The 288,358-nt window shown below is 37.8% G+C and overlaps 2 protein-coding genes and 1 pseudogene across 9 annotated transcripts; 2 read left to right on the top strand and 1 right to left on the bottom strand.

The window, feature by feature from the left end:
• The first annotated feature begins 23,784 nt into the window (after window positions 1–23,784).
• LOC100723442 (broad substrate specificity ATP-binding cassette transporter ABCG2) lies at window positions 23,785–69,487 on the top strand. 5 transcript variants are annotated; one of them, XM_063247262.1, is made up of 17 exons: window positions 23,817–23,955; window positions 34,539–34,606; window positions 35,646–35,873; window positions 43,545–43,604; window positions 44,508–44,622; window positions 45,199–45,351; window positions 46,697–46,854; window positions 52,093–52,244; window positions 53,904–54,008; window positions 54,684–54,934; window positions 58,880–58,962; window positions 60,824–60,913; window positions 62,064–62,188; window positions 63,142–63,296; window positions 65,487–65,576; window positions 67,442–67,533; window positions 69,289–69,487. In XM_063247262.1, exons 2-17 carry the CDS (start codon window positions 34,581–34,583, stop codon window positions 69,434–69,436), a joined length of 2,031 nt encoding a protein of 676 aa, XP_063103332.1. In that variant the 5' UTR covers window positions 23,817–23,955; window positions 34,539–34,580; the 3' UTR covers window positions 69,437–69,487. The 5 variants fall into 5 exon arrangements, with proteins under 5 accessions (XP_003467515.1, XP_063103332.1, XP_063103333.1 ...); XM_063247263.1 differs by lacking the exon at window positions 23,817–23,955 and adding an exon at window positions 24,240–24,409; XM_003467467.5 differs by lacking the exon at window positions 34,539–34,606 and having other exon boundaries at window positions 23,785–23,955.
• Window positions 69,488–124,808: 55,321 nt separating this feature from the next.
• Window positions 124,809–125,840, bottom strand: LOC100716904 (coiled-coil domain-containing protein 112-like; annotated as a pseudogene).
• Window positions 125,841–159,624: 33,784 nt separating this feature from the next.
• LOC100716628 (broad substrate specificity ATP-binding cassette transporter ABCG2-like) lies at window positions 159,625–269,724 on the top strand. 4 transcript variants are annotated; one of them, XM_013150086.3, is made up of 17 exons: window positions 159,625–159,762; window positions 178,163–178,261; window positions 181,921–182,139; window positions 187,858–187,917; window positions 188,801–188,915; window positions 189,502–189,609; window positions 191,600–191,736; window positions 194,350–194,501; window positions 231,736–231,837; window positions 232,565–232,815; window positions 237,933–238,015; window positions 260,213–260,302; window positions 261,554–261,678; window positions 263,309–263,463; window positions 265,990–266,088; window positions 266,872–266,957; window positions 269,511–269,724. In XM_013150086.3, exons 3-17 carry the CDS (start codon window positions 181,940–181,942, stop codon window positions 269,677–269,679), a joined length of 1,932 nt encoding a protein of 643 aa, XP_013005540.1. In that variant the 5' UTR covers window positions 159,625–159,762; window positions 178,163–178,261; window positions 181,921–181,939; the 3' UTR covers window positions 269,680–269,724. The 4 variants fall into 4 exon arrangements, with proteins under 4 accessions (XP_013005540.1, XP_013005538.1, XP_013005541.1 ...); XM_013150084.3 differs by having other exon boundaries at window positions 189,457–189,609; XM_013150087.3 differs by lacking the exon at window positions 265,990–266,088 and having other exon boundaries at window positions 189,457–189,609.
• Window positions 269,725–288,358: the final 18,634 nt, after the last annotated feature.

The raw sequence follows: 288,358 nt of genomic DNA, 5'->3' as shown, positions 1-288,358 counted from the left end.
CGCAGCTTTTTTATCCATTTCTCAGTTGATGGACACTTAGGCTGTTTGAGGATCTGGTTATTACAAATTGTGCTGCTATAAACATGAGTGCACATATATCACTGTGGTATGATGTTTTCAGTTCTTCTGGGAATATGCCTAGAAGTGGAATAGCTGGAACAAATGGGGCTTCCAATCCCAGCTTTTTGAGAAATCTCCAGACTGACCTCCACAAAGGTTGTACTCCACAAAGGACTTCCAATCCCAGCTTTTTGAGAAATCTCCAGACTGACCTCCACAAAGGTTGCACCAGTCTACACTCCCACCAACAGTACAGGAGAGTTCCTTTTCCCCCACAGCCTCTACAGCATTTGTTGTTGGTAGTTTTCTTGATCCTGGCCATTCTTTCAGGAGTGAGATGGAATCTCAGTGTGGTTTTAATTTGCATTTCTCTAATGAGTAATGATGATGAACATTTTTTCATGTATTTATTTGCCATTTGTATTTCTTTATCTGAGAAGTGTGTATTCATCTCATATGCCCATTTTTGGAAGGGATCCTTGAATTTTGGGGATCTGATTTTTTAAAATTCTTTATATGTTTTAGACAGAAGTCCTTTGTCTGAGGGACAGTTCACTAAGATTGTTTCCCAGTTTGTAGGTTTTCTTTTCACTATGCTAGAGATTTCTTTTGATGTGCAGAAAATTTTTAATAAGATGTGATCCCAGTTGTTGATTCTGGGAAGTATTTCCTGTGTGGTTTAATTCCTGTTCATGAATTCTCTACCTACCCCTATGTCTTCAAGGTTTTTACCCAATTTGTCTTCCAATAGATTTAGTGTTTCTGTTTTAATATTCAGATCTTTGATCCATTTAGATTTTAATTTACTACATGGCGATAGGCATGGGTCTAGTTTTAGATTTCAGGATATGGAGAGCCAGTTTTTCCAACAGTTTTTCCATTTATTAAAGATACTGTCATTCTTCCAGTGAACATGTTTGGCATCTTCATAAAAGATAAGGTGGATGAGTGTGTTTCTGGTTGTGGTTGTATCTTCTAATCTATTCTATTGATCTTCAGCTTTGTTTTGATTCCAGTACCATCTTGATTTTACTATGGTTGCTTTGTAGTATAATTTCAAGTCAGGGATTGTGATGCCTCCTGCCTTGCCTTTGCTGCTTAGAATTGTCTTTGCTATTCTAGGTCTTTTCTGGTTCCAGATGAGTTTTAGGAGTGATTTCTCAAGATCTATAAGGTATGTTGATAGTATTTTTATTGGGATTGCATGGAATCTGTATAACAGTTTTGGGAGAATGGCCATTTTCACAATATTTATTGTTCCTATCCACGAGCAAGGGATGTCTTTCCATTTTCTAGTATCCTCTTCAATTTCTTTTTTCAGTGTACTATAATTTTCTTTATATGGATCTTTCATTTCTTTCGTGATAATTCCTAAATATTTCATTTTCTTGGTTGCTAGTATGAAGGGTGTGGCTTCTCTTTATTTTTCTCTCTGTGATTTTGTTGCTTGTATAAGAATGCTATTGATTTTTGAGTATTGACTTTGTATCCAGCTACATTGCTGAATTTATTTATTATATCTAGGCATCTTTCAATGGAGTTTTGGGGATCTTCTATGTAGAGTATCATGTCATCTGCAAACAATGATAATTTAACTTCTTCTTTTCCTATCTTTACCCCTTTTATTTCTCTCTCTTGTCTAATTGCTCTGGTTAATATTTCCAGTACTACATTAAACAGGAGTGGTGATAAGGGGCATCCTTCCCTTGTGCCTGATTTTAAGATAAAGTGCCTTCAGTTTTTGGCCATTTAGGATGATACTGGCTGTTGGTTTGTCATAGATGACCTTTATTATATTGAGCTAAAGACCATCTATTCCAATTTTCTGTAAGGTTCTTATCATAAATGAATGTTGGACCTTATCAAAAGCTTTTTCTACATCTATAGAAATGATCATGTGATTCTTACTTTTGGCTTTATTGATATGATGAATTACATTTATTGGTTTACATATGTAAACCAGTGCCTGGGATGAATCCCACTTGGTCATGGTGTATAATCTTCTTGATGATTTGCTGCATCCTATTTGCTAATATTTTTTTATTGGTACCAGAAATTGAACTCATGACTGCCTGCTTGCAAGGCAGGCGCATATGTCACTGAGCTAAATCTCTAGCCCGTATTTGCTAATATTTTATTGAGGATTTTTGCATTTGTATTCATTAGGGAGATTGGCCTGTAGTTCTCTTTTATAGTTGGGTCTTTCTCAGGTTTTGGTGCTAGAGTAATATTTGCTTCCAGGAATGACTTAGGAAGGATTGCTTCCCTTTCAATTTCATTAAAGAGTTTGAGGTGTGTCGGCATTAAGTCTTCATTGTATTTCTTGTAGAATTCTGCAGTGAACCCATCTGGACCTAGGTTCTTTTTGTAGGTAGGGACTTAATTACATTTTCAATTTCGTTAATAGAAATTGGGTTATTCAGTAGTTTTACATCTTTTTGACCTAGCTTTGGTACTTCATATGTTTCTAGGAATCTGTCTTATTTCTTCTGTGTTATCAAACCTTTGAGAGTACAGGTTTTTGAAATAGGTGTTGATGATCTGTATTTCCACAGAGTCTGTATTGATTTTGCCTTTTTCATTCCTTATTGAATGAATTTGAGCTTTATCTTCCCTTTTTAAATAAGGTTTGGCTAGGGGCTTATCAATTTTATTTATTCTTTCAAAGAACCAACTGCTTGATTCATTGATTCTTTGGATTGTTTTCTTAGTCTCTATTGCATTAATTTCTGCTCCAATTTTTATAATTTCCTCTCTTCTTTTGGCTTTGGGTTTGACTTGCTCTTCTGTTTCTAGTTGTTTGAGATGTAGCATGAGCTTATTTATTGGTATTCATTCTTATTTCCTGATGTGGGAACTCAGTGCAATAAATTTTCCTCTGAGGACGCTTTCATTGCATCCCACAGATTCCAGTAAGTTGTATTTGTATTTTTGTTTGCTTGTAGGTATTGTTTAACTTCTTCTTTAATTTCCCCTGTGACCCACTGATTACTCAAGAGTGTGTTATTCAGTTTCCATGTGTTTGTGGGATTTTTACAGTATCTTTTATCATTAATTTCTAATTTCATGGTGCTATGATCTGCTAACATGCATGAGATAATTTCAACTCTTTTGCATTTATTTAAATATGTTCGGTGGGCTAGATATGGTCTATTTCAGAGAATGACCCATGTACTGTTGAGAAGAATGTATATTCTGATGTTGTTGGATAGAACACTCTGTATATGTCTATCAAGTCCATTTGTTCACAGGTGTGAATCACTTCTGTTATTTCTTTGCTGATTTTCTGTCTGGTTGATCTGTCCCTTGGTGTCAATGGTGTGTTAAGGTCTCCTGTTATAATTGTGTTACTGCTAATTTGATTTTTCATTTCTGTTTATACTTGCTTTATATAACTTGGTGGTCTAGAATTTGGTGCATATATATTTAAGATAGTTTTCTCTTCCTCTTGAAGTTTTCCCCCTAACCAGTATATAATAACCTTCTTTATTCTTCTGATCATTCTAGGTTTGAAGCTCACATTGTCTGCAAACAGAATAGCTATCCCCACTTTGGGGGGGGGGTTCCTGTTGCATGGAGTATTGCTTTCCATCCTTTGACCTTCATTCTGTGAGTAACCTTTTGGGTTAGATGAGTTTCTCGTAGACAGCATATGGTTGGATGTTGTTTCTTGATCCATTCTGCCAGTCTGTTTCTTTTATTTGGTACATTGAGACCATTTACATTAATGCTTATAACTGTTATATGTTGGTTTATCATTGACATGTTATCTTTCTGCTGTTGCAACTTTATCTTTCCGTTCTGTTTAATTGTCTGGTTTGCTTAGTGGTTTTTTCCTATGTGTATCTAAACTGTCTTTCAGTATTCTTTGTAGGGTTGGCTTGATGATCATGAAATTCTTCAGCTGTTCTTTGTCATGGAAGTATCTTATATCTCCATTCATTTTGAAGGACAATTTTTCAGGGTACATCAGTCTAGGTTGGGAATCATTTTCCTTTAGGATCTGAAATACTTTACTCCATGCTCTTCTTGACTTTATTGTTTTTGCTGAGAAGTCTGCTATGATTCTGATATGTTTTCCTTTATAGGTGATCTGTCTTTTCTCTGTGACAGCTTTTAATATTCTATTTTTATGTTGGATTTCTGGGATGGTGATTATTATATGTCTGGATGTAGTTTTATTTTGGCTATGGCTATTTGGAGTTCTATATGCTTCACTGGTTCTGATGGCAGTTTCCATTCTCATGTTTGGGAAATTTTCAGCTATTACTTATCTAAATATCTTCTTGACATCCTTTATGTTGTCCCCTTCTTTTTCATGTATCCTATCAATCTCTTGTTGTTTTTCTTTGCATCATCTTGCAGCTGTTTAATTCTTATTTTCCAATTCCTTGTTATTTTTTAAAGATTTTGCCTTTCCTTTCACTAGCTGCAATCCTGTCTTCGAGGTCTGAAATTCTATCTTCACTTTCATTGAGGCAGTTTTTACAACTTTCAGTGCAATTTTTGATTTCCTGTATATCTCTGTACATCTGCTTTATGTATTCTGTTTGTTTCTTATATTGTTCATCCAGGGATTCTACCTTTTTGTTTAGTTCCTCCAATTTTTTAACTGTGTCTTCTTTAGATATGTTCAGCATCTCTTTCATTTCTTTGATCATTTCTTCTTTTACCTGGGAGATTATTTCTAGTTTGAATTTTTTTAAAGCTTCCTGGGCTTGCTTCTTTATTTCAGTTGGTATTATTTCAGGTATTTCAAGTGTATGGCATATATTTTATTCTATGTTCATTGCTCCTAAGGTATCTTGGGATGGACTGGAGGTTTGAGAATGTATTTTGGTCTCTTGTTTTTTTCATTTTCCTATATTCCCATATTTCAAGTGTTATTCCAAGGCTTCCCCAGGGCCTGTTGGAAATCCTCTTCTATTCCTTCAGCTCCTGCAACTCTGGTTGCCCAGTTCCCCATATTGAGAGAGGCTCACTGGGGATGGGGCAGGCAGGCCCAAGCCCTGTGGGGCAGGTTGAGTGTAACAGGGAGCTGTGAAGTTCCTTGGCTCGTGGGAGCAATGATCCCAAACTCCAGGGTTCGGGATGGAGCAGGGACACTCACCTCAAGCCACCCAGTTTCCAGAATTGAGAGCACAGGCAGGCCCAAATCCCCAGTGTCTGCTGAGCATGGCAGGAAACTGGGAAGTTGATGCAAGCAGGCCCAAGACCTGCTGAGCTGGTTCAGTGCAGCAGGAAGCTGTAAAGTTCCCAGGCTGGGCTGGCAGCTAGTATCTTAAACTCCTGGGGTTTGGGGGATGGTGTGGGGACACTCACCCCAGGCTGCCCAGTCTCTGGAATTGAGGGCACCAGCAGGCCCAAATCCCCAAAGTCAGCCAAGCAGGGCAGGAAGCCGAGAAGTTGTTGCAGGCAGGCTCAAGACCTGCTGAGTTGGTCCAGTGCAGCAGGACGTCATAAAGTTCCTTCCCTTTCAATTTCATTAAAGAGTTTGAGGAGTAATGGCATTAGATATTCTCTAAATTTCTGATAGAATTCAGCAATGAATCTATCAGAACTTGGACTTTTCTTTTTGGTAGGCTTTTCATTACATCTTCAATTTTATTGACTGATAATGGTTTATGTACAATTTTTATATATTTTCCAGTCAAGTTTCTTATGTTCATCTGTATTAGGAATCTTTCTATTTCTTCTGAACTTTACATCTTTTAGAGTACAGGTTTTCAAAGTAGGTATTGATGATCTGGATTTCTGCAGGATCCTTTGTAATTTCACCTTTTTAATTTCTAATTCCATGAACGAGATTTTCCTTTGTTTTTTTTTTAAGGTTGGCTAAGAGTTTATTGATTTTATTTAATCTTTCAAATACCAACACTTTAATTCATTGATTCTTTGTATTGTTTTCATAGTGTCTGTTGTACAACCCCCCCCCCCGCCCCAAAGCCCCATGATGTTGTCAAGAAGGGAGCAAGACGTCTTTTTTTTTAAAAAAAGAAGTGCTTTATTTAAGCTGGTATCCAGTGACACAGTGCAGATGGAGTTTGCAAAACTGTGCAAGTGAGTTAGAATTTTGACAGATTTTTATAGTTCATTTATGATTAGCTCATTGATCATTAAGTACATAGTGATAAGAAACAGAAAGAAGGTGGACCTTTGTTCCTCTTTGCTTGAGGTCAGAGGCATTTCACAGTGGTTAGCCAGTTCATAGCCCTTGGTCTGCCAATTCCAATAACATTTGTCTCTCACAAAGGGAACAATGGTTGATACAGCATCATTTGTCTCTTATAAAGGGAACAAAGGTTGACACAGCAAACAGGATACTCTGGGAATGACACATACAGAACAGTGTAATGATGTGGTCAGTTAATCTATAACTATGTGGTTGGTGTGTGGTTACTAGGGTAGTGAGCACAGCACAGAATAACAATAATAACTATCCTTTTAACTATTTAAAAGGATAGTTAGTAACTATCCTTTTAACTATTTTTGCTAATAACTATCCTTTAACTATTTTGTTTTTTTAGCATTTTAGTACAACAGTGTCAATTGCATTAATTTCTGCTCTGATCTTTATAATTTCTCCCTCATACAAGCTTTGTGCTTGACTTGTTCTTTTTTATGGAAGCTTGAGTTTCAATATTAGGTTGTTTATCTGAGCTTGTTCTGTTTTTCTGATGTGAGAATTCACCACTATGGATTTTTCTCTTGGGACAGCTTTTAATGCATCTCATAAGTTCCAATATGTTATATTTGCATTATAATTTAATTGTATATTATGTTTAATTCCTTCATTGGTTTAATTTGTGACCTCTGTCTTAGTTACTTTTTTCATTGCTGAGACAGAATACCTGAAGCCCAAAGTTGGGAAAGAAGGTTTATTTCTTACAGTTTTTGAGATTTCAGTCCATATTCATAGTTGGCTCCAAGGCAGGGTGGCTTCATGGGCTGCAATTCATGGCGGCTGCAAACAGCAAGGCAGAAACTGGCAAGAGAGTGAGACACACCTTCCTGCCCTTACATTATGTCCTGGCTCCACCCCTAGGCCAGTATAGCATTCACACCCCCAATCCAAGCACTAGGCAATGAACCAATCACAAATGCACGATGCAAATGCATGAGGCCTGGGGGCCACCAACATAAACCATGACAACCTCCTTGGTTGCTCAGTAGGAGCATATTCAATTTCCATGTGTTTGTGTAGTTTTTGAGTTTTCTTTTGCCATTGCTTTCCAATTTCATTGCACTATGGTCAGATAATATACATGGTATGTGGTCTATTTTAGAGGATGTTCCATGTGCAGCTAAGCAGAATGTGTATTTTGATGTTGTGGGATGGAACACTCAGTAGACATTTACTAAGTCCATTTTTCACAGATTTGTTTCAGTTCTGATACTTGTTAAGTTTTTATCTATTTTAGACAGTGGGGTATTAAGATCCCTCATTATAATTGTTCATACTATTTGATATTTTGTGTCTGTTAATATGTTTTATATGATTTAGTGTGTCAATATTTGGTACACATATATTTATATTTGCCATTTCTTCTTGGAATTTTCTCTTTTAATTATGTAGTGACCCTCTCTACCTTCCTTTTGATGAATCTTGGCTTGAAGTTTCCTTTGTTTGCAAGTAGAATAGTGACCCTTCACTTTTTTCTGAGTTCCTGTCACATGGTATATTGTTTTCCATCTATTGACTTTCAGCCTATGAATTTCTTTTTGAGTTAAACATTGTTGGATCTTGTTTCTTGATCCATTCTGCCATACTGTTTCTTTTGATTGGTGAATTGAGACTATTTACAATGATAGGTATAACTGATACGTTTTGGTTTAACCTTGTCATATTATTTTCGGGCTGTTGGTTCCCTGTCTTTCCCCTCTTTAATTGCTTGCCCTTCCTGGTGGCTTCTTTCTATTTGTATTATTGGAATTGTGGTCTTTGTTATCTCCTAGAATATCTTTCAGAATAGTTTTGCATTTCTTCAGATGTTCTTTGTCTTAGAAGCATCTTAGTTGTTTATTATTTCTGAAAGACAATTTTGTAGGGTACATCAATGTGACTTGGAAATTGCTTTCTTTCAGGATTTAAAATATATTTCACTCAGCTCTCTTTGACTTAAGGATTTGTGCTGAGAAATCTGCTGTGATTTTAATGGGCTTCCCTTTATAAGTGATTTGTTTCTTTTTCTAGCAGCTCTTAATATTCTGATCTGTAAGAGACAATTTGGGTGGCTCCCTTTGAATGCAGAACAATTGCTTCAGCATTTGTTAAATTGAGTCTTCTTTCCATGCACTTATCTTTACAGAGCTGGCTACGATATTTCCTTCTTCCTTCAGTTAGCTACAAGCAATATGAATAAGACTAGCCAAGGTACTGATTTTTCAGGCCAACCAACATTTTCCTATTTCCTCACATTGTGTTGAATGCAGTGGTATGGCAGAATCAGTGAGGTCCAGGAAAGTCAACTGGGTACAAAGCTCAAAATAAAAGCCTGTGACTTCACAGGATATCGAAGTTTAGATATCAGAAACTGAAACAACAGCCTCCTAAAGCCAAATGCTACCCTAATTGAGTTATGCAGACTGGTCCTTTTGCATATTATTCTTCCTATGTATTGCAAAGATGCTCTTCTACCCACCTGGCTAGCCAGCTCAAGTTACTCACACAATTCCTTCCACCCTCACTGTCACTCATCTTTAAACTACTCTCTTCTTCACAAGATAATAAATTCTGAAAGAGGCCTTGGATCAATGCCTTTGGCTGTATATCCCTACTTGGATCAGACTTAGGACCTCTTGGTAGCCAATAACATTGAATATGTCCTAGTCTTTACTCTCACCATAGGTTACATTGGAGGTGGTAGATTGGAATTAACTTGCCAGATTCCAGTTGTGTTTCATTGGGATTCCAAATACAACTTTCTGGATTGTGAAGAGACTGGAAAAGGGATTATAATATTTGGTTTACAATATACAATATTTGGATTATAATATATAATATTTGGAATACAATATTGCTCTTGTGCTGAATTTCTGGAATCTTGATTATTATGTGCCTTGGTGTGGATTTATTTTGGTCATGGCTAATTAGAGTCTTATAAGCCTCATTTATTTGTATGTCAAATTCTTTTTGCATGCTTGGGGAATTCTCTGTTATTACTTTTGTCAAAAGTTTTTTTTTTTTTTTTTTTTTTTTTTTAATGTTGCTTGTACTGTCTCCTGGTTTCTCATTGACTCCAGTCAATCTTGTCATGTTCTTACTTGTAACACCTTACAGCCGTTGGATTTTTATATGATCCCTTGTTTTTTTTTTTTTTTTTTGTCTTTTTCATTTTTATCAGTACCAGGGATCGAACTCACAACTGCCTGCTTGCAAGGCAGGCGCTTATGCTGCTGAGCTAAATCTCCAGCCCCAAGATCCCTTGGTATTTTTAAGAAGTTTTCTTTCCATGATCACTGTCATTGTTTCTATAGGTATAATGTCTTCACTTTTGTTCATTTGGTTTTGTGAACTTTCAGTGCATTTTTAATTTCCTGGATATCTGTTTGAAAATGTTTCTTGGACTTGGTTTCTTTTTCTTTTAGGTATTCATGGTTTCCCTAATTTTCATATGCTCCAATATTTTTTAAATTCATGTCTACTCTAGATTTGTTGAGCAAGTGTCTACTTCTGAGAGACATATTGTAGGTGTAGTTTGCTCTTGGGCTTGGTCTTTCTCCCAGGATTCTACCTTTTCACTTTATTAGGGATGAAAAACCAGTATCTATTTTGCTCACCAGCCAGTCCTTTGATACTGGACTATGGAGATGGCTAAGATCACAGATATTACAGTGTTATCATACAGGGATGAACAACTGATTACAACACGTATGGCATCCTGGCTAAAGTAGTATAATTAACGATAACAATATCATCAAGTATAGGCTAGAAACTAAAAAGCTGTAGTAACTGCTAACTTGGTATCTCTAAGCAAAGGAGCATGATATATAGTTATATTACAACACCAAAAATAAACCAGAAACTTTTACAAGGTGAGTTTCCCTTTGTTAGAGTGATTTTGTCCTGTGGGCAGATTTGAGACACAGTGGTGAGCCTGTACAGCCACTTCTGTTCCTCTATGTGACTGCATGCTGAGGTGCTGCTTTAACTTACTTAGTTCTGACTTGGAAAACTGTCGTGCTCTCACTGCTGTCTCTGACTGCATAATATTCTCATGATTCTCCGAGTCAGATCTCTGTTTCACAATGGGCAGCAAAGTGGTTTTTGGTACCTTCTCACTGGTACAGCTACACAACTGCTCTTGGAACATCACAAGGTCCCTGGTCTGCAGTGGTGAATTATTTCTTCTGTAGAAATGAATAGTATTTTCCTCTTCTCTTCTATCAGTTACCTTGTGTCCTTCACTAACTTTGGTTCCTCAACAGGCTGCTATTTTTTACTCTATACTTTGTCTCAGAAAATCTAAATTGCTGGTATCATTCTGCTATTTTTTTCTTTTAGTATTTTTTATAACTGCTTCAACTTCATTGCTTATTATTAAATTATTCAGGGTTTCTATCTTCTTGGCCCAGTTTTGGTAATTTATATGTATCTGGCTATCCATTTCTATTGAATTCTTCAATTTTTTGAAGTATAAGTTTCTGACTTTGGATTTTGGTGGTGTCTATTTTGACTTAACCTTTTTAATTTCTAATTGCATTAACTTGGGTCTTTCCTCTTGTGGGTAAGGTTAACTAAGGGTGTGTCTATTTTATTGTTTTGAAGAACCAGCTCTTCATTTCTTCATTTCATTAATTCTTTTGATTACTTTTTTATTGGTATGCTTTTAAGATACATAATGATCACATTCATCATATGGAATTTATATATATATATATATATATATATATATATATATATATATATCTTGATTCTTTTTGCCCCATTGCCCCCTTACATTCAACCTTTCTTCTTCTCCTTATTAACAAATGTTTTGTTTCCTTCTATTGTTTTTCCCTTTTCCCTTCCTTCCCTTAATATGCTCCCTCTCTTCTTTTCCTCCCCAATTTAACATTTTTTTCCTAATTTCCAGAATCAATCATTCATTTTCATCCTTATTTACATTTTTGGTGTCTCACATAAGAGAAACAATGTGATATTTAAACATATGATAAGGTGGTTGACTGAATCTGAGTGTTTTCTATTTTCTATTCTTTCCGTTGACCTTTTTTCCAGTACTGTGCTGCTTTTATCATGATAACTGTAATATGACTTCAAGTAGGTAAATTTTTTTTGCCTCTACTGATCAGTATTGCCTTGAAGTCCAATTTATCTGAAAATAGGGTAAGTACTCTTCCTAGTTTTTGGTTTTCCTTTGCATAGAACATTGTTTCCATCCTTGATTTTTAATCTATGAATATCTCTTTGGATTAAATATTTCTTAATTTTTTTTTGTACCTGGAATCAAACTCAGGACCTTGCATGTGCCAGGCAGGCTACATCCTTGCATGTGCTGCTAAGCTACATCCTTGGCTAAATGTATTTCTTACATACAGCATATTGCTGGATATTTTTTCCTGATCTGTTTTGCTAATCTCTGTCTTTTGGTTAGGGAATTGAGATCATTCATATTGAGTTATTACTCAGTGTTACTGATTAATTCCTGTCATTGTATTTTCCTGTTGCTGATTTCCTCTTTCTCTTGTGTTTAACTGTTCACCTAGTGTACTCCTTCTTTAGATCTTTCGGCATTTTGTACTTTGATGTCTCTTTCTAGGATATCCTTGAGAATTTCTAGAGTGCTGATTCGATGGTCATGAATTTTTAAGGTGATATTTGTCCTGGAAAGGTCTTATTTCTCATCAATTTTCTTTCTTTCTTTCTTTCTTTTTTTTTTTTTTTTGTTTGTCTTTTTCATTTTTATCGGTCCCGGGGATCGAACTCACGACCACCTGCTTGCAAGGCAGGCGCTTATGCCATTGAGCTTCTCAACAATTTTGAAAGATATTTTTAGGGGATTTTGTTGTTGCTGAGACAAAATACCTGACACTCATAAGCACAGATAGGAAAGATTTAGTTCACCATTTGTAGACGTTTCAGTTCATACTCAGCTGGCTCCAAGGCAGGTTAGCATGGCAGAGGGGCATCACAGAAAAAATCCCATGGCAAATCAGGTCCTGGTAGAAGGCAGCAAAGCTGTGGAATAGCAAAGCAGCAACAGTAGCCTTCTTTCTGTCCTTTTACTCTATCCAGGCAAATTGCCCTTGGGTTTGTAGCACTCACACCAAGGGTAGGGCACCCTTAATCTCAGCATTGTGCAATTTTCTCCAGTATCACATCCCAAATCCCAGCATCACACACCATAGATACAGCCTCCTCTGAAAAGCCCCACTATGATCACATGAGGCTTGGGGTAGGAGATCTAGATACAAGCCATAACAATTAGTCTGGGTTGAAAGTTGTTTTATTTTTAGGGCTTGAAACATTTCACTTCAAGCTCTTCTGGACTTTCAAAATTTGTGTTGTGAAGTTTGGTGTAATTCTAATGTGTTTACCTTTACTTATGAGCATTTTGTTGCTTTTCTCTAACAACTTTTAAGATTATGTCTTTGTGTTGGACTTCTGAGATTCTTCCTATGATATGTAGTAGACAGGTGGCTATTGGGGTTCTATATGCCTCACTTATCCATATGTTAAATTATTTATGCAACAACCATACCTTCACTAAAAATAGAAAAGTATTCAAGGTGATAGCATATACTTAACTAAATATCTAAAAATTAATAAAGGTTAACAGTTACACTGGTAAAGATAGAGGGGTTGGGGATGGGAGACTGAATAAAGTAAAATTTGAAAAATTAGCTAATAGAAGATGAGAAGGAAAAGAAAGTGAGATAAAGGATTCTAATGAGGAGTAAAAAATAAATTAATAGAATTTGATAAATGTAACAGAAAAGAGAAAAAAAAGAAAAAGAAAAGGAGAAAAAAAGGAAAAAATAAAATAAAATTCCTAAGCCTCAAAACCAATGAAGGAAGAAGAAAAAAAATGAATCTAAAAAATTTCTTCTGTATTATTGAGTGAATGGTTTCTTTCCAGGATTCAGCAAGTCACTGTTTTCTCCATGGAACTTTATGGCCTGTGGGTTTTTAAAAAAAATTTTAAAGAGAATAAAACAAAACAAAATACAATGAGAATGGCTTTGGATTTCAAAAACTAGAGCTGGAAATTAACAATAGTGACTACACTGCACATTGTTATCCTCCAAATATTTGGTCCCATTACTAGATACAGGCATGCAAATTTAATCAAATAGTATAAGCCCTAAATTTTTTTACTTCAGGTGCTATTATTTCAGAAATTTCAGGTGTGTGGCCTCTAATTTCTTCTATGTCTGTGTCTCCTGGACTTGTTCCAGTTGAGATATAAGCTTGCAAAATTAAACAAACAATATAAGCATTAAGTTGGTTCTTTATTTCAGTAACTATCATTTCAGAAATTTCAGGTGTGCAACTTCCTTTTATATCTACATCTCCTGAACTTATTTTGAATGGGGCTCACCAGGGTCATGGTCTCTTCTCTGGGCCTGCAGTGGCTGGCTCACTGGGTGGTGTGACTTCTTTTTTGGGCCAACTGTGGCTGGCTCTCCTTTCTGGCACTGTAGTGGTTGGCTAACTGTGGGGTGTGACTTCCTGTCTTCACCTGGCAGCTGGTTCTCCCTGGTCCAGCAGTGGCAGGGCTAGTTTTCTTATTTTTGCTGAATTCCTGAAGTATCTCTCTCCACAGGCTTCAAGTGTCACTTCAGATCTCTTCCTAGGTCCAGAGGACATACTTCCCTTTTTTCCTTCTTTATGTTGCTATATCAGTGTCTGGATACAAATCTTAAGAGAAGCTCTTTCTCTGCTGCTCAGTATTCTACTATCTCTGTACCATCTCTCCTGGCCTGTGGGTTTCTGAACCCTTTATCTTTTCTAGGTCCCTGTCTCTGTGTATCTTGGACTGTGGCAACTGTCCAAGCAGAGGCATGACATTGTTGATGTTGACAGACAGGGAAACAATCAGACCACTGGTCTCTGCTGGGCTAGGCAATTAGCAGAGGTTTAAGAAGACTGCTGTATTTGATTCCAGCACTTTCAGATCCAGTCATTTCTGAAAGCCATATTAACTGGGTCATGGGTAGTGCTTGTGTCCTTCTTAGCCTGAGCTTAAGCCTTACGGGGTGTCTCTGTGCAGCTTCAACCTTGTCCACGACTGTCTCCCTTGGCTATCTCCCACCTAGTCATATGGGAGGGTAATACTGGAAACCCTAAAGTGGAATTATCATGTAGTTGTTTCGTGAGTCAATCTTAAATAATTAACCCCTCTCCAAAATGATTCTTGATAAACCCTTTCCAATATATCAGGTGGTGCACTGGATTTCTTCCTCAATTCTAACCTGTCATGAAGAGTCACTTTGGAAGGAAAATCTCAAGGCTTTTTTTTTTTTGTGTGTGTGTGTGTGTGTGTGTGTGTGTCTTTTTGAGACAGGGTTTTCATCATGCAGTTCAGGTTGGCCTTGAACTGACAGTGTAGCCCAGACTGGCCTCAAACTCATAGTGATCTTCCTGCCTCAAACTCTTGAGTGCTGTGATTATAGGCATGTGCCACCATACCTGGAGAAAATCCCAGTTTTTGTAGATTACAGTAACCCTGGGCTTTTATATGTGTCTCGTGCTACTGGTCCAATCTGATATTTGTACTCAGAGCTGGTGACTCTCAGGGGCTTACCTTCTATCCTGTGGCATTGGCCTTGTCCATGAACAGGTGAGTTAGTTGATCAATGCCTCAGGTGCCCTGTGCTAAAGGAAAACAAATGCAGAGCAGGACTGTTATTGATGGGTGTCAGTGACCAGGGCACAGAATCCAAGGGCATGAATTTGTCTGGGGGTGAACACCTAACTTCCATCCATCTACAAGCACAGTTTCTGTCAGTCCATGAGCATAGTTTCTGTCCACTTATAGGTATAGCTTTTGTCTATCCCGAAGCATGATTTCTGTCCCATATACCCCTTTCTACCTGCTTGTCCCTGTCACTTTCACATTCAATGCCCTTGCTCCATTTTCCTGTTATTTTACTGAACCAGCAGAGCCCTATCACAGAGTTTACTGAACCCCTCACCTTTATATTCTCATGAATGAGGAAGCCATCCTCATTTATGGCTTTCATGCCACTGTGCTTATAGAATCCAATCTTAAGCCTTGGTGTTGTTGTACAGGGTCTCCATGTGTCTTGTTAGTATGGTCAAGGAAACTTTTCCCTCTGCCATCTTAGCTTCAGAGGTTGGGGAAAATTAACCCACAATGGAAAGACTGGTAGAAAACTGGATGAGGTATAACTACACGCCTGCAGAAACAAGAAGAGGCTTTCTGAATAGCTGTAGGGAGTTTAAATGCCAATTTAACATGTAAAGGCCCGGATGGAGGAAGTACTTCTACTGGGAAACAAATAGACTTTTAGAGAAACAAATGGAAGTTACCACGGACTGTGATAATCTTTTACTACATAATTGTTCATGCAGGTGCAAATGAATAATCTCCTCCTGGCAAGGAAGATCCACAGAAGGGCTCTATCATTTTTTTCAGAAGGCTCTGCTAGTTATATAGGTAAGCTCTATACTAGTGTTACAGTTTGTGTCTGGATGTCCCCACAAAGCCTCAAGTGGTCATGGAAGTAGGCTTCTAGAGTTTGTGAATGACTCATGATTCAATGCTGGGATTATGGATGTAAGTGCTACACCCAAAGTGCTCTTGTTGCTTTTGCTGTTTTTCTCCACCATGAACTATTATCCTCTGAATTATGCCCCTTGAACTATGCTACTCTGCCTTGGAGTTGGCTGATTATGGACTGACACCTCCATGAACTGTAAGCTAAATAAACTTTTCTTTCCTTAACTTTCAGTGTTGTGTCTCAGCAATGAGAGAAAAGTAACTAAGACAATTAGCTTCTTTTTGCCTCAGCTGTATCCGAAATGTCCTTGGTTTAAAGTAATCATCCATTCCAATACTACTTTGAGGCTGAGACAGAAAGATTGCAAGTTTGAACCTAGCCTGGTCAACTCGGCCATGTCTCAAAATAATAAAAATGCTGGGAATGTAGTTCAGTATAAGACTCTGAGTTTAGTGCCAACAAGCAAACAACTAAACAAATAGAACATCCTGCTAATTTAATGAGTCCTAATGAGTCTCTGTATTTACATCTTTTGACACTTGGTTTGGGCCTTATGGTAGACAAAATAATGATCTCCCAAAATGGCCTTGTCTTAATTTACAGAATGTATATTAAGGTATACAGAAAAAGAGAAGTGAAGTTACTGATAAAATTAGAGCTATTAGTCAGATGAAGTCATTAAAAGGTCCTTAAAAGCTGAATGTGGTAGCATATCTGTAGTCTCAGTAACTACGAAGGGTTGGATAAGACCCGAGTCAAATTTCCCCATAAGGTAAGCACTGCACCTAACCACTGAATTCAAGGTGGTTTTCATCCAATTTGATTTGTGACTAGAATTGTGGGAAGAATTGAGGAGTACCACTGTATCTGACTTCACAAATTGAAGACCAACATGGGTAACATAGTGAAAGCATGTCTTAAAAAAAGAAAAGCAAGAGAAAATTAGAAGTGGAAGCGGGCAACTGATCTCAGAGAATGATATGAGGATTGACTCGAAGACAGAAACAGGAAACACATTCAAAGAGATGCTGTGTTGGTTGCTGGCTTTGAAGATGAAGGAATGGGTCCATGTAGCAAGGAATGCAGGTGCCTTCTACAAGCTTGAAAGTGTTCCAGAAACAAACAACCATACTGGGATCTTTATCATAGCCCAACACATAGACACCATATTAAACTTCTGACCTACAGAAATATAATAAATTTGTGTTTTTTTAAGCCGAAGTTTATGTAAATTTGTCATGACTGCAAAAGAAAACTAATATAGGTCAATTCTAATGTATGCTATTTTCTGTAATCTCACCATTCATATCTGTGTATTGGGAAACAAACCATTTTTTCTGTGCTCTTACAGTACAACAAAGAACATAGATTTTTGTGCCCTTTGGAGATTGGGTGTTTTTCCCCCACCAGAAAGCAATCAACTGTAGCAACATTAGCTGGGTACCTTCTAATCCAATTCAACTCTGGCACTGTCTACCTAGAGACAGTACCTCATCTTAGAGCTTCAGGGCTCAGTTCCCAAGAGCATCCTCAGTTGAAACCCAGTTGCAAGTCCAGGCCTCTGAAATTTCTGACTGAAAACTGAGGTTCCTGTGACCCTTTCCCCCTACTCCATTAATTTGCTAGAATGACTCACCTATCTCAGGGAAACACCTATATGTATGTATGTTAAAGAATGCAAATAAGCAGCCAGATGAAGAAATTCAGATAGGTCTAGAAGGATCCCAAGTACAAGAGCCTCCATCTCCATGGATTTGGTGTGTGCTCCTCTCCCCACCATGTAGATGAACTGTTGTTCACTATCTGAAGGCATCCAGAAGCTCTCTGGACTCTGTTCTTTTTGAGTTTTTATGGAGACATCATTGCATAGGCATGACTGAAGCATGGACAACTGTGTAGAACTATGATTGGATAAAAAGGGGATAACCCAAAGCTAGCAATATGGGCAGTAAAACTCATTCACCTGAATTTTTCAGGTCATGTTGGCCAAGGACATGGGACGGGACTACTTCTTTTTTTTTTTTTTTTTTTTGTCTTTTTCGTTTTTTACCGGTACCGGGGATCGAACTCATGACTGCCTGCTTGCAAGGCAGGCGCTTATGCCGCTGAGCTAAATCCCCAGCCCCCGGGACTACTTCTGAAATGCATATTTTAGGGAAGTGGTGGAATGCTTGCCTAGCATGTGCAAGGCCATGGTTTGATCCCCAGCACTGAAAAAACAAACTCTGAAAGCTCAGCTTTCCACCTTTTTCTAATACCTAAAACAAAGGTTAATGAAGATATGCATTTAGCTGGGGACCTAGCTCAGCAGCACAGCACCTGCTTGGCAAGCCTGAGGTCCTGAGTTCAATTCCTTAGACCAAAAAAAAAAAAAAAAAAAGAAGATATGCATTTAATATATAATTGCTGTAGAAAATGTGTAGTCTATTGTCTACTTTCAGACAAGGTGGGGAAAAGCTGAGTTAGTGGAGGAAAGGTTTTCCTCTCACCACTAATAAGAGACATGGAAAGCCTACACAGCAACGCTAGGGCCTCTAAGAGTGGATGCTATAAACACGGTGGGAGAAAAGCACTGCTTCCTCATTCACAAAGATGTGAAGGTAGAGTTGAATAAACTCTCGAATGTGCTGCTGCTGGGTGTGTAAGGCAAAAGGAAAGAGGAGTAACGGAGGTCAATGAGCAAAGTGAATCATCCTAGGAATGAGAAGCCAGGGGCTGGCAAGAAAGCAAGGAACACACAGAGAGGTCATTCGGGGCCAAAGACCAGGGGCAGGAGAGGGCAACTCAGAAAGTTAAGTCTCTGTCTCTCAGTGGCCTTCCCCTGCTGCTTATCACTGGTTCATTGTTTTTCCCTCCAATTTCAGAAAGCAAGCTTGGTGACATTGTTTACTTCAGCTTTCCCTTTCCTCTAATAAAAACATTTATCTCCCCCTACTCCTTTCTTCCTTCTGCCAGAATTGAGAAATTTCCCTCATCCAGGTGTAGGGGTATAAGCATGTAATTTCTGCTACTTGGGAGGCTGGGGCAGAAGGATTATAATTTTTTTGTGTGTGTGTTTTTCATTTTTATTGGTACCGGGATCGAACTCAACGACCACCTGCTTGCACGGCAGATGCTTATGCCGCTGGGCTAAATCCCCAGCCCCTAGGATTATAATTTTAAGGCTATCCTGAGTGACATGATAAGACACCAAATGAGAAAGGTTAGGGGTTCATTTTCTGCAGCAAGGGTTAAAGAAGTGTATAGCTCAGTGGTGGAGTGCTTCTGCTCAGCATGCATGAGGCTCTGGATTTGATTCCTGAAGCTGCCAAAAAATTTTTTCTTTTTTCTTTCCCAATTCTAATTTCTCTAAATTCTATTTCCATTCTGCTTTCTATTAGTCACCTTTCTACTACTGTGACAAAATACCCAGGATTATCAATTGATGAAGAAGGAAATTTTATTTTAGCTTCTGTTTTCAGATGGTTTGGCTCATGGCCACTTGGCTCCGGAGCATTTGGGTCTGTGGTGGTACATCATGGCGGGAAGGTATGGTAGAGGAGGCTGCGTTCCTCACGACAGCCGCAAAGAAAGAGGCAGGAAGAGGCTAAATTCTTACTATTCTCTTCAAGGGTATACACTAAAGACCTAACTTCCTTCCACTAGATTCCACCTCTTAAAGGTTTTACTACCTCTTTATAGCACTGAACTGAGGACCAAGTCTTTGACATATGAGTCATACTCTAATCCGAACTAGAGCACTAAAGGATCCTGTAAGCCCTTTCTTGCTTTTGGCTTGTCCTCTGGTATGCACACAGGTTCCTGCCTGTCTCATTCAAAGGAAATAAGTATTTCCTAAATATTTTTCTGAACCTAAGGTAGCTTCTAGCTATACTTTTAATCTTTCACCTTTGTATAAGAATGAAACTGTTGGGAGGAGTCCATTAAACTTTGATTCCATTCCTTATCCTGCTTGTCACTGCTTGAATCATAGAGAACTTTCACCCAGTTCATCTTAAGTTCCTGGTATCTATGAATAGAACCATGAGAGGACATACTATATAGTAAGGCCTTTCTTCCACTAATTTAGTTTCTTTAATTGAACGCAAAAGAAATGTTAATCCAAATGTATACCCTTCTCATTCTAAACCCTAAATAGCCTAAAATTTGGTCCTGCCATGATAAAAGTGACCCTTGAGTTTTTACCACTGGAATGAGCACTAAGAAATGTAGTGGGTCCCTTCCAGCTCTCTGCAGCTGGAATTCAGGCATCAAGAGGAGTTCCATCACTGGGCTTTATAAACAATGCAGTTAGCTAACACTTTTCAGTAACATAAGTCTTATGATGGCAGTCAGAGTTGTGGTCTGGGAAATTGCAGGTCTTCTAACTGGTCTTATGCAAAGTGATCTACTCTGGACTGGGAAATGATGATCGTCATTTAGGTTTCTTCCCTAAGATGCTAGACCTAAAATGCCTAAACACTAAACACAACACCAGGGCATTTAAAAACAATTAACCTCAAATAAAATGCTAATTTTTAAATTAAAACGACTTATTTCTTTTCTTCAGTACTAGGGATTGAACCCATGGTCTTGTTCATGCTGGGCAAGTACTCACCACTGATCTGTATTTCCAGGCTTTTAAAAATTTTACTTTGAGGGCTAGGGATTTTAGCTATGCAGCATAAGCACCTGCCTGGCAAGTGTGATGTCGTGAGCTCAATCCCCAGTACTGCAAAAAAAAAAAATTTTTTTTACTTTGAGAAAAGTCATATTAAGGCTGGGGATTTAGCTCAGCAGCTTAAGCGCCTGCCTGGCAAGCCTGAGGTTGTAACAAAAACAAAAAAACCAAACAAAATAACAACAAAAAAACCAAAACTTCAGTAGAGAAAAGTCATATCAAGTTGACTGGGCTGGCTTTGAACTTCTGATCCTTCTGCCTTCCAAGTAGCTGAGGATAGTGTGTACCACCACACTTGACACAATTACTAAATTGCTTACAATCGGTATACTCATGAAATACTGATTGTTATCTGAATTTGTCAAATAATTTTTTTTTTTTAGTGCTGGGGTCAAACAGGGCCCTGAGCATGGTAGGCAAGTACACTACCACTGAGCTCTAGCCTCAGCCAGTATGGATAAAAATTGACATGATCAGCCTGATAAAGTATTAAGATGAAGTTAGTAACTCAGATAATTTTACTTAGCAAATATACTGACCTATTAATGTGAAATATCACAAACTGAAATATTTAAAATTTAGATTTATCTTGGGTGAGGATATGACTCTTAAATATTGCAGTCCATGATAAAATCTGTAATTTTATCAATTTATTTTACCTTTAAACAAGATTGGTATTTTCATTATAAAAGTTTTTATCTGCATGAAATCAAATGCAGAAAATTATACTAAAGTGGTAGGAAAAAAAGACATTTTACATTACTACCCACAACAAACTAACATTGCCATACATGCCTTAGCTTCCCTAGTTCTGAAATTACAGGCCTACCCCACCATACCTAGCTCTCCAGTCCTTTTTAAAGTTTTAAGAGTGTTTTGTACAACAACATAGCCGAGGCTACCCCTAAACCTGTGATCTTCTTGCTTCTTGAGTATGTATAAGTTGTTTGCATTAGTTTTATTTACTTCTTGCAGTGCTGGGAATTGAAACCAGGGCCCAAACACTGTACAACTTATATCCTTAGTGCCTTTGTTTGGTTTATTTACATAATTTCAGAATGCTCCATTCACTTTAATATCCTAGTTTTGTGTTTGTGTGTTTAATGTGGTTTATCTCAATATCATGCATTTCTTGGTTTTTTAAAGTCTCTTCTTGGAATTGCTGTTATTTTTTGGAAGTGCCTTTAAATCTTGCTGATATTGACAAAATTTTATTCTTTTGAGGATGATTTTCAGTTATTAAAAATGTTCATTAAGAACCAGTGCTGTTATTTTTTGGAAGTGCCTTTAAATCTTGCTGATATTGACAAAATTTTATTCTTTTGAGGATGATTTTCAGTTATTAAAAATGTTCATTAAGAACCAGATCAAGGGTTTATCCTAATTTTGACTCCAAAGGAGGTCTAATATGTATTTGAGCCTTAAAGAGATTTTTAAAATTTAAATGTTTAAAATATATTTCTAGAGGCTGTGGTACATGTAGCTTAGTATTAGAGCTCTTGCTCAGCATGTGCAAGGACTTTGGGTTTGATTCCCTAGCACCAATGGAAAAACCCAGTCCAACTCAGTTATGGTAACTGCTGATGTTAACAGCAGAGCAGCCTATAGGATACTATTTTTCCTTCATACACAGTTATAAAAATATATACCTTGTTTCTGAACCATAAGCACAGTTTTTTTCAGTATTTGGTACTGGGGATTGAATCCAGTGCCTTTGCACTGACCTACAAATCAAGTCTTTTATGTTTTATTTTTGAGCCATGGTGGGTCTCACTAAGTCACTCAAATTGGGCTCAAACTTGTAATCACCCTGCCGCAGCCTTCTAGACCGCTGGGATTATAGGCCTGTGCCACTATACTTGTCTAATTTTTGCAGTTTAAAACATTTCCCTGCTAATATGGCCCTGGTAGACATGATGCTTTCCCCCACTTAAAATAGAAACTTAAAAAATGTTTCAAGATACTAACCATCCATTTGGAATATACATCCTGGGCACAAAGCAGTTTTAATTCATCTAAATAATAAAATTAATAATAAAAAATTCTCATTGTATGTTTCATTAGGTCCTAAAATTACAGAAGTAGTCTGGAGATTCCCTGCTTGGGATGGGGAGTCATGGCCTCTTGACCCTGACCCAGACTGTGTACGAGCGCCTTAGCTGATGCTTCTCTTCATATAACAATGGAGCAGCAAATTCCAGTCTCATGAGAGCAGCACCTGGTGGCATCCAAGGTAGGCAGGACACATTCTTAGTGTTTCGGAGCTATCAGCCATCTCAGTTTGCGTCTTTCCATCTGTAACATCTGCAAGACTCAAATCCCCAGCTTCTGGGATGTGATCCCTCAGGTCCTCCACCGGCTGATGGATGGATAAAGTCCCGAAACAGGAACTCAGAAATCAGATACCGTAAGAGGCCTATTTCCCCAGAGGTCTTGGGAAACATCACACAAAGGGCACAGTGGTCATAATCCTAACCGATCCTTCCACACTTGCATTCTCTGCCTCTGGGGTCTTTCATGCTCAAGAAGGAGGAAGGCTGTGTGGGTCTTTTGAGTTACAGCTCTGGAACGCGACAACACAAACTGGGCAGGCCCGGCTTTTTGGACTGGCCTGGCTTTGTGCACAACCTTATTGCACCCGGAGGTCTGAAGCTCTGACGCTGCGGTTGCTCCCGCCTGCGCGCAAGCCCCCAGGGTCCGCACCAGCCCAGACCGGACCCCTCTGGCGCCCTGAGCGCCCGCACTGCATTGTGGGAGCGCCTCTTTCCACGTCTACCCCGACGGAGATTTGCCCAGAACAAAATCTTCACCTAGATGCTTGGATGCATCACATAAAGTTCCTTAAACGTACACAGTATTGTATTTTCAAAAAGATTCTGAGACATTACATACCATCGGTTAGCTTCTCTAGATCTCTGGGCATAAATTTTCCTGCGGTGAGTGAAGAATTAACAATACTGTAATTCCCAGCGTCCATCCCAGCACCGACAGGAGGATTTTAGTTTGCACAAGAGACCCAGAATATACTGCGGGAGCTGGTGCCCGAGGTGCCTGACACCACTGCGTCCCTGAGCCATACGGTCGCGCTGCGGCCTCCGCCCAGACGGCCGCGAGGGGAACTGCGAACTGCGGAGCCTTCCGGCCGACGCTCCCCTTCAGCCCCAGGCCTTCCGACTCGGCCCCGCGACTGTGCTCGCCCCGCGGCGCAGCTACTCATCTTCCTCCGCGCCTCCGCCTAAAGCGGGGGCCCTGTAGGGGCGCCGGGGTCACCGCGTAGGAGCCGCGGGCCAGGGCACCCACCTGGTGGCCCCGCGGTTAATCGCGGAGGTCTGCTCGGGAACGCCCGGAGGCGGGGGTTTCGGGTCGGCGCGGCCCGGACAGGCTTCTCCGCGATGCTCCGCCCCACCCCAGCTCTTATCTTAGCCTCGCAGCCGGCGCCGAGCCTTTTAGCTTCGCCAGACCCCGGACCCGGTGGTGAGGTCCAGTCTGCTGCCTGCAGCAAAGAGAGCAGAAGCCTCGACATCCGCGCTGCCCCGGGCCCGCCCGCGGTGAGTGCCCGGCCGGGGAGGGGACGGGAAGGGGCTGCGGCCGCGCCCTGTGCCGCGCGGACGGACAAGCAGGAGGGCAGAGGGAGCCGCAGCCCCGACGACGGAGGCGGGGACGAGGGGAGGAGGCAGCCGGGAGCGGAGCGGGGCCGCTCGGGGAGGTCTGCGGGCGCCACGAGGCAGATGCTTGGGGTCCTGGTCGCCGGGAAGCTGCCGCTGTGGGCGGGTCCGGAGATCGGGGTGGTTCGTCCTGCTCGGTCCGACGGTGCGTGCTCTGCCCCTGGGCACCGCGAGCCGGATCCCTGGGCGGCGGGAACCGCTGCTGAGCCGGGAGCGAGCGCTGGCTGTGGAGGTGGGCGGGAAGAGTGGGCTTCGTGTGTGTGCGTTTCGTTAGGAAACTGCACACTATTCAGCAGAGTTGGCCGAGTTTGTGGACCTTCCGCAGTTTCCTTTGAAAGTGAGTAGAAACAGAGACTGCGAACTAAGTGGTTTTTCAGAAGATGCTGTGGTGGTGCAACTGATTTGTGGTCTGGGTGTTGGTGACATAAAGCACTTGCTTTCTGCAAATATGTGGGAAGATAAATAGTTGGCATAGGGTGGGCAAAAACGTAGAAAGCCTGGGAGTTATTACAGGTTGAGGAACAGTTAACCTAATTGTTTTAAAGACACTCTACCTGTGTATTCTGTGTTTTATTCCTAGGACGTAAGTTTTGTCTAAAATAATAGGTGTTTTGCTGAAGAGCTAATGAGATCCCTGTTGTAATTTTTCTGTGAGTAGTTGAATTTTACTTTTATTGTTATTTTTTTTAAGAGCTGGAATTTATGTTGTCCAGGCTTGCCTGGCACCTCAAGGCTCAACTGAGCCCCCTATTGCAGCCTCCCATGTAGTTGTGACTGCATGCCCTGCTCTACAGTTTAATTAACAAATTAACCAGCTTATTATGATGTTTATAAAAGTAATACTGAAAGGTTTGAACAGTGCAGAAGAATTTCATTTTGGGGGAGGGTCTTTTTCGTTTTTATCGGTACCAGGGATCGAACTCACGACCGCACACTTGCAAGAAAGGCGCTTATGCCGCTGAGCTAATCCCCAGCCCAGTGCAGACTAATTTAAGACCAAACAAATTATATATCCTAAGACTATATAAAGTATACATAAACTAGCATGCTGTTACACATTTATAATTCAAGCACTCTGGGAGGCTGAAGCAGGAGCATCAACAATTGGAATCCCCCCTGGGCAGTTTAGTACCTTAGCAAGACCCTGTCCCAAAATGAAAAAATAAAATAAAATTAAATTAAAAATGTCCTAAAGGACTGGAGATGTAGCTCAGTTTGAAGACCCTGAATTCAATTTTCAGTAATGATACAGGGAAACAAGATTCTTAATTTATTAGAGTTCGTTTTCCTAAAAATAGAAGAATGAGTTTTAGGAACAACAGAGGTTAAGAGCACAATATTATTTATTGAGAGAAAGAAAGCTTTTGTCAGAGACAAAAGGGGTCCCGAGTGGATTCCCAAAGACCTTTCTAGGGACTTTTGTAGAGCAAAATTACAAAGTGAGGCAGGTCTAAAGTGGGGAAAACATGGGAACTCACAAGGTGGGCATGAGGTGGGACAAAACTATGGCCAACCAATAAAATTAATTGCACAGGTAAAATTGATTAAATCGGGACAAATGGGGAAGGAATCACATAGTACGAAGGCATGAATAGAGAACAGTGACTTTTCCTGTAGAGGGTTGGGATGGTGATTGCTGGCTTCCTCAGGGTCTTAGAGACCTATTAGAATATCAGTTTCTCATGCTTATCCTTAGGACATATGTGGGTGCATTTGATTTATCTTTTGTCTTGAGATATGGTCCACAGTCATATCTGTCCTTCCCACAGTTGCAAGGTATCTGGTCTTCTGCACTGGATCCTTTGAGGGCCTGGCTCTGTCTGCCTATATTTATTTTTTTTTTAATTTTTAAAGTTATTTTTTATCTTTTACTGTGTTATGCCTGTAATATTTCTGTTTAACTCAGTTGCCTGTAACAGTAGCAATTACACATAGGCATGCACACACACCCCAAAATGAAACCTGAAACAAAACATATATTTGTAATGTTGCTTTGTTTTATCTTACCTAATATTATAAGTGCAAAAGGTCATTTCTTTTTTGAAAGAAACATACAGCTTCATAGCAGCAAGTTTTTATTAGGCATCTCTGTTCCAGGCCTTGGTCATTATGTGTAGTTTCCCTTAGGAAGCATCTTTTGCATCTAGATCTATTAAAATACACTCATATGAAGAATCTAGAACTCTGTATCTGCATTTTTTGTCATTAAGCATCCATGAAGCACTGAAAAGCACCATAAAGCAGATAATTGGAAACTGAAACAGACCCTAGAATGAAGTTCTGATGCAGGAGCAGATTGGAACTGACATTGGTGGATTGAAGGGTCCTCTGCACTCAGAAGTGCTTCCTGGAGGCCAGAAGTGATAGAATGTGTGGCTCTTCTAGAATCTTTTACTGGTATTTACATTTTTTGAGACAGTCTTGCTGTATGTATAATCTAGGCATTCCTGTGTGTAGCCCAGGCTGACCTGGAACTCACAGTAATCATTCTGCCTCAGTTTCATGGAGTGCTGGGATCACAGGAATGTGGCACCATGCCAGGCTTGGCATTTACTTTTAAAAGAACTGTCTCAGGCATGTGTCACACAGGGATCCAGAGGAGACTGAAGAATGGCAGTGGGAGAGCATCTTCAATGTACCAGCAAATCACTTTCAAGTGTGCTTTCCAGGATGGGTTGTGTAGTTGTCCTTGTCCCTGGTGTCAAGACCCTCTGGCCTCCTATTCTGCTTTTTTAATGGTGGAATTTTTTTTAGGAAATAAACCTAGATTTTATGGAGAGAAAAGTAGATTTTATGTTGCTTCAATGTTTGCTATTTCTGTCAAAATATATACAGAAACTGCCAAAAATGTATATACACTTCAGGAAAAGATTAATGTGTATACACATTTTAATCCTAAATTTTTTGTGATATCATGTGGTGAATACAAGTTACCTTTGGCCTCTAGAGTTACAAGAGGTGCTCAAAGTAGTGGCGATTAATTTCCAGACATTTATTTGTATGGCAAACTGCTGCTTGAGTAACCTTGGTCAGAGTGTCCACTGAGATTGCTGTACATGCATTTTTAGTTTTTTTTTTCTCTTAAGTGTAGTGGTTTTTTTTTTTTTTTTTTTTGTCTTTTTCCTTTTTATCGGTACCAGGGATCGAACTCACGACTGCCTGCTTGCAAGGCAGGCGCTTATGCTGCTGAGCTAAATCCCCAGCCCCCTGTAGTGGTTTTTTTGATACAGAGCATCCTTTAGGATAAAAGTATTAAAATATTTATACATGTTTTTCTTTTCCTGAATTGCCTATGCATTTTTTGAGGACTTGGTATATATACATATATATTTATACTTGATATACTTAAATGTGTATGTGTGTGTGTATATATATATATATTTTTTTTTTGTTTTGTTTTGTTTTGTTTTGTTTCCTTGTACTGACAAGTGAAACTAAGGCCTTACTCATTCCAGGAAAACATTGTACTATTGAGCCTTGTCCCCTATGTTCTTAATGGCTACATAGTAACTGTACCTATTTATGGGGTACAGTGTGATATTTCAATATGTGTATACCTTGTATAAGACCAGATCAATATACTTTGCATATCTGTCACTTCATATTTGTTAAGACTCTAGAAGCTTGAAGATGATATCAAAAAGAAAGATTTAAATTGCTTACTCTAGTAATGAGTTACTAGATTTAAATTGCTTACTCTAGTAATGAGTTAAAAAGTTATAATGAATTTAAAACAATCTTAACTCACTGTGTAGCGCAGGTTGACCTCGAATTCATTGTGTAATCTAGGCTGACTTCGAACTCAAGTGATAGTCCTCCTACCTCAGCCTCCCAAGTGCTGGGATTATAGGCATGTGCCACCAGCTCCAGCCCATTTTAGTGTCAAAATTAAATAATCTGAATGGCCATCCCACCCATATTTACAGGTTGCATACATGAATCTAAAGTTTGTTCTTCAGAAAAATGAATGTCCCTATCTCTTTAAGATGTGAACCAATAATTGCTCATCTACATGATTTTGGCCGCATACTTTTTTCTTTACAATGGCTATCTTGGGGTATAATTCACATAGTGTATCATGTGCCTACTGAAAGAGCACAATTTTGTGGTTATTGGTATATTCAGCCTGTGCAAGCATCATGTTCCCACCATGTCAAAAACCCATACTGCCAAGCACTCGTTCCCCACTGAGTGGGAGGCCAAGTTTTGAGCACCACAGTTAACTTATTTGTGGAGATAAATAAAATATTCAGATAATTGTATTCAAAGGCAGAAGTGTATTTGTTGTTTATACTGGACATAAGTATATACAGAACAGAATTGACATTCTACTCACTTCTTCCTTCCTAATCTTGTTGACTAAGACAGTATTCACGAGAAGGGTGGATAAAGTTTTGGCAAAGTCAGAGATTCTGTTCAGTGTCAGTCCCTGCACTTTGTTGATCACTAGTTCAATCCTTCAGTCTGATACTGGAAAAGCCTTAATACTACTTAGATGAGGTTTGGCTGGAATTTTGTCCTTGGGCCCAGGTGGTATTAGGTAATTCATCTGTGTGGAGCTCTGCCTGTTACCAAGAAGGCTGAAAAAGAAGTGTCTGGGAAGTAACAAGCCTTGTGATCTCCCTCTATAGTCAGTGAAAGGGTGTCTTGCGGAGGAGGAGGAAAGACTGGATGAGAGGTGTCCAAATTTAGTTGCTCTTATCCATGAGGTCATTACTTCTACATTAGTGTCCATAGTCACTGCCACACACTGGTAGACTTTCCATGTACCCTGCTACAAGGAGGAGGAGAGAAGGCCCAGGAAAGCAAGAAGGGACCCTGAATACTAAGGAGGCAGAAAAAGCGTTTCACCTCAGGTGTCCCGTTTGGTGTGATTTATGACAAGATCTTTGGATCCTTAGAATGATAAAAGGAAGTGGCCCTTAATGTGCAGTTGAGTGCTTACAGGAAACAGAAGACCACTGAACTTTATTTTTATCTGTTCATCTGTCTGTCCACACTTCCTTTTCTTCCCTCCCTCTTTCCTTTGGTTCCTTCCCCTGTACCTTTCTTCTCCTTGTCCCTGCACCCCCTACCCGGTAGTGCATTTCCCAGGTGTACTATTTGTTAACAGAGCAGCTCATCTTGAAGACATACAGGGAGCAGAAGGGAGGTTATGAGTTGATAAGGACCCCCATGTAAGTGTTGTAAAGGGCCGCTCTTCATTTTCTGCCTTTTTTATCTGGATGACAGTTTCCTCCTGGGTGCAGGGAACATTGGACTTTGTCAGGGAAGATCTGATTTATTTTTAAGGAATCAGAAATGAAGTATGAATCAGTAGCAAGTGCTAGAAAAGTAGTATCATGTTAAGTGTACTGAAAACTTTTTAGTGTTTGGGTTTTGAATACGAGGAGCTCCAAGTTGCTATGCCTGTGGTGTTCCATTGAACCGCTGAGCTACATCCCAGACCAAACATTTAGGGGTTATGTGACATAGCACTACAAATAGTAGGTGACTAACTAGTCACAGTATTGTGTTACATAAATGTTCAGTTAGTGAAGTGTCATGGCCTTGTAAGAGTGTAACACACCAGGCTCTGATACTGACATGCAGGTAAACTAATTTATAGACAGTCCTGCTCAGCTAAACTCATATGTTGTTGTGAGGCTCAAAGGGGGTTAAGATGGCAGTATTCTTTGGAAACTGCAGAACACTGTAGCTATCTATCCGTATGTAACAATGTACTATAAAATACTCTATGAATGATACCATAATTTATGTGTAAATTTAATATAAAATTATTGAAATAGTTTACATTTTCTCATGCCAATTCTTCAAAATCTGGTATGTGTCTTACATAATCATCATATCTCAATTTGGCTGTCTGTATTTCAAGTGGTGGGTCACATGGCGAGTGTCTGCCAATTTTGGTAGCAGCACAGATGTGAGGCATTAAATTGACACACTGATAGATTTTAATTTTGATGATGACTTTCTTTTATTCTGAAGATTCTCAGTTTTCTTTGATTTTGGTAACAAATAACTTGTTTCCAATACCTAATTTTTGTTAGTAAATACATAAGGATTATAGTTATAGAGAGGATAAGAATCCAGATTGATGCATTATTTTAGCGCATACCCACTGTGGTGAGAAAGTATAATTTTCCTATCTTTGTCTCATTTTGTAACATGAGAATAGTGTTTCTGTGCTTCTGAATTGCTTCTGAAATCCTTGGAATCTGAGTTATGGGAATGTCTATTGTAACCTGGGAGGCCCATGCCTATAGCCTCACCTGTGCTGCACAAGTTTTCTGTCCTTAAGTAGCTCTTCACCCCTCAGTGTGCCTTAGAGGCCAGTTTGTTCACACCCAAGTTTATGATGCTGAGGTGGCTTGGGGTGGATCCTTGGATTGCCTCAGGCCCGGCAAGTTTTCAGAAAGACCTGGTAATTACATGGCTAGAAATTTTAGCCTCACCTATGGCCTCTGGAAAGTAGTGTGCATGGGAGGTTAGGTTCTCTATAACTTGTAAGCAGTGAGAGTTGCTGAGGTTCCCTCTGGGGAATGTATCCATGTTCAGGGAGGGAGTTACCCTCCAACTCCGCTGGAACAGGAGCTTTCTTGCTGAGGACCCCTTCTGAACTGGCCTTGTGTGTGTGCCTCTTGTGGTCAGGTATTTCCCTGAGTCCTGTGAGCTGCTCTAGCAACTTCAGCCCTAGGAGAGGGTCATGGGAACCATTATTTTTGGCCAGTCAGAAGCATAGGTGACATTCTACTCTTTGGATTGATGTCTGAAGTATGGGGTAGCTTTGTGCAAGGAATAATGAATCTGCGGAATGTGATCCCTAAATAGACAGTGTCAGATTTAAATTGAAATACCAGATACTCAGTTGTTATCCACTGGACCCTTGGTGTATGGGGGACATAACCCCAATATCCAGTCACAGAGGAGTTCTATGTTATGAGAATTTAGTAGGAGCCAAACAGTGGATGTTTTGAAACTGCATAGTACCTTGTATGATGGTTATTTCAAGTAAAACTTACAGGTAACTCAGAAAGTATAAAATGGTAGACTATTTTTAATTAAAATGTAATGATAACTGAGTGTGGTCTCTGATACTTATAATCCTAGCACTCTGGGAGACTGAAGCACAAGGATCAACTATTTGAACCCAGCCTAAGCAATTTAGGGACTTAATGAGACCCTATCTAAAAAAAAAAATTAAATGTGAGTTGGGAGTGTAGCTCATAAAGGCCCTTGATTCACATCTCCAGTACCAAAAACAAACAAAAACAAAAAAATAAAAAGAAACCACTCACCAACTAACATCCTCAAGTTTACGCAAGGACTGGAACCCCCCTGGAATGTGCTGTATTGATTTATAAGGGGGATAAGCAGAAGCCTCAGGCCAGTGAGTGCATTTCAGTTGTGAAAGAGTTTTGGCCCAGACAGGACACTGTAACGGGTAAAGCCTTAGGCGGAACCAAGGAGCTCCATCTTCCCCACCCCTAGGAATTTACCTGTGACTGTATCTTCCCCACCCGTAGGAATTTACCTCTGGCGCCAAATGAGTGCCAATGGGCTACCTGTGCATCGCTAATGCCCTTTAGGTTCCACCCCAAACCTAGGCAACTTACATGCCCCTACGCCACAGAGATCGCTGAGGGGGGGGATGCCACACCCCAGGGTGTGTGTGTGTGTGTGGGTCTCTCCCCGCATTAGCAAAATAAAGGTCATTTGTATTTCGTATTTCTTACCTTTTCAGCTGCCGCACCCCCACAGTTCTATCAAGTTGCTCCATAAGAAATCTAGTCTTGCTACTTAGTAATTCTCCTGGAGCTTGAACTCAGAAAGCACTCCTTGTGTCTCGACTTAAAATTCTTTTAGTTTTTATTTGTTTGAGACAAGGCCTCCCTGGGTAGTTCAGGCTGGTCTTAAACTCACTTATGTAGCACTGGCTGGCGTCAAAACTCGAATGGATCCTGCTGCTTAGCTTCCTGAGTGCTTGGGATTACCGGTGTAGGCCACCATGTGAGTTGTGTTTTACCTTCACATATAGATCTTAGGTCTTCCTCCCCCAGGAAGGTAGCTTCTCAAGGAATGCTGCCTCAACAGTTACCCCTGGGGCCATATATATGCCTCCTTGGTAATCACTGGTTCACTCCAAGAGATCCTGCAAGTAAGTGGCTTCAGTTTCTCAACAATGAGCAGTTGTCCCCATTTCTCCCATTCTTTCCTCCTAAAAGGGAAGAGATACAAATTCTTTTGAACAGTTTATAAGACTGTAAGCTTTGTGTTTTCACTTTTCTTCCAGTATGCAGCGTAGCCCTGGTTTCTAGGAGGATCTCACAGCTCTGATGTTTGAATTTAAGCTAATCATTAGTGTATGAGAGTAACAGGAAAACAGTATTTTGCTGTGTTACCCTTTCAAAAAGGGTACTTTTCCAGAGTGCAGCTTTGACAGAATTGTATAAATTTTGTTAAGAATATCTACAAGAGCATGTTACGTTTCTATTATAAACATTGAAAATGTTGCTTACTTTGATGTCTCTTTATTTTTGACATAATTATTGATGTACGGAAAAGTTGCAAAAATACAGTAGAGAGCTCCCCTATCACAATCATAACTTTAACATCTGCACGGAAGTATACTATTTAATTAATTGTAATACTCATTTATATAGTTTATCTTGATTTCCCTTGTCCTTTTGGTATCCTTTTTTCACACAGAATCTAATTCAATTTCTTACATTATAGTTAATTGCTAGATAGCCAGTTTGGTCCAATCTCTGATGTTCTTTCTTTTATGATCTTTCCATTAGTGAAGACAGTAGTCAGTTCATGTGTTGAATACGTGTCTAGTGTTTACTGGATGTTTTCTCATAATTATTTTGCAGTTTCATGTTTTGGAAAAAAATACCTTAAAAGTAAAGAACTTTTTAGGGCATTGTGTCAGGGTTTTTTGATGTGAATGTATCTTTTTACTCAGGATGTTGAGCTTGGGTAAGGTACTGTTTTTCAGCTCTCAATGTGAAGTTACCATTTTCCTTCTTTGACAGATAGCTTGACAGGGAAACTTGAACTATGCAAATACCTGATTTCTTTTAAACTTTTGTTCTCTAATTTTGTCAACTATTTGTGGAACATGCTGTACCTGTTACTATCTTTTTTTTTAAAGGCAAAAGATTTACTTGATTTGAGGAGAAACCAGAGTGTAATTACTGTTTCTTGATTCAAGTGTGTTTTGTTTTTAAAGTTCATTCTTCCTACAGTTTAAATTTTTTTGTTAAGGAAGACCTTTTTTCTTTTGTTTATTGAACTGTTTGTATCAATATTGACTTATGAGTGCTTATAATATAGGTTATTATCCAATTACCTTTATTTTTAATGATATTGAAAACCAAGAGCTCGTTGCTAAGCATTCAACTTGAAGTTACTTTTGACCTTTGTATTGGGAATGCTTAGGACTGAACCCTGAACTTCATCCTTATAGGCAGGCCCCCCCCCATCACTGAGCTATACCCCAAGATCTCTTTATTCATTTATTTGGTTTTTAAATTTTGAGACAGATTTTTGCTAATAGCCCAGACTGGCTTCCAACTTGTAGTCCTCTGATATAGGGGAATGAAACTCCTGACCTACTATATGTCTGGTATGAGTTGGTGTTCTCTAAAATTGAAGAATGAATTTTAAGAGCAACAGAGATTAAGAGCAGAATACTCTTTATTGAGAGAAAGAAAGCTTCAGTCTGAGAGAGACAGACAGGGTCCTGAGTGGGTTACTAAGGACTCTGTCTTTTCTAGGGACTTTTATAGAGTAAAATCATGAAGCGAGAGAGCACCAAGGTGGGAAAAAACGGAAACTTAACAAGGCAGAGGGTCATGAGATGGACCAGAACTATGGTCAACCGATAAGATTAATTGTTCCGGTAAAACTGACCAAATCAGGGATAAATGGGGAAGCCAGTCAGGTAGCAAGGGAGCTTTCTTATGGAGCAGTGACTCTTCCTGTAGGGGGTTGGGATGGGTGGCTCCTAGCTTCTTCAGGGTGATCTATGCCTATTTAGAATATCAATCCCTGATACTTAGGATGTGGTTGTATTTGTTTTACCTTTTGTCTTGAGATCTGGCCCACCTGGTAGGTGTCTGGTTCCTCCAGTGTTACAAGGTATCTGATCTTCTGCACTGGCTCCTTGGAGGTCCAGCCTTGTCAGACTGCCTATAAATATTTCTGCCTATAAATATTTCTGACTAACTCAGCTGCCTGTAACAATGTGATATAGTAATTATGTTTTATGACTTTATATAATTGCTTTATTTAAAAGTAATCAAATAATGAAACGTGTGTGTGTGTGTGTGTGTGTGTGAGATGGAACTGATACAGGGGAACGAAACTCCCAGAATATATTTACTGAGAGAAAGAAAGTTTTGTCTGAGAGAGAAAGAAAAGGTCCAGAAGAGATTGCCAAAGACTCTTATCTTTTCTAGGAACTTTTATAGAGTAAAACCACTGAATGAGGCAGGTCCAAGATGGGGAAAACATGGAAACTCACTAGGTAGGTGTGAAGTGGGACAGAACTATGGCCAACCAATAAGATTAATTGCTCAGGGGACAAATGGGGAAATGAGGCTTGTAGCTTGCAAGCATACAGGCTTAAGGAGCAGTGACTTCCTGGAGTGGGGGGTTGGAATGGTGATTTCTGGCTTCCTTAGTGTTAAAGAGACCTATTTAGAATATCAGTCTTTGAGATGTGGTTGTATTTGTTTGATCTTTTGTCTTGATGTCTGGCCCACAGTGGGAGGTGTCTGTCTCCCCAACAGTTACACGGTATCTGGGCTTCTGCATTGGATCCTTGGAGGACCTAGTGCTGTATGACTGCATATATTTTTATTTAACTCAGTTGCCTGTAACAGAACCTTCACACTGAGCTGTGACAGGCCCCTGTGTGTTTTTCTTGTATTTTAAACTTCATTTATAAACTCAAAACTTTATGCTTTAGAACATTGAAGTACTTAACTCTTGGCTTGATTTACTGTGTCACGTTCATACTTAGTTTTAAATCTTAATGGGGAATTTAAATGTTTGCTGATTAAGGAAATTATTATATTATTGCAAAGTGTACAATAGATATAAAATCTAGTGATCTAAATTCAGAGAAGTTCTTTTGTCTGTGGCTGCTTGGCTAGGGCCTTTTTGGCAATATCAATATTTTAAACTGAAATTTAAAAAGAAAATATAGGGAGCATAATGATGATAGTATAGTTCCTTCCTGAACTAAATTATATCATATTACATTTTTTAAGTGAGACAAATCTTACCTCATTTGTTTTCCATTTTTATAAATATTAAGTAATTTACATGCACTTATTGATAATTCATTTGACATCTAATTGGAGTGCAGGTGTTCAAAATTACATCTGCTTCCCATTGTAGATTCTGAAGTTCTTATCACAGGTACATGAACAATTCATTGAGAAAGAATCTACAAATTGAAGCACAGTTAAGAAGACTGGGCTTAAATATGTATTTGTTACCTAGAGTTTTACAACACATTTATCTGGACAATTGATTTACTCTTGCTTTTTTCTTAACAGAGTGGCAGAAGCTCAAACTCCCCCGATGTCTTCCAATAATGACCAGTTTTGTATTCCAATGTCACAAAGAAACACCAATGGTATCCCTGGGATGACCTCCGGTGACCTGAGGAACCGTACTGAAGGGGCTGTGTTAAGTTTCCATAACATCTGCTATCGAGTAAAAACGAAGAGTGGCTTTCTATTTTGTCAGAAAACAGTTGAGAAAGAAGTATTATCCAATGTCAAGTATGTGCATAAACCTTTTAAAAGACTACTTTGTTGACCTGCGCTGAACTTCATAGATTTTTTAATTTTACCAGTGAACTGTTATGAGTATTTGTATTGAAGTCTTCAGATCGATATATTGATGCATACTTTCATTTCTTTCAGCTAAACTAGGACTGAAATGATTGACTCACTTGTTAAGTATGTATAACTTTGAGAGGGACTGACAAAGTGCCCTAAAATGTGTCTATACTATGTGTGTTTTGTTTGAGAAACTGAATAATTAGTATGCCATTTAATTTTTCCTCATTAAGTCTTGTACTTTGGTGAAAAGAGGCCTGGCTGTGTGGGTTATTGCTTTTTAATTATGGGGATATAATTGTAACCCTTTGAGTAGTACTTTCTGAGCCTAATACTTTATAGGTGCTTGTATACTTTATGTCCTTTATATTCCAGTGGCAAGAAGTTTGAAATGATAGTACATTGTGAAAGTACTTTCCTTTCAAATAGATCTATTTTAAGTAATGACCCATTTGTAGTGGTTATCGGACTATAACAACTTAATGCTTTTCTTCCATAAGAAAGACATAAAAAATGTTTAAGTATAAGACAACTGTAATTTTGCTGAAGTTCTGGTGTTGATGTCTAAAGAGATGAGAATTTAGGATCTAAACCAATGCATTTAATCTTATTTTAAAAGTACCTAGTATACCTCTAATCCCAGCTACTCTGGAGGATTATAAACTCAAGGCCAATTTGAACAATTTAGGAGACCCTGTCTCAAAAATATGTCCAAAAGACAACAAAACAAACACACCAGAAGGACTGGAGGTTTACTGCATGGTATGGCGCCCCCAGGTTCATTGCTCAATACTGAATGGGGAAAAAGCAGCAACAAAAATTCAGACTAGTAATTATGATTTTCATTCTTTCCATCTACAACCAATAAAAACTCAGAGCTGCTGCTGAAGTTAGGACACAGTGGGGAAGAAGTGAGCATTTCTATAGAATCTCTCACTACTAGGTCTTTTTCCATTTCCCAGAGCTATCCAATACGGTTAATTTTTCTCTGATTTCTAGAGAATTGAGACTCTACTTTCCCTCTCTAGTGTCAGAAGTGAATTTGGGTTTGCTCAAAATAGCATGTGTTTCATTTGACTAATAAGGGATACAATTACTTGTAGACAAAGTAAACACATTTCCCTAAGACTGAGGGAGAGGCTCAGAGCCCTTTGATTACTTGTGGCTGCAGATCTACATGTAATCAGTTGTTTCTTCTATTTTCTTGTTGTTTTGTACATGACTATGATCTTCTTTTGGTCCTAGAAATCAGCTTTGTTCCAACTTGTGTGTGTGGGTAGTAGATGGGAATCTGAGAGTTGACTGGGCTGAGCCAGGGGTGCCTGGTAGAATTAGAATGTTTTCCTGCAGTGACACCCTCTATCAGCCCTGCTTCTTGTCTCTTTCTTGTGTTGGTTAAGAAATCCTGACTTGAAAAGTCAGGAGATGAATGATGGATACAAAACTTCAATCATTTGCTTTTGTTTAGATGGAATTGACTTAGGGAAAATGGCAGGCACTTTGAAAATGTTCATCCCTCCCATTTTGTGTTAAAAGAGGTAGAAAATGACACAGTTTGAATATGTGTAGGTTGAATAGATATAAAATGTGTTCTGGGGGAGGGTACATTTTTACCGTGCTATGTTATCATTTTTGATGCTGAAGAAGATTGAATCTTTGGCCTGGAGCATGCTATACATAGTGCTCAGCCACTGAGCTATATTCCTAACTCCTCCAAAAAAGATACACATACACACACAACTTTTTTCTTTTTCTTTTCCTGTTGTCTTTGGAATTGAACCTGGGGTCTTAAGCAAGGCAGGCAAGCACTCTGCCAGTTGAGCTATGCACCTAGTTTTAATGTGTTAGATGAGTGACTCGATACAGTAAGTGCCAGCTGCTCAGTGTTTTTATAGCCGAGTGGTGTACATTTCAGCAAAGGAGGAAATCGTCTTGTGTTTTTCTACTGTCTTGGTTACTTTTCTCTCATTGCTGGAACAAAACACTCAACACCCAAAGTTATGAAGGAAAGATTTATTTAGCTTGCAGTTTGTGGAGGTTTCTTTCTGTTACCAGCTGGCTCGAAAGCCTGGTGGCCATGGCACAGAGGCAACACTTCAAGGTGGCAGAAGACAGCAAAAACATCAAGAGTAAAAAGGGGGTGGAGCAAGCCTCTTCTCACTTATATTGTATGCAATCCACCAACTTCCCTCCTCCCTGCCTCTAGCGGTGTAGCACCCCTACCATCTCTATTCCCTCCTCTTGCACAGAATGTTTAGAGTGGGCACCCTGGCTCCCTGCTGAGTAGCTTAAATATCTAAATTTCTCAAGTTGTCACAATTACACTTACCTTCAGGAAAAAAGTTAAATTCTTTCAATTTTTATAGTTAAAGGGATCGATATTCTTGGTTACTCACATTTCCATGGGAAAGGTCATCCCTTTTTGGGTGCATTGTTTTTGGTCATCTACCTTCAAGTGATTAGTCTCTGGAGTATGGGATGTTGCTCTCATTATCTTCAGTTTGTATTTGATAACACCATCACCATTCAAAACAACAATTATATACCAGAAGAGTTGATGAGAATATTGATTTTCTTTTTACTCTCCCTTTTGTAAGAAGATAAATGCAAAACTTGTTCATGCATATTTGATTTTCCCAGTCTTATGAAAAGCCTTTTTCTTATGCTTAATTTTTCTCAATACCCAGCACTTGAGCTTTCCTTCACCTGTGCTGAAAATCTTTGGAAAAGAGTCCATTCTAGGAGACATGTGGATATTCTGTAATTAAGAGGGAAATTCATTGTGTACTTTGGGACATTTTCAAAATAATCAATAAGTTATTTTGAAATAATTTCCAACATAAACCTATAGGAACATAGCCTTCTAACCAGAATCTCTGTCAATGACTGCATTTGCTGTCATCACTGTGCCTCATTAATGTAGCCATTGTCATCAGTGATTTTGAGAGCAGACTGTCCACTTGGTGCTCCTTCATCCCAAACTCTTTCAGCATAGGATGGACCTTGTCCTTAAAATCTCTCAGTTATTTCTGTTTTTGTCTAGTAGCAGCTGAGGGGAAATGTAACTATCATGGTACTCCTTCCATGACTGACTGATTACCAGTTTGGTATTCTCCATTATCAAATCACCCTAGGTGATATTAAAATTGATCACCAGGCCTTTTTGCTTCTGCCAAATTTCACCATAATGTCACCATTTTCTTCCTTGTGCTTGATTAGTACTGTGAGAGGAGATGATTTTATGTTATCTCAGAATCCTGTTCCTTATCAAACTCAAGCTCACCAGCTTCAGCTCTCGTAGATAACTATTCTGGGAATCACTAACCAAAGGGACAGTTGCCACAGGGTGATTTCTATTTTTTATCATCTCAAAATATGCATTCTACTAAGAGTGAGAAGCACCATTTATCATCTCTTAATTTACAGTAAAGACATAGATTTGTATTTTATTTAGTGGCTTTAAGTAACTGTGCATCATTATCATTATCTTGATACTCAAGATCATTCCCTTCGGTCCTTCGTTTGACTTGTCTCTTTTTTGTGGAAGACGATTGTGATAACTCGAACCCCGGAATAAAATCCAAGGAAGTAAGAAATTAAAATTTAGGGAGCAAAGGCTTTATTTTAGGCCAGGCCTGGCGACACAGTCTCCAGGAGCCAATTTGGAGACTGCACACCTGACAGCTAAAAGTCAGGGCGTTTATCTTGTAAAACAGCAAACAGCTGTTGGTCTCACAATGCAAGGAGGGGGGCTGGGGCACACTATAGAACAAGAACCCTGTGATTACATGTCTTGGGAAAAGCAAGATCAGGTAACAAGCAAGTTTTCCTGCAAACAAGCAAGTTTAGATAAGAAGAAATCCTGTTTTCCTCAGCAGAGAATAGAAATCTAGCATTAATTAACAACTCCTGTTAGCTTATCTTAACACCACATCTGTTATTTGTAGAGGGCAACAATGGTTAACGTATCAATTAGGTAAGATTTTACAATTCTTTACAGGGGAGAGCATTGATTAATATATCAATTAGGTCACCCAGAGGGAGAAGAAAAACATATACCATATTTATACATGGTATGGCCATATATAAATATAATGAAGCTATTTTTCCTAGAGTACAACAATGATAAAGTATTCATAAACAAATAAATGACTGGGTGTTTAGAATGCTCTCTGCTAATGGAGTTTCCTTACTTTTAGTCCTTCTCAGTGGACAGTTGGGGCAAACAAATACATGCATCTGTCAGTTTGTTACACAGCTGCCTACCCTGTGGAGGTGCATGTAGATCTGGCCAGGATGAATAAGAGAGTGGGAGCTGGGTAGTGCGTCAACTACCTTTTTCCCTATCTATCTGCATAGATTAAAACGCATGACTCCTTGTTAAAACGCACAATTCTGAGTTCTTTCCACATTTCCATGTTTGTAACATCTCAGAAAAAAAGAACCTGGCTGTCATTTTTCATGTGTCTATTGACTGCTCAAATTTTTTTTTTTTTGTCTTTTTCCCTTTTTATCGGTACTGGGGATCGAACTCACGACTGCCTGCTTGCAAGGCAGGTGCTTATGCCGCTGAGCTAAATCCCCAGCCCCTTCAATTTTGTTTTTATGGTATATTATTTTCATCTTTAAAAAATATTTTTGTTAGTGCACATAAAAGATGAGATTTCATTGTGGTGTTTTCATACATTCATATAATGTAGTTTATTCCCCATTACCCTTCTTTACACCCCTTTCTTCCTTCTCCCTTATTTCCTTCCTTTTGTCTAGTAATAATCTGCCTTCTAGTTTCATGTTGTTTTTTGGTTGTTGTTCAGATTCCACACATTAGGGAAGACTTGCAGTGTTTGTGTTTTTGACTGCCTTAGTCATTTTTCTTATTCTATAATGTAAGCATCTTCTAGTATGCCCTGCTCTCTGCCTCTTTGCAGCCCATGTTCTGGGAGCTGGCAGTTGCTGTATCCCACACAGAGCTTCGTTCATCTTCCTGCTAAGAAAAGGAAAGGAAGAGCAAGCCTAGCAGGAATTACTGACATAGAATTTGAGTATGAAATAACAGACATCAGTGTAAGTAATTTTCCTCCAGCGTGAATACAAGTTTTAGTAAGTTGTAGAAGTTTATTTATTCAACAAATTTGGAATGCCTGTTAGGTTATTGGCATTGTACATACATAATAGGTTGTGACATAGATATGTTCTCTGTTCTCAGAAGGCCTATAATCTGACGGGAAATTTCATTATGTTCTAGTATGATACAAAGGCTAAAATATATACTATATAATGTTAAAATATATAATATATAATGTAGAGGCCTCCGATCCTAAATTGGATTGAGAAAGTGAAGTTTGAGAAAGTGAAGAGATTGAATGTGCAGAGGGAGACAGGTTGTGCTCCAGTAGCCGCTTTGACCTCTCTTGTCCGTAAACAAAACAATACCAAAGGATTATCCATTAAAAATAATACCAGAAGGGCTCCTTCTGGTAAGTAGTGTGCTGCATATTATGGGGTAGGGAAGTGGCAACAGTATGACACAGCTGTTCCTGGGAATGTTTTGCTGTGTAAGGAGAGGAATTTGCATGTATATGCTGTAAAACAATAAACAGGAAGGGTATGACCTTTGAAGGGTAATAGCAGTGTGATGAATAGGGTGGGGAAACCAGGGAATTGTGGACTATAGACCAGGGCAGGAATCATCAGACTCTTCCTCTTAAGGGTCAGATTGTAAATACTTTCAATTTTAGGGGGAATAGTGCTCAAAAATGGATGAGCTTTGCTCTGTTCATGTGTTTATAAATACAACAGGTGATCAAGTCTAGAGTGATGATTTCTGGAGCAGAATGTAAGCTCCAAGAGGGCTGAACTTTTGTCCTTTTCATCTGTTTATACGATTCTTTTATTTTCAATTCTAGCTCATGTCCTAGGGAACACTTAGACACTTAGCTGTTGAGCGAATGAAGATGGAATTGGCTTCTGCTCTTGATTGGGACTGCATTTGTGATTGTACACTATTGGTTCTGTAATGCTTAGAGTCCAAGTAAGGTAAACTAAGGGACTTGAAAAATTCTTTGTCTTATATCATTCACATTCAATTCTAGTTAAATAACTCAGAATTTTTGCTTTCATTTAGGTGGGTATTTTTAAAACAGGAAAGGCTTTCTGCCACTGAAGTATTAATAAATAACAAGCTTGTTTCTGATCATTTTAGAGATAATAACTAGGCAGTTATTAATAAGATGATTTAAGGGCTAAACATGAATGCACTTTGACACTTTAGTTAACTATTAGTAGCTTATGTTTGTGTCAGTCTTGGAGGCAGAAGGTCGTCACCTGAAGAATTAAGAGATGTTTTCTGTGTTACGGCCTCCTCCAGATGTACTGAGCTGCCTCTGTCTTTGATGTTTCTTTGAGAAGTACATCTTCCCTTTTCCCTCTCCAGGCAAAGTATAATTGTGACAGTTAAGGGACAAAAGGCAGTAAATGCTGAGGTCCTGTTTTCTTTATGTACTGGGACGAAGTGACACAGAAGTTTATCACTCAGGATAGTTGTGTAATCATAGGATTGGCCTTTATGGAGATCATTATCTTAGATTTAAATAGCTGTCAGTTCCAGTCTTTCCTTTGGAATAGATGCTGTTTTCTCTGTGAAATACTTAACTTACCAATGCTGAAGAGAACCTGGAGAGAAACACCAGAATTCTGACTGGGCTGAGCCAGGCTTCTATTTCATCATAGCTGTCCATTTGCAGCATCTCTTCTGTATTTTTTTGCCCTGCTTGCTGTTTACCTGTTCATCACTCTCGTGTCTACTTAAGTTTGTTTGAAACATAATTGTGTCTGTTTATACCTGTACAATCCTTAAAGGGCATCCCCTCCCGGAGTGATACTCCCTTTTTCTAAACTGAATACTTTCCAGCTCCCTTAACATGGAAGGAAATGATCGATCTTTTCTAATTGATAAGACATTTGTCTTGGATTATAAGAACTGGGATGCACTCCTATTCTCTGGCATGCTGCTCCCTTTGGATTTTCACTTAAGATAGTTGTTTTTGGTTTGGTTAGATTTTAGTAGTGAGACCACTATACTACTTCTGGTATTCTGTGAAAAACTGATTGTTTAGAATTTGGTTTGGGAGCAAGTGAGGCTATTTGAAGATAGTACTCATTAAACGTTATACTCTGAGGCTGTTTTGTACTTTACATTGCAGGACTTCATGAAAATCTGTTATTTCAAGGAACTTTTCTTTTGTTGCTGGGGATGGAACCCACGTCATCCTACATGCTAAGTTCTAACTGAACTAATGTAAGCTATTCACAGGCCAATTTCAAGGAATCTTGAACTTTGGATGTGTCATTTTTAAAAGGTGTAAGTAGTTTGGAGAATAACTGGTGAAAGAGGCACTTGATCCATCTTTCTTACAAGTCCTGACTAGTGATTGACATCCTTTATATACCAGCCTTCTATAAATCATCTGTTCCTTTTTTTTTTTCTCCTTAAGAATTGGTGCTTACTTTCTGTCCACAATTTTATAAACCTTCATTCAGTATAGTCAGTGCAGATACTAATAGAACTTTGTTTAAAATACACAGTAAAATAATATGTTTTTGTGTTTACAGTGGAATCATGAGACCGGGCCTCAATGCCATTCTTGGACCTACAGGTTCAGGCAAATCTTCGTGAGTATAACAAAAAATAAATAAGCCTTTCTGTGCAGTGTTTTTGAAAATCACTTTTATAGGATAGGAATATAGCTCAGTGGTTATGTGCTTATGTATCATGCAGAAAGCCCTTGGTTCAATTTTCAGTGCCACACAAGATTTAATGTATGTACTAAAAATCACTGTAACATGAGCACATGGTGGGGTGCATTCTGTGCTTGTTCTGCCTGGTCCTAGGTACTGTGGCTAGTGTGCGGTTGAGCCAGGTTCTGGTTTCATTTCAAGGACCAGGTAGTCTGTCTGATTAGGTTAGCTTTACTAATAGGACCTGATAAAGTGGTTGGCTTACATATGGCAGTGATGGCAAACCTTTTAGAAGCCAAGTGCCCAACCTGCAACTCAAAACCCACTTATTGCGAGTGCCAACACTGCAATTAAACCTGAGTGCTGTGGTGATTTTGTTTGTTTTCTTAGAAAAAAATAACTACATTAACATGTCTTGTTTTAAAAGAAAAACACGATAACGTACGTCCCATAGGTTTGCTGCTACTGGCATATAGCATTTGGTTATATTATGAGCCAGTGGGGAGTGGAGACAAAGGGATGATATTAGAAGTAGGGAGATGGAACGGAAGGTAAGATTGAGGATGTGAGTTTTAGATAAAGGAGTCCTATGCCTGAGTTAGGACCTCCAAAGTCAGGTAGGGGGAGGGTCATTTGGGTATGTGCTGGATATGCCAATGATGACTTGCCTTAATATTTTTGAGACATATATATGGTTGTATATCTATGTGTAGATATATAGATGTATACCTTGATGGACTTAATTTTCTAACTCGAGCAGAATTTGGATTCAGTGTGGCTAAAAAGTATGACCTGTGTTGGATGGAAATCTCCCCCAAAATATATGTACTTTTATAGGTTGTTAGATGTCTTAGCTGCAAGGAAAGATCCTAATGGATTATCTGGAGATGTTCTGATAAATGGAGAACCACGTCCTGCCAACTTTAAATGTAATTCAGGTTATGTAGTACAGGTAAGTATCAGTGGATTGGTCTTTTAAATTTCTTCTGTTTCTATATGGGTAAGTGTCTTGGCTTGTAGCTTGGTGTGCTTCCAGGTGATTATATGATATGGTTATACAAACAGCTTTCTTTACACCAGCTTTATGTGAGCTCCTATTATGCCCAGGATGATATTAAATGGAAAAGTGGAGATGATCTGAAATATGATGCTTTTAGGATAGTGGCAGCAATTCTACCTGTTACATCCTTTTAAATGACACTACTATTGTCCTTTTCTGCCCTTCTCTTTGTTCTTCCTCTAGCTTGGACAGATGTCCTTGGCAAATCCTTGTACACAGCAGTCTGTTAGTAGCTAAAGTATTACCTGGGATCTCCTTGGGTGTGCCGGAGTGGGGTGGAAATGATTGCATTAGGAATCTGCAGCTGTCTGTATGTGGAACTGCTGCAATCTGTAAACCTAAAAATCACCATTAATTAGAACTTTATCATTGGTTTGTTATTTTTATGGAATAAAGTACCTATAACTAGCATGATGGTCTTAGAAGAGATTGAATATGCCTCAGTAAATGCCATCATTTTTCCTTAAGGATGATGTTGTGATGGGCACGCTGACAGTGAGAGAAAATTTACAGTTCTCAGCAGCTCTTCGGCTTCCAACAACCATGAAGAATCATGAAAAAAATGAAAGGATTAACATGGTCATTAAAGAGTTAGGCCTGGATAAAGTGGCAGATTCCAAGGTAATGTGAAAAAAGTTAGTGTCATAGTCAGGAAACAGAAACTCCTCCATGTGGATGCTACTCCCTTACTCATAAGTTTCAGTTTCCTGTAGTGTGTGTGCTCAATGTATTGCTTTTTGTAATGAAGAGAAAAATGAAAAGTGACTACACAGTGTGAAGTAGAAATTAAGCTGAAAACCAGTCTCCACAATGGACAAGGCCCGGCAAGGCATGTGTCCTCTGCCATGCTCATGGTTAATGCTCAGTTGGTGCCTTTGCACTAACTTTTGTGTTTTTCTCTTCCCACTTTTAGCTGTTTTTTCTCACTCTTCCTCCAGGGGCTTTGTTTCATTGCTTTTTTGAGGTGTATTTCTAGAATTGATAAATTTGAAGAATCCAAATAGCAAGAGTCCAAAGATGCTTGTTCTATATGTTTCGCTTTGCTATAGTTTGGCTTCCAAAATTATACTCATTCGCATTAAAATTTCATTTGTGTAGTACTCAAGTTATTTTTCTGCGGAGTTTTGGTGCTTTTGTTCCTTCTCTCTTCCCTCTGCTGCCTTCTCTCACTTTTCTGCTAATATTAAATTTCCAGACTCTTATATGCAGGGTTTTAATGATGTGGGCAAGAGTAAGAGGACAGAATGACTACTTGTGTGGTTGGTGGTGCAGGATCAAGAAGAGAAAATGGGATGAGTGAACAGGAAATTTGCTGAGTAGACATTTGGAACTTGGGCTATTGAGATTATAATGGAAAACAGGGTTTGTACTAGCTGTTGCTTTTCATGATACTTACCTTTCATGATATTTTGCTTTTTTTTTAAGATGAAAACTGGTGGATTTTTTTGCTAAATTTTGTTTGAAAGAATAACTCCAGCATGCCACCATGCACTACTTATTTTTCTTTTGTTGAGTGATCGTTTGGTTTGGTTTATTTGCTTGACTTTGTGTTCCAGTAAGATACTTTCTTTTACTTATTTTTAATCCTTTTCTTATTTATTGCTAGAAAAATGAACTGAGATCCTCACACATTTACTATTTTAGATTGCAGTTTCACTGTATCAGAGCCATATCTTTGTGTTTTAATTTATTACCTTACAAGGAATCATTACATATGGTAAGGAACATACAGAAACTATAACAAGCATGGATTTCATATCAGGTTGGCTTTGTAGCAACCCTGACCTTATCCTCAGTTTACACATCTGGTGCAGGAGAAACTGCCTTCTTCTCCCAGGTATCTATTTATTTGCTGTTCAGAAGAGTAGTGAGGGCAATGAGATAAAGTGTCTCACAGGTTAGGTCACACAGTGATAGTGATCCTGATTGTTCCTGTCAGTGATGATAATAATACTTTGTGTTTTAGGTTGGAACTCAGTTTATCCGTGGTGTGTCTGGGGGCGAAAGAAAGAGGACCAGTATAGGAATGGAGTTGATCACAGATCCTTCTGTTTTGTTTCTGGATGAGCCCACAACTGGATTAGACTCAAGCACAGCAAATGCTGTCCTTTTGCTCTTGAAAAGGTAAATGCTATAAGTACGTTGTTCCTTCTTTATTTAATATAAATCATTGGTCACTTTTATGTACCAGGTGTTCTTGATGCAGGGGACTCCAAAGTGAACAGCAGAATTTCTGTCTTCTCATTAGAGGGAAACAGAAGTGCTAGGAGAAAGATGAAGTAGAAGCCCAAGGAAAGATGACTGTGGTGGGCTAGAACTTTAAATGACAGGAGGATTGGTGAAGACCTCAAGCCTGTAATATGATCTGGGAGGGAATGAGAGAGACAGGCTAGATGTGGCAGGAGACAGCCCTAGTTGGAAGGAACAACCAGTGTCATAGGGCCTAGCAGGTCCAGCGGATGTAGGACATCAAGAGGGCAGAACCCAGTGTCTGAGTGGAGTGGAGGCTGTCGAGTGTACTCTTGTAATAAAATACCACAGACTCGGTGGCTTAAAGAACAGAAGTTAATTTTTCTTACAGGAGCTTGGGAGTCTGAGATCTGGATGTCCGGGGTGGTTTCTTCTCAGTCCTTCCTCACTGGCTTGTAGATGGCTGTCCTCTCCCTCTGTGTGTGTGCTTGTGAGCTAATCTCCTTTCACATGAATGCCAGTTAGATTAAGACTCACTTATCAACCTCATTTAATCTTAATTGCATCCACCTCCAAAGGCAGCCACATTCTTAGGTACTGGGCGTCAGGACTTTAGCACATGAATTCTGGGGAGGACACAGTTCACTGTCTCAATGGTAGAACAGAATGTGAGGTAGGTTTTTGTTGGTGGTAGATTACACAGTCCTCAGAGGTTCCTGTGAGAGTATGGCTTTTTTACTGTCCTTAAAGATGTGGGAAGCATTTTCAGAGTTCTAGAGCAGAGTGCAGACAGCTGTGGAGAGGCTGTACAGCTGGCAGTGGTGAGTGTGAGAACAACTGGAAGGAACCTCTTGAAGAGTGACTGTGCCTTGACTAGGATGCTGTGGTGCGGTGCTGAGCATGTGTGTGTGTGGTAGGGACTGCTGGGCCTGTTTTAAAGAAAGAACCAACAGGAACAGCTCAGGTATTGAACCCGGCATATGATGCTTGAGACAGTGACTCCTAGCATTTGGGGTCTGAACAAGTAGAAAAGAATGAAACAAGAAATAGCATTTCTTTTAATGAAGAAAGAAAGACTGTGGCAGGGATGTTTATAGGAAAAATTCCCAAAGTATATCTTCCTTAAAACTAATAAAAAGATAATTTGAAATTGACAGAAAATCTCCAAGAATAGTACAATGAAAATCACACATTCCTAAACTCTTACTTTTTGCTTAATTTGCTGCCCTTTTGACCTGCTCTGTTCCGGTTTACATGTTTTTCTTCTAGTGTTTTTCTCCCTCATTCTGAATATACTCCGGAGTATTACTCTGAGGAGCCTGGACACTCCACCTTGCCACTCTCCCAGTGAGGAAGTCGCCTTTCAGGGCTTCAGCACTATCCAATGTGCAGGTTCTAGCCAGGTGTCACCAGCTCTTCCTGGAATGTGTGAATCCTCTCTTGAAACACATCTTTTCTATATTGCTTTCTAACATAGAAAAGTTCTTCAGTCTTCTGTCTTTCATGTCCTTGTGAATCTTAGTATATTTCATAAGGTTGAACCTTGCCTGGATCCATGGTGGTGTCCATGAAGTGACTCAGCCCACAAAACACTGCATCATACTGTGGGCTGTTCCCACCACAGATGGTGTGAGCCTTGGTCATATGATCATGCTGGCCGATTGGTGTGATACTACTGTTTTCTCCTTGGTGAATGATAAGCATTGTGTGTGTGTGTGAAATTATTCTTATGCCTATATTCTGTTCCTCATCATGTCTTTCCCTCCAGTGTTAACATACTACAATAAGTTCTGCTCCTGTGATGGTTATCTAACATAGTATGACTGACATATTTTTGTTAAAAGGTTTTTTTTTCATTCCTGGTTTGTTACCCATTTGTTCAGTGGGGTATGATAGTTATTTTTACCTACTTTAATGATGAAATTAGCCTTTATTTTGCCAGTAGAAGCCTCTTTAATGTGCTTTTATGTTCTTTGATATCTCCCTGTTCATTCTGTATTGCTTTATTCATGGTCACTATAATGTACTAGGCTTGCCGGTACTTTTCCTCAGTCATGTGTGTAAGAACCCTGACTCCTTCTGGTGTCGTTAATGCCTAGAAACCAAGGTCTGGTTGTTTAGTGTGTTCACTGCTACTGAAATGTCACTGCTTCATAGGAAATACAAGTATAAGCCCACATGTGTGTATTACAGAAGCACACCTATATTTTATTTGAAAATATTGACTATTATACCTATATATTTCATGTTTCCCCCAAAATAAGATTGGGTCTTATATTAATTTTTGCTCCAAAAGATGCAGTAGGGCTTATTATTGTCAGGGAATGTTATTATTATTTTTTTTCAAGTATAGCAGCCTACATTTATTCATGTATAAAAATCTACTTTTATTCAAATACAGTCATAACTTCTTCATGTCATCATTATCACTCTCCAGACCCCAGGTTCTGATCTGAATGTCTTGCAGATCTATTTCCTGTGGAACCATCAGCCCCAGTCTCTTATGTTCAGCAGTGCAGCTCTCCTTAAATGAACACTTCTCATCCATGCAGGCTGCTTGTTACATTGGCAACACAACTATCAGTGATTTGATCCTGTGAATTCTTCACCCCAGTCATGACCTCTTGCAGGCAAGGCTCCATAAAGTTTCTGTTACATGAAGTGTTAATTGAACACAGAAGTATGCAGCAAAAATGATGACAGTTATGAGTGATGGTCCACATAAAAAAAAATTCACCAAAATTTAGAAAATGTTCCTTTATTTCCCGTGAGGGTTTTAGTATATCCATTATAATATACAACATGTTGAATTATGAAGATTTATATTAGACACAATATATATTTGTCAAGTGCATATATTTGTGCGTTATGTCTATACTCCAATCAATAAGCAATAAGTCTCAAATTCACATTTTTCTTTCTTGTTCCCGAGTTTTCACATGACCATTTATGAGTTCCTAATTATAGTTTATATTATCATTTATTTTAAATATTAACATTAAACATCAATGTTTAATTCAGTATGTCTGTTGGGTGTTGCAGTGCACTAAAGGTGTCTGTCTGATAATCTTAACTGGGCTTGTTTTGAAGTAGGGCTTATACAGTCTTATGAGAATTCTGAAAAATCATGGTAGGGCTTATTTTCCTGTTAAGCCTTATTTTGAGGGGGTTATGAAAAGCCTTATTTTGAGGGGTTATGAAAGACATGTAAAAATACATATCACATTTGGGTTTTTTTAGTGTGTATATATATATATATATATATATATATATATATTAAAACCTCAAAGGTTCCTAACATTACTAGTTCCAGTCTTATACCTTGATACTTGGTGTTATTTTAAGTCTTTGCCATTTCCATGTGATTTCAGATAGTGAGAGACTTGGCTTTCATTTTCTCAAGTAACTTAATTATTTAATGCAACCAGTCTTCAAATTGCTCTAGCCATTCTTCTTATCCACCACTTCTAGAAGCCCCTATTCCCATCTTTTGTTTTCTTAGCTAGGACCTCACTGTATAGTTCAGGCTGGCCTTGAAGTCACTTGTAGCTCAGGCCTTGAGCTTAACAATAATCCTCCTGCCTCAACCTCCCAAGTGCTGAGATTATAGGAATGCCTACTTTGCCCCATATTCTCAGTTCCCAGAATTCTGCCTTCATGGCTGCCCATCTGCACATGCCCATAGGAGCAAGTCTCAGTGCTAGGAGGATGGGAAGATGGCTAAGGATTTAGATGCCTTAGGTTTAGGTGTCATTTGCCAAGCTTTGGGTCTAGAGTTCAGATCCTACTATATAGCTGTGGTATTTTTATTACATATAATTACAGTGATGGTATTCATTGGAGAATGATGAAGTGATAATAAAATACTATATTTATTTTATCTTTTGCACTGTATAGCCCGCTGGTACCCCTCTTCATGCAGACAGTTTTGAATTATCTTTCTCAAGCTCCGCTGTGCATACTCCTCACCTGGAATTGGTTTAAATGGAGGTTCTGTTTCTTTAGGTCTGAGCTGGAGCCCAGATCTCCATAGCAGACTAAGAGGTGATACTGACAGTGGCCCTCAGACCACTTTTTCAATAACAGGGCTCCCAGGCAACCCCACTCCCTGCTTTGAGTTCTATATTAGATCCCTACAGTATATGAGCTCTGTTTCCTGTTTTGAGTGAAGGGTGCATCATGGGCCTATTTTTCTGTAGCAGTTTTCATTTTTTTTCACCAACACCAATATACACAAATCCACCTGGGTGCATGCGCATGTACACATACACAGTCCTATGAGAACTGAACTTCTCATAGTTATCCAAATTGACATGTTGTTTCAGACTTTGTTCATCTTATTCTTGTACCATGAGCCTTTTTTCTTAGCTTATTCATTTTTAGGCCTTTTGATATGCTACTTACTTACATTATGTTCAGATGGGCTTAGAAGTCTATTTGCTTTAAGAAAGCCTTTTGCTATAACTAGTCCACCTTATATTGAAATTATTGATCTCCTGGTCTGATCCTTGAGGCAGAACTCTGGACAATAGTATGTACTAACCAAATGCTTAAATAGAAGGGGAAGGGATTCTTCTCATAAAATACTTTCAATAACAATTTTGAACAATGAGTTTGGCCTTTCTTGTATCTCTAAGTAATAATTTCTCTGAGGTTAGATCATGTGTAAGAGAATTTCTGCTATGAACTGACTAAAGGTTGACTCCTAGCCTCATCCCTCAGTTACTATTACTCTTTGGACAGTTGATTCATAATTTAAACCTCATTTGTAATAAGAAGGAAATGCAATATCAGAACAAACCTTGAAAAAATTGAAATGAGGTTACTGCTAAAGCATTTTCAATGACACAGTAAGTGTATGCTAATATATTTGGTAATATACTCTGGTAATTGTATTACTAGAGCAAAAGAATGCAATCTGGCTCTCCAATGAGCCAGATGACCTATAGGTATGTCGTCTAACATTGAACTATACTCCCAGCTACCCTAGTCTTTGAATAAAAGCATTGAATTTATGTTTCCCACCTATCAAGTAAGAAGCATGAAAAGGTAGTAGGGGAAAACCAACTGGGTTGAACTGGGAACAAATGATCTAACAATAAGACTGCATTAGATATTTTATTAGAAAGTACAAAGTTCAGTTATTAAATGATCTGTTATTTTCTCTTTTAGGATGTCTAGGCAGGGGCGAACAATCATCTTCTCCATTCATCAGCCTCGGTATTCCATCTTCAAGCTATTTGATAACCTCACCTTATTGGCTGCAGGAAAACTAATGTTCCACGGTCCTGCACAGGCAGCTTTGGACTACTTTGCTTCAGCAGGTATGGCTGTCTTTTTTGTGCAGTAGGTCCTTTGTTCCTCCTAAGGTCCTGCACAGAAGTGCTGCTTGATACATCTTGGATTCCACCACTCTAAGACAACTTTAGATACCTGCTTCTAGAATTTTTCTTCATTTTTGAATGTTTGTTTGATGTGTAGCTCTCTTTCCGTTTCCTTTTTGATTTCAGTGTGCATGGGCGTGTGTGAGTGTGCGTGTGTGTAAGTATGCACGTGCATGTGTGTGTGTGTTTCTCCTGGGCCTGCTTCTGTTCTCCTCCCCAGGTGTGGTGACCATCCTCTGATAGTTCCATAATTCAATGTTGGACTCACAGTCAGTTCTTCTGTCAGATTAACAGTGTTGCAAGGCCGAGTATCACTGACTTCTTGAGCATATAACAGGTGGTACACTGTCAAGTTTTCCCCTCATACGTAATCTTGCTCTGCTTTGACGATAGCTCCTGGAGATGCTTCTTCATTTTCTACTAAGGTTAGCTTCCAGGTTTAGGCTGTGAATGGGTTCGGGTGACCTATAAGTGTATAAAATAATGGTCAGTTATAAAACTGACCTTGATGGGCCAACATGTATTATTTCTGGGTTGCCAGCTTCTTTTTTAACTTACTTTAGATTGAGTTACACAATTTTTTCCTGTGATGGTTCATGCAATCTGCTTTATTTTAAAGATATTGTGATGATTACACGTGTGGCTCCCCAACTCCAAATGCAGTTTTGAATATCTACTAACTTTCTTAATTTGTTTTAGTTGATCTCTCATTTAAAGTAATCAACAGAAGAATGAGTAGGGCAGATGAGGTGAACCTCAGGCCAAGTTCAGGTGACTGTGATATAGGCAGTTGAGCTCAGGGGTGGGGAGTGCAGTGCTGCACAGTCTCTGCAAGGTGCTGCTGTGGGATTCTCTGCCGTTAGGTGTTCCGGCAGTGTGACAGAAGAGAGTCGGGCCCGGTGGATTTAGTAGGTGGAGAAGCTGTTGTTACTAATATGTGTACTGCCGTCCCAGCATTTGCTATGGGAACTCGGGGCACAGTGCATCGAGGCATCTAATTTGTTTTTTGCTTGTATGTAGGTTTTATTTTTTGAAGTACAGATGAGCACCAGAGTGTAATATATATTACATATGTACCATACATACTTGTATACATTACATATATAATACACATTTTAAAATATATATATAATTCATATATATGTATTTTTTAAATCCCAGAGCCTTCACATTGAGTCACATCCCCAGCCCTTTTTTATTATGTCGAGAGAGAAAAGTCGTGAAGCTGCTCAGGCTGTGCATTAACTTGTGATCTTCCTGCCTCAGCTTCCCACAGCTGGGATTGTAGGCATGTGTCCCCATGCCTGGCTAGCACCAGAGCATTTTGATTCCCATTTTGGGTTTTATGATTTGTCCATCAATAAGGACTAATCTAACATTCCATGAATGGCTTGAAATACATGTTTTCTGGGAGACACAGAACTCCCAGAATACTGGGTGAGTGAACATGTAAGACGAAAGGATCAATTAGTGAGATGGAAAGAGAACAAGGTACAGAAGCCATGAATCTGTCTTCCCAGTCCACCCGCTCCAGCCCTAAAAGCGAATCTGTGTTCCTTGCCCGGCAATGTTGTGTTTTTGCTCTGTCTTTTCTCTTAGGTTACAGGTGTGAACCCTACAACAACCCTGCTGACTTCTTCCTGGACGTGATTAATGGAGACTCCTCTGCTGTGACACTAAACAGGTCGGAAGAAGACTGTGAAGGTATGTGACCCTTAGCGTCATAGATTTTTGCCAGATTGATTTGGCTCAAGTTGAGCCATGCAGTGGCTTTGTGAATTCACAATGATCTGATGCCAGTCAGCAGGCAGACTTCATTGTTCATGGTGCTGTGGGTATTTTTGGTGCATTTATATGTGAATATTTTTGTGATATTGTCAGCTGTAAGGGGAGTTTCTATTAAAAAATAAATGTGACCATTATTTATAGTTTTATTTATAAAGAAGAACTTTTGCACTATGAAGTGCATGAGCATTTTGCCCAATTGAAGGGCCTGATTGTTATACTGAGTCATGTGTTTGTATAACAGGAAGTCTGGTTTAAGAATTAGGGTTCAAAAAGGGAAAGGTCAGAGGTTGTGCTGTATTTATTCTAATGTGTAAACCAGTGAAATAATCTAGTAATTTATTTATACACAAGCTTTAGAATCATTATATTGCAGGGCATGGTGGGACATGCCTATGATCCCAGCATTTGGGAGGCTGAGGCAGGAGAATCACTAGGAGTTTGAGGTCAGCCTGGTCAACACTGTGAGACACTGTCTCAAACAGTTCCCTGCCCCAAATCAACTTCTTATCTGTCAGTGAGGTTACAGAAAAATGAATTAAATCAGTTATCTGTTAACAGTGTTTTTCTTCTTTCTCCACTTTTATTTCAAAGTCAACAGAACTGAAGAGCCTTCTCAGAGAGATAAGCCAATCATAGAAAAACTAGGTGAATTCTATGCCAGTTCCACCTTGTACAAAGATATGAAAGCTGAATTAGATCAACTTTCAGGTGGTTATAAGAAGAAGAAAAATATAGCTTTCATGGAGAACACCTATATGACCTCCTTCTGTCACCAGCTGAGATGGATTGCCAAGCGTTCATTCAAAAACCTGCTGGGAAATCCTCAGGCCTCCATAGCTCAGGTAACCTGGCGGGTCTTAATTATGCTATGAAATGCTCATATGGGTATAATCAAATTCCTAGTGGATTATATCAGATTATAGCCTATTACTTTGGTATTATGTTAACCTTCTGCTTCCACTTATTTGTTATCTCCACTTCATTTGGGGTATAGAAGCTGTCAATAAAACAAGCTTTTATTTTTTTACTTATGGAAAACTTTTTTTAGTGGTTTCTTAGATTGCCTGATTTAGATAGGTTCTAAGGCCAGGACTGTAGCTCAGTGGCCCAGTGCCTGCTTGGCAAGCGTAAGGTCTTAAGTTCAATTCCTGGTACCAAATATATACATTCTAATGAATAATCTCAATAGAAATTTTATGTTTTAAAAAAATGTTAAGGTGGTGTCAACTACATACCAAGTATTCATATAGCTGTCCACATTCATTCACTGGCTTATCCCACGAGTTCAATGTAAAAAGCCTGTCTTGTATTTTGGAGCAGTAATGAACAAAATGGGCAAAAAAGGCAAATCTGTTCTAATGGAGGTTATTTTCTTATGTGTGCAGGGAGAGGATAACTGACTAAAGAAAATATGTAGCATGTCAGATGGCAGAAGGGACTATTCAGAAAGTTTAAGTAGAGATGTGAAGAAGAAGAGGTTTGGTTTGCAACTGACATCAGAACCCTAGGGTAGTTTGCACTGCCTATTCTCTGAGGGAATAACCTTATTTGCCAAACGCTGTGATTATGAGATGATCAAATATCTTCAGCTGTAAGGAAAAACTGCTGACTTCTTAACATGAAACACGAGCACCATAGTTTTCATATTTTACTATTGTCACTTTCTCTGTTGTTCAGCTTTCCTTTTGCTGATGCAAATACCCAAAACCAGCAGCTTAAAAGGGAAAGATTTATTTGGTTGATGGTTTTAGAGCTTTCAGTCTCAGGTTGCCTGGCTCCAAGGCAGGGTCATTATAATAGAAGGGCGGGGTGAAGAAAGCTGCTCACTTCATGGCAGCTGAGAAACAGAGCACAGACCATCAGTGTCAAAGGGAAAGAACCAGGTATAAACCCCAGTGTCATGACTCTTGTCACCCACCCAGTTGCACTCAGAAGTGCGTTTTACTCATTCCCTCAGTGGCTCTCAAGCCAGTCAAGTTGACAGTCCAGTTTAACCTCTCAACTGGGTCTGAGAGCCCACATCCTATTTGTGTCACTTTGGCAATTGTTCTACACATTTTTGGCTCTTGTGATTTGTCATTTCTTTCAGAACATGAAAAGTTTTTGTCCTGTAAATCAAAGATATGGTTTTATTTTTTGAGAATAGGTTTATTTTTAGAAAAATGTTCAAGTTCACTATATCACCTAGAGTTACCCTTTGTTTAACAGTGAGATGACCTAATGAGTAGATTGTTTCGTGGGATTTATGCATTAGGTTTTCTAAAAGTAGTTGGAAATTCTTATCCAAGAATCATACATAGTAGTTCTGTGCAGGGTGTGAGTCGAACACTGTTTCATGCAATAGTCCAGGACTGTGCCCGTTTAGGTGCTACACGTCCTTGTGATGTAAATGCCAGGCCCATTACCCCCTGGTGTGTGTTCAGCCTCCTTGCCTGACCAGGGAACTAAGTCCCCAGAAGGAATCCCACCAATGCTCAGAAAAGCGGCAAGCTGGTAAATTCCGTAGGCTTTACAGGCCATCCATGTAGGGTCTTCATTTATTTTTGATCTTTTTATCTCATACATATTTTAAAAGTTGGCAAAAACTATTCTTAGTTTATAGGCTTAACAGAAACAGGTGGCTGGCCCTGTTTGGCTGTGAGCCATAGGTTACTGGTCATTGGCATAGGCTACATGTTTTTTATTTCTCTTAGCTGTTAGAGAGGGCGGGGCCCTGAAATTGTAAGAGTGTTTTATGGCTTACTAGTGATGTGTCTATTTACTTATAGCTGTACCCTGATTTAAAGTCATTATTTATATGATTGAGACTTCGCCTCTAAGTAGAGATTATATTTGGGAGATCTTGGGATGACTAGATGAACTGCATAAGAATATTTAGCATTCATTGAATTGTAAGAGTTTCCTTATTCAATTTCATTTGGGAGATTTTATCATTAATTTCTTGGAGAGCCGTTGTTTCTACTGGCATATTAACTGTGTAACTATAGATTGATGATGGCAGTCACAAACATCCTTCAGAATATACCTTGAGAAACGTTGATTAAATGTATTTGAACATATGCAGGATAATGTACATGGAGAATTTCTTATTTATCTGTCCATTCAAACAGTCTGGAGGCCAGATGTCCAGACTTGCAGATAGTGTCATGATTTTCTTTTTTTCCATACAAGAAAGAATAACACAGAAGCACTAATAAAAGCAGGACATGATGATGGGGTTCACTGTTTTCTCAAAATTTTTAAAACTTCCTGGATTTATTTTAGAACTTTGAAGCCTTTAGAAACACCCTAATGACAACACTAACAGTGTTAATATAAGATATCAAATTTGAGTGCAAATAAATAAAAGAGTGAGGAGTGTCCTTTTAAAAGACAAATATTCTAAGGTGAGCTGTGTGAAAGTCACTTTTGTTTGTGCATGCTGCATGTTGAGAGCAGCATTTGTTTTGGAAGCTTAATCTGTTGAAATGAAACAGATTGTATCCTGAGGATAATGAAAATATGCCAGGCTGATGGACTTTTTTGTTCCTAAATTTATGTCTTGTTAGCAAAGGGATTTTTAGGGATGTTTTCTAAGTGAAACACATAAATTTTTGTTTGAACTATAGTCCTCACAAACTAGTTGTATAGGTCATATTTCTGTTTTTCTGCTTTTGCATTTTCATGCCAAAATACGTTTCAAAAATTCATTAATGTTTGGTACTATTTTAGTGTTTTTTTAAACTGAAGTTTCTTGTATATTTGGTAGGATATTTCAATTTTTAAAGAATACCATATTTTTATTATTACTATTTTAGTAATAATAAGAATTCTTCAAATGAATTATACAATAGTATAGCCCTTAATCTCCTTTGTGATTCAAAGCCTTAAGAGACTTTTTACCTTACAAGCAAAAGATATGCTTGTCCATTCTCCCTGGGAGCCCCCCACAGAGACCAGATAGATGAGACCAGTGAGGAGGTGAAGCACTGGCAGCTCAGGTGGCTGTGGGTATTGTGGGTCTCACTGGTCAATGTTGACAGAGAAGCAGTGACAGAGGAGGGGGCAAAGGAAGCCCTTGGGTGAACCAGAGAAGTCTAGCTGCTCGCTTTGGTGACTGTGATAATAAGTTTTCCCATCAAGGCAGGATTCCCCAGAGGCTGTTTAGGTGGGGCTCAGTTCACCCCTACTTCCTTACCAAGAAAAATTCCATTGTTAGAAATCATGTTTTCAAACTTTTATTTACTTTTAAAGTTAAGAGTAAAGACATCCTGTTTCACTTGAAGCTCTTGAAGTAAAAAGTTGTATGTTCATCAAAACAAAGGCCGGAAGTTCAATTTGAATTCAACTCTTAGCACACGAACTGTGTTTTGTTCCCACAGTGACTTCTCCAGGTATCTGTGTTGCTCTGCTGCCCATGTAGCATTTGTGGTCCAGCACCAGAAATGGACCCTCAATCAGGAATGCCTGATGGTAATTTGGAGAACCTTAGCATTTCCAGAGTCTGTTCTGCCATCCTCTCAGGTTCCCAGTGTACTTTTCAATTTAATTTAGGAAGCAGTCAGATAATTACCTCAATGTACGTTCTCCCAGGGACTCCACTGAAATATTTTTCTGTAGTACTTGTGTTTGAGCTCAGCATCTTGCACGTAATAAAAAAGCACTGTATCACATCCCCAGTACTGGCCAGTCCATTTGCAGTGTCTGTCTCAATGGAGAAAGCTAATTATGTGGCTGTGTGTGACATTAAATGGAATGCACACATGCTTACATCTCATAGAAATGCTGTTATTTTCCTTTTTGAACAGGTCCTTGTCACAATTGTATTGGCACTGGTTATAGGTGCCCTTTACTTTAAGCTAGAATATAACGTCGCTGGAATCCAGAATAGGTGAGTAAATGTTGAAAGAATGCCGTTACTTTGCTCAAGCTTATGGAGAGATTAAAGATTAAGATTAAGAATTTGAATGAAACGCAAGTGCAGTATAAATGCTGTTGTTTTGTGTGGGGTAGGATGTCAGTGAATGGAAAACTGGATAGAAGAGTTAATTTTATTCCTCACACACACTTATGTGTGTGCATTGATTCAAGACATGAAATATATTCAAGATATTCAAGACATGAAATTTACTCTCTTAACCATTTTTAAATGTATAGTTTCATGGCATTGTGTATGTTCACATTGTTGTACATAGCTAACATCTAGCTCCAGGATTTTTTTTTCAGTCTTCCTAAATCAAAGTGCCGTAAAATTGTGTTCTATTCAAGTAATTAATTACATTAAAGAGTGATCACCATATGTACTTCTCCCCGTTTCTGGAAACTACTATTCTGTTTTGTGTCTCTGAATCTGACTACTTTAGGAAGATATATATGGACTCAAGTTAATGTCCTGACTTCTTGCCCTTAGCATAAGGTTTTCATGGTTCCTTTGTATTATAGTGTTTCTTCTAGCTTTAGACTGCTGTGAGTTTATGTTGCGTTGAGTATAGAAATTCTGTTTGAATCCCTGCTTTCACTTTTTTGGAATATATTACTAAAGCAAAATTGCTGAATCACACGGTAATTGTGTTAGTTTTTGAGGAACTACCCTATTGTCCAAAGCATCCGCACTATTTTATATTCTTACCCACAGCACACAAGGGTGCCTGTTGCTACACATCCTCTGGACTATTAATTTCTTATCGGTTATATGATCTGCAAATATATTCTGTAATTCTGCGGGTTGTGTTTTCACTCTATAGATGCACAAACATTTTTAATTTTGATGATCAATTTATCTCTTCTTTGCCTGCTGCTTTTAAGCTAATTTTCTTCATGCATTTTCATTTTTTTTTTCTTTTTTCAGGGTAGAATAAATAGCAGTAACTGAGAAACTGGGTTTGAATCATGTGTAGAGTTATGAGCTCCTTTGACTTTATAGCCTTATCTGGGTTATGATGATAGCTGAATAAATTAGGGAAAATACAGTTTTTAAAAAGTTTAAATCTAGCAATCCCTCTTTGGAGCATTTTTGAAAATATTTGAAATCAGTTTGTTAATGCACTCCCTTGTTCATTGTAGCATTGTTCTTAGCCAAGATATGAAATCAGTCTCATTGTTCATCAGCAAATGAATGTATAAAGAGACATATCTATTTATTAATCTGATTTTTACGAAACTGTTAAACTAAATTGGCAATTTATGGTGTTATAATTATGGGACATAAAGCAGTATTATGATTTGTGAATACAATGTGAAAAATGAGCCAAACCAAGTGATCACAATTACCTCAAGTATTATGTTACCATAAAATGGTGAGAACATTTGAAATTTATATTCAATAATTTAGAAATGTATGACACATTATTTACTGCCATCTCCAAAGTGCAGAATTGTTACAGAGGAAAAAAAAGTATGCCTCTTGTCTGAGACTGTACCCTTTGGCCATCATCACAGAGTGAAAACATAACCCCCAGAATTACAGAATATGATTTTTAAGGGAGCAGTTTGGTGCACAACATTCTAAGTGTGAATTTCAAAATGTGATGCAATGTGGATTGAAGGGGGTCCTACTGTGAATACAGAGAGATAGGGAAGGACCTGACGAGGCCATGCTTTCCTCCCTCCCTGTTTTAGCCAGAACAGTTTCACTTTTTAAAATCTTAAATCCGTTGAATTTTATATCATTTGTAGAAAGAGTTCTATGGATTGGAAACTGCCCTAAGTGTTGAATTCATTGTGGTGCTTTTGTTCCTATTCTGTTCCAACAGAGCTGGTGTGCTGTTCTTTCTGACAACCAACCAGTGTTTCAGCAGTGTGTCAGCTGTGGAGCTCTTTGTCGTGGAGAAGAAGCTCTTCATGTGAGCTGTTTCTTGTGGAAAAGGCATCGAGGGCTCTTGGGTCCAAGATGCCATCCATAGGATGTATTTTTATTTTACTTCTTTGTTTCTTAAATTGATATGTATACATATCAATTGTATATATTTTTGATGTATAACACGATCTTTTAAAGATTAACAGTAATACAGTAGTTTAGAAAAATCAGTTATGGATGGGATGGAAAGTCAAAAGCATGGAGGCCTGTGATCAAGAGAGAGAGGTGTCACGGTCAGCAGAATCCCAGTGCTGCAGGGACAGCAGCAATAAGGAAGATGAAAACTATATTTTAAAATTTTAAAAACTAATAGATGGCCCTTTCAAGTTAAGTTTGAGGGACCCGGGTGAGTTCAGCAAATTGGAGGTGGGAGGTCAAGTTGGCCAAGAATGTGACTGAGAGTAACCTTAGTGGTTGGAGAACTGGAAAGAGCTAGAGGGCAGGCATGTTTTCTTGTTTTGCCTATATTTATATGTCAAAGGAATCATCAGAAAGGGAAGGCATGAAGATACTAATGGAATAGCTTGGAATTATGAGAACAGTGTTAGGAAATGACCGTGATTTGATAGTGACAGAGCTGTGTGTTTGGAGGTGTGCTCATTGAAAGAAGGAGGCCTTCAGTTTTCTTTTCTTCTTCCCTCCTTCCCTTCTTTCATTCCTTCCTCTTGATGTGAGAAAAGAAGTAAAGAGTATGCTGATCTGAAGCTGCTGTGTAGGCACTGAAAAATGACATCATTACCTTTTTAACAATCAGAAGTGAGAAGAAAATCCTCCATAACTACTGAGAAATTAGTCCCTGAAACACTGTGCTTGGGAGAGAGCCTTAGTCAGGAGAAACAGAGTCTCTGCAGAGAGGGAGAAGATCCACTCTGTGTTTCTAGAAAGTGGGTTCTGGACCAGTATGGTTGGCCACTGGAGGGAGTTCTGCAGGGACAGAGGCTCTCAGTGACACCTCCTGAGCTGAATATCCAGAGGGGTTGCCACTTGGGAGAGTAGGGATGTGGGGGTGGGCAGCCCAGAGGATGTGGGTACCTTATACCCTGTGTGGTAGTAGAAATCTGTGTGGCAAGCATCTCATCTTCTGATCTCTGCCTTTTTAAACTAGTCTGAAATCTATATGTTTTTCTCTTCTATAGACACGAGTATATCAGTGGATACTACAGAGTGACTTCTTACTTCTTTGGAAAACTGCTATCTGATTTACTACCAATGAGGGTTTTGCCAAGTATTATATTTACTTGTATTGTGTACTTCATGTTAGGTAAGTAACAAGGCAAAAAGGATATGTCTTTAGTCTTGGTTATGAGGTACAGCCAATTTCTCTGTGTTTTAATTTATATCTCTATAAAGATATGGCGAGAGATATAGACAGATAAAAATTAATATATACACATATATTCTCTCCTGCCAAGTCCCAAATGAAATGTGGTGGAATTGGGTTTATTTATTTACCTGCTTGATAGACATAGACACATTCATCTGTGTAGTATGCACAGTCTTCATCCCAGGCTCACTGCATCAGAATTTCTGTGTATTTTGCTGATACACAAATGTCAAAATACGTATTTTTGACAGGGTACTGTAGATAAGGCCATTATTTGAGTTTTATCTTCTATTTACAAGCAAGGTATGTCATAAAGAATTAGGCATAGAATCTGGACTCTGAGACTCTTGATCAATATCTTTTTTTTTTTTTGTCTTTTTCCTTTTTATCGGTACCAGGGATTGAACCCACGACTGCCTGCTTGCAAGGCAGGCACTTATGCCGCTGAGCTAAATCCCCAGCCCCCTTGATCAATATCTTTATACCTGTTTCAAAATCTTCAGATTCTGTGACTGACAGCAGTAGCAGTGGAGTCCTGACTCCAGGCTTCTCACTAGTACAGTCACGGCAAACACTGTGTACTGTGGAGATGTTTGGGGAAGTGAATGGCTATTGATGTGTTTTCTTCAGAAGAGCAGGCAGTAGAATTCTGGCCAATTACGTTGCCTAGAGCTCTCTACCTAAAAAATTTAGAAATTGTAATTATACAGACAGGATGACATATGCTATATGGAAAAATGCTTTTACAGTACGTGTAAGTAATAAAATGTGTGATAACTTCATGCAGTTACATGGAAGGAACATATGAAATTGGTGACCTATAGTAGTTGGATAGGAAGTAACCCAAATATATGGTGACCTTGGCAGCTGAACTGACCCTCTTTTTATAGGCTTGAAACCACAGGCAGATGCTTTCTTCATAATGATGCTTACCCTTATGCTGGTGGCTTATACAGCCAGTTCCATGGCACTGGCCATAGCAGCGGGTCAGAGTGTGGTCTCTGTAGCAACACTTCTTATGACCATATGTTTTGTGTTTATGATGGTGAGTATGAAGGGTGCTTCTCTGATACTAAATTCTTTTCCTTGTTTCTTCCTGAACATTCACTTGTCCTGTAAAGAGAATTCTGTATGTGGGACTCTTGATGCTTTCAGGAGGCCTTAGGGCTTATATGTAGTATGTGTTAGAGAGAAAGTACCAGCTTTCCTCCTCGCCCTTATCCAGCCATTTCTGCTCATGTCCAAATGTAGCTTTCTGGTGACATTTTGTGAAATCTTGAAAAATTAGAACTTTCAAAACCAGAATTACAATTAGCTGATTCCTTTATAAAAATGTCAGGTGATTTGCCTGCCTTTCATGCTGACAGTAGAGAACTGCTGGTTCTTTAAACACGGCAGAGATAATGTGATCAGATTCATTCCTCTCTGAGATGAAAGAAAAATCCTACCAGAAACATAATAGTGTGCAGCATGGTGAGTCTGTCTTGGCTGCCTTTTGTATTTGAAAAGGAGTGTTTTTAAAATACTGGAAAATTCCTAAGCCTAAGTATTAGTTCATCTTCTTTTTGGGTTCCTATGACTCTGTTATATCAATATGCTTCTGTTTATCTTTTACTTAGTTTTTGTGTCACATGCTCAGTGAATGGCACCCATTACCACAGATCTTTAAATGCTCTGTAATTTGCACACTCTCTCCTTGTAGTTTATATATTCCATTTTATTCAGCAACTATCAACATAGGTAGCACTGAAAAAGTGCTGAGTTTTCTTTATGTTTTCTGTGCCTTTCTCCAATAAATAAAATGGTCTTCAGTAAATGGAAATGTTTTAACTTATTTGATGCTTTGATTATTATTTAAAGATTTCTATGAAGAACTTGTAAAACCAGTCATAAAACTTTTTTTAGCCATACACTAAACACTTGATTAGGTCAAATCTCCGTATAGGTAGACACACCATGAGTGCTGCCATTGTTTTGTGAGTCTCAGTACACTAAGTCCCAGGGAGGGCAAGTTTTATGTGAACTTCATGACTGCTCCTTGTTCATGTTAGCATCCTTCCTGGCTTCTCCATTGGAGTAGTGCTTGATCATAGCTTTGAATTAAGGTGTTCACATTTTTTGCTGTAAACCACATTGTCAGTTCTGGACTTTAACTTACAAGTCTTCATTCTGAATCTCATATTAGTCCTAAAGTCATAGATAAAGTATGAAACAGCCCATGTTGACAGTTCATCTTATATGGAAGAGGAGAGTGTGGTGCTCAAGACTGCTCTAGTCAGTTCCTAGATTGCTCCATTTATTAGAGAAAACGGATAGCAGTGGTGTGATTAGAATAGTCAGTACAGTTTATCCATTGTATGCATGGATTCTGTATCTAAAGATTCAGCCAGCCATGATGTGACAAATATGAGCGTACCAACTTTTATCTCCCCTAGAAAATATAGCACAACTATTTATAATAAATGCTGTATTGCATTATAAACAATGTCAAGATGACTTTAAACATACAGGATGTATGTATTTGAAGCATAAAGAATGGACAAGGATTCACACAACTGTTACACCATTTTAAATGTAAAAAAAAAATTTTTTTTTTAAATGTAAAAAATATTTTTAAAAAGGGGCTGAGGATTTAGCTTAGCGGCAGAAGTACCTGCCTGGCAAGCGCTAGATCATGAGTTGGATCCCCAGTACCAAAAAAGGAAATAAATAAATTAATTAAATAAATGTAAGGGACATGATCATTTGCAGATTTTGGTATCTGAGTTGGAGTCCTGAACCACTTCCTCTTGGATACTGAGGGAAGACTGTACTTCTTTTTTTTTTTTTTTTTTTTTTACCGGGGATCAAGGTCACAACTTGTGCTTACCAGGCAAGTGCTTATGCTGCTGAGCTAAATTCTCAGCTAAGACTGTACTTTTTAATCTTGCAGTGTGTTCAGTGATAGAGAAAGTTGGGGGCATAGTCTTGATAAATAATGATCTTTCAAATAAGTGAGATATGTAATACAGAGTATAGGTTTATTTTCCTTTATTATTTCAAATAGCCTAAGCTATATAGAGGTATTCACATGTGACGGAGGGAGATTAGTATTTAAAAGTGGAAGAAATTTTAAGAAAGTGTTGGTCCTAGCAGAAATGTATAGAAGGTTGTAGGGCTCTTGAAGAGGGATTGCTCTAGAATTCTTCATGAAACCACTGGACAAGTTCTGATTGTGAACTTCTGTCTTTTATAGCTCTTTTCAGGTCTGTTGGTAAATCTCACAACCATTGCTTCTTGGCTGTCATGGCTTCAGTACTTCAGCATTCCTCGATACGGCTTTACTGTGAGTTGTCTTCATCTGTCACTGTGAATGGGATCTAAGATGGGAACAATCAAAATAAGTCTTGACCATCTTATTTCCTGACACATGAGCTATGATCTGTCCAGGAATTTCCTTTCGCAAGCAATAGATGAGAACTCCCTAGCCTTGGTCACTCTATTGAAGAAGATAAGGGGTAGGGAGGAATCCCAGAGTTAAAGGGTTTAGATTGACTAATTGATGAAAAATGTGTTGTATCAGCCTATAAGAAAATACATGAGAGCATGGGAGACTAGAACTCATAGTCTGTAATGAAAGGAACTATTGTAGTCAGGATTTATAAGGAGAACAAGACCGGACACATAATTATGGAATTATTTTATAATAGTCACCCAAAGAGTCAAACACAAAGTGTGAAGGAAATCTGTTCACACACTAAATGATCTCGCTAAGGGCCTGGATCCTATGGCAGCATCTTGCATGAGTCCAGCTGAAGACCTGGATTCCATGACAGTGCCCCCATGAGTCCAGCTGGAGGCCTTGAACCCACAACAATATCTCATGTAAATTTCCTTCATGGATCTGTACTGGGAAGGCCTAAAAGTCAGTGGTGATAGCCAGAAAGTTGTGCCAGCAGGGTGAAAGGTCTGTGCTAGTAGGCTGAATGTCACTTACTGCATTGGAGCTGGTAAGTGACACTCAAACTAAGGAACAGAGCTCCCCCAAAAAGTACCACAACCATCCTCAGTGATAACGAGGTCTTGAGCTCCTCTGAGCATGAAAACAGCCAAGTTCACATCAGGAAGCCAGCATCACAAGTTTCTTTAGGAGATTGAACAGTACACCATCTTCCCCTCTGGAGCCAGAAAGTGATGCTCAAAGGATGGATCAGAGCTTCCCCAAAGTGAACTGCAGCCATTCTCAGTGACAAGGTCCTGAGCTCCTCTTAACAGTGAGAACAGCCAAGTTCACATCAGGGAATAACTTAGCAAGCTCCTCCAGGAGAACCAAAGCACCAAATGACAATGGCAACTCTTCCCCTCTAGTTGTCCGTTTTATGCTGGCAACCATCCTTAGGTGGGCCATCTACACTCAGCACCACACTGATTCAGTTCAGCTGGTGTTACAAGTTGACTACCAGTTACCAACCTACCAGGGGAGTATTAGAAGAGAAACAAAGACCATATCATGCTGATACCATGTTGGCTTGAACATGTTTAACTCCAGAGGAAGTTCTTTGTGTCTTAATATAGAGTAACTGAATTTCTATCTTTCATAGTTGTAACTTGTTACGGTGAAAGGTGAAAATGAGTAACAGCAAAATAACACCATGAATTAACAATATTTATGAGCAACATTGTACTACTTTAATTTCAATGTTTATGGGATTATAAAATTGGAGAGAGAAGTTGGATTTGATGGCAGCAACCTATAATCAAGCCATGTGGGAGGTTGAGACAGGAGGATCGTGACTTCAAGGCAAGCCTGGACAACTTAAAAGACAGTCTCAAGCCAAGTCAAACCACACCGTGCAAAATTACACTAGAGACAGAGATATAATAGAGCATGTATTTGTCTAGCAGGCATGAGGCCTGGATTGACTACCCAGTAGTATAAAAATATTTTTAAAAAGCAATAAAAATAAGAGAAAGGAGCTTTGGAATAATATAGCCTGAAGTTTGCTGTCTTTGCCAAATACTTTGCCCCTTTATGTTAGGATCAATATCTGAGGACTAATGATTGCTGTTTTGGTATAGACTGTGAATGTAAAATAATATGTTTTAAAAATAATAATAGAGATTAAATTCAAGGATGTATTGTGATTATTCTTTGAAAATATTCTGAAATTTAAAGCTATTTACCTTACCAGGCTCCTGCTTATGTTACAGGCTTTGCGGTATAATGAATTTCTGGGGCAAGACTTTTGTCCAGGACTCAATACAACAGCACAGAATGATACCTGTAGAAACACTTATGCAATGTAAGTTTGTATCCAGTGTCATGGTGAGTGTGCTTGCTACTGTGGTGTAAGGTGGAAAGGACTTGGGCTCATGATTGGCGTGTTCACAAAACTTTCTGAGCCTGTTTTCTGTTATATACTAAGGTATATGGACATGTTGTACAACTCATTTATTTTACCATGGTCAAATTTGTATTTAATATTGCAAAATGTATTGCATGTTGCTTCATTGCTTTGGGCCTCTGAAAAGGACCTTTTGATACTTTTTGATTAGAAATTTGAGTTCTGATCTTTTGGAGCATTTGCGTTTGAAATGGAATAGTTTGATAGTTTTGTAAGCAATTATGATTTCTGAACATTTGGATTAAATGCCGCCTGTGATCTCAGCATGTGCACAGAGCTAAGAACTATAAAGGCAACAACAGCGTTGAGGGAGTGAACATTGTCCTGCTGGGATCATGGTTCTTCCCACAGCCTCAGGCCTTTGGGGGGCATCCTGAAATCAAAGCCTGCACAGTTTGTGTGCTGGTTTCGAACATTCACTGTCATAGGATATATTCTCTAATGAGGGAAACATGTATTTTGATATGTTGAGAAGAAAATCTCATATTAAAAGGGAATTGCAGGTTTTAAATAAAATTAGAGGATCTTATTTTAAAAATTGTAGTACTTTCCTTTTCTACGATTGTTATTAATGGTTTGATTTTGATACATAATTGAGGGGAGAAAAGAATGCTTGTATCTTAAATCTCTCCAGTAGCATAGAAATAGTTGTTACCAATATGTAGGATAAAATTCTGTTTTGTGTTATTGACAGGGAATTTCTATGAAGAAAAGTTACTGCCCATTCTTTTTTGTTTTGGTCTGGTGTAAAAACACTAGCTCACCACAAGCCTGCAAATGGGCAGGAAAAATGGCATCAGATAGGGAGAGTTTATAATCACCTATAGCTGGCACTCACAAGAAAAAGGAGAAAGTTTTCTTACTGTGAAAGCCCGTGGCTATTTTTAGAACTGCTAAATTCTAAGAGGTGCACAGAAGTGATAGTAGGCGATCATTGTGGTTGTACAGATGGTTTTAGTATTAGGTGATTTTCTAGCCTGTGGCAGGAGTCTCCAGGCCTGCTCTGCTTCAGCACCACTCAAGGTTTGGGTCTGATCCTGGACCTGCTGGGAGTGTCCTGTAGTCGAGTGACCAGGCTGCTCACCACAGTCTCATGTGAAAGCTGACAGAACCTGAGTCTGGCCTGAAGCCCTTGCTCCCTTTTGGTCTTAGTTTTAGAATTCTTAGCCTGTGTTCTGGGTGGCTTTTTTGTGGATGAGCACAACTACAGGGAGGTTTGATTATCTTAGCAGTAGGCCTATGTGTCATTGGTTGAAACTGAGGTTTTCTCCATAAGGAAATAAATGAAAGGTTACTTGATAAAATTTTCCTTTAAAGGGATTTATTATTACAGATTTATTAACAAATAAATGTGACGAGGCTTATAACTTGGCTCATAGTATCACTGTAGAATTGGCTAAGTTCATGAGTCTTACTTTCCTACCTTTTTAATATCTATATCTGTTCAGATTGTTTGACGGATTAATGCATTAGGTACAAGTTACTTGGCATAGAATCCAGCAAAATTATAGGCACTTAATGATTGCTACTGTTTTTGAAAGGATGATTATTAAGATTGATTAACCCATAGGCTTTTTACAGGAATATTAAATGTACTGAGCAAAACTAAACCTATGGTAGGAATGAAATTTTGTTTTTTCTGTTTAATTTTAGATGTACGGGAGAAGAATACTTGACAAGTCAGGGCATCGGTCTCTCCTCTTGGGACTTGTGGCAGAATCATGTGGCTTTGGCTTGTATGATGATCATCTTCCTCACAATTGCCTACCTAAAACTGTTATTTCTCAAAAAATATTCATAAGTTCTTTAATTTACTTTGAATTGCCCTCACAATAAAAAGAATACCCTTGAATTATTTTTCATCTTCTGTTCAGTTGCCATCCCACTGTTCAGCTGTAATCATTTTTAGCAGAAGCACTTGTAACATCATGAGAAACTGAAATATGTGAAAGAACCAAAACCAAATACTAACACAGTTAGATATTGCATATTAGTTCATCCCATCAAATTACAGCCACAGAGAAGAGATCTACAGTAAGTAAGTAAGTCCCCAATTTATGAACAAGTTCAGTGCTAGGAGAAAGTTTATAAGCTGGATTCATTTGTAAGCCTGACAGAATGAGTCTTACACACTTTTGACAGAAATACACAATAAAGCATTAATAAATACTATTTTTACCTTTACAGTTTCCTGAAAGTGGTGTTACAGTACAGTACAACAACTATAAGTAGTGATCACGTTTGTTTTCACGAGTTACTTCTTTGTGCTTCCTTGCATACCCCGCATGACCACTGCTTTTCCTCTTGCTTCTGGATATCCCTGTCACAGTGTGTGACCATGGTGCTATGAAGGATGAATGATTCCTTGGAGACCAAATTTAATTCAATCATCAGGGGGCCATCTCCATCAAGAGGGCTCAGGATTAGGCAGAGTTTCAGGAGAAGCCCCCAAAGTTGAGAACTCTCCAGCTTTTATTTATAGTATCAGTGGAAGTGAAAAAGAGCAGAAGAAAAATTGTTTGGGAAAGGAGCTGCTCAAGACTAGGTCATTATCTTGGAGAAAGGGTAAGGAAAATGGTCAGACCCAACACGCTTCACTAACCCAAATTTCTTACTGTTTAACTGTTTCTCATACAACGCATATACTTTTGCCCTGCAGTTTAACTGTCTACTCCTCAAAGAGCCTGTGTGCGTTTGCTCCTAAGTTTAACCACTCACTCCTTGCCCAAGTCTCCCACTCAACCGGGGCTCTGATTGAGCACTGTATTACTGTATAATACACTACCACACTGCAGTAAACGCAGGGCAGCACAACTGTGGCCATACCCAGCAGACTTGTCATCCCCTCCGCAGTTTGCACCTACGAATGTTCAATATGTAAGGTCCATTTGTATCTGAAAGTTTTCAACTGGAATGTTCAGAAATAAGGGACTAATAGTCTAATTTATTGATCAGGAAAATGAGAGCTGAATACCAGAAGCACTTAACAAGTTATTAATGTCTCTGCTATCAGTTTTCTCCTTGAAAATGAGGATCCATGACTGTAATCCTAGCACTGAAGTGGCCAAGGCAGGAGGATCACAAGTTCAGTCCCGCCAGAACAAATCAGCAAGATCCTATCTCAAGATGAAAAAGAAAAACGAGTAGGGTACAGGTACCCTGGGTTTGATCCCCAATACTGAAAAAAATAAGACAAGTAGCACTCCACTTTTAGTAGCCTATGAATTTATAATTTGTTATTGATTAAGAAATAAATACAATAATACAGTATTAGAACTATAACATTAGCATGTGTTGTAAAATCAATGTTATGTCTAGGATAAAGGAAAAACATGATATAAAAAATATTTGATAAGCCTATCCGTGTTGCTGGCACTTACCGATTGTCTGCTAGAGAAACTGTAGGATGTCAGGACACTTGGCTGGGACTTTAGGCTGTACTTTGCCAAGCAGGCCACAAGTTGTGATTTGGCTCTAGTGCTATTCCTGAGACATTCTGGCTCTGTGAAGTAATTTTACCATCGCAGAACAGCTTAGTGGTATATAATAATGTGAGCATCAGAATCTCCTGAGGAACTTGGCTGGAATACTACTGTCTGGGCTATGCTTCATCCAACCACAGCAGAATTTGAAGTGGCCTGCACAGAGAACACCACTGCTGTGCTGGGTGACACCCAGGATCCCTTCTACTCTGGGAATTCTGGATTTATGACTTATTAACATGATACCTATCTTAGCACGCTTGCCCTTTGATTTTGTCCACCTCACTTTTTCCATGTTTCCTCTTCAGTCTAATCTGTACCAGTAGCAGGGAATTAAAAGGTTATTTCTTTTTAATATACGTATATTTTTGTAATTGGTGGGGTGGGTCTCTATGTTGCCATTGCTGGACTGAACTCCTTGGTTCAAGTGACCCTTCTGTCTCAGTCTTCTGAGTAGCAGCCTTCTGGGACCACAGGCATGTGCTGCTGTACCAGATTCACAATTTCTTTTTTTCCTGGAAAAGTCGGGTTAACAAAAAGTACAGTGCAGCAAAAACCATGAACTGAAGCCCCATGCAACTGGCACTTCAGGCCAAGAAATGGAGCATGGTCTGCACACTGAAGTGCCTCATGCCCCCCTGCCAGTCATCACTTTTCCTGTTCCCGTGGGTGTTTCTGAAGTGACGCTTGTGTGTTCCCTTCTGTTACTCTTTTCAGAGCATCACTGTAGTTCTTTTTTCTGTTCTTGTGTGCACAGGTACTTAAATGTCCCACACTTTCTAATAAACTTAATTTTCAACTATTTTGGGTTTACAGGAAACTTACACAACAGTATGGAAAGTTCCTGTGAGCCTTTTGCCCAGATTTCCTTACCATTAATATTTTATACACCAAAAAATTTAGTTCAAAGGTTTGAAGTTAATATAAAGACTTTACCGTTCATTTAACTGCATGCTGCATTCTGATACTTTTCCATTGCTATTCTGTTCTAATTTATTTCCAGTACGAGGGGTTAGATCCAGAGCCTGGACTATGCTGCACAAACATTCTACCACTGTGCACACCCAGCTCAACTACTACTCTTGTTTTAGGTGGGATTCAGTTTAGCATACTATATTGCATCTACCTCCCCATTTAATCACTAACAGTTTACCCTGCGTGTCCCTTGGGCAAACATTCATTTACATACTGACTATCCCAAACCTTGCTCAGGCAGGTGTCATTTCAACCAGTCAGTTCTCGTTTGCACAAGATACCCTCATATCTGTTTGTTTTATATTAGCTATTTTTTGCATACTTTTTTTACTTAGAATGTTTTTTGTTTTTCAGTGAAATCTAATAGTGAGTTCTGGTTATTTTCTTTTGCTAAGTTGTGTTTATTTGTGAAAACGAATCTGTAATTTTGTGCTACAATCTCTTACTGTAAGTGCACTAGATCCAGTTTTTATACTTTCCCAGAATTTAGTGATAATTCTTTTACCAAGCAAAATGGACACATTTGGGACACTGAGACTCAGTAGGAAGAAAACACCAAAAGATCTGGAAGTGAAAAAGAAATGTTAGCATATCAGAGAGGAAAAGTCTGTTATAAAATGGAATGATGAAAAAAAATCCTCTTATTGTCAACAATGAGAGGACCAGACAAGCCAGCATCTTGGTGGCAGTGATCATATGCAGTAATCAAATGACATGTGAGGGATCAATAACAGGCTGTAGGCCCTAGTGGAGATGTTAATTTTATGGAAATGATTATATTTCCTATGGCTATTTTTGTTCTTTGAGGACAAACTTGTAACGAAGTCCATTATGGCTCACAGTCTAAAATATTTACAGTCTTTTACATAAAGTTTACAGACTCCTACATTAAACCAACAGAGTCAGTATCAGTATCAATACTTAGAATACTCAGGTCCATGAACCAGGATTGACTCGCCACATCATTTCCATTAACTCATTTATAAAATTTAAGTTTCATCTCTGCAGCTATAGGCTTTGCTGCATTGGAGGTCCTCAACCCTAAATAGCAGGGGTTTATCTGGAAATACAGTTAAGAGTTCCCCGGGCTCCAAAATTTCTGCTTAGTCACTTGGAGATTGCCACAGTGGAGGAATAGCAGCAAAGGAATTGCAACATTGGTCATTCGGAAGACGGGCTACTGCTGCATGATGGAGAGCTCACAGAGCTATCACAGTGTTTCCATGCTCCACATCCTGATGCGGGCAGAGTAACCAAGGCTCTGCACCCTTGGGATGGAAAGTGTGGTTCATTGCACTAGGCAAGCAGCTGAACACAGCTGAGGTACTGGTCAAAATGAGGGACCTCTAGGAAGGATGGTAGAGGAGATACAAAATAGTGATCATAGCTTGCGACTGTCAACAGCCATGGAGACCAACTGGTGATAAACTGCCTATACTTTCTACTTACTGCAATTGACATCTCTCTCAAAAATATCACAGTGAGCTTAAAGTGGGCCACAGGGTATCTGAGTGGTTAGAGGAGTGGACTGAAGTGGGGGCCCTTGATTTTCCTTGTCTTTTCTGTGCACCACCCCCTTTTAGCTGCAGCTGCATTGGACAGTTCATATAACTGTTCATTTCAGGTTGTATGCAGCTGGAATCTGGTAATGCAGGGGTTCATATCTCACAAATTCCAGGGATTGGAGCCAAGGAGAAAAATCCTAGTCTTACGTTTTTCAGATGGAGTCATGGGAGGCACCCGTGCTTCCTACAGAGGCAGTGTCAGCATCGTATTTGTCGGCATTTTCCCCCTTTCCATCTCTCACTGTTTGCTATTTCAGTTTCCTGATGTCACCTTCCAAAGAAGTGACCTGAACCAAGTACTTAGCTCTATTAGAGGAACACATACAAAGACACATTCCAAAGTAGACACAATCACGAATACTGAGAAGCAAAAATTTACAAAAAATCTTAGTTGTTACAAAAAATCAAGAGAACAAAAGAAGATGACGGAGATGAAAAACAAAAGAGGGATCACATTATTACAGATGAAAAACACATTACTTAAAACAAAAATTTGTGTTAGGAATAATCATATACCATTATAAGAAAAAATTCTAAACCAGACATAAGTCTGAAATATATCAATGATATCATGAGTTAAGGAAAAATAACTTATTCAAGAATGTTTATAAACCCAGTTTGTGATAGAGAAAAATAGCCATTGATCTCAGATCACACAAAGTTACTGTTAATATATATTATAGGTGAAAGGTAAAATATAAATTTAATAAATAACAATTTTTAGGGCTTGTAAAGGCCTAAAATTTTAATGATATAACATAACCCTAAAGCCCAGTAAAACAAATACTGAGATTCTGTGAAAACAAAGGGAAACATTGGTATAACTCATGGAAATCAGTCTAGAGGTTGCTCAAAAACTAGAAATTCCATTTGATGCAGCTATTCCCCCTCTAGGTATTTTCCCCCAAAGAATTAAAGACATCATTTTAGAGTGGTGCATGAATATCCATGTTCGTAGTGGCACAACTCATAAAGCTAGATCTTGCAACAGCTTACATGTACATCAACAGAAGGGATAAAGAAAATGTTTTTAGATAGTGTGCTACTGAGCTATAAAGGAGGATAAATTGGAATCCTTTGCAGGAAAATGAATGTGCCTTGAGACCATAATGTTAAGTGAAATAAATCAGACACACAAGCTTAAATATCACAAGGTTTCTCTTACATAAGAAATGATATAAAGGGCAAAATAAAATATAAGATAAAAGGGAGACAGGTCTTTTATTTAAAAAGATGCCAAAATATGGAGGAAGGGGTGGAAGATGGGAAGGGATGGAAAAAAGTTAAGATTTGATATCTACGTGTACCAACTCTTAAGATGAATGCATACATCACTCAAAATGTGTACTTAAAAAAATGTGAAAAACCAACACCCCAAAACAGTGATCCTTTAAGACTGTAATGAAGCTGAAGACTTCATAACACATAGTGATGTCGTAACTCAACATGTTACTCACATGCCTGTGGTGAGGCTAGTGGAAACAAAATCTGTATAAAAATACAGCACATAAAATCATGTACAAGCAGTACTTAATACTGCTTAATAATGATAGCAAGTGAATTACCAGTTTTCTGTATTTTATACTATATTACTTATTAAAATGAATGCACATGCCACAACATACTTTAAAAATATAAATCGTTACATGTAGAGAATGTGTTATACTAGAAATTTTAATATTAAAGGTGTTGGCCCCCAAACCACTTTGGTTTATATATAGACTTTAGACAAATTATGCTTAGTAATTTTTGAAGGACAGATACCAATGTAAAACAGGGCACTTATCATGGAACTTCAGAGTGAAACTTGGAGTATTATTTTTCAAACCTTTGAAATCTTTTTTGTTTGGTTGGTTTTTTTTTTTTTTTTTTTTTTTTTTTTTTTTTGTCTTTTTCCTTTTTATCGGTACCAGGGATCGAACTCACAACTGCCTGCTTGCAAGGCAGGCGCTTATGCCTCTGAGCTAAATCCCCAGTCCCTAAATCTTTGAAATCTTATACCTCTCAAGAATAGACTAGTATAAAATAAATGAGGCATTCAAAAATTTCTTTTCATGTATTTGTTTTTCTGAAGGACAAAATCTGGACTCAGCGATAAAATAGAAAAAAAACAAATAATTACATCTATAGCTGCAAAGTAAATTCAGTGTGGCTCAGATTGTTTAATAAACTGAGAGACTCATAGGGCAAATGATAAAAATTATGTTGACAGCATCAACTCTGCTGATTCAATACATCTCTTTAGAGTTATAGCTATTTGGATTTTCTGGAAACACTGGCTGTATATTGTATTTCCCAAGGCATTTTGTTTTCCAAATTTTTAAAAATAGCGGGCTGGGGATTTAGCTCAGTGGCATAAGCGCCTGCTTTGTAAGCAGGCAGTTGTGAGTTCTATCCCTGGTACTGATAAAAATGACAAAGACAAAAAAAAAATTAAAAAAAAAAAAGCTTTGAACTATTGTTAGTAGAAAAAGAGCTCGTATTTTCAAGATATTTCTTGCCATGATCTTTCCATTTTCCTAGATGACCATATATTACCAATATTTACTCAATTTTTCAGGTTCACCATTGCTATACATTCAATTTTTCCAGCCTCTGCATGAAGCAGATCTCCGGGGGGGGGGGGGGGTAAAGCACTTACTATTCTTTGAACTTTCTTTCCTTCTTAGGGCTTGTGTTACAAGACAAGGAAAAATTAATTATTTTAATTACAACTTGGATCTACATTTTCTCCAGCACAATTAAATATCTCCTTTAATAAGTACAAAAACCACTAGTTCATAAAAGGAAAAAGTACACAATTCATATAAAAAAATTGAGACCTAAAGGACTCATAAAATTGATGCCATTTTTGGTTTGTTATATCTTATATCAGCCACAGTTTTGATTCCTTTTATAGATAAGTGGTTTTTAAATTTTATTAAAATTTTTGGCTATGTTTTACTATTTGGAGACAAACTCACATTCACTAAAAAATTCCTTCTCTTAAAATTTTGTTTTGGTCTTTTGAACTCTGGAAGAACCTCTGGGAGATCTAGTCTTTGTGGAGCAACATCTGTGATTCAGTAATTTCTGCCTTTTCATGCATGCTTTTTTCCATTTTTATTCAAGCAAAAGTGGATAATTTTGTTAAAAATTTATGTGTTGGCAGATGTGAAAATGACCTTTATATATAACTTGGGTTTTTGTATGAACTGTATATACATTTTGGAAAACTGTTTGGCAATTTGTATCAAAATCATACGTCCACATATTTCCATGTAATAATTAAATAGATAATAAGGAGATAGATATATCTCCTTCCATAAAGCAGTTTTGTAAAGAAATAACCAGAAATATGATAATATGTGTACTTTCTGACTTTCAGCCACCCGTGTCTGCAGTGCTCTTTCCTTAACAGCCAACAAAGGCTGTTTTGTCTTCCAGAAGTGCTAGAAAATTACTACCATCTTCTCAGAGTAATTTTAAGCCCAAACCCTTAAATCCGAATTGTGTGTTTAACACTGTTTTCAAAGTTTAACTGTGGGCATAAGGTAATCTACAGCATGAGGCAACTTGACAACACTCCAACACCTTTTCTTTCCTGTCTCCCCACTCTAGTCCTATTGCCTGACTCAAGTAAACCACCTGAATCCTTGCCTCAGACTGTACTTCAATGGGAAATAAAAAGTAATACACAATCTGGGTATGGTGGTGCATACCTCGAGTTCCAGCCACTCAGAAGACTGAGGCAGAAGGATTTCAAATGCAAGGCCATCATTAAACCAACTCAGTGAAGCCTTGTTTTAAAATTGTAAAAAGGGCTGGGGATGGAGCTCAGCATCAGAACACTTAACCTAGCATGCATGAGGCCCTGGGTTCAGTCCACAGTACCTACATTCCTCTCTGAAAAGATACCATGCATGGTGGCCCTGTGGTTAACTGGTTACCTGAAATGTGTATTTGGTACAAACACAGAAATGTGTCAATTATATTTTTGGGGTACATAGAGAAGATGCCTTTTGCAAAGTCTAAGCCTTTAACAATAGTTCCAGATAAAAGGCAAAGTTCTCAACTGTTTCTGTTTAGGAGACAGACAGTTCTTATATCTGCTAATATATCAGATCTTTAGTAAAGAAGTCAAGGGCTCAGTATTGGACAGTTAGGACAGGAGATACTTGCGTGAGCAGAGAGGAAGGGTATAAAGAAAAGAGGGAATGAGTTCTCCATGACTAAAGAAAAACGTATCAGATTGATGGGTAAAAAGAGAATTCTGCAAAATTTTACAAGTGAAAGGAAAGACAGAGGAATAAGTATCAAAGAATGACATTCTAATGACCATAGCTCATATACAGCATGTAGTCACACGTGGATGCCACATAATGGCTGCATCTCGCGTCGAAGTTTGTTTACATGTAGCACATGGCACACACACACTAAATACATTCACTCAGCACCTCTGAGTGCAAGCTTCAGTAAGGAGGAAAGACGTTTGTGTGGAATATTCAATGCAAAGGTAGAGGTGAAGTTATGGGAAATAGCTAACTGTTAAAGAAATTCAACATGTTTTCCTTCTTATAGAAACCAACCTCGAAAAGCCTATCTACTCATCTTTTCATTAGGAATTTGACTGACATGTTCAGTCAATGAATAACTTGGGAATTAAAGATAAAAAACATTAAAAGACAAATGGCTTTTGTGTTAGATCTTCAGATGAAGGTTACTCACCAACACTGCATTGTCTCTTGCTTGTGGCTTTAGCTCTCAAAAGATTGTGTTACTCAACACTTTTGAAAAAGAACAATTTATTGAGAAATAGATTTTCCCCCATAAATTTGATAAACCCCCCCTAATGAGGTACTGTTAAATTGTGGCTGAATTTTGGATGAATTTTAATGGCTAATAATGAATAAACTTTAAATACAAACACCTCCTTTGTATTAAATTGAACTTTATTTGGATTATAAATTCTAGTTATGAAGTACAGGATTAAGTACATTTGAAAACTATTCTGAAACAGTATTAAGACTAAAACTTTGGCTTTATGAATTTTAAAATTTCCTTAGAAATATTGCTTAAAATGAACATATCTGTTAAGCTTTTAACACATAGTGGAAAAGTTAGCAAATTGGTTCTATTAGATTAGTAAAATTATTTATTTAGTTTCAAATAAGTTCAGAACATGGGAAAGGTAATAAACAGAAAAATAATTATATGACAAATTATTAACAAAGATAAATTAGTGACAATTTAAAGTGTCATACAATTCCCCCATGTTATGTTTAGCTACCATTTTATAATTGATCTTTTTGTTTGGATAGTAAAGAATATTAAAAAGCAAACTAAAAATGAATATATTTGTAATCTTTCATAAAACAACAAATTTAATAGCTTTAAAATAGAAAAGAATCTCAAAAGAATTTTGACTAAATATTAACTCAAAATTTGACTCATCATTGTCTTTATATTTGTGTTTCAATATGACTGTTGAAGTTTGTCATCTTTTGGCACTATTCTGTAAAGCAGTACTTAGGAACCACTATACTGACTTCTCATAGCCAAGTGTATAGTGTTCATCGGTGTTGTCAGCACCTCAGTTGCCAGGGAATTTTTGGGTTATCGTTGTTTAGCTGTTTATGAAAGTTCATGGTAAAGCTTTTATTTTTTATTTTTTTTTCATACTGTAAGTTAATTTAAGCTTACACATCTACACTTGTGTATGGATAGGTGGATGGGTAGATGACCAGGATTACTTTTGCCCAGACTTTGACTTCCTGGGCCCAAGTGATCTTCCTACTTGAGCCTTCCAAGTAACTAGGATTGGAGGTGTGTGTTACCACTATCAGTGATGGTTTATTTTTTAACTACTTTATAGTAAATATTCAGTGAGTTTTACTATAAATATTAAGAATTTAAAGAGCAAATAATTAACTATAATATACAGAGTCCTCTAAAAAATTACACATTTTAAGAAAAGAGAAAGAGCATTGTGCCGAAAACCCCACTATACTGCTGGCCCTAAGAAAAGAAATTGAAAATCCATATATAGCAATCTCAGTGACCAAGGTTCCCCAAGCAGCAGTTTACTGTATGAATAAGATGTCAAGAAGCTAATGGCCACCAATTAGAGCATCTCTTGTAATTGTAGAGGTCAAAAGTAACTTGCATTAATCTCATGATGTCTCAATAAATTTAGTATTAAAACATTTATACAAGTTTTTCTTTTCTTGAAGCATGTATACATTTTTTGGTGGACTCTGTATTTTCTCATAGACTTTTTGTTCTCACTCTCATGGAAATTATGAACTATGAAATTAATCAGGTTTCTTTTTTAAAGAAACCTCTAGAAAGCTTAGGGGACAACTAGGCTAATATGTACCCCAATCTTTACAAGCAGGTTTCTTATAGAATTCATTTTGTGTAAGCAGCACTGGGGAATTAAACCCATTGTCTTAAATACATAAATAAACAAACAAACCTATAGCCTTTTGTTTGGTTTTATGGTACTGGGAGTTGCACTCAGGGCCTCGCACTTGGTAGGCAGATCCAGTACCACTGAGCTACAAGCCTGGCCCAAACCCATGGTTTTTGCACTAAGTCAAAGCCCTAATCCTTTTTTATTTTTGATTTTGAGACAATCTCACTAATTGTTCATGGTCAATCAGTTTTAGGTTCCTATCTTGGTCTTGGTTTATATTGCTACAATCTCTGCATGAGGATGGGCATTTCTGAAAGTATTGAGGGGTACAATTAAAGCAGACAATGGCTCTGCCTGTATTTCCATTTCCTTGCAAACTTTCCTCCAATCTGACATGTTAAATATGTCACTGATATCCCTCACTATTCCCAAAAGATAAGCCATTTTAGAGGAAGCCATGGGCTCCTCAAAATATAATTGATAATACAGCTATAAAGATTTTAATGATTTTAAAAATTTAAAATAAAACTTGAAATTTTTAAAAATTGTGATTCAGAAGGTTTTACTGCAGTACAGCAGTGAAGCTGAACAGATGCTGTAGAACGCAAGAACCTGCTTAACTTCTGAAAACCTATTTCTTGAAATGATCATGTAAGTCACTTGCAACTCCAAAATTACAAAGGTAAAAAGATTCCTTATCTTTCTGAGTTTGCTAAATCTACACCTCAGGTGGCATGTTTACTGGGCTCATCTTCTTATTTCATGGGAGAAAGATTTCCATTATATATAGTCATTAATAGTAATTATTGTGTTCTTTTCCAGCCCCAGTGAGGTATAATTTGAATATCTCTCAATTAAACATTTTTCATATTATGATACTCAGACAATGAGCCAAAGTTTGGCTTTCCACCACTCTAATGAGAGAATAGATGGAAATTCAACTCTTGAAAAAATTACCTTAACACTTGAACTTAGCAGACTAAAACATTTTCTGGACCTTCCAATTGCAGCTGTTGTGTGGTAGCTACAGGGACAACTACTGTGGTCGCCTGAATTCGTTCCATTCAAACTGCTTAAACTATATATAGCTATTTCCAAAATATTAGCTCTAAACTGCTAACGCAGAACAACATTGATAAAGAAATCATTCAGTGACTTGGTACCCTTGAGCCAGCAGTCAGCTGGTTTAGTGAGCATCAAGTCTTTTATAGACACTGGCAACTTGTAATGCTAGTTACCATTCTACGGACATCACACCTATGCCATTTAATCATCCAGAGGAAGATGCTGGAGGAAGTCCAGCACCCTTTCCCTGATGCCTTTCATATAAATCTGGATGAAGAGATTAATAATCTCTAGGGGTGACTACAGGCCCAACTTTATAAATTACAAATGGAAGCTTGAAGCATCACCTCAAGCCACCTTATTGAGATTGCCTACAGGCTCAACTCTAAAAAGTGGTTTTACAGCCTCAACCTTCACATTTGGATTCTTAAAACTATTGGAAATATCTCTTTTTGTTTTTTTTTCAAAGTCCTTTGTATGCTTTTCTGGGGGAGTTCCTGATGACCTTGTATCAAACCCATTACCCATCATCCACTATGTCCCTCTTCTTCCTCATCCCTGATCCTGTGAAACAAAAAAGGAAGAAATGTGAGGAACTTGGCATGAGGAGTGAATGGTTAAAATGTGGGAGGAAAGAATTCAGGCTCCGTGAAAGGTGACTGGTTAAACAACAAGATTAGGTTAATGATTAGGTTAATGAGGCGCGTTGTACCTGGTTGTTGTCTGTCTGCTTGCCTCCCAGAAAACTGCCTATCCTTGAGACAGATCCTTACCCAAAATACTTTTCTTCCACTTTTTTTCTCTTTATGTTGATATTCTAAATAAAAGTCTGAGAGTTCTGTGCTTTGGTTCAGCTCCTGGGAGCCTGCTTAACTCTGGTTGCTCTCAGTTGAGATAGGCCCTTGGGGCTCTCAGTGACTGAACTGTCTTCTCTCTGAGTAATCATTCATTCTCTATACTTCCACAGTTGCAGACTGAGACACCATTGTACCTTTGTTTGTTTATTTTTGGTATCAGAGATCAAACTCACAACCGCATGCTTGCCAGGAAGGTGCTTATGCCGCAGAGCTACATCTCCAGCCCTATTGTACCTTTAGATTATGTAACTTACTTTTAATTCTTACAGATGTACACAGCTAAAACTGCCTTGAGTCTTAGAAGACATTTTGACTTGAGCTTTTGAAAAATGTTGGAAATACTGAGTTTTGGGGGAAGAGACTGTTGTATGCTCAGTTGTATGTAGGATAGCCATAACATGTTAGATGGAATTATTCACTTGTTATAGCTTCTATTTGGAGATCAAGTGTGAACTAAGGTGTGTTTGGATATCAAGTTTACAAGGGGTGGAATGTAATGCTTAAGCTTGTGTTAGTTTAATTGTTTTGGGGATCACCTAGGAGATTAAAAAAAAAAACGTATCTGAGCGTGTCTAGTGCATCATGGAGGTGTGGCCTTGGGTACTACATATCATCCCTAGCTTCTTCCTCTTTTTTACTGTTCTCCTACCCTGCCTTGGACTAAGCAGGTTTATTTCACTTCACTCTTTTGCCATAATATTTCTGCCTTGAAGTATTTGAATATGAACCGAATCTCTTGAAACCACGAACAAAATTAAATTTCTTCTTTAAATGGTGTGTTGGGTATTGTGTTCCACTGGCAGCTAACTCATACTTGTATACAGTGTCTTGCCTGCTCACTACAGACATTTGTTTTCTTATGCCAACACGTACAGAAATACTGGCCCACTTTCTGTGGTGCCAAGAATAGGGCATGCTTCTCACAGACCAGAGCAGTGATGTCTAAAGTGGCTGCAGAAAGATGAGTCAAATCTGGAGAGTCTGTGAGGTGTCAAAACCCTTAAAGAAAGTTGAGCCCTCCTCTGCTGAGGATCAGCTTGATGCAGTACAAACAAGCAATAACTAATATTAATGAATTATCATAAAATAAATTGATAGTCATCCTAGACGTACATGACCTTTGGCGAGGTCCCCTGCTGGGTTAGGGACAGATTAATCTTTAAGCCAATGGCCAGAACCAAGCCCAGCAAACAGCCTGTGGAGTGCTGGCACCTCAAAGCAAGATATCATAACATTTGAGGACTTTGACTCATGCAATTTCTGTCTAGCTCAGTAATCCAGTTAGCAGACAACCAGTTATCAGTTATCAATTAACCATGATCTGTTCCTGTGTAATTCTCAAAAATGAATTGATCCTCAATTCTTGACATAGAGAACATTTAAACTACCACAAAAATATAGCAACCTACGATTTATTTTACACAATTTCAATGAATCAACTGATTTAGAAATTTGACTGAAGCAGTGTTCATTTTATAAAGGAAATAAAAATCCTGATAATTGGAGATTATCTTGGTTTTCTGATAAGATATGAAGGTTCTAGTTCAGTTTTCTATTGGACCAAATCAGATTTCAGTTCAGAGTGTCATATTCTGTTTGTAAATTAAAGGAAGAAGCCCAAACATGTTTTCAATGTAACACTGTACTTTACATATGCCTTTCTATATTCAGGAGGAATCATTGTAGTACATGAAAAACTCTTAAAATCTGAGGCAAAGAACAAAACAGGAAAAAAGCTCCTTAAATATCATGAAATATACTCCATGCAAAAAATAAGGGAAATATTAAGTTTTTTCCCATACACCAAGGTTCAACCTTACAACATGCCCTGATGGTAAACCCCAAAGATATATGGAGACTTTTATAAATTTCTGGTGGCTATACAAAATGATGTAGTCCTTATGAAGAAGACTCATACAGTGTACTCACAGTAATTGAAACTTTCTTTTGTTCAAATATTTATTTCTTTTCTTTTCATATTTTTTTATTTATTTCCCCCTTCTCTTTATTTAAGGTCATATATTATTTGTTGATTTTCTGTTTCATATTCTTTTATTACTGCATATTTGTTATACTATACCTGTGTCAGTTTTGTGGATGTACTACTGAGCTACTAAAAATAAGGTAATTCAAGCTTTTAGAAATCTTTTTAAAATTTACAGCAAATGGACAGGTGGCATCAGCAGCACCTGGCTGCACAGGTAGAACCAGCAGTGTCCAGCTGTGGGAAAAAGTCTGAAGCAGCAGTGAGAGTAAGAGATCCTGTTTTCTGAGCGACCACACAGGCTGCTGTTGGTGAGTGAGGTGAACTTGCACTGTCCTCCACACACAGACACATGGAACAGAAGTGGGAGGCAAGGGCCGCCATTTTATTTCAAAGGGCTTGAGTTGAACTCCAGCATCAGAACAGTCCTGGGCCACTTCACTACTAATGTCCTAGAGCAGAATGAGGAAACAGCTATCCAGTCACAGTAGACCGCCAGCAGATGACAAGCAGACTAGGTGAAATTATTCTGAGAGGTAGGAGCTGGGACCACTTAGCCTCCACTCTGGTAGCTACAAAAAGCTACTCTTATCTCTAATTACAAAGGACTGAAAGCATCTAGTTGGTCTGTGACCAGCAGGGTGACCTTGGACTAGCACCATAAACAGGCAAGCTGCCTTGGTCTGCGGTGAGACAAGGGCAGTCTCCCCAATGACCAGTTCATAAGAGGAGTCACGGGGTGGAACAGAAGATATTATACCTGTTATAATCAATTATTTTTCCTTATATAACATGGAGAGTGAGGTCATAACCATGTCCATAGTCCAGTACCAAAGGACAGGGTGGTGAGCCAAATAACAATTGCTCATCCTTAATAAATCATACAGGTTCAAGATAAGAGGCTATGACTTCTCAGTACAAAAGAGTTTGTACATCAAGGGGCTGGGGATTTAGCTCAGTGACATAGTGCTTTCCTGGCAAGTGCAAGGTCATGAGTTCAATCCTTGGTTCAAAAAAAAAAATGTTTGCATATCAGAATTAAACCACCAAAACATTATATGCTACCTCAATTGTGTTATGCAGATTGGTCTTTCTGCATATTTTTCCCTTTACATGTTGTAGAGGTGCTTTTTGGTCTCCTGGCTAGCCCAGCTCACAGTACTTAAAAATTTCCCCCCATTCTCAAAATCACATATCCTTCAACCCTCCCTTCTTCACAAATTAAAAAAATCTGGGATAGACCCTCAGTTGAGGCCTTTATTCTGATAAATCATCATCCTGGCTGGATTTGGGACCCCTTGGCTCCCTATAATTAGACATTATAATTTATGTCTCTTCTCACTATGGGTTGCACTGCAAGTGGTAGATTAAATTTAACTTGCTAAAATTTCAGTAACTTTTCCACGGGATTATATATATATATATACAAACTTCAAAGAATAGCCCTTCCCCTTGCTCCTGCCACAACGGAAGTAAACTGCTTAGCAAGGCCCAGAGACCAGAGGGAACACCAGCAACACAGTAGGGTCCTAACTAAGGGGAACAGGATGGACAGTTGAGACTAGTGGTGTGGAAAATCTGAAGTAACAATGCCAATAGGAACCAACAGGTGACTGAGGCTTCTGTGGGACCTGCAACAAGCTCAAGAAGAACCTAGGATTTGGTAACCAGCCCTTTTATATCAATTTTTCCCCTCTTCTGTTATTTCATCTTTCTTTTTTTCCTTTTCTTTTCTTTCTTTTTCTTTCTTTCTTTCTTTCTTTCTTTCTTTCTTTCTTTCTTTCTTTCTTTCTTATCTTGTTTCTATTCTAGACAGCTGGGCAGAACTCCAGCTACAGTAAACTAATCCCATCCCCAAAACCCATAGGCCCAAATTCATATAATCCCTTGACTACTACTTCATTCTTTCTTTTTTATACCTTTGTTTAATTTCCCAAACATTGTGTGTGCTCATCCATTGTCCTTCATCATATCTTCTACTTCCTTTCCAATTACCTTTGTTTTATGCACTCTCCTTCCTAAATTTCCCCACCATATGGTAAAAATACTCTAGTACAAAATTGAAGACAGACTTTCAGATCTTGAAGACAGAATCATGGCTAGCAATCATGACAGCAAAGATCTCTTGAAAATAACAAAAGATCAGAATGTAGCAATTGAACTGCTGCAAGATGATGTAAAGAAAAATAATAGAAGATTAATTGGAGCTGGTGAAAAAAGCAGTAGTCAACAGAAATAATACGTAGAAAAACTTTTTACAGAAGTATAGCAGAAAATTTCCCAATCATGGGAAAAGAATGTGACATAGAGATAAGAGAGGCATATAAAACTCCTAAAAACCATAGCCAATATAAATCTGAACCCAGGAATTCAGCATGAAAACAGAATATTAAAATCTGTTAGAGAAAATAAACTAATCACCTATAAAGGAAAGCCTATTAGAATCATGAAAGACTTCTCAGTGCAAACCCTTTAGTCAAGAAGAGCCTGGAGTAAAATATTTCAAGTTCTGAAATAAAACAACTTCTAACTTAGATTGATATATCCTGCAAAACTATCTTTCAAAATTAATAGAGAAATAAAGATACTTCTTTAACAAAGCAGTGGAAGAAATTCATGACCACCAAACTATCACTACATGGAGTACTGAAAGATACTTTAGACAGAGACAAAAAAACCGCAATTCAAGAACAGTAACAAAAAGAAACCACCAAGCAGAGCAACCAATTAAATAGAGGGGAAAACCAGTAGGGAACAAACAGCAGGAAAATAAATGACAAAGACAAGCCAATACATATCAGTTATTACCATAAATGTAATCACCAATCAAAAGAAATAGATTAGAAGAATGAATCAAGAAACAAGATCTAACAATATGTTCTATACAAGAAACACATTTAATAATAAGAAATTGATGAACTAATAAGAGTGGAAAACAATACTCCATGTAATAAGAACCTAGAAAAAAGAAGGGGCAGCTATTCTGTTTGCATACAAAGTGAACATCAAACCAAAAATGATCAAAAAAGATAAGAAGGTCATTACATACTTGTTAGGGGAAAACTCTAAGAGATAATAGTCATAAATATATAAGCATCAAATATGAGAGCACTGAACTATATAAGACAAATACTAACAGACCTAAAAAAATCAAATAAGCAACAACACAATTAGAACAAGGGACCTTAATACTCCATTATCAAAAAGGAATAAATCAACCAGATCAAAAATCAGGAAGTAACATAAATGAACCAAACCTGTGAAATAAATGGACTTAGTAGATATTTACATAGTATCCTACAGAACAACATAAGAATACACAGTCTTTTCAGCTGCACATGGGATGTTTTATAAATTAGCCTATAGCCCATGGAAAGTTAATATACTAGCCTAATAGAACATGCTTAAGTAAATGTAAAATAATTAAAATTATCCCATTCATATTTTCTGACGATAGTGTGATAAAATTGGAACTTACTGACAAAAGGAACTACAAAAACTCCATAAATGCATGGAAATTAAATAATACCCCCCTGAACAACTAACAGGTCACAGATTAAATCAAAGAAGAAATTAAATAGTATCTACAGTCAAATGAAAATACAAATACAGCTTACTGAGACCTGTGGGACAATGAAAGCAGTCCTAAGAGGAAAATTTATAGGGGTAAATTCTCACATCAGGAAAACACAATGAACGTACCTCAAACTCCTAGGGGAAAAAAAAAAACAAAACAGCAAGTGAAGCCCAAAACCCATACAAAGAAGGAAATTATGAAGATCAGAGCCAAAATTAATATAAGTCAGACTAAGAAAATGATACAAAGAATTAATGAATCACAGAATTAGTTCAATGAAAGAATAAATAAAATTGATAAATCCCTAGCCAACCTTCTGAGGATTTCATCCAAGAAATGCAGGAATGGTTCAATATACATGAATCAATAAGTGTAATACACCGTATCAACAGAGCCAAAGACAAAAATCACACAATCATCTCCATAGATACAGATAAAGTTTTTTTTTAAATAAAAACACTCATTCATGATAAAAACCTTACAGAAATTGGAATAGATGTTATTTACCTTAATACGATTAAAGGCATTTATGATAAACCAACAGCCAGCATCATATTAAATGGACAAAAACTGAAAGTTTTAAAACTTAAATCAAGAACAAGATGAGACTGTCTATTATCACCACTCCTATTCAATACAGTTCTGGAAACATTAGCTAGAACAATTAGATTAGAGATAAAATAAAAGGAATAAGGATAGGAAAGGAAGAAGTTTTTTTTTTTTAAAATTTTATTTAAGGAGAAAAAAAAAGCAGAGAAAGGGTACAAGTTATACAGATTTACAGAAAAAAAATAAACAGTAGGAAATCACTAGTTAATGGATATATTTTGTCATCTCAGAAACAATTGTTCAAGTTACAAAATTAAAGCTTATAAAGTGGACATTCCAACAGTGAGACTGCAAACAGTTCTGTTCAATGATCCAACAAAACTCAGTAATATCATTATCTATCTTATACACTTAAATATACATGCAGTTATATCGTTTACATCATTATTTGCAGATGACATGATATTCTGCGTAGAAGACCCCCAAAACTCCACCAAGGGACTTCTAGAGTTAATAATAACAACTAGCATAGCTGGATACAAAGTTAACACTCAAAAATTAATAGCATGGGCTGCACACAAAAAACAAACTCACTGAGAGAACAATTAGAGAAGCCACACCCTTCCTGGTAGCATCCAGAAAAGCGAAATACTTTAGGAATCAGTCTAAGTATGGAAATAAAGGATCTATACATTGAAAATTACCACACTCTGACAAAAGAGATTGAAGATGATATCAGAAAATGGAAAGACATCTCTTGCTCCAATGTAGTGGAAATGGCCATACTCCGTAAACTGTTTCACAGATGTAATGCAATCCAATCAAAATACCATCAGCATACCTTATAAATCTAGAGAAAACATTCCTAAAATTCATTTGACAACAGAAGTTACTCAGAGTAGCAAAGGAAGTTCTGGACATCAAAGGCAGGGCAGGAGACATCTTAATCCCTGACTTGAAATTACACTACAAAGCTACTGTGATAAAATCCATATGGTACTGGCAGAAAAACAGAACTGTGGATCAGTGGGACAGATGAGAAGATGCAGATGCAACTACAAAGACATTCAGCCACCTTGTTTTTGACAAAGGGACCAAATATGTTCACTGGAAGAAAATGAGCCTCTTTAATAACTGGTGCTGAAAAAAAGGCTTTCCACATGCCAAGGACTAAAAGTAGATGTATATCTATCACCGTGCACTTAACTAAAGTAAAAATGGGGCTGGGGATTTAGCTCGGTGGCATAAGCGCCTGCCTTGCAAGTGCATGGTCCTGAGTTCGATCCCTGGTACCAATAAAAAAAAATAAAGTAAAAATGGATCAGAGAGCTAAATATTAAAACAGAAACAGTAGATCTACCGGAAGAGAAAGGAAGTAGAAATCTTGAAGACATAGGGGTAGGCAGAGAGTTCATGTACAAAACCCAAACTTCATGGGAAACACTTCAAAGAATTAACAACTGAGATCTTATCCAATTAAAACATTTTTGTACATCAAAAGAAATCACAAACAGACAACCCAAAGTATGGGAAAAATTTTTAGCCACGTGGCCCTCTGACAGAGTATTTCTATGTAGAACATGAAAGAATTGAAAAAATTCAGACCCCCCAAATCAAAGACCCAATCTAAAAAGGGGCATCTGAGATGAATACACACTTCTCAAATGATGAAATACAAATAGCATATAAATATGCTAAAATTTTCAATACCATTAGTAACTCAAGAAATGCAAATGAAAACAAGACTGAAAATCCAACTTACCCCAGAAAGAATGGCTCTCATCAAAAATGAATCAATAACAAGTGCTGAAGGGCAGTGGGGGAAAGAGGAACCCTTCTTTACTGTTGGTTTGTATGTAGAGTGGTGCAACCATTGTAGAAATTAGTATGGAGATATTTAGAAAAATAAACCTAGGATTAGATGTACCATTAAATTCAGCCATTCCCTTTCTAGGTATTTTCTAAGAAGAATTGAAAACATCATATCACAGCAAAATATGTGCACCATGCTCATAGCAGCATAACTTATACTAGCTAAATCTCACAAACAACCCAAATGCCCATCAAACAAATAACAGATAAAATAAGATGTGATTTTTATATGATAGAGTACTACTCAGCTATAAAGAATGATAAACAAGGTTTTTGTAGGTAAATGGATGCAACTAGAAACCACATTCATAAGTTAAATAAATCAAACTTGCATGTGTAAATGTTGTATTGTCTCATTAGTGTAAGAAACTGAAATACTAAATAAGGATCCAGAATCTACAAAAGATATTCTGAAAAGGAAAGAAACTGCCCTGCAAATTGTATATGTATATATATACACGCAAAATAGCTAAGATAAGTGTACTACTAATTTGTTTTAATTCACTGAAAAGAACAGTTTGTGATTATATCATTTGATTAATTTTGCATGCCTAGATCTTGTAATCTGGCAACTACTTTGAGGATAACAATATGGAAAGCATTAATTGTTGTTAATTTCCTATTGAAATTCTGTGTTATTGTTTCTGTTATTTTTCTTTTAAATTAAAAAAATGAAACAAAACCAGAGACAATGAAAATGTAATAAAAATCCTCCTCACAGAAATAACGGCAGAAAACTTTCTAAATAGGGATAAAGAATTTGACATAAAATAAATGATGCATACGGATCTACAAACAACCATGAACAAAATAAATCTTCACCAAAGCATATAATAATCAAGATTCCAGAAATTTCAGAATGAGAACCAAATATTAAAAATTGTTAGAGAAAAGAAAAAAATTGCTTATAAATGAAAGCCTATCAGAATCACAGCAGACTTCTCAACATAGCTCTCAAGCCAAAAACAAAACAGTATAAGGGTACAAGTAATACAGAATTTCAAAAAAAAAAAAGTAAGAAAGCACTAGTTAATAGATTACATATTGCCATCTTGAAACAGTTGTTCAAGTTTCAGGATTAAAGCATTCAAAGTGGACATTCAAACAGTGAGACTGCAAACAGTTGTGTTCAATGATCCAATAAAAACTTAGTAATATGGTCATCTATCTTAACACACCTAAACACACTTGCAGTTGTATCCTTTAGAGCACTTTTTTTCCCTCTCTTTTTTACAACAACATTTACACATTTTGGGTTTTATTACTCCCATAGTTCTTATTACTTTTTTTTGGAAGAGAATAAAGCCAAATATGACAAAACAAAGCACTCAGTCAAAACAAAGGATGGACATAGTACATGATGTAAAAACAGAATACAAGGTAGTCAACAATGGCTACCATAATGCCTCTTGCTACCTTAAAAAGAATTGCCTATATCATTAGGTATAGTAAAATTGAACAAGACAATACAGAACAAGACCAATAAAGCCTAAACATTGAAGATATTACAGGACTTCAAAAGAAGCTAATAAAAAAAAAAGAAGCTAATCGTCCAACCAGAATGGGCATCATAGCGAATCTTATTGCCTTCAAAGTAGTTGTCTATACCCTCAAACTTGACACTATCAAACAGAACAGAACAGAGTAATATCAGTCAAAATAAGATGGTGGGAGCAATACAGGACTTCAAATCAAGTTAATAGGAAATCAAAAAAGTTACTATAATATATCCTGCTAATTTTTTTATTTTTTCCCTTAATTAAAATAATAATAATAATAAAATAAATAAATTTTTTAAAAAAGGGGGAGATTGAGATAAAAGAGAACATAGCAACATAACAATGCAGGTCAAAGCATTGTCAATTTCAGCAACCTAGTGCTTCACCACAAGATAACTCGTCTTAATAGTAGTTACCATAGTGTCTCTTTCCTTGAAATATTTGAGTATAACTTTGTTTACTGTGGCATCAAACATATCAAGGCAGTGTGAAACCATTCAAGAGGATGAAAGTATTACAGGGTATTTAGAACCAGCTAACGGAAAACAAATAATGGTTTCTATAATATCTCATTGCCTATAAAAATTTTTGTTTATACCATCACATATAATAAAATCCAGTAAGATACAACATAATAAAACCAATGGAGACAGAAGAACAACAGTTTGGTGGGACTTCAAAACAAGATGATATTAAATCCACTAGCTATTATGATGTCTTGTTTTCTTCAAAATAGCTGCTCATATCATCACAGGCAATAATATCAAACAGCCCAGAATAAAGCCATTCCAATTAATGAGTGAAAACTTAATAAGGCTTCAAAGCCACATAATGGGGAATCATGATTACCACATACTTTTATATATTTGAATCACTTCTTACAATAGGGAAACTATTCGGTATTCATACATGTGAGTTTGGTTTATTTCACTTATGAGTATGGGGTATTTTGAAAGAGAAAACAAAGACTGGAATTCCAAGAACATAAATAGAAAGGCAGGCCAAGCAATTAATAAGGGAAAAGACAGGGAACCAAACATGAAATAACATAAAATGATAAGCCAATATATATGAATTTTAACTACCAATGCAAATGGTTTCAATTCACCAATCAAAAGAAACAGACTGGCAGAATGGCTCAAGAAGCAGGATCCAACAATTTGCTCTATAAGAGAAACACTTTTAAAATCAAAAGAAACTTACAGACTTAAAGTCAAAGGATGGAAAGTAATACTCCATGCAACAAAAACTCTGAAAAAATCAGGGGTAGGGGTTTCTATTTTCAGACAATGTGAATCTCAGTCTAAGAGTGACCAAAATGTTATGACATGCTTGTTACGGAAAAACTTCAAGAAGAGCTATATATATATATGTCAATCATTCTGGTGTACCAAACTATGTAAAATAAATATTAAAATACATGAAAAATCAAACAAACACTAACAGAGCTGTAGTGGGGGAACTTAATACCCTACTGTCACAAACTGAAATTATCTCATGGACATTATCTTATAGGGAGCCCATCTGGAATTTGTTGCCATTCAGATGAGCTTATATGTTTAATACCAGGGAAAAATTATTGATATTCTAGTAAATAAATTCCAATCTGCCACTTACAGTGCAACCCATGGTGAGAATCAAAAGACAAAGACATATCTGCAGTTGTAAGGTGTCAAGGGTGTCTTAAGTCCAGTTGGAAAAATGGTCAACCAGAATAAAGGCCACATGCCAGGAACAAGCCTGAGTTTTATTAATTGGTGAAGACGGGAGAGGTGGGAAGTACATGAGTACTATGAGCTGGACTGGGTATGAGACACAATAGCATCTCTGTAATATGCAGAGAGAGGTATGCAGAAAGAGTATGGGATTCTGGTAAGAGGTAGCCTCTAAATCTGGAGTAATCTGCATCACATAGTTTGAGGAAGTATCTTGCAATTTGGGTCAGTTGCTTCAGCCCTCATGTCTGGCCTTTCTGCCCTGGGACCTCAGGGCTTCTTTTTTTAAGGCTTGATCCCAGCTGTCAGTGCAGCATCTCTTGGCCTAGCTATGTTTGGTAGTAGGGAGCTATAGATGGAGCATTACTGACCTGTTACATTGCTTCAAAGGGTACACATCAGTGCCCTGGCTAGATGCTTTTGCATTGCTTAAAGCTAATTGAGGGGGCAGAGTAATTTCTTAGCCGGCTCTTTACATCTTAGTACATGGAAGTAGGGCAAAGGTGAGCCATAATGGGACACATTGTTTTCTTTCAGGTGGATCTGTCCCAGTGGTCTTACACATCCTTTGATGATAGTGTAATGAAATTGAAATTAATGGTGAATGAAACCACCAAAATTACCTATCACATGGAAGTTAAATAACACCCTCCTGAAAAATGGGTCCAGAGGAAATGAAAGAAAAAAATTAAACAATAGGTCTACAATTAAATGATAACATTACCACAACATAGTGGAACTTTTGGGTTGCAATGAAAGCAGTCCTAAGAGGGAAATTCACAGCAATGAATTCTCACATAGGAAAACAGAATGAGCTAAAATAAGCAGTGTTGAACAGAAAACTTTTAGGAAAAGAGCAAATCAAACCCAATGCTCATATGAGAGTGAAAATTACAAAGATCAGAGCAAAAACTAATGCAATAGAGACAAAGAAAACCACAGAAAAATCAATGAGTTGAAGAGATAGTTCTTGGAAAGTCTAAATAAAATTGATAAGCTCTTAGCCAACCTTATAAAAAAGAGGAAATAAAGGATTCCAATTCATGCAGTTTGGAATTAAAAGGGCAAAATTATAATGTTTGTCTTAGTTACTTTATGCTCGTCGCTGAGACAAAATACCTGATGCCCAAGTTGGGAAAGAAAGATTTATTTCTTACACTTTTTGGAGGTTTCAGTCCACACTCAGTTGGCTCCAAGACAGGCGGGCATGGCTGGACTGCCATTCATGGTGGCTGCAAACAGCAAGCTGGAACCAGCAAAGAGAGAAACACACACCTTCTTCCTGCCATTACATCACATCCTGGCCCCACCCCTATATGGGTGGAGCACTGACACCATCAATCCAAGCACTATACAAGGAACCATCACAAATGAACAATGCAAACTCATAAGGCCTGGGGGACACAACATAAACCATGACATTCCACCCCTGGCCCCCAGGACTCATGTACATCCTTTATACAAAAGACATTTAGTAAACCTCCAAGAGTTGCCAAAGTCCTAACAGCTTCAACATTGCTGAAAAGTCCAAGTCCCAAGTCTCCTCCAAGATCTATGGCAAACTCTTAATTGTAAGCCCCTGTACAAAAGAAACAAGGTTAAACATTTCTGAAATGCAAAGGCACAAGATAAACATTACCATTCCAAAAGTTACAAACAGGAGAATAGAAAGCATTCGAAACAAAGCAATTCCAACATCCAGCAGGGCAAACATTAAGCCCTAGAGTTCTACACTCAGCATCTGAAGCAATCTGGTTGCAAGTTCCAAAAGCCTTGGGTGATTCCACCCCGAGGGCACTTCTGGCGATTTCAACTCCCGCAGCTTTTCTCTTAAATCTTCTCTGCTCGCTGTTTGCAGCTTTCCTTGGATCATCCACATTCCTGGCTTTTCCAAACTTCTGGGGTCTCCACTGCACCTTCGGCTTCACCTTCACAAATTGCCCTCTCAGGGGCACACTGCTTGGCCTCCCAGGGCCTTTGCAATCGAGGTGGAAGCCGTCTTACCCTCAGAATTCGTGCATTTTCCTTGCACCTAAAATCAACACCTTGTGGATGCCACCAAGGTTTGTTGCTAGCTGAAGCAGTAGCCAGGCTTTTCTCTCTCTTGGCTGTAGGGGTCAGTTGCCAGCATCACAGGACTCTGTTTACCTGATTGTGATGAAAAGCTTCTCTGTGTTGCCGCCATTCTGGAACCTCAACGTGGCCTCTGTCGCCATTCTGTGACCTCACGTGGCCTCTGTCGCCATTCTGAAACCTCACTTGGCCTCTGTTGCCATTCTGGAGCTTGGCACTCTGTAGCTTTTTCCTCTGAGCAAAATTTTTCATCTTTGCTGTGAGGCTGCACAGGGTGGGGACCTGTTTCCTGGGTTGCCCCGGGGCCATCTTTCTTATCTCTCTGTTTCTCCTCAGGAATCAAAATTTCAACTCTGTCTTTACAATCTACATCCTTCCTGGAATCTTCCTTCAGGCCAAACTCACAGCATTGTACATTATCCTGCTGGGCTCTTTGCTCCTGATTTGAGACATAAAGCTGGCTTAAGGGCCCCAACAATAGCCATGCCACAGCCTCAAGGTTCGATTGCTTTTTAATTTCTTTCTCAAGATTAATCAGTCCATTGCCCTTTGTCTCAGTCTCAGGCAAAGTCTCTGGGCAGGAGCACAATGCAGACAAACTTTCTGCCAAGCCATAACACACATCATGTGGAGTCCAACAACCAATGCAGTCCTTCCCAGCAGAAACCTCCCAAGCCTGGTCTTTACCATGAAGCTTTCTATCATCAGCCTTCTGGTCTTCTGAGCTCTGACCAGAATCTCCTCTACAGAACAGCCTAAGCTGTTCCAGCTCTATGCATCCAGGTGACATGTCCAAAGCTTTCCAAACTCAGTCCACAAGCCATTTCCAAATCCTTTTGAAAAACGTGGCCAGGTATACTCACAGCAAAGGACCCCACTCTCGGTACCAAATTTCTGTCTTAGTTACTTTATGCTCATTGCTGAGACAAAATACCTGAAGTCCAAACTGGGGAAAGGAAAGGTTTATTTCTTACAGTTTTTGGAGGTTTCAGTCCACACTCAGTTGGCTCCAAGACAGGTGGGCATGGCTGGACCGCAGTTCATGGCGGCTGCAAACAGCGAACTCGAACCAGCAAAGAGAAAGATACACCTTCTTCCTGCCATTAAATCACATCCTGGCTCCAGCCCTATGTAGGTGGAGCACTGACACCATGAATCCAAGCATTACACAATGAACAATGCAAACTCATGAGGCCTGGGGGACACAAACATAAACCATGACAATGATCCTGCAGAAATCCAGAAGATCATCATACCCACTTTGGTAATCTGTAATAAGCTGGAAGAGATGGCAGATTCCTAGACATTTATGAATTGCCAAAACTGAATCAAGAAGATATGAAAATTTTACATAATCCAATTTCTATGAAATTGAAAATACAGTTAAAATCTTATGAACAAAGAAAAGCCAAGGTCCTGATGGATTCACTGCTGAATTTTGATGGATTCACCAATATGAAATTTAGGAAAGATCTCGTATCACTAATGCTGAAACTCTTGAATGAAATAGAAAAGGAAGCAATTCTTTCAATATCATTTCTAAGGAAGCATTACCCTGATACCAAAGTCAGAGAAGTGCCCAACTGAAAAAGAAAACTAGAGGCCAATCTGCCTAATGAACATAGATGTAAAAATCCCTAATAAGATACAGGCAAACAGAATGCAGCAAATCATTAAAAAGGTTATACAACATAACCAAGTAGAATTCATCCCAGAAATGCAGAGATGCTTCAACATAAATAAATAAATAAATAAATAAATAAATAAATAAAAGTAATATGTCATATCAACAGTGTCAAGGACAAATTCACATGATCATCTCAACAGATGCAGAAAAAGCATTTAATGAAGTCCAACATCCATTCTTGATAAAACCTCCTGAGGAAAATTGGAATAGATGGTGTTTATCTCAAAATAATAAAAGTCATTTATGACAAACCAAGAGCCCAAATCATACTAAATTGTCAAAAACTGAAAAGAAAGTTTTATGCTTATATTGTCTGATCAATTTTTCATGCCAGCATCTTGTAATCTGAATAACTACTTTGAAGATAACAATACACAATGTGTTAACCATTCTTAATCTCCTATTATCTTGTTTTGAAATTCTGTACTCTTGTTTTTATTTTCTCTTTAAAATAAAAAAAGCTTTTTATGAAAATACATTGCTTTCCTTAGAAAAACTAAAGTGAAAGGATATGCCCTGAATTAAACTGAATCCTAAAGCTTATAAATTCTTTTATGAGGAAGCAACCCATAGAAATGGAATAAAAATGAATATGAAATGAAAATGAAAATAATAAAATAACAATGGTATAGATCAAGGTATTGAGACGCTATGTGAGGTTTGACCATTTCTCCCAGCTTGTGAGACACTTATCCACACATCTGAGAAACAAAACCCATCTTTACTCATGTTAAAAAAAAAGACACGAGGGGGCTGGGGATTTAGTTCAGCGGCATAAGCCCCTGCCTTGCAAGCAGGCAGTCGTGAGTTCCATCCCTGATACCAATAAAAAGGAAAAAGACGGGGGCAAAAAAAAAAAGACACCGTGTAATAAAAAACAAATAATTGCTATGAAATCTTGGGAAAATGTCATAAACAGATAACTGCTGAGCCAACAATTTGGGAGCTAATTTTATATAAAAGTAGAATAGAACAAGATGAGATGGTATCTACAATATACTGAGAAAGGTTCTGCCTGTAATAACGTAAGCAGTGAAAAATGCTTACGCAAATTTTTTTCCATTCTAAACATTTTTGTCCAGAATTATGTTAATACAATTCATTATTATACACTGGTCTACGTTTCTCATTACTACAAATAATATACATAAAATTTTCAAAAAATAATGTTATTGTTTGCTAGCATCATGAATAGAGCCATTTTTTGTTTAAATCTTTCTAAAGCTAATCTATTGTAATGCATGTAAGTCCATATAAAGATTTATTTCATCAAATTGGTAACAGTGAACAGTTTATTATCTTAGGAAAGTTAATCAGTTTTATACCTTGCACAAAAAAATTTATAGCAAATGGAAATGACTTATTTTCTTGAGATGATTTTTCATGTAAGGAATATATTAAATGTTGGTATTTAGATGAACTATGCGTACTGCCTAAGTGAAGTTAACTTAAATTTATAGTAGACAAGTGAATATACAAGTGCTAATGTAAATAAACCACATCTTTAAAAGTTTCAATTAACAAAAATGCTAAAAGTACTAATTTGTAACCAAAGGAAGAGATTAAAAAGTCTCTTTTTGACAAATTTAAGGTAACTTTAATTCATTGTTAAATTTATTTATTTTTAAACTTAATACATGAATATTCTTTGTAGGAGGTTTCTAGATTTGTGAAATATGAAGAAGTTAAAACATGCAATAGTTTATTTATATACTACTCTTGACATTCTGTGTCTAGCTTGTTTTGTCAGTTTCCATTTTTTAAAAAGAGAAGAAAGAAATGAAAAGTCATGCTTTTGCTAGTGACTGAAAGTGCTGATGTTTGTGTTAAGAAACATGCAAGCATGTTCTACTCTCAAGACTACTATTTTAGGTAATAAAATTTTCATTCTAATTTATTTTGCATTAACTAGACATATGTATGTAGATGCATAAAAACTATGGGAAAGATTATGGTTTAATGTTTTAAATCAATGAAAATCAAATACATTTTCTAAAGTAACCATTTTTCTACTTTCTGAGTATTTATTAAATTACAGGGAATAACGTGAGAGAAAAGAGAAGTGATTTGTGAACATAAAGTTGAAATCACTCTGCTATAAACAAATGTGTGCATAAAACAACATTGAAAAATATAAAAAGGGAGTGAAATACTGCACAGTGGTCCCAGCTTCTGACATCTCTGCAGCTGATACTGCCCAAATGATACATAGTGGAGTAAAACTACAAAAACGACCAAACCAAGCCAAATAAAACCAAACAATATCTTGTCATTGATATGGTATTTGTTAAAGATGATTTCACAGCTTTGGGCCCTTTTGGCAGATGTGACTAGCTACCGAATAACAGCAAATTTCCACTCCAGAAAAATCTAGACTTGTATCAGTAGTTGAAGCCTTCTGGAACAATAACATGATTCCATGTTACACATTATTTGACTTGGCTAATAAATATAATTATTATTAGATGACTTGTATAGCAATTGAATCTATGAATCCCATATAATCTGGATAAAGCCCAGTAACTCTAAATCTTGACAAGGTCACTTTGGTCTGATGCTAAAATTTCTCTAAAAAAAAATTCATTTGGTTTTAAAATCTAATATCTTTAGCATTCACTGGATGAAGTTAAGGTGGCCGGGTGTTGCCAGTGCTGGGTCTTTGTAAAATCATTTCAATTCCAGACTTTTTTCTCCTTTATTTTTGGTATTGGGGATGGAACTCATGAACTTGTGCTTGTCAAGCAGGCCCCAGCTGAACTCCTGACTTACATGAAATAGCAAGATTAAATTGAGATACCCTGTACAAAACTCTGCTAATTTCTATAATCATGATCAATTTCTTTCCTAACTACTAACTTTGCAATGCCACAGAAATCTGATACTAGCTGCTATTTTTCTTCTTCTTTTTACTCTATTTGTGAACTCTGGTATAGACCAAACCTTTTTGTAGTATTCTAAATTTCTCTAGAATATTAAAAATACTTTTTACTTACAAAATAACTCAAAGTTCAAAATATATGGGAATGATATCAACAAAAACAAAAATAAAGCAAATGGCCTTTTAAATTCCCATTTTCACTGTGTGCTAAGAAGACCATAGTCTTTGTGAAAGAGCTGGTTTTCTATGACTATGTCTCACTACTTAAAATCTGCTATTTGGTATTAACATTTTAGAATGTCTTGTCTTGGTGGGTCAATAGTCCTGGAAGGGTGCATATTCTTATTTTAACTACCTATTTTTAACACTTGGTGGCCAAATAGCAGCCAGCAAGATTTATTTCTAAAAAGCAGTGTCATTGAGGTTAAATTTTTCTTCTAACTTTCATTTACATAAAATTTTAGCAAGTACTTAGTACCAAAGATTAGGTATTTCAGCTTGGTATGTGCTTAGAAAAATCACGATGAATACGACGGTGACATACTGAGATGTAGTTGAAGACGACTAGCTTGTGGCCCTGTTAAAACTGAAGAGCTGTAAAGGAGGGAAGACAGCAATAGATGACTGGATATATATCATGTGGTACAAGCATAATGCAGTATTATTCCACCATGAAGGAATGGAATTTTGCTATTTGCTGTCTTAAGAACTTTGCAAATATTAAGGCAAATGAGTTAAGTGAGAAACAAAATGTCAAACTGTAAATTCCATTTATATGAAGTACTGAGTAGTTAAATTAATAGAAAGTATTATAGAGGTTATCAGGGGTTTCCAGGGGTTGGGGAGGAGTGGTTAGAAGTTAGTCTTTAGTGGATACAAAGTTTCATTTAAGGACAGTCCAGTTGTTAACCTCTAGTGATGATGACTGTACAACTCTGAGATTGTGCCCATGCTGACGAATTGAGCAGTTTAAAATGGTGGAATGATAGATTTTGTGCTATACCTATTTACCACCACACAGAAAAGATGGAGGATGAGTTACTGTCCTCACAAACCCACTACGTCTCTGTCTTCTCATTTAAAAAGTGCCCGTTGTGCCAGGCACTGCTCCCTGAGCTAGGAACACAGCAGGTTTCTGCCTCTTGGTGCTGACCTTTTACATGATGATTAAAATGCATAAAATTGGAATTTATTATAACTAAAATAACTAGCGATACATTTGCCTAGAAAAGGATTAATGCAATATTATACTATCTACTATCATTTGTTGTGCACCGTCCAGCTGGGCGTGGCTCTGGGTACCTATTTTGAATCTCTACAACCGCTGCAGTACTAAGGTTTTGGGATGAGCTGGGAGTAAAGACCCCCCCGGGCAGCAAAGCCACACTGAGAGCTGCTGCAGACGGGTGTCAAGGATCCTGCCCAGCTTGTGCTGCTCATAGAGCAGGCCCAGATGCAGGACATCCGGGGGGGTCCAATAGGATACTCAAAGAGTTCTGGGTGGGGGAGGTGGGATGTGTTAAGAAATTGAATCAGATACCTGCCCAAAAGAAATTAATGGTCTAGCTTTGGGAAGCAAAATAAAGCATAACAAACCGAGGCACAAGATGGAAGGAAATCTCTAGAATTTCACTTAACTGTCTCTTATAAATTGTTTTGGGCCACAGTGAAATTTTTTAGGGCTGTTTTAATGAGCATTACTGTTCCTTGGGATCTTGGTTGTTTTTACATTTTGTGATTAGAATACATTGTTGAGCTTTTCTTGAACAAGCGCATGACTGGATAAACAGCCTGATGGACACGAGGTGAGGTCTGGAACTTCTGAAGAAACTCAGGCCTTCCAGGGGCAAAAGGCAACTCAGGAAAATGCAGAGCTGAGGTGAGAATGGCTGCTCAAGGGGAACTTTCTGTGATGATAGAAAATATCTGTCATTTCCATTTCTCAATACAGCAGCCACTAGCAACTCATAGAAGCTGAGCACTAAAAATGTGGCTAACCGGGCTGAGGAACTGGGTGTTTAACTGAAGTTGATCTTCACTTACCTTTAAGGTACGCTTGATCAATAGATGCCATCTGGACAGCACAGTCAGAGCCAGTGAACACATTGAAAAGGTCTTTTATTGCATAAGTTAGAGAAAACCCAGGAAGACAGACCCTGCTTCAGTTTAATTATTATGAGAAGCAGTCTCCTCCATAGAAAGAAAGATGGTCATGTGTTCTACTGCTTAACTTGATACAAATTATGGAGCAGCTTTGGCTGGCCACCTGAACTGGGCCACAAAGGCGAATTCAAGTCCTCTGGCATTGTGTGTGACACATTAATAAAAGGAAAGAAATAATCTTAAAACTTCATAGCATGAAATTTATACATTACTTTAATCCAGAAATGTACTGTTATAGCAGCTATACTGTGATACTATATTTGCTAGAAAGCTAGAAACTGTGGAGCAGGGGACAGGGTTTTGATATTCCAGAAAGTGCAGAAAACCCTCTGCGTCTGGTGGTTTGATAGATGTTAAATCCTATGGCTACCAATAACAACTGTATGACAAAAGATTTATATTTCATTACAGTACTTTTGGGTAACCTGTCTTCAAATGACAGTGGTGTTCATAAAAGCTGTTCAGTGAAAAGGTAGTGTTCTGCAAGGCCACACATCCACAAAGACTATATTACTTGCATTTCCTTGGGATGAGATCAGTTATACTAATAAGCAGTGCCAATTGGAGGGAAAAGCATGTGTGTTTGGGTGTGTACACACATATGCACATGTGTACCTATAAGAAATGACTCCAACAGACTCAAATTCTAATGGGATGATTTATGTTTTCTGTCACCCTCATATAAATTGTTTTCTTCTCTTGCTTTCTTGGTCACATCTGTTATGTAATCTCTGTCATTTGTAGTCTTAAACTTTTTGTTTTTCCTTTATACTTCAGTTTCTACTCGTCCATTTTTTCCTGTTTTTATCACATCCATGTAGATACTCATGTACACAGCAGTATGCAAGGGGAAAGGAGGAATAAAATCTAGAATTTGTGATTGATTCCTAGTATAATTGTGGGATTAAGGCTGTGTGATTGCTGGATCACTCCACAGGCACCACCCTAATCCCAGAAATTTGGACAAGATAAAAGGGGCAGAAAGAGGCTTCTTTCCCCCTTTTGTTCTTGCTGCTTTTTCCGTCTTCTGACACCATGAATTGTTGCCCCTCTGCTATGTCACCCTGCCTTGGAACCAGCTGATTTTGGACTGAAACCTTTACAATCTGTGAGCTAAATAAACCTCTATAATCTGTGAGCTAAATAAAGCTCCTTTAACTTTGGGTCTCAGGTATTTTATCTCAGAAACCAGAGAAAAGTACGAAGACACAGATGCTATATTTAGAACATAATCTTTTCTTTCTTTTTTTAAGTTTCAGGTGACTTAAACAAATTTGGGTGGGATAAAACAAAGCTTTGGTTCTTTTCACATGTCTAGTGCAGCACATAGTACATGATGAGGGCAGCAGAAAGGATAGCGTCACTGCTATTGCACAAAAACCAATAGTAAACCAGATGCAAGCCTGCACCAAGGAATTTAGAAGGCGATGTTTATTGGTCATAAGACAGATGGGCTGGGGGACAACTGACAACATCCAAATCACCAGCAAAGAGCTGGCATTGAGTCCAGTTTAAATATAGTTTACAAGCAGGAAGTACAAAGCATTCTATGATTGGCTACATGGATTGAATTAAGTCATATGTTTTCAAGCAAACTAACACTCTAAATACATTTGTTTAAAAATAATTGTTTACCAATAGGAACATCCTGGAGATGAGAGGAGGGGGTTCAAGTGGAGCAAGCAGAGCTAAAAAGTGTCCTTGACTGGGTTACTTTGCCCCAACCAAAGTCCCTGGAGCCAGTTAGAAGCAGTATATTTAACTAAGCAATTTAACTAAGGAAAACATAAGCTGAGAATAGTCAAATTAGCCCAGTTCATTATCAAAAGAAGAGCAGCTGGACCAAGAAAGTTGAGGCTGACTGAGTTTGTCAGGGTGTTTACATGGCAGACAGCAGGAATATAGGCAAAGGGTGCTATTTGAATTTAACTTGCTATAACACATTTATAAGATTGTTATTCTATAACTGTGTTTTATTAATCATATAAATTGTCCTTACATTTTCCCCTGATCTTGCTACAGAGGACAATCTTCTTCCTCAGTTTCCCTGGTCTCTTTAGTACTAAGGAGCTGATAAGAGCAAGTAACTTGTACAGGGAGTTGGTGATGCATAGCTTCCATGCAAGAAGTATGTCAGGATATGAATCATGCAAGAGACTAAAAGAAGAATTGCTAAAATAGCCATTAGGGTCCCAGAGTGGCTCTGTTCCATGAGGGGACAGTCAAAAGTTCCCCACCAGTAAGAACCTCCCATAACATTTGAACCCCGTGTCTGAGGTCTTCCCACAGCTGACAGGAATTCTGTCTTATTATTCTTGACTTGTTAGCATACTAACAGCATTTCTTCTCTAGAAATAGGCAGGAATCTCCATACTGGGCTCTCAGGAGAGCTAGGGCTCTTTAATTCTGGAGAATGACTGAATCCAAGAAGTTTATTTGGTCCTGCAGTGTGTCTTAGTGAGGTCTGTATGCTGGCAACAGCTCTAGCAATTTAACCACTTAACTGTGAGTATTGCTGTTTGCTTACACCTATAGCTGAGGCACCGAGTGTCAGACTCTCTACTATTGCTAGCCCAGCTAATATGGGCATTAACACTGGGTCACATTTTTAATGTGACTGATAGGTATGTACAACTCCTTATCCTGAGTAAACAGAGAGGTCAGTACCAGAAAATCAAGGGCATAAAGACTCATTTTGGTGCTATCAAACACTGTCCTGAGTGGGGCTGACAGAGAACCCGAGATGAGAGTCAACACATCTATACAGTCAGCAGAAGCATTCTGGCCTTTACTGGCCAGAAATCAGGAAATGTCTCCCCATATCATTGTTGGATGGGGCTGGAGCAGGCAATCAGGAGCACTAGTTGCATTAAGTTCAAACTTACTGCAAGTGAGACCTAAAACTCAAGAGGAAAAGACTAAAACAGGGATACTGAGCCAACAGTCTTTGCTTAAATCTGGGTTTGCAGCCTGAAGGACTGATGGGTACTCGATGCAGGAGATCAGGAGTCAGAGGCCCCATATAATTTGCAACAGGTGCAGGGGCCAATGGAAATACTAGTGGCCTTGGAGAAGGAATCTTAATACGGGATCTGAATGCAGAGGGCATCCAGACCTTTATGAGTCTGACATTCAGTCTTGATGGGAGGGAACTGAATAGTATACAGTAAAGGGTTACAAGTTCCCTTCTAGTAGGTCAGTCTAGAGGGATGTTGGGCTAACTGACCATCTTTGAATCTGCCCCAGTCTGTAACACAATCCCATTTGGGACAGAACACAGATGAGTACAATGTTTTGTTTGTCATCATTCTGGACAAACATACTTGTTATTAGACCAGTACTCTTGTTCCCAGTTTAATTCTCCATATTCTGAGGAAAGGTGATAGTTTTCCCTGTCTGGAAAATTAGCCTGAGTTTGACATGCATAAAAACACAAATCTGCTTTAGGCTGTGAAGGAGTCCCATTTGGTCTAAGTATAATCTTGGGGTTTGTGCATTCAGTTTGGGACTGAAGTCCTCAATGTCTCTAATTTCCATACACTCCTAAGATGTTAATACATATAATCCATGGGAGTGTCAGTTTTACTTTAGGTGTAGGCAGCTAAAGGTAAGTGTCCTAAGAATTATGTTTATCTAACAGAAGACAAAGACGGCCCTTCTATGCGGTTTCCAGTCTGCCAGAGTCGCAAATCAGAGGCTAACACTGAGATTAACAGATGTGGAATTAGAAACCAAGCAGAGTAACAATACATTGGATTTACAACTTAGCAAAACAAAGTAAGATGCCTAGTAAAATAGTCACTCCAGTGTTGAAGAGAAAGAAGGCAGCTTTATGGAGAGCTTTCCAGTCCTCTGGGATACAGCCCAAAGTATAGCAAGCACTGAAATCAACGAGAAAAGGAAAATTAAAACCCAACTGGTGTGACAGAAAATCAGCCAATCAGGACAGATTCTGCAATGTGTAATGTTTGTTCCACCTTCAGCCATGTACTGACCTGCCAGCTTCCGGAGTGGCAGTGGCAATGTTTTGAGTGTGCTGTCCCTTCAAGCTCATCTCTAGGGGTGTTGACTCACCAGGGCAGGTCTTCTAGCAGTCATCTGGATGGGCTTGCCTGATCCTGGAGTGATGGATCCAGGGCTGACCTGTTGCCACTTTTACTGCATAGGGGGTAATAAAAACAATGAGGAAGGGCCCCTCCAAGTTGGGGTTAGTGGATCCTTTTCCCAATCTTTCACCTAAACCACATCATCTGGGTTATATGTGTGTGCAGGCATGTCAGTGAATATGGGTGGACTCTCTGCTATATCTTATATATCTGGGAGAAAGTTTTTCCTAAATGAATAAGCTGTTCTTGTAAGGTCACATTTCGCAACTGGTATAAATTCCTTTGGAGGCCTTTAATCAATGGTTAGGGCTCTCAAGCAGGACTTCAAAAGGGGTGTACTCAGTGGATTCAGGGCGATGTTCTGACTTTTATGAGGGTCACAGGTAACAAGTTCACCCATGGTGTCTGGGTTTCTTGGTAACACTTTGTCAGTATCGACCTTAGGGTTCTGTTCATTTGCTCCATCTTACAAGATGTAGGTGACATGGAGATTCCATCTGGTTCTTAGTTCCTCGGCTAATTTCTGAATTATTTCTGCCACAAATCATGGCCCGTTGTCACTGCCTATAATCAGAGGCGGCCCCTATCTGAGAATAATTTCTCTTAACACTACTCTGCATATCTCAGAGGCCATTTTCAGTCCTTAGTGGGAATGCCTCTGGCCAACCAGAATAAGTGCAAACAAGAACAAGCAAATACTTGTAGTCCTGGCATGGTTAACTTCAGTGGTCTATTTGGAGAACCTCAAATGGAAAAGTCCTGTGTGTTGAATTCCAGGCAGTGGCTGAGGACTGGCTGAGGCCTTGGTCCTTGTACAAATCTTTTTTTAATGGCTGCACAAACTGCTGACAATATGGGAATATAATATCAACCCAACAACAGGGTCTTTCCTCCATGGGTGATTTCATGGTGTTGTTTGACCCAGGCATTTTAACTTTTTTGGAGTTATCATCCAATGGAATGATGATCCAATTGTTTGGTGTGGACCAGACATCATTTGGGTCCTCATCGGCTCCATCCTGCTTTACCTGCTTTATTTCTTCTTCAGTAAAATGGAGAGGACCTTTGTACAGGTAAAGAACAGTTTCTGATGGAATTTCATGTTGACTTTCTAAATTCTTGACCAAATTATTTTTCTCTGCAAGATATGGCCTCAGCAGTGTGGGAGAGGTCCTAATTGCTTTATGATTACCAAGAGTGACAGTGTCTTTTACTTTCTGGTGTCCTTTGCCATGGATAACAACTACTTTTATAAGCTTCCAAATTTCAGTCAGAAGTTGAGAGATTCTATCCTTGTTTAACTTGTTTTCCTTCAGCAGTCAGGAGTCTGCATTCCTTGACAACATCCCATGGACATGGACCGTAGCAAAGGCATAACGAGGATCTTTATAAATGCTCACATTATCTTTTGCCTGACTGAGGTCCTATGAGTGCCCACAGCTCAGCTCATTGAGCTGAACTTCCCCAACTTGGGGAAGAGGTCCATCCCTGAGCATCTCCTTGGCAGTCATAACAGCAGAGTGTTAGCTCTGTGCTGTCCATTTTTAACAGGCTGCTTCCGTTTGTAAACAAGGTGGACTCAGCATGTGCCAAAGGCTCCACCTTGTGGTCAGCGTGGCTAGCGAAGTGTAAATGCAACACAATTGTGATCTGGCCTCCAGAGCTCTATGAGCAAATAGGTGGCTAAATTCAAACTCTTAACTGGCTGAAAGTGAGTGAGGGATTCCCAAAAAGCAGTCCTTGGTACTGTGGGATGCAGCGGCTTGACAGGTCGCTCAAGAACAGCATGTAGCAGTCAGGTTTGCCCCAAAGTTAGTCAGCCTCTTTAGTCAGGAGGGCAGTTATTGCCAATGCCTGTGAACAGGGGCCACCCTCTGGATATTGAGTATAAAGTCTTAGACACGTAGGCAGTTGGTCTTCCCCAGGGTCCTGCTGTTTCTCATGCACAAACAAGTTGAAGGGATGAGTCACATCTGGAAACTCTAAGGCCGGAGCTGCGGCCAGAGCCCCTGTGATCTATTTGAATGTCTTAGTCTCTTCTAAAGTCCAATTTATTACTTCTCTTTCAGTTGTGGGCTTATAAAAAAAATCGTGTCATAAAGTGATCTGGCTTTTTCCAAATTTAGCAGAAACTAGCTTCCCCTAAAACTCTCTGAGTCCCTTTTTGTTGTGAGGCCATCAAATGGAGCAAATCACTTCTTTTATTTGGCTCTTGGATAGCATCAGCTATCTTAGACATGTGGATACCCCCCCCCCCGATTTTATTCCCTCTAGGAGTGCATTTCAGTATCTAGTCAAAGCTGTACTTCCAGCTTTAGTGTTAAAGTCCCAATCCAGCAGGTTAGCAGAGAAGGCAGTATTCACCCAGGCCTTTGGGTCAGCAACATTCTCTGGAGTGTTAGTCCTCAGCCAAGCTTATCCATTCTCCAAAATGCAAGCTTACTCTTTCATGCTAAAAAGGATCAGGAGAATTTGTCTGCAGCTCTCCCAAGATGGCCGATGTGTCTAGAAGATTGTGGTCAAGAGATTGACCATGGCTTGGGGCTTTTCTGAATATGGTGGGCTATGATGTTTCCAACTGAGAAGATCATTGGAGCTAAGTGGCTGGTAGTAGTATGCGTGGTTGATTTGGTTCCCCTATGCCGGGGCATCCCTGAACAGGCATCTGAAGATTCAATGAGCAGAGCCAGTAACTAACGGGACTAGGTTCAGGCAGCTCCTCATGAGGAGAAGTCAGAGAGGAGGGGGCAGTAGAATCAGGCTATGTAAGTGGCAACTGGTCTGGAGCTGCAGCTGCCTCTAGAGGTGGTGGAGGGTCCGGCAGGTTTGCATGGCTGCACATGTATGGAGGAGGGAAGTCATCATTGTCATGATCATCAGGCAGGATAGGATAAATCTTTTTGGTTTTAGACTTTGGAGTCTCAAGGACCCCTCCAAACAACAGACAACGCCAATTAAAGAGAACTATCCCAGCAGAAAGTCTCCAGGTATCCTCAGCTGTGGGCTGTCTTGCCCCTTGAGATGTCTCCTTGTTCTCAGTTCAGCCATGCCCAGGCCATGCTATAGCCCTGCATGTGTATTCATCTTCAGCGGCTCCAACAGGAAAGCTTGCAAAACAACTGTGCTGATAGGGACTGACCATAGTGCCAGTGACCTCAAGTGACCCCGGCAGGCTTACTCTGAGACTGCTTGAAAGCATGTCGTGTTTCTTTTTTTTTTTTTTTTCATTTTTATTGGTAGCAGGGATCAAACTCACAACTGCACACTTGCAAGGAAGGCGCTTATGCTGCTGAGCTAAATCTCCAGCCCTCAATGTCATGTTTCTTTAAAGTACAATAATTCAAAACATAACAAGCGTATTACCTTAATACACAAGTTATTTGATACGTAAGTACTAATGTACACAACAATCTCTGCAAATGTGCACATGTACAAATATAAAGTTAAAATCATAAACATGCATTTAAGATAAATGGACTTTAAACAAGAAAACTGCCTTAATAGCTTACACTTTAAAAAATATTTTACACTGAGATTCGCTAAAAAAAACTCTAGCAGTGGGATCACTCTATGAGGAAGGAAATGAAAAGCAGCATATGAAAGGTGCCTGCACCCCATATTTACTGTAGCCCTTTTCATAACAGCCAAGATGTAGGGTCAGTCAGTGTGCACTAACAGATGTGTAGACAAAGAACTCATACACACACCATGGAACGAGCTCTCAGGCAGCCTCAAGGTGGCCTAATGAGTTCACTGCCTTTGAGTAAGTCACTATGGGCAAACCTGCCTTGTAGGTTGTGCTAAACTAATTCTTTCAGGGTATCTAGAGCCTTTTCTTAGGAACCACGTCACCCAGAATCCACACTTATTAACAGCAATCAATAAACCATTAATGTGTAAGAGACATCCTTACTTGCCGTTCAATTATTAGCCAAAGTAGTTAGGAAAAGAAGAGTCTTCAAGTGTCCCAGGAACTGCTGTTCTCAAACTGTACTGGGCCCTATTTAAGGGTCTCCAATCCTAATCTATTCACATTCATTGGATAAAGTAGTACACAGGGGGAGGAGCAAAGGGGGTGCGCTTCCCGCAGAGGAGCCCACGGCATCCCCAGGAGCCTGGTGCCTGCCCAGCTCCCACACAGGGGGGGGGTGCAGTACAGTGCGCCTCCTTAGTAGTCTTCCATGGGATCAGAGCCCATCCTATGCACGAAGGTAACATGGAGGCCAAGGAGTGAAGGCTCCTCAAAGCCCACTGAATGAGTAGATTGATTTACTTTCAACTAACAAGAAATGAGAATGTGGGGCTGGGGATTTAGCTCAGCGGCATAAGCACCTGCCTTGCAAGCCGGCGGTCGTAAGTTCGATCCCCGGTACGGATAAAAAGAAAAAAAAGAAAAAAAAAAGGTGTTAAAAAAAAAAAAAGAAATGAGAATGTATTTTGGGTGGAATGATTGACATGGATCATTCTGGAATATTTTTAAGCCTATTGTTAAAAAGAATTTTAATATAAAAAAAGAATTTTAAAATATTATATTTATGTATAATAGGTAAATACAAGCATTTTAACCTCTGATTGAAAAAAAATGAGTCTTGTATGTTCTTATTCTGCTTCAAAAACAGTGTGGACTTTTGCTCAGTAAATTCTCAAGCTATTCACTTTCCTAGCTCCACAGACAGGAATGTGGCAGACTTCTTTGGCTCTGAGGCGCCACCTGTTGGGCAGTTCTAGAAACAACACATTCAAGCTGTTTAAAATTTTATTTTTTAAGTTTTAAAACTTTTATTTCTATTAACACATGTTTACAGTACATAATAATGACACTAATCTTGGGGAGCTGGTACATGTACACAACACATCTTAATTCTTTTTATGTCTCCTTCCCCTCCCCACCTTCCTCCATCCATTGTTGGATGCCTTCTGATTTGCAATCATCTATCTCCCTGTTTACCTAGCTTTTAATTTGCTTCTTTTTTAAGATGTGAAAGGCACAAATATATTATAGTTGCATAAAGTGCAGCAGGACTGAAAGGACATTTAGAATAGTTGAAGAAAATAAAAAAGATGACAGCAATAATAAAGTTAATAGGATATAGGAGGTAGATTTTTTATTTTTATTTTTTTATTTTAAAAAAGGTAAAATTAAACATAACAAAACAGAAAAAAAACAGATCATAAGAAAACAATTTAAGAAACACAGATTTCAAAGCAAGACTACCAGAGATCTTCACTGTTTATCATATTGTCTCTTGTTTTCTTCCAAATAGCTGTCCATATCTTCACACACAGTGAATTCATACCGAACAAAATAGTACTAAACTGATCAGAACAGGATGATGAAGGCATTTTAGATCTTAAAGACCAGACAATAGGGAAGTCAACAATGACTGCCATAATGTCTCTCATTCTCTTCAAAATAGCTGTCTCTATCTTTCTGTACATTGAAATTAAACAGACTACTGTTTAATTATCACTCTGAACAGAGAATAATAGTATTTCTAGATTTGATATCATGATGTTATGGAATTAGCACTGGGTACCTTACTGTTTCTTTTTCTTCAAAGTATCTGTTCATTACATTGTTGCATTATATAATAAATTCTAGTAAACTGTTTAGAAATTCTATGCATGCATGAGTCTCTACATGTATACCTATCCTTTCTGTATTAGAGGGGGAAAACAAATCAAAGCAAAACAAATTCCTAGAAACACACAAAATGAAAAATACATATAAAACAACAATACTAGATGATCTACAGTAGTTCTATGATGTCTCTTGTTATTTTCAATAGAATTGTCTATATCATCAGGCATAGTATAATTGAACATAGCAGTACATAGCAATATTAATAAAAACAAAACATTAGAGACATTATAGGACTTCAAAAGCAGTTAATAATCAAACTGGAATGGTTATCCTATTGCATCTTGTCATCTTCAAAGTAGTTGCCTCTACTCTCAGACTTGATACTATCAAGCATACCAGATTTGAATAAAATCAGTCAAGACAAAACAGCAATCTAACAAACCAGATTCAAATAAGATTAGTTATAGTAAGACAGTGTAAATAATACAGGGCTTCAGTTTAAGTTAATAGGAAATTAAGAATAGTTACTATAGTATATCCTGCTATTTTTGGGATAGCTGTCTGTGCCCTCACATCTAGTAGGAGTAGACAGACTGGAACAGAATAAAATCAAACTAAATAGGACAATAAGAATAATGTGAATTTTAAATCCTGATAAACTATTAACAAGGTCCTCTGCCTTCCTTTTTTTAGACATTTCTTCCCGTACTTTGTACATCTTGGGTCCCACTAACTCCTTTAGTTTTTGCATTAGGGGAGTAACCCACTATCTACCTAAGGTGGTTCTGAACCTTTTTACCCCTGAGCTTGATCTTAAGCTGTATTTCTTTACCTACTAAAGCCTCAAGGTTTTCCTTCTTTATAGCTCAATAGTTCTCCACTGCACAAAAGTGTCATGACTTTCCAACCTATCAGCAGCTGCTGGACAAGCTGTCCCTATTTCTCTCTGATTTCCTTAACCCTCTCTCACATTGATTATATTTCCTATTGAGAGCGTCTTGATGGACCCTATCTCCTGATCTACTCTTCCTGTTTCTTTTTGTTAGTGTATGAAAGCCATCTGTGTTAGAGATTATAGCCAGGTTTTCTCTGCCTGATCTCTGCTATGCTATTTTTCTGCTGTTGGTTGTCTACTTTTCTCCTTCATTCCTCTATCTGCCACTTTCATTGAGGCCTCTTTGCCACTGTTCCTGGAATCCTGGTGATTTTTTTTTCTCTTTCTCTCTAGAATGTCCTTCAGTATTTTTTGTAGGGTTAGATTGGTGGTCACACACTCCCCCAGTTCCTCTTTGTTATGGGAACATCTTGTTTCCCCACTAATTTTTAGACACTGTTTTGCAGGGTACATCAATCTGTGTTGGAGGTTATTTTATTTCAGGGCTTAGAATACTTTGCTCCAAGCTCTTCTTGATTTGATGGTTTGTGTCAAGGAGTCTATTGAGATTCTTATGGGTTTTTCTTTATAGGTGATCTGTTTCTTTTATCTGACAGCTTTTAATAGTCTGTTCTTGTGATGACTTTCTGGGACCTTGATTATTATATGTCTGGGTGTAGATCTATTTTGGTTGTAGCTGGCTGGAGTTCTGTATGCCTCGTATATCTCAATATGATATTTTTCCTAGGTTTGGGAAGTTTTCCTTAATTATTTCTGTGAATAGACTGGACCAACTGGTGGGTCCTGAGTGGGCCTACAATGGCCTCCCCGCTCCAGGCTGTGCTTGGCAGACTCTGGAGTTCTAAGCAAGCAAGTGGGCACCATAGGTTCCAGAGGCTGGGCATGAGCTGGCCTGCCCCACCCACAGTGACCCTCTCTCAATCCAGGGAACTGGGTGGCCAGAGTCCCAGGAATGGAGGGCACAGAAGGGGATTTCCAACAGGCCCTGGGGAAGTCTTAGAATAACACTTAAAACACTTGAAACACAGAAATATAGGAAAACAACAAAATGAAAGACCAAATTACAACCTCAAACCCCCAGCCCATCCAAAGAAACCTTAGGAGTGATGTACATAGAAGAAAACATATGCTATATACCTGAAATATTGGACATAATAGCAACTGAAATGAAGAAGCAACTCCAGGAAGCTTTAAAGGAATTCAAACTAGAAACAATCTCCTAATTTCCTGTGGGTCCAGTAAGTCCAGCCGAGGCAGGGAACCCCACCCTAGGCAGGCGAACTGTTTTCTTTGCCTGAGGTCCTGGATCCAGCTTCCTGTCCAAATCAGTGAGTAAGGAAGGGGCAGGGAATTCTGTCCCAGCCTGGCTGACCTCTCTACCTCACTTGGAACAGTACTTGAAGCTCAAAAAAATAGGAAAATGACAAAACAAAAGACCAAAATGCAGTCTCAAGCATCCAGCCCATCCCAAGAAAGCCTAGGAGCCATGTGCATAGAAGAAAATATATGCCACATACCTGAAATATCTGAAATAATAGTAACTGAAAAAAAGAAGCAACTCTGGGAAGCCTTAAAGGATATCAAATTAGAAATAATCTCTCAGGTAAAAGAAGAAAGGTTAAAAGAAAGGAAGGAGATGCTGAACGTATCTAAAGAAGACACAGTTAAAAAATTTGAGGAGATAAACAAAAAGATAGAATCCCTGGATGAACAACATAAGAAATAAACAGAATATATAAAGCAGATGCAAAGAGATATACAGGAAATCAAAAACTCCATCGAAAGTTGTAAAAACCACCTCAATGAATGCGAAGATAGAATTTCAGACCTCGAAGACAAGATTGCAGCTAGTGAACAGGAAAGGAAAGACCTTTTAAAAATAACAAGAAATCAGGAAATAACAATTCAACACCTGCAAGATGACGCAAAGAGGAACAACATAAGGTTAATAGGGATAAATGAAAAAGAAAGGAACAACATAAAGGATATCAAGAGGCTATTTAGAGAAGTAATAGCTGAAAATTTCCCAAACATGAGATTGGAAATTGATATCAAGATCAATGAAGCATATAGAACTCCAAATAACCATAACCAAAATAAAACTACACCCAGACACATAGTAATGGCCATCCCAGAAATCAAACAAAAGAATAGAATATTAAAAGCTGTAAGAGAGAAAAGACAGATCACTTATAAAGGAAAACCTATCAGAATCACAGCAGACTTCTCAGCCCAAACAATAAAATCAAGAAGACCTGGAGCAAAGTATTTCAGATCCTAAAGGAAAATGATTTCCAACCTAGGCTGATGTATCCTGCAAAACTGTCCTTCAAAATGGATGGAGAAATAAGATACTTTCATGATAAAGAACAGCTGAAAAACTACATGATCACCAGCCAAGCCTGCAAAGAATACTGAAAGACAGCCTAGATGCATCTAGGAAAAAAACCACTAAACAAAGCAGAAAATTAAACAGAACCAAAAGATAAAGATGCAACAGCAGAAAGATAACATGTCAACAATAAACCAATATATAACAGTTATAACCATTAATGTAAATGGTCTCAATGCACCAATTAAAAGAAACAGACTGGCAGAATGAATCAAGAGACAAAATCCAACCATATATTGTCTACAAGAAACCCATCTAACCCAAAAGGATACCCGCAGACTGAAAGTCGAAGGATGGAAAACAATACTTCATGCAACAGGAACTCAAAAAAAAGTGTGTGTGTGTGGGGGCTATTCTGTTTGCAGACAATGTGAACTTCAAGCCAATAATGATCAGAAGGGATAAAGAAGGTCACTACATACTGGTTAGGGGAAAATTCCAAGAACAAGAGATAACTATCTTAAATATATATGCACCAAATTCCAGAGCACCCAGCTATATAAAACAAGTACTAACAGAAATGAAAAACCAAGTTAACAGTGATACAATTCTAACAGGAGATCTTAACACACCATTGACACCAATGGACAGATCAACCAGACAGAAAATCAGCAAAGAAATAAAAGAACTGAATTGCACCTGTGAACAAATGGACTTAATAGACATATACAGAGTATTCTACCCAACAACGACAGAATACACATTCTTCTCAGCAGTGCATGGGTCATTTTCTAAAATAGACCATATATTAATTCACAAAACATATCTAAATAAATGCAAAAGGGTTGAAATCATCCCTTGCATGCTATCTGACCATAGCTCTATGAAATTGGAAATTAATGATAAAAGATACTACAAAATTCCCAAAACACATGGAAACTGAATGACACACTCTTGAGTAATCAGTGGGTCACAGAGGAAATCAAAGAAGAAATTAAACACTACCTACAAGAAAATGAAAACACAAATAAAACTTACTGGAATCTGTGGGATGCAATGAAAGCTGTCCTCAGAGGAAAATTCATTGCACTGAGTTCACACATCAGGAAAAAAGAATGAATACAAATAAATAACCTGATGTTATACCTCAAATGTCTAGCAAAAGAAGAGCTAGTCAAGTCCAAAGCCAAAAGAAGAGAAGAAATTATAAAAATCAGAGCAGAAATCAATGCAATAGAGACTAAAAAAAATCCAAAAAATCAATGAATCAAAGAGTTGGTTCTTTGAAAGAATAAATAAAATTGATAAGCCCCTAGCCAACCTTATTAAAAAAAAGGGAAGAAAAAGCTCAAAATCATGCAATAAGGAATGAAAGAGGAGAAATCACTACAGACCCTATACACAAAATCATCAACACCTATTTTGAAAACCTCTACTCTCAAAGGTTCGATAACACAGAGGAAATGGACAGATTCCTAGAAGCATACAAAGTACCAAAGCTAGGTCACGAAGATGTAAAACTACTGAATAACCCAATTTCTATTAATGAAATAAAAACTGTAATTAAATCCTTACTTACAAAGAAGAGACCAGGCCCAGATGGATTCACTGCAGAATTCTACAAGAAATACAAAGAAGACCTAATGCCAACACTCCTCAAACTCTTCAATGAAATTGAAAGGGAAGAAATCCTTCCTAAGTCATTCCTGGAAGCAAATATTACTCTAGTACCAAATCCTGAGAAAGGCCCAACTGAAAAAGAGAACTACAGACCAATCTCCCTAATGAACACAGATGCAAAAATCCTCAATAAAATATTGGCAAATAGGATGCAGCAAATCATCAAGAAGATCATACATCATGACCAAGTGGGATTCATCCCAGGCATGCAGGGATGGTTCAATATACGTAAATCAATAAATGCAATACACCATATCAATAGAGCCAAAAGTAAGAACCAGATGATCATTTCTATGGATGCAGAAAAAGCTTTTGATAAGGTCCAACATTCATTCATGATAAGAACCCTGCAGAAAATTGGAATAGATGGTCTTTACCTCAATATAATAAAGGCCATCTATGACAAACCAACAGCCAGTATTATACTAAATGGCGAAAAATTGAAGGCCTTTACTTTAAAATCAGGCACAAGACAAGGATGTCCCTTATCACCTATTTAATATAGTACTGGAAATACTAGCCAGAGTAATCAGACATGAAAGAAAAATAAAAGGCGTAAAGATAGGAAAAGAAGAAGTTAAATTATCACTATTTGCAGATGATATGATACTCTACATAGAAGACCCTCAAAACTCCATTGAAAGACTCCTAGATACAATAAATAAACTCAGCAATGTGGCTGGATACAAAATCGATACTCAAATATCAATAGCATTCTTATATACTAACAACAATATCACATAGAGAGAAATAAGAGAAGCCACACCCTTCACACTAGCAACCAAGAAAATGAAATATTTAGGAATTACTTTCACAAAAGAAGTGAAAGACCTATACAGGGAAAATTATAATACATTGAAAAATGAAATTGAAGATGATCTCAGAAAATGGAAAGACACCCCTTGCTCATGGATAGGAAGAATAAATATTGTGAAAATGGCCATTCTCCCAAAACTGTTATACATATTCAGTGCAATCCCAATAAAAATACCATCAACATACCTCATAGATCTCAAGATATCAATCCTAAAATTCATCTGGAGTGAGAAGAGACCTAGAATAGCAAGGACAGTTCTAAGCAGCAAAGGCAAGGTAGGAGGCATTACAATCCCTGACTTGAAGTTATACTACAAAGCAACTGTAGTAAAATCGACATGGTACTGGAATCAAAACAGAACTGAAGACCAATGGAATAGATTAGAAGGTACAAACACAACTACAAACACACTCAGCTACCTTATCTTTGATAAAGGGGCCAAATAGGTTCACTGGAAGAATGACAGTCTCTTTAATAAATGGTGTTGGAAAAACTGGCTCTCCATATGTTGAAAACTAAAACTAGATCCATGCCTGTCACCATATACTAAAATAAAATCTAAATGGATCAAAGATATGAATATTACAACAGAAACACTAAATCTATTGGAAGACAAATTGGGTAAAAGACTTGAAGACATAGGGGTAGGTAGAGAATTCATGAAAAAGACTCAAACCGCATGGGAAATACTTCCCAGAGTCAATAACTGGGATCACATCTTATTAAAAAGTTTCTGCACATCAAAAGAAATCTCTAACATCGTGAAAAGAAAACCCACAAACTGGGAAAAAATCCTAGTGAACTGTTCCTCAGACAAAGGACTTCTGTCTAAAACAAAGAATTAAAAAAAATCAGACCCCCAAAATTCAAAGACCCCATCCAAAAATGGGCATCAGAGATGAATAAACAATTTTCAGATGAAGAAATACAAATGGCAAATAAATATATGAAAAAATGTTCAACATCACTAGTCATTAGAGAAATGCAAATTAAAACCACACTGAGATTTCATCTCACTCCTGAAAGAATGGCCAACATCAAGAACACCATCACCAACAAATGCTGGAGAGGCTGTGGGGAAAAAGGAACTCTCCTGCACTGTTGGTGGGAGTGTAGACTGGTGCACCCATTGTGGAGGTCAGTCTGGAGATTTGTCAGAAAACTAGGACTGGAAGCCCCATATGACCCAGCTATACCACTTCTAGGCATATTCCCAGAAGAACTGAAAGCATCATGCCACAGTGAAATATGTGCACCCAGGTTTATATCAGCACATTTTGTAATAGCCAGATCTTGGAAACAACCTAAGTGTCCATCGACTGAAGAATGGATAAAAAAGTTGTGGTATTTTTATACAATGGAGTACTACTCAGCTATAAAGAATGACTGTATTGAGATGTTTATAAATAAATGGACGCAGCTTGAGACCATACTCATAAGTGTAATAAATGAAACTCACATGTATAAATACCGAATAGTTTCCCTAGTGTAAGAAATGATAAGAATACATAGAAGTATGTGGTAATCATGATTCCCAATCATATTGGTTTGAAGCCATATAATGTTTTCACTCACTAACCACAATGGTTTTAACCTGGGTTGTTCGATTTTAGTATCTATGATAGCATGAATAGCTATTTTGAAGAAAGCAACAGAACATAAAAAGCTAGTGCTGATGTTGTTGTCCTATTAACCTGACTTGAACCCCGGTATTATTTTCCCCATCTTGTTCTGTCTGATTATTATATATTCTATTTTGTTTGATAGTATCAAGTTTGAGGGTATATATATGTTATTGCCACTTTGAAGGTGACAATAAGATATAATATGATGCCCAATGAAATGAAAAACCAAATTATCAGTACACAATTATAACAGGAGACCTTAACACACATTGACACCAAGGGACAGATCAACAAAAAACCAACATATAACAGTTATAACAATTAATGTAAATGGTCTAAATGCACCAATTAAAAGAAACAGACTGGCAGAATGGATCAAGAAACAAAAACCAACCATATGCTGTCTGTAAGAAATCCATCCAACTCAAAAGGACACTCACAGACTAAAAGTCAAAGGATGGAAACCAATACTTCATGCAACAGGACCCCCCCCCCACAAAGCAGAAGTAGCCATTCTGTTTGCAGACAATGTGAACTTTGAAGCAGTAATGATCAGAAGAGACAAAGAAGGTCACTACATACTGGTTAGGGGAAAACTTCAAGAGGAAGAGATAACTATCCTAAATATATATGCACCAAATTGCAGAGCACCCAGTTATATAAAAAAGTATTAACAGAAATGAAAAACCAAATTATCAGTACACAATTATAACAGGAGACCTTAGCACACATTGACACCAAGGGACAGATCAACCAAACAGAAAATCATCAAAGAAATAAAAGAACTGAATCACATCTGTGAACAAAGGGACTTAATAGACATATACAGCGTGTTCCACCCAACAACATCAAAACACACATTCTTCTCAGCAGTACATGGGTTATTCTCTAAAACAGACCATATACTAGCCCACAGAACATATTTAAATAAATACAAAAGAGTTGAAATTATCCCATGCATGTTATCAGATCATAGTGCTATGAAATTAGAAATTAATGATGAAAGATACTGCAAAAATCCCACAAACACATGGAAACTGAATAACACACTCTTGAGTAATCAGTGGGTCACAGGGGAAATTAAAGAAGAAATTAAACAATACCTACAAGCAAACGAAAATAAAAACACAACTTACCGGAATCTATGGGATGCAATGAAAGCCATTATCAGAGGAAGATTTATTGCACTGAGTTTCCACATCAGGAAAAAAAGAACACATACAAATAAGTAACCTGATGTTACACCTCAAACACCTAAAATAAGAAGAGCAAGTCAAACCCAAAGCCAAAAGAAGAGAGGAAATTATAAAAATCAGAGCAGAAATCAGTGCATTAGAGACTAAGAAAACATTCCAAAGAATCAATGAATCAAAAAGTTGGTTCTTTGAAAGAATAAATAAAATTGATAAGCCCCTAGCCAATCTTATTTTAAAAAAAGGAAAGAAAAAGCTCAAATTCATGCAATAAGAAATGAAAAAGTCGAAATCACTACAGAGTGTAGAAATACAGAAGATCATCAACACCTATTTCAAAAACCTCTACTCTCAAAGTTTTGACATCACAGAAGAAATAGACAGATTCCTAGAAACATATGTAGTACTAAAGCTAGGTCAAGCAGATGGAAAACAGCTGAATAACCCAATTTCTATTAATGCAGTTGAAAATGTAATTAAGTCCTTACCTACAAGGAAGAGCCCAGGCCCAGATGGATTCACTGCGGAATTCTACAAGAAATAAAAAGAAGACTTAATGCCGACACTACTTAAAACTGTTCAACGAAAGGGAAGCAATCCTTTGTAAGTCATTCCTGGAAGCAAATATTAGTCTAGTATCAAAACCTGAGAAAGACCCAAGTAAACAAGAGAACTATAGGCCAATCTCCCTAATGAACACAGATGCAAAAATCTTCAATAAAATATTGGCAAATAGGATGCAGCACATCTTCAAGAAGATTATACACATGATGATTATAATCATCCCAGGCATGCAGGGATGCTTCAACATATGTAAATCAATAAATGTAATCCACCATATTAATAAAGCCAAAAGTAAGAATTACATGATCATTTCTATAGATGCAGAAAAAGCTTTCGATAACGTTCAACATGAATTTATGATGAGAACTTTACAGAAAATTGGAATAGATGGTCTTTACCTCAATATAATAAAGGCCACCTATGACAAACCAATAGCCAGTATCATACTAAATGGCCAAAAAATGAAGGCCTTTACTTTAAAATCCGCACAAGACAAGGATGTCCTTTATCACCATTTCTATTTGATATAGTATGGGAAATACCACCCAGAGCAATTAGACAAGAGAGAGAAATAAAAGGGGTAAAGACAGGAAAAGAAGAAGTTAAATTATCATTGTTTGCACATGACATGATACTCTACATAGAAGACCCCCAAAACTCCATTGAAAGACACTTAGATATAATAAATAAATTCAGTAATGTAGCTGGATACAAAATCAATACTCAAAAATCAGTAGCATTCCTATACACTAAAAACAAAATCACTGACAGAGAAATAAGAGAAGCCACACCCTTCACACTAGCAACCAAAAAATGAAATGTTTAGGAATTACTCTCACAAAAGAAGTGAAAGACCTGTACAGGGAAAATTATAATACACTGAAAAAAGAAATTGAAGATGATCTCAAAAATGGAAAAACATTTCTTCTTCATGGATAGGAAGAATAAATATTGTGAAAATGGCCATTCTCCCAAAATGTTTATACAGATTCAATGCAATCCCAATAAAAATACCATCCACATACCTCATAGATCTGGAGAAATCACTTCTAAAATTCATCTGGAGTGAGAAGAGACCTATAATAGCAAAGACAGTTCTAAGCAACAAAGGCAAGGCAGGAGCCATCACCATCCCTGACTTAAAGTTATACTACAAAGCAACTGTAGTAAAATCAACGTGGTACTGGAATCAAAACAGAGCTGAAGATCAATGGAATAGATTAGAAGATACAACCACAACTACAAACACACTCAACCACCTTATCTTTGATAAAGGGGCCAAACAGGTTCATTTGGAAGAACGACAGTCTCTTTAATAAATGGTGCTGGAAAAACTGGCTCTCCATATTTTGAAAACTAAAATTAGACCCATGCCTATCACCATGTACTAAAATAAAATCTAAATGGATCAAAGATATGAATATTACAACAGAAACACTAAATCTATTGGAAGACAAATTGGGTAAAAATCTTGAAGATATAGGGGTAGGTAGAGAATTCATAAACAGGACTCAAACCGCATAAGAAATACTTCCCAGAATCAATAACTGGGATCACCTCTTATTAAAAAATTTCTACATGTCAAAAGAAATCTCCAGCATAGTGAAAAGAAAACCCAGAAACTGAGAAAAAAATCTTAGTGAACTGTCTCTCAGACAAAGGACTTCTGTCTAAAACATAAAGAATTAAAAAAAATCAGACCCCTAAAATTCAAACATCCAGTCCAAAAATGGGCATCTGAGATGAATACACAATTCTCAGATGAAGAAATACAAATGGCAAATAAATACATGAAATAATGTTCATCATCATTAGTCATTAGAGAAATACAAATTAAAACCACACTGAAATTTCATCTCACTCCTGAAAGAATGGCCAGGATCAAGAAAACCACCAACAACAAGTGCGGAGAGGCTTTGGGGAAAAAGGAACTCTCCTGCACTGTTGGTGGGAATGTAGACTGGTGCACGCATTGTGGAGGTCAGTCTGGAGATTTCTCAGAAAGCTGGGATTGGAAGTTTCATTTGTTCCAGCTATTCCATTTCTAGGCATATTCCCAGAAGAACTGAAAACATCATACCACAGCGATATATGTGCACCCATGTTTATAGCAGCACAAGGTGTAATAGCCAGATATTGGAAATAACCTAAGTGTCCATCAACTGAGGAATGGGTAAAAAAGTTGTGGTATTTTTATACAATAGAGTACTACTCAGCTATAAAGAAGGATCACATTGAGATATTTATAAATAAATGGGCACAACTTGAGACCATATTCATAAGTGAAATAAATCAAACTCACATGTATGAATACTGAATAGTTTCCCTAGTGTAAGAAATGGTAAGAATACATAAAAGTATGTGGTAATCATGATTCCCCATTATGTGGCTTTTAAGTCTTATAAAGTTTTCATTCATTAATTGGAATGGTTTTATTCTTGGCTGTTTGATATTATTGTCTGTGATGATATGAACAGCTAGCTATTCTGAAGAAAACAAGACATCATAATAGCTAGTGGATTTAATATCATCTTGTTTTGAAGTTCCACCAAACTGTTGTTCTTCTGTCTGCATAGGTTTTATCATATTGTATGTTATTAGATTTTATAGACAAAAATTTTTATAGGCAAAGATATAATACAGAAACCATTGTTCATTTTCTGTTAGTTGGTTCTAAATACCCTGTAGTACTTTCATCCTCTTGAATGGTTTCACACTGTCTTGATATGTTTGATGCTATAGTGTACGAAGTTATACTCAAATATTTCAATGAAAGAGACTCTATAGTAACTACTATTAAGTCGGGTTATCTTCTGGTGAAATGCTATGTTGCTTAAATTATTCTGTTCTGACCTGTATTGTTATGTTGTTACGTCCTCTTTTATCTCAATCTCCCCCTTTTAAAATATTTATTTATTTATTTTTAATGATTTTTTAATTAAGGAAAAGAATTTTAAAAAATGAGCAGGCTATATTATAGTAACATTTTTGATTTCCTATTAACTTGATTTGAAGCCCTGTATTGCTCTCACCATCTTGTTTTGACTGATTTTACTCTATTCTGTTCTGTCTGATAGTATCAAGTTTGAGGGTATAAGCAACTATGTTGAAGGCAATAAGATTCACTATGATGTCTATTCTGGTTTGAATATTATCTTCTTTTGAAGTCCTGTAATGTCTAGCTCCAGCCTTCCCTTTTTCTTTCTTTCTTTCTTTCTTTCTTTCTTTCTTTCTTTCTTTCTTTCTTTCTTTCTTTCTTTCTTTTTCTTTTCTTCCTTTCTCTCACTCTTTCTTTCTTTTTTCTTTTTCCTCAGTTTCTTTCTGAGTCATGAGAATCCCTCTCCTTTCATCTGGTCTTCTCCATGGTGTTAAATTCTAGATCTGAGTTATTTCTCTCAGAAAGGCTCTCTACCCTGCTACCTATCAATCCCAGGATGTCCTATGAAGTAGATTTTTAAAATAAATATTCACTATTTTTTTTGTCTTTTTTGTTTTTATCGGCACCAGGGATCGAACTCATGACTGCCTGCTTGCAAAGCAAGCGCTTATGCCACTGAGCTTAATCCCCAGCCCCCAAATATTCACTGTTTAAAACAAGCATGTTTCAAATACAAAATACTGATTACACAAAAATGTAATATTGAAACTACCAATCTGCTAAACTTAGAAAAAGTAGTACATTATTTGGTAACCCTTTTTAAAAAGAACATTTTTGTTATTCAAGCTAACTTACTTTAAAGTTACAAAATTACAAAATTCTGGTTTAAAAATGCCTATTACTGCCTCAATTTATTTTGCTATGCCATGACAAAAACAAAGAATCTTTGAAATGCTTTCTAGTCATCAGATGGATAATGATTTAAAAATAAACTTCTAAAAATAATTCTAATAGCAACAGCAGGCCAACATATACCCTAAATACCCTCTTAGTAGAAACAGGAACCTTTAATGATGATGCAGCATGAAACTTACACTAATCAATATGTCTAGGCTAGTGGTGTTTAAAAGAATATGGTTAGTCACATTCTCCTGGTGTTACTTAATATGCTGGAACTCCCATCAAATGAATAGCGATTCCATTATTTCGTATTTTTCTCTGAATTCCTTGTTTGCAGGTTGGAATAGCCCTGTGTGGGACATGTAGAAGTGGCCTAGAGCCTGTACTTCCCAAACTTAGGTGGGTTTATAAAGCCTGGAAGGATCTCTATTAACATTATTTTCCACCTTTTCCTTTAATCTTCTTTCTTTTTCCTTTGCTATCTAGAATTTTCAATTCAAGTTTATATAAATCTCTTTTTTGAAACTTCATAATTTCATCAGCAACAGTTTTCCTTTTCCTGCATTTTCTCTTATCTCCTTTTCAAATCTCAGAAATTCCTCCTGTTTTTCTTCTGCTGGGTATAACCTTCTAGTAGTAACTTTAGTTAAAGCTGGCATTAGTGCTCTCCTGCTGTTTTTTCTTCCTCTTCTTTTAACTAAGAAGCATATTTCATTAACAGTTGTATATGTTTCTGTTTTTTTCCAAGCTTCAATTGCCAGCTTCTGCTTTATTCTTCCTTCCTCTTGTTGCCTTTGATTACCTTCTGGTTAATTATGCAAAAACACAGGAACATTGTCTGCCTTCTCTTTTAACTTGAAATTTTCCTGCTTCTTTTGCTGCTTTTCAGTTTTCTAATCCTGAATAGACTCTTGTTTTCTTTTTTCTGGACCCAGGCATTTTTGATAGAATTTCTCATGCTGCTGAACTTCATCCTGTGTTCTTCCTGGAAGGTGCTCTAAAACTTCTCTCCTAAATGCAGGCTTCCTTTACATTTATTTCTCACCTTTACAAAGGTCTCATGGTCGTAATTATCCCAGCTCCCCTACAATCCACCTGTTTGCTTAAGGAATTTTTCAAAATATACCACTGCTTCTGGAAAAGTACTTGGTGTCTGCAAAAGTATTTGGTGTAGTGTTATCTACAGGAACTCTGCCTGAGAGTGCTATGAGAGCTTTCTGTTTCTGAAATACCCAAAGCTCATATGATGATTTTTCTTGATACATCACTCAATTCATTATTCATTGCTTTCATCTTCAATTGTGAGAGTGTTCATGATCCCCACTATCTGCTTTCTTTTCTCTGCCATTTTTCCTTTGAAACACCCTAAACCCTAGTCTTGAAAACTTCACTTATTTTATGACCTATAGATTATAGTTTAGATGCCTAGTTAGCAGGTAGACAGGAGGGAATTTTGGCCAAATCCCCAAAGTCACCTCCTTACTTTTAACTGGCCATAAAAACTATGAAAATGGAAACAAATGAGTGTTTCCAAGGCACCAAACTGCTTGATACCCACATTCTGTGTGTCAATTAATCAGATGTATAAGAAGGCCTTACGACATTCCAAACCATTGATGGTGCTGCAAAGGTGGTATCCATGGAAACCTCTGACTTCGTGAACCCCTACAGGGATTTATAACAGAAGGACTAAAGGAATCAAAGCCAGCCAGCCACTAGCTAGGAGTTTCAATGGTAAAACCTGACTGACCATTGCAGTTTGAAATAAACCTCACTTGTTCCTGGAACTCAGTGTCCTGTGAGTTGGTTTCTTGAGAATTCTGCAACATTTTGGAGGCCCCAGTGAAATTGCCCTTGAAGACCCCTCCTTTGATGGGGGGCCGCAGTACCCACTTGCCTGGAAGCAGATACCTGGGTGGCAGGGTGCCTTGGCTAATTCCAGGAAGCCTTCTGGGAGTGGCTGAGGGAACAGACACCTATGGCCACAAGACAAAAACAGAGTACCTGTCCCCTGACAGGGGTAAGCACTTCTAATTCGTTTCTGTTTTCCTACTTAGGCAATTGGCACATGGCTGATTCAGGAATTTGTTTTGTTCTGTGCTAGCATTTGGTTGTTTGTTTAACCTGAGGAGAACTTAGCACACTAGATGTGATGATTTACCTATTTGTCCCTGAGTTTGATTCAAATTTTATTTATTTATTTATATAAAGAAAAAAGAAAGAAAAAATAGTAAAAATGAATAATACAGAATTAAAAAAATTAACACTAAGAAGTTGTTAGTTAATACATAATATATTGTCATCTTAGAAATAGTAGTTCAAATTACAAAATTGAAGCATAAAAAGTAGATAGACACTCAAACACTGACAGTGCAAAGCATTCTGTTGAATGATCCAACAAAAATTTAGTAATATGGTCATCTATCTTACACATTTATACATACAATTATATCATTTAGAGCACTTTCCTTCTCTTCCATTTTATAATATCTATTATACATTTTGGATCTTATTACTCTTTCAGTTTTTATTATTTTTTGCACTAGAGACACAATGTGATATTTACTAATGTGAGTCTTGTTATTTCACTTATGAGGACAGTCTCAAGTTGCCTCAATTTATTTATTGAGGCCTCAAATCATCCTTTTTATAGTTGAGTAATAGTCTATTGTATAAAAAGACCACATTTTTTTCATCATCTCTGAGGTTGATGGACATTTTGATTGTTTCCAAGATGTATGCTTTATTTGCCATTTATACACCTTCATCTGAGAAATGTGTGTTCATCTTAGATGCTGATTTTTGGAGAGGATCTTTGAATTTGTGGGTCTTGATGTTTTTCAATTCTTTACATGTTTGGGATAGAAGTCCTTTGTCTGAGGTGTTGCTGGCTAAAATTCTTTCCCATTCTGTGGGTTTTCATTTCACTCTGTTGGTGATTTCTTCTGAAGTGCAGAAACTTTTCAATAATGTGAGATCCCAGTTGTTGATTCTTCGAAGTATTTCTCATGCAGTTTGAATTTGTTTACGAATTCTCTGCTTACCCCTATGTCTCCAAGACTTCTACCTACCTTGTCTTCCAATAGATTTAGTGTTTCTATTTTAATATTTAGATCCTTGATCCATTTTGACTTTAGTTTAGTGTATGGTGATAGGCATGGGTCTAGTTTTAGTTTTGTGGCATGTGGAAAAGCCAGTTTTTCAAGCACTGTTTGTTAAAGATGTTATCCTCCACCCAGTGAACATGATTAGTCCCTTTGTCAAATATCAGGTGGCTGAGTGTCTTTGAAGCTGTGTTTGCATCTTCTAATCTGTTCCATTGATCTGCAGGTGTATTTCTTTACCACTGTGGCTTTGTAGTATAGTTTTAAGTCAGGAATTGAAGTGCCTCTTGCCTTGCCTTTGTTGCCTTAGAATTGTCTTTGCTATTCTAGGTTTGTTCTGTTTCCAAATGAGTTTTAGGAATATTTTCTCTATATCTGTAAGTTATGTTAATGGTATTTTGATTGGGATTGCATTAAATCTGTATAACAGTTTTGGGAGTATGGCCATTTTCACAGTGTTGGTTCTTCCTAGCCAAGAGCAAGGAATATCCTTCCATTTTCTGATATCCTCTTCAATCTCCTTTTTAGTGTAGTATAATTTTCAGCATATAGGTCTTTCATATTCTTGGTTAGGTTGATTCCTAAGAATTTCATTTTTTTAAGATGCTGTTGTGAAAGACAATATTTCCATAATTTCTCTCTTGTGGTGTTTTTTGTTTGTGTACAAGAATGCCATTGATTTTCGAATGCTAACTTTGTATCCAGCTACAAGGCTGAATCTGTTTATTACCTCTGGTAGTCTTTTATTGGAGTTTTTTGGGTCTTCTATGCAAAGTATGTCATCTAAAAATAATGATAATTTAACTTTTTCTCTTCCTTCCTGTATTTCTGTTATTTCTGAATCTTATCTGATTGCTCTGGTTAATATTTTTAGAACTATATTGAATAGGAGTGGTGATAGTGGACATCCTTGTCTTGCTCCTGGTTTTGGAGTAAAGGCTTTCAGTTTTTGTCCGTTATGTATAATGTTGGCCTTTGGTTTATCATAAATGGCTTTTATGAGAATGAGATAGATACTATTTATTTCTGTTGTTGTTCTGGAGATTGTGGTCATTTTTTTAAATCTCTATTGTGTCTTTTAGTACTCTTTCTAGGGTTGGTTTGGTGGATATGAATTTCTTCAGTTGTTCTTTGTCATGAAAGTATCTTGTTTCTCCATTAAATTTGAAATACAGTTTTTCTGGGTACATCAGTCTGGGATGAAAGTTGTCTTCTTTTAGGGCTTGAAATACCTCACTCCAAGCTCATCTTAATTTGAAGGTTTGCACTGAAAAGTCTGCTATGATTCTAATGGTCTTTCCTTGATAGGTGAGTTGTGTCTTTTCTCTAACAGCTTTTAGTATTCTATTTTTATGCTGCATGTCTGGGATCTTAATTATTATATGTCTGGGTGTAGATTTATGTTGGTTGCGATTGTTTGGAGTTCTATATGCATCATTTATCTGCATATCCGATTTTTCCCTATGTTTGAAAGCTTTTCTGCTATTACTTCTGTAAATAGTTTACCAGTCTCATTTGCATTGATTCCTGCATCTTCACTGATACCTATTATCCTTATATTGTTTCTTTTGGCATCATCTTGAAGCTGGTGGATTGTCATTTCATGCTGCTTTGCTGTTTTACAAATTCTACCCTTTCATGATTGCTATCTGCAATCCTGTCCTCAAAGTACAAAATTCTATCCTCAGTTTCATTTAAATGGTTTTGCCAGCTTCAATACAATTTTTTTGTTTCTTGGATAGCTCTTTGAATTTGTTTCTTGGATTCTGCTTGTTTTCTATATTGTTCATTCAAGGTTTCAATCAGTTTCCCATGCTCCTTTGTTTCTTATCTATTTCTTCTCTAGCTATGCTGAGCAAGTCATTTACTAAGCTTGTTATTTTTGTCTTTATGTGAGAAAATATTTCTAATTTGAATGCCTTTATAGCCCATGTATTTGTTTCTTTATTTCATTTGCTATCTTTTCAGAGATTTCTGGTTTATGATTTTTTTTAAAAGTCCTCTGTTCACTGTCACCTGTTTTTGCTCCTGAGGACTAGATGTTTGAAATTGCATTTTGCTTTTTTGTTTTGTCACTTTGGTCGTTTGAGCTAATATTTGGTTTTTAATCCCAATAGTCACAACTGTTAGGAGTGTTTATCTTAGGGTCCTGTTGTATGGTTGATATTTGTCTGATTATTGAGTACTACAATGAAGAGGAGGGCCAGTCACCTGAAGTGCTGGGTCCTATTAGGTGAGTCCTATATTCTTCATATGCTGACTAGCCTAAGATTTGAAGTAAATCAACTTTTATTTCCTGCTGTTGCTATGTCTTCAGGTTATTATAGGTCACCAGATCTCCTTGTCTATAGTGTTTGTCTCAGCTGAGACCCTACTGTGTCATTGGATGTCTCATAAGCCTTTTCAATTTTCTCCAAGTTGGGAGAGCCCTTATTGGAACACTCCTAAACCTGTCTGATGTTCTCTGTGGTCAGGAAGGAGTCACTTACACCCTTGCCATCTCTCCAAGGTCTTACAGCTGGAGGGAGCTTTGTTCCTGCTCCTATTTACTCTCTGAAGACCTCTGTTTTAGGAGCAAAATCACCATAGTGACTGGAGCCTGCTGAGGTCTTCTGTTTGAGTGAGGGGTTACTGAGTCTCCCATCAACATAGCACAGTTAATCCACAGTAGTTCAAGGTTCTGGGAGGAGGAGTGAGAGTCAAAAATTAGCAGCAGTACTTGGTCTAGGAGATGGGCAGGGTTGCTCAAGACAGCAGGCCTGTGGTGCAGTGGTCCTCCCATCTGGTGGGGTGGCATGCTTTTGCTTCAAATTTTGAGGTCAGTGGGGAAGTTCCTTCCAGTGTTGTCTTTTGTGTGTCTGTGAATACTTAGGATCACTATTATCGGTCCTATCAGCCCAGTGATAAATGAAGTTAGCCCCAGATATAAATTGGACAACTATTCATATCAACTTTGGCTATTTTAGTAAGTTTTAGCCCAATCTTTTGACCTCTGGTTTAGTTTGACTAAAGTTTCTACTATAACTTCAGAACTATTTGCATAAAAATGGCATTCTTCCCCCTAAAGCCAAGTGTAGTCCCCCTTGTTCCATAAAGAGCAGATGGAGTCCTCTTCTGTTTTATAAGACTACCTCAACAAGGGAATCTACTTGGCTGTGCAATTTCCTGACTATCTGCCATACCCCAGTTAGATCCTGTTTTATAGTTCATGATAATCTAGTGAGCCCTTGGAAGCCTAATTTAGTGTGGATTAGTGTGCCTGCACCCATGCTAATGGACCCAACTATGTTTGTGCCTACTAATATTGGAATCTCCATGGAACCTCTTTGGGCTCCTGTCTAGTGTTTTGAGGATAATAATGAGAATACTTGATCTTCCTGCATGGCTGTCACTGAGGAAATCAACTTTGTTAAGAGGCAATGACTGACTACCACCACTGTGGAAGGTGCGTGTCCAGCCGAGCGGAGGCTGGCCCTGCTGCTGCCTCTCCTGCCCAGGGCCCATACTACCACTGCTGCGGACCAGAAGTTGAGCACCCAGCCGAGCGGAGGCCACTCCAGTCTTGTCCTGCTGTGGCCTCTCCCACCTGGGGCCCATACTACCACCACTGCGGACCAGAAGGTGAGCCCCCAGCCCAGCAGAGGGGACTCCGGTCTGGCCCTGCTGCTGCCTCTCCCGCCCGGGGCCCATACTACCACCGCTGCGGACCAGAAGGTGAGCCCCCAACCCAGCAGAGGGGACTCCGGTCCGGCCCTGCTGCCACCTCTCCCGCCCGGAGCCCATACTACCACCGCTGGGGACCTGAAGGTGAGCGTCCAGCTGAGCAGAGGCCGGCCCTGCTGCCGCCTCTCCTGCCCGGACTTCCACCACTGCGGACCCAAAGGTGAGCTCTCAGCCCAGCGGAGGGGACTCAGGTCCACCCACCACCTCCTCTGGCCAAGGAGCACACCACAGCTGCTGGCCAGAAGGAGGGAGCTGGGCCGAGCTGCTGAAACCTGCTCTGACCTCGCCTGTGATCTTCTTATGATTCAGAGAGCACCAGCACTACTGCCACTGCCTGGAGGAAGGAGCAGTCCTGCTGAGGAGGGGCTCCTCTGCCCAAGGAGGGAGCCACTACAAGAGGAGTCCCAAGAGCGCAGGACATGAGTCAATTTACAACACGACCAGGGGAAACTCTGGAAGAACACTTGAAACACAGTAATATAGGAAAATGACGAAATGAAAGACCAAAATGCAATCTCAAACATCCAACCCATCCCAAGAAAGCCTAGGAGCCATGCACATAGAAGAAAATACATGCCATATACCTGAAATACCTGAAACAATAGTAACCGAAATAAATAAGCAGCTCCGGGAAGCTTTGAAGGAATTCAAACTAGAAATAATCTATCAGGTAAAAGAAGAAATAATAAAAGAAATGAAGGAGATGCTGAACATATCTAAAGAAGACACAGCTAAAAAATTGGAGGAACTAAACAAAAGGATAGAATCTCTGGATGAACAATATAAGAAACAAACAATATATAAAAAGATGCAAAGAGATATACAGGAAATCAAAAGCTCCATTGAAAGTTGTAAAAACCGCCTGAATAAATGCGAAGATAGAATTTTGGTTCTCGAAGACAAGATTGTAGCCAGTGAACACAAAAGTAAAGATCTTTTAAAAATAACAAGAAATCAAGAAATAACAATTCAACACCTGCAAAATGACACAAAGAAAAACAACATAAGGTTGATAGAGATAAATGAAGAAGAAGGAGACAATACAAAGGATGTCAAGAGGATATTTAGAGAAATAATTGCTGAAAACTTCCCAAACATGAAATTGGAAACAGATATCAGGATCAATGAGGCATATAGAACTCCAAATAGCCAGAACCAAAATAAAACTACACCCAGACATATAATAATCACCATTCCAGAAATTGAAGAAAAGAATAGAATATTAAAAGCTGTCAGACAGAAAAGACAGATCACCTATAAAGGAAATCAGAGCAGACTTCTCAACACAAACAATAAAGGAAAGAAGAGCATGGAGTGAAGTATTTCAGAACCTAAAGGAAAAAGATTTCCAACCTAGACTGATGTACCCTGCAAAACTGTCCTTCAAAATTGATGGAGAAATAAGATACTTCCACGACAAAGAACAGCTGAAGAAATTCATGATCACTAAGCCAATCCTGCAAAGAATACTGAAAGACAGTCTAGATACACTTAAGAAAAAACTACTTAACAAAGCAGACAATTAAATAGAACAGAAAGATAAAGATGCAACAGCAGAAATATAACATGTCACCAATAAACCAATATATAACAGTTATAACCATTAACATAAATGGTCTCAATGCACAAATTAAAGGAAATAGACGGGCAGAATGGATCAAGAAACAAAATCTAACCATATGCTGTCTACAAGAAACCCATCTAACCCAAAAGGATACTCATATATTGAAAGTTAAAGGATGGAAAACAATACTTCACGCAACAGGACCCCCCCCCCCCCAAAAAAAAGCAGGGGTAGCTATTCTGTTTGCAGACAATGTGAACTTCAAACCAATAGTGATCAGAAGAGACAAAGCAGGTCACTACATACTGGTTAGGGGAAAACTTTAAGAGGAAGAGATAACTATCTTAAATATGTATGCACCAAATTCCAAAGCACCCAATTATATAAAACAAGTAATATCAGAAATGAAAAACCAAATTATCAGTAACACAATTATAACAGGAGATTTTAACACACCATTGACACCAATGGACAGATCAACAGGACAGAAAATCAGCAAAGAGATAAAAGAACTGAATCACACCTGTGAACAAATGGAATTGATAGACATATACAGAGTATTCCACCCAACAACAACAGAATACACATTTTTCTCAGCAGTACATGGGTCATTCTCTAAAATAGACTATATATTAACTCACAGAACATATTTAAAGAAATGCAAAAGAGTTGAAATCATCCCCTTCATGTTATCAGATCATAGCGCTATGAAATTAGTAATTAATGATAAAAGATACTGCAAAAATCCCATAAACACATGGAAACTGAATAACACACTCTTGAGTAATCAGTGGGTCACAGAGGAAATTAAAGAAGAAATTAAACAATACCTACAAACAAATGAAAACAAAAATACAACTTACTGGAATCTGTGGGATGCAATGAAAGCTGTCCTCAGAGGGAAATTTATTGCACTGAGTTCCCACATCAGGAAAACAGAAAAAATACAAATAAATAACTTGATCCTACACCTCAAACATCTAGAGAAAGAAGAGCAAGTCAAGTCCAAAGCCAAAAGAAGAGAGGAAAAAATAAAAATCAGAGCAGAAATCAATGCAATAGAGCCTAAGAAAACAATACAAAGAATCAATGAATCAAAGAGTTGGTTCTTTGAAAGAATAAATAAAATTGATAAGCCCATAGCCAACCTTATTTAAAAAAGGGAAGAAAAAGCTCAAATTCATGCAATAAGGAATGAAAAAGGTGAAATCCCTACAGACCCAATAGAAATACAGAAGGTCATCAACACCTATATCAAAAACCTTTACTCTCAAAGGTTTGATAACACAAAAGAATTCTAGACAGATTTCTAGAAGCATATGAAGTACCAAAGCTAGGTCAAGAAGAAATAAAACTGCTGAATAACCCAATTTCTATTAATGAAATCAAAATGTAATTGTCATTACCTACAAAGAAGAGCCCAGGCCCAGACGAATTAATGGCAGAATTCTACAAGAAATACAAAGAGGACCTAATGCCAACACTCCTCAAACTCTTCAATGAAACTGAAAGGGAAGCAATCCTTCCCAAGTCATTCCTGGAAACAAATATTACTCTACTACCAAAACCTGAGAAAGACCCAACAGAAAAAGAACTACAGACCAATCTCCCTAATGAATACAGATGCAAAGATCCTCAATGAAATATTGGCAAATAGGATGCAGCAAGTCATCAAGAAGATTATACACCATGACCAAGTGGGATTCATTCCAGGTATGCAGGGATGGTTCAATATACATAAATCAATAAATGTAATCCACCATATCAATAGAGTCAAACGTAAGAATCACATGATCATTTCTATAGATGTAGAAAAAGCTTTTGATTATGTACAACATATATTTATGATAAGAACCTTACAGAAAATTGGAATAGATGGTCTTTACCTCAACATAATAAAGGCCATCTATGACAAACCAACAGCCAGTATCATACTAAATGGCCAAAAATTGAAGGCATTTACTTTAAAATCAGGCACAAGACAAGGATGTCCCCTGTCACTGTTCCTATTTAATATAGTACTGGAAATACTAGCCAGAGTAATCAGACATGAAAGAAAAATAAAAGGCGTAAAGATAGGAAAAGAAGAAGTTAAATTATCACTATTTGCAGATGATATGATACTCTACATAGAAGACCCTCAAAACTCCATTGAAAGACTCCTAGATACAATAAATAAACTCAGCAATGTGGCTGGATACAAAATCGATACTCAAATATCAATAGCATTCTTATATACTAACAACAATATCACATAGAGAGAAATAAGAGAAGCCACACCCTTCACACTAGCAACCAAGAAAATGAAATACTTAGGAATTACTTTCACAAAAGAAGTGAAAGACCTATACAGGGAAAATTATAATACATTGAAAAATGAAATTGAAGATGATCTCAGAAAATGGAAAGACACCCCTTGCTCATGGATAGGAAGAATAAATATTGTGAAAATGGCCATTCTCCCAAAACTGTTATACATATTCAGTGCAATCCCAATAAAAATACCATCAACATACCTCATAGATCTCAAGATATCAATCCTAAAATTCATCTGGAGTGAGAAGAGACCTAGAATAGCAAGGACAGTTCTAAGCAGCAAAGGCAAGGTAGGAGGCATTACAATCCCTGACTTGAAGTTATACTACAAAGCAACTGTAGTAAAATCGACATGGTACTGGAATCAAAACAGAACTGAAGACCAATGGAATAGATTAGAAGGTACAAACACAACTACAAACACACTCAGCTACCTTATCTTTGATAAAGGGGCCAAATAGGTTCACTGGAAGAATGACAGTCTCTTTAATAAATGGTGTTGGAAAAACTGGCTCTCCATATGTTGAAAACTAAAACTAGATCCATGCCTGTCACCATATACTAAAATAAAATCTAAATGGATCAAAGATATGAATATTACAACAGAAACACTAAATCTATTGGAAGACAAATTGGGTAAAAGACTTGAAGACATAGGGGTAGGTAGAGAATTCATGAAAAAGACTCAAACCGCATGGGAAATACTTCCCAGAGTCAATAACTGGGATCACATCTTATTAAAAAGTTTCTGCACATCAAAAGAAATCTCTAACATCGTGAAAAGAAAACCCACAAACTGGGAAAAAATCCTAGTGAACTGTTCCTCAGACAAAGGACTTCTGTCTAAAACAAAGAATTAAAAAAAATCAGACCCCCAAAATTCAAAGACCCCATCCAAAAATGGGCATCAGAGATGAATAAACAATTTTCAGATGAAGAAATACAAACGGCAAATAAATATATGAAAAAATGTTCAACATCACTAGTCATTAGAGAAATGCAAATTAAAACCACACTGAGATTTCATCTCACTCCTGAAAGAATGGCCAACATCAAGAACACCATCACCAACAAATGCTGGAGAGGCTGTGGGGAAAAAGGAACTCTCCTGCACTGTTGGTGGGAGTGTAGACTGGTGCACCCATTGTGGAGGTCAGTCTGGAGATTTCTCAGAAAGCTGGGACTGGAAGCACTATTTGACCCAGTTATTCCACTCCTAGGCATATTCCCAGAAGAACTGAAAGCATCATACCATAGTGATATATGTGCACCCATGTTTATAGCAGCACAATTTGTAATAGCCAGATCTTGGAAACAACCTAAGTGTCCATCAACTGAGGAATGGATAAAAAAGTTGTGGTATTTTTATGCAATGGAGTACTACTCAGCTATAAAGAATGATCACATTGAGACATTTATAAATAAATGGATGCAGCTCGAGACCATACTCGTAAGTGAAATAAATCAAACTCACCTGTATAAATACCGAATAGTTTCCCTAGTGTAAGAAATGATAAGAATACATGAAAGTATGTGGTAATCATGATTCTCAGTCACACTGATTTGAAGCCATATAATGTTTTCACTCATTAATTGAAATGGTTTTAATTTGGGTTGTTTTATTTTATTGTCTGTGATACTACAAATAACTATTTTGAAGAAAATAAGAGCGTAATAGCTAGTGCTGATTTAATATCATCCTGTTTTGAAGCCCCATCAAGTTTTTGTTCATTTGTTTCCATTGGTTCTAACATGTGGTATCTTATTATATCTTAATGTATGTGATAGTATAAGCAAGTTTTTTATAGACAGAGATAATATAGAAATTGATGTTTGGTTTCTGCCAGCTGGTTCTAAATACCCTGCAATAATTTCATTCTCTTGAACGGTTTCACACTGTCTTGATAAATTTGATGCTATAGTATATGAAGTTAGACTCATATATTTTAAGGAAAGAGTCACTATGGTAACTACTATTAATGTCAAGTTATCTGGGGGTGAAACACAATGATGGTTAAATTTTTCGGTTCTGACCGGTGTTGTCCTATTGATATGTTCTTTTTTTATCTCAGTCTCCCCCCTTTTTCTTTCCTTTTTTAAAAAAAAATTAATTTATTTCTTAGTATCTTTTAACTAAGGAAAACTCAATTAAAAATAGTGCGATAGATTATAGTAATTTTTTTTGGTTCCCTATTAAACTGATTTGAACCCCTGTAGTATTCTCCACATCTTGTTCTGACTGATTTTATTATATTCTGTTCCGCTTAATAGTATCAAGTTTGAGGGTATAGGCAACCATTTGGAAGGCAACCAGATATTCTATGATGCCTGTTATTATTTGACTATTATCTTCTTTGGAATCCTGTAAGCTCTCCAATGTGGTTTTATTGGTCTTATGTACAGTTTTGTTCAATTCTTTTATACTAGCTGATATAGGTTACTCTTTTTAGGATAACAAGAGGCATAATGGTAACCATTGTTGATCACCTAGTAATCTCTTTTTTTTTTTTTTTTTTTTTTCATTTTATGCTATGTCCATCCTCCTGATCTAACTGACTCTGTTTTGCTTTGTCACATTGGGCTTTTCTTTGGTCCGTCTTGTTTTGTTTTATGTTTTTTGGCCTTTTAAAAATCTTTTTTCTATTCCTCTTCAAAGAAAAAGTTAAAAAACTGTGGAAGTAATGGAAACTAAAATGTGTGATTGTTAGCATAAAAAAGAGAGAAAGGAAAGTGATCTAAAGGATATCACTGCAAGTTTATTTAAATGTGTAGGATAGAGAACCATATTGCTGAGTTTTTCCTTGTATCATTGAACAGAACTGACTGCAATCTCACTGTATTAATCTCTACTTTGTACGCTTTAATTATGTAATCTGGGCAGCTGTTTGTAAGGTGACAATGTGTGATCTATAAACTGGTGAACTCTTACTGTATATTTTTTCTCTTGAAATTCTGTATTACTTCTAGCCTTTTACTGTCTTGCTTTGTTTAGTTTTGTTTTTCTCTTTAAGTACTTTTGTTTTTTTCTTTTGTACTTAAAAAAAAAAAACAAAAGAGGCAATGACTCATGTCTGATCGGTTTAGCTTATGATCCAATCATTTAAATAACCCATTTACACAGAAAAGTCAGATTTTTTTTTGTCTTTTTCCTTTTTTATCAGTACTGGGGATCGAACTCATGACTGCCTGCTTGTAAGGCAGATGCTTATGCCGGAAAAGTCAGGTTTCACTTGGAGCTTGGTATGTCAAATCTTGGAGCACTGTTTGGTCACATGTCACTTAGCTATTTCTTTGTCCCACACAGAACACACATCCATAAACAGTTTTATCATAACTAATGTTGGGGACTCTTTTTCCTTTGAAGTGTGAGATATTTGGCTGGGGGCAACTCTTTTTGGAGAGGCTACTGCATCATAGAATGGTGGGTTAGGTCTTATGCACACTTAGCAGCTCTTAGCTAATTCAGAGCTAGGTACAGATGAAGTGATAGATTTCATTGAGCATCTTTTAAATACCTGCTTGTGTGTCTATCTTTGAAATATCAATTTGGGTATTGCTCAACTTTGAGACATTTTTTCCTGGGGTGACCCCAGGAATTATACTCCAACATTCCTGGGGTATAATTTTTCACTTTGACTGATCTTGGTGATGTAATTCACATGAGAGTGCAGGAAAAGGAGCAACTGGTTTCTTTAGCCTTTTAAAACATGTGAATAAGGAAACCCAGATTACTCTTCTCCCTGTCCTTGTCTGTACATTTGAACAACTCAAGTTAGTCCTGTAGCCTAAACAGGATTACTTGCATCTTTGAAAATGACCTTAGCTTGTATACAGAAAGGCAATGAGCACCTAGTTTCATAATTAGTCTATTTTTTCCTATACATCTGAATAAATTTATCATTTTGAACACACTAACTGAGTTTTATTTACCTCTATCATATCAATGTCCCCATATTCCTATGGTTTACATTCCCAGTGTGAACAGTATTTCTCCCTCTGATTATTACAGTTTCCATTTTTAGCTTTTGGACATATGTGGAACCTGAAGGGTACTATGTCTGTATCATTATCATCCTCACTGAGCCCCCCTTTTTAAATTCCACATGCAGGAAAAGGCCCAGGGGCTTTGTCAAGCCATCAGTTAGGCTTCCACAGCTTATCCATGAGAATGGCAAAATGTACATGTCAATCATGGGGAGGTGTCTCTTGAATCAGAGGTGTGTCATTGGTGTTGAGAAAGTTCAGTTGAAGATGTTCAATTACACAGTAGCATAAATGTTCGGAGGAGGAGTGGACCCATTTTGTTGTCTGCTAGTTGGTCCATTCTGGTAGCATCAGTACAGTGTGTAGGAAGAGAGATAGAAACACGACAGCAGCAAGAGTCATTATGTCAATCGGGCAGTGGTGGTTTTCTGTTGTAACCTCTGAGAGTGATGGAGCTTGTCAGCCAGAAATAATGAAGACTCACTCAGAGCTATGGGCAGCAACATCTGGGCAGGTGAGCTGGGAGTCACAGGTATCCACTTCTTCCCCTTGGAGTAATGAATCCATGGTGCATGACCTGTAACTTTAAGAGCCGGGGACATAACTCTGGAGTTCTAGTTGTGCTGGCACCATTGCTTCTGGAGGCTGGGCGACCTGGAGTGAGTGTCCCTGCACCATCCCCGAGCCCAGCTAGTTTAGGATCCTCACTTGGCCCCAGACAGGGAATTCCACATCTTCCTGATGCACTGGACCAGCTCAGCAGGTCTTGAGTGGGCCTCACTGCTCCCTGTCATGTTTGGCAGACTCTGTAGTTCTAGGCATGCTGGTGCCATCACTTCCAGAGGCTGGGCGGCCAGGGGTGAGTATCCCTGCACCATTCCTGAGCCAAGCTAGTTTGGGATACTCACTCAACCCAGGACAGGGAACTTTACAACTTCCTGTTGCATTGGACGAGCTTGGCGGTCTTGAGCCAGCTTGCCCCACCCCAGTGATCATATCTCAATCTGGGGAACTGGGCAGCCAGAGTTCCAGGAGCTGATGACATAGAATAGGATTTCCAACAGGCCCTGGGGAAGCCTTGGAATAACACTTGAAATACAGAAATATAGGAAAATGACAAAACGAAAGACCAAATTACAATCTCAAACCTCTAGCCCATCCCAATAAACCTTAGGAGCTATGCACATAGAATAAAATATATGCCATACACCTGAAATGTCAGACATACTAGCAACTGAAATAAAGAAGCAACTCTGGGAAGCTTTAAAGGAATTTAAACTAGAAATAATCTCCCAGGTAAAAGAAGAAATGATCAAAGAAATGAAAGAGATGCTGAACATATCTAAAGAAGACACAGTTAAAAAAATGGAGGAACTAAACAAAAAGGCAGAATACCTGGATGAACAATATAAGAAACAAACAATACAAAAAGCAGATGCAAAGAGATATACAGGAAATCAAAAATTCCATTGAAAGTTGTAAAAACTGCCTCAATGAAAGTGAAGATAGAATTTCAGATCTCAAAGACAAGATTGAAGCTATTGAACAGGAAAGGAAAGATCTTTTAAAAATAACAAGGAATTAAGAAATAACAATTCAACAGCTGCAAGATGATGCAAAGAAAAACAACATGCGATTGATAGGGATAATGAAAAAGAAGGGGGCAACATAAAGGATGTCAAGAGGATATTTAGAGAAGGAAACTGACATCAGGATCAGTGAAGCACATAGAACTCCAAATAACCATAACCAAAATAAAATTACACGCAGACATACAACAATCACCTCCCAGAAAATCAACATAAAAATAGAATATTAAAAGCTGTCAGAGAGAAAAGACAGATCACCTATAAAGGAAAACCTATCAGAATCACAGCAGACTTTACAGCACAAACAATAAAGTCAAGAAGAGTATGGAGTGAAGTATTCCAGATCCTAAAGGAAAATGATTTCCAAACTAGACTGATGTACCCTGAAAAACTGTCCTTCAAAATTGAAGGAGAAACAAGATACCTTCATGACAAAGAACAGCTGAAGAACTTCATGATCACCAAGCCAAACCTGCAAAGAATATTGAAAGACAGTTTAGATACACTTAGGAAAAAACCACTAAGCAAAGCAGATAATTATACAGAACAGAAAGATAAAGCTGCAACAGCAGAAAGATAACATGTCAACAATAAACCAATATATAACAGTTATAACCATTAATGTAAATGGTCTCAATGTACCAATTAAAAGAAACAGACTGGCAGAATGGATCAAGAAACAACATCCAACCGTATGCTATCTACAAGAAACCCATCTAACCAAAAAGGATACTCATAGATTGAAAGACAAAGGATGGAAAAAAATACTTCACGCAACAGGAACCCAAAAAAAGTGGGAGTAGCCATTCTGTTCACAGACAATGTGAACTTTAAACCAATAATGATCAGAAGAGATAAAGAAGGTCACTACATTTTGGTTAGGGGAAAGCTTCAAGAGGAGGAGATAACTGTCTTAAATATATATGCACCAAATTTCAGAGCACCAAGTTATATAAAACAAGTATTAACAGAAATGAAAAACCAAATTATCAGTAACATAATTATAAGAGGAGACCTTAACACACCATTGATACCAAGGGACAGATCAACCAGACAGACAATCAGCAAAGAAATAACAGAACTGAATCACACCTGTGAACAAATGGAGTTGATAGACATATACACAGTGTTCCATCCAACAACATCAGAATACACATTCTTCTTAGCAGTACATGGGGCATTCTCTAAAACAGACCATATATTAGCTCACAGAACATATTTAAGTAAATGCAAAAGAGCTGAAATTATCCCTTGCATGTTTTTGGATCATAGTGCCATGAAGACAAATTAATGATAAAAGATAATGCAAGAATCCCACAAACACATGGAAACTGAATACCACACTCTTGAGTAATCAGTGGGTTACAGGGGAAATTAAAGAAGAAAATAATACCTACAAGCAAAAGAAAATACAAGTAAAATCTACAGGAATCTGTGGGATGCAATAAAAGCTGTCCTCAGAGGAAAATTTATTGCACTGAGACCCCACATCAGGAAAACAGAATGAATACAAGAAAAAACCTGATGCTACACCTAAAACACCTAGAAAAAGAAGAGCAGGTCAAGCCCAAAGCCAAGAGAGGAAATTATAAAAATAGGAGCAGAAATTAATGCAATAGAGACAAAGAAAACAAGCCAAAGAATCAATGAATCAAAAAGTTGGTTCTTTGAAAGAATAAATAAAATTGATAAGTCCCTAGCCAATCTTATTTTAAAAAAGGGAAGAACAATCTCAAATTCATGCAATAAGGAATGAAAAAAGTGAAATCACTACAGAATCTATAGAAGATCATTAACACCTATTTTGAAAACCTCTACTCTCATAGGTTTGATAACAGAAGAAATAGACAGATTCCTAGAAACATATGAAGTAGCAAAGCTAGGTCAAGAAGATGTAAAACTGCTGAATAACCCAATTTCTATTAATGAAATTGAAAATGTAATTAAGTCCTTACCTACAAAGAAGGGCCCAGGCCCAGAAGGATTCACTGCAGAATTCTACAAGAAGTACAAAGAAGACTTAATGTCAACACTCCTCAAACTGTTCAGCGAAATTGAAAGGGAAGCAATCCTTCCTAAGTTATTCCTCGAAGCAAATATTACTCTAGTACAAACATAGGAGAAAGACCCAACTAAAAAAGAGAGCTACAGGCCAATCTGCCTAATAAACACAGATGCAAAAATCCTCAATAAAATATTGGCAAATAGGATGCAGCTAATCATTAAGAAGATTATGTACCATGACCAAGTGGGATTCATCCCAGGCACGCAGGGATGGTTCAATATACGTAAATCAATAAATTTAATCCATCATATCAATAAAGCCAAAAGTAAGAATCACATGATCATCTCTATAGATGCAGAAAAAGCTTTTGATAAGGTCCAACATTCATTTATAAGAACCTTAAAGAAAATTGGAATAGATGGTCTTTACCTCAATATAATAAAGGTCATCTATGACAAACCAACAGCCAGTATCATACTAAATGGCCAAAAATTGAAGGCCTTTACTTTAAAATCAGGCATAAGACAACAATGTCCCTTATCACTGCTCCTATTTAATATAGTACTGGCAATACTAGACAGAGCAATTAGACAAGAGAGAGAAATAAAAGGGTAAAGATAGGAAAAGAAGTTTGCAGATGACATGGTACTCTACATAGAAGACTCCCAAAACTCCATTAAAGACAGAGATATAATAAATAAATTCAGTAATGTAGCTGGATACAAAATCAATACTCAAAAATCAATAGCATTTTTATATACTGACAACAAAATCACTGACAGAGAAATAAGAGAAGCCACACTCTTTACACTAGCAACCAAAATTGAAATATGTAGGAATTACATTCACAAAAGAAGTAAAAGACCTATACAGGGAAAATTATAATACACTGAAAAAAGAAATTGAGGATGATCTCTGAAAGTTTAAAGACATCCCTTGCTGATGGATAGGAAGAATAAATATTGTGAAAATGGCCATTCTCCCAAAACTGTCATACAGATTCAATGCAATCCCAATCAAAATACCATCAACATACCTCATAGATCTAGAGAAATCACTCCTAAAATTTATCTAGAACCAGAAGAGACCTAGAATGTCAAAGTCAATTCTCAACAGCAAAATCAAGGCAGGAGGCATCACAATCCCTGACTTGAAGTTGTACCACAAAGCAACCATAGTAAAATCAACATGGTACTAGAATCAAAACAGAGCCAAAGATTAATGGAATAGATTAGAAGTTACAACCACAACCACAAACACACTCAACCACTTTATCTTTGATAAAAGAACCAAACATGTTCACTGGAAGAAGGACAGTCTCTTTAATAAATGGTGCTGGAAAAACTGGCTCTCCATATGCTGAAAACTAAAACTAGATCCTTGTGTATTACCATATACTAAATTAAAATCTAAATGGATTAAAGATCTGAATATTAAAACAGAAATACTAAATCTATTGGAAGATAAATTGGGTAAAAACCTTGAAGACATAGGGGTAGGTAGAAAATTCATGAACAGGTCTCAAATTGCACGGGAAATACTTCCCAGAATGAATAACTGGGATCACCTCTTATTAAAATGTTTCTGCATGTCAAAATAAATCTCCAGCATAGTGAAAAGAAAACCCATAGACTGGGAAAAATGTTAGTGAACTGTCCCTCAGGCAAAGGACTTCTGTCTAAAACATATAAAGAATTTAAAAAATATGACCCCCAAATTCAAAGATCCAATCCAAAAACGGGCATCTGAGATGAATACAAAATTCTCAGATGAAGAAACAAATGACAAATAAATGCACGAAAAAATGTTCATCTTCATTACTCATTAGAGAAATTCAAATTAAAACCACACTGAGATTCCATCTCACTCCTGAAAGAATGGCCAGGATCAAGAAAACTACCAACAACAAATGCTGCAGACGCTGTGGGGAAAAAGGAACTCTCCTACACTGTTGGTGGGAGTGTAAACTGGTGCAACCATTGTGGAGGTCAGTCCGGAGATTTCTCAAACCTGGAATTGGAAGTCTCATTTGTTCCAGCTACTCCACTTCTAGGCATATTCCCAGAAGAACTGAAAGCATCAGTGATATATGTGCACCCATGTTTATTGCAGCACAATTTGTAATCGCCAGATCTTGGAAACAATCTAAGTGTCCATCAACTGAGGAATGGATAAAAAAGATTTTTATACAATGGTATTTTTATACAATGGAGTACTACTCAGCTATAAAGGATGATACATTGAGATATTTATAAATAAATGGATGCAGCTTGAGACCATACTCATAAGTGAAATAAATTAAACTCACATTTATAAATACTGAATAGTTTCCCTCGTTTAAGAAATGGTAAGAATACATAAAAGTATGTGTTAATCATGACTCCCTATTATATTGCTTTGAAGCCTTATAATATTTTCATTGATTAATTGAATTGTTTTATTCTGGGTTGTTTGATTTTGTCATCTGTTATGGTATGAACAGCTATTTTGCAGAAAACAAGATATCAAAGTATCTAGTGCTGATTTAATATCATCTTGTTTTGAAATCCCATCAAGCTTTTGTTCTTCTGTGTCCATCAGTTTTATCATGTTGTGTCTTATTGGGTTTTACTATATTAAACAAAAATTTTTATAGACAAGGAGATAATATAGAAACCATTGTTCGTTTTCTTTTAGTTGGTCCTAAATACCCTGTAATACTTTCATTCTCTTGAATGGTTTTACACTGTCTTGATATGTTTGATGCTATAGTGTATGACGTTATATTCAAATATTTCAAGGAAAGAGACACTATGGTAACTACTGTTATGTCGGGTTTTCTTGTAGTGAAACACTATGTTGCTTAAATTGTTCTGCTGTGACCCATGTTTTTATGTTGTTATGTCCTATTTTATCTCAGTCTCCCTTTTAAAAATTTTTTTATTTTATTTTATTTTTTTAATTAAGGGAAAAATAAAAAATAGCAGGATATATTATAGTAAACATTTTTATTTCCTATTAACTTGATTTGAACCCCTGTATTGCTCTCACCATCTTATTTTGACTGATTTTACTCTATTCTGTTTTATTTGATAATATCAGAGGGTATAGGCAACTACTTTGAAGACAATAAGATTCACTATGATGCCCATTCTGGTTTGATTATTATCTTCTTTTGAAGTCCTGTAATGTCTCCAATGTTTTGGTTTTATTGGTTTTTTTCTGTATTGTTTTGCTCAATTTTATTATACCTGATGATATAGGCAATTCTTTTTAAGATAGCAAGAGGCATTATGGTAGCCACTGTTGATTACCTTGTATTCTGCTTTTACATCATGTACTATGTGCATCCTTGTTTTGACTGACTCTGTTTTGTTTTGTCACATTTGGTTTTATTCTCTTCAAAAAAAGTAATAAGAACTGTGGGAGTAATAAAACCCAAAATGTGTAATTGTTATTGTAAAAAAAGAGAGGAAAACAATGTTCTCTAAATGATATAACCATATTACTAAGTTTTTGTTCGATCATTGAACAGAACTGTTTGCAGGCTCAGTGTTTGAATGTCCACTTTGTATGCTTTAATTTTGTTAACTTGAACAACTATTTCTCAGATGATAATATGTAATCTATTAACTTGTGATTTCTTACTGTTTATTTTTTTGAAATTCTGTATTACTTGTTCCCTTTTTCTGTTTTTTTTTTTTCTCTTAAAAAAAAAAAAAAGAGCCAGGGACATGATTAAAGTCGGGGCTCCTCCTTCTAAGTTTTAACCAGAACTTTGTCTCCTGGTTCAAAGGAGTGAACAGGAGAGTGAATTGTGACAGGGTGACATTGCAACACAGATTGCTGGAGATACCCACTGTTACCAGGAGACTGTGCCAGGGTATAATCAACTCCACTCCACTAAGGCTTGAAGTACTTCTCTAGATGTCTTAGTTTTATTGGGGAGAGAGCCTCCACCCAGTCTGAATAGGTACAGATAAGCTCCAGTAAGAATTGTTTTGAGTCCACTTGCAGGTTTGATTTCAGTAAAGTGTACTTTAACATTTTCAAGTGGCAAAATCCTTTACCTCTAGACAACCAGTTGTTGGAGCCAAGAGATAGGATTATTGCAAGTGAAAGTTGTGCACCTTTCAGTCACTGAAGCACATAAAGTTCAGAGCCTGGAAATAAAGAAATGGTGACCAAGCAATTTTACCATATCTGTTTTTCCCCAATGGATGTGTTTATGCAAGTCTTGTATACAAATCGTGCCACAGCATCTGGAAAAACTTGCCATCTGTTCTTATCAGTGGCTTCTTCTGTGTTAGCTCAGCTTAGTTCAGCCTCTGGGTATTTGGGAGTTTTAAAAGTGGGGTCACCAAAACATGGGCTTCAGGCTTTTGTTTCTTGATGGCTGCCAGCTTTGCTGCTAAATCAGCAGTTCAATTTCCCTGGGGTTTTAAGGAATTTCCTAGCTGGTGTCCAGGACAATAAATCATCATTACTTTGGTAGTCAGTCAAACAGCCTGAACTATATTTAATATTTCCTATTTAACATTTCTTTTTAATCTCTTCTTCTCCTGCTATCAAGAGGCCTCTTTTTTGCAGATGGTGCCAGGCACATGTAGAGTGGCAAATGAATAGTGGGAATCAGTGTAAATGTTCACCCACTTATCTCTTTCTTCCTCCAAAGTCCATGTGACAGCTATGAGTTTAGCTTTTTGGACAGATGTATTTGAAGGAATGCTTCAGACTGCATGGTCTGAAGGGAGGCAGGATTAAGAGTTTTAGTCTCAGGTCTTTTAAAAGAGTCTCTTGATATTGAACCAGTCTAGTTCCTAATATCCACTTACCACAGGGTTCTTTTCAACAAATTTTCTACTGTGCAGGGAGCAAACATATTTAATTTTTGTCTCAAAGTTAGTTTTGTTTTTTTTTAAACTAAAATGGCAGTGGCCTCAGTAGAGCGCAGGCAAGGGAGACATCCGGCCACTTCAGGGTTTAGTCTCTTAGATAAATATGCCACAGGGTGCTTCCAAGGCCCCAGGATCTGGGTCAGCACACCCCAAGCAGTGCCTTCTTTTTCATGGACAAACAGCTGTAAAGGTTTTGTAATGTCTGGTGGTTCCAGGGCACGGGTACTTACCAATCTCCTTCAAAGTCTCAAAAGCCACCTGACTTCGGGGCTCTACTCCAGAGGGGAGTTGTTTCCTCCTTTCAAAGCCTCACACAGGTGTTTTGTTATGGCTGTAAAATTAGGAATAGAATAATGACAGTATCCAACTATCCCCAGAAATTCCCTCAAGTCCTTTTTGGTTATAGGTTCCCTTGGGCTCTGAATGGCCTGAGTATGTGAGGCTAAAAAGGATGTCTCATTATTTAATAAAAATCCCTCAAACTTCACATTTTGTACACTGATTTGAGACTTTCTTTTAGACACTCAATTCCCCTTAGCCTGAGGCATTCCTAGCAGCTCTTTTGTTCTTCTTGGCACAGCTTTTTTGTGTCTGCAGCTAAGAGCAAGTCATCAACATATTGTAAGAGAGATTTCAGGATTTTTTTTTTTTTGACTAAAAGGTACTATATCCTTGGACAAGTCTTCCCCAAACTCAGAGACTCCCTGGGAGAGACTTGTCCAAGTTAGTTGACACTTACATTCCTCTCTCAGGTTCCTCCTATTTAAAAATCAAAGATTTCCTGGGGCAACCATAGACAAAGGAATACAAAAGAAAGCACAGTAACACAGCATACCAAGTCTGCAGAGTGGTGGAAGTCAGTGGAAGTCAACTGAGCAAGGGGTAAGGGTTTGGGACCATAGGATGAAGGGGGATAAACAAATTGTTTACAGTTTGAAAATCCTGGACTGATCTATAATCATTTGTCCCAAGTTTCTGAATCAGTATGAAAGGCACATTTTGCGGGAACTGACATTCTTTCATTATCCCTGCCCCAAGCATCCTTCATTCATGAGGCTTAATCCCCTTCCTAGCCCCGTAGTCATTGGGTATTGTTTCAGGTAGAATGGTTTCAGGTTTCCCACCAATTCCACCATCACCAGGAGCACATGAGCCACCAGACCTGAGGGACTGCCCTCTGTCCAAACCAGGGGAAAATGGTCAATCCAAGAGGGGAGGACAAGGTGTTCTGATTTCTATTGTTGTCCTCCTGAATCTAAGAGGTGATTTTTTTTTTTTTTTGCATAGGAAAATAATCATTAGAATATGAGCCTCAGAACAGAACTCTTCTCCAGTACTTAACGAAGTTTCTGAGCTGGTAAAAGAAATCACAGAGCTCGCAGTTTGCAATGAAGGTGTCAACCCAGGAAGGGAGAAGGACAAGCAGGCAGAAGCACAAAGAATGACTAACAACTTGTCACCCCACTTGAACCTACCATGGTTCACAGAAAGAACAGGTTGAAGACTGTCCAGTTGCCCCTTGTACATTTATTTTCTTACCTAAGATTGGGGTTACTGGTTGAGTAACTACCGGCATATTTGTAACCATGTCCACTAGGAACTTAATAGGCTCTCCTCCTACATTTATTGTTAACATGGGTTCCCTGGGGCTGGAGACAGACACTCATACTCTGTCATTGTGAAACTTTACCTGAATCCATCACAAGCACTTCCTCCTTTTTCCTTTGTAGTAGCTTTTGGACATGCTCACTTGAGATGTCCTTTTTCCTTACAAAAGGCATGTTGTTCTGGGTCCAGCAGGTGTTTCTCTCCCTGCTGGGACTGGTTTTCCTTCCCACCTTTCCCCCCAGCTCCCAACTGAGCCTCTTTCTTATAAGCTGCCAACATCACTTTTGTCTGTTTCTCCTGAAGTTTCTACTTCTTTTATTCTCTGTTATGATATACCTTCTGAGATACCTGACCCAACTGGGCCATAGCCATGTCTGCAAACCCATCCAGTCTTTGTAACTTATGGCATACATTAGGGGCTGTCTTAGTTACTTTTTACTTGTCACTGAGACAAAATACCTGAAGCCCAAAGTTGGGAAAGGAAAGGTTTATTTCTTACAGTTTTTGGAGATTTCAATCCGCACTCAGTTGGCTTCAAGGCAGGCTGGCATGGCTGGGCCCCAGTTCAAGGCGGCTGCAAACAGCAAGAAGGAACCAGCAAAGAGTAAGACACACCTTCTTCCTCCATTACATCACATCCTGGCTCCACCCCTATGTAGCTGTAGCACTGACATCATCAATCCAAGCACTAGACAATGAACCAATCACAAATGCACAATGCAAACTCATGAGGCCTGGGGGACACAGACATAAACCATGACAGGGCCAACAGAGTCACAAAAGACATGTTAACCTGCGAGTGTTCTCAGACACCTGTGGGTTGTATGAAGTGCATGTCCTCATGCTTCAAGGAGGTGCTCAAGGAAGACAATGAGACTTTTATCCGTTCCCTGACATAATTGTGCCACTTTGCTTAAACTGGTGGGATGGCAGGCAGCCACAAGAAGCCCTTTCATTGTTTTCTAAAAGTTACTTTAAAAATAATAGAGCCTAACAAAACAAAAGAATAAAGTTGATCAAACAGAGCAGTGAAATTAGTACAGAAGTTCAAAGCAGAATAACAGGAAAACAGCAATGACCACTATAGTATATCTTGTTATCTTCACAATAATTGTCCATTTTATTGGACAGAGCAAAATCAAACCAAAACAAAACAGAATAAAACCAGTCAAAGTAGAATAATGAATAAAGCAAAAACAGTTAATCATAACAAAACAAATCAGTCAACTTCAAAAACAAGAACCTCAAAAACAAGATGGTAGGAAGTCACCCATTTTTTTTTTTAATTTTGAAAGTAGTAAAAATGCATCAGCACAAGACAGAACAAAGCCCATCAAGACAATGCAGTGAAACTGATGCAGGATTTCACAGTAGGATACTGCGGTAGTAGTAATAAGTACTATGGTATATCTCTTTAACTTAACAATAGTTGTCCAGTCAATTAGGTATAGTAAAATCAAACCAAAAATAGAACATTATAAAACCAATTGAGAATACTGAATAGAGCAAAAGAAACATAACAAAACAGTGAAAACAACCTATGTCTTCGAACAGAAGATAGAAGGAGATTTCCTTCTATCTTCCCCCCATATTTGCTGTACTGCATGTGGTCATTCCCCAAGAGATGCTGAAATATCTATCCCCAGTAGCTATGAGGGAAGGGGGCAGGGGGGGGAAGGGTGCTTGATTTTCAGCCCACATGGCAGTAAGCTCACAGGTAATGGTTCTCCTCCAGGCCCAAGTTTGCAGGTGCTTACCAAGAGGGTGGGTGAATAAGCTGCCTGGGTCTCTCTATGGTCGGATCTTGGGAGCTGATTCTCCTCCTGGCCCGTGGTGTAGGCAGGAAATCCCCATATTTGTTATATCGCATACTGTCATTCTCCCAACAGACACTCAGATTGCTGGCTCCAGGCCTGGAAAGTGAGCCAAACAATACAAGCATTCAGTTGTTTTTTGTACCTCAGTTGTTACCAGCTCAGCCTGTCCTCAGAACCAGCCAGTTGCTTACAGGGTTGGGGTGTCACAGTTCTTGATTCTCAGCCTGCACATCGCACATCCATAGGCTCACAGGAGATGTTATCTGACTTCTTTCCTCTTGGGCCCCACATAGCTTGTGCAGCTTACCAGAAAGACTATTTGACTTCTTGGTGATCTCCTCCCAGTCCTAGCATGGCTGATTCTCAGGAAGCACTGATTTCTTTCTTCCTGGGCTCTGCATGGCCTGCATGGAGAAAAAGTTTCATTACAGACTTATAATGCCCATCTAAATTTTTAGCTCCCAACTCAGTATTTGGATCCCAATTAGTTGTTTGCTAGAGCTAAACAATATTTATTGCCTCTGTCTGTTTCTGTCCAGTTCCCCCAGTCTCTAACCTCACGTAATCCTTGGTTGCTTTGCAAATTTTCTTCCTCTTCCCTGAAGAAAACAGAGTAAACAGTAACTGCTGACAATCGTCCCAATTAGGGGAGTGGGTTTTAAACACTGACTAATAAATTGATTAAAGTCTGAGGCTGTTCTGAAAATAGGAGATTTTGAACTTTCCAATTGTATAAATTGCTAGTGCTAAAAGGAACACAAAAATGGACTGAATTGCTTTCTGTTGTCCCAGCAGCACAGGGAAAGGGTCCATGAAAATGGATCCTCCTTCTGATGAAGTCTAATTGGCCATAAACAGATCAGGGAATTGTCCTAGGGAAGACACCCCCTTATTTGGAGAGGTAGAATCTGTAGCCAGCTCTGGAGGCTGCCCATGGATGTGGTGAGAGGCCTGATAGGGTGGGGACAAGGGAGGAGGTGGCCCAGAAGGGACTAAGAAGGATGAACTTTCTTCCTCAGAAGCTAATGATAATACAGGAGGCCTCACATCAGGATGCTTTTCTTTTTTCACCAATATTTGCCCAGAGAATTCATAAGCATATATTCTAAGCCAGGGAGGTAATGGTCAAACCACACATGGCCAAGAGTCAACATATGGAAACTGATCTGGGTGCCCAGGTTTTCCAGTGACAACATTCCACACTTTACTGGCTACTTGGGGATCAAGCATCCTTCTGGTGGCCATACAACATCAAAAGAGGCAAATTCAACTCCTACAGAGTCCGTAGCTTTCCTTGTTTCATCTTGACCCCATAAATACTTTTAAACTTATCAAAATTCTTTTTTTTTATTTAAGGAGAAAAAGGAAAAAAAAAACAGAAAAAGAGTACACGTAATATGAAATTTAAAAAATAAACAGTAAGAAATCACTAGTTATTAGATTACATATTCTCATCTTAGAAATAGTTGTTCAAGTTACAAAACTGAATCACATAACGTGGGCTTTCAAACAGTGAGAGTGCAAACAGTTTTGTTCAATGATCCAAAAAAACACTGTAATATGGTTATCTATCTTATACACTTAAACATATATGCAGTTATAACCTTTAGAGCACTTTCTTTTCTTTTCTTTTGTACAATGACAATCACACATTTTGGGTTTTATTACTCCCACAGTTCTTATTACTTTTTTTGAAGAGAGTAAAACCAAATGTGACATATCACAACAGAGTCAGTCAAATCAAAAGGATGGACATAATAGATAATGTAAAAACAAAATATAAGGTGATCAACAATGGTTACCATACTGCCTCTTGCTATTTTAAGAAGAATTGGCAGTTATAATACAATTAAACTAAACAGTAAAGAATAAAACCAAAGCATTGGAGACATTACAGGATTTTAAAAGAAAATAATAGTCAATCAGAATGGGCGTCATAATGATTCTTATTGTCTTCACAGTTATGCCTATACTTTCAACCTTGGTACTATCAAGCAAAGCAGAATAGAGGAAAATCAGTCAAAACAAGATGGTGAGGGCAATACAGAATTTCAAATCAAGTTAATGGGAAATCAAAGTAGGTTACTATAATGTATCCTGCTATTTTTTATTTTTCCCTTGATTAAAAAAAATAAAAAGAAAAAAGTAAATAATTTAAAAAAAGGGGGGGATTGAGATAAAAGAGGGCATAACAACAGAACAGTGCAGGTCAAATCATAACCATTTAAGCAAACCAGTGTTAAACTACAAGACATCCTGACATAAAAATAGTTACCATAGTGTCTCTTTCCTTGAAATCTTTGAGTATAACGTCATACACTATAGCATCAAACATATCAAGACAGTGTAAAACCATTCAAGAGAATGACATTATTACAGGGTATTTAGAACCAATTGACAGAAAATGAACAATGGTTTCTATATAAACTCCTTGTCTATAACTTATCAAAATTCTTAAGCATGCACTCCAGAACAATCACCTTGCTGCCAGGAGAACCCACAGTGACAGAGTTAAAACAAAATCACAGGCAATTGTTACCTAGGCACGTTTTCCCTTCCCCACTCAACCAAAAATACAAACAATAGCCCAAGAGTAGCAAAGTCTGAAAAGATGGCAATCTCCATGACGGTTTGTTGCACGCGAGTTGAACCACTTTGAGTTCCTAAGCATAGAACTGTAAGAGGTAAGAATGGTAGGAGTAGGGCAAACACCAGTGCTGAAAGCAAGGTGGTAGACTCAGGGGTGCCTGGAATTAGGGACACATTTGGGGTGATAACACAAACACACAGAAAGACAAACAATCCCAGAAAACTATCACCACTCCTGATCAGAAATTTGGAACAAATGCAGAGATGAGCTCTGCTTAAATGTTTGGCCATGCCAAGACTTAATAATTACTGCATCTGTTGGCTAGGCTCCCTTGGAACCAACCAAATGCTAGCTCAAACAAAGAAGTCCCTGGATAAGCCCAATGCAAAAAACAAATGAGACAAAAATTTCCAAAGCTTTCTTTAATCTGGGGATGGGGCTTAGCTATTCTGGCTCACAGCTGTGGTGCCCCACCTAGCAGCCATGATGGGAGGCCAGCTGAAATCAGCCAAGATGCCCTGCTACCCCAAGGCCAACTGCCAGGGCAAGGAGGCACAGGGCACCCTCAAACAAAGACTGATCATGAAGATCTCACTGGGGCCTCCAAATGAAATGGACATGAGAATCACTCACAGAGATGGAGCACAGATAAAAGCAAGGTTTTTTAGAAGCCACTGGATGATTGAACAGCATAAACTGAGATCTATCTCCTCAAACCTTTGTTCTCTGGGGTTTTTATGCATTCTACAAGTTCCCAGTTACCATAGCAACCACATTACTGTGCATCATAGTGTTGGAATGTCACAAGATGTTTTTACAACTGTGTTTCCAAGCATCCAGCCTGTTTGTTGTATAGAATGTGGGTAACAGTCAGTTTAACCTCTGTGAGCTAAAACTTTGTGCTTTCCCTTTGTGGGTTTATAGTTAACTGGGGAAGAGGATTTTTTGGGAACGGGTACATCTAAAGTTTTACTTCCAGCTAAAATGGAGACAAAAAACACAATGGAGTCACAACTGTTCTTACAAGTAAAGGACAGGCTCAGGAGATTTCATGAGAACAAGGGATCCACTGGCAGTTGAACTAGAGGCTATGTGTGTCACATTCTGACAGCAAATTTGTTTACATATTAAGGATGATTTATTAGTTAATCTGGAAGAGTAAGTTTTAGCCTAGGCTTTGGCATGAATATTGCTTTCACCCAGCTCTACAGTGAAGCAGGAGCAAAAAGCATAGCTGAAATATTCTAAAAGTTTACAGTTTCACCTGAAAGGAAGTATCTGCAAGGGTGAAGCAAAGCAGAGCATGGGTGCTGGAAAAAAAAATTTAAAAAGAAACCAAATACTTTGTATGGGGATGAGATGATATCTTGAGGGCATCTAAGAAATGAGAAAGATCCCACATACTATAGGTATATTGGTGAAAAACAATGTATCTTTCCTTTGAGAAAAGAGTCACTGGGCCATGCTCTCATTTGTGACATTCAGAGACTGCTACAGCCATGGCCCACAAAGCCCAGCTACTGCTGAAGCTTGTGACTGCTCCTGGTGTCACCCACATAGTGCTGTTTTTCAGGTATGCAAAATGCATGAGTTACAAGGTCATCAGGCTTACAGCTGAATGTCAGAAGAAGACCTGGGAGATCAGGCAAAAATCTATGAAACTGTCACAGTCCCCACCAGGAGCCCATGAAATGCCTATGTGTGGAGCTGTGAGTGAAACCAAAGTTACAATAGAGACCTAAGGAAGTTGAGAATGCTAGAAACTTGGACTCTCTGTTTAAGAAAACCTCAGGCAGTGTGTAGAGTCAGCCCAAGAAAGAGGCCACATGGACTGCCACAGGCAAAGAATATCCTGTCGAGCTCATACCTCACCACATCCTGCAATAGGTGTTAAACATGCAGCTGCAGAATGTAGTTATTGCTCTCCTGGGTTTTGGTCTTGTTTTTGTTCAGATTCTTTGTGTTATCTTGTTTCCCCTTTTTGGAATGGAAATATTTACCTTGTGCCATTGTGTGGAGGAAGTACTTTATTTTTGATTTTCAAAAGGGTTTACAATTCAGAGTTTGCCTTGGATCTCAGAAGAGACCCTGAACTTCTACTCTGAGCAGTGGCGGAATTGTTAAGACTCCAGCAACTCTATGAGGTGAACTAAAGTTCATTTTGCATAGTAAGATAGATCCAGGCTTTGGGGTCCAGAGGCAGGATGTTACAGTTTAGATCTAAAATGCCTGCTAAAAGTTTAACATCTGCAAGTGGAGGCTAGTTGGAAGGGATGAGCATGACATGAGTGGGGCATTCTCATCCCAAGGTCTTTCTGTTTCTTGGCACTTGTGTGCTGATTAGCTTTCCTCCACTGTGTTGTTCTGACTTGCAGTTTTTGCGTTGGAGTCAGCCAATTATGTACTGAATTCACTGAAAGTGTGATCCAAAGGAAGCTTCTTCTTCTTGTTCTTTTTTTCAGTCTTCATAAGAACTTCAATTGAGAACAAGCATATGAAGTAAATAGTACCTATAATATTTTTAGTTAAGATTTAATTTCCTTTTAGCTTTGAAGTAGTAACTGAATTTCAGTTAAATCTTAAGAAATGTTAATTATAAACTTACAAAACTTATAAAAGTCTGTAGTCACATTTCCAGGAATTTTCTTGTCTGGATGGAAAACCGCTGGGCCTTCAAGATGTACATGACACCTCACCCAGACCTAAGGCATGGTTAGCACTCAAGGTCACATGAGAGACTCTAGGTAAAGTGGATGACAAACTAGTTTTAAAGTGCTCTATTAAAAAACAAAACAAAACTTTAGTTTGTTTTGGAGCAATTAAAGTAAGTGTTGCTTTTTGAGGACTTCACATTATAAATACAAACTGAGGATAGGATTCTTGTTTTATAATTGTTCTATTTTTCTCTTTTATTCTGAAAGTGCTGTCATTTTCAGAGAATGACTGCCAACCACTCAGTTTCACACTGACAGCCACTGTGTGCACTTGGCCAGAGGTGTTAGAGGTTATGATGTCTGCTGGCTAAATCTTTTCTGTTAAATGAACATTTTCCCCATACTACTTTTGTCACATCTAATTTATCTTCCTCCTGTAGGAACTGCATAAATATTTTTATTACCCATAATAAATTATAGAATTTGATGAAAGTAGAGGTATTCTGATTAATGATGAAAATGGTGTGGTCAGAGGAAGAGCATTATTCAATATGAGTCATCGCAGCACAAAATAAAAACCACCTTTTCCTAGTAAAAAAGCTAATCCACAAAAGAGGCTTATTCTATAAAGAGTAAAATTCCAAATCACAATGAAACAAATTTGAGTAATTTATTGGTTTTGTTGCTTAAAGATATCTTACTAAAAGTTGGTATCTGACATGACACAATAACATTTTCAGAATGTAATATTGTCGTGACAGTGTTGAGGTTAACTGCTAAGGACTAATGAACTCTTTCCATACTAAATGCTTACATCTTAATTATTTATATAGAAGATTGGTCCAGTAACATAAAAGTAGAGAACAGTGTCTGGAAATTTATCTCACTCAGTGTTCAGAGATAAAAGGGTTAACCACGGTTTCCATTATTTTCTGCAGATAAATTCTTGTCCATACTGAAATCCACTGGCAATCGAATTCTAGCATTTCCCCAAGCTTTCATTCACCAGTTCTGGAATTCTTCCAAAATATTCCCAATAGACTGATTTTGCTTTTGTCCAGGATACTGGGTGCCATGAATCAGATATAAGCACAGGTACATAGAAGCAGCAAAATCATATTCGATGAACTCCGGAAATTGAAAATGGCAGACATAGTGAGACCAGTACTGGCCCAGCCACATCACTTTTCCAGGCCCAGGGCAGGAGCCTTGTGCCAAGGAGCCTGTGCTTTTGAGTAAAAGCAAAATCAGTTGTGAGCATCAGCTATTTTGTCCTAGTGATGGAACACCCTTCCTTCTCACTTTTGCTGGCCTGTGTGCAATCATTTCAAAGCCCACAGGCACACTCAGATAGGTGATATGGTTGATGAGAGAGGTGGGGAAACAGGCTTCCCCTGGATTTGGCTCCCTTCTTAGTTCTAACCACACCTGGTGTCTGAGGCTTGAGGCTAGACTCTTAGATCACACCAGAACTCTCTTTTCCACAGACTCAGCTTTGGGGTTACATTGGTGATAAATGAAGGGGTGGGATCCATGACCCTCTATCCTGGATCCAGTTTCTGTCCCTAGGACTCAGGAGAATCCTTATCAGCCCCCATTCACCACATATGTGCCCCTTTGCACAACTCATTTATGCCTGAAATGTAGAACTACATCTAGAATGTTGATAAATGTGGATTTGGTATACTCTGTGGCAAACCCTATGTCTCCTGTTCCTACATGCTCACCTCTTTAGCCAGCATAGGCAGGCTATATCCTCTGGCATAAACTTTCTTCTTCTCTACAAAAACTCAGGGGCTACAGGGCTGAGTTCTATTTGAAGAACATAGGCAACAACCCTCCGTGTGGGGCTGACACCAACATTCTTTTTTCTCTATCAGACAGGAGGACCTCAGCCTTTGGTTTGGCTACTATCTTTTCAAGGCTTGGATATGTGCCTAGGTGAAAAAGATACAATTTCTCAATGGTCAAGAGTATATCTGTAAAGATGTTAGCAATGAAATACTTTCATGTGAGATTCCACATGCCACAGTGAAGCCAGCATTTTTCACAGGAAAAACCACAAGAAACATGCTGTGCCTGCCAGCATCCCCTGTACCCAACATAATCCTACCAGCTAGCCTAAGACCTCCTACTTAGAGACCCACAATTTTGTATCCCCCTCGGCAACACCTCTGCCTGTTCCTAAACTCCCACTTAAAGTATGCCCTCACCCCTTGCTCACCGCTGAGGGCCTTTTCACCTTTGGCCTGGCTGCACTTGGCTTGCAATAAAGTCCTTGCACATTGCTTGAACTCTGCCTGTCTCAGTGGTTTCATTATGCCTTGGTTTACCTAACACAATGATTCTTTGCTTGGTTAAACTGTAGTCGGGTTCCAAAACATTCTCTAAGATTCTAGCTTTTGTAAGGAAGCTACTAAGTCAGTTTAGGAATAATCTACCTTGAGTGTTTGATCACCATCAACATCTGATTCAGGGCTGGGGACACGACTCTGGTGCAGCACCTGTTTGGCAAGTGCCTGAATTCAATTCCCAGTCTTCCCCTCCAAAGTATCTGTCTGTCTGTCTATCTATCAATCTATCTATCTGATTCAGTTTCTCATCCTCCACCATTCTTTAGGTGATGTCTGATCACTCTGGCCTTTCTTCAGCAAGAATAATCTCAAGTGGATTAGAATCTGTGACTCCTAGTATTTCCTTTTCACCATCTTCCATCCAATGACCTCATCTTGCTTCTTTTTTTTTTAATTAAAAAAAATTTTTTTTAACCGGTACCGGGCATCAAACTCTGGACTGCCAGCTTGCAAAGCAGATGCTTATCCCGCTGATCTAAATCCCCAGCCCCCTCATCTTGCTTCTTGACTATCAGTTCCCATGTGTCCTCATCAAGTCTACCTTCCTCCATTTTTAACAAGTGTTGTTGATTAACTTTTCTTGCACAGCAGGATGAACAAACAGAAAGAGAACATTAGAGCTAGAGGCCTTTATGAGAATCATAATCGACTTGATGAGGCTGAAGAGAGTGGCAATCTGAAAGCAAAGATCTTGTAGAGAAACACAAACATCCACAGTGAGGACACGGTTCAAGCAAGCTTCTAGAGAAAACCGCAAGTGAAAAGGACAAGAAGTACAGTAGAAGAGAGGCGCGGCTAAGGCGGTGTGGTTCGGAAACCCGGAGGCGGGGGTTTCGGATCTGTGCTGCCCAGATCTGCTCCTCCGCAACTCCGGGCCCAGGACGCCCCGAGTGTTCACCGCAGCCGCCAGGCGGCGCCACGCCTTCCGCCTCCGCCGGACCCCGGACCCGGTGGTGAAGTCCAGGCCGCCGCCTGCAGCAAAAGGAGCAGAAAGAAGCCGCGACATCCGCGCTGCCCCGGCCCGCCCGCGGTGAGTGCCCGGCCGGGGAGGGGACGGGAAGGGGCTGCGGCCGCGCCCTGTGCCGCGCGGACGGACGAGCAGGAGGGCAGAGGGAGCCGCAGCCCCGACGACGGAGGCGGGGACGAGGGGAGGAGGCAGCCGGGAGCGGAGCGGGGCCGCTCGGGGAGGTCTGCGGGCGCCACGAGGCAGATGCTTGGGGTCCTGGTCGCCGGGAAGCTGCCGCTGTGGGCGGGTCCGGAGATCGGGGTGGTTCGTCCTGCTCTGTCCGACGGTGCGTGCTCTGCCCCTGGGCACCGCGAGCCGGATCCCTGGGCGGCGGGAACCGCTGCTGAGCCGGGAGCGAGCGCTGGCTGTGGAGGTGGGCGGGAAGAGTGGGCTTCGTGTGTGTGCGTTTCGTTAGGAAACTGCACACTGTTCAGCAGAGTTGGCCGAGTTTGTGGACCTTCGAAGGAAACTATGAAATAGAAATGAAAATTCAGTGTTTTTTTTTTTTTTTTTTCTTTCAAACAATTGGGCGGTGCAACTAATTCTGGGTCTAGAAGCCTGATCTGGGCGGGCTGAGGGAAAGCTCTTGCCTTCTGCAAAGGTGTGAAGATAAACTGGTTGGATAAAGTGTAAACTTAGCGAGCATGGGAGCTAGTACAGGCAGAGGATTAATTTGCTAATGTTAGTATTTTAACGAGATTAACAAATTTATTCATTCTCTTACTCCCAGGATATAAAGTTTGTCCACAATTTTGAGTAGTTTCTAAAGTGTTGTTGAGTCCTCTTTTGTAAGTTTTCTGTGAATAGCTGAGTTTTAATAATACCTTTAAAAATTAACGATGTGTTACAGTACATATTAAAAAGAGCATTGGGGAATTTCAGGCAAGGCAGAAAAAAACAAAGGCAAGAAATTAGTAAATCTATTACTTAAAATTTATATATATATGAAATGTTGCCTTGTTTTAGTTTCTTTTATGTTTTATTTTTTCTTACTGTCTTGATTACTTCCTTCTGAGGCACAATACTTGAGGCACAGCCTAAAGGAGGAAAGGTTTATCTGGGTTCAGAGCTTTTAGAAGTTTCAGTTTATAGTTAACTGGCTCTACCAGGAAAAGTCTTAATGGTCAAAGGAGAGGAGAACTGCTCCCATTATGCTTGCCAGGAAGTGGAGAGAGAAAGGGAAAGAATCCTTCCAGGTCATACCTATTGCCTCTGCCAACCAGACCCCACCTCCTCTTCTACCACACTGTTCATCAGCTGTAGTGCCTCTGTGATCCAGTCACCTTCCAAAAGCCACACCTTTGAGTGCATGAGGCATTGATGGGGACATTCTCAATCTAAGCCATAACATTTACCTAAGAGGAGAAATGTAAAAATGCAACAATCTTTGAGAATAAACATACCAATTCACAGTAACCAATGTTTATTGGGCATTTTTATTCCAAGTGCTGGCAATTCTGCAGTCCTCTTAGGAAACCTGTTCTTTTACATAAGTGTATTAATTTATTTCTTCATTTATTATCATTAAGTATCCATGAAACATTTGAAGCAAGCATAAGAATAATGATTGGAAAATAAAATACAATCTGAAGTAGACAGTTGCCATGGAGGAACACCTGATATGGACATTGTTGGACCCTTGAAGGGACCTTTGTGTTTCATTAAGCTGCATATGGAAGTCATCATTAAAAGGAATGATCAAATCACACAGTTCAGTGACACAAAATGGTAAAACACACTGGTTCTTTAGAGAAACTCTTCCTGGCATTAACTTCTGAGGGAAATGTCTTCTGAGTGTATCACATAGAAATGTGGATAAGTTTTAAGACTAGCAATAGGAGAGCATCCTCAGTACTATCCCATAGTACACACAGCAGTGCCTGGTCTTGAGATGCTTTCTGAAATGGCTTGTTATAGTTGTAATTGTCCTTACCGTAAGTGTTTTAGGACATACTAAGATGCTAAGACCCTGGGGTTTGATGGTAGGGTTTTATTCTGGGATAAACTTAGATTTAAAAAAAATATTTTAAAATTTATTTTAAAGAGACTAGAACAAAACAAAACAGAACAAAGCAGATCAGAATAAAACAATGTAAGGAACACAGGATTTCAAAACGCCTTGTGTTAATGGGAAATCAACTGTAAACCTAGATTTTTATGAAGGGATAGGTAGACCTCATGTTCTCTATGTACTTCCCAGATATTTGTATCAAAATTTAAAAAAATATGTTTTATATTCATACAGTATGACATTTAAGTATGCATATATAATGTGTGTATTAGTCACTTTCCCATCTTTCTAACAAAATGCCTGTTGTGGTTTATATCTGGATGTTACCTCTAGTCCTCATGCACTCAAGGATGGGGCTTTCCTTTGCCCTTCTCTTTGCTCTTTACCGCCTGTCTATTATGAGTTGAGCAGCTTTCCTCTGCCCAGCCCCTTCCACCATGTTGTAGACTATGTAGGACCAAAACTTCTAACATGTGACCCAAAATATACCTTTTCTTCTTTGAACTATTGGTGTCAGATATTTTGTCCCAGCAATAAAGAAAGAAAGACAGCTTCTTATACCAAGAGTGTGGAAATTGTTAGGCCTGTACCTGACCCTGTGATTTAGAAGCCTGTACAGCTCTTTTAGTGGAGGAGTCTGGAAAAATTTGGAGATGCTGACTACAGAAGCCCTAGAATGCTGTGAGCTGAGCTTAGTGGGAGATTCTGGTCAAAGCTCAGAAGCCAGAATGCTGATTAAAAGGCATGCACTAAAGAAGAGGCTGATGTTTCAGTTGGGAATAAGGACTCCATTGACAGTTGAACTCCAGTCCATCTGTGTTATACTGTGACAAAAAATTTGTCTACATTTTCTTCATGTCCTGAGACTTTGCAGGTGACTGCAGTTAAGGCTGGTGGTCTTTAAAAGAAAATTTCAAGACAGCCCAGTATACAGGCTGTTGCGTGAATACTGCTTGCTGCATTTAGTCAGGTTTACTCTAAAAACCAGGAGCAAATGACTCATTTTGTAAGTTCTCTGCTTTGTCAGAAAAAAGGGGCTGTAAACTTGGACCAGGTTGTAAACCAAAGTGTTTGGTTGCTGAAACATTAGCATTAAAAAGAAGCCAATTACTTCACACCAGGACAATAAGGAATGTTCCCTGAAGGCATGAAAGGAACAGCAAGACTCCATGCTTCATAGGCTCAAGCATGCAAAAATGAAAGGTTTTCTTTGAGTGCATACTCTTAAGTGAAAGCAACTGGACACATGTAAAAACTGCATTGTTTCTCTGGTTTGAGAAACCAAAAGGATAAGTAAGGACCAAATCTACAATAGTTAATATGAAAAAGGAAAAATGTGTTCAAGTGGGAAGGAGTTGTGGGGAGGGGAGAGAAAAAAGGGGAGAATGGAAACAAAGGTTTTTTAAATAAAGAGGGGAAGAGGGGTTGAAGAGAGGGTGAGTGAATGGTAAGATAAAAGAATCAAGATAAGCTTTATAGAAGTTCATAGATCCCTATGATGAGTGGGATCATTAAGTATATCTAAAATGTACCAGTAAACTTAATTAATTGAAAAAAATATAAAAGACTTTGTTTTGAGAAGAGAGGCTCAGGGTTCCTTATTTGAGAAAGGCCGACTGGGAAATTCATAGCCTGGGATTTGGTTCACAATGCTCAGCCATGTAGACATTCAGAGGCCTCTGCAGCCATGATGCAGAAGTGCCTGGCTAATTCTGGAGCTAGTGGCAGATTTTGGTGTCATCTATGTGGTGATGATCTTGCAAACATGCTGAAATCAAGAGGGATGGAGACAGGGAGGCTTCTATGCAGATTTCAGAAGGCTGGTGATGCTAGATGGAATATGCTCGAGAGCGACATGGGGAAATGCTAGAAATCAAATACCCAAGTTTGTGTCCTTTGAAGTCAAAGAATGAATTCTAAGGAACAATGGAGGTTAGAAGTAGGAAAATTTATTAGAGAAAAGGAATGGGGAATAGGGATGGAAGAATGGGGATTAGGAATAGTTCCTGAGAGGTACGAGGGGTCCCTAACGGGTTCCCTGCTCACCTCTCAAAGAAAGTTTTATAGAACAAAATCATGAGGTGGGTACAACATGGATCAAAATTATGATCAACCAGTAACATTGCAATTTAGTCACTTAGGTAATATTGATCTAGGGTAGCAAAAATACATGGGTATCATCATGCTTGATCGATAATCTGTTGCCTTAGTCATGTTTTTAGTTTTAATAGTTTTAGTATTAGTGTTAGCTTTCGTCTTAGTGGTCTTAGTCTTAGTAGGTTGGAGAGGATGTTTAACCCTAATGAGAAAATGGGAAATCTTAAAAGGGTAATACCAATCAATAATCCCAAACTTCTGCACATCCCTTAGGGAAATATGTAAAACTAGCTATTATGACTTGACTCTTCAAATGTGTCTCCAGCCACCATCCTGATGAATGTTTTCTATTGCATTGACTTCCTTGAGGGCCCAGCCCTGCCTGATTGGCTACTATATTTGTGCCTAACTCAGCTGTCGGTAATAAGAGGGCAGTATGTGAAGCTGTGAGACTGAAGCCAAAAGTACAGTGGAGATTCTAGAAGGCTGGAGAAGCAAGGAATATGAAACAAACAGAGAAAGCCACAGGTAGTGAGCAAAGCCAGCCACTTAGGTCTTCACCATCTTTTTGGTCATACATTGTATATGTTTTAGAAGGCTACAATAAATTTAAAAGAACACAAAACTTTAAGGAATCCATTCCTGGCCAGCTCAGGTTGAAAACCAAAATTGATAAATGATTTTGGTGTCATATTTTTCTTTCCAATAATGGCTTTATTGGGATATAATTCATATGCCATGCAATTTATCTACTTAAAGTGCAAAGTTCAGTGGTTATTCATATATTGTGAATTTTTGAGCATTGTGTTTCTATCACAATCTTTCCCTAAGGCCTATTATTATGAAGAGTCATTTCCCACTCACTGAAAAGCATAGATGTTTACTTTTCAGCTACTCAGTTAATTTAAAGAGACAAACAAAAATTTCAGGGATGTTTAGACTGGGGATGGGTGGTGTGTGCAGAGCAAAGTTGCTGTTCAGTTCTCCTAATCTCTGTGAATGTTTATCTTCACAAGAAGGGTAAATAAAATTTTGGTGAGTTTAGAGACACTGTTGACCTTGTTGGTCATTAGCTAAATCTTGAGTTTGGGAGAGAAAGACTTTGTTACTATTTGTCTTACTTACTTTTCTCATCACTGAGACAGAATACCCAACACCCAAAGTTAAAGAAACAAAGTTTTATTTAACTCACAATTTGTAGAGGTTTCAGTCCATAATACGCTAGCTATAAGACAGGGTGACTTCATAGAGGACTGTAGTTCATGGCGGGCAGAAGACCACAAAAGCAATGGGGAGGGGGCAACACTCTTTCAGTCTCATATATTATTTATATGCAGGCTACCTGCCCTAGGGCAGGTGTAGTACTCATGCCCTTAATCTTAGCATTGGACTATGAATCAGTCACAAACTCTATATCTAGCCACTTCTGAAAAGCACCCCCACATTACTGCATGAGGCTTTGGGAGGGATATCTAGATACAGTCATAACACTATGTCTGTATATATGTATTTATGCATGTATATATTATTTATTTTGTTTTTTGAGACAGGGTCTCACTATGGAGATCAGCCTGGTCTTGAAGTCATTCTGTAGCTCAGGGTTGGCTCAAACTCATGGTGATCCTCCTGTCTCAGCCTTCCAGCATGCTGGGATTTACAGACAGGCATCACCATGCCAAGTACCTTGTTACTATTTAGAGCAGAGTTTGGCTGGAAATTAGTTCTTAGGCCCAGGTAATGTGAAGTAATTCTCCTATATGGAGTTCTGTAAGTTATCCAGAAGGGTGAATAAAAGTGTCTGGATTTTTACACAAGCATTCCCAGTAAGTGAGAGAAGAAAAAGAAATCCAGTCCAAAACAAAATTTATTCTAGATGCTTTTGTAGAGGAAATTTAACATAGGAAATTGACTTACATAGATGATAATAGAGAAGCCAAATAGCGGATGGTTGTTATTTCATATGGGACTGTGTGGACAATAAGTGAAAGTGTGGTTTCCTGAGACGGAAGCTGAGGCTGGCCACAGAAACTGGAACAATGGTAGGAACTCCCTCCTGGGAGCTTGGAGCACTGAGGGATTATGGAAAATGGAACCATGGGAAGGGCAAAGCCACGTCCTCATCTGGCGACAGTGCCAGAGCTGAGTCAGCACCAAGACATACCCCGGCCTGCATTTCCACCACTCATTTCATGTGTTCCACCAGTGTCTTACCGCTCCAGCTCGATCTGGGAGCCTGTTGGCAAGGAGGCTCAGAAGTATGGTTTCCCATGATACAGAGCAGAATTAGAGACCGTGAGACATCAGAGGAGCAAGAAATGGATATAAGTGTGGCCCACAATGTGAACATACTCCTTGACGTCCCCCAATTCACCCAATAATTGATTCAGCAAGTTGTCAGATAATTTGCTATTGCAAAAAGATTCATTTCCATTTCATGTGCAAAATAATGTTTTTCAGCTTTAAAATATACCTGGGACTTTAGATTACTCCATACATTATTCTGAGTAATTTTTGTTACCTCTAATTCTGTAAGTGAGGAATTTTTTGGCAAAGAGTTATGGCACTTTATCAAAATAGTAATATCTTTTGAATTCTTTATGCATCGCTATATTTTCTTTGCCAAATAACTGGTTAACAAATGTTCATATTTATTAAAATTATTCTTAAAATATTAAAATATGACTTGTTAAAAAATGACATCTGGGACTTAATTCTTAAAAAATACCATAAGCAAACAAAAAACAAAATTAAAGAGTGCTGTCAGTCCTGTCTGTACTGCAGTCTAAATTCACACCAGTGTGCTTGTCCTCCTCTGTTCACAAATGGAGAAACATTGACATGTATAGGAGGTCTGAACAGAATCGTCAGGTCTGGCTTTTTTATTTCCACACCTCATATAGCACAAGTGAGTACACAGGTACCTTTTCCTCTCTCACTTATCCGTCCACAGCCCACTCTTACACATCACCTTCGCTTTTGTCTTCTGATCAGATAACTTTCAGTGGAGCTGGGAATGGAGCAGGGTGAAGTGTTTGGACTAGTACTCAGTGTTTTGCTGATTTAAAAAAAGTTCTTAATCTCTGCTCTCTTCTCTTTGTGAAAATCTCTGCATCTTCTGTGCTTACTTTGTAGAAGGCTCCAGCTGAAAATGCCGCATCATGCTTTGTGGCTAAGCCATGTCTGTCTGACTTCACTTGTGTCTCTGCATTCCACAGTATTGATTTCCAGCTTGTAAACTCTGAGGCCCAGGACACTTCATGCTTGGCAGCCTTTCCCTTGTGAGCACCAAATAGTGGGCACTAGGTGAGATATCACATGGGTACAGAGCTCCCAATAGGTGAGACAACAATGGCAGAGTGCCTGTTTGGCATTTCTCAAACTAACTGTTTTATGCTGGGTCTCACTGGTTGCATCCTGTGACTCTGTGAGGCACAGCTCTCCTAGTAGCCAGCTACGGGTCCCTAATCTGTGCTATGCCCTTGTTCTTTGCTTATGCATGGATCCATTGATGCTGGCTCTGTCTCTGTCCTCCAGGTGATTCTCTGGCTTTCAGTTTCCTAAAGATCTGGCTGCAGCTAGCTGCAGTACTGCCTCTTTCTTTCAGAAAGGTAGATCTACTCCCACGATGTCTTGTTTGCTGGACCTGGGGTGTTAGGGGTACTGTGGTCCAGAGTTTTTGTCTTTTCCCTTTCTAAACTTCACTGGTGGGTTTCTCCTTCAGGTTGACTGTTTGCCTGCTTTGTTTCTGATGAATTGTGCTGCACAGGGCACTTCCTATGAGTTTCCTTCATGCACCTCCCCTCCCTTAAACCATTCTTTCTGTCAGGTGTCTGAACTACATCCCTGCCCAACTCTGAGAAAAAAAAACTCCTCCAAACAGATCTGTCATTTACACCCAGTGGAGTGGACATTTAACAGGAAGCCGGCAACCATCCCCACACAGCATAACCTGCAAAGAGCTGGTTCCACTAAAAACCTTAAAACACATTGCAGCATCCCCGGTACCCAGCCCGATCATCTAGTTTTAGACCCCCTACTCAGTGACCCAAATTTTACACAGCCCTCAGCAATACCTCTCTTCCCTACCTAAATCCCCTATAAAAACATGCCCTCACCTCTTGCTCGGGGCCAATGGTCTTTTTGCCCTTGTCCGACGGCAACGGGTCAGAAATAAAGTCACCACACGTTGCTTCAACTCTGCCTGCCTCAGTGGTCTCAGTTGTGCCTCGGTTTAGCCTAACATTTCCCTTCCTTATCTAAAAAAGGCTTTGTTTCCATTGCTTCCTTTTATACGTATCTTTTCCCTTCCTTCCTTACTCCTTCCCCTCACCTTGTCCTTTCCATTTAAACATTTTCTTCCTATTTCCCAATATCTATTACATATTTTGGTCTTTGTTTATACTTTTAGTTTCTCATACCAGAGGGACAATGAAATGTTTAAACATGTGTGTCTTATTTATTTCACTTAAGATTATGATCTCATTCATCTATATAGAAACATTTCAGGTTTATTCTTCTTTACAACATAGTAGTACTACATGGTATAAAAACACCACATCTTTTTTATCCATCTGTTGATGGGCATTTGAACTGTGTCCAAGACGCAGCTATTAGAAATTGTGCTGCTACAAACACAGATGTGAATATATCAGTGTGGTATGATATTTTTAATTATTTTGGAACGATACCAAGAACGGAAATAGCTGCGCAAATGAAATCTCTAGTTTTAGTTCTATGAATTAGTATGTGATCTATTTTGGACAGTGCCCCATGTGCAGCTGAGAAGAATGTTGTATTCTTTTGTCATGGGATGAAACACTCTGTAGACATATACTAAGTGCATTTATTCAAAGGTTTAGTTTAGTTCTGTTATTCACTGATTTTTTTGTTTAGTTGGTCTCTTTGTGACAGTGAGGCACTGAGGTCCCCCATTGTAATTGTGTTAGTGCTCATTTGATTTTTCCTTTCCATTGATATTGTTTTATATAGTAGGGTGTACTGGTATTTGGTGCATATATATTTATGATTGTTATATCTTTCTCTTTGATTGTTCCTTTACCAAGTCATCTCACTTGATCAGTCTTGGCTTGAAATACAATTTGTCTGAAAATAGAATAGCTACTGCTGCTTTTCTAGGTTCTTGTCACATAGAATATTATTTTACATCCTTTGACTTTAAATCTATGAATTTCCTTGTGAGTTAAATGTGCTTCTTGCGTACTACATACTGTTAGTTCTTGTTTCTTCATCAGTTTTGCTAGTTTGTTTCTTTTGGTTGATGAACTGAGACCATTTATATTGGTGATTATAACTGACATGTTATAACCATCATTGGTTGTATTATTTATTGTTGTTGTATTATTTTCTAATTGTTGGTTACATTTCTTTCTCCGTTGCTTAATTGCTTGCCTCACCTGGTAGATTCATTCTATTTGAGTTTACAGAATTGTAGTCTTTGTTATCCTTCAGAAAATTTTGGAGTGTTGTTTTGGTGGTCATGAATTTCTTTAGGTTTTCTTTATCATGGATATATCTCATATTCTCCATCAGTTTTGAAAGATAGTTTTGAAGGGTACCTCAATCTGGGTTGTAGGTTTTCTTTTAGGGATTTAAATACTTTACCCCAAACTCTTCTGGACTTAAAGGTTTTCGTTAAGAAGTCTGCTGTGAGTCTGATGGGATTGCCTTTGTACATGATTTGTTTCTGTTCTGTAACATCTTTTAGTATTCTGTTCTTGTGTTGAACTTCTGGTATCTTGAGAATTATATGCCTTTGTTTACATTTTTTTGAACATGGCTAACTGGTGTTCTCTATGCCTCCCTTATTTATATGTTGATTTTTTTAATTCATGCTTGAGAAGTTTTCTGCCATTACTTTTATGAACAAGTTTTTATGTTCTTTGTGCTATCTCCTGATTTTTTCAGTTATTCCTATCAAATTTATGTTATTCTTTGCATCATTTAGCAGTTGTTGGATTGATTTTTCATGGACCCTTGCTATTTTTAAGATGTTTTTCTTTTCACGATCACTAACCACTAATCTGTCTTCTGAATCTGATTGTCCACACACTGGATGATTTTGTTGCATATACTTTCAATAGAATTTTAATCTCCTGCATTTAATCTCATTTAATCTCAAACATACGCTGTATGTTTGAATTTGTTTCATGGATTCTGTTCCTTTCCTATGTTGAGCATTCATGGTTTCCATAATTTTCCTATGCATCTCTTATTTTATTTAAAAAAAGATTAAGATAAAAGAGGACATAACAACACAGATCAGAACAGAACAATTTAAGCAACATAGTGTTTCATCACAAGACAACCCGACATAATAGTAGCCACCATAGTGTCTCTTTCCTTGAAATATTTGAGTATACCTTCATATACTATAGTAACAAAACATAACAAGACAGTGTAAAACCGATCAAGAGAATGAAAGCATTACAGGGTATTCAGAACCAACTAACAGAAAATGAACAATGATTACTATATTATCTCCTTGTCTATAAAAAAATTTGTTTATACTATCACATATAATAAAATTCTATAAGATACAACATGATAAAACCGATGGAGACAGAAGAACAAAAGCTTGGTGAGACTTCAAAACAAGATGATATTAAATCAGCACTACCTATTATAATGTCTTGTTTTCTTCAAGGTAGCTGTTCGTATCATCACAGACAATAAAATCAAATAACCTAGAATAAAACCATTCCAACTAACTAATGAAAACATTATAAGGCTTCAAAGCAATATATTGGGGAATCATGCTTATCACATACTTTTATGTATTCTTACCATTTCTTACACTAGGGAAACTATTTGGTGTTTATACACATGAGTTTGATTTATTTCACTTATGAGTATGGTCTCAAGCTGCATCCATTTATTTATAAATATCTCAATGTGATCATTCTTTATAGCTGAGTAGTACTCCATTGTATAAATACCGCATCTTTTTTTATCCATTCCTCAGTTGATGGACACTTAGGTTGTTTCCAGGATCTGGCTATTACAAATTGTGCTGCTATAAACATGAGTGCACATCTATCACTGTGGTATGATGTATTCAGTTCTTCTGGGAATATGCATAAAAGGGGAATAGCTGGGTCAAATGAGAGTTCCAATCCCAGCTTTTTGAGAAATCTCCAGACTGACCTCCACAATGGTTGCACCAGTCTACACTCCCACCAACAGTGCAGGAGAGTTCCTTTTTCCCCCAGCGTCACCAGCGTTTGTTGTTTGTAGTTTTCTTGGTCCTGGCCATTCTTTCAGGAGAGAGATGGAATCTCAGTGTGGTTTTAATTTGCATTTCTCTAATGAGTAATGATGATTAACATTTTTTCATGTTTTTATTTGCCATTTGTTTCTTCATGTGAGAATTGTGTATTCATCTCAGATGCCCATTTTTGGATTGGGTTTTGAATTTTGGGGATCTAATTTTTTAATTATATGTTTTAGATAGAAGTCCTTTGCCTGAGGGACAGTTCACTAAGATTTTTTCCCAGTTTGTGGGTTTTCTTTTCACTATGCTGGAGATTTCTTTTGACGTGTAGAAACTTTTTAATAAGAGGTGGTCCCAGTTATTGATTCTGGGAAGCATTTCCCATGTGGTTTGATTCCTATTCATGAATTCTCTACCTACCCCTATGTCTTTAAGGTTTTTACACAATTTTTCTTCCAATAGATTTAATGTTTCTGTTGTAATATTCAAATCTTTGATCCATTTAGATTTTAATTTAGTACATGGTGATAGGCACGAGTCTAGTTTTAGTTTTCAGCATAGGGAGAGCCAGTTTTTCCAACACCATTTATTAAAGAAACTGTTGTTTTTCCAGTGAACATATTTGGCCTGTTTATCAAAGATAAGGTGGTTGAGTGTATTTGTATTAGTGGTTGTATATTCTAATCTATTCCATTGATCTTCAGCTCTGTGTTGATTCCAGTACTATGTTGATTTTACTATGTTTGCTTTGTAGTATAACTAAGTCAGGTCTTGTGATGCCTCCTGCCTTGCCTTTGCTGCTTAGAACTGTCTTTGCTATTCTAGGTCTCTTCTCACTCCAGATGAATTTTAGGAATGATTTCTCTAGAATCTGTAAAACAGTTTTAGGAGAATGGCCATTTTCACAATATTTATTGTTCCTATCCATGAGCAAGGGATGTATTTCCATTTTCTGAGATCATCTTCAATTTTTTTTCAGTGTATTATAATTTTCCCACATCTTTCACTTCTTTCGTGAGAATAATTCCTAGATATTTCATTTTTTTTGGTTGCTTGTGTGAAGGGTGAATCTTATTTCTCTCTGTGATTTTGTTGTTAGTGTATAGGAATGCTGTTGATTTTTGAGTATTGATTCTGTATTAAGCTACATTGCTCAATTTATTATATCTACGAGTCTTTCTATGTAGAGTATCATGTCATCCACAAATAATGATAATTTAACTTCTTCTTTTCCTATCTTTACCCCTTTTATTTCTCTCTCTTGTCTAATTGCTTTGGCTAGTATTTCCAGTACTATATTAAATAGGATCGGTGATAAGGCACATTCATTCTTGTGCCTGATTTTAAGGTAAAGGCTTTCAGTTTTTGGCTATTTATTATGATATTGGCTGTTGGTTTGTCATAGATGGCCTTTATTATATTGAGGTAAAGACCATCTATTCCAGTTTTCGGTAAGGTTCTTATCGTGAATGAATGTTGGACCTTATCAAAAGCTTTTTCTGCATCCATGGAAATGATCGTGTGATTCTTACTTTTGGCTTTATTGTTTGGTGGATTACATTTATTGATTTACGTATGTTGAACCATCCTTGCATGCCTGGGATGAATCCCATTTGGTCATGTTGTATAATCTTCTTGATGATTTGCTGCATCCTATTTGCCAATATTCTATTGAGGATTTTTGCATCTGTGTTCATTAGGGAGACTGGACTAGAGTGCTCTTTTTTAGTTGGGTCTTTCTCAGGTTTTGGTACTAGAGTAATATTTGCTTCCAGGAATGACTTGGGCAGGATTGCTTTCCTTTCAGTTTCACTGAAGAGTTTGAGGAGTTTCGACATTAAGTCTTCTTTGTATTTCTTGTAGAATTCTGCAGTGAATCCGTCTGGGCTAGGCTATTCTTTGTAGGTAAGGACTTAATTACATTTTCAATTTTATTAGAAATTGGGTTATTCAGCAGTTTTATATCTTCTTGACACAGCTTTTGTACTTCATATGCTTCTAGGAATCTGTCTTCTGTGTTATCAAACCTCTGAGAATAGAGGCTTTCGAAATAGGTGTTGATGATCTTCTGTATTTCTATAGTGTGTGAGTGATTTTGCCTTTTTCATTCCTTATTGCATGAATTTGAGCTTTTTCTTTCCTTTTCTTAATAAGGTTGGCTAGGGGATTTTTATTTTATTTATTTTTTCAAAGAACCTACTCTTTGATTCATTGAATCTTTGTATTGTTTTCTTAGTCTCTATTGCATTAATTTCCGCTCTGGTTTTTATAATTTCCTCCCTGCTTTTGGCTTTGGGCTAGACCTACTCTTCTTTTTCTACATGTTTGAGGTGTAGCATCAGGTTACTTATTTGTATGTGTTCTGTTTTCCTGATGTGGGAACTCAGTGCAATAAATTTTCCTCTGTGGACAGCCTTCATTGCATCCCACAGATTCCGGTAAGTTGTATTTTTATTTTCGTTGGCTTGTAGGTATTGCTTAATTTCTTCTTTAATTTCCCCTGTGACCTACTGATTACTCAAGAGTGTGTTATTCAGTTTCCATGTGTTTGTGGGATTTTTGCCGTATGTTTTATCATTAATTTCTAACTTCACGGTGCTATGATCTGATAACATGCATGTGATAATTTCAATTCTTTTGCATTTATTTAAATATATTCTGTGGGCTAGTATATGGTCTGTTTTAGAAAATGCCCCATGTACTGCTGAGAAGAATGTGTATTCTGATGATGTTGGACGGAACACTCTGTATATGTCTATCAAGTCCATTTGTTCACAGGTGTGATTTAGTTCTGTTATTTCTTTGCTGATTTCTGTCTGGTTGATCTGTCCAATGGTATCAATGGTGTGTTAAGGTCTCCTGTTATAATTGTGTTATTACTAATTTGGTTTTTCATTTCTATTAATACTTTCTTTACATAACTGGGTGCTCTGGAATTTGATGCATATATATTTAAGATTGTTATCTCTTGGTTTGAAGTTTTCTCCTAACCAGTATGTAATGACTTTCTTTATCTCTTCTCATCATTCTTAGTTTGAAATTCACATTGCAAGCAGAATAGCTGCCCCGCTCTTTTTTCAGTTACTGTTGTATGAAGTATTGTTTTCCATCCTTTGACTTTCAGTCTGTGAGTATCCTTTTGGGTTAGATGGGTTCTTGTAGACAGCATATGGTTGGATTTTGTTTCTTGTTCCATTCTGTCAGTCTGTTTCTTTTAATTGGTGCATTGAGACCATTTACATTAAAGGTTATAATGTTATATATTGGTTTATTGTTGACATGTTATCTTTCTGCTGTTGCATCTTTATCTTTCCATTCTGTTTAATTGTCTGCTTTGCTTAGTGGTTTTTTCCTAAGTGTATCTAAACTGTCTTTCAGTATTCTTTGTAGGGTTGGCTTGGTGATCATGAAGTTCTACAGCTGTTGTTTGTCATGGAAGTATCTTATTTCTCCAACATTTTGAAGAACAGTTTTGCAGGGTACATCAGTCTACGTTGGAAATCATTTTCCTTTAGTGTCTGAAATACTTCACTCCATGTTCTTTTTGACTTTATTGTTTTTGCTGAGAAGTGTGCTGTGATTCTGATAGGTTTTCCTTTATAGGTGATCTGTCTTTTCTCTCTGATAGTTTTTAATATTCTATTCTTGTGTGGATTCCTGGGTTGGTGATTATTATATTTCTGGGTGTAGTTTTATTTTAGTTATGGTTATTTGAAGTTCTGTATGCTTCACTGATCCTGATGTCAGTTTCTATTATGTTTGGAAAATTTTCATCTATTACTTTTCTAAATATCCTCTTGATATCCTTTATGTTGTTCCCTTCTTTTTCATTTATTTCTATCAATCTCATGTTGTTTTTCTTTGCATCATCTTATAGCTATTGAATTTTTATTTCTTGATTACTTGTTATTTTTAAAAGTTCTTTCCTTTCCTGTTCACTAGCTGCAATCTTGTCTTTTAGGTCTGAAATTCTATCTTTGCTTTCATTGAGGTGGTTTTTACAGCTTTCAATGGAATTTTCGATTTCCTGTATATCTCTTTGCATCTGCTTTATGTATTCTCTGTTTCTTATATTGTTCATCCAGAGATTCTATCTTTTTGTTTAGTTCCTCCAGTTTTTTAACTGTGTTTTCTTTAGATATGTCCAGCATGTTTTTCATTACTTTTATCATTTCTTCTTTACCTGGATGACTATTTCTAGTTTGATTTCCTTTAAAGCTTCTCATAATTGCTTCTTTATTTCAGTTGCTATTATTTTAGGTAGTTCAGGTTTATGGCATATATTTTATTCTAGGTACATACCTCCTAAGATTTCTTTGGATGGGCTGGAAGTTTGAGATTGTATTTTGTTCTTTCATTTTGTCATTTTCCTATATTCCATGTTTCAGGTGTTATTCCAAGGCTTCCCCTGGGCCTGTTGGAAATCCTTTTCTATGCCTTCAGCTCCTGGGACTCTGGCCGCCTAGTTCCCCGGAATGAGAGAGTGTCACTAGGGTTGGGGCAGGCAGGCCCAACCTCTGTGGGGCAGGAAGCTGTAAAGTTCCTTGGCTGGTGGGAGCAATGATCCCAAACTGCCCCACTCGGTATGTGTGGGGACACTACCCCAGGCCATACAGTCTCCAAAATTGAGGACGCACGCAGGCCTAAATCTCCAATTTTCTTAAGCATCTCTATTTTAAAAAATCTGTATTGATTCTATTCTACTTTCACTCACCATGTTCTTAACAATGCTCATCATCTTTTTAGTTATTAAAGAAATTATTTCTAATTTTTTCTAGAGCCTCTTTTATCTGCTTTGTTACTTCCACTCTTACCATTTCATAAAGTTCAGGTGGGTGAGTTTAGATTTGTTATACTTCATTGCCCCCTGGGTTTGTCTCAGGTAAGCTGGAGGTCTGGGGTTGCATCTCATTTTCTATGTTTTAAGAAAATTTATTTTCTGCATTTCTTACGAATCATTTATGGTAGCTAGCTTTACAACGACATGGAGGATTCCTTAGGAAGTGATTACTTTTCAGAGGTATCTTCTAGGTGTTGCTGGATTTTGACTTTTGAGTCTGTCACAAGATCTGACTTTTCAGCTTATTAGGAATGAGAATTTGCTGCCTCTTTGGCCTACTCCTTTGTTCTTTGGTACTGGACTATAGTTATGTTTATGACCTTCAGACAGTCTTGTTATTGGCATCCAAGGGAGAACAACTGATTGGAACAACTATGTCACCTTGATTAAAACCAGTAATGACAACTGGATCTAATATATCCTAGAAAATAATAAACTGTGGTAACTATTTATTTTCCACCTTTAACCACGTGAACAAAATTTATACTCATGTCACAAAATCTAAACCAAACTAGAATTTATATACATTAAATATCCCCTCAATTGAGTGATTTTTACCCTTGGCGAGAAAATTAAAAGGGATAGGAGGAAAAGAATAGGGAAATAAGAGAAAGTGATTAGAAATAAGGTTGAAGGACAAAGGAAGATTACCTAAGCTTTTGGAGACTGCAAAGAAGATAGGAGGGAAATAAGAAGGAAGAAACAAAATAAGAACTAAACAAGACCAAAAAAGTAGAAACAATGTTCACACTTATAAAAAATAAGAATATATGATAAAAACTCCAAACAGACTAACAAACAGGAGATACTTCTTTGTGATTTCAATCCTCTGGTTATCTTCTGGTAGTATGTATTTCAGAGCATGTCTTTGCTGTCATTGTTGGACAAAGGAGGCAGTCAGAGTCAAGAGCCATACTGTATGATCCCAGCAAGCCTGTAGTAGGATTAGGGGAGGGTGCTGATTCAACTCTGCAGAAGCTCATGCTGCTCTTGGTCTCTGGCTTTGGGCCTGTGATCTGAGTTCATTAGCCCACAACACAATGGATGTTTCTTGCTGGCTTCATCATGGCTTCCTGACCGGGGGGTGTCTCAGGGATGAGCCTCACCCAGAACTGGTAAACTTGAGATGACTCCAGTCTATTACTGCTCCAAGTGCTCAGAGGCTTGGGTTCATCTAGCACCATCCCAAAATGCCATCCAGTCAGTCACTCGCTCCTGAGGTCATTTGGAATGGCGTCACTCAGCAGCTGCTGCAGCCTTCCACTTCCAGTGCTCTTCTCCACTGGTGAGTTTCTTTCTGGAGGCCTCCATGGTCCTCTGCTGTCACCACACTGCTGTCTGCTCAGGCCTCCAATGTGGTGCCATGAGCTGGGAATGGAATTCAATGCAATCTTCAGAACTTTGCTTCCCTGGCTTTTCGGGATCCACCTCCCTCCTTCCCTTCCCCAAATTGCTATATTCTAGCATCTGGACTCTCAATCTTGGAGAGGCTCTATTTGTATCTATTAAAGAGAGAATTTTTATTAAGTTGAAAATTTGAAAGGACAGAAGAAATTTCTGGTTATCATAGTGGAGGGGGAAGTTTCTTTTCTTTTTTCTTATTTTAATGAAGTATTTTATTTGTAGATTTGAAACTTTTTTGACTTAATATTAATCACAGAGACTTGCTAGCAAGCTAGGTAAGCTAACAAGTGCTATACGACTGCACTGTATCCTAAACATTTAAAAATTTTTCTTTTGATGTAAAGCCCTGCTAAGTGCTCAGGCTGGGCTTAGAATTCTGATCCTTCTGTAATCCTAGCAGCTAGGATTACAAATTGTGTCACCACACTGACTTTTTAATTTTTAATATTGATTTTAACTCTATATAAATATATATAAATATAAGATTATGTACATGTGTGCATTTATATTAATTTTTAAAATTCTAGTGAAATTGATTTAAATTACATAAAGATGTATATTTAAACATAAGATTCTCCATATATGTGTATTTATGCTAATTTTAAAAATTCACATAAAATTGATCTTAATATATAAAATATATAAAAACAAGTAAGCATAAGATTACACATAACAATGAGATTCCATATGTTGTTTGATTGTATGTATATTGTGTAATATTTAAATCAAGTTGTCTGTCTCCTCAAACCGTGTTTCTTTGTGATGAGAACATCAGAAGTCTTTCTTCTTTTTTGGAGATAAATAGTACATAATAGTTATCTAAAGTTTCTCCACTGTACAGTTACAGGGAGAAGATTTTCTTTGGCATGATTCAAATGCACTATATCCTGAAGGTGGAGCTCACATGACTACGTTATCAAAATTCTGAAAACTTCACTTAGTAAGTTTTACTGTTGACAACAGTGAATCTACTAGAAGGTATAATAGGAAAAACACTTGAAAAGAGAGATATCTGCTATCCTGAATAGAACTTTCTAGAGCAAAATAAATAATACCAAGAATTAACAAACAGGCTTACATTAAAATAAAAATTTCTGCACAGCAAAGGAAATACCAAACTGAAGAGACAGCCTACAGGTTGGGAAAAATAATTTTGTTACCTACTCCTCTGATAGAGGAGTACTAATACATAAAAAACTCAAAAAAGTGGACCTTCTCTCCTCTTCTCTTCTCTTCTCTCCCTTGCCTTTCTCCTCTCATATTCTTTGCTCTTTTTATTCCTTCCTGCCTGTCATGAGGTGAGCAGCTCTCCTGTACTACACTATTCCACCACAGTGTTTCTGCCTTGTCATAGGCCAGAAAGCAACGGAGCCAGGTGACCATGGATTGAAACTTCTGAAACTGTGAGCCAGAATAAACTTTTTCTTTAGTAAGTTGATTTTCTCAGGTATTTTGTCACAGTGGTGGAAAACCGGTACAGGAAATTGGTTTCAGGGCTGGGGGTTTAGCTCAGTGGTATAAAAAACAAAATTGGTTTCTAACAGTAGGGTCATTGCTATGACAGTGTTTAGCAATGTGATTCAGAAGCCTTTGGAACTAGTTTGCAGGAGTTCAGAGAGGTTTGGAGATATAGCAGTACTGAATGCTTTTGTTTAACAGAACCATTTGGCAAAATTTTGTTTTTGTTTGCAAAGTCTGCATCGTGTGATGAACACAACTTCAGCTTTCCCACCACTAACACAAAAGCGACCATCTTTTCCAAAATGGTGGAACAAATTAATTTTGTCAACTGAGGTACCACTTTGTTACATTTTGGTAAATAAATTGTCTATATTTTATCACTGCTCTGATACATTGTGTGATTCTCAGTTAAAAGGTGACAGACTAATCTGTTGGAGGGAATTTCATGGCAGAACAATATTTAGGCTATGGCACGTGTATTTTTGGTTATTTTATAAAGAACTGTGAGCATAAAGCAGAGAATAAAGATTTGAAAAACTGGGAGCTTGGTAAAGTTGATAAATTTGAGATTGAGGAAGGTATTGTTTAAAAGAGATTAGCACCTGAAAAAAAGAAGCCAAAACTTTGCACTGGGAAAATAACATAACTCAAGGCATTTTAAGAATTAGCCGTGCCCTACCCATCGCGGGCTCAAATTCTAAAAGTGTAAACTCATTTGAAAGACATTTCCTTTGGAAGAGGGCCCTGGGGTACCCTTCTTGCATGAGGCCAGCCACAACATTATTTTCTTGGAATTTGTTTCTCCATGCTCATCTATGCAGGCACTCCGAGGCCACTGCAGCCATGATCTAAGTGAGCCTGGCTACTGTTTGCACTGATGACAGTACTCAGCATTCTCCACATGGTGCTGGTTTTGCAAACATGCAGAATGCAAAAGCTGTCACAGATTTCAAAGGAAGGCTTGGAAACCCCTGCAGTCAGTTCCTGAGAGGGAAATGCATAAAGCTATGAGAGTGAAATGAAAGTTGCAGTGGAGGCTCCAAAAAGCAATGCCAGAGCATGGAACGTCTTCGTAGGAAAGCTGTCTGAAGTGAACAGAGCTAACTCAAGGGAGTGGTTATATGGTCTGTGGCCCAAAAGATCATACATAGTACTGGGGATGATCCCCAACCCCTTTGTAGTTTATATCAGCCAACTTGTGTCCCAGATGCAAGACATAGGACTATAGAACTTAATGTTTTCCTTGAAGTGTTTTGGTCCTTATTTAGTCTGAACCCTCTGTGGCATTGTACTATTCTCTCCTCTTGGATTGGAATTGTTCACCTTGTGTCTGTGTTACCAGTGTATGGTAAAAATATGCAAGTAGTTTTCAAGCTTTACAGTGGCTCATGGCTGAAAGTTAGCTTTCAGTCTGAGAGGAGAATTTTACTTGGACCTCTGAGCAATGCTGGAACTGTTAAGAGTGTGGGGACCGTTGTAGATAGAGTAAAATGTATTTGCTTTGTGAGGTACACATGAGCCTGTGGGATCTAGGAGTGGGATTTTGTAGTTTGGATCTGGAATGTCCCCCAGTGACTTAGTTGAGGAGTTGGTGGCACTGCTGGGAGGTGAGTTCTTTTTAGAGAAACTGGGTCCCTGGGGAGCTGGCTTTGAAGGGTGGCCCTTTGTCCCCCTTTTCTCTTCCCCTCCTTCTCTTCCTTCCTGTCCTTCTTTTTTCCTCTCCTCTCCTTTCTCCTTTTCTCCTCTCCTCTGCTGCCCTCTCCTTTCCTCTGGTCCTTCCCTCTCTCCCTGCTTTCTTCCTGGATGATATGAGACGAGCTGCTTTCCTTAACCACATCCTTCTGTCACTGTGTCTCTGTCAGGCCAATGCCTCAAGGCAGTGTGTAGCTGACCATTCACAGAAACCTGAAATCATGCACCATAGTAGAGTTTTCTTCCTTTCAGTTGACTTTCTCAGGTACTTTCCCACATCGACAGGAAGCTAACAAACATGGGATTCTAATTTCTAGAGGGAGGCCTCTGCGTGCCCCCTCTTCTCCAGCATGTGAAACCTCTACAAAATTGCTTTTTATGTTTTGTCTGCTTTTATGGTTGTTTATAGGAGGATGATGTATTTAAGCAGCTAGCCCATCACAGGCTGTTCTTCATGAATGACTTTAACTTTTAAAAACAAAAATAGATTTATTTTCACATTTTGTAACCTATTCTTTCATTCTTTGTTTGCCTTACGGCCTTGTTCTAATTAAATTCATTTAAAGGGATTTTTTAATAACTTGTTTACTAGAACATTTTAGACTTCATTTATAAACATAATATTTAGGTTTTAATTTTATGTTTATCTACTTATTTATTTACTTTTTTTGTATATGTCAGGGTCTCACTCTATAGCCCAGGCCTGCTTTGAAGTCTTGGTGTTGCCCTGCCTCAGCCTCCTGAGTGCTGGAATTGCCAGTGTGTGCTACCACACTAAGAAATACACAATTTTTGCTTTAAAGTCTTAAAGAACTTGACTGTTGGTTAGATTTATTTAATTGTTTTCATAGTCAATTTTAAATATTCCTAAAATTTAAATATGTTTTTCCATTAAGGAAATGATTATGTCCTTGCAAATAATTGTTGAGTTTACATTCTCAGCTGACTGAACACACATAATGATCAGGGTTGTAAAATCTGTCTGAAGGTTTAATTCAGAGAAATGTTTTGCTTTGCCTTCATTGCCTGGCTAAGCTTCTTGAGATAAATAATATAAACTCAAAAGTTTAAAGCAAAAATACGTGGGATGTGATGATGATAATGTTGTCTTTCCCTTCACTTAAATTGTATCATAATGTGCTTTTCAAGCCACACATGTCTATCCAGCATCTATGTTTTTCCTACGTGCTGAGTTTTGAGTAATTTTTTTTCTCTTAACTCTATATTTACTGGGAATTGATGTGACAGCTCATTGGAGAGCAGGTATTCAAGGTTGTATTTGTCTCCTGTTATTAGTTCTAGGGTTGGTTTGATCGCAGTGATGATTTTCCAGGAAATTTACCAAAATATCAATGTTTTAAAAAATTAGTTTAAATTTGATGTCATGTAAGGTTTATAGTCTTACTCACCTGTACTATTGACTTACTGTTGCTTTTCCTTTTACAGAAAAGCAGCAAATTCCAGGATGTCTTCCAGTGATGTCCAGATTTATGTCCCAGTGTCAGAAAGTAACAGTCTTCTCCCCGGGACGAGTGCCAGCAACCCACAGACATGTACTAAAAGCCTTGTGTTAAGTTTCCATAACATTTCCTATAGGGTAAAAGTGAAGCATGGCTCTCTACCTTGTCGGAAAACAATTGAGAAAGAAATACTATCAAATATCAGGTAAGTGCCTAACTTTTTAAAAAGACTTTTAAAAATTGGCCTACTCTAAATTTCACAGGTTTAGCCTATTAACAGTAAGCTGCTATGAACATTTGCTTACAAATCTTTGCATAGGCACATGATTTTACTTCTTTTGGCTAAACAAGAACTGAATGATCACTTGTTAAATGCAGGTTTAACATTGAAAGGAATTTACAAATTGTTTTAAAAATGGCTGTACTTGCATTGAATTGTTACTGTATTTTGGTAGAAAGAGATCTCATAGTATGATTTAAAGATATTTATTTATTCAACCACAAATATCGTTTGTGATACTGGGGATTGAACCCAAGGCTGTCACACTGATCTATATCCCCAGCCATTATTTCATTTTTATTATGACAGGAGTTCTTGCTGTGTTGCCCAGGCTTGGCGGGAACTTGTGACCCTCCTGCCTCAACTTCCCAGAGTGCTGAGCTTATAGGCATGAGCCACGAGGCCTGGCCTGTTGAACACATTTTGAATGATTATTAGGTCCCTGGTGTTGTGCAAAATAGCCAGTGATCGAGCTATGTTCTCTGTTTTCAGCAAAGGATTGAGAAAACCGCAGCACCATCACTACATTACTCTGGTGTGATAAAAGGATTAAAAGAAATAATGTAAGCTGCCAACCCTAAATTGGGGAGTGAGGAACATGGTGTTTAAGAAAGCAAGATGCTGTGTGTATGTGTGAATGTAGGTAGGAGGGACATGCTCCATTAATCTCTTGTTCATAAAGCGTACCAAGTCAAAGGACTGATTAGTATTCATTAAACTGCAAGAGAGGTGATAGGAATCTTTGGGATGACTTTCATTTCATGTATTCAGTAGTCAGTGTGCTGCGTGTTATAGGAGAGGGAAGGATAGGGAGGTAGTAACCTTTTCAGGAATGTTTTATAGTAGAACAAATGAGAATTACTGTAGACAAATTGTGTTGACCAATGGCCAAGGGCAAGCATGACTTATGAAGGATGATAGAGGGCAGGAGACAGGTGGGGAGATCCTGCCGTTATACATTATTGTTACTTTTTGTAATTTCAGGCAAGCAAATAATTTTTGTAATGTCAAAGCATGCAAAACCCAGGAACCTGTATAATTCTTTGTTTTAGCACATTCATGTCCAGTTTCTGGATGAATCATGTAACATTGTTTGGTTGACTTTATTTATTTAAATTTTTATTTTGAAGAGAATAAAACCGAAAGAAATAAAACAGAATAGAGACAATCACAAGACAATGAGTGTGATACAACACTTCAAAACAAGGTAAAAGGAAACCAACATTGGCCTTGTGATGCCTCTTGCTATCTTTAAAATAACTTCCTATACCATTAGGCACAATAAAATCAAACAAAACAGAGCAGAAAAAAAAACCACTCAGCACCAAAACAATGAAGGCAATACAGGACTTCAAAACAAGACAAAAGGAATACAACAGTGGCTACCATAATGCATCTTCTTGTCTTCAAAGTAGCTTCTTATACCATCAAACATAATAAAATCAAACAAAACAAAATAGAATAAAATCATTCAAAAGGAAACAAGTAAAGCGCAGTACAGGGCTTCAAAACAAGATAATTGGGAATCAATAATGGCTACTACAATACATTTTTGTTATTTTTGAAGTAGCTGTCCATGCCAACAAATATGATAAAATCAAACAAAACAAGACAGAATAAAACAAGCTAAACACAACAACGAAAACAATACAAGGTTTCAAAACAGAATATAGATTAACAATGGCTACTGCCTTCCCCCTCTAGACATCTCCTCCCCTTTCACCTTCAAACATCTATTGTGCATTTTGGATTCTACTAACTTTAGATTTTTGTACTAGGGAGAAAACACCATGTTCACCTGTGTGACTCTGAACCATTTCACCCATGAGCATGTTCTCAAGTTGTATCCATTTACCTACGTGAGCCTTGAGGTTATCTTTCTTTATAGCTGAGTAGCTTTCCGTTGTATAGAAATACTATATCTTTTTTACCCATTCTGCAGTTGATGGGCAACCTACCCCTACTTTTTTTTTTCTGATTCCCTGTCACATAGAGCATTGTTTTCTCTCCTTTGACCTTTAGTCTGTGAATTTCCTTTGGGGTTAAATGTGTTTCTTGAATAAAGCATATTGATGGATTTTGTCTCCTGATCCACTCTGTCTGTGCTTCTTTCTGTTGGTGAGTTGAGGCCATCTACATTAATGGTTACGGCTAACATGCACTGGCTCCTCTCTGCCATGTTATTTTCCTGCTGTTAGCTGCCTACTTTTCTCCCCCATTCAGTTGTTTGCTCTGCATGGTGAGCAGCTCTGCTGCTGTTCCTGGAACTGTGGTCTTTTTTTTTTTTTAATCTCTTTCTAGAATGTCCTTCAGTATTCTCTGTAAGTTGGTTTGTTCTTTGTCATGGAAGTATCTTGCTTCTCCATTAATTTTGAAAGACAGTTTTTCAGAGTACATCAGTCTGGGTTGGAAGTTGTTTTCTTTCAGGACTTGAAATAGTTCATGCCAAGCTTTTCTTGATTTGATAGTTTGTGTTCAGAGGTCTGTCATGATTCTCACTGGTTTTCCTTTAGAGGTGATCTGTTTCTTCTCCCTGACAGTTATTATTACTCTGTTCTTGTGTTGAATTTCTGGAATTTTGATTATTCGTAGATTTATTTTGATTATGGCTAGCTGGAGTTCTGTATGCCTCACTTATCGTATATCATGTCCTTTTCCCATGTTTGGGAAGTTTTCTGCCATTATTTCTGTATAGACTTTTTATTTCATTTGTTTTGACCCTTGTTTTTCACTTACACCTATTATTCTTAAGTTATTTTTCCTTGTATCATCTTGCAGTCATTGAATTGTTATTTCCTGATTCCTTGTTGTGTTTAAGAGATCTTTCCTTTCAGGATCACAAGCTGCATGCTGGTCTTTAAGGTCGGAAAGTCTGTCTTCAGTTTCTTTCAAGTGGTTTTGCCAGCTTTCAAGGGAGTTTTTTAATTTTCTGGATATCTCTTTGACTTTATTTCATGCATTCTAAATCTCTCTTATATTATTCATTCACAGTTTCCTTTATTTTCCTATGCTTCTCTTTTTATTTGTCTTCTTTAGAGATGCCTAGCAATTCTCTGGTTTTCATGTCTTTTTTTACCTGAGATAGTATTTCTGTTCTAGTTTCTTTTATAGCCTCATGAAGTTGTTCCTTTACTTCAGTTGCCATTACTTCAGAAACCTTAAGTGTATGATTCCTGATCTCTTCCATGTTTTCATCTCCTGGACTTGCTCTTGTTGGGTTGGAGACCAATAACTGCCTTTTGCTTTTTTTTCTTGATATTTGCTTGGGTTCTTCCAAACAAGCAGGCAGTGGGATCCCACACACTTTCCGCATTGGCTACCATTTCTCTGGAGCATGACTGGTTCTCCTGGGTTTTCCTGGTCAGTGCTGGCTACAGGTATCCAAGTACTCACCAGCCATTGAGCATGCTGGTGCAGGGCCAGCTGCTGTTTTTCCCACCTGTGCTGGCTACCTGGAGCTCAGGCATCTGAGGGCTGCTGGAGTGCATGCAGGGGTAGGGACAGCTGCTGCCTCCTCACTAAGCTGGTTACCTGCAGGCAGTGTCTTCCAGTGGCTCTTAGAGTGCATGAGGGGGCAGGTTCTACTTCTACCTCCTAATCCAGGCTAGTTACTGGCAGGCAGTGTCTTCTGATGGCTGCTGGAGTACATGAGGGAGCATGGCCAGCTGATGCCTCCCCACCAAGCTGTTACCTGCAGGCAGTGTTTTCGGTGGTTGCTAGAGTGCATGAGGGGGCAGGTTCTATCTCTATCTCCCAACCCAGGCTGATCACTGGTAGGCAGTGTCTTCTGCTGGCTGCTGAAGTACATGAGGGAGCAGGGCTGGCCCCTGCCCTGCCACTGAGCTGGTTACCTGTGGGCAGTGTCTTTGGATGGCTGCTGCCTCCCGCACCTCCCCCCCCCCCACTGAGCTGGTTACCTGTGGGCAGTGTCTTTGGAGTGGAGGGGCGGGACCTGTCTCTGCCTCCCAACCTGAGCTTGTTACTGGTGGGCAGTGTCATCAGATGGTTGCTGGAGTATAGGGCAAGCGCTTGCCTCTGCCTCCCCACTCTGGTTTACTTATTTAAAATATCCACTTTAGTCTGATGTGGTGATGCATGCTTATAATCCTAGCTACCAATCCCCAGGACTGCAAGAAACAAGCTAACAAAAAAGAAAACAAAATAAAAAACCTGGAAATGTTTTCTAGCAGTGAAGCCTTAATGAATAACAAAATTATTTCTAGTCATTTTAGAATAAGTTATTAGGTAGCTATAGATAAGATACATCAAGAGCTATCAATAAATGTACCTTGAAAGTTTAGCAATCATCAGTATGGTTTTGCACTGTGAGAGGAGGTTGTAAAAGAAAGAGTTTCTCTTACAGCTTGCTTTAGGTTTACTGACTTCTCACTCTCTCTGCCCAATGTTTCAGTGAGGGATGCTTCTGGTAATGAGCTAAGCAAAAGGTAGATTTTGCCTTCTTCTCACTAGCTGTTGTATAATTGTGACAGTTCAGGGAAAAACAGGTAGTTAATACTGAGGTCCTCTCTTGTCATTCATGATAATGGTACAATCGTAGGATGAATATGAAATTTAAGTAAGCGTGAAGTTTCATAAACCTGAAGTTAAATATACATGAAATTTATCATTCACGATAATTACATAATCATAGGATTGACTCTGGCAGGAATTGTTATGTGATTCCTGGGTTTTTAGACATAGTCAGCAGGGTTTTTACCAGGCTAAATCAGGCCTCCATTTCACCATGGCTGTCCAGCTACAATGGCTCTGCTGAATTTTTTCACCTCTCTACTCTACCTAAACACTCCCTACTCTCATACATCCATTTAGCTCATTTGAAAAATACTTGTGTCTATTCTCTGCTTGTTTATCCTTAAAGGACGTCCTTTGCTGAAGTGATGAGTACCATTTTGGTAAGTCGTATTTTCTAGCTCACTTATCAACTACTTAACAAGGAAGGAAATCATCTAACTGAAGTATAGATTTAAAATTCCTGTTTTTCCAGCTGGCAAGACATTTTCCTTGAGTGTTAACATATGTTGATGCTTTCAAATCCTCTAATGTGTTTCCTTCTAGCCTTTAGATTTCTAATTTTTTTGTTCTGATTAGAATTTAATAATGAGCCCACTACCACTGATAGTCTGTGAATCAGTGATTAATTCCTCATGCAGAACTTGAGTAGATAACAACTGGACATGTGAAGATATTGATCAACAAACAGTACTCACAAACTGTTTTGTAGTTTACATTGTGTCATGAGGAGTAAGTGTAAATGCAAATCTGTTACTTACTTAAAGAAACATTTCTTTGTTGTTGTTACTGGGGTTAAACACAGTCTGTTGTATTCTAAACACTGGCTCTAACACTGAGCTGTATTCTGAGCTATAGTCCCAGGAACCTGGATATGTCATTTTCCAAGAGGATAAGTGACTTAGAGCATAAGTGAACAGAATTCACAGGATCTGTGCCATATTCTTGCCATATAAGTCTTGTCTTGGGATGAGCATCTTTCATATATAGAATTATTTAATCAATATTTTTTAAAGTGTTGGTACTTATTCACTGAGTTTATTCCATGCAGACCCTAAATTAATAGAACTGGTTAAAGTCAAACAATAAATTAGTATCTTTTTGTATTTACAGTGGGATTATGAGACCTGGCTTGAATGCCATTATGGGGCCTACAGGTGCAGGCAAATCTGTGTGAGTATAACAAAAACTATAAGCAAACCTTCTGAGTGCAATTTAAGTGTGATATTTAAAAATTACATTTATCTGCTATGCCAGATTGATATGATTGATATGCAGCTGTTGACATTATTAGGAGCTAATAAGGAAGAAAAATAAGGCGGTAAAATTGAAGGAGGCAAGTGGAGCAGAAGGTAAAGTTGAGGACATCAGTTATACAAAGGACAACATTTCTTCAGTTTGACCCAGCAAAGTAGATAACTTGAAGGGTCATTTCAGAGATCTGTGCTGACTAAGCCAATGTTGCCTTTGGTTTATATTTTTGAGAATTCTTATGGCACATAATGAAAAGAAAAGTGAGAATTTAAAAATTATGCTTTAATACTTATAATAAAGCATAATCTTGTATTGTAAAGAATGGAGAAATGTTTTGAAAAATATGTCCTTAGGGAATTTTGTTATTATGCAAAGATCAAAAAATGCACTTACACAAAGATAACTGCAGTGTTACTAAGTGATGTAATCTTTCTTTATCAAATTCTAATTACTAGCACATATTAACTGAAAAATATGAGCTTTATTATGACATTTTCATACATGCAGATAACTCACTTTGCTTTTATCACCTTTACTATTATCCTTTCTTACTCCCTAGTCTCTTTCCCCCTTCTCTAACATTCCCTGTAAGGGAATATTTTTCATATGTGTGTGCGTGTGTGTATATACATACATATTATCGAATCTAGTTGAACTATAGAATCTTTTACTAGCTTATAAGTTGAGTAGAATTTGGACTCAACTAGTTTATGATTGGAACAAAATTTGGTTTGAGAGTAGCTGAGAGTTTCAGCTTGTGTTGGAGGGGAAAAAATCCCATAAAATATATGTATTTTTATAGGTTGTTAGATGTGTTAGCTGGAAGAAAGGATTCGCGTGGATTATCTGGAGATGTTTTGATAAATGGAGAACTGCCACCCGCTGATTTCAAGTGTAATTCAGGTTATGTGGTACAAGTAAGCATACATGGGTCTCTCTGTTTCTACATGAGCCAATGTCTTGAGTTACGCATTAGTGTGCTTCCAGTGAATTACATGATGTGCTTGTAGAAACAAATTTCTTTACACCAACTTTTCATAATATTCCACTATTTGAGGGTAGTGTTAAAGGAAGAGGCAGAGAGGATCTGGAATAAGAGCCTCCTACGGCAGAGGCATCAATTCCAACTGTTGCATCATTTCTAAAACCCACTACTGTTGTCCTTTTCTGCTCTCCTTTCACCTTTCTCCTTTCCTTAGCTTAGAGAGGTATCCATGGGCAATCCCTGTATGCAGCGGTCTGCTATTAGTAATTGTACAACCTGTGCTGTCCTTGGGTGTGCAGTGGGGGATGGAAATGTCTGTGTATGTAGTTAACTGCAGTTGGTAGAATTGAAAGATCACGATTAGCTAGAAATTGCCTTTAGTATGTAATTTGTGAGGATTAAAATACACATACTAGACTGATGGTCTTAGAAAATACTCAAGATGTCTCATTAAAATACCGTGTTGTCTGAAGGATGATGTTGTGATGGTCACGCTGACTGTGAGACAACATTTACAGTTCTCAGCAGCTCTTCGGCTTCCAACAACTATGAAGAATGATCAAAAAAATGCGAAGATTAACGATCTAATTGCTGAGCTAGATCTGAATGGAGTGGCAGATTCCAAGGTATTGTGAATAAAACTGAGGGAATCATAGCTAGGGAATAAAATCTTTCCAGGCTCTTTAATAGCTGTGTACTAACTTTTTTCCCCTGTTTCTCTCTTCCTCATTTCAGTTCCCCTCTCTTCCTCCCCGCCCCTTGTTCCAATGTGTTTCTGAGGCATATTTTTGAAATTGACTGATGAGAAGGCAAGAATTCCTGCTCTATTTCACTTTGCTCTAATGTGGCTTCCAAAATTATATTCCGTCATATTATTATTTACTTGTAGTTTTTACTCACACTATTTTTCCATATGTTTTCTTTTGATGTTTGTCTCATACCTCTCTCCTCTTTTATCTTGCTTCTGCTAGTATTCATTTCCAGACTCTTGTTTGCCTTTTTTTAGAATTTTGATATACCATTGTGTGCAGGGGTACCAAAGAGCAGACAAAGTAATGTTTTCTGTTGTGAGTTGTGAAGATTAAGGAGAAAAATGAGAGAAATCATTGAAATTTAGACTTGACCAGTCAGGGTGGAAGCTTTGACATGTGGAGGTTGGAGGCAAATATATTAGTTAGATTGCAGTGATTTAGCTGTCCTTAGAACAACGAAGAATGGGAATTCTATAAGAGCTGCAGCTAATATCTTTACTTGTTGACAGTCTGTTGTATAAAGTATATTTTGTTTGGAAAAAAAACTTTGAGGTGTCTCTATTTAGCACTTGTTTTTTCTTTTATAAGTGCTTGTGATCTTTGCTTTGGTTCTGTTTACCTGATTTTCTGAGTGAGATACTTTCTTTTACTCTCTTCTTCACATTTAAGCAGTCGTTGCCCTAAACTACTTGTTTGTATTTCTGTGGAAAACAAAGGCCATTGTTGAGCTTTTAGAATTCATATAATCTAGCCAATCAAAATAATTTTAATTTTTAATTGCATTTTAAACAAAAGAGACGTAAAGAACATAGTCTGATCACTATGATACAATTAGATTGTATATTTGCATACTGTTTACTTAGATTATCTCAGCTGTTAAAATCTTCTCCAATGATTATTACAACTATTTGTTTCTGAAATATTTTATAGAATTTTTATAACATTTTATGCTTGAATACTTATTACATATCTATAAAAAATAAGGAAATTGCCTAAATAGCACTACTACCAGTTATCAAAACGGACACTATATATCTTCATCTCACCAGGTGTGTCAATCCTGTTTTGATTTACATTTCCTGAACTGTCATGAAGTGTCTGTTATAGTTCAGTTGTTAATAGCACCAATGAGTAACATTTAATTATTGTCTCTCAGAAGGCTCTCTGTCACAGAATTATTTCTCACTTCCTGCCTCTTGCAAACCTTGCTACCTCCCTCACCACACACAGTGACCCTGCCTGGTGGCAAAATTCAGCCAGTTTGCCTGTGCAACATCCCATTTTCTGGATTTGTCTGAAAGGGTAAATCAGAATTGTGCACTGAGACAGATTATAGGCAGAATCAGTCTGGAAAGCCGTATGGAAATTGAAAAGGTGCTCATATGGTAGAAGGTGAGCTTTCCTGGCTCCCAGTTCATTCCCTTGTAATTTTACTTGGAGATTTTTGGCCAGAATACTAGGGAGATGTATTGTTAGAAGGCTAATAATTTTCTATAGATTCTTTCCTCTTTTTTCTCCTGTCTTTCTGCTCTGTTTTGAGTGTGATTTCACTGTGTCAGTACTATGCCTCTTCAGGGTTCTAATTTCCTACCTTAAAATGAAATGCTCAGCTTTATAAGGCACATCCACAACTGTGACAAGTATGGGCTTTATATCAGGTCTTATCATTTAACGGCTCTGAACTGAGTCTCAGTCTACTCATCTGGTGAAAGGGAAACCTTCTCTAAGTGTGTGGTTACTTACTGTTCAGAATAATAAGGAAATAAGAGATAGATTGTCTGTTATAGGACTGTTACAGGTTAGTTCACCAAATGACAGGGACCCTGGTCATATCTACAGATTCTAATAATGATTTGTGTTTTAGTTTTTGTCCAAAGGAGAGAGGAAAAGAACCAGTATTGCAGTGGAGCTGATCACTGACCCTCCTATCTTGTTCCTGGATGAGCCCACGACTGGATTAGATTCAAGCACAGCATATGATGTTATTTTGTGCCTGAAAAGGTAAATGCTGCTGGAACATTGCTCTTTCATTTATTTAATATAAATCACTGATCACATCTGTGTGCTTAGCATTTTTAGTGAAGGGAACTCAGAATTGAACAGCAAAATTTCTTTTTCTTAGAAAGAAACAAAGCTGTGCTGTCAAGAAAGAAGAAACAGGAGTGTAGGGAAGGCTGGCCATGGTGGGATGGGGGCTGTGATATGTGAGCTGAGAGGCAGTGAGAGAGACCAGGCTGCAGGTGGCAAGAGAGAGCCATAGTTGGAGGGAACAACCCTTGGTGCAGGGCCCGAGGAGGCCTGCTATTTGTGGAGCATCAAAGAAACCAACCAGAGGGACAGAACCTGTGACTAGAGGGAGAGCAGGTTGGCAAGGGTATTGTCACAGCAGAATACCACAGACCAGGTGTCTGAATGATAGAAATCAATTTTCTTACAGCGCTGGAGGCTGAAAGTCTGAGATTAAGATGTTCCCAGGCTTGTTTATTCTGAGTTGTTTATCATTGGCTTATAGGTGTGTGTGTGTGTGTGTGTGTGTGTGTGTGTATGCGTGAGTGCATGTGTGTGTGTGTGTGACTGCCTTCTCTGTGTGTGTGAGGTTGTATGTGTGCATTTGTTTGTGTGTGTGTGTGTGTGTGTGTGTGTGTGTGTGTGTGTGTCCTAATCTCCTCTTAAGTGGACATCAGTTAGGTTAGGACCCTCTTGATGACTTTGTTTAATCTTAATTAGCTCTTTGAAGACTCTACCTCCAAATGTACCCACTTTCTGAGGTACTGGTATCAGGACTCCAGCATATGAGTTCTGAGCAGGATACTTCAGCCCATCACAGGTAGAAATGGGATGGCAGTGGGCTGGGTTAGTGAGGTTACATGGAGCTATTAGGCCACTGTGAGAATTGTAAATTTTTCTCTGCATAGGGGTGTGGGAGATGTTTTCAGAGTAGTTCTAGAGCAGAGCACAGGCGGCTGCAGAGAGGCTGCACAGTTCACAGTGGGTAGTTCAAGGACACCAGAAAAAAGCCAGTTGAGGTTGTGTCACAGAACTGCTGTCACTGTTTTTTTCCTAAACATTTTGTGTTGTGTGACATACTACCCTCTCTCCTTATGCAGAGAGCTCTAATCCATCCTTGTCAAGAGTTATTATGCATGCTTACCTCCTGGCGTCTAGTTAACATGCAAATTTAGTTTCCGTAGGTCTGAGGTGGAGTGCAATATTCTTCATTCCTATTCTCTTAGAAGAGATACTCACCTGAAGTCGCTGATCTGCAGACCATACTTTGAGTATCAGGGCTCTCAGCTTTTCATCTTTTACTGGCTCCTATTGCCTGGTGGCCAGGAATCTCATTTCTGAGGGAAGGTGTATCATAGGTCGTCTTTGCTGCAGTCTCTTAATCTTTTTCATCCAACACCGACAAACACATGCTCACACTCACACACACACACTCTTTGTTGTGTAACATTGAACTCGTGTTTTTCAACTAAACCTTTGAATTTTGCACTTTATTATTCTATTTTAGGATTTTCTCTTAGCATGCTTCTTTGGAGCCATTTGATACTCATATCTTCAGACTGGGTTACAAGACTCCTGTTAGCTTACAAGCAACTAACTCTTAGCTTTTGCCTCTGAAATTCTTGGTTTTCCTGCCTGATCCCTTTAGACACAAACACTGAAAACATATAGTAAGTATTTATCAAATGCTACAAGTAATTCTGATAAAATATCTTTAATCACAGTTTTAAACAGGAATTTTTGACCTTTGTTTCCTCTACCCACTGATAATAACTCCGGTGGAAAGGTAGTTTAGCGTTGTTTCTGACATGGATGTTGACCAAGGATCAAATCACAACCTTATATCTTGGTAGCTGTGCCTTCTTGGTTAGTTGGTTGCCTTTTAAGACTTACATGTAGGGGCTGTGGATTTAGCTCAGCGGCATAAGTGCCTGCCTTGCAAGCAGGCAGTCGTGGTTCGATCCCTGGTACTGATAAAAAGGAAAAAGACAAAAAAAATAAAAAATAAAAAAAGACTTACATGTAAAAAGAAGAAAATAATATAGGAACTACTGTATAACAACTTTGTAAAAATTACAGTGTAGTTTTCTCCAAAAAATTTCACAAAGACTTAGTGCTTAATGATATTAATTGTATTACCATAGCACAAAAACAAAAATCAATCCTAAAGCCAAGAACACTGAAATGATCAGTGCAAACCGAAAAAAAAAAAAAACAGCATTGTTTTAATGTTAGCCCATAATGAGTTATCAAACTCGGATGTAGTTACAGATTTCTTGGAGTGTTGCACTTACCCCTAGAAATTCTAATTCAGTGTCTGAGAAGACTATCCAAGGACCTACATTTCCAATAAACCTTTTAGTGCATTCTAGACTCTAGACTCCTTAAAAGTACCATCTTTTAAGGAGCTCTAGTCTTTTTAAATAAAGGCATTATATTTAGATTCCTCAACTATCAAATAGATAATATAAAGTAAGAGAAGAAGTTTGTAAAAGAAAATCAAGTTCAATTGGAAATAAACAGGCTAGTGGTAGGAATAGAGTATTTTATCAGAAAATGCAAAGTTCAGATGTTTAATGACCTCTTCTTTTCCCTCTCTTAACTTAGGATGGCCATGCAGGGGCGAACAATCATCTTCTCCATTCATCAGCCACAGTATTCCATTTTCAAGCTGTTTGATAGCCTCACCTTACTGACCTCAGGAAAACTAGTTTTCCATGGCCCTGCACATCAGGCTGTGGATTACTTTACATCGGCAGGTATGGTTAACTTTTTCATCCAGCTGGTCTTTTATTCACAGAATCCTGGAAGAGAAGAGAAAAGATCTCTGAGAGTGCTGTTTGATCTTTGTGTAGAAGTACTTTGGATTCCACCCCTCTGAAATGCCTTTGGCCACTGTGGTGCCCGGATTATTCTTCATTTTGCAGTGCTTTTTTTGTTCATGATGTTTCTTGTTCTTATCCTACTTGAGTGTGCATGCATGAATGTGTCTAAGTTGAGCCTGTGTCTATTTTATTGCCTAGGTGTGGTCACCTTCCCCTGAGAGTTTATTAAGTAATGTGTTGGGCTTATAGTCAATTTTTCTGTCAGGTGAACATTTTTGAAAAGTTCTAATATCATTCACTTCTTGATATTATGTTGGATAATGCTTTATCAGTTTTTACCCTGGCATGTTTGTCTTCCTTCATGAGTTCTCATAGAGATGCTATTTCATTTTTTTCTTTTTTTTAATTAAAAAATAAGCAAAACAGAAAAAAAGACTAGAAATGATACAGAATTTCAAAAAATACCAATAAGAAATCATCAGTAGTTGATATGTTACTTATTGTTATCTTAGAAGTAGTTGTTCAAGTTACAAAGTCAAAGCATAAAAAATGAACAGACAGTCAAACAATGACAGCACAAACTATTCTGTTTGATGCACTAACAAAAACTTATTAGTATGGTTATCTACCTTGCACACTTAAACATACATAAGTTATATGTGTACACCTAGTTGTTCTTTCCTTTTGAGCACTTTCTTTCCCTTCCATCATTACAACAATCTATTATACATTTTGGATCTTATTACCGATTCACTTTTTTTTTTTTTTTTTTTAATTTAAGAGGAAAAAGAGAAAAGCACAAAACAAACCAAAGCGGTGTAAGGGTACACGTAATACAGAACTACAAAAAAACAAAACAAAACAAAAAAAAACCAAAACAAACAAACAAAAAAAAACATGACAGTAAGAAATCACCTATTAGTAGATTACATATTATCATCTTGAAAATAGTTCCTCAAATCACAGTATCAAAGAATACAAGGTGGACATTCAAACAGGGAGACTGCAAACAGCTGTGTTCAATGATCCAAAAACATCGATATAGTCAGCTATTTAACACTCCTAAACACACTTGCTGTTATATCCGTTAGAGCTCTTTTTCTTTTTTTTTTCCCCTCTCTTTTTTACAACAAAATTTACGCATTTTGGATTTTATTACTCCTTAGTGCTTATTACTTTTTTTGGGGGGGGGGGGAAAGAATACAGTCAAATATGGCAAAACAAAGCTGTCAGTCAATACCAAGGATAGACATAGCACAAGGTGTAGAACAGAGTACAAGTTTATCAACAATGGTTATCAACGTTGTCCCTTGTTTCCTTAAAAAGAATTGTCTATCTCATTAGATATTATAAAGTTGGACAAAACAGTAGAGAACAAGACCAATAAAACTTAGGCATTGTAAACATTACAGGACTTCCAAAGAAGACAATAGTCAAACCAGAATGGGTATCTTAGTGAATCTTATTGTCTTCAAAGTAGTTGCCTATGTCTTCAAACTTGATACTATCATATAGAATGGAACAGAGTCTAATCAGTCAAAACAAGATCGTGGGAGTACTACAGGACTTCAAAACAAGTTAATAGGAAATCAAAAAGAGTTACTATTTATATATCCTAATTTTTTGAATTTTTTCTTTAATTAAGACAAACATAAGAAATGACTAAATAATTTTTTTAAAACAATAAGGGGGAGACTGAGATAAAACAGGACATAACAATATAACAATAGAGGTCACAGCATGACTGTTTCAACAACCTAGTACTTCACCACCATATAACCTGACTTAATAGTAGTTACCATAGTGTCTTTTTCCTTGAAATATTTGGATAAAACTTCATATACTCTAGCTTCAAATATTTTCATATCAAGAAGCCCAGAATAAAGCCTTTCTAATTAATGAGTGAAAACTTTATAAGGCTCCAAGGCCACCTAATGGGGAATCATGATTACCACATATTTTTATATATTTGAATCATTACTTACATTAGGGAAACTATTCGGTATTCACACATGCGAGATTGATTTATTTCACTTATGAGTATGGTCTCAAGCTGCGCCCATTTATTGATAAATACCTCAATGTGATCCTTCTTTATAGCTGAATAATACTCCATTGTATAGAAATACCACAACTTTTTTATCCATTCCTCAGTTGATGGACACTTGGGTTGTTTCCAAGATCTGGCGATTACAAATTGTGCTGCTATAAACATAGGTGCACATATATCACTGTGGTATGATGCTTTCAGTTCTTCTGGGAATATGCCTAGAAGTGGAATAGCTGGAATAAATGGGATTTCCAGTCCCAACTTTTTGAGAAATCTCCAGACAGATCTCCACAAAGGCTTTACCAGTCTACACTCCCACCAGCAGTGCAGGAGAGTTCCTTTTTCCCCACAGCCTCTCCAGCATTTGTTGTCGGTTTTCTTGATCCTGGCCATTCTTTCAGGAGTGAGATGGTATCTCAGTGTGGTTTTAATTTGCATTTCTCTAATGACCAATGATGATGAGCATTTTTTCATGTATTTATTTGCCATTTGCATTTCTTCATCTGAGAAGTGCGTATTCATCTCAGATGCCCATTTTTGGATTGGATCTTTGAATTTTGGAGGTCTGAGTTTCTTTAATTCTTTATATGTTTTAGACAAGAGGCCCTTGTCTGAGAGAGAGTTCACTAAAATCTTTTCCCAGTTTGTGGGTTTTCTTTTCACTATGCTGGAGATTTCTTTTGACATGCAGAAACTTTTTAATAAGAAGTGGTCCCAGTTATTGATTCTGGGAAGTATTTCCCGTGCGGTTTGAGTCCTGTTCATGAATTCTTTACCTACTCCTATGTCTCCAAGGTTTCTACCTAATTTGTCTTCCAATAGATTTAGTGTTTCTGTTTTAATATTCAGATCTTTGACCCATTTAGATTTTAATTTAGTACATGGTGATAGACATGGGTCTAGCTTTAGTTTTCGGCAAATGGAGAGCCAGTTTTTCCAGCACCATTTATTAAAGAGACTGTCGTTCTTCCAGTGAACCTGCTTGGCTCCTTTATCAAAGATAAGGTGGTTGAGTGTGTTCGTAGTTGTGGTTGTATCTTCTAATCTATTCCACTGATCTTCAGCTCTGTTTTGATTCCAATACCATGTTGATTTTACTACTGTTGCTTTGTAGTATAACTTCAAGTCAGGGATTGTGATGCCTCCTGCTTTGTCTTTGCTGCTTAGAATTGCCTTTGCGATTCTAGGTCTCTTCTGGTTCCAGATGAAATTTAGGAGTGATTTCTCTAGATCTATAAGGTATGTTGATGGTATTTCTATTGGGATTGCATTGAATCTGTATAACAGTTTTGGGAGAATGGCCATTTTCACAATGTTTGTTTTTCCTATCCATGAGCAAGGGATGTCTTTCCATTTTCTGAGATCATCTTCAATTTCCTTTTTCAGTGTATTATAATTTTCACTGTATAAGTCTTTCACTTCTTTTGTAAGAGTAATTCCTAAATATTTCATTTTTTTGCTTGCTAATGTGAATAGTCCAGTTTCTCTTAATTCCCTCTCTGTAATTTTGTTGTTCGTGTATAGGAATGCTATTGATTTCTGAGTATTGATTTTGTATCCAGCCACATTACTGAATTTATTTATTGTATCTAAGAGTATTTCAATGGAGTTTAGGGGGTCTTCTATGTAGAGTATCATGTCATCTGCAAACAATGATAATTTAACTTTTTCTTTTCCTATCTTTACCCCTTTTATTTCTCTTTCTTGCCTAATTGCTCTGGCTAGTACTTCCAGTACTATATTAAATAGGAGTGGTGATAAAGGACATCCTTGTCTTGTGCCCGATTTTAAAGTAAAGGCTTTCAATTTTTGGCCATTTAGTATGATGCTGGCTGTTGGTTTGTCATAAATGGCCTTTATTATATTGAGGTAAAGACCATTTATTCCAATTTTCTGTAAAGTTCTTATCATGAATAAGTGTTGGACCTTATTGAAGGCTTTTTCTGCATCTATAGAAATGATCATGTGATTCTTATTTTTGGCTTCATTGATATGGTGGATTACATTTATTGATTTGCGTATGTTGAACCATCCTTGCATTCCTGGGATGAATCCCACTTGGTCATGGTGTATAATCTTCTTGATGATTTGCTGGATCCTATTTGCCAATATCTTATTGAGGATTTTTGCATCTGTGTTCATTAGGGAGATCGGTCTACAGTTTTCTTTTATAGTTGGGTCTTTCTCAGGTTTTGGTACTAGAGTAATATTTGCTTCCAGGAATGACTTAGGAAGGATTGCTTCCCTTTCAATTTCATTGAATAGTTTGAGGAGTGTCGGCATTAGGTCTTCTTTATATTTCTTGTAGAATTCTGCAGTGAATCCATCTGGGCCTGGGCTCTTCTTGGTGGGTAAGGCCTTAATTACATTTTCAAGTTCATTAGCAGAGATTGGGTTATTCAACAGTTTTATATCCTCTTGATCTAGCTTTGGTACTTCATATGCTTCTAAGAATCTGTCTATTTCTTCTGTGTTATCAAACTTTTGAGAGTAGAGGTTTTCGAAATAGGTGTTGATGATCCTCTGTATTTCTATTGGGTCTGTAGTGATTTCTCCTTTTTCATTTCTTATTGCATGAATTTGAGCTTTTTCTTCCCTTTTTAAAATAAGGTTGGCTAGGGGCTTATCGATTTTATTTATTCTTTCAAAGAACCAACTCTTTGATTCGTTGATTCTTTGGATTGTTTTCTTAATCTCTATTGCATTGATTTCTGCTCTGATTTTTATAATTTCCTCTCTTCTTTTGGCTTTGGGCTTGACTTGCTCTTCTTTTTCTAGCTGTTTGAGGTGTAGCATCAAGTTATTTATTTGTATTCGTTCTGTTTTCCTGATGTGGGAACTCAGTGCAATAAATTTTCCTCTCAGAACGGCTTTCATTGCATCCCACAGATTCCGGTAAGTTGTATCTGCATTTTCATTTTCTTTTAGGTATTGTTTAATTTCTTCTTTAATTTCTTCTGTGACCCACTGATTACTCAAGAGTGTGTTATTTAGTTTCCATGTGTTTGTGGAATTTTTGCAGTATCTTTTGTCATTAATTTCTAATTTCAGAGCGCTATGATCCGATAGTATGCAAGGGATGATTTCAACTCTTTTGCATTTGCTTAAATATGTTCTGTGAGCTAATATATGGTCTATTTTAGAAAATGATCCATGTACTGCTGAGAAGAATGTGTATTCTGATGTTGTTGGGTGGAACATTCTGTATATGTCTATCAAACCCATTTGTTCACAGGTGTGATTCAGTTCTGTTATTTCTTTGCTCATTTTCTGTCTGGTTGATCTGTCCCTTGGTGTCAGTGGTGTATTAAGGTCTCCTGTTACAATTGTGTTACTGATAATTTGAGTTTTCATTTCTGTTAATAATTGTTTTATATAACTGGGTGCTCTGGAGTTTGGTGCGTATATATTTAAGATAGTTATCTCTTCCTCTTGGAGTTTTCCCCTTACGAGTATGTAGTGACCTTCTTTGTCCTTTATGGTCATTGTTGGTTTAAAGTTCACATTGTCTGCAAACAGAATGGCTACTCCTGCCTTTTTTTGGATTCCTGCTGCATGAAGAATTGTTTTCCATCCTTTGACTTTCAGTCTGTCAGTATCCTTCTGGGTTAGATGGGTTTCCTGTAAACAGCATATGGTTGGATTTTGTTTCTTGATCCATTCTGCTAGTCTGTTTCTTTTGATTGGTGCATTGAGACCATTTACATTAATGGTTATTACTGTTAAATGCTGGTTAATTGTAGGAATGTTATCTCTCTGCTGTTGCATCTTTATCTTTCTGTTCTGTTTAATTATTTGGTTTGCTTAGTGGTTTTTTCCTTTGTGTATCTAAACTGTCTTTCAATATTTTTTGCAGGGTTGGTTTGGTGTTCATGAAGTTCTTCAGCTGTTCTTTGTCATGGAAGTATCGTATTGCACCATCTATTTTGAATGATAGTTTTGCAGGATATATCAGTGTTGGTTGGAAATCATTTTGCTTTAGGATCTGGAATACTTCACTCCATGCTCTTCTTGACTTTATCGTTTGTGCTGAGAAGTCTGCTGTGATTCTGATAGGTTTTCCTTTATAAGTGATCTGTCTTTTCTCTCTGACAGCTTTTAATAATCTATTCTTGTGTTGGATTTCTGGGATGGTGATTATTATATGTCTGGGTGTAGTTTTATTTTGGTTATGACTGTTTGGAGTTCTATATGCTTCACTGATCCTGATGTCAGTTTCTGATCTCATGCTTGGGAAATTTTCAGCTATTACTTCTCTAAATATCCTCCTGACATCCTTCATGTTGTCTCCCTCTCTTTCATTAATCCCTATCATTCTTATGTTATTCTTCTTTGCATCGTCTTGCAGTTGTTGAATTGTTGTTTCCTGATTCCTTGTTATTTTCAAAAGATCTTTCCTTTCCTGTTCACTAGCTGCAATCCTGTCTTCAAGGTCTGAAATTCTATCTTCACTTTCATTAAGGCGGTTTTTACAACTTTCAGTGGAGTTTTTTATTTCCTGTATATCTCTGTCATCTGCATTATGTATTCTGTTTGTTTCTTATATTGCTCGTCTAGGGATTCTATCTTTTTGTTTAGTTCCTCCAATTTTTTATCTGTGTTTTCTTTAGCTCTATTCAGAATCTCTTTCATTTCTTTTATCATTTCTTCTTTTATCTGGGAGATTATTTCGAGTTTGAATTTCTTTAAAGCTTCCTGGAGTTGCTTGTCAATTTCAGTGGCTATTGTGTCCGATATATGAGGTGGATGGGATATATTTTCTTCTATATACATCACTCCTAGGGTTTCTTGAGATGGGCTGGAGGTTTGAGGTTGTAATTTGGTCTTTTGTTTTGTCATTTTCCTATATTTCTGTGTTTCAAGTGTTATTTGAAAGCTTCCTCAGGATCTGTTGAAAATCCCCTTCTATGTTTGGAGCTACTGAGACTCTGGCACCGCGCTACCCCAAGCCATTGGGCCTACAGAACCAGTGGCCCTCCTCTGCCTGCTCAGAACTCCGCAGTGCCAGACAAGCTGGGCCTCAGGGACACTGTGCGCCCACCTGCCCTTGGAAGCTCCACAGTTCTTCAATCGCAGCCGGGTTAGGGTACTCACCTCAGGCTGCAGTGCTTCAGGAACCTGTGGACCCTCCCTGGTTGCAGAGATATCCACAGTCCTCCAGACACATGGAGAGGCCGATGCAGGCACCCCAAAGGCTGGGCTAGGCTGATAGTGTGGGCCCGCCCACCCGTCAGTAGCTCAGCAATTCTCCAAGTGTAACCGGAATGGGGAGGCTGATGTGGAAGCCTCAAACCCACCTCTCCCCTTCACTGCACCTGGAAGCCTGGGGGAACTCCAGCAGTCTGGGCGGAGATATCCAGAGTCCTCCAAACACACAGAGAGGCCGGTGAGGGTACCCCTGATCTGCCCAGCTCCTCCTCTCATTACCGATTCACTTTATCATTATTTATTTATTTTTACACCAGAGAGACAATGCAATATTTATAAATGTGAATCTGATTTATTTCACTTATGAGGAGAGTCTCAAGTTGCCTCCATTTACCTTGAAAAGCTTCAAGATCATCCTTTTTGTAGCCGAGCAATATTCCATTGTATAAAAAAATACATCTTTTTCATCCATTCTGCAGTTGATGGACATTTTGGTTGTTTCCAAGATTTAGCTATTATAAATTGTGCTGCTATAAACATGTGGGCATATATATCACTGTGACATGATCTTTTCAATTTTTCTGGGAAAATACCCAGAAGCGGGATGACTGGATTGAGTGGGATTTCCAATCCTAGTTTTTTGAGGAATCTCCATACTGATTTCCACAGTGGCTGCTCCACTCTACACTCCCACCAACAGTGGAGAAGTGTTCCTTTTTCTCCACAGCCCCACCAACAGTTATTATTGGTTAATGTCTTGATGGCAACCATTCTTTCTGGAGATGAAATCTCAATGCTGTTTTAATTTTCATTTCTTGAATGATCAGTGATGGTGAGCATTTCTTCATATACTTACTTTTCATTTGTATATCTTTATCTGAGAACTATGTGTTCTTCTCAGACACTTGTTTTTTAGAGTGGGTCTTTGAATTTGGGGGGTTTGATGTTTTTGAATTCTTTGTATGTTCTGGATATAAGTCCTTTGTCTGAGGGACTGCTGGACAAAATTCTTTCCCATTCTATGGGTTTTCTTTTCACTTTGTTGATGATTTCTTTTGAAGTCCAAAAACTAATGAGATCCCGGTTGTTGATTCTTTGAAATATTTCCCATGCAGTTTGCATCTTGTTCATGAATTCTTTGCCTATCCCTATGTCTTCAAGATATCTACATACCTTATCTTTCAGTAGATTTAGTGTTTTTGTTTTAATATTTAGATCTTTAATCCATTTTGACTTTAGTTTAGTGCATGGTAATAGGCATGGGTCTAGTTACAGTCTCCGACATGTGGAAAGCCAGTTTTTCCAACACCATTTATTAAGGAAGCTATCCTTTTTCCAGAGAATGTGTTTAACCTCTTTGTTAAATATAAGGTGGCTGAGTGTCTTTGTAGTCGTTTTTGCATCTTCTAATCTGTTCCACTGATCCTCAGGTCTATTTCTTTGCCAGTACCATGCTGATTTTATCATTGTAGCTTTGTAGTATAATTTCAAGTCAGGAATTGAGATGCTTCCTACCTAACCTTTGTTGCCAAGAATTGTTTTTGCTATTCTAGGTTTCTTCTGTTTCCAAATGAATTTTTAGAATGTTTTCTCCAGATTTGTAAGGTATGTCAATGGTATTTTGATTGGGATTGTGTTAACTGTCAGTATAACTGTTTTGGGAGAGTGGCCATTTTCACAATGTTCATTCTTCCTAACCAAGAGCAAGGGGTATCCTTCCTCTAGTATCCTCTTCAATTTCCTTTTTAGATTAGTATAATTTTCAATACGTAGGTCTTTTACATTCTTGATTAGGTTGATTCCTAAGTATTTCATTTCTTTTGGGTGCTATTGTGAAAGGTGTTATTTCCATAATTTCTCTCTGTGAGTTTGTTATTTGTGTACAGAAATGCTGTTGATTTTTGAGTACTGACTTTATATAAGCTACACTGCTGCATTTGTAGTCTTTTGATGGAGTTTTTGGAATCTTCTATGTAGAGTATCATGACATGTGCAAGTAGTGATAATTAAACTTTTTCCTTTCCTTTCCTTATTCCTTTTATTTCTCTCTCTTGTCTGATTGCTCTAGCTAATGTTTCCAGAACTATATTGAATAAGAGTGGTGTTAGTGGGCATCCTCTCTTATTCCTGATTTTAGAGGGGAAGCTTTTGGGTTTTGTCTACTTACATAATGTTGGCTATTGGTTTATCGTAGATGGCCTTTATCAGATTGAGGTAGATACCATCTATTCCAAGTTTCTGAAGGGTTTTATCATGAACAAGTGTTGAACTTTATCAAAACCTTTTTCTGCATCTATTGAGGTGGTTAAGTGATTTTTGTCTTTGGCTCTGTTGATTTATTTATTGATTGATTGATTTGCATATGTTAAACCATCCCTGCATTCCTGGGATGAATCCCACTTGGTCGTAATGTATAATCTTCTTGATGATTTGCTGCATTTTATTTGCCAGTATTTTATTGAGAATATTTGTATCAATGTTCATTAGTAAGACTGGCCTACAATTCTTTTTGGTTGGGTCTTTCTCTGGTTTTGGTAACACAGTAATACTTGCCTCCAAAAATTAGTTAGGGAGGATTGATTCAATTTCCTTGAAGAGTTTGAGGAGTAGTGTCATTGAATTTTCTCTAAATTTTTTGGAGATTTCAGTTGTCAATCCATCAGGACGTAGGCTTTTCTTTGTTGGTAAGTTTTTAATCATGTTGTTAATTTCAGTAGCTGATAATGGGTTATTCAAAATTGCTATATATGCTTGATTGAGCTTTGGTATTTCATATATTTCTAGAAATCTGTCCATTTCCTCTGTGTTTCCCAGCTTATGTGATTAAAGATTTTCAAAGCAAGTATTCATGATCTTTTGAGTTTCCATGGAATCTGTAGTAATTTCTCTCCTTTCATTCCTTATTGCGTGAATTTGAGTTTTTTATTTCTTTTCCTTGATACGATTAGCTAGAGATTTATCAAATTTGTTTATTCTCTCAAAAAACAGCTGTTTGATTCATTAATTCTTTATATTGTTTTTTAGCCTTTTTTTGTCTTTTTCGTTTTTATCGTGTTAGTCTTAATTGCATTAAGTTTTGCTCTGATCTTTATAATTTCCTCTCTTCTTTGAGTTTTGGTTTTTACTTGCTCTTCTTTTTCTATGTCTTGAGATATAGTATTAGTTTGTTTATTTGTGCTTGTTCTGTTTTCTTATGTGTCATTGCTATATATTTCCCTTTTAGGAAAGCTTTCAATGCGTCCCACAGGTTGTGTCTGCATTTTCATTGAATTGTAGGTATTGCTTAATTTCTTCTTTAGTTTCATTTGTAACTCATTGATTTTTTTAGGATGTTGATATTTAATTTCAATGTATTTATGCAGGTTTTGCAATTTCTTTTGCCATTAATTTCCAATTTCAGTGCACTATGGTCAGAGAATATGCATGGGATAATTTCAGTCCTTTTACACTTACTTATGAATAATTTATGGGATAATATGTGGTCTATTTTGGAGGATGTGCCATTCACAGGCGAGAAGAATGTGTATTCTGATGTGGTTGGGTGGAACACTCTGTAAATATCTAGTATACAGTTTCCATTTTTCTTTGCTCATAGGTTTGATTCAGTTCTGTTTTTTCTTTGCCTACTTTTTGTCTAGTTGATCTATCTCTTTGTGACAATGGGGCATTACCTTCCCCTATTACAATTGTGTTGTTGCTTATTTGGTTTTTTATATCTATTAGTATTTGTCTTACATAGTTTGGTATCCCTGTATTTGGTGCATATATGTTTATGATTGTTAGGTCTTCTTCTTGAATTATTCCCCTGACAAGTATGTGGTGACCTTCTTTATCTCTTTTGATGGTTTTTGGTTTGAAGTTCACATTGTCTGCAAATAGAATAGCTACTCCTGCTTTTCTCTGGGTTTCTGTCACATGGAACATTTTTTCCATCCTTTGGCTTTTAGTCTGAGTTTCCTTTTGTGTCAGATGTGTTTTTTGTATATAGCATATTGTTGGATCCTGTTTCTTGATTCATTCTGTCAATCTATTTCTTTTGATAGGTGAATTGAGGCCATTTACATATAATTTATATGTGCTGGCTCAACTTTGTCATGTTATTTTCCTGTGTTGGTTTTCTGCTCTGCTCTTTTGTTTAATTGCTTGCCCTGTCAGGTGGCTGTTGTTCTGCAAATTGAACTCATTTTTGTCTCTATCTAGTATGTCTTTCAGTACTCTTTCTGGGGTTTGTTTGGTGGACATGAATTTTTTCAGTTGTTCTTTGTCATGGGAGTATCTTATTTCTCCATTAAATTTCAGAGAATGTTTTGCAGGGTACATCAATCTGGATTGAAAGTTGTTTTCTTTCAGGGCCTAAAATACTTGACTCCAAGCTCTTCTTAACTTAAGGGTTTGTGCTGAACAGTTTTCCATGATTTTATTGAACTTTCTTTGAGAGGTGAGTTGTATCTTTAGCAGCTTTAGTATTCTGTTTTTATGCTATATGTCTGACATCTTAAGTATTATATGTCTAGGTGTAGATTTATTTTGAGTATAACTGTTTTGCATCCTATATGCCTCATTTATCCTCATATCAGCTTCTTTCCCTGTGTTCGGAATATTTTCTGCTATTACTTCTGTGAATAGTTTACCCATGTCATTCACATTGACTCCTGCATCTTCATTGATGCCTATTAGTCTTATATTGTTTCTCTTTATATCATCTTAAAGTGGTTACATTATCATTTCATACTACTTTGTTACTTTTAAAAGTTCTATCCTTTCATGATTGCTAGCTGCAATCCCATCCTCAAGGTCTGAAATTCTATCCCCAGCTTCATTTAAATGTTTTTCCATCTTTCAGTAGAAATTTTTATTTCTTGGATATCTCTTTGAATTTGTTTCATCCATTCTACTTCTTTTCTATGTTGTTCATTCAAGGTTTCCATAATTTTCTCATGCTCCTGTACTTTTTTAATCTATGCCTTCTGTAGCTATGCTGAACAACTCCTTTATTAAGGCTGTCATTTCTGTCTTTATAGGAGAGATTATTTCTAATATGATTTCCTCTATAGCCTCATGGATTTGTTTCTTTGCTATAGGTTTGATTCAGTTCTGTTTTCTCTTTGCCTACTTTTTGTCTAGTTGATCTATCTCTTTGTGACAATGGGGCATTAATTTCCCCTATTACAATTCTGTTGTTGTGTATAAATCAAACCTATTTCACTTGCTATGTTTTCAGGAATTTCAGGTATATGACTTTTAATGTCTACTATTTCAGTGTCTCCTGTATTTGTTCCTGATGAACTAGATGTCTGAGGTTGCATTTTCCTTTTTCATTTGTCATTTTCACCTTTCAGGCTAATATTTGGTTTTTCAATCCAACTATTCTCAACTGGTGACAGTGTATAGGGTGGTCCTACTGTGTGGTTAATGTTTATCTAGTTGCTGGGTCCCACAATGAGGAGGATTGCCAGTCCCTTGAATTACTCCTGCAGGGCCTGTTGGGTGAGTCCTGTATTTTTCCTAGGCTGACTAGCCTCGGAGTATTGGTGTAAGTCAACCCTTAGTTCCTGCTGGTACGATGTCTTCAGGTTGTTACAGGCTACCAGATCTACCTGGTACAGTGTTTGCCTCAACTGGGACTCCACTATGTCACTGGGTGTCTCATAAGCAGTTTTAGATTTCCTCCAGGTTGGGAGAGGCCTTATTGGCACTTTCCTCAACCCACCTGATGTTCTGTATGGAGGAAGGACTCACTCATATTCTTGCTAGGCTCACCAAGGTTCTACAGCTGGAGGGGACTTTGCTACTTCTCCTGTTTACCCACTGAAGATGAGGGCAGACTCACCACACTGATGCAAGCCTGCTGAGGTCCTCTGTTTGGATGAGGGGTTACTGAGTCTCCCATTAGCCCAGCAAGGTTAATCTACTGCAGTAAAAGGTTCTGGGAGGGGGAGGGGCAGCCAGATATCCCCAGTAGTACTAGGTTCAGTTGGTCGAGGAAGGAAGGGCAGCTGAAGAGCTGCACCCTCCAAAGTCCAGGGGCTGAGGGGGCTGGGCAGCTGAAAACCCATCACCCTCCAAAGTATGGGGACCAAGGGAGTTGGGCACCCAGAGATCTACTGCCCTCTGAGGTCTGGGCAGTGAGGCAGGCCGAGTGGCCAAAGATAGGCCACACTCTGAGGTCTGGGGGTCAAGGGTTCCAGGCCACTAAAGATCTGCCACCATATCTGCTACTTCATTTTCTAGTAAAATTAGATTGCAAATTTGGGCTGTGGATGGATGCGAATGAATTATTAGTCAATCAAATAATGAGTCTGACCTTCACAGGGCCAAGATTTCTGTCTTTTCTGCACTGTCTAGTTCTTTGTATTCACATAGACTTAATTAGTTTTTAAAAATGCTTCATGCAGTTTGCTTCATTTTAGAAATATTTGGATATGATTATAGATGCTTGACTATGACCTCAAATACAATTTTAAGGGCTAGGAATATAGCTTAGTGGTACAGCATCTGCCTAGCATGTGCAAAGCCCTGAGTTTAATTCCTGAATCCAAATAAATAAATAAATAAATAAATACAGTTTTAAATATTCACTAATTATCATTTTTAGTTTGTTTAGTCTATTTCTTTAAAACTAATCAAGCACATATGGGAAAATGTGGGGAGTTTACCTATAAATCAGGCTTTAGGCCATCTTCAGATGATTGTGTCACAAGAAGTTAGGGTCAGAGTTCAGGTGTGCCGTGATGGTCATGTTCTCTGGAGAGTACTACCCTGGGGATTTGTTCTGTATTTGAAATTATGACAGCATAACAGATGCTAGTTTAGACCCCTGGATTTAGTAGGTATTGAAGGAATCATTTCTGATGAGTGTACAGCAGTTTTCACATTGCACAGAACACAGAGGAACGTAGAGAGCGGAACTCTGAGAGCACAGTGCACCAAAGCATTTGATTTTTTTGTTTTGTCTTTTTAAAAATTTTATTTAAAGAAACACTAAACAAAACAGAAAACGGGTAGAAATAATACATGTTTTCAAAGAATAAACAATAAGAAATCACTGGTTGATATTTACATATTGTCCTCTTACAAATACAAAAGTGGAACATATAAAGGATACAAAAGTGGAGCATATAAAGCGGGAATTCAAGCTGTGAGACTATAACCAGTTCTGTTCAACTATCCAATAAAACTTAGTAATGTGGTTATCAATCCTATACACTTAAACATAGGTGCAGTTATCCATATCTTCATTTATGTTGAGATTAAACAAACTCAAGCAGGCTAAAATCATTCTGAACAAAGAATAATAGTATTGCTGGATTTCACATCATGATACTCTGGAGTCAGCACTGGGTTCTGTAGTGCCTTTTTTTTTCTTCAAAGTATTTGTTCATTTCATCATGTGTCATAAGATCAGTTCTCATAAACTGTTTATAGGTTCTACGCTTGCATGAGTCTTAAAATGTATTTGTATCCTTTCTATATTAGAAGGAGGAACAAAACAAAGCAGGACAGAACAAAACATATTCCTATAAACACATGAAACAAAAAAGACATATAAGACCACTGTACAAGGAGTTCTACCATGGTTACTGTGTTGTCTCTTGTTATCTTCAATAGAATTGGCTATATCATCAGACATAGTGTAATTGAATATGTCAGTACATAACAGTATTAATAAAAACACAACTTTGTATATGAATAAACCTTCAAAAACAGTTAGTAATCAAACCAGAATAGGTATCATAGTGAGTCTTGTCATCTTTGGTGTAGTTGCCTACACCAAAGTTGGTACTGTCAATCATATCAGTTTTGAATAAAATCTGTCGATACCAAACAGCAGGCAAACAAACCAGATTTAACTAAGATCAGTCATGATAAAACAGTATAAGTCATTCAGGACTCCAGATTAAGTTAATAGGAAATTAAAAATGATTACTGTGTTAAATCCTGATATTTTTGGAATAGCTGTCTGTGCCCTCAACTCTAATGCAAGTAGACAAACTGGGACAGAACAAAATCTTATCTAAGCAGAGTGGTGTGAGTAATATGGGTTTTAATTCTTGATACACTATCAATGATATCTTCTGCTGTCTTTTTAAATACTGTTCCTCCCTTTTCACTCCCCTAGGGTGCACTGTGCATTTTTAGGTCTCACCAAGACCCTCAGTTTTAAATTGGGCGGGGGGAACCTGCTATTACTTAAGTGGTTCCAAACCTCTCTCCTGGACTTGATCTCTAATTATATTCCTTTACCTATTGAAGCCTGTCTTTCCAACCTATCTACAAATACTGGTCTAGTTGCCCCTACTACTCTCTGGTTCTGTCACATAGAGCATTGTTTTCTCATATTTGGTTTTCAGTCGATAAACTCTTTTTCAGGTTAATTATATTTCCTATAAAGAACATCTCAGTGGACACTACCTCCTGATCTACTCTGTCTGTGATTCTCTTTTTTTTTTTAAATTTAGTATATCAAGGCCATCTGTACTAGAGATTACAACCAACCTTCTCTGCCTCATTTCTGTTGTGCAATTTTTTTGCTATTAGTTGTCTGCTTCATTCTGCTTTCTGCTCCATTCATTGAATCCTCTCTGCCACTGTTTCTGGAGTCCTGGTACTTTTCTCTTTCTTTAGAATGTCCTGCAGTATTCTCTGTAGAGTTGGATTTGTGGTCATGAATTTCCCCAGTTCCACTTTGTCTTGGAAGCATCTTGTTTCTCCATTAATTTCTAGAGACAGTTTTTCAGGGTATATCAATCTGGGCGTAGGTTATTTTCTTTCAGGGCTTGGAATATTTCACTCCAAGCTCTTCTTGACTTGATGGTTTGGTTGAGAAGTCTGCTGTGATTCTGATGGGCCTTCCTTTAGAGGTGATCTGTTTCCTGTTTCTAAAAGCCTTTAATATTCTGTTCTTGTATTGAATTTCTGGGATCTTGATTATTATATGCCCAGGTGTGGCTCTGTTTGGGTTGTAGCTGGCTGGAGTTCTATATGCCTCATACATCTGAATATCATTTCCCTTTCCTATGTTTGGAAAGTTTTCCTTAATTATTTCTGTGAGTAGCCTTTGTAGTTCCTTTGTTTGTACCCCTGTTTCTTTATTCACATTCTTTATTCTCAAGTTATAGATACTCTTGTTGTCTTCTAGCCTTTGTATTGTTACTGCTTGTTTCCTTGTTATTTTTAAGAAATCTTTCCTTTCATGCTCCCACATTACAAACCTGTCCTCCTGTTTGGATAATCTATCCTTAGTTTCTTTCAAGCAGTTTTGCCAGCTTTCAATGGAGTTTTTAATTTCCTGGTAATCTCTTTGAATCTGCTTCATGTGTTCTATATTTTCTTTATACTCTACATTCTCTCCTTTGTTTGTGTTCCTCCATTCTTCCATCTGTGTCTTCTGAGAGGTGCTTAGCATTTCTTTTATTAATCTATTTATATCTTACTTTACTTGGTTAAATATTTCACTTTTGATCTTGTCTATGAGATCCCGAAGATATCTCTTTATGTCCATTGATGCTGTGTCTGATATTGCATGTTTGCTGTCTTCAAACTCTTTTGTATTTACCTTTCATGGATCAGTGTTCTCAGGGTTGGGGACTGGGGGCTTTTTCTTATTGCTTCCTCTTCTGATATTTTTTGTTTCTTCTATATAGGCATATAAAGGAGGCCCCAGTCCCCCTTTCTTCCTCCCTTCCTTCCTTTCTTTCTTTTTCTCTTTCTTTCTTTCTTTCTTTCTTTCTTTCTTTCTTTCTTTCTTTCTTTCTTCCTTTCTTCCTTCCTTCCTTCCTTCCTTCCTTCCTTCCTTCCTTCCTTCCTTTTTTTTTTTTTTTTTGTTGATTCTGGTTCTTTTGAAGCATGCTGGCTAGGTGACCCTGTCTACTCCAGTGTGCTATTGAGGTGCAAATAAGGATGGCATATACTGGCCCCTCCCCACTGGGTCAGCCCGCCTGCCAAGGCCTTCACTGAGCCTTAGTGTGTGCAGCACTAGTCTGGGACAACCTACTGGTTCCCAACAAGGGGCATTACCCAGGTGAAGCACATCTCACTCGTTCCATCTGGGAAGGGAACAACTGACTGAAGTCTTTGTAGTACCTTGTTTCTGCCAGTCCTCCTTGGTTCCAAAATGTCATCCTCCTTCTGGTGGAAGGGTTTTATTCCCAACACTCACCATAGGTCCATGCAGGTCCCCTACCAACTCTGCTCTTCATTGGTCTTGCCGAACTCCAACCTCAGTGTGCCCGCACCCCAGTGTGACTGCCGCTTAGGTGAGTTGAAGCCGCAGGAATCTGGGCAGTTCGCGCAGCCTCATGAGTTCGGGCATGCCCGCCAACGAATCTCTAGTTTGCTACTCCCTCCTGCCATCACATCTCCCCACCAAGGCCTTCAGGCTTGCCAGCCACCAGCTTCACTGTGCCTGTGCATTGCTGGGTTCCAACAGTGCTTCTGGCACAGTGGGACCGGCTCGAGTGAGAGTACTACTCTGTCAGCTCCTGCCTTCTTCTGTTCAAGTTTTTCTTTTTAAAAATTTTTTCTGAGGGATTCAGTTCTCACTTTTGTTTTTTCCTGGGTCAAGGGAAAAACGTTTTTCCTGCTTTTCTTCTCCAGAATGCTATATTCCAGCATCTGGGCTGTTTCTCTCAGAGAGGCTTTTTACTTTGCTGCTTACTGTTCTGCCATCTTCCCAGATTCCATATGAACTGCTGATATTTTTTCTAGAACCAAGTTTTATGTAGTACCCGGCATACTGACAGTTCTTTGAGTTCTATAACTTATGAAAGTTAAGGATAGTTGAAAGATGTTCAGAATAGTTCAATCTTCATGATATATATTTGAGGGGAGGCACAGATAATGTAGGAGTGTCATGTGAGTGATTATATAAAAGGAAAGGAGGCTGGGGCACTCTGGTGTGCTGTGGGGTGTGAGTTGAAGGCCTGTACAGCACACTACCTAGCCATGCAGCCTTGGTATCCACTTGGGTCCTGGTAAGGCCCCTCATGGCAACCCCAAGCCACTGGGGAGCTTGGGCGTGCCATGTGGGATGGGCTGAAGGCCTGGATAGTGTACTCCACCTAGCTGTGCAGCTTTGGTGGTCCACTTAGAACCTGGTATGGCCCTGCCCAGCTACTCCAAGCAACTGAGGAGCCTTGGTGTGTGCTTTGGTCCTGGTAGTGTCCTGTGCAGTCACTCCAAGCAGCCAGACAGCATTGGTGTGCAATTTGGGGCCTGGTAGGGCCTTTCGCAGTGGCCCCAGTCAGCCAGGGAACCTTGCTGCACCACTCTGGACCTGGTAGGGCCTGCCTACTAACCCCAAACAGCTGGAGAGCATGTGTTGGGTGGCATGAGCTAAAGTCCTGCACAGCATACTTTACCTAGTGTGCAGCCTTGGAGGCCACTCAAGGACTAATGGGGCCTTGCACCACAAGCCAAATCACCCAAGAAGCCTCAGTGCATGATATGGGGTATGCGCAATATCCACCTTGCATACTCCACCTATTCTGGGAGGCACTGAGTGCCACCAGAACCTGATAAGACCTGCCTAATGACCTTCACTCAGTTGGAGTAGCCCCCTCCAGTATGGAAAGTCATCCTCAACCCAGGAAACAACTGAGACCTTGCAACCAGCTTCCTAGGGGAATACATGAAAATGACAAAACAAAAGAGCAAAATGCAATCTCAAACCTCCAGCCCATTCCAGACAAAACTAGAAGACATGGATATAGAAGAAAGTATAAGTCTCATACCTGAAAATTCTGAAATGATAGCAACTGAAGTAAAGAAACAATTCTATGAAGCTGTAAAAGAACTCAGAAAGAATCTCCCAGGTAAAACAGAAATAATAAATGTAATGAATGAAATGCTGAACACATCTAAAGAAGACATAGTTTAAAAAAATTGAGGAGCACTGAAAAATGATGAATAATATAAGAAAGAATTAGAATACATGAAACAGAGTCAGAGAGATATCTAGAAAATCAAGAATTCCATGGAAATGTGGCAAAACCATCTAAATCAATGTAAAGATAGACTGAGATCTCCAAGACAAAATTGCAGCTTGTGAACAGAAAAGGAAAGATCTTTTAAAAACAGTAAGGAATCAAGAGATAACAATTCAACAGTTGCAGGATGATGCAATAAAATAATGTAAGATTGATAGATATAAATGAAAAAGTAGGTGACAACACAAATGATATCAAAAGACTCTTTCCAGAAATAATAGCATAAAATTTCCCAAACATGGAAAAGGAAACTGATAATTGAAGCATATAGAACTCCAATTATCCATAACGAAAATAAATCTACACTCAGAGATAAAATAATCAACATTGCAGAAATTCAGCATAAGGACAAAATATTAAAAGCTGTTAGAGAAATGAAAAAAATCACCTATAAAGGAAAACCCATCAGAACCACAGAAGATTTCTCAACACAAATAATCATGTCAAGAAGACCACAGAGAGAAGTATTTCAAATCCTAAAGGAAAATGACTTCCAACCCAGATTGATGTACGCTGCAAAACTATCCTTCAAAATTGATGGAGAAATAAGATACCTGCATGACAAAGAACAGCTGAGGAATTTCCTAACTATCAAACCAATGCTACAAAGAATACTGAAAGATATTCCATAGACATAAAAATAACTATGACTTCAAGAGCACCAACAGAAATATCCACCAACCAGGCAAACACTTATAGAGGGGAAAGGTAAAGAACGAATAACAGAAAGATAACAATGAAAATATATCACTTATAACCATTAATGTAAGTTACCTCAATTCACCAATTAAAAGAAACAGACTGGCAGAATGGATCAAGAAACAACATCCAATTATATGGTGATATATACAAAAAAATCCATCTAACCCAAAAGGAAGTTCATAGACTGAAAGTCAAAGGATGGAAAACAATACTTCATGCAGCAGGAACGCTTCCCTCCCCTACAAAAAAGTAAGGGTAAGCTATTCTGTTTGTACACAATGTGAACTTCAAACCAAGAATGATCAAAAGAGATAAAGACAATCACTATTATACTAATTACTAGTATAATACTAGCTAGGGAAAAACTTGAAGAGGAAGAGATAACAGTGTTAAATATATGCATACCCAATATGGGAGTACCTAGATATATAAAACAATTATTAATAGACATGAAAAATCAAATAAGTAGTAACATGATAACTGCATTGACACAAGGAGATAGGTCAACTAGACAGAAAAACAGCAAAGAAATAACAGAACTGAATCAAATTATGAACAAATGGACTTAGTAGAATTATACACCCAACATCATCAGAGTACACATTCTTCTCAGCTTCACAAGGGACATTCTCTAAAGTAGACCATTTACTACTAGCTCATAGAACATGCTTCAGTAAATTTGACAGAATGAAAATTATCCAATCATATTATCTGATCACAGTGCTATGAAACTAGAAATTAATGACAAAAGAAATTTCAAAAACTCCATAAACACATGTAAATTAAATAATACACCCCTGAACAATCAATGAGTCACAGAGGAAAATTAAAGGAGAAATTAATATCTACAAGCAAATGCAAATGCAACTTACTGGAACCTGTGAGATTCATTGAAAGCAGTCCTCAGAAGGGAATATATTGTAGTAAATTCCCATATCAGAAAAATAATGAACGTCAATAAATAACCTGATACTATACCTCAAACATACAGAAAAAGGAGAAGTCAAGCCTAAACCAAAAGAAGGGAGGAAAGTATAAAGATCAAAACAGAAGTTAATGCAATTGAGACTAAGAAAACAATACAAAGTATTAGTGAATCAAAGAAGTGATTCTTTGAAAAAAAAATAAATAAAATCAATAAGCCCTTAGTCAATATTATTTAAAAAAGGAAATTAAAAAACTCATATTTAGGCCGGGGACTTAGCTCAGCGGCAAAAGTGCCTGTTTGGCAAACGCAAAGTCATGAGTTTGATCCCCGGTACAAAAAACTCAAATTCATGCAATAAGGAATGAAAAGGATGAAATCACTACAGACCCTGTGGAAATATGGATCATCTCAACCTACTTAGGAAACCTTTACTCTCATAGGTTTAATAACACAGAAGAAATAGACATATTCCAGCAAACATATGAATTGCCAAAGGTGAATCAAGAAGATGTAAAACTACTGATAACCCGATTTCAGTTAATGAAATTGTAAATGCAAGTAGAGCCTTATAAAAAAAATAAATAAAAGGACCTGATGGATTCACTGCAGAATTCTACAAGAAATTAAAGGGAGATTTAATGCCAACACTTTTCAAACTCTTCAATGAAATTGAAAAGGATGTAAGTCTCCCTAACTCACACCTGGAAGCAAATACTACCCTACCAAATACTACCTACCAAATACTAGCTAGGTAGCAATTACTACCTACCAAATACTAGCTAGGGAGCAAATACTATCTACCAAAACCACAGAAAATCCACTAAAAAGAGAACTAGAGGTCAATCTCCCTAATGAACATAGATACAAAAATTCTTAATGAAATACTGGCAAGCAGAATGCATCAAGTCATCAAGAAGATTATACATCATGACCAAATGGAATTCATCCCAGGAATGCAGGGATGGTTCACCATATACATCAATAAATGTAATCCATCATATCAGTGGAGCCAAATATAAGAGTCACATGATTATATCAATAGGTGCAGAAAAAGATTTTGATAAAGTACAGTACTCATTCATGATAAGAACCCTATTGAAAACTGTAATAGATAGTCTTTACCTCAATCTAATAAAAGCCATCTGTGACAAACCAACAGCCAGCATCATATTAAAAGACCAAAAACTGAAAGTTTTCACTCTAAAATCAGAAATAAGACAAGAATGTCCATTATCACTACTACTAAATAACATAGTCCTGGAAACAGCCAGAGCAATTAGATGAGAGAGAGAAATAAAGGAAATAAGGATAGGTAAGGAACATGTTAAATGATCATTATTTGCAGTTGACATGATATTCTACATAGAAGATGCCCAAAAATCCACTGAAAGACTCTTAGGTATAATAACCAAAGTCAGTAATGTAGCTGGATACAAGGTAAACACTCAAAAATCAATCACATTTCTGTACACAAAACCTCATTGAGAGAGAAAGGAGAAGCCACACCCTTCACAATAGCATCCAGATAAATGAAATACTTAGGAATGAATCTAACAAAGGAAGTAAAAGATCTCTACAGTGAAAATTCCAGTGCTCTGAAAAAAGAAATTGAAGAGGATTTCAAAAAATGGAAAGATATCCCTTATTCATGGATAGAAGAACAAACACTGTGAAAATGGCCATTCTCCCAAAATTGAATAGATTTAATGCAATTCCAATCAAAATACTATTAGCATACTTCACAGATCTGGAGAAATCATTCCTAAAATTCATCTGGAACTAGAAGAGACCTAGAATAGCAAAGGCAATTCTGGGCAACAAAGGCAAGGCAGGAGGCGTCAGGATCCTTGACTTGCTCTGTGACTCTGTTTTAGGAGGAATTCAGTGTAAATAGTGGTGTCATTGTCATGACTGTGGGAAGCTGTGACAGGGCAGGGGAGTTCTGGTATCTGACTTAGTCACCAACTCTGTACCCTTTGACAAATCTCTCATAGAGCCAAACATTGCTCATTGAATGTGATCTTAGGATTTTGAGTGCAGAGAGAACTAGAATTGGGTTTTTGAGAATTTGGTTGTATTCTTACCTAACTGAAACACCTGATATGTAGAATTACTTTGATTTTATTTAGGTGTTTTGCTTTGTTTTGTTTTGAGATAGGTTCCCCCTATGTAGTTCAGGCTGGCTTTGAAATAATTTTTAGTCCAGGCTGGACTGAAACTCATGGAGATTCTCCTTCCTCAGCCTCCAGAATGCTGTGATAAGGCCTCTGCCAGTATACCTGGCTTAGAGTTGCATTTTTGAGGTCAGTTATCACTAAATGGTGGTCAGAACTCTCATGTTTAACATTGAAGATTTTTGCCAGTAGAGTGCTTTTTGTCAGTGCTTACCAACTTCAGGACTGGTGAATTAAGAGTACCATGGCCTTTAATTATAGTGGCAGTTATTAGTGTAAAATATTTGTAGGTAGTGATGGTTTAAGTATTTACAAATTGTGCCAGGGAATTATTACAAAATCACCGCCCTAATGCTAGTAAAATCATGCAGTTTCGAAAATTCATGGTAATTGATATTACCGGGTGTTTTTTGGAAAAAAAGCCTGCTTTCGAAGGGTTATGGAAGTAACTGTCTCCTGCCCAGTTCCTTCTCCCCTGGTGCTGCTACCTGGTGACCAGGTCATTGTGTTCTCTAGGCCATGTTTCTCCTGAGCTCAGGTCTCTAACCAAGCTTGCTGCTCACTCTTTTCACTGGTTGGTGCCTGTAGGGTGGGTGCTCATATGAGTTGCCCAGTCTCCTGGAGGGCAGGGTGACAGCGTGCATCCCCCAGGCCTGGCTGTGTTTCCTTTCACCGCTCCCTCCCTTCTCTGTGGAAGGAAGAGGACACTAGGAGGTCACAGAGACAGTGCTTCTTCCTGTGAGATTCTGGTGGTCCCCAGCTGACTTCATAGCTCAGAGCCCCTGGCGTCACTCCTTGTCCCTGGAAATGCCTGTTCCTGAAGCACTACCTTTCCTTTTCTGAGCTAATAAATTTGAGATACTATCTTGGCTGCATGTTTAATACCCTCTCACTTCCTTGTACTGTCCTCCTGTCATTTACCAGATTTCATAGCTGAAGATTCCCTGATTTTACAGTTACACAATTTTAGTAACTTTTCAAATGATTGTTCCCAAATCAGTATTTTCAAATTTCAGTCACATTCTATCTTAGCTACTGAGGATAGAGAGGTAGTTACTAAAGGTGAAATGTGTTGTATTAGTTTACTAATCTGTCAAATTGCCACTTTGTCTGCTATGTTTTCTGTGTTCTACTGATTGTTGTCTGTAAATGGAAAGCCTCCTCAAAGTTTTAAATAGGGCGATATATTCAAAATATGCTAGTTCTTAGAGTAAGCTTTAGGAATCATTTATTACTTTTATAGAAGGTCAAGTAAAAGCACAGTGACAGTATCAATAAATGTAAATAAATGGTATATATGTTGTCATGTTAATATTTTAAAGCAATCCTTTTTGTCACTGCAGTGCCCAAAATGGCCCTGAATGTATTTTAAGTAATGGGTAGGTTTTTCCTAAGCTTAGGTATTCTACCTTGGTCACTCTTGAGGAAACCTGATGACATCCTTATATTCAAAACAAACAAATAAACAAATAACCTCCCCCCGCAAAGAAAAACCCCATATCTACTGATAGTAACTCTTACATCTTGCCAGGCAGGCACTTATGCCACTGAGCTAAATACTCATAACTCTTACATCTCTTGTCTGTTACACTCCACTTTTGTCCTCTTGCTTTTTCTGGTTCACCTGATCCTCAAGGACTGCAAAGCAGAAGCCTCAGCCAGTGCCCTGCATTCCTTACTGCAGTCAGCCTGGCCAACTTCAGCTTGGATGTTTCCTAGAGGCAAGAAAAGCAACTGGAGTAAAGCCCAGTGTGCCAGGGTGAAGGTGATTTGAATTCATTCACTCCACTTCTTGTTTCCTTAAGCCCAGTGGATAAAGGGAATGTGGTGATGGAGCCCTGCAAACTGAAATCAGGCGTGTGCTTCCCGAAGCTGTTTGCCTGAAGTGAGGCAGGAAGGGAGTTCCCTGTGGGGGTTGTCAGTCTGCACACAGTAAAATGTACACTGTATTCCTGTTTATTAACTTGTATTTGATATAAGAGTTAGGAACTGAGCATGTGCAGTTTTTATCCTGAAATTCTCTTTACTTACTGAATATTAATCCTGAGAAAGAGTAGATGTGGAAGCAGTGAGAGGGAATGGAGGGTGACTCCTGAAGGGAGAACAGAGCTGGGGCCAGGGTGTGCTGTTGGGTGTGGGGCTATGTGTTGTGTAGCAGGCTCCTTGGAAGTTGGAGTGTGTCCCAAAGGGCCCCTCCATTCAGCATGTGGTGATGGGAAAATGCCAGCTTTGGGAAAAAAGCCTAAAGAATAGGCCATGGGGAAGAGACTTTTCTCATGAGGAATGCTGGCTGTGGGTCGGGGACATATCTTGGTGGCCGATGACGTGGAGCCCTCTTGGAGGAGGCATAAAAGGAGGAGGGGACTTCTCAGAATCTGGCCCATTGTAGGGGTTAGAAACTGTAGAGGGCGGGCTGGGGGAATCAAAGCCTGTCCTGGGGCTTGGCTTGGGGCAGGCAGAGCTGAAGTAGGCCCTTCTGAGACCCTCAAGTGGGCTTCATGGTCCTGCTGGAGAGGAAGCTGAGGATCACAGCAGCTCCTCCCAGCTTTGGAAGAGGGTGAGCAGATCTCCTTGCAGATGCAGGCCAACCCTGAGGGGAAGGACCACGCTGGAAATGCTCTCTGCCAGATGTGCTCTTCCTGACACTAAGAGTCCAGGATCTTGGCCTAACAGGGAAGCCTTCAGCTCCGTTGCACATAGGATTTGTTTGGTGTGAGCGTTTTCCCTCCTTAACTCCCGGAGGTGTCTTTCAGCAATGGCAGCTGCAGCCCAGTTCTTATGGGCTTCTTTCTCTCTGCATGGAGGTCACTTGCCTTTGGTAGAATCGAATGGTCTTCTCCCACTCCTTCTTGCATATCTTGGGCTCTCTTGCTGTAAGTCTCCAGCTCTTCAGCAATGTGGCCCACTTCTCCTTTTCCAGTATGAACATTTTGTGCTCCTGCTCTGCCTGGACTTTGGCTACAGTCTCAGTTTGCAGTGGCAGCTCAGCACTGTTTGGTGGTGAACTTTGGTGCTCACTGTGAACTTTTGCTGAAGCTTCTGGCGCTTCCCTCACAGCTGTGCATTTGCTGACTGCAGAGATGCTTGTTGAGTCTGGAGTTGTTGCAGAGACTCTGCCAGTACCTTCTTATTTTTCTCTGCTTCCGAGAGTTGAGTGCAAAGTTGGTTTCTTTGTTCTTCCATGGTCTTTAAGGACACATTTAACCGAGCACCATAGACCAGTTTCTTCAAAGGCACTTTTGGCTGATGACTTAAATCAGGACCATTTTCCAGTTGACTTCCTGTTGTGAGTTCTCTCTCAGTCTGTGTGGTGTCTTTTGGGATCCCAGAAGCCCAGTCTTTCATGATGATGAGCAGGCACTCAGAGCCTTGACATGCTTTCCTTTCTTCCAAAGCAGTTGTTCTGCTTGACCTGGGAGTCTTGCAGTGTCCTTTTCTGCGAGGTGATTTCAGCCACTCATTCCTTCCACCACTGAGCTTCCTGGAAAAGCTGTGAGTGGCTTTCCTGGGTTGGGCATTCTCACTCAGAGCATCGCCATAGCTCTCTGGAGCTACTGTTTGCACATGTTCAACAGGGTTGGTTTCAGCTATTTCAGATGTGAGTGATGTTGATTCCTCTGCTAGGGTCCATATCCTGTTGGATATCTCTGCCATCTTCGACTGCTGTTGTCAAAAACATTCTGATTGCTCTTCTTTGAGCTTCTTGAGGAGGAAAAGTATCTGCCCTGGAATCTTGGCTCTGTCCCTCAACCCCTTCTTGTAGGCTGCCTCCCGATGCTGTGCTTCCCTGGCCTCTTCTTCTAGGTGGGTCTCCTTGAGAGCTGTCTTTAAGGTTTCATGTTCTTTTTGAAGCTGGCTTAGTTTGTTCAAGAGTTGGCATTTTTTGCTTAGTGAGTCCTTCAAGTGGAAGAGCAAGCTGTTTTTCTCTCCTCACTGCAAACCGACTTCTAATAGAACAAAAAATTCTCCATGAAATTAAGAGAAGGGTCAAAAGACCCGCAGTGGCTGGCCACTCCATGGCACAAGGCTGTATGAGCAGTTGCCTGAACCACAGTGCTGGCCTGGAATGTTCAGTGTTTGGTCCAGAACCTAGCAACAGGAGCAGCCCAATGCTATGCTGGTTAGGGAATTGTTTGAGGGGGACATGGGGAACCTGAATCTGTCAGCCATCATGGGCTCTGTTTCCTTGTGCTGAGAGATCTTCAGGGGCTCTTATTTTGCTCTCTGTCTGGGAACAGCCCACTGTCACACATCCCCACAAGCCTGTGATGTGCCCATCCTTACCACCCACTTCTTTCGATTGGTTACATCAGGGTTGGTGGTGTTCGATAGCGGGGGAAAGAAAATCAGTGTTCAGATAACTGTGCACTGTATCTGTCAATGTCTAAGAAGTACAGCTTTCAAAGACACATAGCCTAAAATATTGCCAGACCACATATGTCATAAGTCACTGAAATTACCTTGACAAGAAAGAAAAGCCCTTTGTTTACCCAGTGCTATGGTTGGTTTCTTCTGCCATTCTATGTTTTAGTCTCAGATTTATCCACAGACGCAAACCTGGATTTCAGTGCTATGTCTGGTTCTAGTAAAATCAGTCAAAACAAGGCAGTGATCAAACAAAAGAGATTCAAATAAACTTAGTCAAAACAAGACAGTGAAAGCAATACAGGGCTTCAAATTAAGTTAATAGGAAATAAAAAATGGTTACCATAGTATATCCTGCTATCTTTGGAATGCTGTCCATGCCATCAAAACTAGTACAAGTTGATGAACTGGAACAGAGTATAGCCAAACTAAACAGAGTGATGAAAATAATGTGGGTTTCAAATCATGATACAAGATTAACAGTGTCCACTGCCTTCTGTTTTTAGACAGTTCTTCCCCTTTCACTTTTGCAGGGTATATTGTACATTTTGTTTTCCATTAACTCATTATTTTTTAGATAGGGAGGTAACCCGCTGTTCACCTAAATGGTTCTGAGCCTTTTTACCCCTGAGCATGATCTCAAGTTGTATCCATTTACCTACAAGAGCCTCAAGGATTTCCTTCCTTATAGTTGAGTAGCTCTCTATTGTATAAAAGTGTTATGTCTTTCCAACTTATCTGCAGCTGATGGGCAAGCTACCACCACTTTTTTTGGTTCCCTGTCATATAGAGCATTATTTTCTCATGTTTGATTTTCAGTTTATAAACCCTCTTTCAGGTTAACTATATTTCTTATATAGAGCATCTTGATGGGCCCTATCTCTGGATCCACTCTGCCTGTGTTTCTTTTTATTAATGTATTGAGACCATCTATATTAGTGATTATGGCCAACCTTCTGTGCCTCATCTCTGCCATGCTATTTTTCTGCCTTTGGTTGTCTACTTTTCCTCTTCATTCCACTATCTGCCCTGTTCAGTGAGGCTTCTCTGCTGCTATTCCTGACACCATTGTCTTGTTTCTCTATCTCCAGAATGTCCTTCAGTATTTTTTGTATGATTGGATTGGTGGTCATCAACTCCCCGAGTTCCTCTTTGTCATGGAAGCATCTTGTTTCTCCATTAATTTTGAGAGATAGTTTTTCAGGGTACATCAGCCTGGGTTGGAGATTATTTTCTTTTAGGGCTTGGAATTCTTCACTCTAATCTCTTCTTGATTTGGTGGTTTGTGTTGAGAAGTCTTGTGATTCTGATGGGTTTTTCCTTTATATATAGTTGAACTGTTTCTTTTCTCTTACAGCTTTTACTATTCTTTGCTTATGTTGAATTTCTGGGATCTTGATTATTATATCTCTGGGTATAGATCTACTTTGGTTATAGCTGGCTGGAGTTTAGTATGCCTCATACATCTGAATATCATTTCTTTTTCCTATGCTTGGGAAGTTTTCTATAATTATTTCTATAAATAGTCTTTGTATTTCATTTGTATTTACCCCTGCCTCTTCACTCACATTTTTTATTCTTAAGTTATAGATACTCTTGTCTTGTCATCTTCTAACCTTTGTATTGTTACTTCCTGGTTCCTTGTTATTTTTAAGAGATTTTTTTTGCCTCTTTCCTTTTTATCGGTACCAGGGATCGAACTAATGACTGCCTGCTTTCAAGGCAGGCGTTTATGCCGCTGAGCTAAATCGCCAGGCCCCCAAGGGATCTTTCCTTTCATGATCACAAGTTGCAAACCTGTCTTCAAGGTTTGATAGTCTATCTTTAGTTTCTTTCAAACAGTTTTGCCAGCTTTCAATGGAGTTTTTAATTTCCTGATAATCTCTTTGAATCTGTTTCATGTATTCTAAATTTTTAATATTCTTCATTGAAGGTTTCCCTCCTCTTTCTATGCTCCTCTTTTCTTCCATCTGTGTCTCCTTGAGTGATGCTTAGCATTTCTTTTTTCTTATATCTTCCTTTATTTGTATTAGAATTTCTGTTTTAAGTTCTTTTATAGTTTCATGAAGCTGTTTCTTTATGTCAGTTGCTGTTGCTTCAGAAACTGCAGGTGTGCAACTCCTGATCTCTTCTGTGTTTACCTCTTCTGGGTCGGTACTGCTTGGGTTGGAGGCTGGAGACTGCCTTTCATTTCTTCCTTTTGTCATGCTCCTGGTTTCTTCCAGATAAGTGGGTAGTGGAGTCCTGGGCACTTCCTGTATTGGTTATAATTACTTTGAAGCATGCTGGCTAGGAATTTCTGTTATTTGCTGCTTCCCCCGATCTGCTGGAGTACAAGCAGTGGTAGGGCAGGCTGGCCTCTCCCTTCCGAGCTGGTTAACCACTGGGAGTCTTCAACATGTTAGTGTGTGCCACGTGGGTGAGGTTGGTTAGGGATAGCTTTAGGGAGACCTCAGTCTTGACTATTGGATCACTCAGGGGTGGGACTCAGTCCAGGGAATTTTCACCAGTCTGCTCTGCACTAGGAGTGGCTGAATGAAGCCAACTAAAGTTCTGGTTCCAGGCTTATCCTGCCCAACTCCAAAATGGCACCTGGCCAATCGCCCACTCAGCAGGAAGACTACGTTCCCTGTATTTACCGCCAGCCAGTGCAGTTCTCCATTCTACTGCTCCCCTTCACCACTGTGTATTCCCACTGAGGCCTTCGGGCTTGCCAGCCCCCAGATTCACTGTGACCAGCATCTCCAGATTCCAGGGGCACTTCTTGCACAGTGGGACCGGCTCCAGTGAGAATGCATTGGGCTACTCCTGTTTAAGTTTTTCTTTTCTTTTTAAAAAAATTCTCTCTGTGGGTTCACTTCTCACTTCAGTTTTTTCCTGGGTTGAGGGGACCCATTTCTTTCCCTCTGGTCTTCTCCAGAATGCTATATTCCAGCATCTGGGCTGTTTCTTTGAGAAAGCCCTTTTAGTCTGCTGCTTACTGTTCTACCATCTTCCAAGAATCTGGGGCTTGACTTCTTTGTGGAGATGAATGTGTGGCAAAACAGTTGGTTCCCACACATGGTCTCCTTCTTCCCTGTCCTTTTACATTCTAAGACATGGGGCTCTCTTCTGGAAAATTGAAAGCTACCAAATCAGCTGCAGAGGTCAGGCCCATAATGTCCAGCTTGCAGTCCTCCATGAGGTGAAAGAACCTCTTGGTGCTCTCCAGCTGTCCCTTTTCCAGGGTGAACTGAGACCATGCTATCAGAGCCCTCTCAGAAGTCTCCATGAAGAGTTGGGCCACAGACTTGGGCTTTTCTTTTTCTGATAGTATGACAGATCCCACTCCTTTGTTCAGATGTGTCTTGATAGATTTATGGGTCTAGAAGCTGGTTAAAGTCCTAGCCTGTATACTGGGCTCCTCTGACCTCTGATATGGCTGTTGCTTGGGCCCCTGTCCTAACATTCATAGAACCTATGTCTACCCAACAATCCTCTATATTCTCTGAGAAAAGTTTGTTAAGACAAAGGTCAAAGTTAAAGAAGTGTTCCTCAGGCCATTATCATCCATCCTACTGGCAGTGGGCCTTGGTCTTCTCTGGCATCATCCTGCAGTGCTCAAGGGGAGCTAGTTTTGGAACCCCCTCAACCACTTCCTTCAGACTTCAGTACAGAGACTGCCACTTCTCCAAACAAAAGTCACTTTGTACCACTGTCCTCTCCTCTGGAGGCTGAGATAAAGGATATCCTCTCAGAGCTCTCTGTCACTGCTTGCGGCCATGAAGATACATTCAGTCCAGAGCTTTCTATCCACCTTGAGTGTCAGTCCCTGGGAGGACCCTCCCAAGACATGATGTCATCACATGGCACAGGGAACTCTGTCTGGCCATAGGAGAAGATTTCTATTCTTGCTGTTGCAAGCAGGAAGAGGACAAGGAAGAAGAGAGAGTAATAGAAGTCATAAAGGGCTGCCCTTGTTACCAAACTTCTCTTCCAGAGAGTAGTTCTGAGATTTGAAAGGAGCTTATTTCTCCATGAGTTGTGTTCTCTATTGAAAGCAGCTTGACATAATATCTAACACAGGGGAACAGCTCTCAATGGAGCAGATTCCTGTAATAGCTATAATACAGTGCACTGTGAGGAGCCTGCTCTGTGGTTTATCTTCCAACACTAAAATAAACTGTCAGTGTAATAATCATTCTGTAAACAGTCATTGGTTTCACAATGTACAAGGTTTTGTCTCTTTCCCTTTCTTTTTGGAGTTATCTTGTTACAAGAGAACTCTTTTGTGATTCACCAAAAAGAAAAAGTGATAATTTTTCACTGCATAAAATGTTCTAAGTATCTATTTAGAGTTGTGCACCCAGAACTATAACTGATTATGATAGTGCGGCTGGCCAATACATCTACGCATGTATTGGCCTAATTTAAAACTAGCTGCTTTCTGTGTGCTTTGCTAATTGTTGGTCATTTTAATCTGACCAAGATACCTACACCTGGCTTGCTGAAAGTTTTAAGGTTGTATAAACTGTTTTTTCTTTTATTTTTGCCTGTATGAACTTGTGCTGTTTGCATCTTCCGTGTAAAACAGATTATATATGCGTTTGGGAATAGTCAAACTCACTTAAGACGTTACAGAATGAGGCCTGATGGTCTTGAAGCCTACAAGGGACTTCAGATAAAACCTTAAAGTTTGATAACATAAAGGTTATATGATTCAGATTAATGTAGATGTTTCTGTATGTCAATTTTCAGGTATGTGTGCTGCTTATTTTGGCTTATAAACACTCACAATACTAGCCTAAATGCTTTTTGGCTCACATAGCTTAACAGTGGTCTAATTTAAATCAGTGGATAAAATAAAGATGTCTTTAAACTTGGTGACATCTTCACTTTTTTTCTTTTTAGTATACATGCTCACATGTTATTTAATGGAAAAAAAAAACCCAGTATGACCCACCTAAGGCTGGTTTCTTTCTGTGTCTCACAGTTGACTGCCCATGTGTACTACCGTGGCTGAACCTGAACAGATAAACTGGGTCTTGCTTATGATCAGGCTAGTATGCCATTTGTGAACAGAAATCCTAAGAAGAGGTACAAATACTGATATCACATGCACAGACCACTGATTCCTTTTCCTGTACTTAGCCTTTTCCATGCTTTAATCTTGTTCTTTTTAAAAATTGTTTTTTAAAAAAGCAAACAGAAAAAAGGGTAGAAATGATACAGAATTTCAAAAAATAACATTAAGAAAAAAATAATAAGAAATCATCACTAGTTGTTATATTACATATTGCTATCTCAGAAGTAGTTATTCAAGTAACTTAATCTTGTTCTTTATCCCTAAGCTTCCCTTGGGCATCTAGATTTGAGAGTTATGTCTCCTCACACTTGGTGACTCGTAAATAAACATTTTGTCTTTTTCAGTACTTGTAATTTTAGTGATTGATATATTGTGCAGCAGGCAAAGTGTCTGGTCCAGAAGCATCCTTTCTCCCTGAATTTTAGCTCCTTGCAGGTCCCGAGAGACTGTAGATGAGTCTGAGCACATTCTTCAGTCACTCATCACAGAGAGTGTCCCCAGGCATTTTCCCATTGCTCAGCACTGCTGACTATCTGTGCATTATCTCAGGCATTTATACTGTAGAAACAGTAGCTGATCTGGAAGACATCTTATCCTGCAAGTAACTTCTATAGAAATGACCAGACTTCTGTTTATCTTTCTCTGTAATTTGGCTTCCATTGTGAGAACCTTCCTTTTAGAGATGCCTGCTACTTGATTTTTCAATGGAAGTTGTGGATTGGCATTTATGGAGAGAGTTCTGGTTTAAAAATTATTAAAAGATCTTTGTCAATGGAATTTCTCTTTTAACTTCCCAAAGAAAATGCTCTTCTGGTCTCTTTTCTGGTTTTGGGGACACCTAATATTTGACTGCTGGAAACACTACTGTGGTCTTGTTTGTACTTCATTGCAAGAGTCTCAAGATCTGATTCTAGCATAAATAACGTAAGTGTATCGTTGAGTAGCTTGGTCTCAATCCATTAATTTATATTCTCCAAATTAGGGTGACTTTTAGCTATGTGTCTGTGGTGAGGGAAAACAATTTTCTTATATAATTGCTCCTGGGCTTGATATTCTTAGGTTAGGAGAGAAATGGCTTGAAAATGGACTCTCAAAACTGCGTTTGGTAGAACTTAATTCAGAGTCATCAAAATAAACTGTTCCCAGAATTCCTGGGCACAGCTTTGGAGAGAGTTCCCATGGTTGTTCTATTCTTTTTGCAATTTCCTCCTACACTGCCTGTGGGTTTTTTCCTTACTTTTCTAAAGTAATTTTGTTTTCCATTGAGTGCAGTTATATGTTCAATTCTCTGGCAATGATGTATTTTATTTATTTAACTGATATATTAATAGAATTTCATAAACATGTTAATTGTAGAAATGATGGATTCAGTAAGGTATTCCCATACATTTCTACATCATGAATGGATCATTTCTGTGGACCCTTTTCCTACTCTCCTTTTCCTATTTCTAGCCCTGGTAATCAGTCTCCTATTTCCAGGAAGGTTATTTTTTGTTGTTTCTATATATGTGAGGACATATGATCATAGCTGTCCTCTGTATGATTTAATATGATGTTCTCAAATTCTATCCATTTTTAAAGAAAGGCCTGAAGATTGTATTATATCATCATGATTTTGATATTTGTACTGTGATAATGTTCTTGCTTATTAGTTTGTTGTTTGTGTCCAAGTTTTTGTTTTTTATCATCACCCGTTTGAAACACACAATAATCACATTCCCCTTGAGGAGCTGGTACATGGACATAACACATCTAATTCTTTATTTATCCTTTCCCTTTCCTCTCCCTTCTCTCTCCTTCTCATTTAAGAAGATCTGTCTCCCTAATTCCTATCATCTATGTTTTATTTTGCTCTTTGTTTATAGTTGTACTTCTGATATAGGAGAAACCATTAAATATTTGAGTTATATCTCTTTTTCTGAATGAAGTTAGACTAGGTCTAACTGTTGAAAATAACTAACTTCAGTTATTAAAAATAAGTGTGTAACTGTATTCTTTATGTAATGTAAAGCCTTATAGTTATATTACATTAGGTAACAAAGATAATGCTAATGTGTTGTTTCTAAGTAAAGTTAAGTTCTGAAACATCAATTGCTTAATATACATTTGAAGATGCTTAGCTTCTTTAATTCTGTCAAAGGACAGTATACTTTTGGTTCTATTCATAAATGTATCTCATAAACTTTTGGTATATGGGTTAATGATTTAAGATTTATTTCTAGATCTTCTCTAAAATGTAAGGTGATTAAGAATTAAGTATTGTAATTGACATATGTAATTCTATATGCATAAGTTCAAAATATAAGGAAGAGTTTAATGAAAGAATCTATTTAAAGGGAAATTTGTTTTAATGAAAGAAAAATAATTTTGTCTGAATTCAATGATTTTATAAACATTGGTTAAAAATGTATTCAAGAATCAAGGCAGAAAGAAAGCTATAATGAACATATGCTTTTGGTGAGCAAAATTACTTTAAGTAAGTTCAGCAAGTTATAAGTTTATACAGGATGAATCCATTGAAAGACTTCTCAATGTAGTAACCAAATTTGTTAATATAACTGATATAAGGCAAACACTCAAATATCAATCACATTTCTGTACACAAACAAAAAACTCACTGAGAAATGAGGAACCACACCCTTCACAATAGCATCCAAATAAATGAAATTCTTAGAAATCAATCTAACAAAGGTAGTAAAACATCTATACAGTGAAATTTCCAGTACTCTGAAAAAACGAAATTGAAGAGGATTTCAGAAAATGGAAAGACATTCCTTGTTCACAGATAAGAAGAACAAACATTGTGAAAATGGCCATTCTCCCAAAATTGTTGTACAGGTTTAATGCAATTCTAATCAAAATACTATTAGCATACCTTATAGATCTGGAGAAATCATTCCTAAAATTCATCTGGAACCAGAAGAGACCTAGAATAGCAAAGGCAATTCTGGGCAACAAAAAGTAAGGTAAGAGTCATAACAATCCCCACTTTGAAATCATACTACAAAACTACTATGACAAAATCAGCATGATACTGGCATAAAAACAGACCCAAAGATCAATGGAATAGATTAGAAGATACAACCATAACTGCAAATGCACTCAGTCATCTTATCTTTGATACAGTGATCAAACACTGAAAGAAAGGCAGCCTCTTTAACAAGTTTTACTGGAAAAACTAGCTTTTCATATGCTGAAAACTAAAAGTAGACCTATGCCTATCACCATGCAGTAAAATGTATCAAAAATCTTAATATTAAAACAGAAGCATTGACTCTCCTGGAAGACAAAGTAAGTAGAAATCTTGAAGACATGGGGGTAGGCAGAGATTTCATTAAGAAAAGTCAAACCACATGGGAAATACTTCCCAGAATCAACAACTGTACCACATCTTACTAAAAAAGTTTTTGCATTTCAAAAGAAATCTCCAATAGAGTGAAAAGAAAACCCACAAATTGGCAAAAAAAATCTTTGTCAACTGTCCCGCAAACAAAGGACTTCTATCTAGAACATATAAAGAATTAAAAATAATCAGGGCTTCAAAATTCAAAGGCCCAATCCAAAAATGGGAATCTGAGATGAATAAACACTTCTCAGCTGAAGAAATGCAAATGGCAAATAAATATATCAAGGAATGTTCAGCATCGTTGATCACTAGAGAAATGCAAATTAAAACAACATTGAGATTCTATCTTACTCCAGAATGAATGACCAGGATCAAAAAAATCACCAGTATCAAATGCTGGAGAGGCTGTGGGGAAAAAGCAATTCTTCTGCACTGCTGGTGGGAGTGTAGACTGGTGCAGCTACCGTAAAAATGAATGTAGAGGTTCCTCAAAAAGCTTGGATTGGCGATTCCATTTGACCCAGCTATTCCACTTCTGGGCATATTTGCAGAAGAGTTGCAAACATCATACCACAGTGATATATGTGCACCCATGTTTATAGTAGCACAATTTGTAATAACCAAATCTCGGAAACAACTTAGACGCCAATCAACTGAGATATGTATGAAAAAGATGTAATATTTTTATACAGTTGAATACTACTCAGCTATAAAGAAAGATCACATTGAGGCTTTTATGGATAAATGGATAATTGGATGAGACTTGAGAGACCATACTCATAAGTGAAATAAATAAAATCATGGGCAAGTACTGTATTGTTTCCCTGGTGTAAGACATGGAAAGAGTAAATAAGATCTAAAGACTTCATTAATATTATAAAAGGGTTAGAAACTGCTCAAAGGGAAAAAATAACACAGTGGAAAGGAGAAAAGAAGGAAGAGAAAAGAAAATAATGTAAATTTGTCTGTATACATGAGATAGCAAAGATGGTTGTACTACTAATTGTATTCTTGGAACAAAACAGTTAATGTTCATAGGATTAGATCAGTTTTGCATGTCTCTGTCTGGTACTCTGAGTAACTCTTTTGAAGATCACTGCAAAATAACAACCTTTGTTAAGTTCTACTACCTTGTTTTGGAAGCCTATATTGTTATTGTTTTGGGGTTTTTGTTATTGTTGTTCATTTGTTTCTTTTGTTTATTGTTTTTCTTGTGTTTTGTTTTTCCCTCTTTAAAATAAAAAAAGGAAAGGATAAATTACTGAGGGAAGAGAAGAGTAAGAAGATGAGGGGGAAGTTGTTAGATTCTGCCTTCCCTAGTGTTACCTGTCTTACCCTCTGTAAGGAGTCCTCTGTGTTCCAAGACCGTCAGGTTTGTTTTCTTGTGCTGCCTTTTCTCCTAGGTTACTACTGTGAGCCCTACAACAACCCTGCAGACTTCATTCTAGATGTGTTAAGTGGAAACTCCGCTATTGTAGTAAACCAAGAGGGAGAAAGCTCTGAAGGTATGTGAATTTTTTGGGTACACAGGGGTGTTGCCTAACTGGCTTATCTAAAATTCATTAATGTAGTGACTCATTACCACATGATTTTATAAATTTCTGTTAATGCATTGTTCTGATACCAGTCATCAGATAGGCATTGTTGTCTATGAGTGTTGTAGGTATTTTGATTTAATTGGTAAATGAGCATTTATATAACATTGCCAATTGTAAGGGGAGTTTCCATTTAAAAACAAAAATGTTCATTTTGTGTGTGTGTGTGTGTGTGTGTGTGTGTGTGTGTGTGGTACCGGGGATCAAACTCATGACCTCACACTTGCCAGGCAGGCTCTTATGCCGCTGAGCTAAATCCCAGCCCCATTCATTGTTTATAGTATTTTTAAAATAAGACATTGGGATTTTTTATATTTGCACATAGTAGAAAGTAGGGACTAAAGTTTTATAATAAGAATTATAAATTTGTATGGTAACAAGTCTGTTTTAAGAATTGACATTCAAATTGTTAGAAAAAAGGTCAGTGATTATTGCATACCCATAAGATTATGTAGTAGCCAGGTCAGATAGCTGTCTTTTTCTCATGTGTAAAGTAATGACAGAGCTAGTGATTTCTTTTTGTACACAAGTTTTCACATTAAGATGTTATCCAATAAAAAGTCAGAGAAAACTGTTACATCAGTTATTTTATTCCTGTCTTTAATGTTTCTTGTATTCATCTATTTTTATTCCAAAGCCAGAGAGACTGAAGTGTTTTATAAGAGAAACAAACCAGCTGTAGAAAACTTAGTTAACCTTTATGTCAACTCATCCTTCTACAAAGAAATAAAGGATGAATTAGATAATTCCGACTTCCCAAGAGATCAGAAGAAGAGGAGCTCAGCATTCAAGATCATTTGTACTACCTCCTTCTTGCATCAGCTAAAATGTATTATGAAACGTTCATTCAGAAACTTGCTAGGTTATCCTCAAGTCACTATAATGCAGGTAATTCAGCATATTTTTTCAATGTGATGTGAAATATTCATGTTGAAACAACTTGTGTGTGTCTGTGTGTGTGTGCTGAGACAGATCCCAAAATGTAATTAAGTCTGGCCTTGAACTCACTGTGTAGCCCAAGCTGGCCTTGAATGATCCTCCTGCGTCAGCCTCCAAAGCGCTGGGATTACAGATGTGCTTCACCATACCCTGCTCAGCAGTTTGGTTCTGATGTGATCTATTTAAGGGTTATGTTTATCTCCTATGCACCTTACCATTTACTTGTCATCTCTATTCCATTTGGGATCTAGAAACAATCAGTAGGATGAAAAAACACAATTAAGTTTCTATATAGAGAAAGCTTTTGTTAGTTGCTTCTTGCACTATCTAACTCAAAATTTTTGTTGATTTAGATGAACTGTAATGGATTATCAGAGCAAAAAAAAAAAAAACCCAAAATGTAAAGCACCATCAGTGATGTTTGGGATATTCTAGAAACTGCAACTATATTCAGGAATTCCTTCCACAACTTTAACATAAAATCACATGTTGCCTTTTGAGATTCTAATACAATAGTGAACAAAATGAGTAAAGATAAAATCTCTGGTCTCACAGAAATTATTTTCTTATGAGGGCAGAGAGATGGTAGCTGAATGAAAAATAAAATATATTACATTTCAGATGGCAGACAGGACTGCAGAATGTTTGATCAGAGACGAGGGGCAGGGGCTAGAGGGAGAGAGTGACATCAGGAGAAGGCTTGCTTGCAATTGAAGCCAGGAGACGAGGGAACCCATGGCAGCAAGTGGTCTTGAAGGTAGCTTAGGCTGTTTACTGTCTGAGAAAAGAGATTTCATGCCAAAAGATGTGTGCCCCATAACTGATTTCTTTATTTTGAGGGTTTCATTTTTGGAAATTCATAGGTACCCAAATGAGTGTATAGTTTGTACATAGGTAGTAACCAGATGTAATAAGGCTGTTTATGGGCAGATTAGGTCACTTAACTACGATGAGATCATGTCCTTGCCTGATTTTGGATGACTCTATGGAAGTTGTTTATTAGTCCTTATTTTTTGGGGGGAGGGGATTTTACTTGTTTTTTTTGTTGTTGTTGTTGTTGTTGTTGTTGTTGTCTTCTTCTTCTTCTTCTTCTTCTTCTTCTTGTTTTTTTCTAATATTGGTCTGCTTTTTGTCTCTGTGACTAAGCACCAGACATAAACAGCTTATAGAAGGAAAAATGTGTTTGGCTAAGATTTGCAGGGGTTTCAGTCCATGATTGTATACTACTGTTGCTCAGGGTCTGAAGTGAGGCAGAAGTCACTGCCGAAGGGTTTGATGACAGCCTGATAGCAGCCTTGAAATAAAGAGAAAAGGAAAGAACAGTGAAGAAGGAGCCAGGAACTATGCATAGCAGTTAGGATCAAGCCTTGGAACCAGGCCCAGTCTCTTGTTTCTATTACCTTCCAGTAGTGCCATGAAATCACGATCTCATGAATGAGTTAGTCCACTGATGAATTTAGTGCCTTCATGATCTAATTGTGTCTGGAAACACCCACAGACTTACCTAGCAGTATGCTTAACTAATGTCTTTGGCAGTCCTGCATCTATCAGTTTGACTATCATGAGTAACCGCAAAACTTTGTCACAGATCACTGGTTCTTCCAGCTCATTTCTTTATCATCTATAAAGAAATTATTTTAGGTTGTTTTTGGGTTTGTTATTTTTAGTATCTGTCATTGAGTTGCTATTGAGTTCTAATAGCATGTTAGTCTAATGAAATACTATGGACACATGCACCATAATTTTCTTATTGAAGTTTGTCACTTTCCAAGTGTATCTGAGAGCCTTCACTCCTGTGTGTGTCATAGTGTCAGACACTGCAGTGTTGGTGGTTATTTGATTAGGCACTTCTGTGAGAACGTGAATACTTTTGTGTCCTGTCAATCCAGGACAATATTTCATTCTTTGCAGGAGATTTGATGCCATTTGGAAAAGTGTTTTAAGAATTAAATCCATCAACTGGGGTTACCCCATTGTTGAACACTGACATGATGTAATGAGTTGATTTTTCCTGTAATTTATGTATTAGGTTTCTCTTATTTGCCTGTAGAAGTGGTTTATAAGTGTCTTGTCCAAGACACATATGTGGTAGTTCTAAGCAGTGTCTGATTAAAATTCATCTACTTCAGTCCCCCTGGATTGTGAGTGGTTTGGCCCAAGGCTTCCTCATGATGCAACCACCAGGCCCATTGCCTCCAGGATTCAAGTTCAGCAACCTTGCTTCATTAGTGAGCTCAGTTCCACAAAGGGAACACAGCAAAGCTCAGAGAAGCAGAAGTCTGTAACATAAGGTTGAGACCTTGATTCTCCCTGAGCTTAGTGGGACAACTCTTAATTTGTAAATATTGAATGATTACCTTACTAGTGGACAATCCCATTTTGAGAATAGACTAGATAGTAAATATTTTAGACTTCACAGGCCATACATGGGATTTGTCTCAGGTAGTCTACCCGGCTATTTTAGTGTGAAAGCAGCCATCGCTAATATATAAACAAATGAATATGTCTTTCTCTCTTTCTTTCTTTCTTTTTTTTCTTTGATACTGTGCTTGCCAAGCATGTGCTTACTCCACTGAGCCAAATCCCTGGTTATTCTTTATTTGAATAAAATGTTATGATGTTATGCTATTCGGTGACATTTGAGTTTCAAATAAATTTGATATTGTAAGGATATTACTCTGTACATTTTTAAGTCTGAAATAATAATTATTCTCTATGTTATTAGGTATGAAAGCCATTTTAACTTTCAGACAGAACAAAAATAGTTGGCTGTCGCTTAGTGGCCTATGGGTAGCATTTTACTAACTTGCAAATACACTAGGACTTTTATTTATATTTTAATAGAACTATGCTGTATATATTTTTAAATCTGTTTTTAATGTAGAATTACTAAAAATTTTATGATTTCGTGCCAAAAAATACTGTATCTGTTGTCTTATGGCTTGAAGTAGTCATTTACATGGCTCAGACTTGACCTGTACGCAAAAGTTGTATTAGAAGGCTCTTGGAATGAATGGATTTTCTGCATAGGAAGATTTAGCGTTTGTTTAATGGATGAGGGGCTTCCTAATCAAATTAATTTGTTAAAATTTAGCATTAATCTCTCAGTGTTATCATTTCTACCAGCGTATTACAAACCTACAATGGGTTCTCCTTTTTTCTGGAGACAGTGTCTCCCTATGTAATCCGGGTGACTTCAGTTTCGTCTCAGTTAAGGTTGAGACAAACCCAAGTCTGTCTCAAACTTACTTCTCCTGTGTCTTCAGCTTCCAAGTGCTGAGATTATGATGAGCCACTACATTCGTATTTTTAATAAAAGTTAGAAAAATCACTCAACATATTTTAGAGTGATCCATGTGTTGAAAATATGCTGGAGACCAAATTCCCAAATCTCCTAGATGGTGTCATTTACACTGTTGTTTAATGTTTATTGTACATGATAGTTTTCTTACTTATGCAAAAAAGTGTAATTCTGATGCACTTTGTAAAAGCAGGATGTCATTATGGGATTCATCATTTTTCAATGTTGCAAAACAGCTAAAATTTGTTGTAGAACTTTGAAACCAATAGTGAGCATCACAGTAGAAACACTGATTTTTGTTAGTATAAATTTTCAAGTTTGGATGTAAAAAAAGTACAACAAAGAATATGGAATGCCTAGTTTAAAAGACTGATTCTTAAAATCTAGGCTCTGTGAAACTATAGACCCTTGTATACATGGGTATGCTACTGTTGATAGTCATTGGTATTTACTTTAGATCTGCTGAAGTCAGGTGTATTTTGAGAGTAGTAAAAATATGCCATGGCAAAGGAGTTCTTTTCTCTAAATGTCCATCTTGTTGCCAAAGGAATTTAAGGATATCTTACAAGTGAAACATTTTATAAATGTCCTTTGCAGGTTAAGATTTTCACAAACTAGTTTTTATAGATCTTCATTCTGTTTCTACTTTGGCTTGGTTTTCCTCAAATGTACCCTTCACAAATTACTTCATGTCTTTATATTATTGTAGTATTGAGACTTTATTTTTTAACTTTGAAGTTTCCAAAATATATATTAGAATATTTTGTTTTCTTTAGGTTACTATGTTCTGTACCTCTGTATTCAGTCCATCAATAATTTTAGATTTCCTCAAAAAGTATGTCATAATGTAACCCTTGCTAATTGAAGAATCCTTAACACAGTTTTCATCCTAAAATTAAAAGTGAAGTTTGTTCAGTCTCCTTGGGAGCCCTCCACACCGATTGGGGAGGTGAAGAGAGGTGAGGATAGCAAATATCCACAGCTCCACTGGCCGTGAGGACTGCAAGCCTTCCTGATGCAGGGACAGAGGAGCAAGTAATGGAAGCATTGGATGCCCCCAAGAAAGCTGGCTGGGTGCTTTGGGGGCACTTTCTCACATAGGCAGGGACTCCTCATAAGTTGGCGAGAAGGGGCCACCTCCCTCCTACTTCTTATGCAAAATTTCCTTCTTAGAAATGTTGTGTGCTTTAAAAATTCTAGTTTTTATTCATTTTTCAGTGCAGGACATTGATCCCAGGGTCTTGCACATGACAAGCAGGTATTCTGCCTTTGAGTTACATTCTCAGCCCTAAAATGGTATTTATTTCTAATGATAAGCATAAAGATAACTTTTTGTGAACTTTTTAAACTATAAACTATATGTTCACTGCCATAAAAGTTATGAATTTACTTCAAATCAAAACTGTTGGCCACATGGACTTTATTCTTAAAATGACTTCTCCAGGGAAGTGTAATGCTTGTGGGTCCAGTGGCTTAACTGGGCCCTGAGTTAGCAATATCTGGTGGGACAATAGGAAGAACCTTGGATTTGTCAGTCATCTGTACTGTGTTCATTCAGAGCCTCAAACAACAGATAACTTAATTTTCAGCTTAATTTATAAAGCAGTCATATAATGCTCAGTGTTTTATATTCTCCCAGGGACTCTGGAAAAGTCATTGGAAGTGCTTATTTCAATGGAGATATTTGACAGGTGGCCATATTTATTATAAATACTGTGTAAACATTTTTACCTTTGATTAAAACTCTGCTTTTTCATTTGAAAAGCTATTGTTAATATTGGCGATAGCAGTGATTACAAGCTTTTTTTTTCTTGGACGACATGATAATTGTACTGCACTCCAGAATCGGTAAGTAAATTTTTATCTTCATTTGGGAAAAATTTTGATACTTTGTTCAAGATTGTAAACATCCATTGGGAACTTGAATTTTGGGTGAATGTCACTATTTTATTGAGGGGTTAGGATAAGTCAGTGCATTGAAAACTGAGTGGGAAAGTTAACTTTCTCTTTTCCATGTGTATTATGTAGTGGTAAGATAAATGCAACATAAATTCTGTGCCATTTTTAAGTGTAGGGCTTAGTGACATGAAGTATATTCATATGATGCGGCCACCATCCAACTCTTAAGACTTTACTTCAGCTTCCCAAATAGATGCCTCATATACATTGAACACCCCATATCTACCTCTCTCCATACCTGGCTAATGCCATTCTCTGTCTCCGAATTTGACTGCTCTAGGAACATCTTAAATTATCAATCATACAGTACAGTATTTGTGAGGGTTTTTTGGTGACTGGCTTAATTCCCTTAGCATAATGTTCTCAAAAGTCTTGCAAATTGTAGCATGTATCAGAATATCTTGGTTTTTTAAGGCTGAATAAGCACTCTATTATATGTATGTACTACATTTTGTTTATCAGTTTATCTGATGATGAAAATTTGGGTTGCTTCTACCTTTTGGCTACTTTGAACAACAGTGCTATAGGCATACAAATGTTTGGTGAACTCCTGCTTTCAGTTTTTTGGGGCACATGTGCAGGGGCAGAATTGTTTGACCGCATGGCAGTCAGGTTAATTTTGGGAGGAGCTGCTGCCCTGTCCTTCACAGCAGCTGCACGATTTTGCATTCTTAACAGCAGGAGACAAGAATCTCCATTTCTCTGCATCCTCACCTAGTACAGTTTTTGTTTTAATAATAGAGATTCATTAGATCTTTAAAATGTGGATTGAAATGTGGATTGTTGTTATTTTTGTTACTGAATTGGAATTCTTTATACTTCTGCATATTAATACCTTGGCCAATACAAGATTTGCATTTTCCCATTTTATGGACTTTTTATCACTTTGTTGATAGAGCCTTAGGTGAATAAGTATTTTTAAATCTGATGTAGTCAAGTTCATCTATGTTTTTGTTTTACTGTGTGTGAGAAAGTTTCCCTGGAGTTTATGTATTTGTTGGATGTGGGGGTAGCTCGAGTGGGTATTTTGTTACTCTTAACTCATTTCAGTTTAATGTGCCCTTATAAACCTTGTTTCTGAGGAGACTTTTAGACAACTGCATTGTGCCCTGAATGCAGATGCTCACAGTTTCCAGTCCTCTAATTCATGTACAGAGAACTGCTCTTTGCCAGGCTCTGATCTGCGATTGACATCCCAGCAGTCAAAGGGGTAGTCGTATTTTTATGACTAAGGAAAGTTGTAGATCATGGTGATCTACTTTAATTTCTGCAAAAGACTGATTATTTTTGAAAGAAAATAAACATAAAAGCCAATTCTTCACTCACTTCAAACTAAGTAGTGAATCATGACAGTACCATAATATTTGAGATGGTTATTGCAGCGATTTTCCAAAGTTTGTCATCTTTTTACCTTTCTCTGAAAGTTGAGTCCTCTGGACTGTTTCCAAACATGCCAGGACTTGTTTTGTGCCCTGTATTGAAGCCCTTTTCTCACCAACTCAGCCTTCACCACAGGCTCTAGAGGATGTGTCTCGTGGTAGAAGTGAGAATTCAAAAAATATTGAGCCAACTGTCATCAACTGGAATTTTAAAGACCACGTGGAAATCAAGACATGTAAGGTCTTACCGGAAAAACTCAGGGGAAAAAAAAAGAAGTGCTTTAGGTTCTTCTTCAGATGTTTTGTGGAGAAATTGGACGTTTATTTTATTTGACGAAAAAAAAAATTTCATAACAAAATAATAAGAAAATGACAATAGTTAATACACTGTGTATCATTATCTTTGAAGTAGTTACTTATGGTATAAGATAGAAACCAAAAAGGTTCTTAGAAAAAAGAAACAGTAACAGAAAACTTTTCAATGATCTAAGATATACTAGTAGTATAAATGGAACAAATTGGCATATATATTAAAATATTTTAAAAAGAATGAAATAAGCAATTTGAGGAGGCATTTGAACTTACTTCCTATTTATCTCTCTTCTATTTTGCTTTTTATGTGTATATTTATATGTATATATTTTTTATTTCTTATGTAAGACAAAACGTCTAATATTTGAGTTTGTGTCTAACTTCACTTAACATATCCTCAGGTTGCATCCACTTACCCACAAATGCCTCAAGTTTATACTTCTTTGCAACAGTGTAGTATTCCACTGTGTATGCATACTACATTTTCCTTATCCATTTATGTGTGAATGGAAAAATATGTGTTTCAAAAATCTAGCTGTTACAAACTGTGCTGGTATACATATGGGTATGTATCCCTGTAATAGGATGATTTTTTTTTTAGTTTCTTGAGATGAGGAACACCTCAAAGAGGGATAGGTAGGTCAAATGGGATTTCTATTTTTAGTATTTTGAGGAATATCTACATGATTGCCATAGTGGTTGATGTAGTTTAAATTCTCATGGGAAACATGGAACAATTCTTTATCCAATATGTCCTTTCCTGCATTTGTAATTATTAGACTTTTTGATGATAATCATTCTTTCTGGAATAAGGTGTCTGTTTTTAAATTTGCATTTATTTCTTTTTATTTTAAAAACAAAAATAAAGACGATGATATAGAATTCAAACCAATAGGAGATTAACACTGGGGTTAATATATTACATGCTGTTATCTCTTCAACTAGTAGTTGTTCAGATTACAAGACGTAGGTATGAAAAAAATGATCCAACAATCAAACAATGAAAACAGAACTGTTCTTTCTGATGAACTAACAGATTAGCAGTATAGTTATTTATCATATACATATATATGTCTATATTAATGCATACACATATACATATAATCTTTTCCCTTTTTTCTTTTCTTTAATGGTCAGTGATGGTGAATATTTTTCATGTGTCTTTTGGCCATTTGTACTTTCTTTGAAATGCCTAATCGTTTTGGTTAATCATTTTTTGATGGGGTCTTTTATTTTGAGGAGTCTAAATATTTTAGTTCTTTACATATTCCTGATGTTAGTTCTGATGTCCATGGAAGAGCTAGAAATTTTTTTTCCCATTCTGTAGATTGTGTCTTTACTGTTGGTTGTTTCCTTCACTGAGCAGATTTTTAGGTTGATGCGACCTCCATTTGTTGATTATTGGGGCTATTTTTATTGCCAGTGTAATGCTGTCCAGAAAGTTCTTGCCTGTGCCTTATGTCTTCAAGAGTTATATCCATTTTATCTTCCAGGAGATTGTCAATATTAAAACAATATTGATATACTTGATCTATTTTGATATTAGTTTAGCACATGGTGCGATGTGTAGGTCTAGACTCAGTCTTCTGCATCTGGATACTCAAGTTTCTCAGCCCCATTTATTAAAGAGGCTATATTTCCACTAATGTTTGTATGTATTTATTTACTTACTTGTTTTTATGAGTACATGTTTGCCATATATAATGATCACATTTATCATAGAAAATTTGTACCTGTACATAATATTTCTTAAGTACTGGTTCATAGTATTTAATTCCATTTTCCTCATTTCCCTCTCCTCCTTTTTACCTTTTTACAAAGCTTTGTTTCAGTTTTCCCTTCTATTCTCTTTTTTAAAAATCCCTTTTCATTTCCTTCTTTCCCCTCCATCCTCTCTTGTTCCATTCTCGTTTGAACAAGTTCCTGTTTTCCAATACTGCATAGTTTTTATTTCAGTGTGTGTTTCAGACTCTTGTCAAAGTTCAAATACCTAAATGTACCTGGGGTTGTTTCTGCTTCTATTTTTCTGTTCCACTGATTTATGTGCCTGTTTTTTTTTTCCAGTATCACACTATTTTAATCACTGTAGCTTGTAGTGTAATTTCAAGTCTGAGATTGTGATTCCATTGGCTTTGTTACCCAGGATTGCTTTTACTATTTTGGGTCTTTCTAGATTCGATATGCATTTTATCATTGCTTTCTCTAACTCTGTGAGAAATGACATTGATAGTTCGATTGGGATTTCATTAAATCTGTATTTCAGTTTTGGAAATTTGGTCATTTTGATTATGTTGATTCTGCCTATCCAGGAACAGGAGATAGCTTTCCATTTTATGGTATCTTCCTTGATTTTCTTTTTCAGAGTAATGTAATTTTTATTGTAGAAATCTTTTGCTTCCTTACTTATGTTAATCCCTAAGTATTTACTTTTTTGGATGCCATCATGAATGGTATTGTTTTGCTAATTGCTTTTTCAATTTGTTCATTTCAGTTTGTTGCATGTCAAAGGAAATCTCCCATAGAGTGAAAAGAAAATCCATAAATTGGGAAAATCTCTTAGCCAACTGTCCCTCAGACAAAGGACTTCTATCTAGAGGCCCCCAGAATTCAAGGACCCAATCTAGTACCATGCACAATTACTGAATATAGGTATAAAATAAATGTAGGAGTCTTTGGGGACTTGGAAGTAAAGGATCATGTCATTTGCAAATGATGACATTTTGACTGTCTTTTTTTTCCATTTGAAAAAGCTTTATGTTTTAAGGGAAAAATGATACAGAAAAGAAAAGCAAAAAGCAAAAGAGACAAACAATAACAAACCCAATACAATAATAGTATAGGTTTACAAAACAAGATGATAGGAATTTTACAATGGTTGTAATATTGCATATTGTTACCTTCAAAAGGCATGCTTAGATTAACTGATGTAGACATGTAATGTTGATCTAATTATATGAATATTAACTGTTCTTTTCCATTAACTAAAACATTTAGAAGTATAGTCATTTTACCTATCATACACACACACACACACACACACGCACATATATACATACAAATGTATGTCGTTTTCCTTTTCCCTTATTTCTTTCTTCCTTTCCCTGATCCCAATAACTTTTCCTCTATGAGCATTTTCTTACCCTTATACAATATTTATTGTAGATTTTGGATTGTACAATTTCTTACATTAGGGAGACAATATAGTATTTATACTTGTGAGTTCGATTTATTTCGCTTATACGTATGGTTTCAAGTTGTGTCCATTTACTTATAAAAGCCTTAATGCAGTCTTTATAGCTAAATAGTACTCCATTGAATAAAAATACCACATCATTTTTATCCATTCCTTGATTGATGGGCACTTGAGTTGTTTCCAAGATTTGGCTGTTACAAATACAAATTGTGTTGCTATAAACATGAGTGCACATATATCATTGTGATATGATGTTTTCAATTCTTCTAGGAGAATGCCTAGAAGCAGAATAGCTGGGTCAATGGAATCTCTAATCCTAGCTTTTTCAGAAATCATCACACTGATTTCCATAGTGGTTGTACCAGCCCATACTCCCACCAATAATGAAGAGCTCGTTTTTCTCTACAACCTCTACAGCATTTGTTACTGGTTGCTTTCTTGATCTAGGCCTTTCTTTCTGGGATCAATTGGAATCTCAGTGTTGTTTTAATTTGCATTTCCCAAATGAACATTGATGTTGAACATTTTTCATATATTTATTTGCTATTTGTATTTCTTCAGCTGAGAAGTGTGTATTCATCTCATATGACCATTTTTGGTTTGGGTCCTTGAATTTGGGGGGCCTGATATTTTTTAATTCTTCATATATTCTAGATAGAACTACTTTGTCTGAGGGACAGTTGCCTAAGAGATTTTCTCAATTTATGGATTTTCTTTTCACTCTGTTGGATATTTCCTTTGACATACTAAAACATTTTAATAAGGCAAGATCCCAGTTGATTCTGGGAAGTATTTCTTGTGCTTTTTGATTTTGGTTCATGAACCCTCTGCCTACTCCTATGTCATTAAGATTTTTACCTACTTTGTTTTTCAGCAGGTTTAGTGTTTTTGTTTTAATATTTAGATCTTCAATCCATTTTAACTTTAGTTTTATGCATGATGATAGGCATGGGTCTAGTTTTAGTTTTCAGCATATAGAGAGCTAGTTTTTCTAACACCACTTGTTAAAGAGGCTGTCTTTCTTCCAGTGTACATGTTTGACCCCTGTGTCAAAGATGAGGTAACTAAGTGTGATTGCGCTTGTGGCTATATCTTCTGATCTATTCCACTGGTCTTTAGATCTGTCTTTATTCCAATACCATGCTTATTTTATTACAGTAGCTTTGAGTAGAATTTCAAGGTGGGGATTGTGATGCTTTCTGCCTTGCCTTTGTTGCCTAAAATTGCGTTTTCTATTTTATGTCTCTTCTGGTTCCAAGTGAATTTTAGGGATGCTTTCTCTACATCTGTCAGGTATGCTAATAATATTTTAATTGTAATTGCATTAAATCTGTATAACAATTTTGAGAGAATGGCTGTTTACACAATGTCTGTTCTTCCTATCCATGAACAGGGAATATCTTTCTTTATGAAATCCTCTTTGATTTTTTTTTCAGAGTAATGTAATTTTCACTATATAGATCTTTTACTTGCTCTGTTAGACTGACTCCTAAGCATTGCATTTTTTGGATGAAATTATGAAGGGTGTAGTTTCTTTTATTTCTCTCTCAGTGAGTTTGTTGTTTGTGTATAGTAATGCTATTGATTTTTCAGTATTGACCTTGTATCTAGGTACATTACTGTATTTGGTTATTATACCTAGAAGTCTTTCAATGGAATTTTGGGGATCTCTATGTAGAGTACCATGTCATTTGCAAATAGTGATAATTTAATATCTTCCTTTCCTATCCTTATGCATTTTATTTCTCTCTTTTGTCTTACTGCACTGGCTAATGTTTCCAGAACTATATTGAATAGGAGTGGTGATAATGGATATCCTTGTCTTGTTCCTGATTTTAGGTTGAAAGCTTTCAGTTTTTGTCCATTTAGTAAGATGTTAGCTGTTGGTTTACAATACATTTCTTTTCTTACATTGAGGTAGAGACCATCTATTCTGATTTTCTGTAGAATTTTTACCATGAATCAGTGTTGGATTTTGTCAAAAGCTTTTTCTGCATCTCCTGAGATAATCATGTCATTCTTGTTCTTGGTTCTGTTGATCTGGTGTATTACATTTATTGATTTGCTTATGTTGAACCTTCTCTACATTCCTGGGATGAATCCCACTTGATTGTGGCGTATAATCTTCCTGATTACTTGTTGCAATCTACTTGCCAGTATTTTATTGAGGATTTTTGCATCTATGTTTATTAGGGAAATTGGCCTGTAATTTTCTTTTCTGATCGAGTCTTTCTCTGGTTTTGGCATTAGGGTAATAATTGCTTCCAGGAATGAGTTAGAGAGATTTGCTTTCCTCTCAGTTTCACTGAAGACTTTGAGGAGACTTTAAGCCTTCCATGAATTTCTTGTAGCATTGCACAGTGAATCCATCAGGACCTGCACTTTTCTTTGTTGGTAAGGTTCTAATTACATTTACAATTTCATTAACTGAAATTGTGATATTCAGCAGTTTTACATCTTCTTGATTCAGCTTTGGTAATTTCTATGTTTCTTGGAATCTGTCCATTTGTCTGTCTTATTGAATCTATGAGAGTAAACATTTTCAAAGTAAGTATTTATAATCTTCTCTATTTCCACAGGGTCTGTAATGATTTCATCCTTTTCATTTATTTTATTGATTTGAGTTTTTTCATTATTTTTTTTGATAAGGTTAGCTAGGGGCTTACCAATTTTATTTATCTTTTTCAAAGAACCAGTTCTTTGATTCATTAATTCTTTGTATTTTTTCATGTTTGAATTGCATTAATTTCTGCTCTAATCTTCATAAATTCTTCCCTTATTTTGGCTTTGGGCTTGTTCTTCTTTTTCTAGGATTTTGAGGTGCAGTATTAGGTTGTTTATCTGTGTTCATTCCATTTTCCTCATGTGGGAATTCACCACAATAAATTTCCCTCTGAGGACTGCTTTCATATGCCTAATGGGTTCTGATAATTTATATTTGCATTTTCATTTAAATGTCAATGTTGTTTAATTTCTTCTTCAATTTCTTCTGTGACTCATTCATTGTTTAGGAGAGTGTTATTTAATTTCATTGTGTTTATGGCCTTGTGTTCTTTTGTCATTAATTTCTAATTTTACTGTGCTACAGTTTGATAACATGCATGGAATTATTTCACTTCCTTTGCATTTACTTAAGAATGTTCTGCCCTGGTGGAGAGAAAAATGGCGGCTTGCTGGGAGGCTGGATGGAGAGTCTCTGGAGAAATCAGATCAGATGCTAGAATATGACAACATGGAGAGGGCTAGACAAATGGATAATGATTCTTATTAACCAAGGCAGTAACCGAAGGGAAAAATAAAACTAGGAAGAGGAAGGAAAAGTGCAAGTGGAGAGCCGAAGCCTGATGTGCTCACTGAGACCCATTCTGCAATGTACTAGGCACCCCCGGAGGATCCAAGGTGGGGCTGAGACCACAGTTGCTGATAATGGGATTCCGCGAGTCCTGGGCCCTTAACAGGAGGACGTGGCACGGTGAGCAGGGGATCCAAAGGGAAGAGCTATATTGACTCTTGGTGAGTGCTGGAAATTGGGACCTGGGGCCCCGCAAAGCAGCAACAGCTACCTGGCCACAGGAGACTGAGAGGGGACCATACACCTGAGCACTGAAGCCGGGCACCATGCAGTTTTCTGACCGATCCATGCTGTGCTGAAAGTACACGGAAGACGTGTGCACAGTATACAGTGAACCCAAGAGGAAGATCTGCATTGATTCCCAGTGAATGCTAGGGATTGGGTCCTATAGCTGCTGTCGCTGGCTGGAAGACATCTTGGAGTTGGGCAGAGCCCAGCGCTGCAGCGGTGTCAGTCAGCTGCTCGTGACACAAGAGACATCTGGTGGAGGACATCATCGAGTTGGGCAGAGCCTGATGCCGTGGTGACATCAGATAGTTGTCCTGGCGCAGAGAGGTCTGGTGGAGGACATCTTGGAGTTGGGCAGAGCCTGGCACCACGGTGATATCAGTCAGCTGCCCCTGGCACAGAGAGAACTGGCGGGGTCTGCTAGGGTTGAGCTATACCTCTGGTTGGGTCCGAATAAGCAGGTACAAAGTTGTTGTGACTCTGTGGCGTCCACAAGGTACAGCCTAACTTGTGGATTGACCTGCTCAGAGGCTCGAGGCTAGCCTGCACCATCCTTGCATCCCTGTGTGTACCTCAGATAACAGCAAATTGGAGAGGGCAGCAAAACTCCAGTCAGCACACTTTGGAAAGACCCTAAGCAATATGGAGAGAGCCAGAAAACCGCAGGACACACCAGTCTGAAAGAAACATGACAAGAGATAGAAATAAAAAAAAAAAAATTTCCAGCTGCCAAACCTGGGAAAATAAGCCCAGGAGAAGTAAATACAGAAGAGAACCAGTGCAGTACCCATACAATACTAGACACAGCATTAGTGGACTTAAAGGAATACCTTCATGACCTCATAGGCGAACTTAAAACTCTACTTCTGATCCAAGTGAGGCAAGATATAAAAAGATTAATTCTTATTATTATTATTTGTTGTCTTTTTCCTTTTTATCGGAACTGGGGATTGAACTCATGACTGCCTGCTTGCAAGGCAGGCACTTATGCCGCTGTGCTAAATCTCCAGCCCCGAAAAAAGATTAATTAAGGAAATGATAAGCCCCTTCCAAGAGAACACAGATGGAAAAAGGAGAAAATCAGAAAAGAAAGAGAAACCTCTGATGAAGAATTTAAACATAACCTAGAATACATGAAACAGATCCAAAGAGATTAGCAGGAAACTAAAAACTCCATTGAAAACTGGCAAAATGCTTTGACAGAAACTAAAGTTAGCCTTTGAAACTTGAAGAGAGATTTATGATATATGATCATGAAAGAAAAGACCTCTTAAAAATAATGAGGAACCAGAAAGAAACAATTCAAAGGCTAGAAGATGACAAAAGGATACATAACTTAAAAACAAAAAATGTAAACAAAGAATCAGGAGTAACCACAAATGAACTGCAAAGAATATTCATAGATATAATTAAGGAAAACTTCCCCAGCATAGGAAAAAGAAATGATATCCAGATAAGTGATCATACAGAAATCCAGCCACCTACAACCAAAACAGATCTACACTCAGACATATAATAATCAAGATTCCAGAAGTCCACCAAAAAAACCTCAATACTAAAAGCAGCCAAAGAAAAGAAGCAAATTACATACAATGGAAAAATTATCAAAATAACAACAGACTTATCAAAACAAACTCTCAAATTGAGAAGAGCCTGGGGGGACATAGTCCAAACCCTGAAAGAAAATAATTTGCAACCAAGACTGATGTACCCAGAAAAACTCTCTCTCAAAATTAATGGAGAACTAAGATGTTTCCAAGACAAGGAGGAGCTGTGGGAGTTCATGGCCACCAACCCAACCCTACAAAGAATGCTGAAGGACATTCCAGAGAGAGAGGGGAAGGGTTTCCAGGATTCCAGCAACAGTGGCAAAGAGGCCTCAATGAATGGGGCAGACAGTGGAATGAGGGAATAAGGTGGACAAATTATAGCAGTAAAGTGGAGTAGCAGACATGCAGCAGAAACGGTAAGCTGTAATCTTTAATATAGATAGCCTTGATACACTAAAATAAAAAAAAACAGGCAGAATAGATTAGGAATCAGGTCCCATCGAGATGCTCTGAATGGGAAATACACTCAACTCGAAAGAGTGTTAATAAACTGAAAGTCAAATATGAGAAAGCAAAGCTATATGTGACAGGAAACCAGAGAGAAATAGGGACAACTCATCCAGCAGCTGCAGATAGATTGGAAAGCTATGACACTTTTGGGAAGTGTAGAACTACACAGTTGGAAGGAAGAAAACCCTATGATTTTAGTGAGTAAGGGAGAATAGCTCAAGATCAAACTCAAGAGTAGAAAGTTTCAGCAACACTCAGATAGACAACAGGCTGGCCCCCTAATCTAAAAGCTAAAGGGGCTGGTGGGACCCAAAACATACAAAGCATCCTGAGAAGGGGAAAGGTGAAAAATAGCCTAAAAAAAGGAAGGCAGAGGACATTGTTAATAGTGTATCAGGATTTAAAAGTCACAGTAGTCTTATTGCTCTGTTTTGTTTGATTTTATTTTATTCCTGGTCTGTCCACACATATCAGATTTAAGGGCACAGACAACTAACCCAAAAATAGCAGGTAATACCATGGTAAGTACCCTTTAATTTCCTACTAACTTAAACTGAAACCCTGTATTACTTACATCGTCTTACTATGATTGATCATATTTGAATCTGATTTGTTAGACTGCAGTTTTTCCTTGGCTGATTTTATTAGAATTTGGTATGCTTGATAGTATCAAGTCTAAAGGTAGGGGCAACTACTCTGAAGATGACAAGATGTAAAAGATACCCATACCAGTTTTGATTATTAACTGCTCTCAAGTCCTACAATGTCTTTAAAGTTGTGTTTTTATAAAAAATAGCTATGTAATACTATGCTTAACTGTATTAAGCCTGATGATGTGGACAAGTCTATTGAAAATAACAAGAGAAAGCATGGTAACTATGGCAGATCACCTAATATTATGGTCTTATGTGTCTTTTTCATTGCATGTTTTTTTAGGAATTTGTTTTGTTGTCTTGTTATGATCTGTTTTTCCCTATAATACAGAGAGGATAGATATTCATGTAGCAATTCACATATGTGAAAAACTTTTTAAACTATTTACAGGAACAGATTATATAATGCACTATGTATTTAACAGGTACTCTGAAGAAGAGACACTAAGAAACCCAATGCTAATTCTGTAACACTATGATATAAAACATAGCAATACTATTATTCACTCTTCAGAGTGATATTAGGCTAGTCTCTTATGTTCAGTTTCAGCATATGTAAAGATAAGGACAGCTACTACGAAGATAAGGACATCTACTATGAAGAGAATGAGAGACATTATGGTAGTCAGTATTGACTTTCCCAATGTCAGGTCTTGAAGACTTAAAAAGCCTTCATCATCCTATAATAATTTGATTAGTTCTATAATATACAGTATGTATTCAATGTGTGTGAAGATGGGGACAACTATTTGGAAGAAAACTAGAGACAATAAGATAGACAGTGAGGATCTCCAGTGGATTTGCTTTAAAATCTGTGTTTCTTTAAATTGTTTCTTTATGAACTGTTTGTTCTGTTTTGATAAGTTTAATCTTACCCCCTTTGAGATAAAAAGCAAGTGTGGAGGACTGATAACCATATTACTAAGTTTTTGTTGGATCATTGAGCAGAACTGTTGGCAGTGTCACTATTTGAATGTCACTTTGTATGCTTTAATTTTGTAACCTGAACAACTATTTCTAAGATGACAATATGTAACTTATTAACTAGTGATTTCTTACTGTTTATTTTTCTGTAATTCTGTATTATTTCTATCCTTTTTTTCTCTATCTTTTCTGTTTTTTATTTTTTTCTTTAAATAATAATAATAACAGAATGTTCTGTGGGCTCGTATATGATCTATTTTAGAGAACCACACATGCAGCTGAGAAGAATGTGTATGTGATGTAGCTGAGTGGAACACCTCTACATGGTCCATTTGTTCACAAGTTTGATTCATTTCTGTTAGTTTTTTGCTGATTTTTTGTTTGGTTGATCTGCCTCTTTGTGACAATGATGTGTTAATGTCCTCTGTTATAACTGTATTATTTTTGTTTTTTTATGTCTATTAATATTTGCCTTACATAGCTGTATACTCCCATATTTGGTGCATATATATTTAAGATTGTTATCTCTTCTACTTGCAGTTTTCCCCCAACAAGTGTGTAGTGACATTCTTTATCTCTTTTGATCATTCTTAGTTTGAAGTTCACACATTTGCAAACAGGATAGCGGTTCCTGCTTTTTTCTGGGTTCCTGTTGCATGGAGTACTGTTTTACCATTCTTTAACCTTTAGTCTATGAATTTCCTTTTGCGTTAAATGTGTTTCTTATGTATGGAATATTCTTGGGTTTTGTTTCTTAATCCACTTTTCTGGTCTGTTTCTTTTCATTGGTGAGTTGAATTTATGAAGTCAATGGATATAACTGATATGTAGTATCTTACTCACTGTCATGTTATCTTTCTGTTGTTGGTATTCTAATTTTACTGCTAAATTTTTTGCCTTACTTAATAGTTTCTTTTTGTTGTTGATCTTGGGATTGTAGTTATCTTTGTCTCTTTCTAAGGTGTCTTTCAGTACTCTTTGTAGTGTTGGTTTGGTTGCCATGAATTCCTTCAGCTGTTTTTGTTGTGACGGTATCTTATTTCTCCATCAATTTTCAAAGATAGTTTTGCAGGCTACATCAATCTTGGTTGAAAATTGTTTTCTTTCAGGACCAGAAATACTTCAGTCCAAGCTCTTTTTTAAAAATTTATTTTAAAGATAGTAAAATGAAACAACAACAAAAAGACTGAACAAAGCCAATCGAGACAATGCAGCAAAATTGGTACAAAACTTCAGAGCAGGATACTGGGAAAACAATAATAGCTTCCTACCATAATACATTTTGTCTTCAAATAGTTGTCCATTCCATCAGATTTAGCAAAATCAAACCAAAAACAAAACACTATAAGACCAATCAAAATAGAATATTGAACAAAGCAAAATAGTGAAAACAATATTGGACTTCAAAGACAAGACAGAAGGAAATCCCCTATATTTGCTATATTATATACTGTCGTCTTCCCAAGAGATGCTCAGATTGCTGGCCCCAGAACTGCATCATCAATGAAAAATACAAGCATCCAGTTGGTTTATGAAACTTAGTTGTTATCAACTCAGCCTGTTCTCAGAACCATCCAACAACTGCCATTTGTGGGGAAAGGGGGCAGGATGGACAGAGTTTGACTCTCAGCCCACACACTGGTAGGCTCTTGGGAGGTGCTGACTTTTCTTTCCCTGGAACCTGTATGCCTTGCCCAGCTTACTAGGAAGGCTGGCTAGTTGATTTCTTGGTTGATACCCCAAGTCCTAGCATGGCCGATTCTCAGGAGATGCTGACTTTTCTCCCCAACCTCTTCTTGATTTGAAGGTTTGTGTTGAAAAATCTGCCATGATTCTGATAGGCTTTCCTTTGTAGGTGATCTGTTTCTTTTCTCTGACAGTTTTTGGTATTTTGTTCTTGTGAATTTCTGATACTCTAATTATTATATGTCTGGTTGAAGATTTATTTTGGTTATGTTTAACTGGGTTTCTGTATGCCTCACTTATCTGTACATCGGATTCTTTTCTCATGTTGGGAAAGTTTTCTGTTGTTATTTCTGCAAATTGTCTTCACAGGTCATTTTTGTTGACCCATAAATTGTATATTGTTTCTCTTTGCATCATCTTGTAGCTGTTGAATTGTTTCCTGGTTCCCTGTGATTTTTAAGAGATCTTTTCTTTTGTGATTGTTAGCTTCCATCCTGTCTTCAAGGTCTGAGAGTCAATCTTCAGCTTCATTCAAGTGGCTTTACCAGTTTTCAATGGAATTTTTAGTTTCCTGAATATTCCTTTGAATCTGTTTATGCATTCTAATTAAGTCTTACATTGTTCATTCAATGTTTCCATCATGTTCTTATGTTCCTCTGTTTTTATGTAGATCCTCTTTAGATACACACTGCATTTCTTTCATAATGCTTGTCATTTCATTTTTTACCTAGAAGATTATTTCTGACCTGATTTCCTCTATAGCTTCATGGAGTTGTTTCTTTCTCCTTTTTTTTTTTTTTATAAAGGATTTTATTTAAATAAAAAAAAAGCAAAACAGAAAAAAAGGGTAGAAGTAATACAAAATTTCAAAAAACAGATAGGAAGAAATCACTAGTTGATAGATTACATATTGTAATCTTAGAAGTCACTTCAAGTTACAAAATTAAAGCATACAAAGCAGACACTTAAACAGTGAGACTGAAAACATTTCTGTTCAGTGTCCAACAAAAACTTAGTAATATGGTTACCTTTTTTTACACACTTAAACATACATGCAGTTACATCCTTTAGAGCACTTTCTATTCCTGTCTTTTTTATAATAACAATTACACATTTTAGGTTTTATTACTCCTACAGTTCTTATTACTTTGTTTGAAGAGAATAAAACCAAATGTGACAAAGCAAAATGGAGTCAGTTAAAACAAGAATAGACATAGTACATGATGTAAAAACAAAATCCAAGGTGATCAACAATGGCTACTATAATGCCTCTTGCTATCTTCAAAAGAATTGCCCATATTTTAAGGAGGGTAATATTAAACATACCAAAACAGATCATAAGGAAACAATTTTAAGAAACACTGATTTCAAAGCAAGTCCACTAGAGATCTTCATTGTTTTATTGTCTCTAGTTTTCTTCCAAATAGTTGTCCCCATCTTCACACACAGTGAATACATACTGAACATTATAGAACTAATATGAACATAACAGGGTGATGAAGGCTTTTTAGATCTTCAAGACCTGACATTGGGGAAGTCAATAGTGACTGCCATAATGTCCCTCATTCTCTTCATAGTAGCTGTCCTTATCTTTACGTACCCTAGAATTGAACATAAGAGACTAGACTATTATCACTCTAAACAGTGAGTATTAGTTTTGCTAGATTTTATGTCATAATGTTAAGAATTAGCACTGGGTTTTTTAGTGTCTCTTCTTCAGAGAATCTGTTCATTACATCATGCATTATATAATCTGTTCCTGTAAACCGTTTAGAAATTCTCCCCATGTGTGAATCTCTACATGTGTATCTGTCCTTTCTGTATTAAACGGAAAAGCGGATCATAGTAAGACAAAAAACCAAATTCTTAGAAAAACATCAAATGAAAAAGATATAAAACCACATTATTAGTTGATCTACAGTAGTTACTAAGCTTTCCTTTGTTATTTTCAATAGAGTTGTCCACATCATCAGACATATAATAAACATTACATGGCTATTTTAATAAAAACACAACTTTGGAGACATTGTAGGACTTCAAACACAGTTCATAATCAAACCGGAAAGGGTATGTTATTATTGTCATCTTCAGAGTCGTTGCCTCTACTCTTAGACTCAATATTATGAAGCATACCAAATTCAAATAAGATCAGTCAGGCAAAACAGCAGTTTAACAAACCAGCTTCAAATAAGATCAGTCATAGTAAGACAATGTAAGTAATACAGGGCTTCAGTTTAAGTTAATAGGAAATTAAGGATAGTTACCGTGGTACAGCTTGCTATTTTGGGGATAACTATCTATGCCCTCAAATCTAGTATGAGTATTCTGACCTGAACAAAATAAAATCAAACTAAGCAGAGCAGTAAGATAACTGTGGCTTTAAATTCTGATACAGTATTAACAATGTCCTCTGTCTTCCTTTTTTAGACAATTTCTCACCTTTCCTTTCTCTGGATGCTTTGTATATTTTGGGTCCCACTAACTCCTTTAGTTTTTAGATTCAGGGGCAATCCATTATCTATCTGAGTGGTACTGAGTCTTTTTACCCCTGAGCTTCATCTTGAATACTCTTTTACTTACTAAAGCCACAAATATTTCCTTCCTTCTAGCTTTGTAGTTCTTCTACACTGCACAGAAGAGTCATAGCTTTTCAACCTACCTGTGGCTGCTGGATGAATTGTCCCTATTTCTTTCTGGTTGCCTGTCACTTAGAGCTTCATTTTCTCATCTTTGATTTTCAGTTTATTAATCTTCTTTCAGGTTGAGTATATTTCCTATTCAGAGCATCTTGATAGATCCTGCCTCCTAATCTACTCTGCCTGTGTTTCTTCTTGTTAGTATATCTAGGCTATCTATGTTAAAAAATTATAGCCCACCTTCTCTGCCTCAACTCTGTTTTTCTATTTTTCTGCTATTATTTGTCCATTTTTCTCCTTCATTCCACTGTCCTCCTTGTTCACTGAGGCTTCTCTGCCACTGTTGCTTGAATCCTGGTATTTCTCTCTCTCTCTCTCTCTCTCTCTCTCTCTCTCTCTCTCTCTCTCTCTCATATCCTTTAGTATTTTCTGTATGGTTGGGTTGGAGGCCATGAACTCCCACAGTTCCTCTTTGTCTCGGAAACGTCTTGTTTCTCCATTAATTTTGAGAGATTTTCAGGGTATATTAATCTTAGTTGGAGGTTATTTTTTTTTCAGGGCTTGGACTATTTTCCCCCAGGCTCTTCTTCATTTAATAGTTTGTGTTGATAAGTCTGTCACTATTTTGATGATTGGTGCTTTTTTCCTGCTTCTTTTCTGCTTTTTCTCACTGGCCACTTTTAATATTCTGTTCTTGTGGTGGATTTCTGGAATCTTGATTATTATATGTCTGGATGTAGATCTGTTTTGGCTAGAGTTCTGTATGCCTCATTTATCTGGATATCATTTGTTTTTCCTATGCTTGGGAAATTTTCCTATTATTTCTGTGAATAGTCTTTGTAATTCATTTGTGGTTACTCCTGCTTCTTCACTTATGTTTTTCATTCTTAAGTTATATATCCTCTTGTCTTCTAGCCTTTGAATTGTTATTTCTTGGTTCCTTGTTATTTTTAATAGGTCTTTTCTTTCTTGATCACACATTGTAAATCTGTCTTCAAGTTTCGAAAGGATAATTTTTGTTTCTGTCAAGGCATTTTGGCAGCTTTCAATGGAGTTTTTAGTTTCCTGGTAGTCTCTTTGGATCTGTTTCATGTATTTTGGATTTTGTTTATATTCTTCACCAAAGGTTTCTCTTCCTTTTCTGGGTTCCTCCCTTCTTCCCTCTGTGTTTTCTTGAGAAGGGCTTAACATTTCTTTAATAAACCTTTTTTTTTTGTCTCACTTGGGTTAGAATTTCAGTTTTAAGTTCATCTATGAAGTCATGAATGTATTTCTTTATGTCTGCTGATGTTGTGGCTAACACTGCATGATTGCTGTACTGGTCTCTTCTGTATTTACCTCCCCTTGGCTGATTTTCCAAGGGTCAGTGGCTGGAGGTTTTGTCTTATCTTTTGCTGTTGTTGTGTGTCTGGTTTCTTTCAGACAGGTGTGTAGAGATCTCAGGCTGTTTTTGTATTCCTTACAGTTTTTCTAAAGCGGGCTGGCTGGGGGCTTGCTGCTCTCTCCAGTTTGCTGATATTTGAGGTGGCATGCAGTTAGCCCTCCCCTCTGTGGTAGTCAACCTGCGACTGCCTTCAGAACTTTATACTGTGCTGTGGCGGACATCACAGGTTTGGAATAGTTTCGTCCCTGGCTATTGGGTCCCAACCAGATGTGTGGTTCAGCCCAAGCTGCTCCTAGCAGTCCTCTCTGGGCCAAGGGAGGTTGACTGATGCCACTGTGGTGCTGGACTGTGCTCTACTCCAAGATGTCTTCAAGTCAGTCTACCATGCAGGACCCAATTTCCAGCACTTACCAAGAGCTAATAAAGCTCTCTACCTTGGCTCCACTCCACACTGTGCCACATCCTCCCACCACGGGCCTAGGACTCACCAACTCCCGTTATTGGCAGCCACAGCTTCAGGGCGACCTTGAATCATCTGTCTCCATGGGGTGCCCAGCACAGCACGGAACAGGTCTCAGTGAGTATGTCAGGCTTCAGCCCTCCACCTGCGCTTTTCCTTCCTCTTCTTAATTTTATTTTTCTTTCGGTTATTTCCTGGTTTAGTGAGAATCATTTTCCAATTATCTGGCCCTCTCCATGTTGTCAGATTCTAGCATCTGGGCTGATTTCTCCAGAGAGGGTTTCTATCCAGCTTTCTAGCAAGCCATCATTTTTTTCCCTCCAGAGTTGTTTTTTTACTTCAGTTGCTATCATTCCAGAAAGGGCAGTTGTGTAATTTCCAGTGTCTTCCATTTCAGTATCTCTTGGGTTTGTTCTTGGTGGGCTGGAGAACTGAGACTGCATCTTGCTCTTCTGTCATTGTCCTCTGAGGCCATGTGGCTGGCCAGGTACCCTCCTGCTGGATTGCACTGGAACTTGGTGCTGGGCAGAGCTTAATGCTCCATGCAACTAGCATGAACACACCCCTAGAGTGTATTCTTAGGGCCTAGAACCTGGCTGAGTGCAATTCAGAACCACCACAACTCACATGACTAGCAGGGACACATCCCTGGAGTGTGGTGCTGTCGCCTTGTGCCTAGCTGAATGGAGTTCAGAACCTCTAGGACCCAGGTAGCTAGCAGGGACACACACCCAGTGTGTGGGGCCTAGGGCCTGGCTGGGTAGAGTTCAGAACCTTCTTGACCCAGGAAGCTAGCAGGGATGGCCTCCTGGAGTGTGGTGCTGGGACCTTATGCCTGGCTGGGTAGAGTTCAGAGCCTCTGGAACCCAGGTGGCAAGGCAGGGTGCATCCCCAAAGTGTGGCATGGCTGGGAACTTGTATCTGGCTAGGAGGAGTTCAGAGCCTCAGGAGCATGGGGCCAGCCAGAGCGCACCTCTGCCAGCCAGAGCGCATATGGTACTGGGACCTTGTTTCTGGCTGGGTGGAGTTCAGAACCTCCAGGACCTTCCGCATGACTAGCTGGGCTGCCCCCCTGAACTGTAGAGCTGGACCCTTGTGATCTGATGACCAGAGCTCAAATTCTCCAACACCCATCAGCTAGGTTGGTCACTTCCTGATGAGTGGCTTGGGTTCTGGGCCTGGGCTGGCCTCTGTACCTCTGTGACTTGTAAGGCTGGCTGGGCATTCCCCTGATGGATTGCACTGAGACACGGGGCTGGGCAGAGCTCGGGTCCTCTGTGCAGCTAGTGAGGACATACTGCTGGAGTGTGGTGCCGGTGCCTTATGCCTGGCTGAGTGGAGTTCAAAACCTCCAGGACCCAGGCAGCTAGGCAGAGCTTGACTGTCCTTTTCTAAAGTATTCCACTGCCTGATTGTTCTGGCTAATGTTTTGATAACTATGTTGAGCAAGAGTGGTGATAATGAACTTCTTTGTCTTGTTCCTGACTTTAGGGGGAAGGTTTTAATTTTTTCCCTATTTAGTATAATGATAGCAGTATATTGGTCATAAATAGCTTTTGTCATGTTGAGATACCTATTTTCTTTAGGTTTTTAGCATGAATGAATGTTGGATCTTGTCAAAGGCCTTTTCTGTGTCTGTTGAGATGATCATGTGATTCTTTGTCTTTGCTTTTGTTTATGTGATGAATTATATTTATTGATTTGCTTGTATGCAACCATCTGTGCATCTTGGGATGAAGCCTACTTCCTCATGATGTATGATCTTGTTGATGATTCATTGTAATATGTTTGCTAGTATCTTTTTAAGGATTTTTGCTTCTAGTTCATTAGAGAAATTGGTATATAGTTCTCTTTTTTGGTTAGACCCTTGTCTGGTTTTGGGATCAGGATAATATTAGCTTCCAAGTGTGAGTTTGAAAGTACTCCTTATCTCTGGATTTCATTGAAAACTTTGAGGAGTATTGGTGTTGGATCTTCCCTGGAGATTCTATAGAAATTGGCTATGACTTCATCAGCTCCTGGGCTTTTCTTAGTTGATAGTTTTTCTTATTATTGCTTTAATTTTATTCCTGTTATTGGGCTATTGAGAATTTTTAAGTCTTCTTGATTTAATTGTGGCTGTCATATAAGATCTAGAATCTTTCTATTTCTTCTGTGTTCTCCAGTTGTATGGCAAATAATTTCACAAAATACTTGCTACGAATTTTCTGGGATTTCAACAGTGTCTGCATTGATTTCAACATTTTTATTTCTAATTGCATTAATTTGTATCTTTTCTCCCTTTTTATTTGTTGGTAACATTTGCTAAGTGTTTGTCAATTTTGTTTATTCTTTCAAAGAACCAGCTCTTTGATTCATTGATTCTTTGTAATGTTTTGCTTTAGTCTCCCTTTTTAAAATTTCTGCTGTAATCTTTATAATTTCCTTCCTTCACTCTGTCTTCACATAGATCACTTCTGACCCCCACAATTTCAATCAATTTTTAATCTCCTGGATTTCTGTTTTGTACCTTTCTTAATGACTCCCATTTTTTTCTATGTTGAGCATTCATATTTTACATCTCTTTCTTTAGTTCTATTAGCTGTGTATTAGTGTCTTCTCTAGACTAATTTATAATTTGTTTGATTAAGGTCATTATCTTATTAGGTATAACTTCTTTAAGTTCACCAACTATTTTAATGGACTGGTTTATCTCCATTGGTAGCCTTTGAAATATATGTGCTGTCTCATTTATGATTTTCTCCCTCTTATTGCCCCTTGAACTGGTTTTGGGAGAACTGGGAGATTTTGTGGGCATTTTGTTACCTTGTCTTTTCATGTTTCTGTTTTGTAATGGGGTTTGCAAACTTTTTGGCTCAGTGCCTCTGTTTTTCAGGGGCACGCCACAGTGTTATGACCTCCAAGCATCTAGGTATCAGCATAAAGAGAAAACCAATTGGCAGCTGTACTGTGTTTCCTTGGCTAGTGTATTAAATTCATTGACAACAGTGGGATCAAATTTCAACTGTACATTAACAAACCCTAAGAAGCACTGGTGAACATCGTGTTAAGCAAAGAGGACTATGGTTTAACAAAGAAACTGTGTTTGAATCCTTTGCAGACTTTGAACTTCTTGCCGCTTTTAGTAGGTTTGAGATGATAGCTAAACAAATTAGGAAAGGGGCTTAAACTAATTGTATCTAGTCATCTCGCTTTCATGTATTGAAATATTTAAAGTCAGCTTATGTGCATTTCTGTGTTCATTGTAATATTGTTCATAATAGCCAAACCAAGGAATCAAACTAAGCGTCTATCAGCAGATCAAAGGATAAAATATTGTAGTCATTGTTCTGATCCAGCAGTGTTGGGTTCCTGTGAAGGCCCTGTGCTGGCTGCAGATGGCTGCCTTCCCTCGATGCCCTCTCATGACACAGTCAGGTGTTCCTCCCTGTCATCAGGACACTAATCTCATCTTGAGGCTTTACTCTCATGACTTCATCTCAATCTAGTTAACTCCCAAAGACTTCCTCCCAAGGATTGTTGTTTCAAGTATAAATTTTATGGGAACACAAAATTTATCTTGCAGCAGGCCATGAATGTCAAAATGTGCTATAGTTTGGACTCACAGGGGTCCAGCTGAGCTATAGAGACAGATGGAAGAGAGACCTTATGGGGTCCTGCTCCCCTCTCACTTTTAACCAAAGTAATTCTAGCTTTCATAAAGAAAAATTTCAATAATTTGTTTAATGTAATATTATTCATTAAAAAGAATTCTGCAGGTAGAATATCTAATGATGTGATACTGACTGTGGGGTTTTTATTCTTCTTTTGACCTGGAAGATCCTCAGTACTCTTCACACTGGCCGTCTTTCAGTGTTTCAGCAGTATGTCAGCCGGGGAGATCTTTGTGCTTGAGAAGAAGCTGTTCATGTGAGTAGATTTCTTTTGCAATGGTTGTGGTGATTATTGGACAAACTTGTTCCACTGAGAATTGGGACAAGGATGCCATACTAGGGATTACCAGTAGTTTCATTTCATTATTTTTTTTAATTGAAAAATACAAACTATCCACATATTTATTATAATCACAAGCTTTTGAAGTATATATGTATGAATGCTAATTGAAAAAAAGTCACCAGTGGAGTAGAGCACCAATGGTGGGTAGAACCTGCTGCCAAGGGAGAGGAGTTTCAAGATCAGGGTATGGTTAGCAAATGAGTAGGCACCAGTGAGTGGGGTGAAGAGAAGCTTTTGTTTTTAGCAAATAACTGGTGATAGAAACTCGGGGAAGAGAATTTTTGAAGGCCTGGTGTTGAGTATATGGCGAGTTCAGCAGTGAAGTGGAGAAAGCGGGTAAAGTTGACAAAGACTGGGTCCAAGTTAGTCCTCGTTGGATGGAGGAATGGAAAGACCAAGAGGGCAGCTTCACAGTAAGGAGCAGGCTGGGTTTGCCTGTTGTGTCTTTCAAAGATGAAAGACAATTGGCTCATATATACATGCCAAGGAAAGGAATCATCAGAGAGGCGAAGGAGTAAGATAGTGGTGAAATAGTTTGCAAATATGAGAGAATAGTGTCAGAGGAAGATTAGGATTTGGTGGCTGACATGGCTGCTTAGTTGGAGACAGGATCATCAAAGGAAGAAGTCTTTTGCATAAAAATAGAAGAAGTAAAGAGAGATTGTTGATGTGAAGCTGCATTGTAGGTATTGATACACAACTTCTTTATATCATGTATATAATACAGATCCCCTGTGATGAATGTGATCATTGTGTCTATCTAAATGGTACCAATAAACTTAATAGTAACAATAATAAGAAGAAGAAGTGAGGAAAAGAACAGCCAACATGACTGCTGTTCTTCAGAGAGAACCAGCATTAAAGAAGCAGAGTCTGTGAGGCAAGTGAGAAGATGCTGATTCTTTGCATCTGGAGCAGGATTCTGGGCCCACGTGGACAGCTGCAGGAGGAAGTTTTGCAAAAAGAGAGCATCACAGTGAGAGCCTCCTGCAGCTAATATGGGGTGTCGTGAAGAGTGTCGGAGTGGCAGCCTAGCACATGTGGGAAGTTGTCCTTTTACAGCCCTGGGCAGCAAAATTCTATATAGCAAGCAGTTATTTTTATGGTCTGTAGCTTCTGAAATTAATCTGGGATGTCTAACTAATGTATATTTTTCTTCTACAGACACGAGTATATCAGCGGATACTATGGACTTCTTCCTTATTTCTTTGGAAAACTCTTATCTGACTTAATCCCTAGGAGGTTTTTGCCAAGTATTACATTTACTTTGACTGTATATTTTATGTTTGGTAAGTAAAAAGACAAAACGTTTGTTTGTAGACTTGGATATTGGTGAAACTAATTTTTCCTTAAAAGAATGTTTAGGGAAGATTGTGCAAAGTGCAAAAAAGGCCGTGAGCTAGAGACAAAATATGTAGCCACTGTGAATTCTCTAAAATAACTGTGCTGTATGGGTATTTTTCATCTTTTTCTTTTAAAAATAAAAAAAAACAATAAAAATGATACAGAGTTTCAAAACAAGATGATAGGAAGTTAACAATAGTTATTATATTACATATTATTCTCTTCAAAATAGTTGCTCAGTTACCAGATCTAGCCAGGCAAAACTGATCAAACAATACAAGTAGTAGCTGTTCTTTCAATAAGCTAATAGAGTGAATAGTACAATTATCTTAGATATTTTGTGTATTATATGGGTATCTTTCCCAAATCAATTTTAATAAGATATATTTACTGTCATACACAAAAGTGAAAAAAATTTATACACAATTTGAGACCAAGCTGGAAGTGGTGGAATATTCATTGCCTATGTGTCTATATTTTTCTATCCCTCTGTGTGTTCCTTATAGAGGTAAAATATAGATAGGAGATAGGTAACATTCTTAATAACTTTATAGACGTATATATAGAGGTCAAAAAAACAAAATACATACTATTCTGTATGCCTTGTACTTTATAGTGCGTTAATAAAAATACTTGTTTGATTGCTATAATTTCATTTTTGCATTATGTTCAGCCTTCATCCCATGCTCATCAAAATTACGTAACACCACATTTCAGTGATAGTATTTGCCACACAAAGACACATGCATGTGTGCACAAAAACATGTGGGTGTACACACATACACAACAGAACTATGTTTTTGATAACACGCTACCTAATAAGAATCATTTACAGAGCTTAGATATTCCATTTTGTAAGGATGATGTGCATCAAAAGAATTAGGTGTGGAATCGAGGTCTCAAGATTCCTGTTTGTGTTCTTGCAGCTCTTTGTAAATCTTCAGCCTGTGTGATGCATAATGTTGGCTCACTATATTTTATGAGATGGCTTCAGGAATTCAGTTAACCCCATTCTCAATCACAAGGTCACATGGTGCTTTGTTCTGGGGGACTTGGTTTATGAAGGCCCTTCCCTGGTCTCAGATATTAAAATCACTGTAAGGCCATGGAGTCCTCACCCCAGGCTCCTCACTAGTGCAGTCACAGCAAACACTGAGTGCTGTGCAGATGTCTGGGGAAGTGAAACGCTGTTGCTGAATGTTCTGTGAGAGGCGAAGGCATGAGAATGCTGGTCCATTGTGTTGCTTGGAGCGCTGCATCTCAGGAACTCAGATATTGTTCTTAAACTCATAAGCGCTCCATCTCAGGAACTCAGATATTGTTCTTAAGCTCATACAAGAGAGCACAGGTGCTTTATGGAGAAGAGTTTTTGTAGTAAGTGTGATAAGAAAAAGTATATGAAAACTTTATGCAGTTACATGGAGGGAAAATGAAACTGGTGACCCAGATAGTTTGATAGTGGGTGACTCTTCATTCTGATACTAGATTTATAGATTATAGTATTACTTGTCCAATAAATTATTACCAAAACATGATGATGTGGACAGCTGGATTGACCCTTTGTTTTCTTTTAAGGATTGAAAAAAGAGGTAGAGGCCTTTTGCCTCATGATACTTACTGTTATGCTGACAACTTACACAGCCAGTTCCATGGCACTGGCCATAGCAATAAGTCCAAGAATGGACTATCTGACAACATTAATCATGAACCTCTATTTTGCGTTTATGCTGGTGAGTATAATCTATGCTTCTGTGAGAGGGAAATACTCCCTTTGTTCCTTTCTGTGTATTCACCTGTCTGATAAAATCAGCTGGGAATATTCTATACATGGGACTGATGCTTTCAGGAGACCATAAACAATTATAGTTTATAGTAGAGAATACCAGCTTTCTTCCTTCCCTTGTCCAACCTTTTTTGGGGGTGCTGTTCTAGTGTAGTAATTGTAACTTAGTTAACATGTGCTTGGTAATTTGACTTTAAAAAGCTCTTTCTGGCAACACTGTGCTAAATCTTATCTATTGGCATTTCTAAAACCAAAAGAATTGTGATTTGTTAATTATTTCATGAATATGCCATGCTATCTGCTTGCTTTTCCTGCCAGTATTAGAGATCTGCTGGCTTTTTAACTACAGAGGTGGCATGGCTGGAGTTACCACTCTCCAGGATGAAAGCCAAGCTACGTAAGAAGTGTAATGTTTTGTCTCATGGGAAGTCTGCCTTGGGGTCTCTTATGGTTTGAAAAGGAGTGTTTTGAAAATACTGAAAAATTCCAAAATCACCTCCTTTCTGAATTCCTAACACTCTCTGATATGAGTATAATTTTCCTTATTATTTTTCCCATTTTCTTTTTTTTTTAATTTTATTTAAGAGGAAAAAGAGAAAAACACAAAACAAAACAAAGCGGTGTAAGGGTACACATAATACAGAACTACAAAGAAAAAAAACATAACAGTAAGAAATCACCTGTTAATAGATTACATATTATCATCCTGGAAACAGTTGCTCAAATCACAGTATCAAAGAATACAAAGTGGACATTCAAACAGAGAGACTGCAAACAGCTGTATTCAATGATCCAAAAACATTAATATAGTCAGCTATTTAACACCCCTAAACACGCTTGCTGTTATATCCGTTAGAGCTCATGTGCCAGGAAATTGCTCTTCCACTGAGCTGTATCCTGCGATTTTTCAGATTATTTTGAGACAGCATCTTGCTAATTTGCCTATGCTGGCCTCAAATTTATAGTTTTTCTGCTTCATTCTTCTGAGTAGCTGTGGTTCACAGGCTTACATCACTTTTCCTAGCTTATCTCCATCTCTGTTTTTTAATGGTTGCTTAATTATAATCCTACATGTGCCCCTATATGTTCCCAAAGTTTGCACTGGATAACTGGAATCAATTGCCTTGTTGTTTTCCCTCACCAGAAAGCAGAATGTGAAGGCAAGAGCCAGGGAGGAAGATACTTCCTGCCAGGTCACACCCCTACATCATGTACCTCTTCTGACCAGCCCCCAGCTTTCAATAACACACTCAGCTATGAATTTACTAATTAGTGGATTTCTGCCGATCAACAGAGCACCTTCTATGTGCTAATCACTTTTGAAAACACTACCTCTGAACACGTAAAACTTTTGGGGGAAATTCTAGATCTAAACCATAACGCCAATCAGAAAACCAAATTTTACTCCGAAATGCTTTGTTACATACTAAACACTTAGTTAGGTCATGTCTGAATAAGTGCAGAAACGCTACCAATATTGACATTGTTTTGCATATCCCAGTAAGTCTTCTCCCAGTTAGGACAATTTTCTGTGAACCCCATAGTTATCTCTTACTCATTTTCAGCAGTCGTTCCTCATAGCTCTACTGTGCTGTGAGGTGTGGGGTACATTTTCTTTTGTATATTGCCACATTATGTTATGTATCAATTCTACGTTTTGATTAATCCTAAACTTGTACTTTGAACCACACATTATTCATTAAGTGATGAATTCACAGAGCAAATCTTTGTAAATGACAAATCTTGTTGTTGTATGGGTTAGAGAGGGGCATGTGAGACTTGGCATTGTTCTGGTCTGCTCCTAGATAACCAGGTTTATTAGGGAAAGAGGTAGTTGTGATATCTTTAGAACAGTTGGTGTAGTTGACCCTTCATGCCCATAGATTCCATATACAGACTCCACCAACCATGAGTTGAAGATTTAAAACAATATATGTCTGTACTTATGAGACACATTTTTCATTTGTTGCCATAATTCCCTAAACTATACAGTATAATTAGTTACATAGCATTTACATTATATTAGGTATCACTATAGATATCATATGGTTTCTCTTATATGAGAAGCAAAACCCATGAATAAATAAATAAATAAATAAATAGGTTAACAAAAGAGAGATAGGAAAAAACAAGACAAAGTGATCAAAAATGATGAAGACATGATATCTGTGTATCTGTTCCCTAGAAGGAACATAACTACTATGTATTGCAAATATACACTTAAAAATAAGCAAAAGCTATAATATAAATTTCAGGATATTGTTCTTTCTTTAACACCTTTACCAGCCTTACCTATGCAGAGGTATTCACATACAAAGGAGGAAGACTAGTATTTAATACAAATGAAAAGAATTTCAAGACCAAGTTGGTCTACTCAGAAATGATTAGACTATAAGGTTTTGAGCAGTTTTCTTTAAAATTCTCAAAATCACTGGATTGATTATGATTTGTCTTTTGTGGTTTTTTTTTGTAGGTTTTTTTTAATATGTCACTGTATTCTGAAACCGTTGCAACCATTGCACCTGTGTTTACACGGTTTCAGTACTTAAGTATTCCTCATTTGGGTTTTATGGTGAGTGTCTTTGTCTTGTGATTCACTTCCCAAGATGAGAACAACCAAACCGAACTCTGACTGTGTCATTTACCTGGCCATGATTTGCAGTTGTCTCCTTTCCAGAGCAAAGGATAAGAATACCCTATTAGCTTTGGTTAGCATGAGGTCAGGGAGCCATCATGGTCCCAGTTACCCTATTATCTGAGGAACATTAAAAGGTGCAGAGAATTCTCACAGTAAACGGGAAATGCTAATTGATGGAAACCGTATTGATGTGTCTGTGTAATAAGGAAATAAATGAGACGATAGGTGACTAGAATATGAGGTTCATTGAAATGGATATTAAAATCCAAACAAAGGCATTACTATCAAACTAATGTACTCCAAGGAAAACTGCCTTTATATAGCATACTAATTTTCTGTTTCCTATGACTACAACTGGTTTTGATGAAAATATTTAAGAAAAGATAATTACCATAAGGCAGCAATATTCATTGAGCAGCATTGTAATATTTTAACTGTATGTTTATGTGGTTAAATGTTAGGGAGAAAAGGAACGATTTATATATATAACAATTCTTCCAGGGAGCCAGGTGTCCCTTCTTGGCCGATTTAGAATAACATTCCAAAACCAACTATCTAAATTGCAGAAAAAGTAACTTTAGCTGCCTTGATGTGACAAACACTGTAAATGTGAAACTTGGTGTTCTTTAGGGATAACAATGAAGATTAAGCCACAAGACATAATTGTGATAATTTCTTGGAAATGTTTTATAATGCCTACTCTCACTTGTGTTACAGGCTTTGCAGCATAATGAGTTTTGGGGTCAAAACTTCTGTCCTGAATTTAATACAGCGGAACACAGTGGTTGTTCCAATCATGTAATGTAAGTTCACATTCATTGTCAAAATGGGTTTAGTTACATGCTATGCTGTAATGAAGAATAGGCCCTGGCTTAGAGCCTGTCTGAGTCCTCTGGGTCAGTCTTTCTGAGGCTGTATTTCTCATCTATCCAGCGAGACACTGTGTAGTGTTGCATGTGAACATGCTTTATTTGTATTCTCTGGTAGCCAAAATAATTTTCAATGTGGAGAAATATTTACTGTGACATTTTGAAAGACTACTTTTATGTTTTGATTATGGGTTTAGGTTCTTATTTTTTTAATATTTAACAACAGCTTGCTTTGACAGTTTAAGAAAAGCTAACTGACTCTACACTTAAGGGTCATATTATATGTTTGAGCCCAGCCTGGGCAGAGTTGTAAGATCTAAAAGGGAGTGAGTGCTGCCTCATGAGGATTGTAGGATTTCCCACTGCCAAAGGCCTTTGAGGGGTGTCATGAATTCAAAAATTACACAATTGGGTGTGCGTATGTGTGTCGGTGTGTGTACACGCATGCGCATGCATGCAAACTAACTTGAAATATTCTGCTATAGGATGTATATGCTAATGAAAGAAGTGTGTATTTCAGTATGTTGAAATGGAAATTTCATTTTTGAATAATGTGATTTAAAAAATCTCATGTTTTAATAAATTTAGGAATATTGCTTTATGTTTTTAATCATACTCTTCTATGATTATTGTTAATGGCATGATTTAGATACAAAAATTAATGAAACAGAAGTGTTGGTATATTAAATATCTCCTGGATTTTCAAGTAGTTTAGAAATAATTCTTTTTATGAACACAAATTTTAATTTGAGTTACCAACAGAAAAAACTTTTGAAGTGAGAATTTTTTTTACCCTTTGCACTATTTTTTCTTTTGATCTAGATATGGCATTTTGTAAAATTGTCATCTCTAGGCTGCTGGTTAAGAGGAAGTAGACAGGAAAATATAACCAGATAAAGAGAAGCCACCACAGGCTTTATGCGTACATAAAGATCTTCCTTCCTATGGAGAAGAGGAAGCAATTCTTAGTACAGAGACACAAGGATGCTTTTGGAAATTCTGAGTTCTAAGAGATGCTCAGAAATGGTAGCAGGCAATAATTATAGTAGTTCCAGATATCTTTAGTACCAAGAACTTTTCATTTCAACAGCAACGTTCCTCTCTGCTCTGCTTTTACTTAAGATTTGTGTCTGATACCTGGGTTGATGGTAAGATTCTGTAGCTCACTGACTGCAGTGCTTGTTACTGTCTTACAGCAGGAATTGACCACATGTGACTGCCCTGAAACCTTGTTCCCATGTATTTCCAGCTTTAGAATTTATAGCCTGTATTTTGATGGTTATTTTGTGGGTGAGCACAACTACAGGTAGATTTGACCATCTTGGCAAAGACAATAAGTGTAACCAGTTAGGTCTCAGGGTTTTTCCATCAGTAATAAATGAAAGCTTACTTGATAAACATTTCCTTTGAAGAGCGCAGCATTTTAGATTTAGAAACAAATGAATATGAAAGGGGTAGAAACTTGGTTTAGAGGCAACTCTGTAAACTTAAATATTTCTCATTTTGTTTTTATGGAGAGTATCCTTGTCTATCTTGTGATTGGCTTCCCAAGCTGGGAACAACCAAACTGAACATTGACCATCTCATTTCCTGATCATCTTTGTAAAATGTATATAATATTCAAATCCCATTGGGTTATTTTAGGGATTATTATAGTGTTATGCTTCAGATATAATATGTGCCCCAAGAATTTCATGTGTTCAGAGATGGGACTTTTGGAAGCTTATTGGATTATGAGCTGTTATAGCTATATTACTGTTAGGTTGACTTGGTCAGAAAAGACAATTTCCTGGGAGCCTGTCCCTGGAAGTGTGTATCTGCCTATTCACCTCCCCGTTTCTCTCTGCTTCATGGTTGCCATGACATGAGTGGCTTTCTTCTGCTAGATACTTCTACCAGGTTCTTCTTGCCTTAGAATAAACCTGGACTGAATCATGAGCCAAAATGAATCTCTCCTCCTTTTAATTGTGGGTGTCAGGTGTTTTGTTAGCCTTGTGAAAGTGACTAAGACAGATTTTAGTGCCAGGAAAATGGGGTTGTTTCTATGACCATACCTGACCATATAGTTCAGAACCCATCAGAACTGGTTCATGGGAAGGTTTGGAAAGGTTTGGAGATGCTAGTTGGAAAAGTCCAAGAATACCCTAAGCCAAGTTTTGATGGTAGATCCTAGTTAGTACTCAGAAGACCAGAATAGTGATAGAAATGCAAACAGTAAAGATCAATTCAGGTGATTTCATTTGGAAACAGAGTCTGCTGGAGTTTGGAACAGAAACTAAGACATTTAGCTGTATGGTGAAGTTGTTTAGTGTAGTATCTGGCAAAATTGTCAGTACTCAGTATCTGTCAGCTGTTACATATGAAGGGATAACTGCTAACAGGTTCATTTAACTTATAGGCTTATTTCAAAACTGAACAGTGAATTGACTGAATAAAATATGACCAATGCTGAGAATGAAGTTGTATTCTTTTTGTGTTTAATTTCAGATGTGATGGTGTAGAATTTTTGGAATATCAAAACATTGATCCCTCACGCTCGGGCTTTTGGAACAATCTTCTAGGTTTGACTATAATGATGATTGTCTTCCTCTCCATTACCTTCTTAAGATTGGTATTACTTATAAAACATTATAATTTCCCCTTACATTTATTATGAGTTACTATCTATTAAAAGGAGTTCTTCAATTTGCTTTCAATCTAATGAAGATTTTGTGTTATCTGTGGTTCATTTGCCATCTTCCTGGTGCTCACCAACTGTCATTTCTTTAGAAATGTTCACAGATGTCACAATGACTGAATTGTATGTGGGAGAACCCAAGTCAAAAACTAATGATGTTATGTATGGCATACCAGTTCATTTTCTCTGACAATGATCAGGAAGAATAAATGTAGTCTAGTTTATTAACCTGAAAAAGGAGAATGAAATTCTAGACACACACGACAAGTTACTAATATCACTAATATCAGTTTCCTTATCTTTCAAACAAGTAAGTGGGCTAGTAGTCCTCCAGCCTATGAATCTGTGATCTGCTATTGTTTAGTAAGTGACAAATGCATTAGTACTGTATGAGAATGTTTAAATTTATACAAAAATCTGTGTTATTTCAGGGGTAAAACAAAAAGCAAGCTATGATGTGGAAAAATATCTTTGGTAAACTTACTGAGATTAATAGAACTTACTAATATTGCTGTTATTTGGAATTATAATATCCCAGGATTCTTGGATGGGACTTAATCCTTCAGATGGAATAGAGGGCCAAGCATTTGATAGTTTTAGCTCTTATGCCATTTGTGGAACTTCATGATTGCTGAAAAGTCATGAAAAGTCATTTTACCATCCTGAAACAGTACAGTAGTTATAATCTGTGCATCATTAGTCCCTGAGGAACTTGACTGAGACTCTGCTGTCTGGGTTCTTCCTCATCTGAGCACTTCCATGAAGAACTGACCACTGCTGCACCTGGTGATTCTTACAGTGCTTTCTAGTTCTGAAGATGTTAGGCCTATAATTTAATAATTGTTATAGTAATTCCTGTTAATGACCTCTCTACAGGTGCACCTCATTTATTTACCCATGGTCTCTTTATTCTAGCCTTTGTCAGTAACAGGGAGATATTTAACCATATTACAAAAGTGTTTTTAAAGTTTTGTGTGTGTGGAAGATAAGTGTAGCAAAAAGCGTAGTTCACCAAATTACCATATAATGACAACATATGTGCAACCACAAGTCCAGGTCAAGAAATAGAGCTTGAACAGAAACCCCTCATGCCCCTGCCTCAGTCTCTGCTTCCTCTCATTTCCATGAGTTGTGTGTGAAGACTTGTATTCCTCTCTGTTCTTCTTTTCAGAGCATCATTACAGCTCAGTTTTGCATTCTTATTTGCATAGATAGAGACTTAGATCGCCTTTACAGCTTTTAAGAAATTTGAAATTTTTGAATAATTTTAAATTTTGAATAGGGATAGGAGATATTATGGAAAGTTCCTGTGTCTGCTTGTCTAGATTTGTTTCATGTTAACTTATCATCTGACATATATGAATCAAGATGTATTGGTCAAAGCTAAGAAAATATCAGTGTGCCATTATTGCTAATGAAATTGTATGCTGTGTTCATATCTTAGTACTTTTCAACTAATATTCTTTTGTTGTTTTGGGAACCATCTTGGAAGATACCATTTTATCTAGCTCCCCTTTTAAAAGTAGTAATTCTGTGAGTGTTAAGAGTTGAGAGACACCAAATATTTCCCTCTAGATGCTGTCATATTGGCATATTATGTCTGTGGTCATTGGTGGTACAGTATTGTAACATCAGTCTGTTAATATAATCTTACACTTTAATCTTTGAACTTTAAGGAACATGTTTTCTTTTGAAGGCATTCAATTAGTGAATTATCTCATAGTAGATGTATTCCCTGGTTATTACATGAATCTCAAAGTTATATTTCCTATTTTTGGTTTAATTTCTGTATTTTATGTGATCATATCTTATAATTCCCTGCATACATATTTCCTAAGTACACAGTGACAGATTATACGTGTAATTTAGCGATAAAATATACCTACCAGAAGAAATGAAATGGCCAAGATTTCCAATACCTACTTTTTAATTTATTAAGAGTTTAAATATGTCTTTTTATATTTACCCACCTTTTGCAAGCTAATTGCTTCTTATATACTTTTTCTCACAGTAAAAAGCACACCAAAATTTATCATCTGATTTTTAATGATGTTCCAGATGCTTTTGAACATCTTACAGTGTATAAGTTTATTTTCCATAGGATAGCAAAATGTTAGTGTATAGAAATTTAAGAGGACTTCGGAGCACATGGCGGACAGATAGCAGCACGTACAGAGGCTCTCTGAAATATCCAGCTTAGAATTCAGGAATGTTGTGGAGTAAGGTATCATAAGCAGGAGGAGATATGCCCTGCTGACCCAAGAATGAACTGGGCTGAGAGAAACCAACTGGGAATGCAATCCTCGTGCTATAACAGGAACAGAAAAGCCTCAGTGTGGAAGCTGGAGCCCACGCCATTGGAAGCCACAATTTGGGTTTCCCTCCGCTGCTGCTTGTGTCTACATTGGCTCAGCAGAGAGAGAGATGCGCGAACACTCTGAGAATGGGAATTGGTGAACGGAGTTGAAAGGAAGGGCGGGGAGCTGTGCATTGACCTACGATGAGTGAGAGAAACTGGGACTCTGCCACAGTCTAGGAGACTCCAACAGAGGACATTCTATGACCGGGCAGACTTGCGGGAACAGGGCACTTCAGTGACTTCAGTCACGTATCCCCCTCTCAAGAGGGATTGGTGTGCAGTGCCTAGCCTATGTGACGCTGCTGGCTGAGACCCAGTAAGATAGCACAACCCAGGTCCAAGCGCCTGAAGGTAGATTGACCTGGAGGGGCAGGCTCCCCATAGGCTGCCTGGTCTGCAACTTCCTGGTGGGCTGCGGTGGGCGGGAACACCTAGCCGGTGCAATTCAATCAGACTGGCCGACAGGGAAGGAAGCTGGGCCTCCTATATACGCTTGCATATATAAGGAACAAAGAATATGGAAAGAGGCAGCAACAAGAAAGGCTCCTTGGCCCCCAGTCCTGAGAAAGAGGCAATAGCAGACACAGCACCAATAGATATAAAGCGCTATCTCCAGAGACTCATAGACAAGTTCAGGAATGAAGTTATTAATGACCTGAAGCTAGACATAAGCAGAATAGTTAAAGAAATGCTAAGCACCACCCAAGAAAAAACAGATGGTGGAATGGAAGAACAGAAAAAGAGGGTTGAATGGTTTGATGGAGAAAATAGACAAAGCATAGAATACGTGAAGCAGGTTCAAAGAGATTACCAGGAAACTAAAAACTCTATCGAAAACTGGCATAACAGCTTGAAAGAAACTAAGGACAGATTAACTGAACTGGAGGGCAGATTTGTAATATGGGAGCATGAAATGAAAAACTTCTTAAAAATAACAAAGAAACAAACAGCAATAATACAAAGACTAGAAGATTATAAGACGATCTATAACATAAGAATTAAGAACATAAAAGAAGTAGGGACACAAACAAATGAACTACAAAAGCTACTCACAGAAATAATCCAGGAGAATTTTCCTAATTTAGCAAAAGGAAAATTTGTATGAAGCATACAGGACCCCAGCCACCTACAACCCAAACAGAGCAACACCCAGGCATATAATAATTAAAATTCCAGATACCCAATACAAGAACAGAATATTAAAAGCCGTCAGAGACAAGAAACAGATCATTTACAGGGAACACCCATCAGAATTACAGCAGCATTCTCGGCACAAACCATCAAATCACGAAGAGCATGGGGGGAAATAATTCAAGCTTTGAAAGATAATAATCTCCAGCCAAGATTGATATATCCTGCACAACTATCCCTGGAAATGGATGGAAAAACAAGGTGCTTCCAGGATAAAGAGGAACTAGGTGAATATGCAACCCACCAATTCAACTCTAGAGAATACTGCAGGTTATTCTAAAAAAGGAAAATATGAAGAATCCAGAAATAGTGGCAGAGAGGCCACAATGAATGGAGCAGAAAACAAAATGAAGACGACAAACTGACAACTAATGACAGAAAAAGAGCTCAACAGAAATGAGGCAGAGAAGATTGGATGATAGGAACAGCTATTTTGGAGAAAATGGCGTCTTAATAGGTAATACTGATTTAGTATCATCTTGTTTTGAAGTCTAATCAAGCTTTTGTTCTTCTGTCTCCTTTGGTCTAAACAGGTTGTATCTTATTGAATTTTATTATATATAAAATAGTATAAGAAAAAACTTTTATAGATAAGGAGATTATACAGAAACCATTGTTCATTTTCTGTTAGTGGATTCTAAATACCCTGTAATACTGTCATTCTCTTAAATGGTTTTACATTGTTTTTATATATTTGATGCTATAGTATACGAAGCTATACTCAAAGATTTCAAGAGACAGTATGGTAACTACGTTTATGTTGGGATTATCTTGTGGTGAAACACTATTTTGCTTAAATGGTTATGTTTTGATCTGCGATGTTTTGCCTATTATGGCCACTTTTATCTCAATATCTATTTTATTATTTACTTTTTTATTTTTATCCTTTTAATTAAGGGAAAAATAAATAAAAAATAGCAGAATATATTATAGTAACCCACTTTGACTTTCCATTGTCTTGATTTAAAGCCCTGTATTGCTCTCACCATCTTGTTTTGACTGATGTTTCTCTATTCTGTTTTGCTTGATAGTACCAGGTTCGAAAGTTAGGCAACAGCTGTGAAGATAGTGTGATTCATTATGACGCCCATTCTGGTTGACTATTATCTACTTTTGAAGACCTATAATGTCTCCAATGTTTTGGTTTTGTCAGTTTTGTTCTTTACTGTTTTGTTCAATTTTATTGTGACTGATGATATAGGCAATTCTATGAGAGATAGCGGGAGGCATTATGGTACCCATTGTTGATCACCTTGTATTATGCTTTTACATTACCTATTATGTCCACCCTTTTGATTTGACTGAATCTGTTCTGTTATGTCACATTTGGTTCTACTCTCTTCCAAAAAAGTAATAAGAACTGTGGGAGCAACAAAACCCAAAATGTGTAATTGTCATTGTACAAAAGAGAGGAAAAGAAAGTGCTCTAAATGATATAGCTGCATGTATATTTAAGTCTATAAGATATATAATGATATTACTGAGTTTTGTTGGATCATTGAACAGAACTGTTTGCAGGCTCACTGTTGGAATGTCCACTTTACAAACTTTAATTCTGTAACTTGAACAATTATTTCTAAGATGACAATATGTAATCCATTAAATAGTGATTTCCTACTGTTTATTTTTTTCTGTAAATCTATATAACTTGTACCCTTTCTCTGCTTTTTTTCTTTTTCTCCTTAAATAAAATTTTAAAAAAACTCAAAAAAATTTATTTAAAACTATGCATATATTATCACAAATTTTTAAAATATTCCCATGTGTGAAAATTACTCTATAATAGAAACAGGCCAATTAATTAGCTTTATTTATTTATTTTTCTGATGCCGATGATCAAATTCATGACCTCGCACATGCCAAGCAGGTACATATGCCGTTAAACTAAATCCCCAGCCCTTAATTAGCTTTAATATAAAAGAAACCACAAAGATATATAAATGCTAGTTGGTATTTACATTCTAGTGATTCCTTTTTGATTGTAAGAAGAATGGTGCTTTGGAAGGCTCCTTGGTATGTTATGGAAAGGTTGAAAGAAAATGTAGTTGTGAGAAAGGAAAAACATATACCTCTTGTCCTGTTTTTGGAAAAATTTTCCCTGAGCATTATATAGTACATGGATTTTATTAACCTCAACAGTACCTATTCACTGTCTATCATCTACTTAAAAAGTAGCATTACTTATTTATGCAATAATTTTTCCTAGGGTAGTACTTGCTGTATGAACTTTAGAAGCCAATTGTGTAGGCAGTAGAGATGGAGGCTTTGGTTTGGTCCTTTGACAGCTGGGGCTGTCACTCAGGCTGTTCTGCTGACACTCACTGTTGATCTTTGAACTGTCAGCGGCGCTGGGATCAAGGCTGAGTTCTCAGTATGGTCCTGCTCTCGAGGAGACTAGAGAAGTCAGCAACTTGGTGGCAAATAATAATATGCAATAACTGAGTGACTGTCCTTGATGTCTGTGGGGATCATTGCCTTGGTTAAATCCTAATGGAGGCAGTAACTTTATAGAAATGTTTTGGTATTTTTCTAGGCTACTTTTTGGCCTTTGAGGGGAAAGTGGTTTTGAAAAAAAACTGCTCTATTCTACAAAGCCTAAAGTATGTACAAATTGTCACTTTTATAAAGTTTTCAGACCCCATAATAGAGGTCCATAGGGGCTGAGCCCAATGTTTGAAATACTCAGGTCCATAATCCAAGCAATATTGGCCTCTGTCTTTATAACTTTTATTAATTTTAGTGTAGAATTTATACTTCGTATTTCTGTAGCTGTAGACCCTGCTAGATTAGAATTCCTGAATCCTAAAGAGCAGGGAACTATGTCCCACTGGAAATACAGTGAGAATTCTTCTAAACCTGATTGTTTCTGCCACTTAAATCACTTTGGGATTTCCACATTGGTGGAGTATTGGCAAAGAAAGGAGTTACAATATTGGAGTAGTAGTCCACTTAGAAAACTTGTCATTTCTAGATCCTGAGTTCAGAATAAATTGTAAGGGACAATTATATAAAGAACATGTGCTTGAACATGCTACTTGTGGTCCAGGTTTCATTCTAGGGATGCTACTGTGCTGGTGAAGATGTGGCTAGAACTGAATTGTTTGTTGTGCAGACTGTGCACAACAGTTCTGGAACTGCAGACTGTGCAATCACTAAGGAACACAACGTCAAAAATCAGAAAAAGTGTTTGTATATTTGGCACTCAGCACTTTTACACAGAGAAACTCATGAGAGAAAGTCAATAAGAGATTATATACATAAAACGATTTTAAAATGGAGGTATTAGAGCCAACTGTTCTCTGCAGGAATGAATAAATAAAATATGTTGACTGCATGTAACATCCATATCAGAATAAATAGCAGAAGTACATTATAGAGAAGAATTTCGATTTAATGACAATAGTGTAAGAAAAGACAAGACCACAGTAGAAGAGCCTCAATCAACTTGTTCAAATACATAAGTGGGTTTTATTTCTCTTCATAGTTAGAAATATTGGAACAAATACTTTATGAAGAAAAAGGCAGAAATAAATAGTATAGCCAAAATGAAATGGAGGGATAACAGTGTTTGGTAAAATGCCTAAAACATTTACTGTGTTGATAACAAGTGTATTGGATAACATACTTCAAAAATATAAATCATTACACATTTAAAAGTTACTTTGTTAGAAATCTTAGTGGTAGTAGAAATGAGTTAGAAATAAAAACACTTAATGTTGATATAAATATTTTGGACAGACTTTTCTCGGTCATATTTAAAAGAAATGTTAAGATTAAAATAGGGCAATTACCCTGGCTTTTATGAAAATGCTTTCATTTTGAACTTAAAATAAGTCTTGGAAGATTGCTTTTATGACTCTAAAGATCACGCATATTGACCTAATGGAAAACAAAACTATTTTGTTTGGTTAAAGAACAACTGAATGAAATAAGGTGTTCAAAATGTTATACGTATATGTCTTAGTTACTTTTTACTCATTACTGAGACAAAATACCTGAAGCCCAAGTTGGGAAAGGAAAGGTTTATTTCTTACAGTTTTTGGAGGTGTCATTCTATACTCAGTTGGCTCCAAGGTAGGCTGGCATGGCAGAGCCACAGTTCCTGGCAGCTGCAAATGGCAAGGGAAAAACCAGCAAAAGGCAAAACACACCTTCCTGCCATTACATCACATCCTGGCTTCACCCCTATGTGGGTGTAGCATTGACACCATCATTCCAAGCATTAGACATTGAACCATCACAAATGCACAATGCAAACTCATGAGGCCTGGGGACCACAGACATAAACCATGACATCTCACCCCTAGACCCCAGGACTCACGTACATCCTTTATACAAAAGACATTTAGTCCACCTCCTAGAGTTGCCAAAGTCCTTACTTTCAGCATTGCTGAAAAGTCCAAATCCCAAGTCTCCTCCAAGATCTATGGTAAACTTAACTATAACCCCCTGTACAAATGAAACAAGATTACACATTTCTGAAATGCAAAGGGATGAGATAAACATCACCATTCAAAAGTTACAAACAGGGAAATATAAAGCACTGGAAATAAAGCAAGTCCAGCATCCATCAGGACAAATATGAAGTCCCAGAGTTCCATACTCAGCATCTAAAGCAATCTGGTTGCAAGCTCCAAAAGGCTTGGGTTGATTCCACCCCCACAGCACTTCCAGGGATTTCAGCTTCTGCAGCTTTTCTCTTAAATCATCTCTCTTCCCTTTTTGCAGCTTTCCTTGGATCATCCACGTTCCTGGCTTTTCCAAACTTCTGGGGTCTCCATTGCACCTTTGGCTTCACCCTTACATCTTTACAAATTGCCCTCTCAGGGGCACACTACTTGGCCTCCCAGGCCCTTAGCAATTGAGATGGAAGCCATCGTATCCTCAGAATTTGTGCATTTTCCGTCCATCTAAAGCCAGCATTGTTGATGCCGCCAAGGTCTGCTTCCAGCTGAAGCAGTAGGCAGGCTTTTCTCTCTATTGGCTGTAGGATCAGTTGCTTGATTGCAGGGCTCTCTTATCTGATTGTGACCAAAAGCTTCTCTACATTGTCACCATTCTGGTACCTGATGTGGCCACCATTGCCATTCTGGAGCATGGTGCTCTGCATTTTTCTCCTCATAGCAAATTCTTTCACCTTTGTAGTGAGGCTGCAAAGGGTGGGGACCCGCTTCCTGAGATGCCCTGGGGCCATCTTTGTTATCTCTCTGTTTCTCCTCAGCCATCAAAATCTCAACTCTGTCTTTACAATTGACAGCTTTCCTGCAATTTTCCTTCTGGCCAAAGTCATGGTATTGCAAATTATCTTGCTGGGCTCTTTGTTCTTGATTTGCAACATAAAGTTGGACAAAATCCCCCAACAATAGCCATGCCACAGCCTCGTTATGCTTTAAATTTTCCTTTTCCAGATTAATCAGTCCACTGTCCCTTGTCTCTGTGTCAGGCAAAGTCTCTGGGCATGAGCAAACTGCAGATAAACTTCTTCCCAAGCCATAGCACACATCATGGGGAGTCCAACAACCAATGCAGTCCTACCCAGCAGAAACCTCCCAAGCCTGGTCTTTACCATGAAGCTTCCTATTAGCCTTCTGGTCTCCTGAGCTCTGACTAGGATCTTCTCTACAGAACAGCCTAAGCTGCTCCAGCTCTAATGCAGCCAGGCGACATGTTTGAACCTTTCCAAACTCTGCTCACAAGCTATTTCCAAAGCCTCTCAAAAATCATGGTCAGATATAGTAACAGCAAGGGACCCCACTCCTGGTGCCAAATTCTGTCTTAGTTCCTTTTTACTCATTGCTGAGACAAAATACCTGAAGCCCAAGTTGGGAAAGAAAAGGTTTATTTCTTACAGTTTTGGAAGGTTTTAGTCCATACTCAGTTGGCTCCAAGGCAGTCTGGCATGGCAGAGCCACAGTTCATGGTGGCTGCAATGCAAAAACCAGCAAAAGAGCAAGACACACCTTTCTGCCATTACATTACATCTTGGCTCCACACTTATGTGGGTATAGCACTGACACCATCAATCGAAGCACTAGACAATGTACCAACACAAATATGTAATGCAAGCGCATGAGGCCACAGACATAAATCATGACAGTATGTGTTTCTACTTTTTTAAAAAAAAATTCAAAATCTTTATTTAGAGATAAAGAGGCAAAATCCAGCTTGTGTCACATCCACAACTGCAGATTCATTTCAGTGGTATGCTCAGACTTATTTGATAAACTGAGGCTGATTAGGATAAATAATAACAATTGTGTTAAAAACATTAGCTCTGCAACCATTCAAGAAGTCTTTTTAGAGCTGAGGTTCATTGGTGTTTGGGTGATTCTGGGAACACTGGCCATTTCCCAATGTTACATGTATATAGCATTTCTCAAAGCCATTTTTCCCCCAAGCTACTTGGCAACTTTGACTATTACATTTAAGCAGAATATAGCTCATAGTTTCCAGATAGGTCTTTCTATCTCATCTTGTTCTCTTAGGTAACCAGGTTGATATTGCCAGTGTTTACTCCATTTGGCAGGTTCACCATGAAATATGTGGCTTAATCAACTTTTGCATTGCTTTAGGTGCCACACAGTTCCAGGGGTCAGTACAGCTTTATCAGTGGCTGCTCCACTTCCTGTGTGCTCATTTGTATCACAGGGGGTCACCGATTGTTTTAGTTACATGTGGACCCCAAGAATATTAAGGATTTCCTGTGGTCAGTACAAGAATCAGCAGTTCATAACAGAAAAATATAAATGATTCTTATTAAAAAAATCACACTTTAAGTGTATGTAAACTGGGTGGCACTTTGATTTATTAAACTAGCAAAATTCATTTTTTTCTTTTTTTTTTATTTAAAGAGAAAGAAACAAAAAAATACATGGAGATAAAAAAAAGGGTAGAAATAATACAGAACTACAGAAAAACAAATGGTAAGAAATCACCAGTTGATAAGCCACACATTGTCATCTCAGAAATAGCTATTCAGGTTACAAAATTAAAGTATACAAAATGACATTCAAACAATGACACTGCCAACAGTTCTGCTCAATGATCCAACAAAAACTTAGTAACATGGTTATCAGTCCTACACACTTGTTTTATATCTTAAAGAGGGCAAGATTAAACATATCAAAACAGAACAAAAGAGTTTTAAAAAACTTTAAAGAAATACAGATTTCAAAGCAAGTCCACTGGAGATCTTCACTGTCTAATTGTCTCTAGTTTCTACCAAATAGTTGTCCCCATCTTCACACACATAAAATACATACTGCATATTATAGAACTAACCAAATCATTACAGGATGATGAAGGCCTTTTAGGTCTTCAAGATCTGACATTGGGGAAGACAATAATAACTACCATCGCATTTCTCATTCTCTTCGTAGTAGTTGTCCCCATCCCTACATATGCTGATATTGAACTTAAGAGGCTAGACTAATATCACTCTGATCAGTGAACAATATTATTGCTAGATTTTAGATCATAATGCTACAAAATTAGCATTGGTTTTCTTAGTGTCTCTTCTTCAGAGTATCTGGTCATTACATATTGCATTATATAATCTGTTCCCATAAATAGATTTTTTTAAAAAATCTTCTCATGTGTGAATTTCTACATGTATATCTATCCTCTCTGTATTATAGGGGAAAACAAGTCATAACAAGACAGCAAAACAAATCCCTAGAAAAACATGCAGTGAAAAAGACACATAAAACCACAATATTAGGTGATCTATTGTAGTTACTATGCTTTCTGTTATTTTCAATAGTCTTGTCCATATCATCGGGCTTAATATAGTTGAACATAGTATTACCTAGCTATTTTTATAATAACACAACTTTGAAAACATTGTAGGACTTGAGATCTGTTAATAATTAATACTGGTATGGATATCTTTTACATCTTGTCATCTTCAGAGTAGTTGCCTCTACTTTTAGGGTTGACACTATCAAGCATATCAAATTCAAATGAAATCAGCCAAGGCAAAACCGCAGTCTTATGAATCTGATTCAAATAAGATCAGTCATAGTAAGACAATATAAGTAGTACAGGATTTCAGCTTAAGTTAATAGGAAATTAAGGATAGTTACCATGGTATAACCTGCTATTTTTGGGTCAGATGTCTGTGCCCTCAAATTCAATATGAGAGGACAGACCAGAACAAATTAAATTCAAACTAAACAGGGCGATAAGACTACTGTGACATTTAAATCCTGATACACTATTAACAATGACCTCTGTCTGTTTTTTGTAGTGTATCAAGGCTATCTATAATAAAGCCTATAGCTTACCATCTCTGCCTCCTGTCTGCTACTCCACTTTACTGCTATAATTTGTCCACCTTATCCCTTTTTCCACTGTCTGTCCCGTTCATAGAGGCCTCTCTGCCACTGTTGCTGGAATGCTGGTATCCCTTCTTCTCTTTCTCTGGAATGTCCTTCAGCACTCTCTGTAGGGTTGGGTTGGTGGCCACGAACTCCCAGAGTTCCTCCTTGTCTTGGAAGCATCTTATTTCTCCATTAATTTTGAGAGAGAGTTTTGATGCGTATATGAGTCTTGGTTGCATATTGTTTTCTTTCAGGACTTGGAATATTTCTCCCCAATGTTTCCCTTCTTGATTTAAGAGTTTGTGTTGATACGTCTGTTGTTATTTTGATAATTTTCCTGTTGTAGGTAATTTGCTTTTTTTTCTCTAGCTGCTTTGAATATTCTGTTCATTTGGTGGATTTCTGGAATCTTGATTATCATATGTCTGGGTGTAGATCTGTTTGGGTTGTAGGTAGCTGGTGTTCTTTATGCCTTTTTTATCTGGATATCATTTCTTTTTGCTATACATGGGAAATTTTGCTTTAATATATCTGTGAATATTCTTTGTATTTCATTTTTGGTTGCTCCTGCTTCCTCAATCACATTCTTTATTCTTAAGTTATGTATCCTTTTGTCATCTTCTAGCCTTTGAATTTTTTTCTTTCTGGTTATTTATTATTTTTAAGAGGTCTTTTCTTTCATGATCATATATGATAAACCTCTCTTCAGGTCTCAAAAGGCTGAGTTTAGTATCTGTCAAGGCATTTTGTCAGTGTTCAATGGAGTTTTTAGTTTTCTGGTAATCTCTTTGGATCTGTTTCATGTATTCTAAGTTATGTTTAAATTCTTCTTCAGAAGTTTCTCTTTCTTTTCTGATTTCCTCAGTTCTTCCATCTGTGTTCTCTTGGGTGGGACTTGTCATTTCTTTAATGAATCTCTTTATATCTTGCCTCACTTGGATCAGGAGTACAGCTTTAAATTTTTCTATGAGGTCATGGAGGTATTCTTTATTTCAGCTGATGCTGTGTCAATTATTGGATGGTTACTGTGTTGTTCTCTTCATTTATTTTCTCATGTTGGGCAGCTGGAGATTTTTTTTTATTTCTATCTCTTGTCATGTTTCTGGTTTATTTCAGACTGGAGTGTTCTGGGAGTCTGTGGCCCTCTCTGTATTGCTTAGGGCCTTTCAGAAGTGTGTTGACTTGAGTTTTTGCTGTCCTCCCCAATTTGCTGTTATCTGGGGTAGGCAGGGATCCAGGGATGGTGCAGGCTAGCCTCCAGCCTCTGTGCCAGTCAATCTGCAAATTAGGCTCTACTTTGTGGGTGTTACAGATTTGTAACTATTTTCTGTCCCAACCAGAGGCTTGGTTCAGCCCCAGCAGATCCTGCCAGTTCTATCTGTTCCAGAAGCAACTGGCTAATGTCACCGTGGCACAGGGCTCTGCCCAAATCCCAGCTGTCCTCTTCCAGACCTCTCTGGGCCAGGAGCGACTATCTAATGTCATCGTGGCTGTGGGTCTGCCTAATTCCAAGATGTCCTCCACTTGTTCTCTCTATGTCACTAATGCCGATATAGCGCTGGGCTCTGCCCACTTTCAAGATGTCCTCCACCCAACCTCTCTATGCCAGGGGCGACTATCTGATGTCACTGAGCTGCGGGCTCTGCCCAACTCTAAGATGTCTTCCACCAGACTCTCCCTGTTATTGATGTTGCTGTGGTGGTGGGCTCTGCCCAATTCCAAGATGTCTTCCAGCAAGCCACAGCAGCCGCGGGACCCAGTCCCCAGTACTCAGCAGGACTCATTGCAGGTCTTCCTCTCCAGTCTCCTGCACACTACGCCACTTGCCTTCACTGCATTCCCGACACAGTGCCGAACAGTCAGAAAACTGCAAAGTGCCCGGCTTTGGAACTCCGGAGCTTCTCACAATCTCCTCCGGTGCAGCTGGGCAGCCCTGGCTGCTTTGCAGGGTCCTGGGTCTCAAGTTCCAGCAGTCACCAAAAGCCAGTACAGCTTTTCTCTTGGATCCACTGGTCAGTTTGCCACATTAAAGGTGTGGGATTTGCAGACTGTTATCAGGCATCGCAGTCTCAGCACGACCTTAAATCCTCCAGCCATGCTGTCTTGCTTAATAAGAATCATTATCTATTCATCCAGCCCTCTCCACGTTGTTATATTCTAGCATCTAATATGATTTCTCCGGAGAGACTCTCTGCCCAATCTCCTAACAAGCCACCATTTTTGAAACTCTCCAAAATTCATTTTTTCAATCAAAGATTTTTTCATCTTTTAGAGCTAAGTAGTGGCTTGTGATTCTTATAAAAACATTTTATGTGCTGCAGACAAGGCAACATGCACTAAAAAATCCTACTTGATTGTGAATACCTTTGTTTTTAGTCTATGAAAGGAGCTCTAGAAAATCTTGTTTTTTGATAGGTAATGTCTGTTTCTATTTAAATTACACTAAAAATAGTATTGTAAAACAAAAAGCTCACTGTGTTGGCAGGTGGACAAATGAACCATCCTGTAATTTTGTTTCCTATATGAATTGATATAAAATTTAGAATTGACAGTTTGCATCATGATAATATACTTGTCGTACTAAAATACTGAAGACTTAAAAAAGTTAAGAGATAGCTATTAGCAAAAATAGTTACTTAAAAAGATAGTTATGAGCAGTATTGTCATTCTGTGCCGAGCTCATTACCCTAGTTGCCACGCACCAACTACATAGTTATAGGTTAACTGACCACGTCATCACTGACCATGTTGTCATGCTGTTCTGTATGTGTTGTCCCCAAATAACCTGTTTGCTATGTCAGCCTTTGTTCCTTTTGTAAGAGACAAATGATGCTGTGTCAACCACTGTTCCCTTAATGAGAGACAAATGTTCCTGGAATTTGTAGACCAAGGGCTATAAATTCGCTAATTACACACTGTGAAATGGCTTTGACCTCAAGCAAAGGGGAACAAAAGCCCACCTTGTTTCTGTTTCTCATCACTATGTAGTTAATGATCAATGAGCTAATCATAAATGAATTATAAAAATCAGTCAAAATTCTAACTCAGTTGCACAACTTTTCAATTTCCAATACTGTGTCACTGGGCCAGCTGAAGTAAAAGCTCTTCTTTTTAAAATGATGTTTTCTTACCCCATTTTTCATCTTGGGGCCTTTTGGGGGGGGTTTACAACAATATTCATCCTGGTGAATCTAATCATTATACTCCCTGCTAATTTTTAATAAATAATTTTAAAAAGGAAGTAACCAGAAATATGTAAAAACTTATGTTAAACGTAAATATTTGAGTGCAATATTGTGGCACTTGCCTACAGTCCCAGTATTCTGGCAGACTCATGCAGGAGGATAGCGTGTTCCAGCCCAGCTTGGAACTTACAAATTTAGTGAGATCCTGTCTCAGTTGCCCCCCAAAAACAATACAAAATAAATCCAGCATCAAGCAACAAGCAAGGAAAATCAGCTTGGCACATACCTCTGAGAAGCCACTGTGTTCCATTTCTAGCATCAAAAAGAAATTTGAAACAACCTAAATGTACTATATTAAGGATGAGGTTAATATGTTTCTGTTATTTTTAAGAATCATAAATGGTAATTTGTTTTATATAGATATAATGTTGATTTACATTAACAATCAAGATTTCATAGAATGCTCATGGTACAATATGAAGTGAGGCATTCAAAAGTTTACAGTTTTCAAGTATATAGGTGCATATTTTGTTAGTTTTTAATTATCATTTATCCTTAAATTGCCTTTTCAGTTTGAAATTTGAAGTTCTCAATAAATCTTTTTCTTTTTGCTGATTTGAAAAGAGGGTTACTTGTTCAACAAACACATACATATATTATATAACATTTTGAATGCCTTATTTCATTCTGTGTCTTTCATCTGCAATGAAAATTTCAGGTTTAGTGTACTTTTGCACATATTTTGATTTTGCGCACAGGCTCATGTGAAGGAGACAGTCCACTCATTTCCTTCATTTAGAAATGAGAAAAGCAAGTTGAGAAAAAGTGGCTTCGGGTACAGGCATCTGTCATGGTCACATGGCTGGTAAGTATAGAGTAGGGACCAAAGTCTCAGCATAGTCTTTCCCTGTACATTCAGCTTCTCTCTGTTTCATGGGTGGACTGCAGAGAAAGTCCTGTAGCATACTCTGTGGGTCACCATCTGCACTGCATTCTAAGGTAAGGGATTTCTTGCCACTGAGCCATTCATAATTAAGTTAGTGGACATCAAGTACCTGCCCAAATCCTTTGTGCTACAGCAAGGCATTTAAACTGCCTGCAGTTCTTTCCTTGCTCAGAAATCAGCAAGAGCTGCATATTACTCTGTACTTTCAAAAAATAACATTTTTACTTTATAATGAGAAATACATTTCTGCTATAAACTTGGTAAAACCCACTCATGCAAACAATTGCTACTAGCTCAAATTTTGGCTGATAATTTCCAAAAGTGAAGGAAAGTTCAGTACCACATCTTTCTCTTTCTTAACTTAAACCTTATCTGCAATATAAATCCAATTTTGACATGCATGAGGAAGAATATTTGACATCTGTATTCCTAAAATGGCATAAAATGAGAATTTTAGTTATGTAATTCTTTAAGAATTTTGAAACATCCTTAACATCTTGATTTAAATAAATATACTGAAGTCAACCTTTGAGTGCATACTAGAAAACTTAGTAAGTTGATTCTGGTGGATACGTTTCAACATTACATTCATTTGAAAATGAATTGATCACATCTGGAGGGACAGAACCAGGCCTCACAAGGAAGTGATCTCTGTGTGGAAACCAGTGCCATGTGCAGGCTGCTGCTGGAGTCACACCCAAGCCTATCTCTGTGAGTCAGTGTCATTTGCAGACCTGGAGGGAGAGAACCACCTCACCGGGAGGTGATCCTCACCTGGAATCCATTTGATTTTCATTGTTTTCTTGAGTTGGGTTTTATTCTTTTTTGTTTTGTTTATGTTAAATCTGATGTCATGAGCAGCTATTTGCAAGATAGCAAGACATTATGAAGTCCTTTATTATACTCATTGTTCTGTTTTTATTATTTCTGTTCTATTGTGTTCTATTTGATTTTTATTATGTCTGAGAGGTATCTGCAGCTATTTTGAAGACAATAAAAGGCATTATGGCAGGTAAGTATTGCTGATTTTGTAATTTTTTGAAGTCCTGTCCTGTATCACTTATATTGGTTTTCTTTTGATTGGTTTTATTCTGTGTTATTTTCCTTGGTTATTTCCTTGTTATTTTCCTGTGTTATTTTAAAGAGGATAAACTCTTTAAAATAAAGAAAAATGAATCAAGACACATCAGAGAGTAAGTGGAGAAATCATATACAAAATAAGTTATTGAAAAAGTTAAGCTCAGTAACAATTATAGACTCCCCCCAATTTTCCTATTTCTCCATTTTGCCTGTGATTGATATTTTGTGATTTTCTCAGCTGATTTCAAAGAATACCTACAATAATATAAATAATAAAAATTCAGTGCTATAGTTAGGCTCACAGATATGTGATATGAGAAAATAAAAAAGTAACAACAAGTATAGTGTTTAAAATTTGTCCTAACCATTCGTATCTCAAATGAAAAGGAAACATACATATTCTATGGTTTGGAATTCTTTTGTACTTCATTTTTTAGAAAAGTTCACTGCAAGCACTTAGCTGAAGTGCAAGATTTTTTTTTTTAAAACAAAGCTAAGCATTAAGCTCATGAGTTGCATATAAGTCGAAAGAAATATCCTGCTTTCCCTTTACACACTAGACAAAAATGACAATATTGATTTTAGAGGCTGAAAGTGAAGCTAAGCAGCCTTATACCAATTCTCTACTTGCTTTTAGATGCCATGTCATGGTCAACTGAGAGAACTCAGGCAGGGTAGCAACTGGTGTACCACTCAACCAGTATACTTTAAAAGGTTTTTTTTTTCCTGAGGTGAATATTTACTGCTAGGTTTATCATAATAGAAAAAAAAAAAACTTCAAAGAACAGAATATTAGCCATTGAGTTACAGAGACCAGCAGTATATGATATTCAGGCTACATAAATAGGGTACTTGCTGTGGAAATTCAGCACAATGCTTTCTCTTCTGCTGAGAAACACCTAATGACTCAGTGATTATTTATGGATATCGGCACAGCTGGTTTTACCCCCACCTTCCTGTCCACCTGCAGACAGGAAGAAGCACAGGCACTTTGGGGTGAGGCTGATGGTGGAAATTTACCCCTGTGCATAGACCAAAAATTAGGTGGACTCCTCAGAGTCCCAGCATTTGGGTTTTTCCTGCATCATTGTTGATCTTTCCCCTGGGAACATTTTTAACCCCATTCAGTCTTTCCTTCATTATTAGCAGGGAAAAAGAAACCAAGTAATTCTGACTGGGGAATGCACAGTCTTCTAAAGTGTGTCATGAAATCTGGGGCCAAGTAATCTGTAGTAAACCTTTCGGATTTACAGGAAATAATAGCATTTCTGGGTCACATGACTGGGGTACCTCTGCACTTAATTGTACCCTAGCTGATGACAGTTAGATCATCGGTGAGTTGGAAAGGCACATCTCCCTCTTTATATAATTGTTCCTTACAATTATTTCTGAATTCTGGGTCTGGAAGTGACAGTTTTTGTTTTTATTATGCTATGTTTAACCAACAAAAATGCTCAGCTTTTAATACTAAAAAAAGATAATGAAGTGTTTATTTACAGGGGATAAAAATTGAGAAATGAACTCCAAGCTAGCAGCACTTTATAAACCACCCAAAATAAAGAATATTAAACTTATT

This window comes from Cavia porcellus, unplaced genomic scaffold (assembly GCF_034190915.1).
Source record: "Cavia porcellus strain 051 isolate PalLab524CR breed Dunkin Hartley unplaced genomic scaffold, mCavPor4.1 scaffold_4, whole genome shotgun sequence".
Classification (NCBI taxonomy): domain Eukaryota; kingdom Metazoa; phylum Chordata; class Mammalia; order Rodentia; family Caviidae; genus Cavia; species Cavia porcellus.
Note: the sequence above shows the minus strand (reverse complement) of the source record. Positions and strands in the feature narration are given on the sequence as shown.

Coding starts and splice junctions, on each gene's coding strand:
- LOC100723442 (XM_063247262.1), top strand. CDS start 34,581: ATGGGGAAAACATGGAAACTCACTAG. Junction 34,607..35,645: donor AAAACATGGAAACTCACTAG/GTAGGTGTGAAG, acceptor TTTTCTTAACAG/AGTGGCAGAAGCTCAAACTC. Junction 52,245..53,903: donor GGACTACTTTGCTTCAGCAG/GTATGGCTGTCT, acceptor CTTTTCTCTTAG/GTTACAGGTGTGAACCCTAC.
- LOC100716628 (XM_013150084.3), top strand. CDS start 181,940: ATGTCTTCCAGTGATGTCCAGATTTATGTCCCAGTGTCAGAAAGTAAC. Junction 231,838..232,564: donor AGAGGGAGAAAGCTCTGAAG/GTATGTGAATTT, acceptor TTTATTCCAAAG/CCAGAGAGACTGAAGTGTTT. Junction 238,016..260,212: donor TGTACTGCACTCCAGAATCG/GTAAGTAAATTT, acceptor TTGACCTGGAAG/ATCCTCAGTACTCTTCACAC.